A 273825-nucleotide genomic window follows, 5' to 3' on the forward strand; every position below is an offset into this window, starting at 1 on the left:
TTATATCCACAATTTTTATTTAAGCTTTCAACATCTAGGGGGGCTGTGCTTACCTCTCTACGCCCATGGCTGGACAGCTCTGCTGTGGATTATAATGTAAACTGCCAGCTAAGAGCATAGAAATCTATCTGGCAAATGCATCGCTCGCTCGTCGCTCGTTGCTCGTTGCTTGGCCCTCAACAATGTTGTTGGAAAACTTTAGAGAATTACAATTGCAAAAGTTGCGTGCTCACCCAAACTGCGTCGCACTTTGCACTTTGTCCTCTGATTTAATGCTGTATTATTAAGCGGCCATTAGTCAAGGCTTGCTGGCGACAAAACAGGATTCCATGGCTTGAGTGTGCCCGGCTGCCCAATTGACATGTATGCAAACATTGCTCTAATGATGCTCAACCAAGTGGTCAGCCACTAACTGCCGCTGCTAACGAACTGCCAAGCAGCGCAGCAGAATCCCCCCTGCCCACAATCTCCACATGCCGCTGCTGCTGTCTCTCCCTTTTGCACAGCCTTTGTGGCTAATTACGCCCTGCAGCAGCAGCAGCAGCAGTTGCTCGTTTGCCTGTTGCCGTTGCCGTTGCAATGGCAATGGCATGCATGTGATTGCTCTGACCAGACCCTCAGTTTAAAGCACCGCTTGCTGGCCGCTTTTAGCTGCCATAATTTGCCATTAACTTATTAGCAAAAGGCACTGCTGCTATTTTATTTTCGAATTTTAATTTCCATGTTGCTGTTGCTGTTGCTGTTGCTGCTGCTGCTGTTGCCTCTGGTTGTTGCATGCTCGACATGCGCCTAATTTATATTCATTATCTGATGCATAATTATAGATAACTGCCACAGCCAGCGACACTCGCTGCTACTGCAGCAGCCTCAACTTGTATTTATATTTTTATATTTACTGTCGCCGCTCTCTGTTTATCCTGCAGCTTAGACTGCGCTCAAGCGAACGCTGATTCACAGTCTCAATATTTGACTAACGTCGCACGTCTGCCATATCGTCTAACCTACTTCTTAATCTTGTTTAAGCTGTTGCGATAAGCCCAACTGCTGCTGCTGCTGCTGCTAAAATTGGCCAGCAGCTGCTGTCAAAGTTGAGTTACAACTCGCTGGCTGGAGGCTGGAGGTGTTGGCTAAATCAATATTTGTGTACATTTAATTTCAACAAAGTTTGCTATTTAACAAGCAAACGAGTTCAAGCTTCTTTATAGCATTACATTGAATAAATGAAAAGTAAATAATTAGAGCTTTAAAGCAAACAAAAAAAAGTTACACTAGTGGGCAAGAAATATTTGTGCAATTTTCTATTGCTAGAGTTCTGTAAACGTTCTAAGATAAATGCATAAGGTTATAGCTGCATTATATTGGGATAACCTAATGTAAAGTCTTTTGATAAATTGCTTGTTTAATTATACTCAATACTTTCGTCTAAGTCTTATGTTGAATAGTTACTCAGTTTAGCTTAAAATAATATTTTAGAAATATTAGCTGATGCTCAAAGAATATTTTTAGCTTTCTATTGTATATTCAAATGAAAGATATTATTGACTTACCATAATCTCAACCAATCCAAAAATTAAGCTAGCGACAAGTTTGATTATGTGAAATGTACTAATGGACATTGCAAATTCTTTAATCAAACTAAATATGCCGTATATTTAGCGACACGTTTTATTTTAATTGAATTGTGTTTTTTAAATAATTTTATTTGATATTTTTGAACTATATGTTTTAACATTAAGTGCGCCTTAGTAGCTAAAACTTAAGTACTAGTTTATTGTTATTGTTTGCTTTAGCCAAATTGTTTACTTAACACTATTTGTTGTAAATAGTAGTTGCTGTTGTTGTTGTTGTTGCTTAAGAGTTACTGCGTCTAAAACTTAACGCTTAGTTAATATAAATAGTTGAAAGTGTTTTTATAAAAAATAGTTTACTTTATAGGCATGTAAATACTTTTGCTTATGCTAGCTTAATTGTTTATAATTGTTTTTGCTTATTAGGGTTGTGTTTTTATTTGGAACAGCGTTGCGCCAACTCTTGTGTTTATTGTTTATAGTTGTTGTTGTTGTTGTTCTGATTGTTGTTGTAGTCGTTATTGCTTTAATAAAGCGGGATATGAGCTTGGCTTTGATTGTGATTGTGATTGGGAATTGTGAATTGATGGCGCTGCTTCGTTAGTGGCTGCGACGCCTGCAGGCGCCGCAATCAGCGCGTAATTAAATTGCCCGCCGGCTGCCATCACGAGATGATGCAGTTCTTGTCCTTGTCGCCAGCCAGCTCTGAGGGCTTGCGCTTGCGATCGTAGGCCAGAGCATCGTTGGGCACATAGCTGACGCGGACGCCGCCGTAGTGGCGCCGCTGGGGCAGCTGATACATCATCATGTAGTCCTCGGAGCTGGAGGAGCTGGAAGAGCAGGTGGAGCAGACGTCCGACTCCTCGGACTCCTCGCGTTCTCTTTCGCTCCGATGCGCACGCGGCGACTTTGGCGGCGTTGGCTCGGCGGCCAGCAGCGAGGGTGGTCCCTGGTAGGAGCTGGAGAGCGGCTGGGCGGGCGCATAGGTGTCCGCTCGTGTTGTGGAGTGGGAGCGATGACCGCTGCCGCTGCGCTGATGACTGGAGGACTTGCGGCGTCGACGGCGACGCGAGTTGTGGCCATGCCCATGCCGATTGCCGCCATCCCTTTCCTTATCCCTATCGCGCTCTCGCTCTCGCTCTCTATCTCTGTCGCGCTCTCTGTCGCTGCCGCTGGTGCCGGCGCCATTGCCCGAGTAGCTGCGTGAGCGCGGCAGCGTGTCCGGAATGCCCTCAAAGCGCACGCCCTTCTTCTTGGCTGGCTCGCCGCTCATGGGCGAGGAGCTGCTGCCGCCGCTGAGTATCGAAACTGGATGCATGGCCGCCGGCGTGGCCGACTGCGTGGACAGCTGTCCTGCGGAGTGCGTGGGCGAGCTCATTAGCTCGGGCGGCAGCGCTGTGGAGGCAACGCTTAGATTGGGCGTGGGCAGCTCGGGCAGCTCTTGTGGTGGCGGCGGCGGCGGATGCAGAATGTCCGCATACTCGTGCTGCGAGGGATGCGTGTGGAACTGCTGCGCGGAGGCGTGCAGCGGTGGCGCCGGCAGCGGATGCGTAAAGTGCGCCAGATGCTGCTGCTGCTGCTGCTGGTGGTGGGGCATCCCGCCCAGCTCGGGCATGCTGCTGGTGATGGAGTTGTCCATTTTGGATACTTGCTGCAGTTGGCGCTGCAGCTGATAGCTGTGCGGTGGCTTGGCGGGCCAGGCGGTGTCCAGATTGCTGGCCATCTCGTTGAAGTTGTAGACCGGATCACGCTGCAGTTCCATGGGCTTGGGCATCAGATGCGGCTGGAACTCCACGGAGGGCGAATTCAGGGGCGACAGATTCTGCGAGCTGCTAAAGTCGGTGAAGTCGACGCCGGCGGGCGTGCGCTGCTCCAGATCCTTCACCACGCCCGCATCCGAGTCGGAGGTGGCGTAATGGGGCGTGGCCGCGGCCAGCTGCTGACTCTGCAGCTGGTACATGGCCTGCTGGAAGTTGGCCTGATGCTGTTGCTGCTGCTGCGGCGACATGGGCGGCGAGCTGGAGGCGTGGCTGCTGGGTATGCGCGTCTGCGGCGCTCGCATGCTGCCACCAGCTGTGGCAGCAACACCGCCACCCGCACCACGTTGAGCAGGCGGCGTAGGCGTCGTGTACATGCCCGTGCCGGAGCTGTCCGAGGGCGTGGGCGGCTCGCCCTTGCTGCAGGCAATCGAGCAGTAGATGGCGCCACGTCTGGGCAGAAAGGCGCGTCCCAGCAGCGAGCAGCGGCACGTGTTGCACGAGAAGCATTCATCGGTGGCATGCCAGTGCTGCCCGTCGTGGCTCATCTGCCCCTGATCCACGCCAATCGCCTCGCCGCAATAATCACAGTACTCCGCGAACATCGCGTCAAAGCAGAGCAGGCAATAGGGCTTCCCCTCCCGCATTATGTACCGCTGGCCACCCAACTGCTTGTCGCACTCGTGGCAGGCAAAGTGATTCATATGCCAGGCGCGTCCCTCAGCCTCCGTGCACTCATCCGCGAGTATGATCTGCAAAATAAATTGGAGAATTGAATTTGTGATTGTTTAGTCAATTGTTGAGCTTAATTAATTGTGTAATTGCTGACGAATAAGTCCGTAATGTCATTAAGTTCAGTTATTCAATTTTATATTAAAATCTGTTTTTAGTACATTTAATTTATAATATTTGAACAGTAAGAAAACATCAAAGCGGAATGAGCTTAAAGTAGAAGTTTCAACAAATAGGCGCAACAGCTGTTGAAGTTAATTTCTGTTTCAATTTCAGTTATTCAAACTATAAAAATATATGTTTTAAAATTGCTTCATAGATTAAAGCACTAATTATTTAAAATGTTTAAATCAAAGGACGTTTGAATTGTTATTTTGTGTTGGCTTTTTGTTTGTCCCTGTCATCTGTCTAAATGAATAGACTATATAGCTATATCCTTCAATATATCATAGCCATTCTTAAGAGTTCTCGATTGATTTGTCTTGCTTTTTAAATATATTTATATATTTAGCAGTCATAAATGTTATGCAAAACTTTTATATAATGTCGTATATTAATTTAATGTTTAAATGTTGCCCACCTTTTAGCTTATATATTTTTTTATCAATTAATTTTGTATAAAATATTTTATTCTTTTTTTTTTTAATATATTTAATGCATGTTATTTACCACCGAATAAATAAATAATTGTGTAAGTAAACAAAGAAATGCAAATCGGAACACATTTTGTGTGGTGGGCTTACCTCATCGCAGGCGGAGCAGCGTGGCTTGAGCGTCTCGGCGTGATGCCGTCCACAGTACATGCGGCCATCGCGATGGAAGTAGATGAGATCGACGAGCAGCTCGCGGCAGATGCAGCAGCTGAAGCAGCCCGGATGCCAACTGGCATTGGGGCCCAGACGTGTGGCGAATACGGCGATGTCGCCCGTTGAAATGAGCTCATCGCACTGCAAGAAAGTAAGTAAATAAATGCTTAATGTAAAAGACTGAATGGAAGGGGAGGGGAGGGGAAGTACTTACGCCATCGCAGGGGCGTGCGCTCATCAGTTGCCGCACATTGCCGCGTCCAAGTGCGTCGCGTTTGCGCTGCGTGGAGAACAAGCGCAGCTCCTTGCGCTCCTCATCCGTCAGTGAGTGACAGTAACGAACCTGCAATGACAGTCAGAAAGACAGACAGACAGACAGTTAGTCAGACAAACGCTGCACATTTCTCTTCATTCTTTTGTAGACAGGCAAATCATATGTTCAAGTGGCCCGTGGGTTGGCTGTTTGGCTGGCAGGCCAGCTTAGAGTGATCTTTCCCAGAAGTCAACTCAAGCGCAGATTGTTTGTCTGCAACTGCAACAAACAGTTGCATGCAGCGTTTCGGCCGCTCAAGTGGGCTGGGCAGACAACCGCAGACAGCGAGCAGTTGGTAGCCCCAGTAGCTAACGCTGCCCATCAGCTACTGCCACGCCTACAACTGGCCTTTTTTCCCATTGCCATTGCCGCCCCTACTCTCTAGCCGTGGTCAGTTGGACTCGCACTCTGCTCTGCTTCTTCTCGTTTGTGTTGTATGCAAATTTTTGGGCTGCCTCTTCTTATTATTTTTTTTTTGCTGTAGCTGCTGCTGGCGCACAATTTGATTTGACTTTCGGCTTGGAATTTGGGCATTTGCCAAACACACACAAACACACACACACACACAGAGAGGTGTACGTCTGGTCAGCTCGACTACTCGTTAGCCATGCCAACCCCCAGTTAGTGGCTGCGGTTAAAATGCTAAAATGGTAACTGATATGTGCCAGTTGCTGTGGGAATCCGAATCCGCTCAGCAACATATCCAACATACCCTAACTTGGACATGACCATAGGGCTGCCTTTAAATTTCATAAATTTTAAAAACCTCTTTGACAGAAAATTTGCGTCTCTTTTTCTGAATTTTTGATATTTTTTTGTTTTTATGCTAACACCAAAAAGTTTGTTTTACTTTGAGCTTGACAAATTTGTAAAACTTTTTTGTGGCGTTTATATAAATTGTTGTGAAATTTTGAAATGCTTTAATCAAAAAATTTAAAAAAATTGTTTTACATTTTGCCTAATGAATTTATATATTTATTAATAAATTCTTTAAGTGTTTGTGCATTAAATTGTTTTTTAAATCTTTTTAGCTTTTAAATAACTGAGATAAAAACCTAAATCATTTTTAGATATTAATTAAGATAACTTGTTGACTTATATTTTTCTTTATTCCAATTTTTTTTATTTTTAAATACATATTTAAAGAGATTTTTAGAAAACCTAAAGCATTTATTCAGATAAAAACCAAAGCATTATTTTGCTATTTCTTTACTAAAGTTATGTGCATATTTTTATGCATTTTTATTGTTTTTTTATGCTCACAACTAATCACTTGTCTTACTTTGTTACTAACAAATATTGCAAGAACTTTATTTAAATATTTCTTCTAAATTGTAGAGTATTTAAAAGTTTAATACAACTTGCCAACTGCACTGCTTACTTTTGTTTCTTTTTGCTGTCTTTACTGTTATTTTAGTAATTCTTGTTTGCTTTTAGTTTCCGTAGTTTTTTGTGGTTTTTGCCCAGCACAGTTAGTTGCACTTGTTTGCTTGATTAATTAAAAGGTGCAGCAACAACAGCAACTAAAAGAGCAAGCAGCTTACAAACAGTCGCCACTAAAAAGCAGCGTACCCACACGCATGCATTTGTGGGAAAAAAGTGCGCTGGCATTGACTTTGATATGGCCGTTTGACTCGTTGACTCGTTGACTCCGACGAGTCGTAATTCGAGTTGTCGCTGAGCGGACACGAGGCCATTCAATCACGATAAAATGCGCACACATTTGAATAAATACCACGAAATTGACAGAGGCCAGAGCTGGAGCTGGAGCTGGAGTCGGAGCCAGGTGAGTGTCACACAGTGTGCGCTCGATAGCCGCGATGATGAGTGAAGAAGCAAAGAACTTACCTCGTTATCATGCGGCGGCAGTTGATGCAGCAACTGTCGCACACGATACTGCTCGCCAGGACTGTTGACATATGGCACTTTATCGTCCGGTATTTGTGAGAAATACAAGCGTACCTGCAACACAAGAGAGAGAGAAGAGGAAGAGAGTTAGTGTTAGTGGCAAGAATGTGGCAGAATCTACAAGTTGCAGCCAAAAGGGTTAGCAACAATTTTAAAGTGGCCGCCGCTAACTTTGCTGCCTTAGCGGCTTCATCATCAGCAGCAGCAGCAGCAGCAGCAGCAGCAGTCGGAGCTGCCCCCAGGGGAGGCACAGGCAGCGTCTGTCAAATGACTGTGGCACACAGCAGGCAGATTCCTCCTTTTTTTTCTTTCATTTTAAGCTTTTTTGATTTTATTACGTTGATTTGGCATTTTGGCCAAGTTGAAAGGTGCGCAACGTGCATCGCTCGCGCCCCAGCCAGCCCCACAGTTGCAAACGGTCAACTTCTAAGCAGCGCAGTTTATTGGCCACGTTTTGCTTTTAGCCTGATCTGCAAGCTGCCGCCAACTCTTTGCCTCAGCCAGCCAGCCAGCCAGTCGAGCCGAGTCGACTTGACTTGACTGACACATGGCTTATGCTGCGTCAACTTAAATGGCTGTAAATAAATTTTCAATTCTGTTTGTAGCGTTTGCCAAAAATACAATATGGCCAATGCCAATGCCAATGGCAATACCAATGGCAAATAAATACAAAAAGTCACAGCAGAGACTCTGCCTGGTGGACATGTGATAGGCGGCGGTGTCAGTTTGAGCGGGATTAACGCGACCATTTGGATTGCCCGAGACGCCGTTAAAGCTTCAGCGGGCGGGGAGGGAGATGAAGACAGCGGCTGTGTGGTTGCAACGGCGTTCACAGGCGACGTGCAACAGACAGCAAGCAACAATAGTAGAAAAAAGCATTTGCAACATTGCCAGGGCTGCATAGCGAAGCTTTAAAATATAAATTGATTACATTTACTTGAGCGCTTGCTGTCAAATCTTTAGCAATAGTTCATAGCATTTGGTTAGGTTAAGTTGGTAGTATGGGTTGCTGCATCAGCAAAGGCTAGATCTATATCTATATCTGTTACCTTAACATTGAACATTTGTTTGCTTGCCACATCAAATTTCTAAAAGTTTCGTTAGAATGTTTCAGTTTATTTTGTAACTAATTGAATTCTAAATTTCAGAAGTTTGCAAAAACTTAAAACTTAGCTGTTAAATCATAATATAAATATAGTCGTAACTAATTGATTAAATGCGATTTTTAAGGGCTTAACACATTTACTAATCGCTAACAATTGAAAATTTTAACAATTGTTATGAGAACATTTGTATTTATAATCAAAAATAATGCAAAAAGGATAAAAAATATTTCTAGTTATTTTTGTTGTATAATTCTTGTTGTGTAGCAATAATCAAAAATATTACAGCAGTGGATTATTTTACAACTTTTCAATTGATTAATAATGCAAAACGCAACATCCGCTTTGCTTTAAATGTAACAGAAACATTTTAATATTCACATGCATTTGTTTTTTGAATTTGTGCTCTGCAGCCCTTTGAAGTGCAAATGTAAAAAAGTGCGCTGCCAAAATGTAGTAGCGCACTTTTGGGCGTTCGGGCGCTTGGGTGCGCGCTCCAATGATTGCGCAAGATTTATGCCGCATTGTCGCATATTTTACGCAAATAATTTATGTGGCGTTTATGCCAGTCGAGGGGAATAATTGAAAAAATTGCCAAAGCCAGGGCCATATATTTCTTTAAAAAGGGCTGAGCACAGCTGGCATTGTGGGCAGCTTTCATTAGCGCAATCTAAGCGCGTGTATGTGGACAGTGACGCATAGATAAGGCCTAGACTCCACTGAAGAAGAAGAAGAAGAAGATGCAGCAAGAGTTTTAGTGCCTCGCCTGCTATCGGCGCTGGGGTGTGAAGACTGATTTATGTACTTGGGTGTTGGGCTTATTTATTTAGAGCTGGAAATAAGTCAAGCTGGCTGCGTTATCGGCTGCCACAAATCATCAACTGGCGACGACGACTCACCTGATCGGGTCGCAGTCCGGGCGGCACCCAAGTGTATTCCTCCAGCGCACAGCCGCTGTCATCGTCCGAGTGCGACTGACGCTGCATATCCATGTGCGGACCGGCTAGGAATGGCGCATGTGCGGCGCCGGCAGCGGCTGTTGATGAGCTGGACGCTGGATGATGCAGCAGCGAAGGCGGCGACGGCGTTGATAGCGCCGGCGACAGCTGATGGTGGCCATGATATGGTGGCTGTTGCTGTGGATGTTGCTGCTTGAGCGAGTTGTTGCTGTACTTGCTGTTGCTGGAGCCGGCGGGCGAGTACTGAGGAGCGCACTGCGGCGGCAGCTGCTGATGATGCGGCGGCAAGTACTGCTGATGACGCTGCAGCGGCAGCGGCGATGTGGGCAACATGCCCGCATGCTGTGACTGCGCCGCATACAGCGCCGTGGCCGAGGAGCTGCTGGGCAGTCCCAGCGCGCTGCTAGCTGCGTGGCTGGGCGAGAAGTGGCGCGGCAGCGTTGGTATCTTCTGCAGATACGAAATCTGCGTCAGCGGCGTGCGGCTGATGGGCCTGCAAAGGAGCAAGAAGAAGAAGAGCGTTCAAATTTAGTTTTCTTGTCTATTTCGTGGCATAGCGAATTTAAACTTAATTAAAATATTTCCTCGGATCGGCGGCAACAACATGTGAGGTTAAAAGGTGGCTGGGAATATTTTTTGCGCATATTTTTTTTATTATTTTTTTGTTCATAAAACCGCAAAAAGTTCGCTTTGTTGGATTTATGCGGTTTTTGCATTTCCTATTTGAATTACATTTTGCGTTTCTGCGCATTTTATTTATTTCCCGCTGAACAAGCTGTCAATTTTAGTTTGTTTTTCAGACATAAAGCGATATATTGTTGTTGTTGTTGTTGTTGCAGTTGCAAACATCAAACTGAAAACACAAATACGCTTCACAGCATTTACACAAACAAATCGGCAGCTCATGCTACTCAACTTTACAGAGATATATACTATATATATATATATAGTATATATATGGCTGTTGTTGTTGTCTGCTGTACGGGCCCTTGGGCTGTCGCTGTTTGTCATTTTGTCGTACACCCCCCCACTGCATCCTTTGCCACATTGTTATCCTTGCTCTGCGTCAGCTGCGCTCCGCTATTTTCATTTCTGCGGGCTATTTGACTAGCAGCGTGTGCTTTGACTTAATATGACATTGCCGTAGTGTTAGTGAGACCTGCTAATGCTCATTGACTGTCGCTTTAAACAAAGCATTTAATTATTGTTAAAATAACAAATTCAATTCTAATAACAATTGCATTTAAAAAAGTAAATTTGCGTTGATTTCGACTTTTATTATTTTCTATTTTAGCTAAATTGTTGTGCTTATTTGTTCCTAATTTATATAGCCCAGATTGTTATAATTAGTAGCTATTAAATTTTGCATGATTTGCATATTTGGCTGAGTAGCTAAATTAGTATTTTGACATTTTATGCTTCATATATAACAAAAATATGCAAAAAATATTTCAAATATGTAAATAATTTTTTTTCCCATACATGTTGTATTAAGTTTTAGTCTACTTTAAGTTTTAATTTTAAATTTATGTATATTGTACTTATGTAAAAAAGAGAAATTCAAATATAATTTAAAAGAAAAACATGCTTTTGTTTTAATGTAATGAAATGTATTGCTAATTACTGTGGGAACTTAAGTATTACAATTATGTTTCTCTCAATAAAAAACAAATGCTAATTATGCATTTAATGCTCAATATAAACAGTTAACAGTTTGCTTTAATATTTTGAATTTATTGCATTACAATAAACAAATTAAGTTTGCTTTAATATGTTAATTTCCTTGAATTGCTTCACCCCATTAAACTTTTGGCTTTAGCAAAATTAATTTGAAACTTAAAGCGCGACTTGCAACTTACTCTCGCTTTCATATAAACTCAACTGACTGCGTAGCGCATTCTATGAATTTTTCTATCAGCGGCAACACGCACCATTTCATGCCATTTGTGGTGGTTGTTGTTGTTGTTGTTGGCGCTTGTTGTTGCAGCTATCAAAGGATAACTGTGCATTGTCTGCTTATGTGTAACTCTAGCTTTGCGATTTGCAGTGGCTGTTCAGCTCTATGGGCGTTACCAAGCCCCCACTCACACACACACACACACACACATTTATTGTTGGAGCAGTAAATGGAGGCGATGCTGCTGGCTGCTCCATGCGGGCGTTTTATCAAAACAATGCTGACCGCCCTTTTGTTGTTGCCAGTTGATTTTTTCTTTATTTCTGTAGCAAATGGCTGGACGGGGGCGCGGCGGCAGTTGGCAACTCTTTTATTGTTGCTGCGTATTTTTGGCTTTAGCGATTGCAACTCCATTTCTAGTTCGCTGATGTGTCAATGTATCCCACATATAGTGGGCGTTGACTGGGCGTGGCTGCGGTTTGTCGGCAATTAATTGCACAGATTTCGTGGCATTTAGTTTCAGCAAACATTTAGTCGACATTTGCATTTAAAGTTTAGCTTGTGTTTTTCTTTGTGGGGCAAGTATGCGTGGCAGCCACGTGCAGACTGCGGCACAGCTGGAGACGTCGACGACGACGACGACTGAAAGTGTTGGCTGCTGTCAAATCAGGCGCATTCAAACTCAAATTACAAGCCAAACAAACGGCTGGCGGCGACTCCAGCAACGAGCACTTGGGGAACAGCCAAATGGGGGCAGGGGCAGGATACTGTGGCAAACAAATGAAAAGCGCAGCAAATGTGGCAACTGGCAAAAACTGTGCCTAAGCGCAAATATTTTTTGTTGCGACAGAAAGAGACAGAGACAGAGCGAGAAGTTGGCATTTGGCAGCAATTGTTGCTGTTGTTGTTGCTAGCTTTTGAATTTATTGTGCGGTCAGGCTCGACTCGCTGTCCAGTGTCGACCTGCATTTCTTTCTTGTTTTTGCTCAGCGTATCTATGGCGGCATTTTTGCAATTTACAAATTTATTGTTGACTGCAGCGAATTGCGTAAAATTGCCAACAATTGTGGCAAGTTTCAATTTGCAGCAGCAGCAGCAGCAGCAGCAGAAGTTTGTTATTAAGCCATTAAAGCCGCTGGCTTAGTCGCATGTGTGTGCGTGTGGCTTGAAAATTGAAAGTGTTGCCGCTGCAGATGCTTAGCAACAATGTTGCGCAACATTGTGTACAAGCAAATTGTTGCGCGCCAGCGAAGCCCTCGCAGCGCTGCCAATGCGGGCAAAAGCCTGCAGGCAGCTGTTGGCCAAAGCTACGAAAGGGTTCAACCTGGGCTATAATTCTCTCACTTTGGCAGTCATTGAACCAGCAGCAATAACAGACAGAACGGGTTTCTGTTTTTTTAAGAGGCAACAACTGGGAACTGGGCACAGCACTTGCCGTTTTGCCTAGACACGATCGCTCGCCACTTGGCCCTTAAAACTAGTTCAAAGCGTTTTGCCATTGATAACCGCAACTGGGCTACAACGATTTGCAGCTGCCACTGCCAACAGCTCGGCGTGTCAAGTGTGGCAACAACTGCCAGCCATAGCTCGAGCTACAGTCTGTTGTTCAAGCATCATCATTAAACTACCTTTTGGCTGCGGCCTCAGCCTGTATATACCGCAGACTATATTTAGCAGCGCTTTATCTAGCTGCTGGCATCTAAATGAACGATCATTATACACAGCAGTCTGTGGAACTGAGCGCGTTGACAAATTGCCAAACCGCAAATAGCTGCGAGCGCTCAGCATATCTCAGCAGAATTTGGGTTAATTTTAAGAGCAGGCTCTAGTTAAAGCCGCTGCCATAGCGAAAGTTTCACCAAAATTTCCATTTATTTCTACGTCTCAACTTTGTCTCTCTCTCTCTCTCTCTCTCTGTGGTCGACAGGTGGTCCCGGTCCCTTAAATGCCAGTTGCGTCTTTGGCAATGTTTCCAGCGAGACTTGTTTAGTCGGTTTTATGATGTTGCTGCCAAAGCAGCAATTATTAGTATTATTGCTGCTGCTGCAGCTCAGGGCAGCCAGAGCCTTTGCTCCAGTTAGTTGCTGAACTTTATGGTTCTATGGCGGGCAGTAAAAGTCGGAGATAGAGCAGAATGCGTGACTTGGTAAGTTGCACTAAATACAATTTTAATTTAAGTTCAGGCAAAGAGCTCTGTTTTTTAATTACTTTACTTATATATAGTGATTGCAATATGTGGTACATATAGAAAATTAAATTAGTTGATCTTTTGCCATTAAAAAGACTCCCATAGGTTTTGGTATATCAAACTCATTCTTTAATAATATATAATAATATATGCATCTTTGCCTAATAAGAGTTAAATAAATGCTACAAAATTTAATTAATTTATGCCTTTAACTTTAACGCTTTAACTTTATATATTAATTAAAATTAATATGCTTTTTTATTGTTATAAATATATAAATATGCCACAAAATTATTCAAGGCATTGTCAAACATTTGAAAGCCAAATAGTCATTGACTTCAAAATTCTTAGTTTAATATTCAATTTAAAAAGTTGCTTATGTAGAGTTATTCTACATTTTAAGATAAGTAATTCTTGTAATTTACAGATAAAGAAACCAGTTCCGCATGCTTTTACCCTAATTGGTTATAGAAACAAGTTCACAACTCAATTTCCTGTGTTTTATTTGAGTTTTATTTTTAAATTGATTTGTCAATTTCTACGCAATTATTTAAATGAATTCGAAAAGTGGCTAATACAGAGATTGCTAAGCAAGAATATTGTTTGTATATATTTTATATTGATATAAATAAATAATTATTGAGCGTAAAAGGTTTGAAATTTTTTAAATTCATAATTGCAGCTGTAAATTAAGTTTTGGCCATAAAAATCAATGAGCCTGCAACATAGAACATGCCCAAGCCTTAATTGTGCTTATAATTTTATGCGCAATAAATATGTACGAAATTTTAGCTTTAAACATTTATGGCGTAGGGAATAAATAATTTGAGCTTAAGCCGCAGCTCAGCCAAGTCACAACTATTGCGTTTGTCATAAACGATTTTTGAATTGTCAATAAAAATTGCACAGAGAGCGCCGCTGGCTTTATTACAAACAAGGCATTGATGGGAGGGGTAGAGGGGGTAGAGTGGTACACGTAAGCCCGCGGTGTTCTGTACGCTGCCACCCTCTGCCGTCAGCATTGTGTCTGGGCAGCTCCCAAAGGCAGCAATAACTACAATCGCCATGGCAGTTACAGCTACAACTCTAGTTGCTGCTGCTGCTGTTGTTGTTGTTGTTGCTGTTGCAGCTCTAGTGTGCTGTCTGCCTTGTCAACATGACATTTGGCGTGTTGACATTTTTATTGACTTTGGCATGTCCTATGCCTGGCAGACAGTCGGACAGACAGACAGTCGGACAGTCAGACATGCCGTGTGCTTTGTTGTTATTTGCAGTCAGTTATATTTTTTCTTTTATATTTCATTTGGCAGCTGAAAGTTGATTAAGAATGTCTGCATAGCATGAAGTACATGGGCGACTTGCTGTGTGGTCCATTGCATTTATTGCGCATACGCCGGGTTGTCGCTAATTGCGCAACAAACGCAAATATCAATTAAGCGTCTAACTGTAAACGCCGTTCGCTCGCTCGCTCGCTCCTCCAAGTTTAGAAAGTCGCGCATAAGCAAAATAATTGCATAATTTGTTTGAGAACACTGGGCGCAATTTTCACACCAAGCTGTGGAGACGACCACGACGACGACGACTCTCAGGCTTAAAAGCGAACAAATTGTTTGCTTATCTTTTGGTAACAAAGTTGACCAATTAATGTTGCGTTCTGTGGCAGGCGGCAAATATGTTGCTGCAACATTTGTAATTGTTGCTGCCGCAGTCGCTGCTGTTGTTGTTAACGGCAACGCAAATTGTTTGTGTGAGCGTGCAAATTTTCACAGCTGCAGCAGCAGCAACAACAACAATGCCAGCAATGTGAGTGTCTCTAGTGTTATGTTTGCTGTTGCAAGCGGCAAGCATTGAAGCTAGGCCTGCCACAAAAGCAGGTTTCAGAACTTTGTTTGAGAAAAAACTTGCAGCTCAAGCTGCAAGCGCAGCAAACAGGGCGAAATTGCATCATCAATGCAAATTTGGCGCGCTAAATGATGCTCAAGACTCGAGACTCAACTCGAGACTCGAGACTCGCTGCAACTGCAACGAAGTCTGTTGAATGAACCGATTTAGCATGCTGACATAACGGCCAATAATGTGAGCCATGGGTAATTGATTCAGAGCGTTTCTTCTCTTCTCGTTTTCTTTTTCTCTTGTTTTTTGTTAGTGCGCAGAGACAAGTTCTAATTAATTTTTAACTCGCTGTAAATTCATCAAAAGAAAATTGTAACGCATTTGTTTCGGGTCGCCCACTGATTGAAGACTCTGCACGTTTCAGTCTGATACGTGTGTGTGTCTGTCTGTGTGTGTGGCGGCCTTCGAGCTACCCAAGTCTGCACACGTTCGAGTCCCAGTCTGTGTTGCTGTTGCTGGTTGCTTTGCCTGGCTGCGAAACAGGCCCACGGCACCAATTCGAACATCGGTCGTTGTCTTTGGTCTATGAACTTGTTTTCCTCATCTCTTGTACTTTTAATTGAAGCCGTGTCTTTGGCTTTTATATGCTCTCTCTTTTATTTTTTGTTTTCGTTCATCTGCCAGCCACTTGCCATCTCACTCGCTCACTATCTGTGTATTTGTCTGTCTGGCCATTATAAATTATGCGGCTGCTTCGATTTTTATTTTTTTTAATACATTAATGTTTCCTCAGTGCGTGGTGATTATGCTCAATTTTGTTTTTGACCATAATTACGACGCCATGGCACAAACTGTGTATCCGTTAAGCATTTTTAGTCTTTTTTTTTTTTTTGGCCATCATTTGTTGGTTGTGTTTTGTGTTAGCTTTGGGTTTTTAGTTTTGGTGTTGCTGTTTGTTAAACAAATTGGCATTGATTGATATTTATTTTCAGCTTAAGCAAATTTCTTAAAGTCATTTAAAGTAATTAAAGCAAACAGGCAACAAGTGTTGAGCACAAGCGAAGCTCCATATCTCGCATTTAGTTCGAATGCGTATAAATCAATTGATTGCGCATATCATTGGCACCTTGTACGTTGTTTGGCAACAACAACAGATCGCAATTATTAATGACATATGCGGACGCTAAACATGTCCACCCCGGTCTCTAAGGATGATTTATGGCCAAGGCAAGTCAGGAAAACTGTTCGCAAATTAACCGTAATATGATTTACAGAAAGCCGCTTTGCTGCCGCTGTCGATGCTGCTGCTGCTGCTGCTGTTGTTGTTGTTGCTGTTGCTGCTGCTGTCTACTTTTTCCCAGCGTGCAAGTTGCAGGCAGCAGGTTGCTTTGATTTATGGCCAACTGCAATCGGAATCTAATTTCTTGGCCATTAACAAAACCAAAACTAAACCAAAAAGCTGCCTACGCAGCAGGCAAGACGCTGCCGCTTTTGAAATCGAACCCCAACTGCGCCAGCAGCAGCAGCAGCAGCAGCAACAGTTGCTGTTGTTGCTTGAAATGTTCAACATCAGCAACATCTACGAATGAACGAACAACGATCGCAAAATTAAATCAGAAGTTTTTGGGCAAATGTTGACAAGCGCAACGGTAAATTGGACTTGAACTTCGCTTGGTCAGCTAGCCAGCCAACTAACTGTTCTTTGTGGCATGCAGCGGCAGCACATGTTGCAAGCAACATCTCAACATGGCACATAATTAGCCGCTAATTGCTTTTTATGAGTGCCAGACACTCAATTGCGAATGCTTGCTGCATGATAAGCAGTTTAAGCCACGCTTAACGCGACAACTTAATGCCCCAGGCCATTAGTTCATGCCACAATGTGTGCTACACACACACACACACACATGCACACAGTCGAGCGGATATTAAATGATAAAGCGCAGCTTGTCGTTGCTGGTCAGCCCACCAAAAAATGCTTATCATTATTAGAAAATCGCCGCCTTTTTGCCACTTTGCCACATGCCACACTTGCCACTAAAACAAAACCAGCAGCTTGCCCACAGCAGCGCAGCAGCCTAACGAGACAGGAATGTAAAGAGTGCAAAACGCAGGCCGCCCGCTCCACGCCGCTCGCATCGGCATGCGCCCTCGCCTTGGCTGCTGCTGGCGGCTGCTGCTGCTGCTGTTGCATTAAGTAAGTGCCTCGTCTTGTGGCATGCAGGCAATTTAAATGCAAAAACCCAAGGCATTCGCCAATGTGAAGCTGTCAATGAAAATTACGCGTTTTATATTCACTTTAGCCCAAGCTGCGGATGCTGCGTGCGCCAAACAGTGGAACAACTTTGTAATAATTTTAAAATTTATGCAAAGCTCACGGGCTCAAGACGCACCCAGCTATATAAAATAACACTAAAGCTAAGTTTATATGCTTTAAATTGGACTACTCTTAAGATTTGCATTTTTGACTTTTAGTTAAAAAAATATTTTATTTATAATAATAGCTTGAGTTTATTTTTAGAGCGCATAAGTCAACTAATTGCTTTGTAGACAATAAAGCTCTTCAACTTTTTTATTTGTACCATTAGCAATCAATTTAATAAGTGTGAGAAAATCATCTCAGATCTACAATCTAGAATCTCAGCTGAATTATTTTCAATTATAAATAATTGAAAGATAAAGTGCTACAATTTGAGATCTTTTAAAAATAATTAATATTGAATAGTTGAAAATATTCTGCAGATAATATTTGTAGATTATTTTCAACAAAACAAGTTTCTATGCGAAATAATCAGCTACAAGAGACTTGCACTATTTGTTGATACGAAACTTAAGTTTGGTATACATGCTATAGAATTTGTATATACTTTAGAAAATACTCTAATTTAAATTAATATAAAAACTTTAAGCAATTAATTGCAATATTTCATTATTAAAAGTCATTTGATCACTAAGTAATTGAGAAAGTCAGAAAAAAGTTTTTGCTGTATCATTAGTTTATCTTTAAAATAATAAAAAGAGTAATTAGTAATTATCACACTTCTTAAAAAATATTAAGCAGCTATGACCTCAGAGTATAAACAAGATTGCCAAAGCGAGTGACCACTGTGCTGGCTTTAAGCAATACAAAGTGTATGCCAGCAACAATTTCTTCTTTTATTTATTTTCTTGCAGACCGCCTATCGGCAATAAATTTACGCTGAGTTTTCTTTGCAGTGCGTGCGTTAAATCGTTTAATTAATTAGCGCGCAAAGCTTTAAGTGATTCGTAGCAGCGCCAAATGGGTTTGTTGGAATTTTAAGTCGCGGGCTAAGTCTGTCAGTCAAGTGTCAACTTTTTGCCAAACAATGAACACGAGCATAAATCTGCATACGCACAGATTTGGGCTGCCGCAGGCCAATTGTATGTGGGGGCAGACAAAGTGTATCATGAGTTGGCAATAAATGTTAAACTGCTAGCTAAACTGATTTCAATTGCTTGGACAGCTCTGACAGCTGCTTAAGCGCTTGAGATATGCGCAAAGGGCCCACAACTCACACACAAAGATTCGTATCGAAAACGAAATCAAAGGCTTAACGAGCGAAACGCGAGCAGAAACAACATTAACAATTAAAATTAAAATGCGACGCAATTGCGCAGACATTATAAAATAAATAAATAGCCGTGTGCTTATGCGGGCTGGGCAAGGTAATTAGCATGCGTGGCATGCCACAGGTAGTGTAGCCTCAACATTAACATCACAAGAAATTAACTTAATGCTTTGCTTTATTTTCGCATTAGGCGCGCACTCAAATCATATTTTGCTTTTGCTTTTGCATAAATAAATCACTGAGCCGACGCGTAGGCTTCACTGGCGCCGTCTGTCTACCTGAGCTGCAATTTCAGCCGCATGTTGTCTCTGGAGTTGCAAGATTTGTTGCATTTTGTTTGTAATTAAGTTGCAACAACAAGCTTTAGTGCACGCCCCAAAGTCATTTGTCAAGCGGCTGCAGCTTCGGCTTCGGCTACAGCTTGAGCCACAAATGTGCCCAATGGATCTGAGGCTTGCATGTAGTTGTTGGCCCGCATTGTCGAGTGCCCTTAATGGCTTTGTTAATTAAAAACAATACCAAAATCAATAGCAATAGCAATACCAATGCAAAGGCGTGCACAGTGACAAATTGCCGCATTGCCAGTCAGTGTTTAAAATTTATGGCAAATCTACGTACGATAAAAGCGCCAATTCAATTGCCAATTAGAGACGTGCATTAAGTTTATGGCTACTGAGAGCTTTTTTTTTATGAAGTTGCTGGCGTTTTTATTTGAAAGGCAGCAAGTTGAGTGAGAGCAGATGTAATGAGTAGATAAAGCAAACGCTAAAGCTGTGGGAAAGGTCAAGAGAAAGAGAAAAAATGTGAGGAATTTATGAGCTGCGAGTTATTAAATCCCAATACAATTCAAATATTTATGATAAAATTGATTCATATAATAAAAAATATCATAAATAAATTTTGTTAAATTTAAAAGAAATAAATATACTAATTTTAAGTTTATTGAAGTATATGGAATAAGTTAAAATCATTGAAATAAATAATACATTAATCAATTATTTGTTAAACAAAATCTTTAAATTAAGCCTTTTGAATATCAAACAAAATTGAATGCTAAATAGACTATTCAGATTATTATTGACTATTTGTTAAATATAAAACTTTTCATTCAATACAATTTAATTTGATTTTAAGCCCAGATTGTTGTATTTTAAATGCTATAAAAACACAAATTGATGTTTTAATTGATGGGACAACCAATTCTATTTTTTTCTCTACAACTTTTTATCGCATTGATGTAACTTTTTGTACTCAATCTTCTTAATAAAATGCATCTTAAATAGCCAACAAAACTAAGCCGAGTGGACTTAAGCTCAGCTTAAGCGTATATTAAGTTGTTGGGGCAAGGCCAGAGCTATAGGCACGTCTCAGCAGCATTGACTTTCAGCCATGAGACATTAGTTTTGTCACTTGAAATTGGCTGGCCTCGCGAACAAGTCGTAAAGCTCAAGACTAGCACCGCCTATCAGCAGCTTAGGAGGCTGAGACTGTTGCGAGCGTAACTAAAGCGCAAGATTTATGCAACTGTCGATGGTAGTTAAGATTGAATTGAATGCTCAGACACGAGTTGAGCTGCAGGAGCTGGAAAAGCTGGAAAAGCCGGGCCGGGCCGGGCCGTCGTAAAGCGAGCCTAAATGATTGTCCAGCAATTTTTTAATAACTTCATTAACAGCGCTCGGCGAGCGCGGCAATCGTCAGTTGGCAATTAAAATAGCTCGTATATCAGTGGGTGCATTAAGCCAACTGAACTGGTGGCAAGCGCTTAGCCGCAGCAATGCCACAAATCTAAAGCAACTGCCAGAGGCTCAAGCCACAGCAATTGCCAATTGGCTGCGGCGACTGAGCGAAGAAGACGCAGCGACAACCACCGCGGGCTAATTTGCTTAGCTGCGCATGTGTGTGTATCTCTGTTCGTGTGTGTGTGTGTGTGGCAAATGGCGTTGGCTACTGAATATGCCGTGGAATTGGTGCTGGCTGTTGGGGCTGTCAGGCCGCATCAAAACGGCGTCTGTTATTATTATTAATTATGCTTTGGTGTGCGTTTTGGCCAAATGACGTTCGGGCCAGGCCAGTGACTACTGCTTTCCTGTTAGCAGGCCATTTGGAAAAGCATTGATATAGTCTGGGCCAGGGTGGCGTTAATCAAGCTCAATGCTCATTAAATTTAAAACGGCGCTCGAACAATTCTTTGCTCAAACTGTTTTTGCAGCCCTGGCTAGCCGCATACCTTTCACATGGCTAGCAACAGCAGCTAATTGAGTTATGTTTTTATTGTTGCTTGTTGTTGCGCCTGCACTTTGATTAGCTTCGCTCAGCGCATGTTTCAATTTCGCAAAGACTGCTGCATGGGCAAGTTCGTTGCCTAAGTCTTTTGTTTGCTCTGCGCCTTTTGTGCGCGCTTCGCTTTCTTTGCATAGTAAATCATAAAAGACTCGAGAGCCATACAATATATGCAATATTTTTGCGCTTGAATGCAGCCAAAAGAGGAAATGTCATGACACTGAAAACAATTGCAACGCGACTGGACGCTCTAATGTTGCTGCCGTTGCTGTTGCCAATAGGCGGAGGCTGCTGCTTGGGGCAGCGCCCATATTTCATAAGCTGCGTGCTGCAAATACAATAAACTTAAGGCAAAAGCAATATTTGCATGGCATTATGCACAATCATGACATGAGCCGGAGCAGCAGCAGCAGCAGCAGCAGCAACAACAGCAACATGTTTATGTAAAGCGAGCCGCGCGCGCCGCAGACAAAGGCATTGGTAAATCACACTTTGGCAGCTCATTGTTGTTGTTGTTGTTGGTCAGCCTATGCGGCGTATGCGTAACCTGAGTATGAAACGGCGTTGCTGTTGCTGTCAGTCGACTGATGTTGCTGTCGCTGGCCTGTTGAGTGATGCGCATGCGTAGCGCTCAATAAACAAGCAGGCCAAGCCAAGCCAAGCAAACAGTGCAAGCAACGCTTGGTTTCAATTTCAGCAACAGCAAACACACACACACACACATGCACACACGCACAGCTAAGCCGAGAACGAGTTGCTGCTGCTGTTGCGTGCAATTTCAGTGCGTTGCTGTTGTTGCGGTTTGCAGAACACGCAATGTGTGTTCATTGACTTCTACTTGGCTGACTTCGGGCCTGGCTGCCAACTTGCGCAACAAGTTGTTGGCTGCTGCTGTTGCTGCCGAGTAATCAATCATTATTTGCACAGGGCTGCTGCACAGCAGAGAGTTATGCATTTAAATTGTCAGTGCAGACAGCAGCGGCTTGGGGGAGCGGGGTTAGTACAGCTAAATAAGTGAAATTGCAACTGACAAATGATCGGCAAAGTTACTCACTCATTTGACTCCTGCTGTGAGGATGTTGCAGCTACTGTTGTTGTTGTTGCAACCACTTCCGCTGGCAGCTCGTTGAAAGTGAAACTGATATCATGCGCATCCTTAAACGGCTTCATGCTGCGCGGTAAACTGCGCTGGCGCAGGCTCAAATTCAGAAATCTTAGATCGCTGGCGCTAAGCGGCTGCAGCTCAGTTGCTGCTGCTGTTGTTGTTGTTGTTGTTGTTGCTGCATTGCTGTTGCGTGCGGGTGGCGGCGGCGCAGCACGTTGCTGCTTTTGCTTTGGCGGCAGCGCTGGCTTGGGCTCCTCTTCAAGCGGCTGCTGCTCCACTTCCTCCTCCTGCTCTATGATCTCCAACACTTGAGCGGTGGCAGTTTGCTCCTCTCCAGCGTTGAGTTGCGCCTCCAGCTGCAGATTGTAGTAGTGCGCAATGTGCTCAGTCGCCGTTTGCTGATTGTATTGCTTGCCTTTGATCAGATCGCCCAGATGATCCGCATCGATGCCAAACAGAAAGGGATCGTCCAGCACAGTGACGCGCGCATTGCGTTTGGTTGGCTCATCGAGCAACTGCCGCTCACGCTCGCGATCTCGATCGCGCTGCTTGCTCTCGCCTTTGACATGCGCACGCAGTGAGCGCAGCAGCTTTTTGCTGCGCCTCGGTGTTGGAAACAATGTTGCTGCTGCTGTTGTCGTTGCTGCTGCTTTGCTTTTGTTGCTGTTGCTGTTGCTGCTGCTGCAGGCGCTATCGCCCAGATCAATGCCATCGTCCGCATCTTCGCTGGCATCTAATTGCGCTGCGATAAAATCACAATCGCCAGTGCCAATGGCCAGCCCGACCGTATCGTAGTCATCTCCCATGCCCCGCAATTGGCAGTTATTGTTGCTGCTGTTGCTGCTGGCATTGTCATTTTCATGATTAGCCTCGTTGCTGCTGGCCGCCAGTCGCTGGGCAGCCGCCTTGCTATAGAGCTGTCGATAATATTTCTGCTGATCGCCATACAAGAAGCAGACGCGCCACCATTGTTTGCATGCCAGCAAATTGGCGGTACGTGGCACCACAGCCGGCTCCAGGTTGCCCGTAGTAGTTGCAGCAGCCACTGCTGTTGTTGCTGCTGCTGCTGACAAGCTGCTCATGTTGTTATTGTTGTGGTTGCTGCTTATTATTATTGTTCTGGTCTTGTAATTATTTTCAGTTGGCTGCAGCAGTCGCTGTAGTTTTATAGCCACTTCTGCTTGTTAGCATTGACATTATTTTTGGTACTTTTTAGGCTACGCTATTTAAATAAATTTATATGAGTTTTCATTGCTTTCTATTTCGTTGAAATTTATTGTCTACATTGTCCGCAGGCTGTCGCATTAATTACAGAGCAACATAATTTATTAGCAGCTTGGAACTTTCACGAGCTGAATGCAGCTTTGATCGATTGCAGGCGTTCGTTAGTTACTTTCAAATTCAAACTGATTTCGTATGCAGGAACAAACGAAGTGGCAACAAGAGCTGAGAATCTAACACTTTGAGATCAGCGCGACAAGCAGCAGCAGCAACTGTTGTTGCTGTTGCCAGTTCACGGAAGCAATCGATCGATTGCTGCTCGCATTGCAAGCTAATCAAATTTACAGTCTAAGCAAATAGCAAAGCGTACACGTTTACCACTAACAGAGAGAGAGAGAGAGAGACAGAGAGAGCGAGAGCGTTGTAAGAGATTGCAGGCGTTGCGATTAGTCACGCCTCTAATAAAGATAGCAACCACGTAGCTGTTGCTGTTGCTGCTGCTCGTCACTGCAATGTGCGCTAAGTGCGGCCAATGCAGTCAGTCTAGCATAGCAATGGCAAATGGCAAACGGCGATGCCCTTGTCAGATAATAATAACTTCATCTTCATCATCATCAGCAGCAACAGCAGCAGCAACAGCAACTTGCAACAGCAACGCATTGGCGGCCACTTTGAGTGTCTTGGCTGCAATTGCAGCTTAGCAACTGTCAGCCAGCATTAAGTGTATGCGTGTGTAACTATCTATAGGTGTATGTGTGTGTGTGTGTGCATTAAGCCGCTTTACGCTCAATGCTTTTAGTCGCTCTCTCTCTCTGCTTTGGAACTCAATTCTTTTGAGCCATCAACTGCACCAGAGGCAGCGGCGTAGTCCAGGCAGCTAATGGATGCAGCATATATTATTGGCATTAAAGCGCGAGTTATGATTGCCGACGCTAGTCGTGGCTTAAAGTAGTCTAAGCTGTGTGTGAATTACATATTAAATGAGTTTGACACAGAGCTGTCCATCAGCGGCGGCGACGGCAACAACCTCTGCCGGCTACGTGCACATAATTGAATTATAAGCAACAACAAGTTGCAAGTTGCAAGTTGCAGCCAGCAATCATAACTGGACGCGAGGCCGCCTACATATAACTTGTTGCAGCAACTTGCAACTCTCAACTGGCATTTGGCTTCCGGTAAATATAGAACTGAAGAACTGAAGATGATTTGCAGTTAGACTGCGCGGCAACAATGTGCAAGGCGGTGCAGTAAACGCTGCAGCACGCGATGCCTCTTGCCACAAGCGGCGGGTGTGATTAGCCCAGGCTAAAAACCAGTTCATGGCAATTGCTTCACATGTGCCACTAAGGCCTGCTCCAGCCCCAGCTCCAGCTCCATCAGCAATTGCATGTGATTAAAACGCGATCATACAATAATCATAAAATGCAAGTCACTGCAAATTCAAAACAAACGTCAGAGAGCGACTTTTTGTAATTTTCAAGCATTGCAGTTAAATCTCAATTACCATTTCTAATCGATTAACTACTTTTCGGAAAATATTCGTAATGATTTAATGCCCAGCTGCAATATTATGCGCAAATATTTGAGCTTATTCAAAATAATTGCAAGCATTAGATTATTTTTAATGATATTTCATTAACTCTGATATCTCATCTAACATATATAAAAATAATCTAAGAGAAAACTTTCAATTATAAGAGATGAAAATATTGATAAATTATTATTTGAAATGATATTGAAAAATTTTTAATTAAAACAAATAATGTGTAGATGTTAGGGAATATTAAAAAGAATTTGAATAATCCGAAGATTGTTGAAATTTAATTAATTAAAATATCAAAGTGTATAAAAATAATTCGAACATCACTTTTTAGATTATTTTCAAGTATTGAATACAAATATACAACAAAATCATTGCACTATTGGCTCAAAATAATTTATAAAAATGTAATGTATTAAATTACTTTCAATAATCTTCAAAAATCTCAAGCTATTGTCATTTATTTGTAATCGTAATCTATACCTAACCAAAGACTTAAAGTTCAGCTTTAAGCTCAAAACAGTCTTTTTAGTAATGATTAAAATTGCTATAATAAACTTTTATTTAACAGATAGCAGCTTGTTTTAAAAATTAAATCTTATTGAAAAACATATGCAACTCTTTAGCAGCTACATATGTTTCGAAATCATATTTAAATTTAGAAAACATGCTGGCTGCAAAGTTCGTTAGACTCGTAGCTACTTTACATATTAATTAGCGCTAATGCAAAGAATTCCAGATTGTTGTTGCTCCGACTTGGTTGGCAATTAACAAATGCCTGATGCTGGTACAGGCAGCAATCAGCTGATGAAATGAGCACAGCGTGTGTTGCTGTGCGACAAACCTAAACAAAACTCGAGAGAGACTTAAGTATTTGCCACACAAAGACTTCCGGCGGCTGCTGCGGCGGCTGTGGCAAGCTGTTGTTGGTGTTGCACAAAAAGTTGATGCGAAGCTTCAGAGCTGTCTGTGTGTGTGTGAGTGCAAACACCGTTAGTATTTATTGATACATGCATGGACATGTGTAATCGACGCGATCGTTGTTGCCGATAGACCGGGCGCATAATTTATCAATAAAATACGATAGTTTTTATGTTAAGTGACTTGACCCAATGGCCAGCAGCCAAGCTAAAACAGCCAGCTAATTGATTGGCATCACACCAATGCCATTAATTTGCATTTAATGCTTGCATTGCACACAGTCTGGAGTCTGTAGTCTGGCCAAAAGGTTGCCACAACATTGTTAACTCTTTGTATTAGTTTTATGAGCATGTTCGAGTTTGTACGCGTAATTAATTTTAATTTTTATGCAGCTGCGAAGCAGGTTAAGAAGTCAATTGGTTCGCTGTGCGGCGCTTTTAACGTTTATTTTGATTTGTCACAGCCGGAAACGTTGAGTGTGTTAGCCGGAAATCAGCGCTAGCGCTATCTAGGACATCTAACGCTACAGCGAGCCCACGCTGCAGCACGACGCCCTTTTGTGTTGTCCAAATTCTTGGTAGCTGCTGCACTCTAAAGTGGAGCAGCATAGAAATTTTTTCTTTATTGTCTGGCGCGCTACAATGGCACGAGTTGTCAGGCTTAGCCGCACTGAGCGGCTTATGGCCAAAATAGAAAGCCAAAGGCGACATGACAGCTCATTTAAGAGGCCTCTCGACCTCTTCAACAGCATCGCAGCTCGCAGCTCAGCTCAGTTCAAATTTCATAATTTAACACAGCCGTGCAGCATTTGGAGACTTTGGCCTGACATATATATTCAATATTAGCATACGAATGAGCGAGTTGTATACAATGAGAACTGGCGCTACAATGCTGTAGAAATATCTTTCATTCTCAGTTAGAACTTAACTGTTTGGCTGAGCTGAGAGAGTTACAGAGCCGCGCCCCGACTAATGGATTAACTTGTTTGTCTATTTTATGTGTCAGCGCTGCCAGCTGAGCCATAATTTAAATCTGGCCAAGAAGCAACTGAACTGACTTGCTGGCCCATAATAATGCAGAGTTTAGTCAGCGTTTAGCTTTTAGTTGAAACGAGTTTCTAACACTAATGAGGCATTGTCTGGCCTGTTGCTACTAATGCTGACTTGGGTTCATATTTCATTTGTGCTGTAGCATTATGATAATAATCTAACGCCTTGGCCATTAAGTTGTAGCACAGCGTGCAAAACGTTTGTTAGCCCAAAAATTTAATTGCTACGAAATTGACTCGATGTGGGCTGCAGCTGTAAGTTTAATTGCTTTGGCAATCTTATCTGCTCAGCTCAGCTCAGCGCACGTTCGTGTTGAATGTCAAATGCAATCAAAACTTGCAGCAACATGCTCCACTTACAACAACAACAACAACAACTCGCTCAAGCCGCCCAAAGCGTTTGCCATTTTGAACCAGTTGTTATCTATTTGGAAGATGATTTGCACGCTAACACCAACTGACAGTCTGACAGCTACAATTGCAGTCGCAACATTGATGCAAATGCTGATCTAACCTGTTGGCTGCTCTTATCATTTATCTCTGTGTGCCAAATACACTTCCCGCTCAACATATATATGTATATATAACATAGTTCCCATGTAGCTCATTTAAATGCTCATCATGTTGGCTAATTAATTTACGCGCACAGCTTTTGATTTATGACTGCAGCAATACATTTTTATGAGCTCTTGAGCTACCAAACAAGTAGTCACAAATTTTGGCTAATTGCGTGTTATGGCCACGCCAAAGTGGACTCGCCTCCATTAGTGCCAAAAGTAGGCATATTTACGTTTATGTATTGCGTAATAGCTTAATAGTTATTAATTTTTAAATGTTATTGATCGTTTAGCTAAGACAAAAGACTTGGGCAACAAACTTGCGCACACAAATATTTATTATTTATTTATTTAAGCTTAGCACGCATAAATTTTGAGCTTTTGACATTTTCTTGAATCAAAAGACTTAGACAACAAACTTAACAAAGATGTTTTTTTGGACTAACGGTTGTTGAACCAACGCTCAGGCCCTAACACCTCGTCGAAGCTTCGCAGCTTTGAAGTTTGCTGCTTTGTTATGTTGAAATATGCGTGCCTAACTGTAAATCTGTTGATTGTTGCATGATGATGCGGCGTCTGCCATAAATTTGTGGCAGATCTGAGTGCTAACAAATTAACACTCTAGTTAGACAGCCTACCACAGCTGCAATTGGGGTTAGGCCAGCTAAGCGCGGGCGCCCAAGCAGAGAAAGTCGTTCACGTTGAGCAATTATGGCCAACATTTGTTGCTGCCGCTGCCGCTGCTGCTGGCCAATTGAGCCAATGAACACGACCATAAACAACAGTTTTTGTTTTGGATTTGCCTGCAGCAGCAGCACGCGGTGCATAATTAACGCCAAAACGCGAAAAACTATTTGTAGCGCCCCGAAGACTAAAAACAAAGAGAGAGAAAAATTGCAAAGCAGAATTTCTGAAATGGCAAAATTTTCTATTAGCGCTGGCTGCTGTTGCTGCTGCGTAAGCATAAAATATGGCTGCAAATTGTTGGCCAGCTGCCTTGGCACTTTCCACGCTAAATGGCCACAAAACACAATTAACCTGTAACGTGGCTAGTGAAGCTCGCGCTGCAGTCGGAGGCTGGCAGCCCTCCCCAGTTGTTGTTACTGGTTCCGCTTGTCAATCAAATAGACACCAATGCTGCTGCTGCCGCTGCTGCTTGCAACAGTTGCTGCTGTGCGACTTGCGTTTTAATTAAAAATGTTAGCAGCTTGAAAATGGTAGCATCCACAGTTGCCAGTTTTAATTAAGGTGTTTGCCGCAGTGCAAATTGCGCATAGCGACTCTTTGCATAGCCAAGCAGCAGTTGCTGTTGCTGTTGCTGTGGTTGCTGCTGCTGTTGGCTTTTAACCTGCTTAGAGCGCAGGCAAATTGACCAATGGCCAATGGCGCATTAATTGCTCTGTCAAGCAATTAGAAATCATAGATAATTTACTCAAGCGCCCACACAACAACAACTGAGTGCAAGTGCTGTTGTTGTTGCTGTTGTTTGTCTGCGCAACTGTCAATATGTTGCTGGTTACATATGTGGCATGCAGCAGCCCACACACAAACATGTCGCAGCTCGCTGCTGGCTGCTGGCTGCTGGGCTAACAAGCTTTTGTTGACACATTGCAGGCCATGTTAGTCATGTCATTGCTCGCATTTGTGGGAGTTTTTCAAACTGTAATTGGATCTACGTACGCTGAGTAGATCTCGAAGCCAGAGAAAGCCGCCGCTGATTTGGTAATAAACAAATTTTCAGCAACTCTGCCAATAAGGCCAGCAAGTAGTTGGTTTTTATGGCTATTGCTTTATAGCTCTAGTCGCGGCGGTCTTATTTGGTTATGTCTTCATTTGCAGCTGGTGAAAGTGCGCAGCGACTTAGTGCGCAGGTTTTCCTCATCTTTATATTTATCTTATTTTCAACAACAAAATTTAACGCCAGCAACTAAATCAAATAAAGTGCGCATAATGTGCATGACTTAATGTTTAACAGCAGCAAATGTGTCGTCAGGTTCAGTTCGTTGCCTAAGTCTTTCACACACACACACGCACACACACAACTATGCGTGTGAGTTTATAATGTTAGCTCAATTCTGGTTGTCAGCCAAGGCGTCGCCTTTTGTGCCTCGCATTCCAAAACAGTTTCGAATTTCATTTATACTTCTTTTTTTATTTTTATGTGAACTTTTTTTTTTTGTTTATTGCTTTTGTTTTATATTTTATTGGCTTCAACGCCGTTGACAATGTAGACAATAAAAAAGGCGTACGTAACAGTACAGGACGCACCTTTAACACTTTGCTCTTGGGCTTATCCATGCCACAATTTTTATTTTATTATTGATGCAACCTTGGCTGCCACTTTTTGTTTAGCCTTAAAGCCACTGATCCACTCTGCTCAGTGAGCTGTATTAATTTTTCCACAATTAAATTTTGCAGTTTAACAAGTTGCGCAAAAAATAATGCGGCGGCTGTTGTGGTTGAACTTTGCCACACACAAAAACAGAGACAGACACACACACACACAAAGGCACAACGGACGAACGGTAAACGACAGATCTGGCGCACGATAATTTCAAGAGCGAAAACGACCCCCAGAGACCTTAGCCAACACGTTAAACTGACAAAAAACGAGCTGAAGATGATTGCAATGATCAATGACGACAAAGCTGCTCAAATGTTGTACAATCCGCGCTGGCAACAGGTGCAAACCGAACGCGTTCGCTGTTACTCTCCAACTGAGCGTGGTTAAGACTCGAAACTGTTAAGCGGCAGCTCAGAAGAATTTAAGTTGCTGTTAAAATAAGCATTGCCTAGTGTAAGGCTGCAGCAGAATGTGACTGCTAACAACACTGTTAACCAACAGAGCACAAGCAAATACTGTTAAAGTTATTGTGGAATATGCTATACCAAATAATTATTAATAATTGTATTTAAAATAATTATAATTATAATAAATAGTTATAAAAATAATTAATTTATTTTCGTTATCTACATATAATAATATTTTATTATTATATTGTATATTGGAATTTTTGATTATAAATTTATAACATAAAAAAAAGTGGAGAGCCGGGTACAGCCGACATTTTTTTTATTAATTATTATTAGAATTATTAATTATTATCAGAATTATTAGCTTTGTAAATTGCATATTGCTGCGAAGCTGAATCTTCTACAGCTTAATTGGATATGCTTGGGTGCGGTGACAGATTTTAAAATGGTAAAATAAACTCGATAAGCGCAGGATATATGCGAACCTACGTACCAAGTTTTATGCGTCTAACTCTTAAAGTTGCTAAAATTTAGGCGTTCATACAGACAGACATGGCCATATCGAGTCCGCTGGTCTAGAATATATATATTATATATGCACCCGTGGGAGTCTCCACGCTCCTTCTTCTGCTTGTTACGCACAAATCTCATTTGACTAACTCATAAGCCCCTTTTTACAATTTTAAGTTCTAATAAGACACTCAGCACAATTTTAAATTTAAACTCATGGCATCTTACAGGCGCATCTATAATTCGTCTGCAATTGCAACATGCTTAACATTGATCAGTCATGTATGATCAGACTAGGTTGCAACCAAACCTGGCTACCAAAAGTATGCAACACTTTGCTGCCTTAGTTTAACATTTGTTAGCCGCTGCGGCTTGAGATTTGTCAGCTGCCAGTCAAGATAAGTATTTCTGTATGCTACACAATCGAAACTTATATTAACTGCTGCCAAATGCTGGCCGCCAAGCCAGACAGCTATTAAATCGTTGCTAAAAGTGATTCGAGGTTGGCTAAATAGTAAATTTGAATTGAAATTTTATAGTCTCAGCGTTTAGTTAAGCTTTTGCTGATTGATGATTTCCAGCATTGGAGTCTTATAGTCTGGCAGTAATTAACTGCTGCTACTTTCAACACACATAAATGCCATAGACAACTGCTGCTGCTGTAGCTAAGCGCTATATAATCAATAGACATTTATTAATTACAGCCATCAAAGTAGCCATAAATGCTGCCAGCTGAGAAATTATCGAGATTTCTTTAATGCGAGAAAAATCTCTCATATGCTTAATAACAAATGTCATAAAGTATGCCAAGTGGAAATACTTAAAATAAAAACTATGTATACAAGGCCTTTATGTTCACTGAGCGCAACTTGAGCTTGAGTTGCCACAAGAGTCGCGTATGCCACAAGAGCTGAACTTGGTCATTAGGCCAGAGAGCTCGACGCTCTACGCTCTGTGAGCTAATTAGCAGGCCAAACGCACTGAATGCGAGCGGAAATAATTCTACTTTTTGTTTGTGTGGTCGATGAAAAGTATTTCAAGCATTGTCTGATGATTTATGGCCAAGTGCGACCGGTGCAGCGTGTGAAGCTTAGGCCCGAGGGGCTCATCGGCCAGCGCGTTTGAAGACTTACCCAATGTACTTAACGTCAACTATATTTAATGCTGGGAAATGCAATTGTAGTGCTTACCTGCAAGAAACGAAAAGGAAAAATGCGTTATTAGTTATGTTTCTTTAATATTTATAGTCACGACTTAATACGACTGACTAAAGTTATCACAAAATCAATTTGGCTAATTGCAAACATAATGGCCGCATTTGTCGTCACATTTCGACAGACACCAAGCCTAAGCAGCCAAGTAGACAACTAGTTGGCACGCAAGACTTGCATTTAGCCAGCCAGCTAGGGCGGGGGGGCGTGCTTATTAGTGAAATAAAATAATCCCCAAAGTGTCATCAAATCAATGCAAAGTAGCCAAAATCGAAGTGGGAATTGGCAGCAGGCAGCCAAGCAAAACACAAAACAAAACAAAACAAAACAAAACAAAGAAGAAAAAAAGTTTGTTTCTTGGTTTTTGGGGCAACCATTAAAGTGCTGGGAACTCGTTTAGAGCTGGGGCGACACTGATACTAAACGAAAATAGGCAATTTTGTTGGTCATAAAACGTCGTAATAATGGGAAAAGTTTGCGCCCAGCGAGGCCACTGGGACACAGGTGTGTCCTTAAGCATGAAAATAGTTTTTCAGCTCTAGCTAATAGATTTCATTCATTCTGGTTGTTGTTATTGCTGCTGCTTTGTCATTGTGGGCAGCAACGAAATCAATAGACATGCCAGGGGAGTGTAGCGAATCTCATAAACAAGTTTCGATTTAATGCATTTTTTGTGTGGCTTTAGTTGGACAACTGTGCGAACTAGTTGAGATTGCAAATTGAAATGGAAAATCTTAAAATAAACAACTTTTTTAAAGTATACTTTTAGGCAAGTAATAAAAGTTGAAAAGTACAGTGGGACAAAAATCAGACATTACAATTACTGCCTTGTAAGAGGTATGAGATCTAACAGATAGAGCTCGAGAAAAGTGAATTTGAGGATTCAAAAACTCAGATATTATCCTATATCATACACATTTCGTAAGAAAATAACTTTTTATAAATCATTTTTAGCTCGTATCTTTATACAACTATTAGTATTCTATATAAATTATTTATCAGATTTAATGTAACAATTTATTTTTTAATACTATCAAAAATAAGAATGTTTTTTTTTTTTTAATTGAATTTAAAGTTCATCAGTTCATAGACCAGATAAATATTATATGATATAATCTTGGATTTAACATATTAAAGTTGTGGCAACGTTAAATTGTTAATTGTTTTTATTCATTATATAAATAAATAAATAAATATTATATGATATAATCTTTGATTTTACCAATGAAAGTTGTGTAAAATATAAATTGTTAATTGCTTATTCATTATATAAAATAATACAATTTTATTTTAATTATTTATTAAGCACTCATTAATTTAAGTTACGATTTACCCAATGACTGCAAAAACTAAGCTCAACGACAACGTATAAATTTAGCGCGATAACTAACGAATTAAAGGCGTATATAAAAATTGGATGTTTAAATGAATTCGGTGCTCTCGATGACCGACACTATGTTCTCCGCCAAGTCACAGAGATGCGAATAGGTCTGCATATAGAGCGAGTCTCGGTAGAATTTGTTGCTGCGCAGCTTCTTCAAAACATACAGTTCGGGATTTTGTAGACGCAGCTGTCGCCACCAAGGCTTGAGTTGTGGTGCAGCATCCTCGTCCTCCTCGCTGACCTGAGGCTCTTGGGCTTGAAAGCGCGCCAGCTCCGACTTGTAGGCGTTCTGCTCTATGGTCAGCATAAGCTGCTCCCACTCCTCGATGCCGTTGCCAATGCAGCCGCGCACGTAAATGAAGCGTGAGCGTTCCCGCTCCCTGTTGTGCTCATAGTGAGCGAAATCGCCAGCAGCGCTGCACTTAAGTGTGCTCTGCACTTGCAGCATTAGCTCAAAGTACTGCTCGCGTTGCAAGGCATCGGGCAGGCGTAGGATGTGCTGCTTGAGTGTGTCCAAGCGCCAATCCCACTCCGGCTCACGTGGCAGCTTAACGGTGTTATACAAACGCCGCAGGGCAAGCAAATCGTCAAAGCGCTCGCACTTGTAGCCCGCATTCTCAGCATTGAAGACCTCACGCTCATCGAACAGCCGCTCATAGGGGCACAGCAGCTCCTGAGGCTTCGCCACAACAGCCAGCTCGGCCTGCCTGGCAGTCAGTCGATCCATCGACTGCTGGTTGGCCTTATCGATGAGCCCGAGTGTTTGTTTGTCCAGCTTGTGCGCATAGTCCGCATGTGGCACGCACTTGGCTTGCAGCCGCAGAACGATGCCCTCGTTGCGATGACAGAATATGTTGGGAAAGATGCGCAGCTCAATGCGTCGATTGTGCAGACCCACCATGTGAGGCTGGAAGAGCGCCCTGGGGATGTGCACATCGCCCGGGAAGAGCGTAATGGGATTGCACTCGAGCAGAAAGCTGTCATCCGTGATATCCATGAAACTTGTGGCTCGTTTGCTCAAATTCTGCCACTCGCAGATGATGACGCACCTGCCAACATTCTCCAGGCGCAGCATCTCCTTCAGCTGCTTCTCATACGGCGCACACTCAAAGTCAATCTGCAGCTCTAGTTCGTTGGTGGTGCGACGCTCACGATCGGTAAAGATTACATTGTTGATCTTGAGACCCAAGTTGTGGCTCTGCAGCGCCTGTGGCTCTGATTTGACGGTCTCTTCCGGCAGCTGCTCCTCAATGCAACTTATCGTGCTGCTGCTTATGGAGTACAGCGAAGAGTTTACAATCAAGTCAATGTCCTCGACATGTTGCATGTTGTTTGCGGCCAGCATATTGTTGCCCACCACCTCCAGGTTTTGCGTATCGGGAAAATAATCGAGCACGCGATCCATATCCTCTGCCTGCTGCTCAATGCGTTGCTTCAGCACATTCGAGGTGATCCACTTGCCACGCTTGCCCGTCAACTTATTCACCTCCACATCCGGCATTATCTCTGCCATCGTAGCCTTAGTCAAGCCACTAATCTCCACCTGCACCTGTGCAGCTTGCTCCGCCTTCGGCAAAGTCTCCTGCACCGCATGCAGCTCCATACACTGCTCCATATCCAGACGCCTGGGCAGCTCTGTGCCCTTCTTTTCCGACAGCGTCACAGGATTCATGCGTTGCGCATAGTCCATCAGGCGATTAATCGTGCCCTTGTCGCGCTGCTCCAAGCTGGCGGGCAAATTGATGAGCATTTCTCCAGGCATTTTGCCCGTCTTTTTGTTGATCCTATGCTGCATGCGCTCGCGTGCACGCAGTGTATCCTGCCAGAGCTTGAGGCGCCTGTCCATGTCCTCGCATTCCCTGTAGCCTGAATCCAGTTCACAGGTGGAGCTGGAGAGCTTTGCCACTCCAGCTCGAGCGGCAAACATGGCACCGATTATGTCATCCACAATCGCCTTGCCATCCTGTGAGGTCACCTCCTTGAGTTGGCCAGAGGCGCGATAGAATATCTCTGTGGATGTGGAGCTCAGCGACAGCGTGTTCTCATAGGATGGATTCTTCTCTAGCTCGACGGCCGTTATCACAGACAACATACGCGATCTGTGTGACATTTTGCAAATGTATGTGTACGGTCTGTATGTGTGTATGCGTGTGTAGGTGTAGATGTTTGTGTATACTTCTGAACCACATGTACATTGAAATAATTTAATTCTAGATTTATACAAAATAGACAACTACAAATTTCAAAAATTTGTCAAAATGAAAAGGCAAAAATATTTATGAATTTTTCAATTATCAAATATTGAATAAAATATTAAATCGATTTCTCCTGCAATTCCTGAATAGCCTTTTTCTTTTCTCTAAGTTCCCTTGAATCTCAATTATTTAGTATTTAATTTCTTTTCTTTTACATCTGTCTTAGTTTTATTTAGCTAGCTTCACTACTTTCAATAGCTGACACAATATCTTCCATTATGTTACAGAGATAGTCATAGGTATACATATACATAGAGTCCCGTAAGCTTTTAGAGCGCCGCACTATGCCCGGCTGCTCTTTTAGTAGCTTCGTCTCCAGCTGCCAAAGCCGCTCCAGCCACAACTCAAAGCTATTGGCCAAGATGCCACGCACAAAGACGAAGCAGCTGCGTTGACGTTGCGACACTTTGGCGGGCGCATCGCACAAGCTTAGCGGCAACGACTTGCCACTAAGTGTGGCGAGCAGCTGATGCAGCTCAGCAAGGAGCGCAATACGCTGCTGTCTGCTGCTCTTGTGGCAAACCAGCTCACGCAGCATGCTGATGCTGTAGTCCCAACGCAAATGCGGCTGCTTGACGCGCTCAAAGAACTGCTTGAGCTGCTGCATGTCGCTGTTGCGTTGGCAGCTGTAGCCCAAATTGCGCTCATTGAACGCCTCGTGCTCGTCCAGGTCACGTGAGCTGGGACAATAGCACACAGGCTGCAGCGCAAAGAGCTCGGGATAGATTAGGTTGAGGTTCAGGGGACAGCGGCGGTAGCAAGTGCGCAAGCTGCGCTTCAGGTGTTGGCTGTATTCAGCGGGCGGCGTGCACTGGCCGTGCATGTTGAGCGTCAGGGCGCAGGGATAGCGAAAGAAGATGCGCGGCTGTGTGGTGAGCAGCCAGCGCTGCTTGACTATGCAGACCTTGCGTGGGCGGAAGAGCACAGAGACCTCATGCGCTTCGCCTGGACGCAGCATAAAGGGTTCTGTATCGAATATGAACTCATCGTCTAGCGCATCGAATAGAGTTTGATTGTAGGCAAAGAACTCGGCACGCATCCAGTTGAATCTGATGGTATCTCTGCCAAGGTTTTCCAATCGCATTACAGTGCGCAAGATGCGCTCGTAGGGATTGCAGACGAACTTGCGCTCGAGTATGGGTGAGAATTCGGGTCGCTGTCGCTTGTAGGTGGTGTTATTGATCACCAACGCCAGTTGCGAGGGTGCGCTGATCAACGGCTTGCTCCTCTCCGATGGATTGATTATTTCAGACGGCTGCATCGACATTATACTATGAGGATTAGAGCGGTACTCCAGCACACGTTCAGTAAACGTTAAATGTGAACTGGAGATGGTACAAGCGTCTGAGGCACTTGTCGAGGAAGTTACAGTGTGCATCGATTGAAAGAGACCCGCATTGGACAATCTATAGCTATGACCCATGACCTGCAGTCCGTTTATATCCGGACAGTACTCGAGCACATCTCTTATGTTGCAAAAGTTCTTATTAATGTGCTGGCCCAAGTAGTCTGAGTCTATCCATTTGGTGTGCGTCTGTTCTTGTGGCAGCTCAAAGTCATTGGGTTTGGGAACGCCTACAAATTCATGCAGTTTACTCTCTGGTACACACATTTGCACAGGCTCCACACATGGGCTACGTGCACCCAATTCTAAAATATGTGGCTCTCTATTTTGAGTTGCCTTGGCCAAAATGCTATTGAGCGTTTGCTGCTCACGATTGTCCCTATTGAAGAGCATATCCTCCGGCATTTTACCCGTGCTGCGCATCAATTTCCCCTGCAGAGCACGACGCTGACGTATCATGTTCTTCCAGTAGTGCAAGCGTTTGTCCACGATGCTCTTCGATGATGTTGAGCGTTGATTGGAGGTTTCTAGCGAATCCGATTGCTCGTACTGTCCCTTGCGCTGCTCAAAGATGTCATCGACGATTTCGTAGACCAGCTTTTGACTATTGTCTAGGTGCATTTGCTTTAACGAATCCTCTGAGCGAAGATAATTCTGCGCGGACTCCTTTGGGGTAGGAGCTCTTGTCTGTGACTTGAGCGTAGCTATACTAAAATATTTATCAGCCATTGTGTTTGGAAAACAATAATATTAAAAGTGACAACTAAGGAAGAGAAGCCTGGTCTACAGAGTAACAATGAATATTATTTAATTCGCTACAATTTCGGTGCTTTCGATAACAGAAACAATGTGCTCAGCAATGTTACACAGATGTGTGTAAGTTTGTATATAGAGAGCATCTCGACAGAACTTGGAATGACGCACTTTTCTCAGCACTGCAGCTGTGGCATATTTCTCCAGTTCAGCTTCGTCCTTTTCAGCATTCACCACAGGCTTCAGAGAATCCTCTTCCTCAGCTGCTTCTTCGTAGAGATGAAGGTAGAAACGTTGCAGCTCGGGCTTAAAGAAAGATTCCTCTACGGTAAAGACTATGTCTTCCCATTCCTCAACAGCATTGCAGATGACACCACGCACATAAATGAAGCGTGTGCGTTGCTGTTCCATATGCTGTTCGGTAACAACATCCAGATCGAGTGCCCGCCCCATAAGTGGACCCAGCAGCTCAAGATAATTATTAAATAGCTTTTCGCGCTCAGCAACTTTCTCAATACGCAGGATGTACTGCTTGAGCGTCTGCAGATTCAAGTCCCACTGTGGTTCGCGTGGTTTTTTCACCAGCTTATGCATGCCCTTCAGCACCTCCAAATCATCAAAGCGCTCGCAATGATAGCCGGGATTCAGCGAATTAAACAGCTCACGTTCATCCAGCGTGCGCTCATAGGCGCAACAAGTGGGTGGTGGTTCCACAAGCGGACTCAGGTCACCCAAATGTGAGGTAAGCTCTTGCATAACCAAAGTGTTTGACTTACAGATGAGCACGCAATGCAGCTCTCGAAGTCGAGTCATGTATTCCTTGGGTGGCGTGCAGCGCCCATGGAAACGCAGCATCAACGACTCCTGATTGCCACAAAATATTTTGGGATCCACCTGCAGCAGCCAAAGCTCCACAGCCATGCTCACCTTGCGTGGCTGAAACAAGACAGTCAAGCTATAAGATTCTCCATAGGCCAGTCTAAAGCTGTCTGTATCGAAGAGAAACTCCGAGTCCTGCGCCAGCAGCAGCGTGGGGCGATTGTAGTAATAGATGCCCTGCTGCCAGCTTAGGGACAAAGTCTGCTTCCCTATGTTGGTCAATTGCAAAATGCGCTTGGCGCGGCGCTCGAAGGGTGCGCAGTTGAATTCAATGTACAGCTCCTGGCAGTCGCCAATGGGCGACTCGCTGCAATTATAATCTTTGCCATTGATGCGTATGGCCAGCTCTGGGAGCGGTTGTTGCTCCTTGTTTGCTTCAGTGCCTTCCAGCTCGCCGTCTTCCAAACACTCCTCAGAGCAGGGCGAGTAGCTGCTGGTTGATATGGATTTAAGCTCTTCTTCGCCTATGAGCTGCGCATGGGGCTTGCGCTTTAGACGCTCCACATTGATGCCGGTGACCTGCAGTGCATCCAAGTCTGGCATAAATTCCAGCACATTGTGTATCTCATAGAAATGCTTTTCAATGTGCTTATCGAGTTGCTGCGAGTTAAGCCAGATGTGCTCGGGTGGCGGCTGTTCGGCCGCCTCACTGCCCAGCAGCTCATGCTGCGTCACCTTTGGTAGTCCTATAATCTCCACAGCCTTGCGTCCCTTGCGCTCAGCCTGCGGCAGTGTTTCATACACTTCCTGCGCCCACTCGCAGCTACACGGATCAACTAAATCGCGTAGTTGGCCCAGCTCACGCTTGTGCAGCTTATCCGGCTGCAGGCGCTCTGCATAGTCAAGCAGTCGCACCATTGTTTGCTTGTTCCGATTGTCAAGCGTAGCTGGACGATTGAAGAGCACCTCCTCGCTCAGCTTGCCTGTCACCAGCTGCACGCGCTGCTGCAGTTGGCGTCGCTGCTGCAGCATCTCGCGCCAGTACTTCAGACGCTTGTCCACATGCGGCTCGGGCTGCGCTTGTAGCTCTAAATGCTGCAGATCGCAGCTAGAATCAGTGTCCGCCAACTGTCCACGCCGCTCGGCAAAGATCTCTTCTAATATTTCATCCACAATTTTCGAACTAAAGTACGGCGTGCTTCCGCTAATTCTCTGTGGCTTATCATTAAATTCTGTGACTGTGCTTGAGGGCGCCTCCACCCAGTTGGCCATGGTGCCAGCATTTATTGTAGAGTATTGGTTCACTGGGAATCTGGGATAAATTATTGAGACCTTCTTAGAGGACCCCACGTCCATGTTGTTGAAATTGTTTTGAAGTATTGTAGCTTAACATATAAAATACGAGAATTAAAATTTGTATAACATGTCAAGAGCAGCAGACACGATAGCAATATATAAACTGAATCATCAGTGAAATAAAAATATGTTATGGATTTGATATTGTTGGGATGGTACTTGCGATCAGCAGCTTTCGATAGTTTGCCAATTGTTTGACGGATGACAGTTGCAGTTGTGCAGTGCATACCGTGTATATCGACTATCGATATGTCAAGTGTCAATCCCTAGGAGTTACAACGCTTTTTGAAAAATATTTTATAGAAAACGTATATTTGGTGAAAGTTGCTGAGTAGAAAAAGCGTAAATAAATCTTCTTCTTTAGCTGTCATTTAGCGATGCACAGTGCTCTCAATAGCCGAGACAATATTCTCAACAGCATCACAGAGCATGCTATAAGCCTGCATATAGAGTGAGTCCTTGAAGTATTTGCTGGTCGAGACTCGATTGGCCACAAACCAATCAATGTAGAAGGAGTCGGGCAATTCCTCCTCCTGATCGAGAAACGTCATATAGCTTTGATATTCAGTCTTGTAGAACTGCTGCTCAATGCTATCCGCCTGGGCCTCAAACTCCTCAATGGTGCTGCAAAGTATGCCGCGCACATAAATATACGAGGAGCGCTCACGTTCGGGATTCGCTTGGATTTTGGCCAAAAAGTCGCCATAACCGCAGCGCATGGGTGTGATCAGATCGGAGAGTATAACTTGCAGCGCTTCACGTTGCTTGAGTCCCTGCTGTGAGATGAGCTCCCGCAGCGACTTGAGGCTATAATCCCAGGCGGGCTGGCGTGGCTTCTTGATGAGCGCATGTATCTCCTTCAGCGCCTCCAAGTCCGCATAGCGCTGGCAAATGAAGCCCGCATTCTGAGCTGCAAACACCTCGCGCTCATCCAGCGCACGCACATAGGGACATTGAGTGGTGTTGTCTATGATGGGCGCCAGCAGCGCCTGCATTTTGGCCAGACGTCTGGCCATCTGCCTGTTGCCCTTGTCCACCAGCAGCTGCTGATGCGCATCAATGCGATGCTGAAAGCTCTCGGGCGCTACGCAGCGACCCTCCAGCAGAATCTCCAGCTGGCGCGGTCCGCAGAAGGGCTGGCGCTCAAAGCGCATGCTCCACTGTAAGAACTTGACGCCCACCTTGAGTGGCTGGAACATGACCTGGATGATGCGACGCTCCTCAGGCTGCAGTATAAAGCTGCGATGATCAAACACAAATTCATTGTTATGCGCCAATTGTATGGGCAATGTTTGAATGGAAGGCAGCGATTGATACAGCGAGACAGCAATGAATTTGCTGCCAATGTTTTCCAGCTCCACCAGCGTCTTCACTTGCCGCTCATATGGCGAGCACTCAAACTGCAGCGTTATAGTGTTGCACAATAGACCAGTGTTCTCGCCAAAGCCATAGTTGATGCCATTGATGCGCACAATGTTGCTGCTGTGCACAATTCGCTGACGCTGTTGAGTCTTCAGCAGCCAATTGCCTTCCTGCTGCTCCTCGACGCTTGGTTCCGCTTTTTCTGGCACTGGCACTGGCACTAGCAGTTCCTCTGACTCTGTTTCAATGGAGGAAGAACTCGATATAGTGCACATAGGATCCTCGCCTTGGCACAGCAGCGGTGGCAGCGCCGGCTGCGGCTGCTTCACCACTTGCAGTTTCTCTATTTCCGGACAAAAATCCATAATATTTGTCAGGTGCTCCTCGCACTCCTCAATGCGCTGCAGCAGCACTGGCGAGCGCATGAACTGACTCTCAGCTGTTGGCAATGCCACTCCCTGCTCCTCGCATGCCACCTGTGGCATGCCAACGAACTCGAATGTCCGCAGCTTCGGCTCTGCAAATTTCAACTCACGCAGCTCACGACACTCTGGCGCATCCACTTTGCGAGCAGGCAGCACTGCCTTGGGCTTGGTCAGCGGCACGCCCTCACTGCGCACTGCTGTGTCCAGCATGCGGCGGAACAGCTGCTTCTGGCGCTCATCAACGGTCACGTGACGATTGAAGAGCACTTGGTCGGCACGCTTGCCCGTTTGGCGTTGTATGCGCTGCTGCAAAACGCCACGTTGCTGCAACATTTGTTGCCAGCACTTGAGACGCGGATCGAGCTCCAAGTTGGGCTCAACGAGTTTTTGCTTGCTGCACTCGCTGCTGCTGATCTCGGCCATGAAACGATCCTCATTGTTGATCGCACCGAAAATCTCGTTGACCACGCCCTGGGCTATAAACTTGGGTATGGCCTCATGACCTTTATTCAGTTCGTATATGTCCTGATACTCCTTAAAGTTTACACGTTCCGTGTCCGACGAGTTCTGTGGCACTGGCACCTCCAACTGACTGCCATAAGTTTTACAAGTTTTATTTTTCACAGACATCGTAGCGCGGAGTTTTGTGTTTAATTGTATTTTAATTGTTTAACTATGGGGTGCATAGAAAATATATAAAAAGTGCTAATGCTTTTTATCTGTTATATGTAAAATAATATTATTTCAAATTCAAGTCAATAAACTTTGTTGAATAGTTTGACTTTATAAGCAGCGCAGACTAAAGTTGTTCAGCAGCTAATCGTAATTTTAGTATTTCAATTAAATTGTTTACAGCTTGCTTAGTTACTTCATGATTTCGATTTATTATACTTATTTCGACAAAGTGACTAATCAAAAATGATCGCCACTAAAAAAATAAATCTAACTACTTAAAAAGCTTTTTCTATTGGCGTGAATAATTCCGAATTACTTTTCATATATTCCTAATCATTACTTGCGCTTTTTTTAATTATTATGAATATTTTTCCAAAATAATTTAATTGATTAGTTAATTGTAAGTGAAATTGAAGAGCATAAATATACAAAACATGAACACAACTTTTACTTTTTTAAGGAAATTCAAGAAATAAAATTGAATTTTAGTTGGAAGCCTGTCAGGCTACAGAAAAACGCTTAAAGTAGCGTTTTCATTAGCTTTTCCTTCGTTTTATCTGACGTGTTCAATGCTGCTAAATTATATTAGCTCTATCTCGCTCTCACTCTTTTTCAATTGCTGTCGCACCTACACATATTTCAGCCTGCAGCTTATTGCAATTTATGTGGCATAATTCCTTTTGCCCCAGCAGCGCGCTAATTTGCCAACAACTTACAATGACAAAAAATAATAAACTAGACAAAAGAGAAAAACCAAATTAAATTCACGTATAACTCGTGTGACAAGTCATCATAATTTTCAGCAACTTTGTCTACAATGTGGAATTTCCATTGGCAAATGAGCCCACCCGCTGCTCAATATGCTGAGCTTCGAACGACATTGACGTGCCGCCTTCACACAATTCAAAATTGCCCCCAGAAGTTGTTAGTTGAGTTGTCGATGTTTGTTGTTGTGGTTGCTAATGTTGCTGTTGTTGTGGTTGCTGCTGCTGTTGTGACTGGCACTGTCAGGCGAGTCGACATCAAAGTGAAAGGAGTCCCAGTCAGGCTAAAACAAACGAAACTTACCTGCAAATAAATAAAAGCAAAGAAGGGCAAATATTTAGTTTGATTTATTGATAGCACAAATGCAATTTATATATGAATAACTGAGTCTTAGTCTGATGTCTGGTGTCTGCATCCTGCGCAGCTCATTACAAAAACTATTGTTGCAACTTTTGTTGCATTGTGGCCATTGTGCAATTGCAATGGAAACTTTTGTGCATTCACAAAAATACAATAAAATAAAAGAAGCAACAGCAGCAGCAACAAAGCCATATCAATTACCCAGACTGAAATAAAATAAAGTAATTTAGCGCAAGCACTGCCTCAAGTCCTGGCTGGATGTAAAGCCCACTAACCGCACAAAGAGGAAGCACGCACCGCTGCAACCAACAACAACAACAACAAGCAGCAGGCAAAGCCGTTGGCCGCATTCTATGTCTAGCGGAAATGTTGTTGCTGTTGCTGTTGTTGCTGTTGGCAATTTGAATACTCAGCATTATGATGAGCTAAGTCGAAATCGGAGTCGGAGGCTGCAGCTGCAACTGCAACTGCAACTGGGCGCATATGTTGCAGCTACGTGCCGTGGCGCAATGCAATCAACATATTGTAATACTGAAATGCATATTGGGGAACGTGCAAATAAGACACTCGACACTTAACGGCATGCCGCACAGCAACAGCAACAACAGCAACACACACAGCTACGAGCTGGGAGACATGGACAAGTGCAACAGCAACAACAAAAATCTGGCAGCGTTTGCATTTTGATTTCCATTTTCATTTCGCATGCACTCAAAGTAATGCATTTATTATTTACCAGCAGCCAACAGGCAACGGGCAACAGGCAGCAACTGAGATTGCGACTGCGACTGCGACTGGAGGATTGAGGATGAGATTGTCTGCGCTTAAGTCCAAGGCAGAGGCAACGGCAACGGCAACTCAATTCAATTTCGCAGACTCATGCAGTCAGTTGTCAAAAGAAGACGACACTTGCCAACGAGCCTGCTCTATTGCTTACCCCCAGCTGTAGCTAGACAGCGTCTGTGCCACATGTTGCACATAGCAGTTGTTGTTGCTGCTTCTGCTGCAGCTGTTGACAGGCAGCGGCGACAGCAACTGCTGGCGCTTCTTCACTGCAGATCGAATAGCAGACAACACAGCAAAATATTTGATCAAAGATAGGTTCACTTTCTGCTGCTGTGTACAAAAATAAAGTCCTGATGTCAACCAAATGTAATTTTAATATTTATTCAATTTAGAAACAATTGACTAAGCAAAATAATAACAAACAAATGCTTACAAAGTAAATGCGTCTAGGCCTAAGTAATTGTATTAAATATTCGCTTGTTTCTTATATAATAAAATGCATATATTTACTATATGTATATTTAAATCGAACATTTTCTATAAAATTTCTAAAGTTGTATAAATTATTTTAGTTGACATGGAAATTCCAAGATTAACTAAACAAAAACAAATTAAACGATTTAAAAAAAAGATTTTGTTTCCAATTTTATTATTAGTTTCTTATATAGTAAACTGCATATATGGCAATCATTATTTACTATTTGTATATTTAAATCAAAATGTTTAATCTAACAATTTCTAAAGTAGTAAGTAGTAAACTATTTTAGTTGACATGGGAACTCCAATTCTAACAATTCCAATTTTATTATTAGCTTTTATATATGGAAATATTTTTTATTAATAAGTTTACAACATTGTTTAATCAAATACACTAAAGCTTGATAAGGCAAAAATAAAACGCAGCTTATTATTTTCCAAATGATGACGAATTTCTTACGCTTTGTCATAAATTTGAAAGAAAATGTTTGAAATTTATTACCGCTCTTTTCTGCATAATAATTTATGAGAAATAATTCTCTTGGCAACTTCGAGTTGCAAACTAGTCAACCCTGTCTTTAAATTAACCATAATAAATAGCAACAATTTAGTTGCTGCCGTTTGTGGTTTTTCTATTTTTTATTTTGCATGCAAACATTGCGCCAATAATAATCAAAATTTTATTGAATGAATTGCTGAATGGCCTGTTCGAGCTGTAAATTGTGTGCAACAACAAGAGACGAGGCCAGAGCCACATGCAGCTGCCCCAGCCGAGCATGCCACATGCATAGTATGGTAGTATGTGTGGTCATAAAAGTGCGTTACAAATAACTGCACATTTATTGAATGTTGCACCGTTAGAGGCAACGACGCCCAATGTGGCACTTGCTCTGGCTCTGATATTTCTCGTCTTAATTGCTGTGCAATTTGTGCACCAAATGCTAACCGCCTGAATGGAATTTGCTGTCAAATTGTTGCACTTAATTAAAACTTATTGAAAGCGCGCTTAAGTGAACGCCAAAAGCCAAAAAGATATATGAAACAAGTTGCTAGACTCCACTTGTGTTGCAGCTAGAGCTGGGGCCATGTGGGTTGTCGATCGGATTTTTATACAAATTTGCTAAGTGCTGTATTAATAAGTGGGGTGGGGTGGGCTCTCTGCTGGAATATTCAGTGTAGATCAACTTTGTATCTTGCTGTGGTATTTACCTAACTTCGGCGGACTTGATGATGGCCTTGGGCGGCGCATCCCAATAGTTGGGCGCTGGTGGCACCCACTGGCGCAGCACTTGATAGTTGCCCTCTAGCAGTTCCATGCCCTCGATGACCTCCACATCGGAGTCGCCATCGTTATTGACTGCAGCCGGCACATTGTTGTTATTGTTGTTGCTGTTATCGGCATGCAAATTATCAAAGGAATCGCTCATTGTGTGTTAAGCCTCTTGGGCCTAAAGCCTTTGATATTATTTTTTTATTTTGATATTTTCTGCTTTTTTGGCGCCGCTTTCACTGCCAGCTTGAGGTTTGGTAAACAAAGATGCGCATTGCCATTTGCGCTGAGTCACACACACACACACAGACACACACACACACGCACACAGTGAGACACAAAGAACGTAGCACCAAAACAATAACAACAAAGGCAAACGTCTTGAACTTTTGCCGGGTATTTTCTTTCGAGCGTATTTGTGATTTCTTGGGGAATTTGTACTCGTACTCGGGGCTTTGCCCAGCACACACATTTGTTAATTTTCAATTTACTATGATTAGATTTTTCACTAATATTTAATTGTATTATCAGCACAACAAACAACAAACACTCGCGGCTCGTTTCAGCGCTCACATTGCACTCCACGAATTGTTTCTTTCTAATCGGCGAAAATGTTCGTTGCGTTTGTTTTGGCACGAAATTTGACAAGCAACACGGCGAAAAACACAAACACACACACACATACGCGCAGCATAAAGAGGGGTTAATATCTGGCATTCGCTTTTTGCATCCCTTGTGGCAGAACTGAGCTCCGAATAGAACTGAAGTCGCCCCGTTGCTTGCTCGATTCTCTGTTTCAGTTTTCTGTGTGTTTCAGTTTCAGTTTTTGTGTCTCGCTTTTCTTTCGCCTTTCGAGACTCGACAGCTTTTATTCTTTTTTTAGTGAGTCAGTGTGCGTATGTGTGTGTGTGTGTGTGAGTTTGTTCAAAATAAGGGTTTGTAATTTAATGTTTTTATGTCTGATTTCGTTTTCGTGTGCATTACGTCTGCTTAGTGATTGGGAGGGGGGGCGGTAAGGTGTGCGCCTCATGGGTCGCTGCAGGAGGGCGGCTGAGGTGGTGTTTGCTGCATATTGTTGAAATTATGTAGCCAAAGGACAAAGCAGGAGGCACTGGGGTTCTCGAGTCTTGGGCCGACTAGAGTGTTCACCTTTTAAGCTCTTGAAACAAGTTCGAAATTGATTTGCACAGTGGTGCCAAGATCATGACAATTAAACTAAGTCAAGACGATCATTAGCAGCAGTTATAGTTAATAAAAATACTTTCAATTTATAATAAATTTTAATGTTTTAATAAAATTTTAAACAATTCAATTTACTGCTGAATTTTGTATAATATTTGCTGTTGGATATGCAGCTTGAATTCGCCGCACAGCATCAAAGCATTTCGCCGCAGCAAATTGCATGTGCGCCACTGTGCTCAGCCGTTTATTCGATACGTTCGACACGATCCCCGTGAACTCACACACACACACTCACTTGCATACACGCTGAAGCAGCGCAACCTTTTACGGCCACTCACTCACACTCTCACACATATGCACGAACCACCAAAATCTAGACAGGAAGGAAGCAAACGCTCGAGCGTATGCTCATATTTTGCAACATATATTCCATATATATTTACTCTCTCTCTCACACTCTCTCTCTCTTGCTTTGTTGTTGCTCTCTTTATTGCCAGGTTTTCTATTTTTAATTCACTCACTCAATTTGAATGTTGTGTCTGTAGAATTCACCCCTAAGCGTCTTCACGGTAATTTGAACACGTGCCGTGAGCAGCTGAGCAGCTTGTTGTTGTTGTTGTTGTTGGGTGGTAGTCGCTGCCGCTGGTCATCACCACCCTCTGGGGGTTGCTCTGCTCGCCTGCGATCGTAAAATTTTATGATTTTCATATGCTGCTTACGCGTTGAGCTTTCGGCCAAGCATTTGGTTTGTTGTTGTTATGAAGCAATTAGCGCAACGTTAAACGCAACTGTACTAACGCGTTACGCCCCCGCCTCGTATGCCTTGGGGCGCCCACAAGTATGCAATGCACTCGTAAAAACAATCAACTTGGCAACACTTACGAGGCCTTGGGGAATAGCCAACAACATACTGCGTTGACTGTCGGTCCGACGCACTGTCAAACGAAAGTGAAATTTTCTGTTTGCATGTGAGCTTTTGGGTTACGGTATTTAATGTGCAAATAGCTCATACTCCCAAACACTAGTCAACAAATTGCGTCGTTTGGCAGTTCAAATCAACCCTGCAGACAAGCTGCCCCCACACAAGCACAACAAATATGCACAGCGACAACAACAACAACAACAACAACAACAACATGCAACAATGGGGGGCAGTAACAGCAGCAACAGCTCGACACTTCAATAGCCGCACACAATTTCCGTTAGAGGCCTTGACTTGACGCTCGGTCAAACATTAAAGCAAAATTTTAATTAAAATGCAGCCAGCAACATTTTGGGCGCTTGTCAACATGTTGCCAGCAACATTTGATTTGCCTACGAAACAGTTCAAATGACATTTGTGTCATTTAATTTATTCATTGCATTATGAGCATAGTTAGCAGCTCGAATAGCTGCAAAAGAGGGCAGCAAACCCCCAAGAGATGCCACAGATACACCCACACACACACACACACACATACACATGTTTACACGTAGCTATGGCATAAAAATAATTATATCAAGCTGATGGCATTGCCGTCTGGCAATTCTTTGATTGTTAACCAAGCAGTCGTCTGCCCGTTTGCATTTTCCACCCTCGCTAATGTCGTTTTGTCAGCAAACGCCCACGCACACACACACACACACACACACACACACCATCAACCGCACAGTTTTGAAAACAACGTGGTATAAACATAACGCCTGCCAGGCCTGCGCGCCTTGGGGGCACGGTCTTGGCTTTAGGTCGGTTTTAACATGATTTGTTGGATTTAGCCAAGATTTCCTAATTCTATTCGTTAGCCCTTTGCCCACACAGGGGTTGGCCTTGGGTCTGTCTGTCTGTCTGCTCGTTCGTTGTTGTTCACACTGGTGGGTGTTGTTGACTCTGCGGCAATGCAGTTTAAAGTCTTTGACCAGGAAATTTATGCAAAAATGCAGCTACACTAGCAGAAATAAATTTCAAGAACCTTAATTTATTTCTCATAAAAACTAAAAGGTTAGGAAAATTTAGGGTTGGCTAATTTTATAGCCACATTTGACATTTTTCTGCCAACATTTGTTAATTTATTTATAGTAAGTATTTGTTTTATAAGTTCTTTCAGTACCCAAAAGAGAAATTTAAATTCAAAGAAACCAAAAAGTTTAAGCTGATATTGACATTGATATATTGGGAGCTTGAAGCTCCTTGCTTTACTCCTGTAAAATTCGAAACATTTTTTTATGAATAAAATCTAAAATCTTTTTTGCCTCCCACGATTGGGTTTGATAATCAGCACTTTTTAAATAAATTTGAGCTAAAACAGAATTTTATCGATTGAACAACAAGTAAACGCATTAAATAATTATTGTACATATGAATGAATAAAATTCTAAAAATTCAGAAACTATTTTTATATAAAATTTTTGTTTCTGAGATTGCAATAATTTACTTTTATTGTAAATAAATAGCAATCATTCTTTTTGTTTGCTAGCAAGCTCTTATCAGTTTTCACAATAAATTTAGCTTAATAAAGTCTGAATTTAAGTCTGAAAATAAAGATAGTGGCGCAATAAATTTTAATAATAAATTTACACGCTAATTTAGAAGAAGCAAAGGGTATTTATTTTTTTTCTTCTATAATCAGATACGGAATTTTGTGCTCAAAGTTGGGTATTTCCTTAATTCACTCAGCACTATAAACTTTTATTTACTTAAATTCCTCAACCATTGACTTTCGAAATGTTAATTAGCAGTTACAGTTAGTTAGCTGTGGCAATTGCTGCCACTTCTCAGCAATTATCGCGCAATTTAGTCGCTTTATCTAAGCAGTGTAATGTTTCCCCAACTTTAATGAGTGAGATCTATTAGCTGCATACAATGTTGTCGCTTGTTGCTTGATAGCTTGACTATGTCTATGCTACTGATAGTGCTTAGCACTTCATTATGATGGGCCGAGGGGTCTCGCATGACTTTGATATGCTATTGTTGTGCCTATGCGCTGATGTGGGAAACTGCCATAAGAAAAAAGCTAACTAAGTACGCTTTACTAGTTTTTTATAAACTTAATTTTGACCAACAAACTCTTAATGGCTTGGAAGTTGGGTCGTTACACTCTCGAGTGCCAAAAAAAGAAAACCATATGCAAACGCTCATGGCTCTGGTTTGGGCAACTTCCTTTAGTTAGCGAGCGAGTGGCGTTTGTTTACTTAAAGACTTTCTACGCATCGTTAGACGTGGCAGCCACATGTTGAGGCAATGGAAATCTTTAGATCAAAGAGCGCACAGTTCGCTGTCTCTTTCCTTGGCGTTTATTACGCTTTTGCAATTTAGACAAAATGCGTGTTTCGACTTGCTTAGAATTCCAGTTAAATGTTTGTTTTGTTTGCCGCTTTGCCTTAAGGCCTTAGACAAAGTCAAAGAGTTCCCGCTCCAGCTCTTGCTATTTTTTGTTTTTGGGGGGGCCTCTGTCGAAATAACTTTGGCCAACAAGTCAAACAGCAAATGCTACACATTTAATGTCTATTTGTATTTGTGTTTGTTTATTATTAAAATCAGCTTGTTTGCCCCACTGTATAAACACACGTGTGTGTCTGTGTGTGTGCAGCTTATAAATATGCAAGTCATTAATAGAAATATGATGTACCCAAGTCAGTCCAAGCATGCACAGCACTCAAACCACAGCATGAACGTCAAAGTCAAATAGCAACAACCCCTGCTAGACAAACACCCACCCACCCAACCAGCCACCCACTCACTCACGCACTTGCTGTCAGTCAGTTTGTCAGTTGGCTGAATTGACAGTCTAAGCGCTCCACTGGGACAGGCGAGCTCAAAATTGGGGTTAGCAACGGGTGTTAATAACAACTGGAGTGGTCAGCATGTCCTTGACTCCATGCTCAGCCTCATAAATTGAGTAAAAATTACGCTTCATTTGATTTAACACACAATCGGCTGGAAACAGGCTCGACTTGGTTACCGCTTGTGAAATCCTTTTGAGGGGACGCAACAATTGGATTAGGACATCATGACAACGATGACGGGCGAGCAATGATTAAACGCCAACGATGTCCTTGATAATCAACATCATCATAATAATGCAGTGCCGACCCTTGCAAGCTGCAATCGAGCATACTTTCGGTATTTATAGGTTGCCTCGGGGCGACCAAGAGTAAGAGTCAGAGTCAGAGTTTTGTTGCCAAAACAACAGCGAAGTGGAGTTGGAGTGGCATATACTGGAGTAAAGTGTTACACGGAAGTTGAGCACTTATGACGTCTTGTCTTGCTCATAGCAATAGAGAAAGAGCGAGAGAGTTGGTTGGGGAAAGGGAGTCTGAAGAGAGTGAAATCTGCTCATACATAAATTCACAATTAATTTAAATATATTATTTTATATTATTATAGTAATAGTAATAGAAATTAGCTACATACATGAGCAGTAATAAAATAAAAGTCTCTAAATTTGAATATCGTTTGATTTTTTTCAATAGTTGTATTAAATATTTAACAGACTACGTATTAATAACTTCAAATTAAAATTTAATTATGTATTTTGTTGAAATTTAGCTAATACAATATGATTTAGAAATTCTAATTGTTGGATTTAAATAATTAACTTCCATTAAAGAATAACAAAATAATCACAATCATGTTCTCTGAAAAATTTTTATATTTTTATATTATCATAGTAATAGTAATAGAAATATTTATCTTTATACATGACCATCTATATTGGATTAACGTTTGAAAATAGATTTTTTAAATAATTTATTTATGCTCAAAATAAATAATTACTCAAGAGTTGCTGATTTTTTTCAACAGATGCATTAAATTTAATATTATTTATTTTTAATTTTAACTAAGAATTAATTTTATATAACAATAATGTAGCCAGAGCAACTGAGGCCTTTAGGCTGATGATGCATAAAATATTTAACAAACTACGTATTAAAATAATTTGAAATTAAAATTAAATTATGTATTTTGTAGAAATTTTGTTAATACAATATTCTTTTCGAATAGAAATTCTAATTGTTGCATTTAAAGAATTAATTCTCATTCAACAATAATCATTGTTTATGTTCTCTAAAAAGTTTTTATCGATTTGCTATACAAATTCTGTTTAAACTTGCAATAATTGCATAGAAATTTGTTTTCAAATTCCATTGGATTCAATGATTCACAAAACAAATAAATATTATGCAACTGCGCATAAAATAGATTGAGGAACTGCCCTCCATCGATTATTTCATCATCACGCACACACACGAATTGAATTCAATGAGATTGAAAAAAGTCAAATCAAACTTCATAAATTTTGAGCGTAAGATAAACAAGCTAAATTATGAACTCAGAGTCTTTTGATTTTCGTTAAATAAACATTGCTGAGTATTTGCTTTGCATATTTGAAGCGCTTGCTGCACTATTAAAATTTTGGCATGCAGCTAGGCTTGCACTTGCAACTTGTGGCATGAGCCGCGCCACAAAATGCAATAATAAACACATTGTCTTTCCGCTGTGTGCAGCATGCTCGAGTTTTTATTAGCTGCTGTGTTCTGTTTTTTTTTTTGTGGCAACGTGGGCAACGTTGCAACAACGCTAATATTTCCGCTATTGGTGGCGATTTCTTTCACTTTACCGCGGGCCACTGCAACTTGCACATGTTTGGCTTCACTTTATTTTCGCCTGGCATTGTTATTGTTGTTGCTGTGTTTTGTTTTATTGACAGGCCGCTGCCTGGTTAGCTCCTGGGGCTTGCACTGAGAGAAATGCAAGCGAGGCAGCGATCCTACAAAACGCTAGTTGCAGTTTGCTGGCTGACAGTGTAGCGAGGCCTGGCAGCAACATCCGCAGCAGCAGCAGCCGCAGCCGCACATGTGGCAAGTCGAGAGTCTGAGTCGGCTCGACTCACCAGCTAGTTGGCATGCCATGGGGATGGGTTGAATCTTGCTAGCTGGATCTGTTTGGCTCTGCTGTTTTTCTCCTGTTACGTTGCATTGTTATTGTTTATTGATGCACTACTTTGCGCTATTTTCGTGTGGCCAGCAGCAGCAGCAGCAGCAGATGGTGGGCGTTCGAGATGAGAACCACAGCAAGCAGCAAAGCTGGCAGCAATGATTTCTATGGCTGCTAAAAATACATAAATTGTTTCGAGCGCAGAGCAGATGTTGCTGCTGTCGCTGCTGCTGCTCCAAGTCCATATAAATCTGTTTACATGCGCTATATACTTTGGTTAGAGCTATTTACGCCCCGCTGCAAGCGTAATGAGTCAAGTGGGCGTGGCCTAGCTAAATGTGCTAAAGTGGCAGGCAGTTACTAACTGTAAATTGCAACTGCAGCAGCAGCAGCAGCAACTGTTGCCAACTTTCGCCCCGTAAAGCGCAGCGATTCATGTGACATGTGAAAAATTTGACAACGGCATAATTAGAAGCTGCTGCTGTTGCTGCTGCTGATACTGCAACTGCAACTGCAACTATTTGTGACTGTCGCATTTTTATTGAATTGTCAAGTCGAGTTGGTTGCTTGGGCCCAAAAGCCAGTTGCTGTTACTTTGGCTGACTTTTCCTGCCAATTACTGGCGTAGACAGCGTTTGTTGCTCGCTCCGTTTGCTCGTTTGGCAATTGCAGTTACTTTTTCTTTTGCGCATTTTTAGCGTTGCAATTACGTATACGACCTGGTTGCCAGATTTTTCGATGACTGCGCTTGCCGCTTGCCTCTGCCGCTGCTGTTGCCATTTTATGTCGCATGTAATTAGTCACGACGTTGCCAGACATACTGCAGGCCACTTAAGACACACTCAGCTGATTGTTGTCGTCTATGTCAGGGCTTGGGTGCTCTGCTGCCAACTTGCCAGCCAGCCAGCCAGCCAGCCTGCAATCTTGAGGCTTGAGCCTTTGTTGTTTGCCGTTAAGGGTAACAACTGCAAAAACAAACTAACTGCTGCTGCTGTTGCTGCTTCTTTTGCTCTTTTGCGGAAGTGTGAATTGCCCAGGCGAACAGTTGGCGACGCTTACTGTGCAATTTATGGCCAGCGGGCAGCACTGCAGCATAATTAGGCCAATTAGCCAGGCCTAACTGCTCATAAATTACTTGCATTCGTAGCCACAGGCAAAGCATTGATCCCAGCCGACCAACTCAAGCTCTTAACATATGCATTAGAAGCCTTAACGCTCAACACACACACACACACACGCAGAACTAATTTATAGACACATGCAGCGTAGTCTCAATAATAGAGTATTAATCAACAAAAAGCACAGTTAAATATAAATTGCTTGAAAAATTGCCAAGGCACAATTGAGAGAGCGAGAGAGAACCGGTTCGACATTCGACACTGAAAATTGTTAACAACAAAACAAAAGTAATATTCATGTTTTCATACTTTTTTTTTCATTTTTGTTGCTTGTTGCTGCCTTTTGTTGTTTAAATAAAGTTTGGTAAGCACTTGAAAACTTGTACTGCTGCGTAATGCTGACAACAACAATAACAATAACAAAAGCAACAGCAACTAGCAACTGAGCATCTCTTTCGGATACGCTTATCGAAATTAATTATGCTTGCTTACAAATTTCTAAAAAATATATGTTCACCTCTAGTACTTGCATTTAAAGCAATAAAAAATGCTAATTAAAAGTAGCAAACGTGACTTTAAAAACTATTTTATTGCTTACCAAAGCTCATTTAATATTCAAAATGCCCTTCGTTACGGAAATTTCTTGGCCATGCTCAACCTGCGCACTTGAGACTCGCTACATTTTTAGACCCGGTACTTAAAAAAGTGCAAAGGGTCATTTAATTTGGTCAAATGCGCATAGTGCGTAAGCTTTTTGTCTGTATGAGCGCTTAGATTTCAGCAACTATACAAGCTAGCGACACCATATCTGGCACAAAAGTTCGTTTATATACCTGCACAAATCTTGTTTGTTTAAAATTTTCGATATTAGCATCATTCCCACGCAAATCAACAATAACTTAAGCAGCTATATCAAGTTGCATATATATGGAAATGCGCAGCTAATAGTTATGTTAATTTATGCTATTAATTTAGTCTTGATCGCATAATAAACAAACAGAAGTTATTAACCTAACAGTAACTTATGAAAAGCGCGGCAATAAATTTTTGTCTAAATCGAAATCTTTATAGTTTGCAAAAGTTTCGTACTAGTTGCTCTAATTTTAAATTTGTCATAGCTGCTGTTTCCTGGTTCAGTTCTCAAGCAAGCCAAACCTTTTTTTACTATTTAATGTGTTTTATTTCTTGTTAATATTTTAATGAAAAATGTAAATAATAAATGTCTGCAATCAACCTGTGATTATGGAATATTAAATCAAAATTTATGAAATATAATTAAGACTAATACAGAACTGATTGAGTTTTTGGGCTATTCCCAATCCATGCAACGAATGTTGGGTCTGTATTAATACTCCCAATATAAAAGCTTATACAAATATAAAAAAATCTTAGTCTTTAATACTTATTTAATGTTAAAAAGTGTTTGTAAGCATTTTCTTTTAGCGTCGACTGTTCATAGTTGACATTAAATAAATAAAAAGAAGATTGAACTGCTGCAATTCAACGCTATTTTTTACTTTTATTTCAAGCAAACTTCACACTATGTAGCTGGTCTCGTTATGTCGGCTGCGCACTACTTGCCGCACTTTGTTTTTTTTATTATTTATCGCGTACTTGAAACTGTTACGCAAATGTGCGTAATGCGCATGAATTTGTGCCTGGGCTGACAGGTAGGAGAGCCAAACGGTTAAAACGCGCTACGCTTTGAAGAGGCCTTTGAGCCAAGTCGGTTGGCGTGGGCTTTGCCCTAAACTTTAAAGTCCACAAATGCTGTCAGAGTAGTTACGAAACTTCTTGTGTGTAATTTGTGCAAGTGAAGTTTGCGCTTTGGCTGACAAATGGGCGACAGTCTGGCCCAAGAAATCACAGCATGTTTCGCTGTTTTAGGTTCTAGCCAAGTTTATTATTCATATAAAAACTCATTAATTTTGATGTAGAATTTTATATGGCTACAGCCAGCATGAAATTGTTTAACATTTTCTATGACTTTTTTATGTGCCTAACTTTCAATTTAGAGCCAAGGCTGGGTCCGTTACTCAACCTCTTGGATGGAGGCACTCAATGGTTCGACTCGGTACTGTTCGGTTCAATGGTCGCCAGAACAAACTTTTGCCTTGCTGCTGCTGCTGCTTCAACTGGCATTAATTGAATGCTGTCGGCGACCTCTTAACAACTAACAAAGTGCGTTTGCCGCCAAGTTGCGAAATTTTATATAGGCTTCAATTGGCTGGCAGCTTTCACAACATGTCGCAACTGCTTGTGTCTCGAATCAGTGGCAATCAAAGCAACGACGCAGCGTGGAGTTCATTAGTTCTCCAGCCAGAGACTGTAAAGATTGCACCCAAAAAAAAAAATCACACACACACACACATTCCTTAGAACAGCAAAAAAAAAGAAATGCAGACAATCTCTTTTATATTTCTATTGCTTTTGTTATGCTGCAACAAATTAAAGACACTACAAATTAAGTTTAGTTGAGAGAATTTAGTGCTGCTAATAACACTTTTAAATTTTTAGGCAGCTACACCTCATTCACATATTTTGATATCAATATATTTTATTGCAGCATTTTTCTTAATTTTACTTAAGCTGTCGTCGCAGCTTTAAGGTATAAAATGTGTAAAAATCGTTCAAAGTCTTAACCAAGTCGTCAAATATTTTACGTATTTTTATTCAAATATTATAATTATAAAAATTTGCTTTGCTTTTAATGGCGCTCATAAGATAATTTTAGTACATTGATGATATTACGTATACGCAATATTTATTATGATTAATAAATGTGCATTAAATGTGAATTAAAGATATAAAAATAAGCAAAGAAATGGCATTAAAGCAAAATTAAGAGATAAGCAACAGATTTATATATATTTATTTATATGCATTTATTTATTTGTAGTAGTTAAACAAATTGCAGCAACTAAAAGCGCTTAAAATAATAAAATAAATATGCTCAGCCTGTAGAGCATACGCACTGCTGCTTTTACTTAATTGCAAAATAATCTTTTTTTACTTTACTTGCGTTTAATTTACTTGCAGTTTGATTGACACAGTTGACACAAAGCTATTCGCTTGATTGTGCGCCTGCGCACTGTCTCACTCTCTCACTCCATCGCTCTCTCTTTCTCGCTGTAAATCTGCACAATTAATCCTTTAAGCAAGTGGACACAGTACTCATTGTGCTTTGGGAAGTCGACTTAGTATATATCTAAGCACAATTTAAACGCGCTTAGGCTGTCACACAATTCGCAATCAGTGCAAGAGCACACACAACACACATGTGTGTGTGCTTGTCTGTGTGTGTGTGTGTGTGTGTGTGTCTGCGACATTGCGCGACGTGTTGGGTAATTTGGAGAATTTATGACAAGCATTATGGCAACACTGGTTCCACTAGAGCAGCAAAGCTCTGTCTGTCTGTCTGTCTGTCTCTCTATGCATGTGTGTGTGTGTATACATTTGGCAGCAACTGTTGGCTCGCTGTGTAATTCTGAGCCAAAGCCGCCCAAACCAGTTTCATTATTGTACACAATTTTTATATTTATGCAACGCGTTTAGCTTTCTGATTACTCACGGCTCAACTGGACAGCAACAAAAGCAGCAACAACAGCAAGAAAAACCAAGAAAATTGCTGCGGCTCGGTCGTGAATTCTATGCGACAACTTCAACTTCAAATGCAAGTCGTAATAAGTCACTGGTTGAATGGCCTGGGCCTGGGTGATTCCCCAAGCTTGATGTCGGCACATTTTGTGAAAAGCAAAGATATTTAGAAATTGCCAATTATACAAAATAATCAAAAGTTGTTGCTCTCGCGCTGTCAGCAACAGTTGCTGCTGCTGCTGCTGTTGCTCTTGGGCGCTTGATTGGCCAGTTTCGAGGTGCGGCTGCTTTAATACAGTTATGGCCAAATCCCTGCTGCAGCTTTTTAAAACTGTTGCAACTGTTGGCGGCGGCTGCTGCACGTTTCCAGTTTTTTCGCTCTCGCTCTTTGTGGCTTAAATGTCAAATGCTTTGCTCTTGGGCGTAGCTGTCAAAGCGGCAGAGCCGTCGGCGTTTGCATCTTTGGCTAGCAAATGTTAAAGGTGCTGCGGCTCTCTGTGCCAAGGTGTGCCATAGCAATTAGCTTTAGTGTGCGTGCGATGCTTTGCCAAAGAGCAGAGCATAAATATTACGTATACGCTACATTGGCCCAGGCCTTAATTCAATTAAGTTGTCGTGCAGCATTGAACTACAGCTACGTGTTGCCCATTTCTCTTCTCTCACTCGCTTTCTCGCGCTCTCTCTCTCTCTCTCTCGCTTTGCAATTTAAATAAATCATCTAGCGACTGCCGCAAGACTCAATAGAACTTTATATTATGCGATTTTCATGCTGTCGAAGGCAGAGTTTTGAGTACGTGAACAGCAACAATGTATGCATATGCATATGCTGAAGAGACAGCTACAGTGAACACTGCATAAACTGAAGTACTGTTGTATGTAATAGAATGGCGCTCCGCTTAGGCCCTCCGCTTACTTTGGCTTAACCTCTGAACAGCAGAATCACATTATCAGCATAACTCAAAACCAAGAGAAAACAGCTAAGCCTGAAGCTCTGGCTATGTGCGTGGATTTGGCTGTTTATTGATTGTTACTTACACTGGTAAATATTTATTTATTTATTATTAAAGATAGAGAAGTTTACAATACTAGACTAACTTAGTTGGTAAAGCGCTGGCGACGAGGCCTTCGGCTTTTAAAATTAATGATATTAGCTTATTTACATTTTTTACATTGTATTTTGGCTAATTAGTTGGTAAATTTTATTTATGTACATTTTGTTATTTTTATATTTTGTGGTATAGGTTGGAAGGAAAGTTAAGATTTTTTCTTAATTATCTGCGTTGGGTTCGTTGAGGAGTTTTGTTGAGTTTGTGTTTTTGAAGAAAGTTTAGTAGGGAATCTTTTTCGGAATTCATTGGCTTTGCGCTGGGGTCATCGCCATCAGCCTCTGTTCCTTGCTTCTGCTCATCTACATCATCATCATCTAATTCATCACCTTCGACCTCATCTCCTTCACTTTCTAATTCTGTCTTAAATACCTTCAATAATTTCATTATACATGAAACTCAAATTTTCTGCTCGAACAGCGATTTGTGTTCGTATCTCACATAAGTCTAGACAAAAAAGTCCCTTTGTTAATAACCAACTGAACATATGTGATCAGTGTTAATGTTTTAGCTTTTACCAATTGAAATTTAATTGAATTTGGAACAGCACTTGGCCCTCTATCATGAAAATAGTTTAAAAATAATGAATTTCAGCAAATAAATTATGCTTAGTCTTATTGATATTTATAGAGCTTTGAGTAGCAAATTCTATCCTTGAAATACTAAAATGGTTGCTAAGTGATTCCACACAAATTATATTCAATTAACATATATAGCAAAATAAATACTAGGAGACGCTCAACAATCAGTGCAATCAGCTCGCCATTAATCTGTTAGAGCTGCCCTTAATGCCACCAGGGAACAGCTGTGCACCCTTTGGCATTTTAAAAATCATTCCTTAAAATCATTTTCTTTAACTTTTAGCTAACAGAATATTCTATACTCGTTGCTTATAGTTAGTTTGTAATATAAAAATCAACTGTAGCGCTGCTTTACTGTACTGCCTGTACTCTTGATAGCTCTTGGCATTGCTGGCTTGGTTGGTACCTTCGTGTCTGCCAATTTAATATTTGTCTTGAGCCCCGTTTCGCAACCTGGAGCTGGAGCCTGCACTTTCCAACGTTTCGTGCGGAGCTGCTCCAGTTTCAAATTGTAGTTTTTGCCTTGGCTATAGTCGATCTCTCTCTCTCTCTTTCTCTCTTTATTTGCCGTGCGATAATACCGCAATTCATCATTATTATACATGTCTAGTAGTAATCTGGGCTGTGTCTGTTTTCTTTGACTGTGGAGTTGAAGTTCTTGTGGCCCGCCAAGGCTAATGAAGGGGTTCCGCATTTTGATATATTGACATGAAATTGTTGGCGGCCAACACACACACACACACACACAGACACACACACAACGACAATAAACAAAAAGCATTAAAATAAAATGTTAATAGCGGTACTACGATTACTAGAACTAGCGTTCATACATATGCAAGCCATGTAGGTAACGCTTGCTTCCGCTTAATCTGCGCTTGATTTCCACGTATTTAGACATTGCGTGCTGCAGTGGGCGTGGCACGGCAACGGCACAAAAGCCGCCTCAATTAGGCGTTAACTGATTGGAATTCTAACGGCCATTCCGCATGATTGTTGGCAAATCTTTGTGCTCATTAGGCGCAGCGGCCCACAGGCCACCGGCTTGACCAAAACCCAAACCAAAACCAAAAGAGTCGAAACCAACTTGGCTGCCAGCTTGTTTATTTTAAATCTAAATATAAGCATTTACCACAGCCTCAGCCTCAGCCGAGCGAGCGCCAAAGCAAATTACAGCAATTGCATAAGCTAAAGGCAATGGACTGGACTTGAAACAACAAAAAGACAGCAGCAGAAGAAAAAAAAAAGAAAAGCAAATGCAAAAGAGGCTGGGCCAACGCGCAATCATTAGACTTGGAGTTGGACTCGAGCTTAGGCCGAGGCTTAGGCGCAGCCAAGTTGTAGCCATGGCCAAAATGCGATAAGCAACGCTACTAACCAAAATTTACAACTACAAATTTAGATCAATAAAAAAAAATACGCAGCTACAAACACAAAATTAGCAACAATGGCAAACTTAGAGGCTTAAGCGAAAGCAAATAAAAGCTTAGCTGCAAATAATGAGCAACATTTTTGTATTGCTAAATTATTGGTATGCAACGATTGAAATGTTTGTAATTTTAAAAACATGAACTTAACTATTGAATTTTAATTAAAATATTGAAATATTATGTATAAATTAAATGTCAATGCTTACGCAGAAATATTATTTAGTTTTATGCTAATATTGATGCATTATTTATTTATTTTTTTTACATAGTTATGCATCAATAGCTAGAACTAAATATTTTAAAGAGTTCAAAATATAAGAACTATTATTTTAATTATTTTTTGCATAGCTAGTTAATTATTAGTTTTAATTTCTATGCATACAATATTAAAAATTTTATTTTATTTATTTATTTTTTACATAGTTATATGTACATCAATAATAAGTTAATATTATTATTTAAATTATATTTTGCATAGTTAATCAATTTTTTGTTTTAGTTAAAAATAATTATATTAAATTAGTTTTACGTTTTATGAAAATAAATCAAACATTTAATACAAGACTAAAAATTTAATTTTATTTACTTATTTTTTACATAGTTATACAACAATATTATTCTTATGTATATTATGTGTTAATGTCAAATTTATGTAGTTAAAAATTATTATATGAAATTAGTTTTATCAAAAATATAATACAAGATTGAAAATAATTTTATTTATTTATTTTTTTAGATTGTTATGCATCAATATTAAGTTAATATTATTATTTGAATTATGTTTTGCAAATTTAGTCAATTTTTTTATTTAGTTAAAAAATTGTATATGAAATTGTTTTATTCTCTAATCAAATAAATCAAAAATATAATACAAGATTAAAGACTGAATTTTTATAAAATTTTTGACAATATATTTTTAAACTCATAGCTCTTAATCCGTGTTGCAAATAGTACTAAGCTATTAATTTATTATTTGTTGTGTTGCAGTAAATTTTAACATATTTAATTAATATGCATAATGTTGTATAAGTTGAAAACTATTATTGTAAATATTTTAAGCAACTTATATACTTTTATGCTCAGTTAGTGTATAGCACACATAACTTTTGGCCCACAACCAATCCCAAAAAAAAAAAAAAACAAGCAAAAGCAAGAACAATGCCAAAATTGTAGCCATAAGTCTGACCTCAGTTTGGGGCAACAGAGTGAGTGTGTGTGGGTGTTTCTATGCATGAGTGTGTATGTGTGTGTGTGTGCGTTAAGCTTAGCCCATTATGGCGCCTGAGCAAAGCAGCAGGATGAGTTTGCTGCTGCTGCGGCTGCTGCATTGGATGCTCATCAAAATGATTGCATCACGAAGAACAAATTTAAACGGCGATTACCAGAAAGAGAGAGAGAGACACCAGCCCACCCCCCACCCCAGCCAGCGACTGGAGCTGTCAGCTTTGTTGCTGTCCACTTTTGGCAGCACAACAGCAATTGCTATAAATGCAGCTAAACGCATGAGCACAACGAGAGGAAGAAGAAGCTATGACTATGACTGTGACTGAGTTGGACTCTATGGCCGACGACTCAACTCGACTCTCGTCTGAGTCGTATGCGGATTTATGGGCTTTCGAAAAATGCCGCTGTGATTAAGTTGCATGAAAATTATAGTTTCCCTAGAACGTTTATGTCGCTTTAATTGATGCAACGCCGGATGCGCCTCAGCTGCAGCTCCAGCCTCAGAGTTATGAGATGCGCTGCTTGTTGACAGATGAGCGCGCAGCATGCAACATGCAGCAACATGCAGCGGTATAAACTTTCAACAAGCTCGTTAAGGCAAAAGCAAAACTTCAACTTTAACAATAACCATACTTATGCATGTATGTGTGTGCATACTTATGTGGACAACTGTTGAGCTCTGCGCTCTGCGCTCTGCAATTGTCGCAACTTGTCCGCCTGCGCCACACGGCCAAGTTTGTGGCACAAGTGTAAATATTGTGATTGCGAATTTGCTATTTTGATTTATTACTGTAATTATATGCACATATAGTAAATACACGTTATATGCAAATGCTTAACATATAGCTATCTCTCTCTAGCTCGCTATTTGCATAAAAATTAAATCGTGCGGCAAACGTGTAATTTAATGCGATTTTGCCAACGTTGCAACGTTGCACTTGAAACAGCGTAGAAGAAGAAGAAGAAGCATTGCTGTTGCTGTTGCTAACAAAGTTGCCAGCAACACATTTCGCGCCTTTTATTGTCGACCTGTCCCCGACTTTAGTCTGTCCAACTGTCAGTTTAATGCTCGACTGACTTAACACGCAAATTAATTAAATGCGACGCCAACTCCACACAACTCCAAATTCAACTTTGTGTCTGTGTGTGTCTCTGTGTGTGTGTGTGTTGCCAACAAATTGCTTTTGTGGTTGTTGCAACAACAACAAGTTGTTGCATACAAATTGCGGTTAGCAGTGCCACCTTGCAACTTACAATTTACAATATTTACATAAACGTTGCGTATTGAGTTACATACGAGTCCCCACCCCTGACCATGACCCTGACGCTCAACACTTATTGTTACCGTTAATTAGCAACATACACACACTCCATAAACTAAAGCAAGGTGTCAAGTTATTAATTACAAGTGGCCTGCTATAAATTTCAATTTAATTCTTAAACAAAGTCCAGCGTTATTGATTTTAAGCAAACAGCAAACAATAAATATTTAAGTTGAATTAATGGAAAATCATGCATAGCATTTGCCTTAAAGCTTGCCTAAAAATTAATTTGAAAATATATAAATTGTAGCCTCATTTAACATATCCCTTGTTTGGTACAACTTTTGGTAAACGCACAAAAAAAAATTTTTTTTATTGAGTTTTTTCATTGCAGTTTTTCTCATTTACTCGTAACTGAAGTATATTTAATATTGTTGATACACATAAAATTTTATGTATATATTAAATGTCAATATTTACGCAAAAAATAGCAAATGACTCTTTAAATTATTTAGTTTTATTCTAATATTGATGCATTATTTAATTATTCACTGTCATGCTCTTGAAAAATTTTAGATCTCAAGAGTAATGAAAATAAACAATCGCTATTATCAAAACGGTTTAAAACTTGGTAGATATTTCAAAGTCTTGCAATCATAATCAGTTGCTGTCAAGGAAGTGACTGATTATGCTCAAAAAGGAAATTAAAATTGAAATTCAAAAATAATTTATAAAGTTAAGTACTAAAGTAGTGACTACATTTATAAGAAAAAGCAAAAAAAAATATTTTCAATTATAGTTGTTGACTATGTGTGGAATTTTTTCATTTATTAGCCAAAATTAAAATATTGTACCAGATTAAAAACATTAAGAGTCGATGACCTAGTAGCCAGCACTCACCATCTTTAGTTATTATATTAGTTTGTATGATATTAAATCTTGTAAATAAATAAATAAAAATATTTTAAAAATGTTAGCTAATTTTTTTTTTTTGAATTTTATATGGTGTTTAATTAATGTTTTTGTTTTGTTAATCAATTAGGCTTGTACTTATACAAATGTATTCGAGTGTGTTTAACACAAACAAAACTTTTAATAAATATTTTTATAACAATATTTAAATGAGTTTTTGAATGAACTTAAAAGCATTTATGCTTAATTTTAAATATTGCTGCTTATTGTTGACGCACAAGCTGCATCAATAAATTTTGTTTGTTAACAAGTGTCGACTATTATATAATAAATTTAAAAATTGATGTCTTAAATTCTCTTAATGCTCTCAATTTATTGTACATTTATATACATTTTTTCACAGTGTATAAACCGCTCACGAACTGAGTTTTGGGGCACTGCACTTCAGCCTCAAGGCAGCTGTCAAAATCGGACAGCAAAGGCTACAGTCAGTTATAAAAAAAAGTAAGAAATTAAAATTTACATGCATGTGACTTGGCTCAATGTTAAGTCCAGTAGCTGCCTTTGGGGCATGCCCTGACGGCAACAGGTTGCAGCACAGACGGACAGACGGACGGACAGAGAACAATTTAAAAATTCAAACTGTTCTTTTTTTTTATCGGCGCAGAGGCTGCCGCTGCTCTTTTTTTAATTAACATAGTTTGAGTAAAATTTATTGATTGCATATGCAGCGCTCTGTGTTTAGCGCGTTGGTTGGCGCACTCGAATGCGCAGCTATTGCCCCAATTTGAGTGCGTTGCAACAACTGGTTGAGGTTGAGGCAAGAGGCGGTGCACGCTAATCAGACATTGGCAGCGACGCCTCAGCGGCTCTAATTGGAGTAAATGCTGTTTACACATTTATGCCAGCAATTGGGTCATTTGATATGCCGCTGTCTGTGTGTCTATGTGTGTGTGTGTGTGTGTGTGTGTGTGTCTATGTGTGTGTGTGTGATATGAACTGCATTTGGTGTTCTGAATTTTACATAATTAAGAAACTGAAGAAGTCACGAGACCGTGGGAGGTCTTTTCTCTTGCTCTTTCTCTTTCTCTCGTAAGTTGCTTTATCTAGCATTTAACTCTGGCATACTTAATTAGTTCTCGCGCTACAATTTATGTAGACTATGTTACGAAATAGGAAACGTCGTAACGTTAGTTAGTAGTTCACTCCGCTCAAAGGTTAAAGTCACAGCAACTGTCAGCGGCTTCAGTTCAGAACCCCCTCCCAATTTTGACGTCATCCCGAGCATATACACAGTCATTAATAGCAGGAAATCAAAGAGTTATGAGTCTGCGTTGCCTTTTTTTATCTAGCTATAAATAAATTACATATTCCATTTCAGGTTTTTCTATTGATAAGAGCATCCCAAGAATTTAGCTCTGGGTCTCTGACTCTGACTCTGACTCATTGCAATTGCGTTTCGCACGTGTATCTAATGCAAGCCCACGCGATTAGGCTCAAGTATGCGGCCACGCCTCGTTTAAATGCGAGGGAGTTGCACTTGGGTGTGTTTTTATAGCGCTAATCGGAAAATCTAGCACTTGCACTTGAACAACTGAACTGAGCGACAGTGAAGCAAAATTTATAAAATGAGCAATAATATATAATATATAATAATATATAATATGCATAATAATGCATTAAGTTCCATTAAATATCGATTTGATATATAACAAAGAAGAGAATGAATTCATTTTGGGACAACTAATATAACATTATGTGTTATTTATTTATTGAAGTTCATAGTAATAATGAACAATTAATTTAATTTTATTTACGTTGCTTAATGAAATGTTATTTATTTTTAATTACTAATTTATTTGTATGTTTTTTACATTTTTTCGATATTAATCATTTGTATTAATTCTTAAATATTCATTTATTTTTAGTTTATTTTTACTAGTAATATAAATATGAATTTCTTTTTAGTTTTTAATGTTTATTTATATGGATTAACTTAATTAAAACATTATTTATATATTTTATTCACTAAACAATTATTATTAATTATTTAAATAAATTTGATTTGTTATTTATGTACTTGTTCTTATTTACTTGCACTAATTTCTAATGAATTTATTTTTAATTTTGATGTGTAATATTCTTTAATGTGACTGGCGTCAAAAGCTCAAGCTCACTCATCATAGAGCGGGATAAACAATGTGCATATTTTCTTTATATAATTAGAATGCACAACAATTGATTGGGGTTTTTCCAAATACGCTACTCACTTCTCAGTGCTGGAGCTGAAACTAAAGCGAGAGTCTGCACTCGCGAGAGCGAACCGAGAGCGAGAACTTGGAGGTTCTCGATTGCCCAGCCCAACAGGTTTTCGCACGATTTATAAAAATACATATAGACCGGTTTATCGCGTCTGTTGCTCATCAGCACAAACGCTGAGCGAACGGCGCGCGCTCAGAAATTTCGCATTCAGTTTTGTTTTAAAACTACGCCCGACCTGAGCTCACATAGCAAACCGCAGACGCGAGCCAAGCGAGCAACAAACAAAAAATATATTTATATATATTTAAATCGGCATATATAGTACTTTAGTTGGATTAATACCGAGCATGCCAAGCTGTAGATTGTATTGTAAGTAAGCGACGAGCAAAGAATTAAAAATACAAATAAAATATTTACTGATTGCAATTTGCATTGAACAGCGTTAAGCAGCAGGCAGCTGATGCTGCTGAGTTGTCTCAGTGTGTGGCTCATGTGTGCGGAGCCGACGGTGGCCACCGCCAGTGTGTACGCGAGCTTCAGCAATGTGGTGTTCACAAATCGCGCCTGGGTGCCGCAAGAGCCGCCAGAGCAAGCGCCAAGGCGACGTCCGGCGGATGTGCAGCAGCAGCCAGAGACATGGGATGATGGAACGCAACGTGTGGGAGCGCCGGATGTGCAGCGTCCACAGCAAGAGCCGAGCTGGAGGACTAACCCACAACCCAAAGTAGCAGCGCCAGCGCCCCGAGATGTGCAGCGTCCACAGCCTGAGCAAAGCTGGAGGACTAACCCACGAGCCAAAGTGGCAGCTGCTGGGCCAGCTTCAGTTGCAGCGCCCACAGCAGCGCCGGCGCCAACTGAAACGCTGCTGACCACCATCGACAACGAGCGACGTCCCGCTCCGACGGGCAATGCTGGACCCACGCGTCCGCCCGCGCAGTACAATCATCGCGAGCGCTTCAGCTCGCTGCTCTATCAGCCCATTGCCCAGCAGAATGCCAACAAGAACATCATCTACTCGCCCGCCTCGGTGCACGCCATGCTGGGCATGCTCTTTGGCGTCTCGAGTGGCCAAACTGCCGCCGAGCTGCAGCGCGCTGGGCAATTCAGCAACGACAAGTTGGCAGTCGCTCGCGATTTCGCGCGCACTTTGGGCAAGCAGCAGCAGCAGCAGGACAATGTGCAGTTTATTCTGGCCAACAATCTGTACTTCAATCAGGAGCTGTCGCAGCCCAATCCCGACTATCAGCGCTATGCCAAGGAGTTCTACAACACGGGCATCGAGCCTGTGAACATGAAGCGCAGCACGCAAACCTCAAACAGAATCAACAATTGGGTAACTGAAGCGACCAGAAATATTATCAGACAGCTGGTGACGCCCAATGATATAGAGGAGCAGGATCAGGCGCTGCTGGTCAATGCCATGTACTTTAAGGCGCGCTGGGCTAACGAATTCTCATCCATGGACACCACCGCGGAGAAGTTCTGGCTGAATCGCGGCAGTCAAATCAATGTGCCCATGATGTACAACGACGATGTCTTTGCCTATGCGGAGCTGCCCGAGCTGGACGCCACAGCTGTGGAGCTGCCCTATGCCAATACACAGACTTCCATGCTATTGATACTACCCAATCAGCTGGATGGACTCGCGCAGCTGGAGCGTCAGCTGGCCAATGTGGATTTGAATGCTTTGGCTGCGCGTCTGCGTCGCGAGCTCGTCACCGTGCGTCTGCCCAAGTTCCGCATTGACTTTGAGCAGAACATGGTGGGGCCACTGCAGCGGCTGGGCGTGCAGCGCATTTTCACCGCCGACTCCGAGGTGGACGCCATGCTCATGGATCGCGTGCGCATGTCCAAGATACTGCAAAAGGCTTTCATCGATGTCAACGAGGCGGGCTCCGAGGCAGCAGCTGCTTCATGTAAGTTAAGCGCTTTAGTAAGTTAAACTTTAGCTAACTTTCTTTTAATTTAGATGCCAAATTTGTGCCGCTGTCGCTGCCTGTCAAATCGCGCGTCTTTACTGCCAATCATCCGTTCTTCTTTGCCATACGCACGCCGGAGTCGGTGCTCTTCATTGGTCACGTGGTGGAGCCGCCAGCAGTGACGCAGCAGCAGTAAACAAATTTGCAACATTTAGTGCACTAAGTTAATACTCTTCAAATAAATATTTAAATTTATTTAAAATATACACTATATCTATACTATATAGTTTATTTGCCTTATCATTGCGATAACCTTTATTTGCGCTCTTTTCAGCTTTGTGCTGGACTTTTCCAAGTCCCAGTCGCATGCATTCGATTTCGTCTCTTACAAATGGATTTTGCCCCAAGCTCTGGCAGCTGGTAAACCCGTTTTCCTAAGAACTCAATGCTAGCTCCGGTCTCTGTCTCTGTCTCATAAACAAATGCACACTGTGTATTTATTAATACTTTTTTTGCTCATTGAACTTCCTCATTACACGAGCTGGAAAGTCCAGCTGAAGCTGACTCGACCGACCGACTCGACTATCTACTATATATAGAAATTAAAAATCCCGCATTGTTCTGTCTTCCCAAAAATTTACGCATTTTTAATTGCGTCATAAATGAGCTAAGCAAATCAATCGCACCAGCTTATGGGATTTTTGTTTAGATATACAAATTGATAAGAAATCAAACAAAAATAAAAACCTGTTGTTCGTTCTTAAGTGGAATTCTGAATTCCCAGCCAGCAAACGGGTACATTGACTTCTTTATGAGGCTTGAAAAACATCAAAGCAATTAACACGTAGTAAACATTTTATTTTCATTTATAATATATTTTCAAAACGTCGATTACAGCACTTATAAGGGGGTTTTAAAAAATATACCAAAATATATATGTATATATGCTCAGACAAATTCAACAGAATTTTAACGGTGATAACCTCGAGGGTTAACTTCGGATTGGCGAGAAGGCCTCTGAGAATCTGTTGGATTTTCACATGAAGAATAACCGAAAGTTAATTCCCTAATAACAGATTGGAAAAAATTGTTAGTTTCTGCCACAGAATTCACACTAAACCTCAAACCAATCCAAAATCAGCTTTGAACCACTTTGGGTAAGAGTGCGCGTGGTACATTCGAAGGTATTTTTTTATAAATGGTATCAGCTTTTTGTTCCCGTAGCTGAATATTCCAAATAATAAGATCCCTCTAAGATCTGTGCTGCTTATGAATGGATCTAAGATATTTCAGGCTATAATATTTAGAGATTTCTGTGGCAGCCCTGATTTTATCTTCTGATATTATTAGTGGATAAGCATGTGAGTATAAATAAAATTACAAATAGAATAGTATATTAACTAATATAATAAATAAAACATTTATTTTGATTGAATGTTACATTTAATTTTGTCTGAAGCATCTAAAATGAAAATATGTCGATTTCAAAGGTTTTCCTTAAAAAAATTAACATAAAGTTTCCGATAAAAAGTAAATTAATGTTATTCTCACATGAAAGTCAAGTAATGAGTAAAGAATTTACTTTAAAAATTAATTACATTTGAATTTTATTTTATTTTATTTAATTTTCAAAGAGCAACTGAAATTCGTCGCTAGTCGCTTAGCCGTTAATCCAATGGCTTAACATTAATAAAGTTCAGTATAGAAACTGCTGTAAAATTTTCATTTGCTTTAATTTATTCTGAAATTTTTTCATACTCATAGAGCAACTATAATTCGTTGCTAGCCTCGCCTAGCGTGTCTATCTTGTTTATAAATATTTAGAAAAGTGCCGCTTAATGGATTTATGAGCATAACATAGCCGCTCGCTTGAGCTTAACAGTTGTGCTCATGCCCCTGCTCCCAATTTGGGTCACTTGCTGTGGATCAAGTCCACGCTGATTATAACGTTTCATTCAGGCTGCCAATCGGGGCTATGTCTCTCAGCCTCTGACGCCAAGCATATTTTCAATTAAAAATCAAAAAACATTGAAAGCTTTTTATTGCCCCCGCCCCGCATCGCACCGCTCTGTGGCTTAAGCTAGCGCGCCCACGACTTTGTGTAGAACGTGAGCTGTGGCTTAGTTGAATGCGAGACGCTGAGACAATAACAACAACTGACTAACTAACTTGAAAGCTTGGACTTGCCCAACTTTGAACCAATGCTGAGCGCTAACTGGAGACGACTTCTGTGGCTGCCGCTGCTGCTGCTGCTGCTCAGTAGTCGAACGTTGGGCGATAGCTCCGCATTGAGCAGCGCCAATGAGCGCTGGGGCTTGCGCTTGGCCAGCAGCTTGGGCTTGGAGCAGGCGCAGAGCAATGTGGCAGTGTCGCCGCTGCTGTTGCAAGCAGCTTTGACTTTGTTGTATGCTGGTGTGGCAAGCAACTCGGCGACGCAGCAGCAGCTGCGTGTGGCACTTGAATTACAGCAGCTTGGCAGCAGCCCCGCCGCGGCTGTGCAACATTTTGTGGCACTCTTGACTGAGCTGAAGCAAACTGCAGCCATCGGCTGCCAGCTGCGACTGCTGAGCGCGTTTTACACGCAACAACGTTACACGTTTAATTTTCGCGACGAGTTCGAGCGGCAGGCGGCAGCGCTGAGCATTGGCGTGCAACGTCTCGACTTTGACGACCTGCCACATGTGGCACAAAGCATTAACTATGAGTTTCTCAAGCGCAGCAATTACAGCGTGGGCGCGGCCGTTAGCGCCGCCGATGCCGACGCCGCCTCCGACACGCCCTTTCTACACGTCTCGGCGCTAACGTTCCACGCGCCCTGGCTCACAGGCTTCGATCCGCAGCAGACGCAGCGCCTGAACTTCTTCAACTCCGCGCAGAGCCACAAGCTCGTCGACGCCATGTTCGTGCAACATCGCTTCAGATACGCTGAGCTGGCAGCCTTTGATGCTTGCCTCATTGAGTTGCCCTTTGCTGTGGCAGAGCTCAGCATGCTAATCATTTATCCCAATCGCTTGGACGGGCTTCCCGACCTGGAGCGCAAGCTGCAGAGCTCAGAGTTTGAGCTGTGGCAGCTTCGGCAGCAGCTGAGCGAACGCAAATTGTCGCTCACTCTGCCCAAGTTCAATCTCTTAGCTCACACTGAGCTCAGGCACACGCTGGAGCAGGTGAGTTGCACTCAAAATTTAAATTAAAACTGACTTCGCTTCCAAGCACATTTCAATTAGCAAACTGTTATTAAAATATAGTTAGAAATTAAAAGTAAATCAAGTCAGGGTCATAATTCAACCTTTAAGCACATTTTTCGCTAGCGAATTTTATTTGCTTTTGCATTATTTTTATATTTTGTATATTTATTAACAAGTATCACTGCTTAATGTTTAATTTTCTGTCTTATTTGCTTGTTTTTTTTTCACCATTAACTTAAAATAATTCTTTTATTATGTGTATTCAAGGCAATTGTTTTTAATATTGAAGTATATTTTGCTATTTTAATTTAAAAAATAATTACCTTGAATAAAAACTGTTGATACTATTATTAAAATATACTGTTATGTATGTATATTACGTTATTTCATAATTATAGTATCATCAGTTTTTTAAACCAATTGTTTTTTTATTTAATTTTTTTTTGTTTTACATTATAAATGCAAACATTTTATATAGTTTAAATTAAAATTTATATAAATATCAATAATTTAAAAAAAATATAATTTAATTTGAAATTTATGTATATTTCAACAACTTAAATAAAAATTTTAAGTTTATGCATATTTCAATAATTTTTCGTTATATTTACTACCCACAAATTTATGTAATTTTTTGTTTCAATGCTCATAATAATTTTTTTTTCTAATTTCTAGCATTTATATATATTTATAGCTTGTTATTTAATAATCTATCACTTTTAAAAGCAAAATATTCAGTATAATGCTCATAATATTTTTTTAAAATTTATTTATCAATTATGTTTATTTTATAGTTTGTTATTTTCTAATTTATCAGTTTTAAAAGAAAAATATTTTTGGTATGGCAAAGCTTAAATTTAATATTTATATTTATTTATACGTTTGTATTCTTCAAAAAGTAATCATTATTATTTTAAACTTTTTATACCATTCAACTTAAATTTAAAGCAGAATATTAATTTGATATTTTCTAAATTTAAGCCCCAACTCTTTTTTTTTTCTACTGTATTGCAGTTGGGTCTATCGAAACTCTTTAGTAGCGAAGCGCAGCTGCATAAAGTGTTTAGTTCGCTGCTCGCTAGTTCGGCGCCACATTTGACGGCCGTGGCACATACGGCGCTGCTGGAGTTGCATGAGGCAGGCGGAACGGCGGATCAGTCCTTCTGTAAGTCGAGTTTGATTACAAACTTTAAACAGCTGCCTGGCATTATTTTCATTTATTTTTTATCTCTTAGTTGCCTCCTTTGCGGATTTGTTTCGCAGCACTCAATCGCTGGTGATCAATCATCCGTTTTTTTATGCCATCGGCAACGACAAGGCGCTGCTGCTGGCAGGCCATGTGGTCGATATATAAACTATATAAATATATATAATATAGTGAGCAACTGCTTGAGGTTATCGTCTTATCAGCAAACGCAATGCGCAACAAAAACAACAACAAAATCAACAACAACAAAGGTGATAAACGATGTGTAAACAGCGTTTGCTTTGGAATTCAAATTCGAGTCTAGGTCTGCGCTCAGCCTCCGAAACTAGCGCAGCTCAGTTCGCATTCAGACGCTCGCCAAGCAACAAAAAGTACAAAGCGCCAATTGTCAATAAAGTATAATATATATCATATCATAAAATCGTCGTATATATAGCAATTTGAGGCTGAACATGACTCAAATTGCGCTACATTGCCTTTTACGTAAGTTTGCCAGTCCCAGCCCAATCTCTGTTAGAATTATTGCTTGTTAATTGTCAATGCTGATGAGACTATAAAGAACCCGTTTCTCCATATAAACAAACTGACAATATGAGTGACAATATTTGGAAATGCCGATAAACATCGATAAACAATACAACAACAACAACAACAACAATAAATAAAAGCAATCTAGTTATGTGTCTGTAGTCTGTGGGACAAAAGCGCGCGGTGAAAAAGCAAAGCGAACATGAAATATCTTTCAGTTTTACATAAATGCTTAATATGCACGCAAATTGGATGACAAAAAAAATACACTAGCCAACAAAAATGGGGCGAAAGCTTAACAAATGCATAAAAATTATTAAAAGCAAATTTTAGTTGCATAATATTTTGCTTTGATAAATATCACAATAGAACAACAATTATAAAAATCAAATATACAACAAATAGTGAATAATATTTTCAAAAAATTATAATAAATACCAAGATAAGCCCAATAAGTACTATTTATAACAAATAAAATATTTAAAAAAATTATAATAATATAAAAATAATTATTAACAAATCATGAATAATATTTTTAAAAACTGATAATAAAAAACATAAAATATTTATAAAAAAATAAATAATTGGAAAGCAAAAATGTATAATGTATTTTTCAAACCCAAAGAATAACTTTTAAAACATACAATAGTTGAAATAAATTCAACTACAAATTGTTATTTAAATAAAAATATAAATAACTAGCACCTATTAGTTTTTGCTTTATACGAAAACTTAAAAAAATTATTTACGCTTGTAGCTTTGTTATTAAAATAAATCAAAAAATATTTGCAATTTTAGCTAAATTTACTGCTTGAGTTTAAAATTTGTTACGTTTATAAATTTCGTTACCTTGAACCCTCTCGAAAGTTCAGCAGTTTTGCTGTTTAGTGTAGCGTGTGCTAATTTGCTAATCGCTACAAATTCTATTCAACAGTTAGCTTGGCGCTTGTCTTTGGCCACTGCCAAGCGCGCACCGACTCCACCTCCGATGCGGCCGTTAATCGTAATCTGCTCGCCGCCGAGCTGTACAATGCGGTGGGCGCTGAGCGGCTGAACGAGAATCTTGTCATCTCGCCGGCGAGCATACAAAGCTCCATGGCCTTGGCGTTCTATGGAGCCAAAGGTCAGACGGCCATTGAGCTGAAGGAGGGCATGCGCTTGGGCGTGGGCGATGGCGAGCAGGTGGCTCAACGCATCGGCAGCTTCCAGCAGCAGCTGACGCGGGAGAACAATCTGCGGCTCGCCAACAATATTTATATCAATGAGAATCTGGAGTTCAAGGGCGCGTTTCGCGACATGGCGCAGCGTCAATTCGACTCGAACATCGATAAGCTGGACTTTCATCCGCCGTACAACAAGCGCACCGCGGAGAACATAAATCGCATTGTGGCGACCAAGACGAATAATCAGATACAGCACATATTGAAGCCGGAGCTGCTCAACGATCGCACCGAGGGCGTCATAGTCAATGGCATTAGCTTTGCTGCGCCCTGGCAAAAGTCCTTTAAGCTTTCCAAGACGGAGCGTCGCAGCTTCCGCACTGGCAATGGCCAGAGCGTGCAGGTGGACACCATGTGGACGCACCAGAACTTTAACTACGCCGAGGTGCGCAGTCTGGACGCCAAAGTGGTGGAGCTGCCATATCAGAATAATCAGTTCTCCATGCTCTTGCTGCTGCCCAATCGCAAGGATGGGCTGCGTGCTCTGCAGCAGAGTTTGGTGGGCAAGAATCTGCTGAGCGAGCTCGGCGGCATGAGCATGCATAAGGTGGAAGTGCTGCTGCCCAAATTCAGCGTCACCTTTGGCGTCAGTCTGGAGCAGCCCTTCAAGCAGGTGAGTGCCACTAAGCTAAAGCCTGGAATTTAATTTGAATTTGTATATTGGCAGTTGGGCATAACTACGATGTTTACGCGTGATGGCGACTTTGGCAACATGTATCGCATGTTTGTCAGTCACTTCATCAACGCCGTTGAGCACAAGGCGCATGTCGAAGTGTCCGAGGGGGGCGTGGAGGAGCCCTTGGAATCCGGCGGTAAGTGCATTAATTTTTTTAATTTGCCATTTAATTTTCAACTATTTTATTTACAGTGCTCAAGAGTTTGTTCTCGCGCTCCAAGAAATTCGAGGCCGATCGTCCATTCGTCTTTGCCATCAAGCACAAAGACTCGATTGTCTTCATGGGCCACATTGCCAACTATGCCTACGTTTGATTTCGAGTGGACCACCCTAGGCTCGCCTAATTTATGTAAATTTCCAAAGCAAACAAATAAAATTTGTTAATCAATTGCATGAAACAAAAGCAGAACACAGCTGATTGTTATTTATGTTTCATTTGAAAACAAACAGTTAGGCATAGAAAATTGCACAAGTTCTAAACAAAAATTTTGCTGCAGACTGAATATTTAAATACGCAGCAGTTGTTTAAAAATATTTAAAAAATGCTACTAATTAATTGGAAGAATTCACCTATAGAACAAGTTCTCGTGAATTATTTTTAGACACATTGTTACACACTGAATATTTAAATAGGCAGCTATTTAAATATATTTCAAAAAACCTTCTATGACCCACAAATAATATTAATCAGTTGGAAAAATCAGCCTATAGAATAAATTCCTATGAAATATTCTTAGACCGGATATTTAAAAAAATTCCTACATGTTACAAATGATATTACTCAGTTGAAAGAATAACCCTTATGCAAATATTTTAAAAATATTCCAAAACTTCATACATATGAAATTTATCAGTTGTAGAATCACCTTTTAATTAGACATATATATTGGCCCAAGTTTTTATAAAATAGTTTTCTACAAATCGTCTAGACTAGAATACTTAATATTTAAAATTATTATATGAAATCGACCAAATGAAAAAATCAACATTAGAAATATAAAAATGTTACAAATATTTGTAAAATATTGTTAGATAAATTGTTACAGATATGCAAATATTTAAAAAATTGCCTATAGTCAACAAATAAATATAATCGGATGGAAAAATCAACACTTCGAGTTCTCTTGAAATATTCTGCAGACTGCTTATTTAAATACGCAATATTTTTTAAAAAATATATGTAAAATGCCACTAGTCTACTAATGATGTTAATCATTTGGATAAACACTTTTTATATAGAACAAGTTCTCATAAAACATTGCGCCTTAAAATTGTTGCGAGCTGAATATTTAAATTTTGCGCATAATCTTAAAAATATTTAAAAAATTCGAGCTGTCTACGAATAATATTTATTAGTTGCTGGACTCACCTTTCGAGCTCCACATGCATTTGATTCGAGTTATCCATATTCCTTTTGTTGCTATCTAAGCCGTTTATCTGCCGTTTTGCATTAATTTACACACTCGACACATACATTGACACACAAATAGGATTATATAGATTGCGATTTTCTTATTAATTTGGCCGAACTTCAAGGTGCGGCGTTGCTTGAGGACAAAATGCGCAGGCGCAGCCTTTGCTTTGTTTTCTTAACTTATTTTATTTTATTTTATTTCTTGTCGCTGGCTTATTTTTAATCGCGCACATAAATCAAGCAATAGCCAAAGCCAAACAATTTGTGGCAAATGCGTTTGTTTTATTTCTTATTTTTATTGCCAACTTGTACGTTTATTTATGTGAACAGCAACAACAAATTTGTAGCAATTGGAAAACTGGTTCGTTAGTTTGCCAAAAAAATATTTTGCTTGCACATTTGATATTTGCAACGAAGCTTAATTGTATATTAAAAACTAAAGCACAGTGGGCCGATGCATATTTAGCAGCATTTAAGCATAATTGATGCGCATTTTTTGCACATTTTTCACAGCACACACACACACTAACACTAACGCACATATAGACTGTACACGCTTATTATTTCTTTTGCTGGCTGCAACATTCGGTTGCACGGTAGCGCAGACGCGCACGCAACGCTGCAAAACGCTGCAATGGCTAATAAAAAAGCCCAGCCAGCTACCGATGCTGTTTGCTAGATAACGAGAATATGGCAACGAAAAACCAACAAATAGAGATGCGTGGGCGGCACATGCGGGGGGCGACGACGCGACGCTTTTGGTCAGTGCAAATGCAATTGCAGTTTATTTCGCACGCGCAACAACAACAGCGGGCAGCGAACGTTTTTCACATACAAGCGACGTCCGATGTGCTTGACACCAAAAAACAGACTGAGGCACACGTTACGATCCTCGCACGCAGTCGGCAAAAAAAAACCTTTCGATATCCAAACACACACACAGACACATGCGCGCAAGTTTTGTTGCGCTCCCACAGCATTGGCTCCAACTCACTCGCTCTTTGCAGTTGGCGCTCTCAATACTGGTTGCTGTAACAAAATACTGGGTACGCTGTTGCTCTCTCTCGTTTTACGCTCTCTTGCGCGCTTTGTTGACGCTGCTTGTAATTGTCGTTGTAATTGTAATTCTTCTGACGCGCCCTTTGCTTGTGGTCAACGTCTTTCTTTCTTTGTCTGTATCCCTTTTGTTAGATTTCTTGCTGCCTCTTGACAAGTTTTTCTTTAGTTGCATGTTCGCTCTGTGAGTGGAATTTAAAGTGGGCTTTGCCCTTCGAGAGCGACGACCAACAGGTGCAAGTGCAGGCGCAGGCGCTTTTAAAACAAATGCCACAAATGTTTATAAAGAAAAGGGGCGCTTTATCTGCTGGCTGCGATCTCAAGTAGCAGCACCCAGGACCAGTCAGCGAGACAGCCCAAAAACGAGTTTTAGCTACTCCGCTGCTGCTTTTCTATCTCTATCTGCTCAAGCAGCACGTTCACTTAGTTAATCCTAATCTATTTAGCTGTCTTTCGATGGGATCTGACAACAAGCTGCAGGGCTAAAGATTTTCTAATTTTTGCAGCTCAAAGTGCAAGACAACTCTAAAGTTTCTAACGAAAAAAGTTAGGGTATCTTTGGATTGTGGCCATCCTGCATTAATTTCATATTCGAACATTTGTTTTTGGGTCGCACGTATTGCCACAGAGCGCTGCATAATTTAGCCCAAAATTTATTTTATTTTTGTTCAATATTGAATGTTATTTTTAGCTTGACAAAACCAACAAAACGTGCCTACAGCACAGCGTTGAGCTCAAAAGGGTTAAACTGAGATAAATCGCTTTATATAACTTTCATTATGGCCATTAAGCGTGCTTAAACCGAATCGTAAATGCTTTGGACACGCTATGCTACAGTTAAGTCGATCGATCGAGTTGATTTTCTCCAGAATTAGAATTGGAATTGGAAGAAAATGAAGCTGCTGACAATTATACTAATGCTCTTTGGTAAGAAATTCTGTTATATAGATACTTTATTTAAACTATCTTTCGATTAAAGCTACGACTGAAGCGCGATACATAACGTGCACATCTACTTTGCCTTTCGTGGAGATTTGCGCCTATGCTGGCTGCTTCTTGAACATTAATCAGCAGGACTTGCAAACATCGAATTGTGATCGTAGGAGCAGAGGTCTAATGCGTAAGTTCTAGATAGATAATACTTTAAGCTTCAATATTTATTTCTGTATTCCAAGCAGCGCTGACATTTGTAAGCGACGGTAAATGTGCCGGTCATTTGATGCCCATGTGTCAGACTTTTGAGTTTTAAATAAAAATTGATCGTGCAGTTTATTAAAGTTTAAAATGGAATGGAATGATATCTTTTTATAAATATAAAATATGATGCTGAGCTTAGTTTAGAATTTCACAATGTGTCCGGTGAAATAGACGGCGTGCTGATCGCGAATAACGAACACAAACGGATGATCGGCAACAAAGGTCTTGGGATCCAGTGGCAGCGACATGGGCACACCAGCAGCATCTACAACATAAAGATTATATAGAACGCTATATAGAGTTTAACCAAGTAATACTTACAGCTGATGCCAGCGGCTTCGCAACCAATTTCGTTGACGTCAATGAAAGTCTTGTGCTGCACCTTGGTAATGCGCGTGCCAATGGGAGATTCATCAAAGATGTTGCTAAAGTCCGCGCCAGCCGAGAACATGGCATTGATGCCCAACTATGAAGGATTAGGATTAGCAAAAGTTTAAGTTGCAGCTACTGCAATTTACCTTATTCAGCGTCGGCTTCAAGTCGGTGTCGAACTCAAACTTGAACTTGGGCAAATAGACGGCGACACTTTGCCATTGCCAGCGCTCCTCCAGCAGCTTGAAGTCCACACCCTTGAGCTGCATCTCCAGCTGCTGCAGGCCACTGCGCTTGTTCGGCAGTATGAACCACATGGTCATGTTGATGTTCTCGAAGAACAGCTCAATAGCCTTGGCATCCAGCTCTGGATAGTCCGCATAGTAATACCAATTGTCAGCAAACATGGTGGGCACCTTGATGGACTGCTGCTCGTTGAGCCAGAAGTCGCGATCCTTGGTGTCCTCATCGTTGAAGGGACGTGCCCAGCGCGCTTTGAAGTAAATGGCATTGACCAGCGCCACATTGGTGTCCGGCTCCAGAGTGTCCACCACATGCTCGATTTTGTCTTGCGTCTGCTGCTTCACCCAGGCATTGATGCGCTCCACTGCCTGCTTCTCATGCTCAAAGTTCAGCGCCTCCACATCGGAGTCAAAGTACTTCTGAGCCACCTCGCGAAAGTGTGGCGCCACCTTCAGATTCTCGCGTGTATAGATCTTGTTGGCAATCTCCAGCACCGTCTTCGACTTGATGTACGAGTGCAGCAGCTTATGATAGCTCTCGGCCAGTCCATCTTTGCTCTCCTTCGCCGAGGCATGCAGCGTCTTCTGCAGCTCCGCGGCCGTCGTGCCCTCCGCGCCATAGTAGGCCAGACCCAGCGCCAGCTGCACCGACACCGGCGAGATGATTACATTCTCCTGCTGACGTTCGGTGGCGAGCGTCTGGAATAGTTCGGTGGCAAACAGATTGCGCTCCTTGATGGTGTTTGCGCCACACAGCAGTGGCAGCAAGATTACTAAATCAAAGAAGCGCTTAGACTTGAGCTGCAGCTATTAGTGGGGCTTGGGTACTTACGAGTTAGCCAGTTCATTGCGCTTGCGTTGACAGCTGCAGACTAAAAGTGAAAAGGCTACAGAACCTGTCATTTATAGGCAGAGCCCAGGAATCAAAATCACGACAGCGCAGCAGCAGCGACGCGGCGTCAGCTGAGCATGCGCTTTGCATTTCAAGCAGCAAGGCAAACAAAAGAAAAGAAAACAACGCTGAGAACATTAAGGCAGGCTATATGGGCATAACAAATACACTATAAGATACTCTATAAAATTTATAAATGAATATAAATGTAGGCAATTATTTATGCGAATTTATTAGAGACGAAACTTTTGAAGGGAAAGTCGCAGGCGTCGCGCAATTTGATTTTATGCTAATGCTGCGAATGTGGTTATACCTGAAATCACAAATGTTACGGTTACTAAAAAATAATATGCATTCCAAGCCAATTTAAATTGTAATTTTATTTATATTTTATTTTAAGTGGCTTGAACAAACCGCTGCTAGTTATGCCTAAGAGGTATAGGTTCTAATAAAAAGCAAGCATAAAGTTAAAGCCAAAGGGAAGCAAAGCGCTGCTGCTGCTGCTGATCATGTAAAAATACTGGGAACACACTCACGCTCGCACACGCTGTCGTCTTTCACTAGCGCTCTCTATGGCGCGCGCGCTCTCGCTCTCCCTCTCTCTTTTCGTTTGTGGAGTGCTGTGCACTTGAGTCGCCTCTGCACTTGTTTACTCTTTCTCTTTCTCTGTCTGTGTGTGCTGCGTGGTTGGCTGCTCGAGTGCTCGGGCCGACTTGGAGCCTGACTTTGATGCACTCATCTGTCAAATTGCTGCAACGTTTGCGCGTCACAGTGTGATCCACATCGATTGCAAGTTGCTCCCGCTGCACATTGAGTCTAATTTTGTGTTTTATGCGCTGCACATTTAATGGTTTATTTTCGTATTTGTTTAGATAATGCATCCATAAACAATGCATCAACGTAGTCTGTTTAACAAACAGCGTGTTGCGTAAATTGTTTATCGACTTCGACCCCATCCCATGCTCCCAACTGGACTTCAAGCGTTGCATTCGTTCCAATTAAACGCAACACGCACACACATAAATTTTCGAATATCGGTGCAGCAGCAGCTCCACTTGCTCAGGTTTTTATTTCTTCGGCCTTATCCCAATTTTTCATCATTAAAGGGTTGGGGGGGCCCGTTGCTCAACATTTTTTTTCTTTCTTTGATTTTGTTTTCTTTTGTTTTTAGTTGTTTTGGTATCAAAGTCCCGAAATGCTGTTATTTATGCACAGTTTGTGTGAAATGCTAATAAATTTTAATGGAATTTTAAAAACATGCTTTATGGCCTTGTCCGCTGAGTTCCAGACTCCTGTACATAAATAAATCTTGGACACACAGCCCGTCGAGCCTTCCTCGTTGCCAAATTGCCGCAACTGCTGGTGGCCGCTGGACTGGACTGGACTGGACTGCTTATCTTTATTATATATTCTTATACGGTGTGTTATAAATTTGACTCGCTACCGTTTGATGATTATAATTGAGGCAGCAGCCAAAGGTGTCCATGGTAATGAACTTTAGGCTTATTAATTTAAAACAATTTGTAATTTTAATTAAGTATTCTGACCAAGCAATAATCACATAAAAAAACAAATTAAAAATGTTTATATAATGGGGTGCCAGAGAATTTCAAAAACACACACAAAAAACTCTTTTGAAGAAACTAATCGAAGCTATTCAGTTATCGAAATATTCCAAGCAATAAAATCACCTGCTATGAGTTGTAGTAGTAGATTATCGACTTTACTCTCCAGAGATTGCGGTAGTTCCCCAGACATTCTTTAATAAATGCAATGACAATTTTTATAAATATTCTTAAAGCAATTGCAAAACTATTTTATTCAATGAGTATTGACTATAAATATTCTAAAATAAATTTTATAAATATTCTATTTTTATAATAATATTGTTAATAAATTCTATTGATATTTTCGTACTTACTGCCATCACTTTTGCCCATAAATCGTCTCACATTTCGCTTAGTTTTTATTCTTAAATCAATTGCATAAATATTTTATTCAATAAAATATATTTTACAAATATTCTATTTTTATAATAATATTTTTAATAAATTCTATTGCTATTTTCGTACTTACTGCCATCACTTTTGCCCATAAATCGTCTCACATTTCGCTTAAGTACATATTTACTTTTTAATTTGAAAACACTTTCATGCTTGCTGATTATAAAGTCGCTTAACCAGAATACTTGCTTTGGCCTTATATAATAAACGATTGCATGTGTGCAAGCTGCATGCGTGTGTGTGTGTGTGTCCTGGCAACGACCGTAGCTTCGTAGCTGCCAAAGCGCTGACCGTTCTGATTGAATGATTTCACTGATCGAGACAAAACATGTTAAAGATCGTGATGCTCTGGGGCTCCGGCTAAGAAGGCTGTTGTCTTTATAGATACACAGCACGGCAGCAACAGCAACAACAACAGCAGCAACAGCAACAACAACAGCAGCAACAGCAACAACAAAAAAAGGAATGCCGATAAAAAGAGTTTGCCAGACTGGACACAAGCCAGCAAATTGGGTGGGCAATTGCGGGCTGCAGTGCGGTGTGGGGTAAAACAAAAGCTGCGGCTTAGTTTGGCATTGGCATTGGCGTTGACTTTTGTCTTTGGGGGCTGCATGCAACGGCAGCAAAATGCTGCTGATAAAAATAACTTGCCACAGCGCTGCTTGAGCATAAGAATGATGAGCCAGCAACAACAACAACAACAACAACAGTAACAGCAAAGCGAATTATGTGATCGTTCCAGCATCATCTCTCACAGCTCCAGAGCTGGCGCGGCTCAGAGTGTGGGTTTCGCCTGCTCTGCGTGCAAGTAACACAAAACCAGTTGATGATAGAGCCGCAGCACAAAAACAAAAGCAAAAGCTGCACAAAGTGAAAGAGTTGGCATTAAAAAAGTACAAAAAACAATGGCTATTCCCCCACAGCCCTTTTAGGCTGCTAAGCATAAACAATAAATTTTCACATAACTATACAAAATAATTGCAATTTGCATAGCAACAGACTTGGAGATCAAGATCAGCTGCTCCACGCTGCGTGCGCACTAGAAGTAGAAGCAGCAGCAGCTTAGAAAAGAATCTATTTTGAATTTATGCTTGTCCTACATAGAGCCAGCGAGAGATAGAAAGAGAGAGAGCGAGAGAGAGAGAGAGAGAGAGAGAGAGGGAGCGAGAGGTCAGTGTGGTCAGTGAGAAGCCATGGCCAGCGCGTTTGAACTTTCGCCATTGAGAACACTGAGAAGTGTTCAAGCCGGGATTTGAAAATATATAAAAAAAAGCCTTATACCTTTATAAGGATATGAATATCTTTATAAGTCGATGAAAGTTGCAAAACAAAGTCACAAAATAAATAAATTAAAAATTTATATTGATTACTATTTTTGATTAATATTATTTTTTAATAAAGCTTATAATACATACATGCTTAGATATAATATATATTACTATTGGTTTACGTGATATTTAATTTACATTAATATAAATCGATTGTATAATTATTAAATCTATTACATAAATTAAGGCTACAGATTTGTTTACATAAATATTTGCTGTATAATTAGTTAGTCTGTATATAATTAAGATAAATATAAGATTGATGCATAAGGCAAAATCGTTTTCTATTTATTTATTTAATGTCAAATATGCACAATCGACGCTAAAAGAAAATGATTACAAAAAATATTTAAAATAAAATTTAAAAGTATTAAAAAATTAAGTTTTTTTTAATTGGATAAGCTTATAGATTGGGAGTGTTAAACAGACTCAGCTTTAAGGCCTTACTCAATTCAATAACTTGGATGTTGGCAACAAAATGAAGTTCAAAGAAGTGATCAGATTCTTTATTATTGATATAGGACCTAAACGATAGAGTTTAACTATAAGTAAGCTGGAAAAGTGTTGCTGCTTTTTTCTTAGGTGCTGCTCCATTTTCTACTTATTGTATTGTAAAAACTTTTGCTTAAATTATTTGTTTTATAAATAAAAATTACGCAATGTATAAATCGAATTATTGCAACAATAAAACTGTTGAATTAAGATTTATTCGTATATATAAAATAGTTGTTGATATTTCAAAATTAACTTAATTTAAGTTGCAAATAGTTTAGCGCGCAATATGCAAATATTAAACTTTTGTTTATTATATAATCGACTCTCTAATTAGACTTTAAGTAGCAACTACTTTCGTTTAAGCCAGCTGTGATATAAATAGCTCAATTAGACGACAGGCAAATATCTATTGCCCAGATAGCTCATAATAACGAGCAGCTGAGCAGTTGCATATGCATTTGGATTTGGATTTGCATTTTGCTAGTCGAGTAGGTTATACAAGCAACGTAATTAGCTCGGCAAATCTAATCGACAGTTTTGGTCAGCACTTTGCAGTGAAAACGAGGCGAAACTTTCATTCAGTTTTCAACAGCAATATCGACAACAAACGACAGGCCAAAGCCAACAGCAGCAGCAACAACAACAGCAACAACAACAAGGAGGCAAATGGAGTGTATGCAAAACCAAAACTTGCCACGCTGTAGCTACGAAAGGGGCAAGGGGAGTGGGGGTAGTGGCAGAGTGGTGTAGTTGCTGACAAGCGCAACAACAACAACAAGTACACGACAACACGGATGACACAAACGACACGTCAATCTTGCCACTGCCCACATGCAGCACATGCAACATGAAACAGGATTTTCCAATTTGAGCCGTTACCGCGACAAATTAAGCTGCAAAAAATGCAAGTACAATTGCTACAACAACAAGAAGAACTAGAATTTGCAGCTAGAACTCGTTGTAGTTCTTGTTAATTAGCACTAAGAGTAGTGAGACTGAGACTGAGACTGAGACAGAGACTGCGACTGCGACTGCGACTGAGCTGGGGAGACCTTAAACAGATGCGCGATGTGGAGTGGATGCGTTTTGTCGGCCTTTCGGTTTCTACGAAATCGCCGACATCTTTCGGTGTCAAATAAGGCGCGACGCTGATGCAACATGATGTTGTTGCATGTCCGTTAAGGCAACGTGACAGCCGCCCCAATACAACTGATAGTCCCAGCCATGATCTGCATTGCAAGTGGGCTGCAAAAAAAATATCAGCGATCAATGATCTCAGCGCAGATAAGTGCAGCGTGTGGCAACATTAGGAGTATGCAACAAATTTGCTAACAAAGCGATCAACGCACATTTGAAAGGCTTTTTGGCAGCCATGGACACAGCGCAAGTTTGTTCCGATCGTTAGAATTCACTGCTGTCCATCATAAAATGTCAATTAGCTGATTGAAATCAGCGCTATGCGCTATTATTTCAATTTATGGTCAATGCCAGGCAACGAAAAGCGACTGACAGCATTGCCCATCTCGCTGAGATTTACTTTTGCCCCATTGCTGCGCCTCTATTTTGTGCGGTAGTTTATGTAACGATCGAGCCTTTCAAACGTCTCTCCACTTTGCATTGCAAATGAAAATGTTGCCCAGCAGCAGCAGCCGCAGCAGCAACAGCAGCAGCAGCTTTGGCAACAACAATGGGCACACGCTGGCTCAGCTGGCTTAGGCTGTGGCCATTGCTGATCCTCAACTCAAATGATGCTGTCTGTTTGGCCCGCAACTTGCCCCTTGTTGGCTGCCACCTCCCAGAAATTTATGCTACGCCCAGTCTATGCTAATTTGCTTGTCAAAACATTGATCGCAGCAGCGTCACAGAGGCAGAGAGAGAACGATCTACAATAAAGTGCACGCGCAAAAGTATGCAACGCTTTGTGCAAAGCCAATTTGACAGCGCCTAAAATTAAACTGTCAGCTGTGGCAGCTTTTGCAGTTTCCTTTACGCAAGCGAAAATTTATTGATGCATTGGCAATTGGCATTGCCTTTTTTTATGCAGGCTCGCCCAGGATTTTAGAACAATTTTAGAAAGCCGTGTGAACGCCAGCAACGGTTAACAAAAGGCAAATACACAGCGAACAAAATTATATTAAATGTAAAATAGTTTGTGAATGCAAATCAACAAATATCTTTCGTCAGTCAATGCAGCTGACCCAATCACTTCCACGTCTTTAAAGATATATGAAGTAAAAAATCCTTCTTGAGGCAGCAATAATCAGTTATTATATTGCACATATACTAAGTAAAAAAATTGGACAACTTAAAGTTGATATTTTCGACATCTGTCAAAGCCATGGCAAAGCGTTTTTATTGATTTAGTTTATATTTTTAAATATTTTTTAATTGCTTAATATTGTGGGTGTAACTTTTTTTTCAATTTGCTGTGGAGGGAGGGAAGAAATAAAACAAAATAAAATAAAAGCGATATGTCCTGGGTATAGGAACAGCTACATACCAAGTTTGGTAGCTCTAGCTCTTATAGTTGCTAAGAAATACGCACTTATACAGACGGACGGACAGACAGACAGACATGGCTATATCGACCCAGTCTTGCTTGTTTTGCTGGTCAAGAATATATATACTTGGTGGGGTCTGCCACGCCTCCTTCTTCCTGTTACATACATTTACACAACTTCATTATAAAAATGTCAAATTGTATTAAAACCAATTTTTCTTCCATATTTGTGTTTCTCTCAGTGCAGTCAAGCGCTCTAGGACGTCACTTCCGCTGACACACACACCCAGACATAGAATTAAGCTATGCAAATGGAATGAAACAAAAGCCGCCTAGGCACATGTGTTTTAAAAGCGGATTTTCCCAAAAAATTGTCGCACACAACACGCGCGCTAAATTTTTTTACGAGCGAAACTTTTTCCTGGTGCGGCGGCCTGGGCGCCACTGAAAATTTATTGTGCGACACGCCTGCGACTAAAACATAGTTTTAGAGAGTGCGTTTTATGGTTTCACTCCCACTCTCCACTATGCTGCGCTTAAAATGTGTTAATGTGCGAGATTCGCTTGGCGACTTTGCTTTGGCAGGCAAAACGTTTTCGCCTAAAAGTATACAATGGCAATCAACTGGCAGACAGGCAGAGCAGCAGGCGCAGCCTGCCTACGCGTTGGGGCGTGGGCGTGGTCGCAGTCGCTCACGCAAAGTTAACAATTGCAAAGTGTAAAATGTGTTAAGCCAACTGGAAGGGGCAAACAAAAAACACAACTGCCCCCCCTGCCTGCTCACCACCCCCAGCGGCCAGCAGCTTAGCAACTTTTGTTTGTTGCCCTGCGACTTAGTTTTGCTTTGATGGATGCTAAGCTGCTATTGTATTGCATGTGTGTGTGTGTGTGTGTGGGGTCGCGTGTGTGTTTTCTTAGCTGGATTTATTTGTGGCAACAAAAAGATTTTTTAATGGCATCTTTTGTAGCTATTTTTTATATCCCAAAACCCATTTCATAAGTGCTGCATATGTGTGCGTATGTGTGTGTGTGAGCACTTGATACTTTACGTCAGTCGAGGGTGGCGAGCAAAACTCTTTTGGGGGCGCAAATAAAGTTGCCACATTGTTGCAAGACGCGCGCCCCGCTGGGCAGCCTGCCTGTTACTTTCTTTCCACACTTAACACATTCCTTAAGTAGGTGTGCACTCAAGCAAGGTGTTTGCCTGTTAAATTATATAACAATGCAATGAACTGTAAAATACGCAGCTAAGTGCTGCTGCTTAGTGCGCCAGCTCTCCAAAAAGGAGCTACAGAATGGACAGAGAACTTTCCACGCACATGTGTGGATATCAGCCAGACGCTGCTCTGGCTGATGCTGGAACTGAAGCTGGAGGTGGAGCCTGGGGTTGAGCTGTCACAATGCCATTATATGACTTAATTACGACGCAGGTGAACGGCGGCGTCTGCAAAAAACTACAAATAATGCTTTTATGTAGTTACAATGTGCACTGTGGTATTAAAGCAGAATTTTTGGCTAAAAATACTTTAAATTGTTGTATGTTGTACATATGCCAGGTCTGTTCTACATATATATAAGCCTATATATACGGCTATATGTGCGGCTTCCTAGGTAGAACCGGTAACGAAGGCCTGCGGTTATCTTTATGCCAATAGACAAATCTCGAATGGAGCTTTCTATGATGTTACTGGAGCTGCAACGATATTTCCCATCACGAGAAAGATTGCATGGTGTTCTTAGTGTTGTCTGTTTATTGTGTGTGTCGCGATCGACGACTACTCTTTTACAACTCAACTAAATTAACTTAGACTAACTTACATTACCCTCTGCCCACGCTCAAGCTTCTTCTTATCAGCACAGCATCAAACTTTAGAGTCGCAGTGTTGATACTCTATCATGAGGATCACCTACAAACTCTAGCCGAACTAGCATTGCTGGAGTTAGATAATTCAATAGTCGATTAACTATTGTTAACTTATATATGTAAGTTAACAAACATACCATTAAATGACTTAGTCAGTAATTAGTGTTAGTAATTAGTAGTAAATATGAATTTACTCAGTCGATGCATTGCTACCTGCGACTGATTTAGTCATTAGATTTAGATATTTATAACTCTATTATTAGAAGAAGCAGAGCTGAAAAAAGTGAAATTCAGTTCTGCCATGTCATTGGAAGTTAATAGACCAACTCACCTTTAGTCGAAAAGAGATTAATTAATATAAACTGACGCAAACGGCCAAGTACAATTTTATAAACATAAAACGACTTAGATCATTTAATTAATTTATATTTACATATATTTATAAAAAAACTGTGAAATTGTAAAATTCTTTTTAATTGATATACTGTGCATTTGTTTGAGCATAACCTTAATTCATTAAATATTATTATAAAGCTATGTAATTATAAGCACTTTTATAGTCGAGTATTTATAATTTTTATTTATTTATATTATGTACATATATTTTTTTAAAATTTTATGATTATTTATTAAATTCAAACAATCTTTCTGTTAACGCTGGGGTAACTTAATCTAGTTACATATACTCGTAGGAGAAAACAATAACAAAGGGATCACATGGGACATACATATACTAACTAGACAATTTCATATCATACGTTTGACTACAATATACTATATACATATACAATTATTTACATATAACTGATGATGCTCAACTGGGTGGCAGCTTTTTAACCGTCTTGTCGTTTGTTGCGCTGGCCAATGCATTTGTGCGTTATATTTTATATTAAAATAAATTTATTCAACTGTATAATCATAACAATAAATTATCGACGACGAACCAATTAATAGCGAATTAATACATTGATCCTGAGAGGAGTATATTCCTCCTTTTTAGTCTGATGATTAACCAACCAAGCCAATCAGCTGCAGCGTCTATTTAATCAGTCGCTTCAATTATCTTAGCCAACAGACAACTTACCAAAGACAGTAACAGATCAAGCGTAATGCGTAATCCTCGTATTTCAATATGGGAACTACATCTTTAGGCTAAATTACTTTTTTGGTGGCAGATTCAGCTTTTAATATTAAAAGCTTTTAATATTAATAATTTCGCATTTATTCTTGCATGAGAATTAGTTTCTAGCCTTGGAGTTTGAAGCTTGGCAACTTTGCCATTTTAGTAGATTTTTTTTTAATTTAAATTACATTTGTGTTTTCGCAATTAAACATTCTTCCAATCTTCAATTACACTAAAATACACACTTATGTTTAGTTGTGGTTTTTTAGCAAAATAATTTACCAATTTAAACATATAATGTCCAGGGAAAATTGGTAGAACTAGTGTGCTATAATCTGCATAGGCATTATCTACAATGAGACTGTCCTGAGAAAAAGAAACGAATTAACGGATAATTGAAATTGAAATGCTTGCAACTTACGGTAAAAGGACAGCTATGATTCATGTTGGAGAACTTTTTAAAAGATGCATAAAATATTTTGCCAAGTGGATTATAGTCAGAGCGTATTAGTTCACAAAAATCAAAGTTAGCATCGGGAAACCATGGCCTGTAGCCATTTAGACGTTGATAAAATTTGAGTTCCATATGCATATTGTGAACCGGATGTAGGAGCGTTGCATTAACGGTTAATGTTTGCTTAGTGCGACTAACTGCACGCAATCGACACTTTTCAACCACAACCCATGATAAGTTGTTCGATGAACATTGAATATTCGTTAGCTTCAGCGTCGAAGAGTCCTTAAACAGTTATCGTTAGTTAAAAATTAAATTTAATTAAAATTTTACACACTCACAATAGAACTAAAACTAAGTTGCAAAGCAAAAGTTATGAAAATAATATTTTGTAGTTCCATATTCAGATATTTGGCACGACTAAATGCGTAAACTTGTATTTGGTCTATATATAAGAATACATTATATATAAAAATAAGCAAAAAAGCACTAAATTGTTTTATTGTTTCGTTCGCTTTCATTGATTTATCTATAATTAAAAAAAATAAGTAGTGCAATTGTTATTTGAGATTAGAAAATTTGTTCCATACATTGCACATTTATTTTTAAACTTTAATTTGTCAATATATATCAAAATATAAATATATATTTACTTATAGCAGCACCTGGTGTATACTTTACTTTATCAAGTATACGCACAGTAAAAATTAAGTATAGCTTTAAGCCAGAACACGATTTTTTTTTTATCCAATAAAGTGTGTTAAATAATGAAATACTAAATTAACCATTTAGATAAAAGTAAATGTGAAAATTATGCAATAGCAGCGACTAATTTATAAAACAAACAGCCAGACTCACACACACCCTAATGCGCACACACACACACACGACCGCTTTCAAATGTAGGCTAAATATGAATTACCGAGAAAATAGTGCGCAGCTAATTAAAACATAATGAGATTTTAACATGCAGAGCCTGCCGCAAACAAAAGCCTAAAAATCAATTAACCATAGCACCCACACATACACACACACACACACACTCCTTGCCTATGCGTGTGTGTGTGTGTGTGTGTGTGTGCGTGCGTGTCGTAAAAAATCATCTGCCCCGCTGCCTAATTTGTGGTAAATGCTTTAATATGTGACAGCAAAACCAAAGCGAAATACAACTAAATGCGAGAAACTTGCAACAATTTAAATTCAAATCGAATTGAAATGACTTTAGCAAAGAAAACACATGAGGGTGGCAGCCCCACTTTAACGCTGGGCTGGCGCTCCCAACAATTGTTGTGCCCTTAATTTACGGATTACTTGCTCCCCTAAGCGCCCCACGCTGTTTGCCTTCAATTGTTTTTATCAGTTTACATTTAAAAAACAAGAAATCTATAAAAACCAAATACGTAACGACAAACAAATAAAATCCAAGCAGCAGCTTCTTGTTTTATTTTTATTTGCAGTCCTCCCCCAAATGCTCGGAAGAGATTTATCTGTGATTTAGTCGCAGCAATCGCTGAAAACAAAAAACACATAAACTTTTTGCCTCTTTGCCTTCATTTTATTGGCATTGCTTTCAGTGGGTCTTAGCAAATGTTGGTAGCTTTGCTGTGTATTTGCCTCGATTCGTTTTGGACTGTGTGGCAAGTGCAAAGCTTCTAAATAATTGAAACTTTGCTCATTAAATCTGTGGGATTGAAATTGTTATTGAAAAGTTGCAGCGAGTGAAGTTTTACAGTTGAGAAAGGGTAAGACTTTGGGGGAGGTTCGAAAGATAGAAAGAGAGAGAGAGAGAGAGAGAGAGAGACATTATTAAGAAAGGAGTAGTCGTATTATGTTTTCAATTAGTTTTTATAGTAATAACTTTTATTTTTAAATATGTCAAAATAAATTCTTAAGCTACTCAGAAGCAACTTTATTGATAACTTTATAAGCCTTTTGTTAAATTTTGAAAATGTCAATAGTCGACATTAAATAAATTATAATCAATAAATACTTAAAATATCTCCTTCCATTTATAAAATCTTTAACATTTTAATAATTATATCTCTAAAATCTTTGAAAAATGTTTACAAATTTATTAAGCCATATCTATAGTAATTTTGTTTTAAATAATTTGAAAGAACCATTTCATATGCAGAGCTACATTTTTGAAAATTAACAATAATAATTTTCTAGATATTATTAGCTGATAAGCAGCTTATTACTAAAAATAATATTGAGTTTTAAATATGTTGTAAAAAACTTTATTGTTAATATAAAGCCTTTATTAAATTTGGGAAAAAATGTTTTTTACTGTTGAGTGTGCATTGAATAAATAAATGTTTAAAATGTATTTATTTTAATTTAAGCATTGACATAATTTAAAACATTTGAATCTGTCACCTTGCTAGTAATAAGCATATTAAGAATATCTTCACGTATTTGCTTAGGAAAAGCTTTACAAACTTATTAACATATAGTAAGTCTAATCTTGTTTTAAATAACAAGCAATTTATATATAAATTTTATATAATTAAATTTGTTTTAAAATAATTTAAATATCAGAATTATTTAATATACATTACTGTTTCCTTAGTAGCTTTTTATTTTATATATATTACAAGTTTACTTCAATCTCATTAAATATTAAAGCTGGCGCATTGAATGGCAAAAGCAGGAAATTAAAGTTAATGCTATTCAATGCAAATATTCAGCACTTGGCGCACCTTGTCGACTGCCTGTCAGCTCTGCATGTCAGCGGCAGCGCATAAGAGCTGAGCTCCATTACTCAAACGACAGCTGAGAATAGTGAGAAGCTGTGGCTGTTGCTCTGGCTGTAGCTGAAGACATGACTGACTGGCAAGTAAGACGTCTGTGCGTAGTGCAATGAAATATAATGAATGATGAAACGAGCGGCAGCTTGTCAAAAACACATGCGTCGTATGTTTGAGCGCGCGTTGCACGCATGAGACTGTCGAATGGGAGCGTAGACAATGATAATTATTGTTTTGTCAAGCAAAAGGAAAACCTGCGTCATGCTAGCTGACGAAACAGACAATTTGTCATTTGGCTGTAGACGCAGCAGCAGCAACAGCACAAAGGACTAACGCCGAGTGGGTCGCATGTGTCGCTGTGGCATTGATTGTGCTATAGCTGGTCACAGCTGCACCCTGTTGAAAGTAATAAGCAGCACAACAATAACCAAACTCAAGTGCGTAATGCAAATAGCTGCGAGTCGTTTGCTCTCGTCCATTTGCGTTTAAAGCGACTTTAAAAGCGTCGTGTCTGCCCTGCCCCGCAAGGCGCACGCATACAATGACGATAATATCAGCAGGCATAATTATAAAATTTCTGTAGACCCCACACACACACACATACACTTACAAATTGTAATGGCATTTAAGTGGCCGTCGGCATTTTTATTTTGTATTTTTTCACATATATTTTTTTATTTGTAAGCAAAAGTCGCAATTAATATTATGGCGTGGTTACACACCACCCCACCTACCACCTCGTGCTCCACTCTCTACGCGCCACTTACGAGTGCGCCGACGGGGCAGGAAGCACTTACGAGTAGCAACATGCGAAATGAAAAATTGTGTTGCCTGCTTTTTGGGGCTAGCCTCGCACATTGAACTTGTTGTGCTTATGTGTGTGTGTGGGGGCTGTAGAGGCATCAAATGAAACGAGCGCATAAATAAAAAATGTCTAACAATTCATAAGTGCTAGCCATAATTCAACTGCGACTGCGAGTGCTTGGCCTCGCTCCAGCAACAACAACAGCAACAACAACAAGTTACAACTTCCATTGCAATTACCGTGTCCAACGCTATGCGCCTTGTTATCGGCAGCGCCTTTATCTTTATCGCAACTGCATATGGCGTCTAATTGAGCTAATTCTGTTTTTAGCGAGCTCGTAATGCTGCCAGCAACATGCCTTATGCAAATAAATACGTCAAACGTACGTGATCAAGTGCCTAATATGCAAAAAGTTGAGCTAGAGCGTCAAGCGGCAAACTCGCAGCTCCAAGCTCCAAAGCATATACAAGCCCCAGCATTACGCTTGCCGCATTTCAAATGAATGTCAGCCAAAGGACACATGAGCAGACAAAAGAGACAAGCCAAACAGCGACAGCAGCTGCATAACTAAACAGCTTCTGACATCGTAAGGCAAAGTACACGCACACGCGCACACACACACATACACGCACACAGTTGCCAAAAAGGACTCCGACTCAAGTTTGCAGTCAGACTGACACGCAGACTGTGACAAAAAGTAAAAGTTTACGTTTAATTTCACAATTTATTTTAATTTGCGCAGCTTCAAGCTTCAATTAGTGCGCGCACCAAGTGCCCAGCTACATATAATGTGGCATGCAATTAGTTGTGGCATGGAACGCTACAGCGCAGCAGCAGCAACAACTACAACTACCAACATAGACGTCGCTCAATTCCCCATAGCAACCAAACTAATGGCAACACGGTGCGTATGATTGATGTGAACTGCGTCACAGACGAACGCAAATGTAATTTGCGCTGCTGCCTCCGCTGCTCCATCGGGAGCCAGCGCCTGGCTACTGAACTTTGCATGGCAATGAAGATTAGCACCAGACGCAGAGCAAAGAAGCAAACAGTCTATCTACAATTCAATTTCAATTTTCCTATTTATAATGCACAAAAAAATAAACGAAATCGTAGGGAATTTTTCTGTAACTTAACACATTTCTTAATAAATATATAAAATATATACTATAAATTATAATAATATATTTTCCAAATATATAGTTTGAAGTATGTTACTAAATATTATTATGAAACTAAATAAAGTATAATGAACGTAGCGAAGATGAAATGGATGGGAAGTTTGCTGATGCGGCTGTTTATAGTTACCAATTTTTTTAAGATTGCTTTGCAGTGGTAAATAAATTAACTGAAATTCATTTCTTGAACACACAGATTTTTAAATGCATTCATATTGCACCAATCTGCATTTAAATAAAGCTCAGATTGCATTTCTAATGGTTTATTTTGATGCTGAATTAATAAATTCCTTTTGCAAAGTTCCATTTGAATTTTGATTAGGTTCAAACTGATTTAATTCTTTTAGTTATAATTTAAACTGACTGCTACGTATTTAAATTTACTAATTTATTTATAGTAACTTTAAGTTACTTATTAATAAATTTAATTTACAACATTTAAATTATGAAATGAATTTTCTGCAAACTTTTCAGTTCACTTCTTTTCATCCACACAATTTTCACTTCCACGTCTATACCCTGATTTAAGTTCAAGTGTTTTTAATTATATTAAGCTGAATATATATGGCTTATATATATTTATGGCTAAGTCTATCAAAACTTTGTTCTATATTAGCAATTTTGTCAAGAATTTTGCAAACAATGCAAATTATTTAATTAAAAACTGCTCACAGCGTATACGACAAATAATTTCTTCTAAGTTTGTTTGCCACTTAAAGCGAGCGTCTGACCAGCTGCTGCTTAAGGCTTTACGCCTTGGCAACTTGGCTGTGGCTGCGGCTGCTTTTGTCGATACGTATTGGAGAATTCAATCAAGATCTTTTGCCATTTGCTAGCCAAATTGAAAACATATGTTGCACAAGCATTTTTACTCATGCGATATGTCTACGCCAGCGACAAGTTAAAACAAACGCTGCCATAAAACAAACATACTTCATAAGATGCCAGCAGCAGCAGCCCGAGCAGCAGCCGAAGCTCGAGACAGCAGACAAGCTACTTAAAAATGTTGCACACGTACTGCCAATTGTGTGAGGGCAAAGGCAAAGGCCCAGGCCCAAGCCCAAGCCCAAGACATGGCAGAGAGTCAACAACTTTGCCGACAGCGTCGCACCGAAATATTCCCCAGAGCTGAGGCTGAGGCTAACCAGGATATCGAAGGCGAAGTCAAGGCGCAAGTCGCAGTCACAGCCACAGCCACAGCAAAGCATTCAACATTCAACAGCAGCCTCATCATCATCATCATCATGAGTCTCATCAGCACAAACACACACACACACATACTAAATTTCACGCAATCACGACTACACACACGCACACACACACACACACGTAGTCGAGCTTGTTGGAAGTGCCTAATAAAATATTTAGTTGCTGCTCATTGACAAGTTTGCAGACAGACTGACAAGCCAAATGTCCTGTGGCATTGTGGTCTCTTTTATGCCTGCCTGCCTGTTTGGCTGCCTGCATCATTTTGTGGCAGGTGTTGTGCTAATCATTTGCAACACTGCTGCGCCTCATCAATTCCATTAAACGCACATCAAATGCTTAACACGAAATAATGCAAAATGCAAAACCAATATTTAAAATGCCATCAAATCAAACAAAGTGTGGCTGGCATGTGGTAAATGTTCGGGTGGGTCAAATGCCCCCAAGGCGCTCGCTCTCATAAATATACTTGCATATCCTTTTTTGTTGCTGCTGCTGCTGCTGCTGTTGCTGGTGGCGCATAAACAACGTTTAATATCTCATCAAGTGTTACGCTTTACGACTACTTAAAAACACATAAAAAAACGCCAAACAAAATCAACGTTGAAAGCCATAAATTCTTCTTGAATAGAAATGAAAAGCCACTGTGAGCAGCAGTGCTCTGCTCTGCTTCGCTGTGTGGCATGCCACACGTCCAGCCTGGAAACCGAAAGCAAAATGTAAAAGCGAAACGGACTAAGCAAGGAAATATATAAAAAGGGAAAAGGCACAAGCAAAATGCGACTACACACAACGCTCAACGCATACAGCGTACAGATTTAATGATGCAGCATGATTTGCACATAAAAAAAAACCAACTAAAGGAAGCTTGCCACAGACACAGGACGCAGGACACAGCGATGCTTCGCAGCGAGCGAGTGAACGAGACTGATACTGACAGCCATTGGCAACAGGCAACTGGGCGCTGCCATGTTTTGATAAACTGCACTGCACACATACAAGCAAGCACATATATCAAACACACACACACACAGATACACACAGGCACATAAAAACTGACGCTTTAGTTGGGTTTTAAAATTCTAAGCGCATAGAAACAGCAACAAGCGCTTGACAAACGAAAGTTCGGTGTAAGCGCCATAAGGTGAATAAACCTTGGCAACAAACACAAACAAAGATACACACACACACACACACACACACACATATACTAAAGGTAATTGAAGCATAGTTGTGAATAAAGTTGCATGCGAATTCTTTATGCGCATTTTATTATATTATGTTTAATTTGATTTAACTTCATAATAATTAAGTTAGCTTTAAGTTTCAATTTCGTTTACTAACAAATATAATTATTTTAGAAAATTCGTTGTGCTCAGCTGGCATATTTTTTATTAATAATCATTCTTAGGAATTATTTATTTATTTTCGATTTATTGAGGTATTTTTTGATATTTTCATTATTGCATTTTATTTTATTGTGTTAATTTTACTTCATAATAATTAAGTAAGCTCTAAGTTTCTTTATCAATTACTAATAAATATAATTAAATTTAGAAGATATTCGTTATGCACAGGTGAATTATTTTCAATTACTAATGATAAGATTATTAGAATAAGTTATTACTAAACAATATTTTTTATCAATCGAGGTATTGTTTGATTATTTTCTTGCAAAACAAACAGATACATATATCAGCTGTATATACTACATACGTATGTAGTAAATAATGTTATATTAAACTTGCGGCTAATCTCATTATTGTTATGTTTTTATTATTAGCTGCTTTATAGTAGAAAACTTGTTAAAGTAAAACTATTTAATTAAAAATAATATTTCTAAGATACTTTTCAAGTGATTTTTTATTATTTATAACACATTTGACGCATGCAAACTTGCATATACTTATAATTTAGGATTAAATTGTCAGCTTTAAAATAAAAACTAAATAATATAATAATTCGAATGCATGTTTACCAGATATGATTATGTTAAACTTTATTAATTTAAATATAACTTTTGAGCGCAGAATATTTAGCATGGGCTGGCACATGCCAAAAACTTTTCTGATTAGTAAAAGCCACAAAAATGCCCGTCAAGAGTCAGTCAAGAGTCAAAAGTCAAGTCTGGGCAACCAGCCAAACCAAACCAAACCATCCATCTATTCAACTTTTGCATTGGACAGTTGAGCAAACTAACTAAATATTTAATTACACACATTTTGCTTGAAGTTGCTCGCGGCTAATTTGCTGTTTAACTGTTTACCGTCAACTTTTGTGTTTTGGCGCAGAACTCAAACTCAAACTTGAAGTTTGCGTTTCTATCGGTCAATATGCTAAAATATTCAAACTGTAAACAGCGAGCTGTGCTCAAAGTTTTATAGTTTTGTTTGCTTTCGGACTGACGCAAGATACGCACAAGATATTGTCAACATAATTTCTATGAGTATTGCATAAAGCTAGAATACGAAAGATTGAATATGCATAAGTTATAATTATTTATGATGTGTAAGCTTATGCTACGCTTGATTAATTAATATGCTTAAAAATTAATAGAATTTACTGTACTAACCTATCTCTATATTCAACAGAAACATTGAGCATTGCATCAGCTTATTGGTTGCTATAGACATCGTTATGTTTAAGTGGGTGTAATCTATATACGAGTGACGTTCGCTTTGCTATCGCTCAGTGCTGAGAACCTTATCGTAACCGGTTTTCGAACGCCTCTCCCAAATTGTGGTCTAAAAATTCCGCCAAACTCATGTGACTCATTTTGAAATAATTATTAAGTAGTTATAATGTAAAATTTGTTAATTTGTTGCGATTTTCATTTAAAATTGCTAGCTTAAGCCATAAAAGCTTTGCAAGTTCAAATGAGCTGCACTGTAAAAAATTAAACAACATTTATTATATATTTTTTAAGTGCAGCTAATATAATTGTCTTTTATATAATTTCAAATTATTAATTTCCATTGCTAAAATATACGCTTAATGTTCAATCAAGCTTAAGTTTAATTTTATCAGTGTGCTGAAAATAAATTTGTTTATTATGTTAATGTTAATGTTTGACTTAGCTATACCCTCTAAAATTTTATCAAATATTTTATGTGCTAAGCACACAATTTTATTAGAGCTAAAAATATGTTTGTGTTATGTAATCAATAAATTATAAAATCTATAATAAATATATATATACCCCAGCAAGTAATTATTTTGGCTCAAATTGCACGTTATCTGTAAACAACGTTGTGTCAATTACAGCTCGCTCAAGTGTCTTAATATGGTCAACAATGTTGAGAGAGAGAGAGCCATAGAATTCGCGTTTGAGAGACAATAGATAGCGTTGCTATATAAATAGGTGCTTGTTCTGCTAAATAAAAACAGTTCCAATTCAGCGGCTGTGTGTTACGGCTATAAAAATATTACTTAAGGTCAATTGAATTTCGAAACAAAACGCAAACATGGCGCTGCTTTTAATCGTCGCTTTAGCAGCGTTAGCTTACTGGATATACAAATGGGCAACTAAAGATCACGATGAGTTCATCAAGCGTGGACTGCCCTTTGAGAAACCTATGCCATTGCTGGGCAACAATGCTGCAATAGTTATGAACAAGGCCTCGTTTCAGAAATTGCTGGAGGCATTCTATCGCCGCAATCGCCAGCAGTAAGCTCAGCTCAACTATATAGTTATGATAGCTGCTTAACTTTGTTTTATTTATAGCAAGCTGGTGGGTTTCTTCAACTTTCGCACGCCTATGATACAAGTGAACGATCCAGAGATAATTAAGAAGATCTGCGTCAAGGACTTTGAGCATTTTCCCAATCATCAGTTGTTGTTTAAGACTACGGAGCGGCTGCTTACCGACATGCTGAGCATCATGAAAGATCAGCGCTGGAAGCACATGCGGAATACGCTGACTCCAGCTTTTACTGCTGCCAAAATGCGCAGCATGTTCGGCTTGATGAATGAAAGCTTTGCCGAATGCATGCAGCACTTGCATGAGAAGGCGCAGGGTGCGGTGCGGCCAGGCGAGGGTTTCGAATTGGAGCTGAAGGAGGTGTGCAATAGATTGTCCAACGATCTGATTGCCACCACGGCTTTCGGCTTGAAGGTCAGCTCCTATAAGACGCCCAACAATGAGTTCTATCAGATTGGACAATCGATTGCATTCTTCCGCGGCAGGCAGCTCTACAAGTTTATGCTCTCCACCACCATTCCCTGGCTCTTTAAGGTTAGCTTTTAACTTATGCAAAAGATATAAATATTAAAAGCAAACTCTTTTACAGCTTTTGGGCTTCCAAGTGTTTGACAAGGATAAAACAGACTTCTTCATACGTCTTGTTGTCGATGCCATGAAGCAGCGCGAGCAGCAGAATATAGTGCGTCCCGACATGATTCAACTGCTGCTGGAAGCGAAGAAAGAGTCCACCGAGAACTGGACGGATGATGAAATCGTCGCGCAGTGCTTCATTTTCTTCTTTGCCGCATTCGAAAACAATGCGAGCTTCATCTGCACCACAGCCTTTGAGCTGCTCAACAATCCCGACATACAAGCCAAGCTCTATGAGGAGGTCAAGCAGACGCATGACTCACTCAAGGGCGAACAGCTGTCCTATGATACAGTTATGAAGATGAAGTATATGGATATGGTGGTGTCTGAATCGCTTAGAAAATGGACCTTGGCTGCTGCTACAGATCGTGTCTGCTCTAAGGACTACACACTACGTGATGACGATGGCAATGTGCAGTTTGAGTTCAAGGCTGGAGATCTCATTAATATACCCATAGCGGGTCTACACTGGGATGATCGTTACTTCCCCGAACCGCTGAAGTTCAAGCCAGAACGTTTTAGCGACGAGGAAAAGGATAACATGGTGCCCTATACTTATTTGCCTTTCGGCACTGGACCACGCAATTGCATAGGTAAGTGTTTTGAGAAGCGCATAGAGGAGCGTTTTACTTATCTTTTCCTTCTTTACCGCTAGGCAATCGTTATGCTCTCATGCAGGCCAAGGCCATGCTCTATAATCTGCTGCTGCAATATCGCATTGAACGTTCACCCAAAACAGTTAAAGACCTCATGAGCGACTCACGTGGCTTCCAGTTAACCCCCCGAAGCGGCTACTGGGTGCACTTAGTGCCGCGTAGTTAAACAAATGACAAGCGATTTTTTAATTTAAATGTACTTTAAAATACACATATATATAAATTTTATTTTGATTATGTTTATACACTGACTTTAATTTTTAAAATTACATACACTTACAATTACAGTTACAAACACAAGTTGTATATATGTTCAATCATATGTATGTGTGTGTGTGTGTGTGTGTGTGAATACCCAAAATATTTGTTGACAAAACTTTCGTAAAGATTCTGTGCCTTTTTTTATATAACTCGCAATTTCACTTTCACGCCTGAGCGAAAGCTCTAAATTACATAAAAGAAACAAAGAAACGAAAAGAAACCGCCAAAATTACAAAAGAAACGAAACCTTTTTTGCATAAATATGTAAGTTGTATATATAGTATATATATATATAAATCTATGTATATAAGTTGTAACTGGTCGTTCCTTGATATTTTGAATTATTGCACACACTTAAGACTTTCGCTGATATTTTATTATTATTGTTTTTTCTTACAAAATTCTTCTTTTTCTTTATTTATTGGCAAATATTTATTTTGTATAACATTTATTGTTCGTTGATTGCGTTCTTTGTTTTGTTTTTGCTTTTGTCTGGCATTACAAACTACAATACTTAATACTCAGTTAGCATATATACTATAGTTAGTTGTAAATATTTATAGATAAATGCTAAGTTGTTGATATACTTGCTGGCTTTGTACAAGAGTTTGTTGCTAAGAAGCGCCTAAATCGCCACTTCTTAGCTAATATGTTTATGTTATTGGAACACTTCGGTTGCTATAGGCAGAGACTGCAGTCTGGTATATTAAAATGGGTTGATGGAATAGCTGAAAGCAATGACAAAATGGTATGGGAAACTTCGAAGAATATTTTCCATAGAAATGAACCCTCCTCGCAATGAACCCTCCTCGCAATTAGTTTCAACATTTATCTGTGGACATTAGTTTATGTTTACTATATTTATTATTAAAGTTCTGATGTTCAAAATGTGAACTCAGCTAAAAGTTGCATCAAAGCAATTTCGAATTATTAATTTTCCTTCTGTGATTTAACTTAGAACTAGGGTTCATTTTGAAAAGGATTCTATAAGAAGGTGGAATACACCGAGTGGAATTTTGAAGAGTTGTTCACCTATTAAATCAACCCACCTAATATATATTGCTAAATCTTTCTTTAGCTTTAAGCTGCAATCTTTGTCTTAAGTCTGCACTGTTAGCAGCTTCACTGCTATTCACTTCAGCTGCTTACAGTTACTGCGATATGTTTATTTACACTAACCACACTACTTCACTACCCCAACTTAAACACTATACAAACGTTGGCCGTTGCCAGCACGTGGCTTGCCCAGACTAAAAAAGTTCCAGAACCGACGCAGACAGCCGGGCTTCTTCTCGGGCAGCAGACTGAGACTTTGCTCCTCCAGGATGGTGTCCAGAATGTAGTAGCTGCTGAGATTGAAGGGCGGCGGCGGCAGCATGGGAGGTGGTCATGATATGGTGCAGTTTTTGCTCTCGTGCATAATCGCCGGCAAGGTCGATTGGGCGCCCACACCCAAGCAGTTGGCATCGCTGCTTTGGGCCTGGGCCTGCTTCTTCTTGCGCTCATAGGCGAGCGCATCGTTGGGCACATAGGCGACTCTGACGCCGCCGTAGTGCTTGCGAGCTGGCAGCCTGTAGACATAGTCGTCCATGTCGCTGGAGGAGGAGGAGGAGCAGGTGGAGCATATGCTGGCCACGTCGCAGTTGTCCAGATTGTTGAGCAGATTCAAGGCGCCGCTGCCCGCCTGCGTCTGCGCATTGTGCAATCTCAGATTAGTTTGATTGATTTGCATTTCCGAGCTGCTGCGCGATTGATTGCGACGCCGGCGGCGACGTCGTGCATTGGAGTTGTCCGTGTAGCTCTTCGAGCGCGACATGGTGTCCTGCACGGCATGGAAGCGCACTTCCTTCAACGGCGCGCGATTGTCCAGCTGCTCGGGCTGCAGCTGCTCCGGCTCCTGCTTGTGGCTGCGATTGTGACGCTGCTTGGCGGCGAACAGCTGCTCGTAGCCATCATGTGGCAGCTCCAGCTCACGCACGGACTCATTGTCCATGTCCAGCTCGTTGGCCAACTCTTGGGTGCTCTGCGTCAGGTCGGAGTTGCTGGGCGAGTTGAGATTGATCTTGTCTATGCTTTGATAGCTATGCGAATCCTCCGCCTTGGACAGCAGCATGTCGGGCATGGAGTTGGTCAGCTGCGTATCACCAAAGATGGACTTGTCGCCTGCGCAAATGTTGTCCAGACTTATGCCCAGTTCGGTCAAGTCAATGGGCGGCGGATGCGCAGGTCGTGGCATGCCAGGCACGCCGCCGCCCAGCAGCAAATCCGCCACGCCCGCCGCCTCCATGCGCTTGCGCTGCTGCCGCTCCAGCAAATCACCCGCACTGCCACCTGAGCTCTTGGCCTGACTGCTCTTGCCACGCCCCGTGCACTCGCCGCCGCCGCCGGCTGTGCGTCGCGGCGAACGCGCTATTTGACTGGAGGTGGAAGCGCGATGCGTTGGCCGCTGCTGCGGTCCCGAGCTCGTGTCCGACGGCGTTGGCGGCTCGCCCTTGCTGCAGGCAATCGAGCAGTAAATGGTGCCACGTCTGGGCAGAAAGGGTCGTCCCAGCAGCGAGCAGCGACACGTGCAGCAGCTGAAGCATTGATCTGTCGCATGCCAGTGCTGCCCATCATGGCTCATCTGACCCTGATCCACGCCGATGACCTCGCCGCAGTAGTCGCAGTACTCCGCGAACATCGTGTCAAAGCAGCCCAAGCAATAGGGTTTTCCCTCACGCATTATATAGCGTTGGCCGCCCAGCTGGTGCTCGCACTCCTGGCAGGCAAAGTGCTTCATGTGCCAGGTGCGTCCCTCGGCCTCAGTGCATTCGTCAGAGAAGATGATCTAAACGGACATTAGAGAAAGGAATTGAATGAGAAATAATTTAAATAAATATTGATAAAATCAAATAATTGCTTTCTATATCTCTTTCTATATATTTATTTCAGATAGATATTACTGAAAAGTAGCTGAGTACGTATATAAAATATTTTGTATCCCTTTCAGCAACCAATTGATGATTATTACTAATTAAGAGATCCATTTGTAATATAACTATAATAGATAATTACTTCCAAAACAGAAAAAAAAAAATAGTTTAAATAACCATTTTAATGACACAGTGAATTTATTAGAATATTTTTTAATATTATTTTCAGCATTTTAACATTATGTTCAAGTTCATGAGATGCTCTAATGCTTTGCTTATACCTTTGAATAAAATTTTAATGGCACATTTATAAGAATATTTTTTTTTTTATATTATTATGACCCATTTTGAATGGCACAATAAATTTATTAGAATATATTAATATTATTTTCACTTTTCACTTATACCTCGACTATCAGTTTTCTTTGCTTTGCTAATCAGATTAAAATTGAAATAAGTCAATAGGCTTCAACTACTTTTCAAATATTTAGTTGTAAGTTGTAAGCAACGATGCATTGCAATTTGTTATTATTATTTATTTTAATCAAAATTAATTTGTAAATATTTTGGTAAACATAAACAATTTACTCGGAATATTTGCATTAAATTCTACAAATATTTTTCATCTATTCAGTTGACTTCAAAGTTTTCTTTCTCACTCTCCTTATCTTGCTTTCATTGCCTTTTCAACAATTAATAAATATTTGCAGCCAAATATTTGTAGTGTTATGTGTGAACTCACCTCATCGCAGGCAGAGCAACGCGGCTTCTGTGTCTCGGCATGATGGCGGCCACAGTAGAGATTGCCATCGCGCTGGAAGTATATCAAGTCGACGAGCAGCTCCTTGCAAACGCTGCATACAAAGCAGCCCGGGTGCCAGCACACTTGGGCGCCCAGGCGCTGGGCGAAGACCACAATGTCACCGCCAGTGAGTTGCTCCTCGCACTGCAAACGAAATAACGAAAGAGTGGAAAGTTGAAATAAGGTAAATCGCATAAATAACAGAAATATGCTAAAAGTTCTGCAAACGATAGAAATCTGCAGCGTCTGCCTTTTGGCATGACTGAGTGGGTGGGTGGGTGTTGGGCGAAAATATTTTCCAGCGACTATAAATGCTAAATAACGGTAATAAAACGCTTAAGCCGCCCCAAAGCGCCAAACTCACAGCTACTGTGGTTTCCTTTTTTTTACTCTGCACAAATAATGCACAAATAGCTGCCGGCCATGTGCGAGTGCTCCCCAGAGAATTCGTGACTCTTGAAGGAGGGTGAGCCTGGGTGGTTGGGTGGACTTTAAACTGCTGTAAAAATGGCTTGAAGGCAACGGGAAACGCAGGTTTTAATGACTCGACCGCAAGCTCAACTCGTTAATGCTAAAGGCAGTCGCATAATGAACTCATTTATGTCTAGGGATATAAATAGGGTCAGGCTGCTGACTTAGTCAAGTTGTTCGCACCACTATGAACGACAGAAAGTGCCAGTAATTTAACTAAATAGTTTTGTTTTTGTTAATTACGGCAGCAGAAGTTGACTCAGCACAGCGTACAAAACAAAAACAACTTAAGGATTTGCTTACAAAATTCTTTAGTTCAAAGGTTCAGAGGCAACTTTTTTGATTTCCAATGAAGTTTACTTTTAGCTCGTAACCATAACACAGCTAATCTTCCTTAATTAAAAGCTTTTACAACTTATTTCATAGCATTTGTTAATTACTATAATTAGTTGAAAAGTTATAGTCCTCAACTCTTTTCCTAGAATATTAGGCTTATATAAAAAATTCGATTAAATGAAAGTTAAAACGCATTTCATGCAAGTCTCAAGGTATGACTGACAATAAGAGAGATTCAAATTAAATTGCTAATCCGTTAATTATAAAAATTAATTAGTCTGCTTGCAGAAACAAAATCTTTTTGCATTTCATATCAATTAAAATTGTTTTGCTTGCAGTCCTCTTATCCCTTTTAGCTATAGAATTGCGTGACAAAGCAAGTTTCAGCTTAGTCCTCGCTTGAACAGAATCTCGAGGCAGTTTCCTTTATGAGCTTGGCAAGTAATTAACGCAATTGCCTTGATTTATGCCAAAAAAGTTCGAGCATATATGTAAGCTAACCCAAGCGCATTTAGTGGTTGTGGCCCCTAAACAATGCCTAGGCCAATTTGCGCCATTTTCATTTAGCTGCCGTTTCCTGTCCTGCCCCCCACTGAGCGACCGACTGAGCGTCTTTATTTCGCGCACGCAAATTGCCTCAGCAGCACCGCAAATGCCACAAGAAGAAGCAGAAGCTGCTGCTGCTGCATGAAGCTTGAATTGCCTTTTGGCTGCTGCATGTAGCTTCTTAACTTTCCAGGCTATTAAACCTCAGTCTCTCCCAGCCAGTGTCCCCCGCAATCAACATTTACTTTTGCAAGCCATTAAACATTGACAGCAAAGTGGTTCCCAGCCCCAGCCCCAACCCTCAACTCAGCGCTGATAATTTCCATAGCGCGCGCTCTTTTCCAAAACTTTGGGGGGAGGTAAAGTAGACTGCATGCGTCGTTAATTGTTGGCAACTTTTAGAATTTATTGTCGAAAAATAAAAGTACAGTGCGGCACTTTAATTAGCCGCAGGACTTGAGACGCTGCCCGGAACCACACAATGTTGCCACTCAAGCGTCGCTAATGATGTATGCCACGTTGATGCTGCATGTCCTGTCTTGTGGTTAAACAATGCAGCACTTTGCTGTGGTTGCCACACACAGACGGACTATTGGGTGAACTTTTGCCGGAAAAGCTGGCCCAAGCACTTTAAGTAGTTTCTGTGGTGCAGCAACCGCAGCTGTTGAACTTCTCGTTATAACTTTTTCCATGTCTGCGTTTAGATTAGTAGCAAGCAAAAAGAAATCCGAGCATTTGTCCACTTAAAAGGACATTTCTCACAGCGTTTTATTGTTGCTGTCTGCGCTAAATGTCATGTAAATAACAGAAATCGCTGCTCATTTATCTTATCAATCCAATTAATCCCAGTCGCATACAGTTGACGACCCCCAGCACTGACAGCCCCCAGGTCGGGGCCTAACTGCAGCAGCGGCAATTATGCTATTGACAAATTGCTGCTGGCTGCAAAAGTCGCCACCTGTATATCCTGTGCTGAACTCAGGGCTAGATTGTCAAAAATAGGGACACTACACTGAGCAAAAAATGTCTATTCGAAGCAGTCTCAAAATTGAATTTTAACTGCCTTGCTCAAAAGCTAAGCGAAATGTTATCGATTTATTTGCAGAGCTGGTCACACTCACAATTTAAAGTAATTTCAACAGCATGCTTGCAAAAGCTCAATGATATTAAAGAAGTGTCTAATTATAAACATAAATTAATAAAATAAATTATTTGCATAAATTTATAAAATAAAATAATAGTAAAATATTTTATTTATTTAAATATTTGATATATCGAATTACGAGCAGTAGTTGCCATTTGTTTAATACGCATGTTAAAACATTTAATAACAAATAAATATTTGTTGTTTCTTTCTGCATTATTTTTCATTTTAAAACAATTTACTGGAATTCGACTGTTTAAACAAAATGGCGTACGCTATAATTAGTGAATTCACTGCTTGCTTCTCATTGATTAACTCACAAATTGCTACCAGTCAGTACTTAAACCTGAACCTTTCCCGAAAATCCAACACCCATTTTATTTTTGAAGTGTATGTATTTTGCTTTAGTGCTAACCCATTACGTGCGCTGGCTCTAATCCAACTTTGGAGCTCTGCCTGACAAACTTTAGCTGCAGACAAGCAAGACAATTTCCTGTTCACTCACAGCTCAGCCTCGCCCCTTGGCTTACACCCGCCCCAGCGCACATCTCATGCTATATTACAGTTTGGTTCAAATTATTAATGACGCTCGTTATCGTGCCCTTTTCAGTACATAAACTTTTCGCTTAACTGTTCGCCTGGCGCAGGCAACTGTTCGATGGTTTCTACCTTTTTATTTTGCTTCCTTTTTTCAAGGGGGGGCGCTGCCAACCCGAGAGTTTAATAACAATTTTTTGAAAGTATATTTTATGCTCGCTGACTGAGTTTCTTATAATTATTTTTGTATATCATCGTTGGCAGCAGCAGGACTTTTAGTGTCACATCCTTGTCAAGTTGCTGACTGTCTGTCACATCCGTACGCTGTGCGTTGTTCGTGTGGAAAATTCGGCACTGGCCAGGCCAGCCAAACAAAATCAGTTGTCAGTTTTGCCTTTTTGGCGTCTGTCTATCTGTCTGACTGTCCGTCTGTCTTCAGCTGCGACTCATTTACGCTTGAGTGCGCGCTTCAGGATCATTGAGCGTTTTCATAAATTTTGTGCCAAGCATAATTCAGGGCAGGGGTCGGACAGTTGGCTTTTGTTAACGTTTTAACGTCCGTTTAGCAAGTCAGCTATGGTCTGTGAATTTTAAATGTCTTCGCAGCGTGGGTTGTTCTGGTTCGTCAGCTTTCTGTCTGTGTGTGTGTCTTAGCTTTGATTAAATCCGGTTAGCTTATCAGATTTCATTAATAAAACATTTATATGCAGCTCGCTCTAGAGTTCAAATATTATTTTAAATATATTTATATGGTCAACTTTTGTTTAATTATGCAAGTTTCGAAGCCAAATTGCTGATAAGCGTAGCTTGTCAACAGCCTCTAATGGAGTTGTTACCAAATTTAAAGCGCTCAAGGCTTAATCAATGCCCTAAAGTTTTATAGCTGTGTGCATAAAAAAATAATTAAAAATTAAAATCAAATTAAACTAAAGACTTAATGGCAAGAAATTTCTCACAAAATTCTAAGCAGCTAATAAATATTTTAAAAGCTTTTTCATGCTTGTTAAATAATGAAAGGTAATAGTAATAAATGATATTTAATTTTTATTGTAAATGTAACACAAATAATCTAAATAGAATTATTAGAGATTTTTTAAAATATTTAAAAAATTATTTTAAAAAATTCTCACACCTTTTTTGTAAATTTTTTTTTAATAATTTCATAAACTTTTCTGAGTTTACTAATGAAAGTAATAATTAATATCTTGTTGTTGAAGTCTTGACGATATTAAATAATGATATTTATATTATCGAAAATAGTCTGCTAATTTTTAAAATATATTTTGAATTATTTACAATTTATTGTAAGCAATTCAGCTCAGCATAATTAAACTGCTAAGTAAACTTAGTTAAACTTTAAGCGCTGCATTTGTTTAAAATACACACATAAATATTTTTTGTAACTTTATGCAAGTTCTTTGGCACTCTTGACATTAAACATGACCAGCAAACTTATGCTAAAGTTTACACCTTCATTGGCTCGTATGTCTAATGAACTCTAACCCGCAAGTTGTGGCAAGTTCTTAGCTGCTGCTGAGGCTGCTGCTGCTGCCTGTGGCAAGCCAAATAAAATCACTGGAAAACTTGCTGGTGCAACTTTAACAACATGTACATGCAACAGCAAGAGCAACACCCACGCACGTAGCAGACAGTAGACGTTGACTATGATGGAGACGCAAGTTGCCAGTTGCCAGTTGCCAGTTGAGAGAGTTGCGAGTTGCAAGTGGACAATTGGTTTTGGCTTTGGCAGACAGCGTGGCAGCAACAGCAGCAGCAGCAGCAGCAGGCGGTGGCATAAAGTCAAACTTTTTAATAAGTTTTACGAGTGGCGAATGTGAACACAAATAAAATCGAGCTGACAACGTCAAGAGCGCTCCTTGGCCACAGCGGCAACGTCAGTGGTTCGTTGCAAAAGTTCAGAGTTAAATTTAACGCAGCCTGAAGTTGGCTTTAGCCCGAGAGCACGCACAACAGTCGCTTGTCTCGCTGTCTCTCGCTTTGCTCTAGAGACTGCCAGCTAATAACAATGCAAATTTTTAGCAGCTGCTACGGGGTAAGAGTTGCGTGGTGTCAACTGCTGCAACTACTTTGCCATTGTGTGTGTGTGTGTGTTAGTGTTAGTGGCACATTCACTTTGCTGTTGCAACGTTTTTCATCTTCAAGTCGCTTTTTTCATGCTACTCAATTCCATTTGCTTTTGTTTTGCTGCCGCACTTTACCGTTTGCTAAGAGTCTACTTAATGAAATCTTTTTGTCATCTTTTATTTCAGCTCGCTTGCCGCTTGCCACTTGCCACCACTCCACTCCGTCTTATTGTTTTCCCGCCGCGTCTTTACATTTTCTTTTGGCTGCTGTCAGAAAGTTTTGCAGCCAAAGTTTTGCTCGGCTGCCATAAATGAAATCGAAACTCGCCTTTTGTTGCCTTGACTCATAATAAAATGCAAATTTTTCGCGTGCTTACAATTAAGTCGCCTTGCCCACCAACTTACCCCCTTGCAGTTCCGTTCATCGGACAGCAGCCGCACCGCTCCGCGTCCCAGCGCCTCGCGCTTTCGCTGCGCCGAGAAGATGCGCAGCTCCTTGCGCTCCTCATCGCTCAGCGAGTGGCAGTAGCGCACCTGCAATGTGCAGAATAGTAGGAGTCAAGTTTTTAGTGTATTGTAAATTTTAATTAAAATCGCTGTAAGAGTCGCGAGCGCACACACAAAAGGCAACTCGCCTTGCCAACTTTTTTAATCTCGCCCGCGAAGGCGTGCCTCTGATTTTTATACACACACACACACACATACATATATACATATTTATTTCATCTTTTGTTTGTGCTTCTATACACTTGCTGTGGATACTTTAGTTAGTCAGTAAATTTTATTCCATTGTCTGTTAATGTTTACACTGCTACAACTAATTCTTGAATGAACCCATTCCAGAATTCCAATAGACTTCATTGTGCCTTTCAACTGATTATATTCCACTATTTACACAAATCTTATTTACATATTAATAACTAACACTATACTATTCCTGATTGTGCTGCTCCTAACCCATGCATTAAATAATGGATCTAAGTAACACTCACTGATGCTACAGAAATCTTCAGATATATTAGTCTGAATTCTTTGATACCAACATCTAAAACTCCTAGAATTTAGAGCTATTTTATTGATCGAAAAATGAAGTTATAGCAACAAAGTGTTGCTAAATATTTTTTTTTTAAATGACTCTTAAAGCGGAATCTTTTTGTAAATTCTGTAAAACTGCAAAGAAAAATCTTTTTTTGCTCACAATAATTAAACATTTAATTTAAGCTTAATTTATTTTAAATATTTGTATATATTTTGTAAAATATTCTTTCTTTTTCGCGCAATGACATTGCCATAAATAAATAATAATAAGTAAGTTTAGTTTACAATTTGCTTTAAGTCTGTTAACAAAAAAGTTTATTTACAATTTTTTTTTTTATATTTTAAGCTTTTGAAATCTCTAATTCTACATAAACTGTTAGCAGCTAATGCCTAGACAAACCTTGAATAAATTTTGTATTAATATATAATCCCAATTTATAAGCTCAAACCAAACATAATTTTTAAATACTTTTAAGTTTAACTTTAAATATTTCTTGTAAACATTTTCTTTTATCTTCGACTGATCGACATTAAATAAATATAAGTTTGCATGTAAAATATATAATTTCATTAGTTTCTAAATTTATTTTAATAATTTGCTATGCAGCAAGTGTATAAAATTTTTGGCATTTAGCCTGCTCGCAAAATTTCTCTTGACTCTTTTACTCAGCAGTTGTGTTTATTTTTATTCAAGTTAATTTTTTGCTGTTAAAATTTTGCGTTGTTGAAGTTTTTTGTTGGCATTAACTGCATTTTTATGCTCGGACTGTCTTGGCATTTGGCCTTGTGCTTTTGGGCTGGCCGAAAGCAAAGTCCTGGTAGTACTCACTTCGTTATCTTGGGGCGGCAGCTGTTGCAGCAATTGCTTCACACGATACTTCTCCCCCGGACTGTTGACGTAGGGAACTTTATCGTCCGGCAGCTGGCTGAAGTATAAGCGGACCTGTTAACGAGCGTTAAGAACAGAAGGCGTTAGTTGGCAGCAAGTAATGCAATCGAAGTAGCAAATAAAAAGAGAAAAGACTGTTAACAGCTTTTATTTGGCCAAGGCCATAAATCGTGACAAATTTCCATAAATTCATTTAGCCAAGCGCGCACTTTCTCCTAACTTGGCCAGCAACGCCCACAGCAGCTGAAAGCGAAGCAGGCGTGCGAAAGTTGGCAAAATGTCGCCAAGCGATCATGTGGCAAGCTATAGACAGCAAAAAATCAAACTGCAACTGCAACTGCAACTGCGACAAAAGTAACTTTGACTGTGATTTGTGTGCAAAGTTTTTTGTTACTTGTAAGACTTGTAAACTTTTTCCCAGCAGCTCTTAGCCGCTTATGTAAGCGCAGCTGCTTTTAGTTTCATTTGCTGTTAACTGTTGTTGTTGTTGTTGCTGTTGGCGTCTAGCACTAATTGCCACCAAATGCGGCAGCATTTTAATTACGAATTTGCTTTCGTTTTGTCGAAACGCTTTCGATTTCGATCGAGTTCGAATACGAATTCGATTTAGAGTTTGACCAAAAAAGCCGCTTAGCGGCAATTAAACAAGCTGCCACAATTTCCTTAAGCGCGCGCTTGTGGCAAGCCATTGACTGTTGCATGCCACAAGGTGCAGCTGGCCGCCAAAACGAAAGCAAAAACTGCCGGGCAATGGAAATTCGGCTTTGATTTCACCCAATTAGCTGTCTGGAGTAATTGCCACATGTGGCATTGGGGCACGTACCTGATCGGGTCGCAGACCTGGCGGCACCCAGGTGTACTCCTCCAGCGCACAGCCGCTGTCGTCGTCCGACTGCGAGTTGCGCTGGAAATCCAACTGCTGGTGGTGGCTGTGGTGATAGACGCTGGCGCTGGTGGCCGCCGCCGCCGTCTTGTAGCTGGCGGTGCGCAGCGGCGACGAGGCCACCACCGAGTTGAGTGGCAAGTGGTTGGGCGGCTGGCAGTGGCGACGCTGCAGCGGCGCCGCCACAAAGTGCGACGAGCTGCTGCTGCTGGCCGCAACGGTGGCCGTCGCTGCTGTTGTGGTCGTTGCTGCCGCTGTGGCTGCTGCTGCTGCTGCTTCCAAATGGTTGTTGCTGCTGGTCGACTGCTGGGATGTGCTGGCCAGCGACTGCTCTGATCTTTGCTGTGGATAGGGTGCGGCGCCGCCAGCCTCCAGCTGCAGCAGCGCGCTCTCCGTTTGCGTGTAGTAGCTGCTGCCCGGTTGCTGCATCTTGTGGCTGCAACAGTTGTTGGCGCTGCGTGGAGCGGGTGTGGGCTTGTACTTGATGTTGCCAGCAATGCTGTAATATATAAATAAAAAAGGGAAAGGTGAGTCTAAAACGAGTTTAATAAATTTGATTTTATTTTCCAATTGATATTTTTGAGTTGCCAATTCCCATGGCAGCAATTACAGTTAGCTTGGCAGCAATTTGTTGCGCTTGCAACACTTAACACGCTTGCACATAATGTTGCAACATTAGCCAGTTGCATATGATGAATGCTGACAAACCCCATTTGCAATTAGCCAGGCTAAGCTACAAAACTGAAAAACGCATTCAGCTCTAAACAATTTTTCTAATCTATTCTGAAGCTTGCAACTTGCAGCTGCCGCTCGGTTGCAGCTGCTGCACATGCGTGTTGCTGTACAATTTATGAAATTTTCACAAAATTGGCCAGCTCGTGTTAGCGGCAGCAGGCGGTCATCATCATATCCATAGACACTGCAGCTCCAGCTCCAAAGCCGAACACGAAGTCATAAATGTTGCAAGCTAAACGCTGCTGGCCGCCTTTGTGGCAGCTTCTGCAACTTGCCGCTTTCTGTGTGTACTTTCACTCAAGCTGTGGCACACTGAGCAGCAGCCAAGCAGCAACATCAGCAGCAGCAACAACAGCAACAAAAGCTACAGGTCAGCGCTTTAGAAATTCCAGCAGCGAGCTTCAACTTTTGCGTGTTGTTGTTTATTTTTATTATTATTATTTTTATGCATATGGCAAACAGCTGCGCTTTAAATTTAAAATACACTCAGATTTTAGCAACAAAAACACATAAGACATAAATTTCGGTATATTGCAGATAATTCAAACTGAAGACAACTTCAAATTGTTTTGGGCGTATCAATTTTAATTAAACAATATTTCTTGGAGAAAGCGCAAAATAATAATAATTAATATGATTGATAATATAGTTGTTGATATTTTATATTTTAATTATTTTATAATTACAAACTTCCTCAATCTACGCAAAATATTTAAACAATAGTTTGATTACTTTAAGAGAACATTTTAAATCTTTATATTTTGATTAATATACAATAGTCTTGCATTATTTTTCCATTAATTAAGTCAACTTTTAAAATATCTTATCCAAACTTCAAATATCTAATCACTCAAAAAAATCTAATCAAATAAATATAAAAGTTCAATTTAAATGTTTTATTCAAAAAATAGTTCATGAAAATGAATTTTTAATATATTATTGATCTATATTCCCAAATGGCATCTAAATTGAGTCAACTCTTAAAATATCTAATATAATCTTAAAAATCGAATCAGCTAAATATAAAAATTGTAAAGAGAGAAATTCAATTTAAATGTTTTAGTGAAAACAAGAGCCAAGTAAACAAAAAAGTTAAAAAAAAAATGAATTTTTAATGTTTATTGATCTATATTCCCAAATGGCAACTCAATTGAGTCAACTTTTGAAATATCTAATCTTATCTTAAAAAATCTAATCAAATAAATAAAAATTGTAAAGAGTGAAATTCAATTTAAATATTTTATTCAAAGCTAAGTAAACAAAGAGATCATAAAAACGAATTTTTAATATTTATTGATCTAAAATATGCCGAAATGGGAAGCTCGTTATATTTTATAGCTTTTTTTTATAGGCAAACATTTGTTTGACTATTGAATTTAATCAAAGCCAAACAGTTTCGTTTTCATTTCCAGTTTTTTGTTTGCAAGTAATTTGAATAATAAGCTTGGATCATAACTTAAGTTTAAAAGAAATTCCTGAGCTGCGTTAATTTTCTTGTTGCCCACTGGCTATAACGTAATTAAAGTTTTTTAATTTGTGTAATTAACGTTGTGTTGTGTGACTTAACGCCAACTGCTGCATGAATATCAAATCACGAAATTAAACTGGCTGCCCATGCGTATGCGTGTTTTTTTATACATGTTGCAACATTTGAGGCATGAATAGCAGCGCTCAGTTTATAAGCAATTTGGGCTTGAACTAATCAACGTGAGAAGCAATTTGCCAAGTTTTAAATTTATGCAAAGCAAAGCAAACAAAGCGAAGCTTCAGCTATTTAGCAAGGCCTAAAAGGCCTCAAATAAAAAGTGAATGTCTGGGCCCCCTGGATGGGCAACATTACACACACTTGAGAGATCAGCAGCTGCTGATAATAATAGAGTTAAGTTACCATAGTTAAAGATATAGTAGTCGCTTTATTTGTATGCATGTGGACTAGTGAAAGTTTTATGGGCTGTTTACCATTGCAAATTTACTTTTTTTTTTTTTTGATATCTTGTCTGCCAAATGCTGCGATCAATCAAATGTGGGCTTTAGCATAATGCTACTATATATATACTCCACGCTCTCCGATCTACGAACTTGGCTTTCTATTCAATTCGCTGCGTTTGTTCGCGTCGCATTTGTTCAAATTTCAAGTCGAGTAATCTGTCACAAATGATTGTTGTTGATTGACTTTGGTGGCAAGCGACAGGCCCAATTCAAATCTACAAAGCACTCCAAATACGGCCAAGCCACCAATTTTCTCTTTTGCCAAAACTAAAACCAGTTACTACTTCAGTTCAGCTGCATGCATCAATCTGTTGACCAACTAAGGCGCTAGCATTTGGGTTAAGAAGATTTTGCTTGCTGCATATTTTTGGTCTGATGCTTGTCATTTCCCAAATGCGCCACAGCTTTTAATTAAAAACCACAAATAAAAATCAATTACCCAACACTTGTTGCTCAAGAATTTGCAATAACAAATTGCACAGCGCTAAAAGATTTCCCAATGATCTGGGAAAGTTTAACAATTATTTAGAGCAGAAGTGAAAATCGCGCATGCAAATAAAAGTAGTAAAAACTAAAAGTTTACTAAATCCTGTTTAGCATTGCTGCATTGAAATTAAAGCGTGACTAAATAATAATCATTTGCTAGATACGATAGCTTTTGTTCTCAAAGGTGCCAAAGTATAATTTAAACAATTCCCATACGACTGTCACTAATTTTAACGAGTTGATTGGCTGATTGGTTAATAATATCGCAGCTACGTCAAAAAGAAAAAGTAGCAAACGTTAATGTCTGTAATTTAAATGCAGAAAATATTCTTTAAATTACCAGCTAATATATCAAAAATAGCATTTAATTAAGGACTCAAATTTTTATATATGTAAGCTCGTTAATAAAGTTGATATTCGATATCTTAAGCGATAATTTTTTGTTGTATTGTTTTATTTTTAACTTTGGCAATTTGCAGAGAAATTTTTAATATGTGAAAAAAAAATATTCCACTTTATTTGATTTAAATCACACGATTAAAATAGGTATATACAGACTTAAGAGTATATATATATAAAGTTATTTATATAATCTCTGAATCACACTTACACACTTTGATTATATTTTTTTTGTTTTGATTTTCTAATAAAGCAAACAATTTAAAGCTTAAGCTGATTGATTAATGATATCATAACTCTAGCAAAAGAGAAAAGGTGTTAACGATAATATCTTTGAATTTGAATTTAGAAATTTTTATATTATAAATCAGCTAATATTTCATATATTATTCATTTCGTAAGCTTATCAACTTTGTCATATATTTCAGCTTAAATTGGCATTTCAAGCTTATTAATTTAAGTGGGAATCGCTTTAAGAAAATTTTAATTTAAATGAATTGTTTAACTTAATTGTTCTTACGTCAATTGGAAAAGAATTTAGCAAATAGTTAATCCACTTAGTAAATGTTATGCTTTAATTTAAATAGTTTGCATAGTTATGACTTTTTTAAATTTATACAGTATGTTATTTTATTGACGCACACAGCTCGTATATATATTATTTTGAAACTTTCTCTAAAAGAATTAAAATTTACAAATGCAACTATTGCCCCAATTTGTGGTAACTTAAACAGATTTTCGCAAGCGTGGGTAGATATTGTACTATATACATATATTCTTAATTAGGTTAGTCGCTGTGTTGATAGTTATCGATAGCTATCGATCCCTAGCTTAAGTTGCTGTCAGCACTAATCAAAAATAAAAGCAAGTGAAGCACACAAGATATAAATAAACTACTTTAAGTGCTACAGAAATAATAAGTCTTGTTATTTTCATTAAGTCTGTTTAACAGTTTCCAATGAATTCGTTGCATTTATTAAGCATACGTCCTGTTTACTTAACAAATTATGCGCCTTATATATTAAATTAAAGCATTAATTATAGCATAGCTGCAAAATTCTTGGTAGGGTTGCCGATGGAACGCCCATGAAGCAGCTCCCAGCCCACAGCATTGCAATCATACTTAAGCTTAGCCCTGAATGCGCACTCCTTAATTATATTAGATCTGCTCTTGAGCTATCGCATCGCAGCTATCATAAGAGCTCAATCTACTTAACAAGCCGCGCCCCTTGCCCCATTAGCGTGGCAGACACATATTAACCCAATTCGGGGGCTTATGCAGCTCATTAGATGTGCAATGCAACAATTGCGGCATGTTGCAAAAACAAATGCCGCAGCTACAGCTCTAATAATATCTCAATTATCCACAGTTGTCTGTTTGTCAGGGCACTCAGCAAGTGCAGCAAATGCTGGAGCTGTGGCTCTCTTTCTTTCATTGCCACACGAAGCTGATTTCATTAAATTTTTCGACACGCAGTTTCCACAGAACTTGCCACAGACAGTCGCTGCTAACTGGTTCAAAATCATTTAGATGCATGCAGTTGTGGCTAGCAACAAACGAGTTTTCCTGGAAAATTCGAATGCACTACGACACGCAGTTTGAACTACGTGGAAATTAAAACGAAACATGCAATTGCTTGTAATCGGCAAATGCGAAGAGAGGGGTGGGGCTTGAGGTTTGTGGCAAAGCCTAAATCAATCCGCATTAAATTACTTTCACAATTGGTCAAAAGATAAAACGTCAGCTTCCCAATTTAGCCAAGTCTATGAATTGCTTTGGTATTATCTCCATCGCATAGCACACGATCTTCTCTGCTCTAACGCTCTATATATCAATGTGTCTGTGTCTGTGTGTGTGTGTGTGTTGGCCAAGATTGTAGCTGGCATTTACGTAGATTTGGCTAAGTGCCTGAATTCGATTCCGAGTCTCAGTGTGGGCTGTGCCCAGGCCGCTCTGCTCAGCTCTGCTCCAGAATCGAACGCTGCTCAAATTAAAATGTTCCTAGCCCCGTGGGCGTGTCAAACGACGTCTCCTCTCTGCCTCCGCTAATCACAGCCGCTAACCCACAACTCCCCAATGCTCCCTCTCAGTAGCTTCCCAGTCCATTACGAAATCTCGTGCAATTCGCGCCACGACCGCTCCAGCCGACGTGGCTTAGACCAAGTCTGCGCTGCTCTTAGCCTTTTGCTGGGTGCCCTGACCTTGTTGCGTGTCTCGCTGTTTCATTGTCTTGGCTCGCATGCCTTGGCTTTAAAAAATGGGCGGCGCTGCTTTGACTGTCAAAAAAAAAAAAAACTAAAACAAAACAACAGCAGAAACGGCAAAGCAGCAGTCGCACAGTGGTGCAATACATAACAAAACAAATTGCAATTTAATGAGTTAATATTTTAAATACTTTAAAATTTTGCCGCAGACTTTTCTAATATTAAAATTCAATAGACTTTGCTGCACATCTTAAAATTGATATTTAATTAATTAATTTCTTTAAGTTTGAGCATTTTACTTACAAAAAAAACCTCAAAAAAGAAATTTCTTATTTTTAGGCTATATACAAAATACAAAAATTTTAAAATTTAAATACTAACACATCCAAAATGAAACGTAGTGCAATTTCAAGAAATTTCTTATTTTTGGGCAAACTCTTTAAACAAATTTTCAAATTTAAATACTAAGATTAACTTTGACGAGTAATTACATTTTGTAGTAATTTAATAATGTTTTTTTCTAAAAATTTGCAAGCTATTTTTGAAGTAGAAATATTTATTAGCAACTAATGAAATGGAAATTAGTCTTTACTTTTGAGTTTAAGCTGCCAAATATATTTTCTTAACTCTCACAAAATATTAAAAAATATATAAAAAGCAAGAAATTTATAAATAACTAATTTCTTTTATTTTAGCATTTATTTCTTCAAAGCTTTGATAGCTACATTTAAAAATCAAGCAATTATATATCAATTCAAATATAATTTTTAATTTTTTTTTTTTAATATTTGAACTGCTGCATATGCTTGCTTGCCACACTGTGCGCTCTTGTAGCCTAGCACATAATATATTTAAAAAGCAAGAAAAAACAAAAACTGTCTGTTGTGTATTTTATTTATAAGCTGGGCAACTGCTGCATTTGACTGCGTTTACGTCACACGTGCAAAGGCCAAATAACAAAAGCAGCATAAACAACAAGCAACAGCAACAGCAACAGCAGCAACAGCAACGGCAACAGCAGCAACAAGCAACAAAACAAGTCAGCAACAACAGCGATAAGCGTTGTACATGCAATCGCTATAAAGGTGTGTCTGTGTATGTGTGTGTGTGTATAACACGTGTTGTGTGTTTGATGTCGCTCAAAAAAGTTTATGCATTTTTTATGAGCATGCACAACAATTTTTAGTGTGTGTGCTTCACTGTCTGGCAGTCCAACCTGTAGCTGTTGCACTGTAGCTGAAGCTGAAGCTGAAGCTGAAGCGCGACCCGTTGCACAAGTTTTCAGCATGTGCAACGCCTCTTTAAGTACCGCGAGTGATTTAGTGCAATTGTGCCGTTAGACAAGGCTAGGTTAAAGCAATTGCTGCTGCTGCTGTTGCATGCCTCATGGCTGCTGATAACGCGCCAGCTGCTGCAGCAATCAAGTCAACAGCATTTAAGCGAAAATGCATAATTAATCTGATCTCAACAGCAAAAGACTCAAATTGAAACTCACTCATTGATTTTAACTCAATTGAGTTCACTAACCCAGCGCCTCACACCCCCCAAATTCGCAACACGCTGCGTAATGCTGTCAACGGCTCTAGACACGTTTCCGCGTTGCGCCGCCGCCGCCACCGTGTTGCATGTGCGGCAAGCTCTAATTTATGCAAAATGCCTGCGCAGCTATTTGCGCCCAACAAACCGCACGCCGCACTCCACACAAGCCGCACTTAACCTTTCTAAAAGTTTATAGCTTTGCTTTAGTTTAAACTTTTAATCAAAACGCACTTAAGTCTAAATGCTGCTAGCAATAAATCAATTTATTTAGTGAAACCTTCAAAAACAAAACTGGACGCAAGTTTTGATTTTTATTGATTTATTTTAATGGCTGTTGGCTAATGAGTCGCTAATTTATTTAAACAAATGCCTACACTGGCAGCTATTACGTCTAATAGTTGCTGCTCCCATTCTCAGCTAACAATTGCAAGTTGCAAGCAGCGCTGCTTAGTGTGGCAAGTAATTGCTGCAGTTTGAAACACACAGAAAAATCTCCCACAGTTCTTAGACTTAATACGCTGATAATGTTGCTGATGCTGTGTCGCAGATAAAAAATAATTGCTGCTCAGCTTGGCAGCTGTATAATGACGAAAAATAAAGTTGATTAAATTAAGCACAAGCATAATGGAGACACAAACGATTGGGGACGAGTAATAATTCTTAGAAAAAAGTCACTTGTAAGCAGAGAAAACGATCATTAAATTTATTGTTTTCTTTTGCTGACAAATCAACCAAGCGTGGCAAGCTGAATGTGGCAAAGAGAGCCCAAAAAAATAAAACTTAAACCTGTTGGCAACGTGAGAAACCGAAGCGACGACCCTTAGAATTAGCCAAAATAAAAGAAGCGGCAGCGACGTCGCAGGTAGCAGCAGCAGCAACTCAACCCCGTGTTGCGGTTGCTGAACTCTCTCTCTGGCTAGTTGCAACAAAGTCGCCTGAGCATGAAACAAGTGCCGCATGCAGCCAACTATGACCGAATGTTTGATGCGCTTCGGCAAGTGCAACAGCCACAGCCCACAGTCCAAGTCTCGATTATTTTTTGGGGGCACTTGCAACAGGAAATGTGGCATATAATTAATAATGGCAGCTAGACTGGCGCATCTCATTTTCTCACGCGGCATGCACTGAGCTGTAAAAGGATTAACTTTTTGCATGTGCAACGTTTTGATAGTGCCGCCGCCTCATGTGGCAAGCACTTCCTAGTTAGAAACGCTTAACTGTAAAAGGCGCAACGGCAAATCGTGGAACCCACACGGTCACATCAGCAGCAGCAGCAGCAGCAGCCACAAACAGACAGCAACATTTCAATTAACCGAGAATCTGAACGCGCTTGCAACTTGCAACTTGCTGTTGAATGTTGAATGTTAAGAGTTGAAGTTGAAGCTCTAATCGCCGCCTGTCAAAACATCGCTACAAAAGGCAGCTCAGTGCACAGATAAGTGCGTGTGTATCTGTATCTGTATCTGTATCTGTATCTGCATTTGTAGCTGTATCTTTTATTTGTATCTGTGTGCGTTAAGACTGCTAAAATGCGCAATTAAGTCATCAAAGGTGTGTGCGTGTGTCTGTCTGTGTGTGTGCAACGCATTAGACTAATGCACACTTGGCTTTGGCTGGGGCAAGTCTCAACTCAACTCCACTCCACTCAACTCAACTCAACCCAACCAGGAAGCCAAACTAGCTGGGCAGTTTGCTTGGCCAGTTAACTTGGCCAGCACCTTAACTTTTACTATTTGAGCAGCTGCACTTGCCGCAACAAAATATTTACCTGCCACAAGGCAAATTAAAATTAACAAGAAATTAAATCAAAAAGCAAAGAACATTTTAAAAGCCTACAAATTTATGCTTCGCTTCGCTGCGCGCTACACTGCAATTAAATTTTAATAAATATGATTATAAACTAAATATATACCGCATATACCAAATAAAAATAAATAATAATAGCATGGTATATAATAATAAATGCATATGTATAAAAGATTATAATCTACTGATCTATCAAGACTGTTGCTTAAAACAATTTCAAAATAAAGCTAATACTCATCTACATTTGCTCAAAGGGCTGCTATTATATTTATTTATTTACAAGACTAATTACAAACTAATATAATAACTAAAGATAGTGAGTACTAGCTACTAAGGCCATCGACTCTGGTGATATTATAATTCATTTTACTCAATTTATCTATTTCAAAAGCTATTTTGTTTAATTGTCATTTTCATGAATTTCTAAATTCATTAATTCTTAAGTTTAATTTTGATAATTTTAAAATATAAAAATATGTTTATTAAATACATTTTCACATTATTTTTTCAGAGATTTTATCCTGATATTTAACATATCAATTTCACTTTATATGTATATTTTTACATTTTATTTTTATACATTTTTGCATTTAATTTTATTTTCTAAATCTTTTTCTGAGTTTATTTTAATAATTTTATTATTTTTTTGCGTTTAAATTTAATTTTCTTTATATTTTTTCGAGAATTTTTTTTAGTATTTTTATTTTATTATTTATTTTTCATTTAAATTTAATTTTCTTTAAATTTGTTCCAGAGTTTATTTTAGTATTTTTATTTATTTTGCATTTAAATTTTATAATTTTTTGAATTTAATTTTCATAAAAGTTTTTTATTTCTATTTTTTATTTTAATTTTCATTTAATTTTTATATAATTTTAAATTTACTTTTACTTATTATTTATGTTTTATTATTTTATATATTTAATCTTCATTTTATTTATAGTATTCAAATTAATTTATATTTAGTTTATACGCATTTTTTATTGTCTCACATTTTTATATCATTTTTTAGCTCTTTTGATTTTCGCTCAGTGCAGCTGACTGCTCTGCTGAAATGCTCCACTAATGAAGCTTGAAGCGCATTGCTCGAATCAGCATTGAAATTAGTAAACAGGATCTCTTGTTAGCGTGAGGCACCGTTAGGCGTTAGGCCAGTTGGCCTGGCCAACTCCAAACTCCAGACTGGGCCATATTTTTGCTGAATGTGCTTGGGCTCTCTAGCAATTTATCAAGAGCAATTGTTTGGGCAGTGACTGCGGCTCATTAACGCGCGCGCCACTTGCAACAAGAGGCGAGAGAGAGAAAAGCGTGGGCGTGGGCACAAAGACAGCTAAACACATTGTTGACCTGTGGCATGCCACTCACGCCCCAAAGCCACAAAACATAAATAAAAAAAAGCAAGAACACATGTTTTTTCAACTTAATTGTGATGCGACTGGCATAACAAATGCGCAGAGAGACAAACAGACAATCAAATATATATAGATATATATGTTCTGGCTAGCAAATCACGATCAAGCTGCGAGTGTGTGGAACTGGAAGTGGCAGCTTGACCAAAATGTGGCTCAAACACTTTCACAAAGATTAATTTTATAAATTGGCTTTGTGCGCGTTTTTAAGTGAATTTTGCTATTTTTGGTGCGCCCCATGACAAATCAAAATTTCGTACGCTATTCTTACATTTAATTGCAGATTAATTGCTTTAATTGAGGTTAGAGTGGGAGATTAAATTAATTGAATTCCACACTACAATTTTCAATTAAACATAAATAACAACAAATTTGAGCACTCAGATTGTTTAAGGCCAAACACGTAGCCCACGACGACCTTTGGCATTGACTTGGGCACTAAATTGCGTTTATATATAGCGCTGGCTATATAATCAACGTAATCGCGGCAAAAACAACGTAATAAGCTCACAGCAACGCCCTTTCAATTTTCCCAGCTCCAAGCCAAGCCGCCGCCGCGTTAACAAGTTTTGACTGTACGCTAATTTTATTTGTGGTTTTCTCAAATTATGAAATTTTCATCTTTTGCTTTTGCTTTTTGATTGGATTTTCACACAAAAATCAATCAACAGCTTGTCTAAGCGCTGTCTGCCACAAATTGTGGCACATTGGCTGTTAAATAATAATTTTTTTGCAAAGAAATTAACCATACGCCCCTTATGGCAGCAAAATAAATGAAAAGCACAGAAATTTAATTACAAAGAAAAAACTATTTGCTTTGCTTTTTGGTGGGCGTGGCAGCACCCCACCTCTCTCTTGATATCTTCAACTTTGCCATTTCAATTAAAATGCCATATATCATGAGTTATACGCTGCGCACATCGAATGCAATTAAAATCAAATGCGAATCTCTCGCTCTGCCGCTCGCCGCTTCGTTCTTCTCCTTTTAAATCAAAGCAAAAGCTACAGCGATAAGCCGCCGAGTCGGAGACCACCCAACAACAAATCGCAATTGCCATTAGCTCGACGCTCCACTCGAGAGTTGGACGGGCCTGGGCCTGGGCCTGGCTTATTTATAAAGTAGTAGCCAAGGAACTCTGTGCGTGGCTTTGCGAATTCCAATGCAAAGTGCTCTTGAGTTCGTTGCGCTCAATTACGCTTTAAGTAGCCGCAGTCAATATTGTCTCGAGGAAATTTAATAGCAGTGCCTGAGGGCCAAGTTGCATGCCACACAATTTTGTAGCTACTGATTTTTATCAGTGCCTGGCTAAATTTATGCCACACTTTGTGCTGCAGCGTTTTATGAGCCATTAAAGCGAAATCTAATTAACAAGCTGGCAGATTTATGTGCCGGCCGATTCAACACCTTAAAGCCAAAATTAGTTGCAGCAGCAGCCAAGTCAACTGCCAAAAGTTTGGAGCACTCAATTAAACGTCTGACTTATGAATATGGCAAGGCTAAGAGTCTTGCCACAAAATGCAAATACAAACTGACATGTGGCAAGGGCTTCAGCTGCAGCTACAGCTCCAGCCACTTAGTGGCATGCAATTCATTTGGCTGTTAACACACAACACAGCGCGCAAAGGCCAAAGTTGCAGCAACTGCTGTGGCATGCCACGTGCGCTGCTCTGCTCTGCTCTGCTCGCTTGATAAATAACACGCGTTGTCAGTTTTGCAAATAGCTGCGCATTAATAACGCCATTGTCCAGTCCTTGCAACTGCAACTTGATCCTTAAGCTGCGCTTCACTTCACACAAAAGCCCAACTCAAGGCAACTCAGACTCAAGCTTCAGCCTCAGTCCGCGCTCATTCGTTGTCCGTTTTGTTGCCAAGACTTGCATAAATTATTTAATTAAATTCACAAGTTGTTTTGCTTTAAGTTGACAGCCAATTTTTAAGCAGCTTGGCGTATAAACTAATGCAGCACTAATATATATAATTTGTAGAAATTTTAATGCGAGGCGACAGCCCATAAAAAAAACAAAAGAGAAAATGCGAATTTATTTAAAAAAGAAATTTCCAAGCCAACGCATTATATAAAATATTTTAAGGCATTTATTTAAATATAAATATAAAAAGAAATTTTCTGCCCAACATACATATATAACAAATATTTTATAGCATTAATTTAAATGTTTTAAAAATTTTTTATTATTTTATTTTTATTTATATTAACACAAAATAGAAATTTTGTTTAAAATTTATTTAAAATGATGATTTTATGAGCTTTTAACAACTTGTTTATTATTTTATTTTCATTTTTTTTAACACAACATAGAAATCTTGTATAAAATATATTTAAAATACTTTATGAGCCACACAAAAATTGTTTTAAAATTTTATTCATATATTTTATAAGCTTTTAATAACTTGTTTGCTATTGTTTACACTGTTTTTATTGATTGGCGTCTTCTAAGCCCTTTGCCCATTAGACACAAAGTCTAATTTACGAGCGTAAATTGATTACAATATTTCAGACATAAGTTTATAAATTATCAAAATAGAATTAAGTAAGCACTCCACACCTATTTAAGGCATTATGTTAAGCAGTGTTAACAAAAACAGGTTAAGCTTGTGGGAAACAACTTCAGATTGCTCGAAAGCCAAATAACTTTTAAAACGTGGAGCAGCTGGGCAATGTTATTAAAACTAAAACATAAACCTAAATATTTATTTCAGTTTTAAGCATCAAAATTAGCTCAAAGCAAACACACACACAGAAATATGGCTAATAAAATCAAACGTTGCGGGCGATTTAAACAGTTGACTAACTAACTATCTATATGGCCAATAGGCTTAGGCATCGAAATTGAGCAACAGGAGTCAGGCACAAAGCCACGGACACTTGTTGCTTTTGCTTTTACGAGCATTTAGAACGTTGGCCATATAAAGCTATTAAACAATCATTAAACTAGCCCATAAAATTGCGCCAGCTAAAACCAAAACCAAAGACTTCAGTCATGCCACAGCCATAGCCACATACTGATGTATGTGTGTATTAGTGTTGCCAGATTAGCGCATTTCAGGCTAGATCTAGCGCATATGCGAACATTAAATAGATTAAAAAATTTGCACTTTTTAAAGCTACGAGTATTCTAATAATAAATGTATTCTTACTTTGAAAAATGTGAAATTAAATATTTTATGAGTACAAGAATATAGAAGTTTCTTTTTTTTCTGAAGATTTGTGAAGCTTACATATTCTTTATATTTTCTAACCGAGCAAATTGTGAAATCAAATAAAACTCAAACTTGCAAGTTATCAAAAATAATTATAAATTATTATTATTATTTCATAGGCTTTGCTGGAAAGTTTCGAGATTAAGTGGCTAAAATGTGAACTATTCAATTTGAATAAAAGAAAAAAACTGCATTTAATTTGATTTACAATTCAAGCAATGAATTCAGTTTGAATTAAATCAGCTGAATGCATTTAAAATTGAATTTTAATAAAGGAATTAAGTGGCTATCAAAATAATTAATTAGCAATACATTTGAGCATAATTTTTGAAACAAAATGAATACATTTAAAAATAGCTAAATTTGAAATGAATTATTCAGTCAATCTGCTAGCTTATTTTTACTCAGAATTTAGCGTTATTTAGCGGCTCAACATCTGGCAACACTGGCGCGTATTCGCTCTTAGCCTGGTCATAAATTCTGCGTTGAGCAGCGCTTATTCCCACAGGTTATTTTGTTATTTTTTTGTCTGTGCTCTCGACTAAATCAAATTGGAATGTAAAGCGCGTCAAACGCATTTGGCTTGGGCTTGGGCTTGGGCTTGGATTCGGACTCTGTTACAATTAAGTAGCCAACAAATTTTGTTTGGCTTATCTTAAGCTGAGAGAGTTATGGGCTTCGAGATAGGCGCGCTTTGAAGTGAACTCTAGAAAGTTGGAACTCACGTTTTGGCAGCTTGTTGTTGTTGTTCGATTTGTAGCGTCGGCGGCGGCGGCGGCGCCTTTGTCCGGCCATCAAACTTGGCCAATTGTTCTTCAATATCGCTTAATTGTATATCATCAGCCATGGCCGCGTTCAAGTAGCAGCCCACGCCCAGCTCATGCCCCTGCACCTGCAGCTGCAGCTGCAGCTGATCCGCTTGCAACAGTCGCTCCGTGTCCGCATTATGCAGCCAAACGGCGCTGCGATTGCGGCAAACATTCAAATTACGCAACTGTTGCAATGGCAATGAGGCACGCCTCTGTTGTTGCAACAGTAGCTGCTGCTGTTGCTGCTGCTGTTGCAAGCGCTGCAGCTGCAGCGGACTGAGGCAGCCGGTGAGCATGGCCACCTCCACATCGTCGTCCGTTTCGCCGTTGCAAGAGATGCCAGAGGAATGGAACTGCTCCTCATGCGTGCTTTGCCGCTTGGCCGCCGCCGAACTTGCCACAGACAAATCGCTGCTTATCAGACTCGACTGCTGCGAGTGCAACGCCATGGCCAAGGAGTTGGTGGCCTGCGCCGGCAGCTCCAGCGCAATGTCATAAGGCGCCAGTGTCAGCTGCTTCGACTTGGTTTTGGTCTTCACAGCGGATTTGACAACAACTCCCGCTCTGGCTTGATTCGCATTGGCCACGCGAGCTGTTTGCTTGGAGCAGCTGGCCTTGACTTTGCGTGGCGTCAGCTTGGTTATGGTGGACTGACGCGACTGTTGCATGCTGCGCTGCGGCGACACGGCAGCAACTGTTGCGGCGGCGGCGGCAGCAACAGCTGCAGGCGGCTGATCCTTGCGCTCACCCGAGGCGGAGCGTCGTCGACTGCGCCGTATGCTTGGCATGTTGCGTGGAAACAATTTGCCCGCATCCGGCTGGGAGCTCTTCGAGGTGCTGTCGCTGCTCGAGTTGTCTTGGCTGCTGCTTTGGCTGCTGCTGCTGGTGTCGGTGCTGGCCAAGACGCTGGCGCATTCGCTGTGCATGATAATCTCGCGAAAGTTTTTTGTGCCATCATTGTGACTCTGTGGCAAGCAGATCTTCTTCCACTTGGACAACAACTTGGACATGTTGCTTGGCCTTTTTTGGTTTACACACACATAACACACAAACACACACACTAACACTTATAGGCGCGCGTGTCAATCAAGCGACGCCAAGCAATTGACACATTAACGAGACGCAACTTGCCACCGTGTGGCAAGTGCAACTGGTATGCACAGCAATTACTGTCAATCGCAATTAACGGCGTAATCCGTTTGTTCTAATTACGTGCGCAAAATCAATGAGAAAAATTCAATTCAATTCGATTGATTCGACGAGACTTAACAAAAACAATGCGTAGCACATCCGCAAACAAAACCGCACGCTTTGAAGTTCCGCAAATAACTGAAAAACGTTAACACTTACGTGAAATACATTCGAGTTAGAAAGCTGCCAGCTAAGGTGAGTAGAGAGTCGCTCTCAGGTTGGTGCAGGTCAAAACTCAACACACACTGCAAACTGATCGCTGTAATTCACCACGCGCGCTCTCACCTTAGCTGTGTGCGTGCGCTCTCTCTCTCTGTATCTCTCTCTCTCTATGGTCAAGTGCAGTCTACAACAGGTGCCGGCAGCCGGCTGTTGAGTGTGAGTGTGAGTGTGAGTGTGAGTGTGGTGAGAGGAATTGAGTGGGAGAGCTGCTGACTAGTTGAGTGCATTGCGCTTTGTTTTTGTTGCACTTCTGGTTCGCGGCCTGCTGCATTCTCTGCGCTTATTAACAAGTTATGGCTATTGGTGTGAGTTGGATGAGTTGTGAGCTGTGTGAGCGGCGCTACTGGTTAGCTCCAGGCCACATTTGACACATTTCGAGCACTTTGCGTGAAAAGTGACCCATTTCGTGAGCCTCGAGCAGGCAGCAGCGAAGCAAAGCGGAACTGAGAACGCGGCGAACAGTGGGGCGAAGTTTCGAGTCTTTCGAGCTAATACCCACTGGGCGTTTTGTTGGCACATTAGCGTTGCTCAAGCCGATCATTATATGATTGCAGCCGGAAGGCTAGCAACTGCAGCAGGGTAAAGAAGAAAAAAAAAACCTCTGTGGCGCTGCAGTTTTTTAATTGCCAGCGTAATGGGCAGTGAAATCTTTTCCTACTTTCTAATTTAACACGTTGAGATTTATAATGAAATGAAATTAAACTAAATGTAGCCTTTATGTTCTCTTATATATTTGTAATCAAGTTAATTTACTTACGTTTAAAACTTGTGCAATTTGCCTGCCATTTTGTTAGCCAGTGCCAAATAGATAAATGTTTTTACAAATTGTTGCCAAACTGTAATGAGAAGAAAACGCCGAAAATTAAATAAATTAGCGCAATGCAAAGTTAAATATTTGCCAAGCGACTGGGGAGAGAGCAAGAGTAACTAAAACAGCAAACAACAAACAAAGGCCCAACGGGAGAGTGCAAAAGTATTTTAATTACCAGCATTGCAAATGTCAGAAACAAGTGCGTCAAAACTTTATTTGACAGTTCCAACTTAACAATTCATGAAGTGAAATGCGCAATACGCAACAATTTTTGATTAAAACTGTTGCCTGTGCTGTTGGTTTGGTAGCAGAAAGTGTCAGCCAAATGTCGTAGTTTGTCAGTCGTGGGGGTTGGACGTGGTTGGGGACTTGAACTACGTGCAGCAACTCTGACAATTGCCATTTGTGCTAAGTGCAGAGCAGAGCAGGATGTGGATACAACAGGTAAAAACTTTACGTCACACACTAAATAAAAACAACAGCGTAACGAGCTCAGCAGCAAGCGAAAAAAAAAACCTAATAGAAATAAAAATGAAAACTCTCGTAGGACAAGGCGACATTGCCACACTGTGGATGCGAATGTGTCCCGCGATGACGCTGCCGCTGCGAAAGGTCGTAAAAGTTGAGATTTTAACGTAACGTACACGTGTATGCGAGCGAAATGAGAGTGTGAGATGAGTAAGTGAGAGTGAGCGTGGGGCAGAAGTCACAGCAGCGGTCGCAGTTTGGCACAGCTGCTGCTGCCAACTGCAAGCAAGATGGCGTCATAAAGCACTAAAAAGTATTAAAACAATTTACACTTTGTAAAAGCAACGGCAACAACAATAAGGAACAATAAGTAAAAAAGCGAACTCTGTTGTGTGGCTTGTAAGCAGCACGTGTCCAAGCTGCAAACTAGTGCGAGCGAGATGGCAAGCGCTTAGTGTGCTATTAACTTTCTGCACAGCTAACAGTAAGTACTGCCGCTCTCCAACACACGCGCTCTATAACTTACTCTCACTCACACTCTCTTTCTTTCTATACAGCACACACACATAATCATAACGGTGCTTTGCTTGCGCGCCTGACAATCGCGTTTAACATAATTCTTTTTGTTAAATTCAAATATGATTTTTGCGCTTATTTGCATAAACAACGCGCAAGTCGTAAAGTGAAAAATTGCATAAAATATATAAAACATAATAAGAATGGGGAATTGAAGCGCAGAAAGCAAAGCAATAGAATATAAGCAGGCGGCAGAGCAAAAACCAAAACAACAGAAAAAAAGAGACTTTGACATTTCAGCAGCGCATGGTGGTTGAAAGTTGATTGTTAAGCGAATAAAATTTAAAATAATTTTTAATTTAAAACCACAACAGACAAGAGTTTAATAATGAAGTTTTTATTAGAGCAACTGTTGTATATGATGCGTGATTTAATAAAACAATTACTGTCAGCCCCGCAGGTTAAAGCCACTGTGCATCATATTTTTTCAATGAATTTACCGTTATATCCGCTTTGCGCTCCCCCTATGCCAAAGCCCCTATATGAGTGCCTAGATACAAAACAAAACCAGCAGCATGGAGCGACTTGCTCTTAAGACAATAAGCAGCAAAAGCTCTGGAGTTGGCAAACGCAGCAGGAGATGAAACAATCACAATGCTGCTGCTGCAGTCGCCCCACTCCATGCCACACTAGACTTCAGTTAGCAGCTTCCTGCGTAGGCGACGTCAATGTTGCCCTAATGATGACAACGATGCCGCCGCTGCCACTGAATTGTTGTTGTTGTTGTCGCTGCTGCTGGGGAAATGTGGCAAAAGTCTCAAGTGCTCTGGCTGTGAAAGCCTTCATAATATTTATGAAAAATATAATTTTATTTTTTTCCTGCCTCTGTCGCGTGTTGTTGCGATGACAAAACAAGCAGGCGCAATCATTGCGTTGATTTGCAAAATGGCGCTGATGACTGTCGTCGAGGCTGAGGAGGCGCGGCATAACCCACGCAGTGGGTCTACTGATTTTTAATTAAAAAAGCAAGCAGCGACTAACAGAGACAGAGGCAGAGAGTGAGAGAAAACAGAGAAAAGAGTAGAAAAGAACTCAAAGTGCGCGTCACAAGGTTTCCTTTTGTTAATCGACTTGATTGTAAATATTTTCTTGCTACCAACTCTCAAACTGTCTGCCGCCCCTCACGCCCTTTTTGGCAACATGTTTGTCATGGTGTGATGCTGCTGCTGCTGCTGTAACGGCACATTCACCCAGCGACACATAGCCGCAGTCCCAGTGCCACATGCCGCACCTGTCATTGCCGCACGCCCCGCTCACAACATTTGCTTTTGTTATTTATGGCAGCATTGTTCCTGCTACTACTCTTATTGCTGCTGCTGCTGTTGGTTGCTGCTGTTGGCTGCTGCTGATGCGTTGCGCGTTTTTTCACGCGCCAAGCGCCCAAGACGAAGTTACAAGTTTGTTTTTGTCACTGCGTTTTTAATTTTGACTTTGACACGACAGCACAACAGCAACAATAATAATGTCAGTTACGTCTGTCAGCAGCAGATGAGCAGATATACTATTATATATATATATATACGACTTGAACAAATTGAATGAGCAGCCATTAAACCAAATTGAATATGCGTGCTCAGGCGCAAATTTCAAACTAACTAAGTATAGCCAATCGATTGTTATGAAACACAATTAAAATAAAATTATATAAAGACTTGCATCATTAAACTATTAATGATGCTTTAATTTGTGTGTTTAAATTTAGATTCACTCGTAGTTTGGGCACCGAATATGAAACGCGCATTGTTGCTGCTGCTGGTTGGAGGCACCGCTTGGGCCATAAACATTAGATACACAGGACTCAAGTGTCAATCTGTGGATACCACATACTGCATCATCGAACACTGCGTCATGAAGCCGATGCGTCGTGGCGTGAAGCAAGTAACTGGCGTTGTCAAGCTGCTCAAGCTGCCAGTATCAAACATAAGCGTAAGTTTACAAACAATTGCTGAAACATAAACTTGCAACTTAACGCTTGCTGCAGTTAACGCTGCAGCTGCAACGTCGTGGGCAGAGCAAGCAAATCCTTTACAGCGTCAGCATTGATGGCTGCAAATTTTGGGATACCAAGCGACGCAATCCCATAGCCAATGCGCTGTATAAATATTTTCGCTTTGATGCCTACACCAATATGAATCACAGCTGTCCATATAATGTAAGTTTAAGAATTTATAATGTAAGTTTATTTAACTCGCTTTTACTTTATGCGCAGCATGATATTATATTCGATAATTTTCGCTTGGATGATACGCACAATTGGCCGCTGCCTATAAGTCCAGGCGACTATGTTATCAATAGCTCTTGGTATTCCTATAATGTGCTACGTGCTTTGGCTTATATCACATTACAAGTTGATTGAGCACTGTTTGTTGCATACTTTGAGGCGCGCGTGCAAAGCGCGCAAATAAAGCAATTTTAATTTTTCGAATTTTGTAATTATTTAATTTGCCTATTAAGCAGCATTTAAATATTATCATGCTGCACATTAGTCTGTGCTCTCAGCTATAAATATAACTTTTAAAATACACCAAAGCTTGTTAGTTTTAACTGCTTTGTGCCACAAAATGCAGCAAATATACTGGAGCTTGCTAGTTGTACTACTCGCCTTTGCCGCGCAGGCATTACGCTTTCGTTTTACAGGCTTCGAGTGCCACACTGTGGATGCAACATTCACTTCGCATGAGAAATGCACAATGCGGCCCAAAAGTCGCGGCTTCAAAGAGTTTAATGTGATTATCAAGCTGCTGCAAGTGCCAGTGACAAATGTTTCAGTAGGTGCTACAATTGAATCTATAGTGTGGCTTATTATAAACGTATGTTTGCAGTTAATAATGGACATAGGACATCGTGGTCAGCGCAGTGGTTTATATAGCGTTTCCATTGACGGCTGCAAGTTCTTTGAGAACAAGCGCAAGAATCCTTTTGCCTTGGGCATGTATCAAGCCTATGGCATTGGCATCTACTCCAATCTGAATCACACGTGTCCGTATAACGTAAGTGCCATTTACATTTATTTACTTTCACTTTCTAACTGCTGTATACTTCCAGCACGATATTATAGTGCACAATGCGCTGGTGGAAGAAAGTCTAAAGGTTCAGATACCCTTCAGTCATGGTGAATATTTTTTTCAAATCAAATGGCAGGCGTATGGCATTATACGCGGCATTTTAACCATAAATTTTAGTCTCTCTTAGTTGTAAGCTACAATTATGCTTATTATATTAAAAATACATTAGCATTCATTGAGTCGTTTAAAGCCCATTTAATTTGGAAATAAACGCTTTATTGGCTTTTTAGTTGATGGTTCAACGCGCGAGCATAAAGTCATTTGAAATGTTATTCCTTTTTTATATGCTGCTCATACTAGCTGCCTCCACAGTGGGCTACAAAGTCAAATTCACAGGCATCGAGTGCCGCACAGTGGACAAAAGCTTCTGCAATGTGCAAAAGTGTGAAATGAAAGCTGTGAGCCGTGGCGTGAAGGAGATTTCCATCTACGTTAAAATGCTGCAAGTGCCAGTCTCGAATCTAACGGTAGTTCAACACTACACTGCCTGCAAATTAAGTATAACCAGCTGCCTTTTTTGTAGGTGGGCTTGAAGGTAAAACGCCGTGCGCATTCCGCTCGTCCAATGTATCAGGTGATTGTCGATGGCTGCAAGTTTATTCAAACTACACGACGCAATCCTGTGGCCAATGCGGTTTATAAATTTCTAAAGTTTGACACATACTCAAATCTGAATCATAGCTGTCCATATGATGTAAGTGCTTTTCACACAGCTCTCGAGCTTATTAACCAATTAAATCTAATGCAGCATGATCTCATAATGGATCGCATGCGTGTGGACGACTCCTTAAGCTTTCAGATGCCCATTGGCTTGGGCAGTTTTGTGATACAGACTCATTGGTTTGCCTATAACGTCTTAAGAGGCACCATAAACATTAATGTAGAGTTTATGGACTAAATTTTCAAATATACATATATACATATGGTGGGCAGTGTGTAATTTTCTGTTTGAGTGCATTTGTTAAAACGTTACAGTCCATTGATTCTTAAATGCGTTCAGCCAGAAATCAACAAGTTGGTATATAAATGAGCGCAGCCAACTCTTTGATACACTTTTGAATAGACGTTAATATGCGAATGTTTGTGTGTGCTGTATTATGAATAATACGTTTAATATTGTGGTTAATTCATTAGGTTTGCATTTGCGCAGCAGCGCGCTGGAAATTCAAATTTTAGAAATAAAAGCAATCTAATGTCATAATAGTAGTGCCCATATACCAAACCTTATGTACCTAGCTCTTATAAATACTGAGATCTTCATGCTCATACAGACGCTCAGCTCTTAATCGACTCAGTCTTGCTTTGTATGAAACATTAGCTGAACTTCATTTAACCCACTCAATTTTTTTGAATATTGAAAAGTGTATAAAAACATTAATTAAACGAAAGCTTTGTCTATATGTAAACCCACGCTGCCACAGCTTGTGGCATGCCACGTAAAGTCTAATATTAATGTAAAAATTATTGCCTCATTTGTCAGCAACTTGTTGACAGCTGCAGTGAAAGCCAAAGCGCTTTGCTTCAATAATCTTGCAGTTCAATAAACGTTTGAGTAGCAAAGGTTAAGCCTCAAGGCAAACCTCAAAGAATGAAGAATTATGAATATTGCCTCATGCGCAAGTCTGCCACATGTGTGAATAATTAAATTCCTAATTATACATAAACTTTTGTTAAACTTAGACACCTGTCTGCAAGGCCAACTGATTAGACCGCATTAAGCTTCGTTTACACTTGGCTGCAACCAAAAAAAAAAAAAAAACGATGTGGCAATGTCATTTAATGAATTTTAATAATTCATGCTGCTTCACACACACACACGTGGGCGCAAGTAGAATTAATGTTTTGTCAACGATGTCACAGCGCGTTAATGAGCAAATTAGTATTCATTATTAGGTGTTGCCTGCCACAGAGATAAGCCTGCAGTCACTAGAGCCTTCCAGCTCAACTCAGCTCAGTTAGCTGGAGCTGCTCATATTTTGTGGACTGCATTTGCATAAAGTGTGAGATTAGAGTGAGTGTGTGGGCGTGGCAGCGTTAAAAACTTGCCAACCAAGCACTGTGAGTAAATTAAAATAAATGTGCGCTCGACATTGTAATTTTAATGGCAGTACTTGTAGTTGGTAAGTGGTAATGATACGCTGGGAATTTAACTAGTTTCAAGTGCGAGTGTATTAGTGTGCGTGTGTGTGTGTGTTGCTGGCGTGTGAGAATTGCCTAGGGGCATGCAACAACATTTTGATATTAGCTGTAAATTGGATTGAGTTTCGAGCCTACAGTGAGTTTGAGTGAAGCAAAGACGTTGAAAGAATATTAAGTAGTCTAGAATAAACATAAATATAAATAAAAATTAAATTATACTGTATAAAAATAAATATTAAAAAATAGAGGTATTGGCATTATAAAAGATACAATATTAAATATTAAAATAAATAGGGAAAAATAGAGAGACAAAAGAATCTAAACAAAACTATATAGAAAGTAGTAAAGTAAATATAAATATAATATATAAATATAAATATATAGTAGTAAAGTAATATATAAATATAAATAATAATAAAAACACAAAATGAATATACAAAAAATAAGCATTCAAGACATACAAAAATAAATATTGAAGTCTATATTTAAGTAAATAAAAAGATAAACAAGAATAAACTAATTAATTTACTTTGATGCATTGCACAATGAAGCAAATCAGAATTAACAGAAAATACGACTAAGCAAATACATTTAATTCCTATGAACGTAATACAAGTAAGTTAGATATCCTTAAATCCCCTTTAGGCATTAAGGATACTTAGCTAAAATTAGTTACAGGAAAGTGTTTAACACATTAACTGCTTTTGGTAATCGGAAACGGCGCAAATTACGTATTCGTATCACATGACAGCTGCCCTGACTCATTAGAGCGCACCTGCCCACCCCTTGCCACACCCCCCTCTCTAATAAGTAAAAGCCTCTGACAATTAGCTGAACGCTCAACCTTGGCCAAGCTATTGTCTGTCAAGCGCGTTGGTTCTAAGAAAGTTCATCAGTGCTGGAGAGTTGAAGACTTTATGCTTACCTTGCTGCTTTACTGAGTTTGTTGACTCCTAATCCAATTAGAAATTTTACTACCAAGCACGTATTTTGTATTTCGATGTGTGAGTGCAAGTCTTGGACTCTGGCTCGTTAAGCAATTTACTTTACGAGGCGCTAAAAAAAACTTTCTGCAGCGTGGGAAGCAGCTCGTCAAAACAGTGCAAATTCAATTTGTTAACATTTCAATTTTCACCTTCGTTATTCAATTATGCATAAATGCAGACACACGCACACTCACTCACACACACACACACACAAATGCACACACACGGCGTCAGCTGAGTACGTCATTAGAAAATTAACATTACACGTTATGCGTATTCAGTTTTGAATAAACTCCCCTTTTCGTATTGTCGTGAGTCGCTGAACTTGAAAATCAGCACAAAGCCAAAGACTCAAAAGCTAACGAAGCGCAAATCTGTCGCGTACTGAGACTCGAAACTCACGTCAAACAACAAACAAACCGCTAACCGTATACGCCGTAGAACTGAACTGTTCAAAAACCGCTGGCACGTTGTGCTGTGCTGCGCCTGCAAACCGCAACTGAACTGAAACTGAAACATCCCAAAGCACAAAGGACACGCTGTCTGGCTGGTTGGTTGGCTGGCTAGCGAACCTGCCTGCAGACATCGAGTCTGCCGTCGAACAAGTGTCTGTCTGTCCGTCCGCAACGTCTGTGTGTCTGTGTGGCACACGGCGTAGGTGGCATGCCCCATTGTTTTGGTTTCGCGTCCAACCGGCTTCAAACCGTGTTGCATACGCACAGGCGCACTAGATAAAAATTACTCTTCAGCTGCTTAAGAGAGTCGCACATAGAGTTGGTTGCTCTTTGTGTTTTATTTTGATTTGTCAACTGTGTTGATTGCCATTCAAATGTAGATTGTTGTTTTATAAAATTGATTGTGATGTTGCAATGCTAGAGATAGTTTTCTCTTAGCACACAATTTAAAGAATTTCTAGCGCAATGTTCGGAATAAGTTCTATAGGGCTTAATACTATTTTAAGCAATAACAACACATACAATATTGAAAGGATTATATATTGGCTTCCAGAAGTCATATATTCAGCTCTTAAGTTCGACTCTTCTTTATTTTGCTTAACTAGAGCATTGAAATTTAATTGTTTTTTTTTAAATCATAAAAATGTAAAGAAACTGCAATTTACTGTTGAGTTTATTATTAAAAATCGTGGAATATATAACGATTAGGGTCAAAGCTTTACTGAAAATTAAAATGTGTACATAAAAATTAATTGATGTATAATTTTTGTAAAATAACCTTTAATAATTATAGTCACTAATTTAAATATTTAAAATGCGAAAAGCGAGTACCCAGCTAAGATATATTTTTTGTTGTTCAATGACCTCAATATTGATCTAGATTGCAACAGTTAAAAAAAAAATAATAAATAAAGCAGTGTTGCGATAAATAAGCAAACAATTTGATTTATCTAATCAACAACACTTTGCAAATTTTTCTGTACATTCTTATTTTTCAAAAAAAATCCTAGTATAAATTAAGCTTTTTTTTACTATGATGACTTTTAGCTACTACATTGGTAAAAAGTATTTTAATCCCAAATTTTATTTTGCATCAAGTTAACATTGCAGCAATCGTGAAATTAAATATTTTATTTACAGCCCTTTATTTATTTTTAATATGTACAGACAGCTAATTATCTGTTAACCTCCATTTTTATATGAATTACTTACCACCAGTTGCTATAAATCAGCAACTAAGTTAAAGAATTTAACAACAATTTACAGCATTTTAGGGCATATAAGTGACTCTACATATTTGCATATTAAGGGTTAAATTTCAACTAGAAAACTTTTGATATCGAAAATTGATTATTCTCGCATGGCAAATTAAATTTCAATAACTAATGCAATCCATCAAGCTTGGGCACTTGAAGCTGAAGCCAAATGAATGCAAATGCATGATAATTAAAATCAATCAGTTTTAGTGTTAGTTAAGCCCAGGCAATAATGCAGCCACTTAAGCTATCAAACAGGACACCAATGAATGGCAACAACTACGAGTAAGTACTGCTCGTTGAAGACGCAGGAGCCAGAGGCCAAGCGAGCCAGGCAGCCAGGCAGCCAAGTTGAAGGACAACATTTATGCCACCCTTGAGATTTGGCATTTACGAGAAGCGAAGGCGTCGCAACGTCAGCGTCCTTGCGGCTGCCCCACAGCTGTGTGTGTGTGTGCGAGCAATGAGTATGATGATGATGCCAGTGCTGATGATGGTACAGGGAGGGAGGGGGCTGAGTGCTTGGCAGCTTGTGGCCAGCGCAGTTACGCGGCTAAGAGCTAAGAGCCGGGTCGTGTGCCTGACAACTTTGCTTCAAGTTATTTGCAATTCTTATAAATGTGCATGCGTTACGCACCAATGGACAATGTGCCACAAAGAGTGAGAGAGAAAGAGAAAAAGAGAGCGAACGCTTTTGGGCAATGAATAAAATGCGAGCATACTTAGCAACCCAAGAAGGTGAGAGCGCACCCCTCAAGGTGCATTTACCCCACACGAAAGCATTTGAATGTCTTGACAGTCCCTTCATCTTTTTTTCTTCTCATCTAATGCTTGCCAATTGTGTGGGCACAAGTGGGGTTGGTTTTTGTAAGGGGCTGGGGGTGGCTGCTGTGTCAAATCAGAAATTGAAATTACTTTGACTTTGCCGAGGCGCTTTTATTGCCAACTAAAAATGTCAATAACGCACTTTTATAAATGTTGCAATTTTAATGCACCCCCCAACCAACCAGAACCCCAGACGCGCTTAAATGAATGTGTGAAAAACGCTAAACAAAATGGCTGACGAGCCTGTAGCGCTGGCTCATAAAAGTTATGTACTATTAAATAGTAATAACGATTCAGAGTTGAACGCAACACTGTTGCCAACACTTTTGTTCGCATGTGTCAGTCACAATTTTACGAGCGTAAAAGTTTTTACGTTTTTCGGGGGGTGGGGAGGGGGAGCTTCAACAAGCGGAAATGGCATTTTTACTGGCCATCTATGGCTCAGTGGCCCCCAGTGCCAGCTCCATTTCCATCAACGAAATGTCGCACAGATTGTGTCCAGTTGGCCAGCTGTGTGCGAATGCTTGGAAAACTATATAAAAGGCTAAAAGGGAAAAAGAATCAGGGAAAACTTTCAGCGCAGCACCCCACACGGTTCAATTTTATGCTGCAATGGCACAAAAATTGATTTGTTGTCGATTTCAGTTCTCCAGTTTGTTTGTCCTGCCCTTTGCCTAGGTTTTTCAATTTAATTTATGGCACTGCAAGTGCAAGTAAACATGTGCGACAAACGACCTTATGAAGGCCCCAACCCAGCCCAAACTCAACAAAGAGACGAAAACTTTCTGAACTGATTTTGGCTCACACTGCGAGGCTGTTAAATAAAAATACTACAATTTTGGTTTATTGGAATTTGAGTTGGCAGTCAATAGCGGCAAGTAGCTGAAAGCTTTAGCCTCAACTACAGGATGTGGCAAATTGGCAGTGCGGCAGTGCAGCAGTGTCCTGTCAGGACTGTCAGCCACACTAGCGTTGCCCATTTGTCTTCCCATTGAAGCGTTGAAGTGTTGAAAATGCGTTCGACTTGGACTTGAGTTGGGTTGGGGCTTGGGCTGGAGTTCGGGTTGAGTGCAATGCACAGATTGAGATTGCAGATCAGTGATCGATGGTGCCACAAGGTGCAACAGCAACTAAAGACAGCTTACAGCTTGAATAATAAATGAAGTGCATTGGGGGCAAGTAAAAAGCTTTTAATTTGTCAATTTGCATATCAAAATATTATGTAAAATACTAGTTTTAATAGATTTGAAATGATTTGATGCACAGACAAGAGTCTAATAAATTACCCAAGTTGAACAGAAAATGTATCAAAAGTCTTCTTAACCTTATTAGCTAATCAGCCAGACTTAAAATACTTACAGATTATTAATGATTTTTTACAGTATGTATGTACAAGAATATATAAAGAAAAAATTTAATTTAAAAAAATGCTTAATAATTTTATTGACATTAATTTTAGTAACTGAAAGCTACAGGTAAATTCTTTATATTTCAAAAGAGAATATTTAAAATTGTTTTCTTTTTATTATGAGGGATGGTTGACTGCTTATTATTCTTTCTTTTTTGTTAGGCTTGTAAAAAGTGAAGAACCGGTACAATGCAGAAGTGTATCACATTTGGTCCTAGGGTCCTATGAGTAACTAAACCTGGAAGGATAGCCCCACCGACGTCCAATTGTTTTTACAGACTCTTGCCGACGTAATCGCCTTAAGGTTATAGCCAATAAATTTATTGAATTCAAAGCACAAAATTTTCTATTGATTTTTTTTGTTAGGGAGAAAAAACTTAAACCTGTTATACGAAAAAATGATATATGGGCAAGCCCAAGACTTTTGGTTCGGATATATAGAAATAGAAAATTTAAAAAAATGTGTAAATTATTAAATGTTTTCTTAACATGTGTTTTTAATATTTATTTTAATTAAATTAGCTACAAAAGGTCAGTGAAATTCGTTTGATGTTTGGGCATGTTCTGGCAGAAGCTCGAGCATTTTTGGCTTGAAGATCTGCAAATATTTAGCTTCACTTGAGGCTACTACTAGTTCACCCTCACATGAATTCCACCCAGAATGCTCAGTTGCAAGCTCATTAAAGTGCCACACATATGCCAGGTCAGGTCTGGGCTGCTCATTAGCCAAATAGCTGAACCCAGAGCATGCCCAACGCCGCTTAGCAACGCGACTTTTAAATCATTTGGCAATTAATTTATTTTTTCTTTTAGCATGGCATTTGCCTTTTGACTTTGACTTTGGGTGCTTTTCTATGTTTTGCGTTCCGCCTACTTAATTATTTGAGGCATTCGCACAATTTTCACAAAACATGTTCGTCTTATTCACTTAATTCACTTTTTTAGTTTTGTGGCTGTCATGAGCCGAGCGAACTGGTTGCCAAGCAGCAACACCCAACACACACGCACGCACACACACACACAGATACATGCATACAAGTTGCTCTGTAGATAGCAGCCGCACATTCCTTCGTTGGAAGCTTCACATTTATGCCAAAGTTAAGTGAACTTGAAGGCTTTTGCCCAGTGTCTTTAGCCATGGCTACTGCAACTGCTCGCTGCCCTTATCTGTTGGCCCACACCCCCCACCACCAACAGCAGCAGCAGCACTGCCAGCACTCGTTGTGAGTTTTTTTAATTGCAGTCTAAATGGACTTCAATGAATGTGCAACAGCAGCAACCTGGCGACTTGCAACCTGCAAACTGGCGGCAGTTTATCTTTTGATTGTTGCCTGTTTCTTGCTGTTACTGCTGCTGCTGCTGCATTGGAAGCACTCGAAGTGCTCTTAAAAGCGAAACAAAGTCACAAACGGCAAAGACGACAATGATGATGATGACGACGACGACGACAAACAAACAGCAGCAACAGCAACAACAACAAGAACAGATGACGCCTTTTTCAGTTGAAGATTTTAATTACTGCAAAATGTTTCTACATATTTAAAAGAATTTATACCAAAGTGCACTTCAATCAAATCTTCTGACGGACGGACAGGTCTGCAAAACCGGGTTGCTCTCCTACTAGTTTCTAATGATAAGCAAGGAGTGAGCACTAAAATCTCCAATCTAATGCCAAAGCATAAAACTGAATGCGTTTGAAGTAAAAGAGTTTGACAGTTGGAGTTCTGATATCAAAGCTTATATATAAAGAGTAAAAATAATTAAATCAGAGAATTTATGATACATATAATTATCAAAGTATAAACTCTTTAATGTTACAAAATAAAAATACTAAGCATATAATTAATTTTTTTTAATCAACTTATCAAAACTTCAACCTCAACATATAAAATTTCTTAATTTAAATCAATAGTTATACACATTCAAATTTGTTCTCTGCATTGCTAAAAAAAAAATATATGAGACAGTTTTTCTTTCAACTTTTATCTAGTTTAGCTTGTTTATGTTAATTTTATCTTTTTATGTTTTTTATGCTACTTATCAATAATTTAAAACATGTTTTTGTTTTGAAATTTAAGTACAAATTATAAATAACAAAATAATAGAAATATTTAGATGCTTTTTTTTAACTGTTATCAAACATTTTAAATTCAGCTTTATTTTGATACTTTTAATTTTACATTTGCTAAAGTTTTTAAGTGCTAACTGCAACTTATTATATTTTATTATGAATCAACTTAATGATTAAAAAACAACTAAATATTTTATTCTTAAGCTCTATGATTAGCTTTTATTTTCAACTTTTATAACCAATATAAACTTTAGCTTTTAAATGCTGAGTATAAAATATTTATATATTTCTTTTTGTTGCATAGATAAATTTATAGACTTTGCTCATACTCTTCATTAGCCCATTATCCATGTAGCTCTGCTAATAATTTCCAAGGCTATTTCTTTTTTTTTTCTGTTGTTGCAGCCCTGTTGCTGTAGTTATATTTAAAAGAAATTAAGAGCTGACAGCGACTGCAAAGTCGTCTCAAAGGCTTAATGCAGCGATTGATATGGCACATTAAAATCGCCGGCAACTGCCATTCGTAAGGCTGCTCAAGATTGATGATGCCGCATGGCAGTTGGCAGCGGTGGCAACCACAGCTGGAGTTGCAACTAAGGATGCAGCAGCTGACCAAAGTGCACGTACTTTGTCTAACTGCCAATGGAATCGTCTGGCACGCCATGAGCATTGCTGCATATTCTTCTACCATTGGACATCGGGCAATGGGCAACTGGCAATGGCAATGGCATTGAGCAGTACTTGGACACATGCAGCGCATTGGCCACAATTCGTAAATTTATTAAACGTCAACACGGCACTGAGCCAAATAAACTTGTCTCACGACAACACGCACACACACACACACATACAGAGATAGAGAATGTGGCAACTGTGGCAAGCGGCAACAACGAGCAGCTTCAGTTTCTTGCTTGGCACGCAGCAAACGGTTAAAATTAATAAAGCATCTTTGGCTTGGGCTCTCTCGATTCGCTTTGCTTTCGCCTCTGCCTCAGCGATATTCCTAGACAGCGACGACCACAAGCGACACCCAGGGGCAGGGGCAGGGGCAGGGGCAGGGGGCAAGTGCTGTGTGTTGTGTTTGTTGCCAATCTATAGCTCGTCTTGCCATTTACTGTTGACCACTTTTTCCTCATTGCAAACTCGCTAGCCAAGTTGCCAGCGCTCTGCCTCACGCTCTCGCTCTCTCTCTCTCTCTCTGTCTCTCTCTTGTTGCCAATTGGCAGTCATGTGGGTTTTCTAACAGTGATATTTATCAGCGAATGCAATTACCGTTGTATGGACTCGATTAGGGTTCGGTGGCATACTCATAAGTTTGCAACAAATGTTGCAGCTAAGAACTCGAGTGCATAAATATTATGCATCGCTAGCTGTAAACTGAAAGATTTGTGTGCACTGCACATTTGAGCGTTGGGCAATCTGAGGAATGCTTGTTAAACTCCCAACTCCCAATGCAACTAAATAAATTCAGCCAACAACAGCAGCAGCAGCAGCAGCAGCAATAAATATATTCAAAGGCGTATCTGCTATGTAAATCTTGTAAAGCTTGACGAGCGCTTAGAAATTTAATAAAGCAACAAACAACAACAAGAAGAAGAGCGGCAGCAGACAATGTTGACTGCAACATGGTGGCAACAAAACTGATCTTAACTTGTTGGCTGCGCTTTTTTTTTGTTGTAGCTTGTTGTTTTTGTGGCTTTGTAATTGCCACAGCGAGGCAGGTTCGCTTGCCATGGCCAACAGTCTAGCCTTGCGTCTTGCTTTGCTGTTAGTTGTTGTAATTAAAGTACGAAAATGGACGCTTGGCAAGTTGCAACAAGATGCAACACGATTAAAAATGGCATATTTTGCTGCTGCTGCCTTGCCACATGATCAGCATGATCATGGTGATCAACTGCAACAACAACAACAACAACAATCTTGCGTAATTAGACTAAGAAGCAATTTACAATTTCAGCTTTAATCATGTTAGTTTAATGCTGTGGCCCATCAGCTGAAAGTGTGAGTGAAGCTCAGCATTGCGTGTCTGTGGCGTTGCAGAGGATGTGGGTGTGGCACGCCCAAACACGGCCAGCGACCACGCCCACTCAAACACACATGCAGACACGCACACGCCGCGTCCGAGTCCGGCAAATGACTTTGGGGGTCAAGGCATCTCTTTTGCAGCTGCTGCAGCCAAAGCAAATTAAAAAATTGAGCTGTTGGTTTTGGCTTGAGACGTTGCGTTTGACTCTTGTGACTTATGTGGCAAATTACCAGCGGCTTCCAAGAAAATTGAAAAAAATATCCATCCATTGTGAAGCTGTAAAAATGTGGCTTAAGAGGATTAATGAGACTGCAAGAGACTCTGTAAGTGAAAAGGCTACGACTTTAGATAAAGATATGAAATTTATGAAGAGTATTAATTGAATTATTGAAAGTCTTAATAAAATTGTTTGTTTTTTACTTCTATTAATGTGTAAAAGCATTAAAATTCATTAAAATAACTATTGAGAGCCTCTGTACATAAATACCTAAAATAAAGACTTTTGATAAAGTCCTATGACAAATGTTTAAAATTTAATTAAAAAATTCAATAAAATAAACATATTTTCATCTGATAGCTGATCTTATTTTTATAAGTCTAATTTTAAGCTCATAAATATTTTTTAAGATTTTATCTTTGAATTCGAATAACTTAATTAGCCTCATAAAAACTTGATACAAGCTCTTAATTTAATCCTATTAGCAAAGCTTTCAACATATAGCAACAATAAATAAGTTAGCACAATTAGATAATATATTTCAATTATATTTAAATTGTTTGTTATTTATTTGGTTATCTATTATTTATCTCAACCAATGTTTATCTTTCCTCAGCAGCTCAAATGACCCCAACTAATGCATTTCTACTTCCTGTAGGGTAACAAAGCAGGCGCCAAATTATCTACGTTGTGTTTTATTGTCCAGGCCAGGCAGCACTAACAACAACAAAAGCAACAAAAACTGTTAAGTCTGGACGTGCACAGTCACGTCACGGATGCCTAATTGAATTTCAACTGACGCATTCGTCTGCTCCTCGGTCTAATCCTTGCGAGCGCTACGCTTGCCACATGTAAGTGATAGCTTTGTTTTGGCTTATAAAGTACTATATGTCGAAGTTGTTATGGGTGGAGCGGGGAGTGGGGGGCGGCGTTCTCTTAGACGGGCCAACAATTAATTTCACGCCGAGCACTTGAGGCTTTTTGGCTGCACAAATCCCTGGCACTTGCACTTGACTACACACAGACACATACGAGGAGAAAGTTTTGCTTTCCGCTCTCACTCACTCTCTCTCGCTCTTGCTCTGCTCTCAATGAGTGCGGCATAGTTTTGTGTGTTTTGTGGCTTTGGCGTCAGGCTTTAGCCAAAACAATTTACAGGCTTCGCTCAACTTGCCTGTTTATTGTTTATAGCATCATTGTTGCCTTGCTCCATTGTTGCCATTTCATCCTGTTGCTGCTGCTGCTAGTGAAACTTAAATCCTTTTAGTGCTTTGTTTATGAACTTGCATATAAATTCAAAAATTTTTCGGCAGCTACAACAAAAGTTTTTCAGCTGCTGTTGCTGTTGCTTTTGCTGCTGCTGCTGCTGTTTATTGTTATTGCTCTTGTTGCTTTTCTTGTTTATGCCAACTCTGTCTTTTTCGCTTAGCTGCTAATCCTTTTGCGTCGCTGTGTCGTGCGTGTGTGGCATGTAGCATGTGTTGCATAAGCTAGTTGAAATTGCTTTTTATTAAAATTAGCGTGATAAGTTAGAAATTGCAGCTAAGCATAAAAATCAACACAATTATCTATGCTACGGTGGCGTATGCGCAATGTTCATTATTAATGTTCATCAGTGTGCACAGAGAACAATTTAAGCTTTCATAAATTAAAAAGAAAAAGCATTTTTGAAGTTATTTATAACAGGGATTGTAGTTTGTAGGAAGTAGTTTTAAATACAAAATATATAAAACAAAAAACAGATTTAAACAATTGATTCGAATATATCAGCTTATTAACATTTGAATAAACATGTAAAATGAATTACATTTAAACATGTAATAGATAAAATTTATGTTTCAAATTTATCTTTGTACTAAAATATGAAATCTGGGCTTTCTGATTCTTTTTATTCACTTTTTCTCACGCTTGATTTCCTTGAACTCTTTTTTGCAATGATTTTTTATAAATGCTGATAACAACTAAAGATTAATGATAAACCTAAATTAAAATTATAGAAAATATTTTAAAAAGATATTCAGATATAATCCCACATAAATTCTTATTATTATTTAAAGAAAATTTAATATGCCTAAGTAAAACTTATCGATAATACAAAAGTTTGCAATGCATGAATCGAATTTTCTAAGAAATTGTGCAACTTTCAAAGGTCTGCGCTCAGCAGTAGTTAAAGATAACTTGACACAGCGTGAGCTACAGCTGCAAGCAAACTTTATGAGATCTAGCAACGGAGCTGCAGCTGCAGCTGCAGCCTTAAAAATTACAACCCAGTTGCAAAATGATTACTTAAAGATTAGCGGAGAGCAACTCTTTGAGGCGCCTGTTTTGTAGCCCTTTGAAGATCGATAGTTCCACTCACGCTGAGCATTAGCATAAACTGTGAAAGCTACCGCAGCAGCGCTCTGAGTGTGTGTGTGCAACACAGCGTGGCAAGGTTGCTTGTTGTTGTTGTTGTTGTCTCCGATGTGTGTACACACAATCTATGTAATTTGATGGCCTCTACGCGCATTGCTGGGCCCGCGAGCAAAAGCAAAGCAAAGTTGTTGGCCATTGTCGCTCGTTACTTTCATTAGGCACAGCACACACAGCTCGCTTGACAATGATGTATCCGCAGCGTAGTATGTGAAAAATTGAAGATGCTTGTTGAACGTTCAACATATCCACTCAGACGGTCAGTTGAAACCGGCTCGCGTGTGAGAGACAAAAGAACTTGCAACTTAAATTGGGCTCCCGGCTTGAGTTTTTTGTTGTTGTTGTTGTTGTTGTTGTGATTCGCTTGCTTTTTATTTTATTTTATTTTCCGCTGTTGTTTGTTTGCTTAAATGTTGCATTGTGTGTGCGGACTGGACTGAAGGCTGTAGCTGTAGCTTTGGCTGGGGGTCTCACTGTTGCTCGTTGACTGCATTTAGCGTTCATTTGATGAACAATTCAGTGATTTTTTTACTCTTTTTGCTGCTGCTGCTGCTGCGGCCTTTGCCTTGCACTTGTTGTCCAAGGCGTGGGCAAACAAACGGTAGCTGCCAAACCCTCAGTGCGGCTGTTGCATTCGTCGCTGCCATTTCCATCTGCAAATGTTTGCCTGTCTTGCTGTTCTCCACGTCTTCAGCCACTCCTCGGCTGCAAATGGCTTTGACATTCCAGCGACGACAATTTATTTTATTTTGCTTAATACGCTTGCACGCTGCTAAATTATTTTTGAAAAACTTGCAGGCTGCTAAAATTTAAGACATAAACATAAATGTTTATTCAACTTGTGCAATTTTTATTGCTGATGTTTATGTTAAGAGTATTCAGAAGTCGTGCTATTATTTTAACATTATGTAATGTCTGGCTTTTGTTTTTTTTTTTTGCTGTCTGCTGTGGCATGTTATGCGACTGCGATTTGAATTCAATCAAATTGAGACTCACACACACACTCAACGTGAAACACAAAAAGTAATGCCGCTAAATTGGCCGCTGACTTTTTATGTTTCCTGTGGCGATTCTTTGTTTATTAAACTAGCAATTTCTACAACTATTATTTCACAATTTAAATGCACTCACACACACACAGACAGACAGACAGACACATATGCATACATTCCTACGGCCTAGGCTCTGAGATAGTCTTGTCAGAAATGAATACATGAACTTTGCTGACCGCCATAGCCCAGAGATTTATGAGCGCATGCGTCTCGTGTCCACAACTGCGACTTCAGCTCCAACTTCGACTCCGACTCCTCCATGAGGCCAGGCTCGAGCACCAATTGACGTTAATTTATAGCATCGGCATGCAAGCCTAACAAGCCCAAAATGCAATGCACTACCCTCCACTACTCTCTCCTCGCTGCTGCTTGCCACGCCAAAAACAAAGCTGGAAACGCAAAACTTATGAACTGCTTATGAGTATTTATTTATATAGAAATAATCAGAAAGGCAGTCCGAAATTTATGGCAGCCAACTTGCGCAACTTGCGCTCTCCCCATATGCAATTTGCCAAAACAGCCTGCAGGCCTGAGTATTGGCTTAAGCCAGGATTGTGCATGCGCCTGGCTTTATCATTGCTACGCTTAATGCGCTGACATGTTTAATTTTCGGGCGTGTGCGATAAGAAATTCCTTAAAGCTTGGGGCACTTTAATAAATTGTGGGCAGTTTAAGCGGTTTATGCATGAAATTAATAAAATATGTCAATTAATAAAATTACATAACATCAATGAAGTAAACGTGAGCAACAAAATGAACTGCTTGCAATATTGTTATCGACAGTTATCGATGTGAATGAACGCGCGCAAAAGCTCAACGCTATGCAACTTTTGATTGCCATTCAATATCGCTGATTTTAGTTTTTAAAAAACTACTGCACACCCTCGCTGTTGTTGCAACCTGATATTGCGGCAAGCAAACTCACACTCACTTAAGTCAAAGTTAATGGCAAAACAAATGCTGATTAGTGCGAATGGCTGCCGTTGACAGCAAAGCAGTTGTTAAGCGGCCATTCATGTTGAAATTATCAGGCAGCCAGGCCTATCAGTGGGGCTGTCGTTAATTGAAATCGAAAGCTACTCGACTGTTTGTATTTGCGCAGTGGCAGGCACAAAAAATAAGGCTAATACCATATCCCACGAGTTATGCAACAAAAGCCACAAAATGTTGACTTAATGGACAGGCAAAGCGGCGGGGTTAACAAATGTTCAGCACTGCACATAAATAATGTCAAAGACACTTTTAGTGGACAAGCAGTTAGTAGAGCGCTTAAGGGGGCGGGTAAGCGGGGGTGTCGCAGCGCAACTAGATTTCAGCTAGTTAACATAGTTTCTCCAATTGCCAACTCACATAAACATAAACATTGTAAGCCATAAGATAAGCTACCAAACGAGCCAGCGAGCCGCGAAATTTGTCAATTGAATTACGCGTTTTGCCAGCGACTGGGGACGCATCCTGGGCCTTGGCTTGGAGGATCGCTTATCTCAGATGCTGGGCACTGGACAAGAACCGGCAAACAACTGTCGATTTTTGCCAACTGAACAATAAAATTACATGCAAATCCAATTAAGTTGTTAACTCTTACGTTCGAACTGTGTGCGCGACTTTTTGTTTTCGGTTTTTGGTTTTCGGTTTTTATTTTTGCTTTGTAATTTATTTTAATTTCAGTTTCTGCTGTCCGTTTAAGCTCTTTGGGGTCAGTGTGGCGCGCTCTTTGCGTTTTTTAATGAGCTCTGGACGTGCATTGGAGCAGCGTCTGGTTCGGCTGGCAGCTTTGGTTACGTTTTGTCTGAAGTGTTGGCGTTTTGTAGGCGCTTTAACTAGTGAACAGTTCGGTGATTAAATCGCCAACGTTATGGACGCTTTGTTGCTGCGGCGGCCAATTACTCGTTTATTTGCAATGCAACATAGTCAGTCGGCCAAGATTTGTGCATACTACAAAGAGTCTTGTGCTCTTGCCTTAATTTTGGTTTCGTTTCGAATGTTCGACTGTTCGACTGTAATCGCCAAATCAATGGGCTGCGCTTATAATTGGCAATTTGGCGTGAGTGGACGTAACGAAAGCGCACATTAAAATCAATACACAAATTTACAAGCTATGGCAGCTATAAAGCTTTAAGTTTAGTGCGACAATGACAAGCGGTTCAAGTTCTCGGATATAGCGCGACAGCTTGGATTGTTATTAATCTGAACTTGAATTTAGCTGAATTGAGTTAATTAAACTAGTTTTGCATATGTTAAATAGTGCAAACATGAATAATTCAAAGCTGAAATGGAATTCAGAGCTTTTAAGTGCCTTGGCCAAGCTTTAAATGAAAACTATAAATTAGCCATCATAAAAGTAAATGTTGGTAAACAGTAACTTAGACAAAGTTATTTTTAAAGGAACTAACTTTTGTTAAGCCTAATCGTGCGGCATAAATGGCCACTTAAAGCGAGTACCATTGGACTATATAATTTATGCATGCGTTGCAATTGCTCTGGCCACGCCCACAGCATTAACAATCTAAGGGCTGCGTAGACAGCGATGCATAGAGTGCAAAATTGTACTAAATATTAAAGTTGTAAGCTACGAAATGTATTACAGGCCCCCTCTAAATTACATGCTGGCTACGCCCATGCAGCTATCTGCATAAATCTACAAACTATGCGTAAGTGCTTACCTTAGTAGTCTTTAGTTGTTAATCCAAACTGGCAGCCACTACTATATAATTGAATACACACACATGCGCACACACATACGCGTTGTAACTAATGAACCATAAGCAAGTCGTTGTCGGCAATTAGAGACTCACTCACACACACACGCACTTGAGTGAGAGTCGCATGGGGCAATTGTGTTAAATGCACAAATTTATGAGAATTTAAACAATGATTTTCACGCTTTAATTACCGCACAGCGCTCAGGCTAATAATAGTACACAGTTTGCAATTGTTGGCAGTGCTAGAGCGAGACAGCGATAGAGCGAGTGGGCAGCGGTAGCAACGCGTAGACAAAGCAGGCGTGCCACTGGCAACTGGCAACTGGTCGCGGCTCCGATCTCAGATCGTCTTGAGGTTCACGTCTTCCTGGCCTGGGGGCGTTAGTTGCGTTTGCTACCTTTCCCAAAAACACAACAACAACAACAAAAACAAAAAGTAGCCGCCAAAACGCAACGCGAAACTGCAACCGTGCAACCGCTGCAACCTCCACACAAACAACAACAACAGCAACAGCAACAACAATAAAGAATTTCTTTGCTGCTCGCGGCGCTTTTTTGGTCTTAATTTATTGCAGTTTTGTCGGCTTGGCACTTGAGCTGCGTTGTTTTCTTTTTTTAATAAGCAGGCACTGTTGGTTGCTATATTACCGATCTTTAGCTGATCTTAAGTTGTATATATAGTGTATATAGTCGGCTTCAGTTTCGCTTTGCTTACTGCACGCGTTGAGCTTTGTTTTCGCACTGGCCGCAGTTGTCGGTCTTTGCTGCTGCCAGCAGCACTGTCGCTGTCGCTGTCGCCGTCGCAGTCAGCGCTGGCCGCGCAGTCAGCATTGCTCGCAACGAGTTTCAGATCGGCGAATGCTAGTGGAGCATTGGGTTTGGGTTTGAGTGTATATTGAGGCTGCTTGGGGCGCGCAGGTTCTTTTACTCGCTGTGCAGGTTTTTTTGCTTCGACTACTTGCAGTCCGTTGCCATCAGGTTGAAATTGAACTTGGAATGCGAGCCAGCCAGCCAGCCAGGCCATGGCTGGTGGGAGAAAGGGAACAACCAAAGCTGTCGCAGCGTTGCCAGATGGGCACAAGCTGAACTGAAGTAAAGACTGCAAAGTGCAGAAGTAATAAAAAAGAAGCAGTAACTATTTCATTATTTATTGATTTGAAATGCAAACTTTAAAAATTTGTCCCTAATATTTATTTTACTGCTAGTAATCAATAATTTAAAATTTTTCAAATTTCAAAATATGTTGAAAAAAAATTAATGTCAATCATTAAAAAATTATTCGAGATTTTTGAGAACTATTTCATTATTTATTGATTTTAGACCAACAAAATACATTACAAATTTGTCCCTAACATTTATTTTACTGCTAGTAATCAATTAATATAATATTAGAAAAAAAGGTAATCACTTAATTGAAAAATAATATGAAATTTTTTGAGATTATTAAAATTAATTGAAAATATTGAAACTGAATAATTGAAAATATTATAAATCCTTTAAGCAATTATATTCAATGCCAAAATAATTTAGAAACATTCTTGTTTAATTATCATAATTGTAATCTAATCATAAGTTCGCGTCTTAACTACAATTTAAAATGTTAGAAACTTAGTTGCTGTATTCTTGCTGTTAATTATCAACTGCGAGTTAGTTGCATATTAAGTGCCTTTGCTTTAGTTCCCACCATCTATTTATACTTTTAAATCATTAGCTATTGAGCTGTGCAGACAGCGCATCCTTCAACATTTGGGGCAGCTTAAGCCGAGAGCTGGGCAACAACTCGATTGATAATAAAATTCTGCAGTTAAGCGCATTTACTAGCCCAAGCAGCGAGGGCAGCGCTGTCAGCTTAGGAGCTGGAGCTGCAGTTGTAGCTGAGTGCGCTCTTCAGCCAAACGGGCCAATACTTGTGGCTAATAGCTCGATCCACTTTGCGGCATATCTATGGACGGCACAGTGTACTCGTGGGCTTGACGCATCATAATTCATATGCAATTTGAGTGAAGCGCAGCTCTGAAGACAGCGCACAACACAGATAGAGACACTAATGGGCCAGGATGAGAGCTGCGTGGCGCAGCTTGACTGCCGAGGCCGAGGACGAGGACGAGGCCGAGGCTCATTAAAATTACAAGCTTTTATGCGCTATACATGATATATAATTTAATTGATTTTCAAGCACCTTGCCACAATACTCGAGGGCTTTTGTTGCAGTTGCAAATGCGAATGGCTGATGCTAATGGTGCTGCTGATGCTTGCCACGCAGCAGCATTTATGCCATTAGATAAATGATGGTGTTAATCATTTTATAGCTAAGCTGCTGGCAAGTCTCTCGTTGATGCTTGTAAGTAATTAAGCCATAATCATAAAATACCGTTAGCTTCTCATTTAAATTAACATACTAAATGCCGTAGGCCGAGCTGGAGCTGGCACTACAAACTGGAGCAGCAACAGCTGTTGCTCCACCAAAAGTTGTTGCCCACTCTGCCATGGATCTGCTAACGGATCTGTTAACCAGTTGCCTGCGGCCATCTGTCAACGTCCTCGACGCAGATCTTTTGGCGACACTGCAGATTGATAATGATGTGGAGCAAACGCAGCACAACTGTGAGTTTGATGTATGCAACGCCTGGCTACATAAATTGTGCAGCAGCAGCGCTGAAACTGGTTGCATGCCCCACGCTGCACGCTCAGCGCTCAGAGCAAACAGCAATTGCTAATTACAATATTTAGCATAAATGTCTAGGCCTTGCCCATAACATTTAATAAACATAAACATAAACATTCAGCATATGCATATTTAGCTGAAAACAAAAACACAAAGTTGCATGCCACATGGCTCTGTGGCCAGTGCTTGCCTCTTGTACTCACGCTCGTTCGCATAGCTGGGCATCAATTTAAATTGCTTTCTAATTTTACAAGCTGCCGAGCCACAATGTTTTTGGCCATTTATGGCCTGTTCCTCATTAGGCTCCAACTGCCGTCGCGGCCACAGCCCAACCCCCTGCCCCCTACCCTTGCAACTGGCTGTAATTTTAATGGCTCATGTATGCTCTGCCAGCGTTCTATTGGCAGCAGCCCAAGCAGCTTCTTTGGTGGCATTCGCTGGCTGGCCAATTTCGCAGGTGCAACTGAGTCTGAGTCTAAGCTATGTGTAATTACAAATTGCAAGCAGCTTCTAATTTGGCCTTTATGCACTTCCGGCTTAAGCCGCTACAGCCGCAGCTTAAGCCGCATTTTTGTGTCCATTTGGCTTAAAGACTGTGGAGCAGTTCATAATAAACAGGATTGCTATGGGAAGTAAATTGTAAATTTGCTTTTATAGTCTGAGATCTTAAAACGGTTCTATCGATCGATCAATCAATCAATCAACAGTTTGTCATTCCTATTGAGAATATAAACACTTTATGGGAATAAAGGTGACTTCCTTGCTTTGCTACATTTCCTTTTCTAGAGTTCAGATGATCTAGTCCATTATATAACTAAATTATTTAAGTCTATTGAATGAAGTGTATATTTAATTTCAATTTACAACAAACTGAATTTATATTCAATATTAATAATATTTATAGATAATAATAATAATAGTCATAAGAACTTTTATTGCTAATTTTTATTTATTCTTTATTTCTAATAATAATAATTTTCTTAAGTTGAGTATTTAATATTAGTATTATGAACTGAACTACTAATTTTCTCACAAATATGTGGTTAGTTTTCTTGAAAATAAATGTGTTTAATTTAAGTGTTCTATTTATGAGAGAGTCTGCATAATTTAAAAGTGAAAATAGCGATTACTTATTTTATAGCTAAAAAATTAAAATTTTAATTTTAGTTGCATTTGAAATAAAACTAATGGACATTTAATCCATTAATACAACTTGATTGATAATGCCAAACTTTTGCTCATTTTGCAACTTTAACAAACATTTAATTTCAAACCCCTGTATTTTACGAGTAAAATAAGTTATATAAGCTTTATAATATTTAAGCTCAATTGCTCTGCGAATAGCTTTTTTAATATTATACTATTTAATTTATTTTTATTATCATTGATAAAATTGAATTTGAATGTAATTATCATAAATTAACATACAGCATTATCGTTTTAATCGCATTGTTAACCGATAATAGTTGAACAACAAGTACAGCAGCTTTCATTAGCTTGCAGAAATTTTCCCAAATGGTTTTCCCAACAAAGTGTTTTATTTATTTTTTTTTTTGTGGCAGGTGCTTGCGCTTGAAATGCGTTTAAATCTCAAACGTGAAATGGCTGTGCATTCGTCACGTTTTTGGCGTTTCTTTGGACCAGAGTGTGTGTGTGTTGGCCTGACAAGCAACAGAGCATGAGAGCTGAGAGCTGGTGGCAGCATGTGGAACGAGGTACGAGGCACGTTGGCAAGCATTTTCATTTCTTTTATCGCACATTAAATTTACAAAAATAGTTTTAACACCTTTTAAGCTTACAAGCATGTGTTGGAGCTCTGCTTAACAGGCCGCTCAAATGCCACACACACCTGTCCCCGCGCACGTTGATTTATCCTTTAGCTGGCTACGTACATGATCTTTGCTGGTAGAGACAAGCACTGACGTTGACCATGAACAACAGGAACAGCAACAAGAGCAACAACAACGTTGATGATGACGACGACATGATTCGTACATAATCCAGCCATTATTTCCAGTCCCTTTGCTTCTTAGTGCCCGGCTTATTGCACTCTCTCTCTCTCTCTCACACTCTCTGTTGGTCTCTTGGACTGTCGACTTATCGCAAAAATTGCGTCAAGATGTTTTAATGCGCTCGCGTTTAGGTTCTCGGGTTGGCGGGCTCGCTTTTTATTATTTTGTGGGCTATAAAAATGAAAGCAACTTTGGCTACGTTCGCCTTTCAGAGCCGCCACCGACAAGCGGAGATGGGGACAAGCGCCTGAACATCCTTTTTAATTTAAAACATTATCGTAAATTCTCTGGCAATTATGCGCGTGTTGCTCAAACGTGGCAAAAGCCCCGCCCCGCCGCTCTCGCTCAACTTTCAACAAAATATATCCGCATCGCATTCACATTTTGCATTGTCTGCAGTCACAACACATGTCCAAATCGCACTCTGTCTCTCTCTCCCGGACTAAGTTACAGTCGCGCAGGTTTCAGTTCCAGTTCCCAGTCTCAGACTCTTAGAGAGTCTCAGAGTCTCAGAGTCGCAGAGTCTCCGCGTCTCAGGCTAATGCTAATGAATTGCTGCCTGACCCCTTGCAGCGTTCATTCCTCTGGCGTGTTGCCAGCAGATTAGCGCACAAGTATATTCCCTCAACTTGCCACCTGAAGCTAAAGCAAACGCTTAGAGCGCCAAGCAGCAAGTCGAGCTGCGCTTTATTCCTTTTTGACTAACTAGACAGCGCATTGGCGCATCTTATCGCCGCTGCCTGTCGACACATCGCATTGGCCGCAAAGATATAGCCAATATACAGCCTGGGTGCGTGCATTCTTGTTATAAGTCATGTCTATGTCCCTCTCTCTCTCTCTCTCTCTCTCTCACAGAGAATGAGAACTGCGAGTAGGTATAAAACGACAGCTACATTTGGCAATAATTGAAATGCTAAAGGGGTAAATGCAAGATTAAGCGCATGTGAATGGGAGAGGAGAGAGAGGGAGTGCCAAGGATAGAGCTACGTATACAAGTATAATAGAGTAACTAATTTTAGCTATAAGAAGGAAAACAATTTACTAACTGCTTCTCACTTTTAAAATATCTTAGGGTATTTCTCTATAATAAATTATTTAAATAAATGTTTATTAACTGCTTTAAGTATAACAAATAACAAATTTTCGATGAACGATGTAGATGTAAAAGCAATGAAAAATATAAATAATTAAATGAAATACTGGATAGAACTCGTGTTCTTTGCCTCCCTCTTGTCCATAGGTCTGCTGAATGGCGTCTCTTTAGCCTTCGTCTAATCATTGGGATTACTAATGAAGCCGCTAGCGCCAGGAGTTGTTCCTTGTAGCGACTTGAGCATAATTATATTGTATTTAAATAATATTTTAGTCTTAACACTTTATTAATATTATACATATACTTTTGGAGTATATTTAATAAATTAAAAATAGTTCAAGTATTCATTTTTGAATATTTTTAGGCACATGAAGAAAAATATATTTTTTGCCTGCTTTTAATAAAATAATTTTAAACCTATTATATAATATTTCTATTTAAAAATATGTTAAAGAAGCAGCTAACTGCTTAAAGTATATTAAGTACATATCTTCAGTTGAATAACTGACTTTCATATTAAAAATGTCTAAAAATAATTAAAGTATAAATATGTTGAGTGTAATTTATAAATATTTTTAAGCTGAAATCAGTCGCTTCAAAGGACATTCAGTCTAAGCTTAAATGCTTGTGATTTCTTAATTTCAAATGAATACAATATTTCGATTTGAAAATATGTATATTTATTACCTACTTAAAGCATATTGAGTATCTATCTCAAGTTTAATAACTGCCATGCATATTGATGTCTACACACAGTCAAATTATAAATATGTTGAGTGTAATTTATAAATTTGAAAACATTTTTTAAAATTGCAATTAAATCCACTACGCAAATCAGTCGCTTCAAACAACATTCAGTGTAAGCTTAAATGCTTTTGATTTCTTAATTTCCAATGAATTTAATTCAAGTTGGTTGCCAATGGTGCTTGTTGTGGCAGTTAAATCAAGCGTTGCGGCGCTGCTTGTATTAACAGTTCATTTTAATAATGGCTAGGATTACACAAACAAAACACAGACAAGCAAACAGCAAGCCAGCCAGCCCGCCAGGATGTCTTGTGCTTGTGCCCATAATGAAGCCTTAATGCCTCCTGTCGCTGTTGGCTGCTTTCATGTTTGTCTTAACACGTGTGCGGTGTCGAGAGGCTGCGGGCATGAGGGGCAGGGGGGTAGCTGCTATTGTTTGGGCTTGTATTTGGTGGGGTTGGGGGGTTGCCTGTTTGTTTGCTTGAGTGCGTGCCAAAAGCATGTCAAGATTTATGTCTCAGCTCATTAGAAAGCTAATTTGTCATGTGTGCGCCGCGATGACTTTAAAAATTTCAACACTTTAATTGAAAATTGGCCAGGGAAATATTTTTTGTAAGCACGGATTAACTGTGTTTAACTGCCACAGGCAGCAAGAACACGCCGAGCAGCTAATTTATGGCCAACACACCCCTTTGGCTTTCACTTTCGGCGAAAGTGCGCCGAAAAGAAACCCGCAAAGGAAAACTTTAGTGAAAAGCGACTTTGCAGTGCATAAATCTTAGACCACAAGCAATGGTATGCGCCAGTCTAAGCGGATTACTTGGCGTGCATTGAAACAATTTATTTTATTAGATTCCCTTTGCGCTTTATCCTTTTTGCAACCCTCGCTTTGGCGCTGCCTTCGCGTAGGCGTTCGCATTGCCAATTGCGTTGACAGTTTTAAAACAAAACTTGTCTAGATTTTCAGCTGCTAAAATATGCAGACAATGCTGCATTACAATTGAATCGGACTAACTGTATAAGTATATGCAAGCAACTCTGTGGAATGCACTAAACAAGTTGTGAACTGTTGTGTTTATGTCTGGCCAGCTACAGGGCTTTTATGGCTAGAGCGTGGCTAATTTGCAAATAAAGTTGTAGCAGCAATTTCGACTTCAAAGATAAATTTCAAGTATTAATAATTAAGTCTTAACTATAAAATTGTTTTCATTAACCACAACACTCGCACTTTAATTAAAATCAGTCGAGCCGAACCTTAACCAAGCTAAAACCAAATACTATGCATAATTGAGCTGAATGCCAAGCAAATAGCCCGCATAGCTTCAAACTTGTAAATATTTAAATGGCTTTTTATATCAACATAAATCCCTGCAGCAGCAGCTGTTATAAATAATAAAAAAGCCTATAAATACTTAGACACACACACACACACGCATGCATAGATTTAAATGCACATAAATTTGCGTTTGCGGATTTAGATCATTAAAGCGTAGTAAAACTCAAGCTAAAGTCATACAAAAAAATCAAAGCCTGCTTCTAGGCGCACTTGGATTTGCCCTAATAAAATATAATGCCGCCGACGACGCCGACGTCGCTGCGAGGCTGTGGGGCAAGCACTTCAGAGAGCCATTGGCATGCGTATTATTAGCATAATAAAAATACAAGCACACACGAGCGCTTTAGCAACACCCTCGTCCAATGATGAACGCTGGCCCCGGCCTGAGCGACGCTGGACAATATAATTTTATTGTTTGGGGGCTCACACACACTGAGCGAGAATTTTATTGTAGCAAAGTGTCTTGCAGCTGCATCATCATCAACAGGCGTTGAAAACCTTTGGGTCGCATAACATTTAAATGTTATTAACTGTAGCACACACACACACACAAACAAATACAAATACAAATGCCATAAGGCATAAGCTTTGTTTTATATTTTTTCGGTTTATAGTTATGTCTATGGAAATTGCTGTGCATCATAACATATGCATAAGGCGTTGACTCTTATTAAATGCGACCTAAACCACAAAATGGCACCTGCTGCTGCAGCCCACCTGTCTATGGAGGAAATGGCGGCTCTCAGGCATGTGTCTGCGCTTGTTTTAATTAAATATTCCATTTGCCCAAAACCAGCAAATACCAAAAATACCAGTGCCAGTGGTTCTAGCTCTCTGTCTCTCAGGTGGGTGTAGTGCATAAATAAATTTTGTGTAACTGCTGGCAGTGGTCAGAAATAGTCGAACACACACACACACACACATACATATATATATAGAAACATAGCTCTGTTTGCATGTTTGCACTGAGGATTATGTGTGACTGCTCGCGGCCGCAATTGCGGACGCACAATCTGAATTCGAGCTTGCCCCGCTGGCAGTGCAGTCATTAACGCAGCCCTCTCCTCTCTTATTCCCACTCACGCCAGCTGCGCTTTTTGCAGTTAGCGCACTTTAAATGACTTTAAAGTTCAAATGCGAAATAAATTTAACTTTGCCTGCATATCGAATTTGAGTTTCAATTAGCTTTGTAAAAATTTAACAATTTCCTGCCACATGCCGCATGATATGCTGACCAGTAATACGCCGCAACACATTTTACAACTGCATAAATAATTTGCATATTAATTGCGTGTACTTAATTTTTAAGCCCTTAATTGCGCATACGTCACGTGCTTTTTTTTATTTTTGCTGACAGCCTGACAGCAATGGCAGAGAAATGTTTTTTGTTGGTTTGGCAGGCACTTAAAATGGAAAAACGAAAGACAATATAACAGCTATACGTAAAAAGAAGTGGGCGTAACTAATTTTTATATAAACTTGGACTACCTTTTCGACCTTTATATAGAACTTTTCGCTTTAGCCTCAATAGCGTCTGAAGAGCCTGCGCTGTCTAAAATAAATTTCAGCATGGGTCGAAATTTCGATTTGCGGGGGGAAAAGAGAAAATTAATATATGTATATACTTCGAAAATATAACGTATTTCATTTTTTAAAGTGTATAAAAATAACAGCTGTGATAAAAAAGTACATTCAATAGATAATATCTTCATAAATTGTTACTGTGTCTGTGCACATTTCATTAAATATTTAACATAAACATTAACTAAAGAGTGAAGATCGTTTTCGTTCTTGACGTGTGAAAAATAATCCTCCTATTAAAACACACACGTCAAGAATAAAAATGTTTTATTGAGATGGAGCGCGTAGCTTTATTGTCAGTGTCAATTATCTCAGGCTGTTTGCGATTTTTGATTTTAACAGCGAAATAAAAGCAGCAAGCTCAGCATCCGGTTTAAAGCAACGGGAGATGCCATTTTTGGAAGTAGTCAGGTAAACTATTTTTTGCAGCTCGTTCCAAGTGTTTGATTACAAAGTTCCTTATATACACATTTTCATTTCTACGAATGGAATAACCATCACTCAAATGATATTTGCGTTGTCAAACGGATTTCTGTACATCAAAATTATAAGAAATTTTCTTTTGCGACTGGATAAATATTTGCATATACAAATGTGTAGGGTCCATTTAGTGCATCTGGTTGCATAACATCTTTTGACTGATAAGTAAATAGAGTGTGCAACTCAATTTAAAATGAAACTTTCTTTAAATAATTCAGAACTACTTGTGATTAGCTTCCCACGAGTCGCTGGCGGCTGCTGCGGCACTTTCAGTTGCTCATACGGATTTTTCCTTTAACCTTCCACTGTTAGATTTGATTTTCACTTATACAACTTACATATATGTACACATTTGTAATTTTCTTACTATTTTTGCCTTCTATTATACTAAGAATATGGAAACACATAAGTTGCACAAACAAAATTTAACAAACATTGAATTGCATCGATAGTTATAGTTTTAATATAACGAAAGTAAAGAAAATAAAAAGGATTTTATAAAAATGACAAAGAGTAAAAAGATTCAGAGCATATTATTTAACATTAAATTGTTTTAGCTGCAATAACTTTATTAGCTTGAATATTGTGCTTGGATGATAGTCAGTTGATCTGCCCAGCATTTTATATCGATAAGTTGAGCTTAGCGTGACAAATTGCTGATTGAAATAAGTGGCCAGTTCAAGTTTTAACAGCGAATTCCTGTTTGCATAAATTTAAAAATTTATATCGCATTGCGTTAATTCGCTTTAAAATTGTTCTACCCACACAAATTAATTAAATGAAGTGCTCAACACGTTCTGGCCATAAATCAATTTAGCACTTTACCTTTTTTTCCAGTTTTCACTTTCTCTACGCAATGCGGACGCGACTAATTTAGCCGCTGTCCAATCAAGCCGAAGCCATAATTAATGAAATCAAAAGTTCAATTGCATTACAAAACATTAAAATTCAATAGTAGAGGCGTAAAATAAATTCCCGCGCATTTAATTTGAAAAGTTATGGGCGTCAAGCAACATAATTCACTTGCCGCACAAAATTCTTTAATGAAAATGTCAGAAGGCAGCGCAATGGAAATGAAAAACTTTTGTCGAGCAGCGGCAACGGCAAAGGCAGCGCCAGCGGAAGCGGAAATAATGCCAAATAAGAAGCCAACGGAAAGCAAAAGGCAGCTGGAGACAACAAAAGAAATGTAACAGGCGCCAACACATAATAATAATAATGCCATCATCAATGCCAAACAAGCAACGGAAAAAAGTATCGACAAGCACGCACAAGTGGGTGGGGTGGGGGTGGTGCTGGAGTATTGTAGGTTTGGACTACTGGGGATAGCAGCAGCAGCAGCAGCAACAAATGATTGAAGATGCTTTAAATTAACAAGCAAATGCAAATAAGCTGGGCACAGGGAAATAAATTAGATAAAGGACAGCACGCGCAGGATTATTACAACGAGAGTAACAACAACAAAAAGGACAACAATGCGACAAAGACTGCGAGAGAGCTTGGGGGCAAACAGCTAACGCATTTCTTTTGTATTTGTGGCAGCAGATTTTGCTGGTTCGTTAAATACACTGACAAAGCAGCCGAGGCTGTAAGCCATGAGGGTACAAATGTCAATAAGTTAAGTGGGCATGGTCACGTTAAACGCCCACGCCCAACAGCCACAGCCTGTGTGACTGGCATGCCTAAGTAAAAGCGAGAGCCAAAACTTTTGCCTTATAAATATGATTAAAACATATTTTCTTACTAGTAGTCGCAATATAAGGACGCCCGACTTGATAAATGTGCTAAACTTTCAGCCATTGGCTTTAAGCGCAGCGGGAGATTCAGATATAAATCCAATTTAGTAGCTAGCATAAAAAATAGCAGCAGCAGCAGCAGCCAGTCAGCCACGCCCATTTTGGCTTAGCTCAAGCTCAACAGAGTTTCGTAACTATTTGCATGATAAAAATCTTTCATCAAGTCGCAAAACAATCTAAAGGCTGCTCTTCTACTCGCTTCTCAATTGCTGCATAATTCGACGATTGCAGCGTGAAACGGCAACGAGCTCCTTTTGGCCTTTTGTGTGGTAAACACCTAAAGTAGTAAACTGGGATTTAAGCACACACACACACACACATACAAATACACATGCATAGCAAGCAAACTCACCTACGTGTCTATAAAAATTTTATGTCGCTAGAGCAGAGGACAAAAAACTTTTGCCAGTAGCCCGACCAATGTCAAAGTATTTCTCTGCGACATAGCCAAGGGTAAGTGCATGTGTGTGCATGTGTGTGTGTGTCTGTGTGTGTTCTACAGGATATGCCTTTTATTGCGCTGCGAGCATGGGAAATTGTGATGCCTGGAATACATACATAAATTCTCAGTTATAGCATGAGCTGGAGTAAAACCCAATAGGGACATTATTGCTGAATCTATAGAATATGCAAAATACTTTTCAAAAAAGATTAAAATTTTTGCAATTTTAATAGAAGCAAACGGCAACTTGCAGGACCCACCCACACACACACACATACAGACACACACACGTGGCTTGCCCTTTGTATCCTTGGTAAGTAGACAAAGTCTTTGAGCAAACAACAAAATTTAAAAGTTACGCCAAAAGTTGCAGCATCTTCTTGTTTGCTCCTGCAGACGACGCTTCGGAATTGTAATTGTTTCTTCGACGAAAAACTTTCATAAGCAGCTGTGTTTATATTTATTTGCATTAAAACTTGTATTTAAAAGTAAGTTGAGAACTCTATTGTTGGCAAGAAATGGTAACAAACATGTTTTGTTTGTTTGCATTAACATAAACAAATATAATATTTAAAATAAGATAAGAAATTCTGTCAATCCCTCATTATTTGATTATGGATAACTTTAAATGGTAAGAACTTTTAGGTATTATTTCTTTTTTCAATAATTATAATATACTAAATCTATATTTCAATGCTTGAATTAAAAGCTAAGTACTTTTTATTTTTCTATATTCATAATAATCTAAATAAATGGTAATATATTTATATAATTTTGTAAGCTTAAAGTTATGAAGTCTTTTTTTATTAAAATTTGGCTGCCATTGAATTGAAATTTAAAATAATTTAGCACAAATTGCTATGCAATGAACAATTTAAAATTATTACTCAATTTTGAAAAGCTTTTGTCGTTGGTTTTTGGATGGCAACGCGCTACCTTAAATCATGCTTACCTCACTAAGGACGTTGGTCACGCTCACCGGTTTGAACTCTTGGACACTAATAACTCACCGAAATTGAAAGGAGAGCACTAGGAGCGTTGTCCTGCGATTTAAAGCCGCTTAGGTTCATGAATTTTATGCTCGTACACTTTCGCTAGATGCGGGCGCTTATTAAGCAAACCCAAAGCATTCTACCTTGGGTTGGTTGCCTAGGATATGACCAACTCCTGCTCCTGAGTGCAAACAAAAAGAGAAATACGCTGGCTCCCAAAAGAAGACGTTCACGCATACAAAGAAATGTGAAAGCCAAAGGCAAGGAGCACAGCACAGCACAGCACAGCACAGGACATGGCATTTAAGATAAATGATCGCTCGCCCGCCTCGGTGCTGTGAACAATGCACAAAGAGTCGCAAAAAGTTTGGTCACGTTTATGCTATTTGGCGGCCCAGGCATATGCTACACGGCAGGGTGGAAGGTGTTTGTGTGTGGCAGTGTGGGAGGGTTGCTTGCTTGGCTTGCATTGCAACTTGCCACAAATTTTAATACGGCGTCGGCGGCGTCTGTTGCCGAAGCTTAAAATTCAAGACATGCAGGCAGCTTAAACGTTTTAGAAATCTATTTTTCAAATGCCAAGCCAGGCACGTGGTGTGTGGGAGGGGGGCAGGGTGGGACTCTGGGGCGGCAGTCACATGTGTGCGTGCAAATTGCCAAACGTTGCGCGCATTTAATTGAAACGTCTGGCAACGTAAACTTTTATGCAAGCCACTTTTATTTAAAGCAAAATTGTTAGCAAATAAAAAGTCAAGCCAACGACGAGTGCATACAGCATATAGAGCTTCGATCTGTGCGGCGTCGCATGCTGCTGCAGCTCATCAATGGCCGCCTGCACACGCTTCACACCCGTGCAGTGCTTATAGAGCACCAGCATATGCCCAATGATCGTCAGCTCCAGCAGCTGTATGTGCTTTAATTGCTTGTAGAAGTGTTCATAGCGCTGGCTCAGCATGCGCTGGTACAGCTGCTCCACTGTCGTCCTGGGCAGCTTGGTGTCTATGCTGGCGATGATGCTGGCGTCTACATCGGGCAGCTGCAGCTGCTCAATGAGCTGCTCGCAGGCAATGCGTGCATCGAATTTCTGCTCCTGCTGCAGCTGCCGCAGTAGCTGCTGCAGCGCCAGCTCCTCAGCCAGCGGCAAGACGCCGGCCTGCTGCTGCAGCTTGCCACAAGCCTGAGCGTAGCTGCCGCGGCAAATGCAGCGCACCAGCTCTGCGATCAAGTGGCGCTGCTTAAAGGATTGTTCCATGTCTCTAGTATATATGTATGTAGATTTTATGTGTGCGTGTGTGCACTGAAATTTGATTCAATTTTTAATGCCTGCGCATGCTGCGTTAAAGTTCTAGGCCAAACTGCCTTAAAGTTTATGATGATTGCGTTGGCAATCAATCTGCACTGCTACACTGGCAGAAAAAGTCTATTTTAAATGCTTTTTAAATTCTCTCGCTTTTATTGCTCAGCGTATAAATCAACGGCGGCACATATGGCAGCATTATAAGTGGCAACGTCAGTGCGCCCAATTCAAATGGAAATCAAAGTGGGCGTTCATGAGTTAAGCACTCCAACTGCTGCTCCTGCTGCTCGCGTGCTTTCAACTCCTTGCTGTGCCACCAACACCAACTCAGCTGCAATTCGTGGCAGGAAACAGGCAAAAATTGTGACAAACTTCGCTGGCAGCTGCTGCTGCTCCTGCTGCTGCAAAAGGCGCGCACTTGTGGTTTATGACCTGGCGCTTTCAACTTTCTACTTGCCACACACATAGGGAGAGACACACACAAGTGGCAAGGACTATAAAACGGCATAGCATTTGCCATATTTTCACATTTGTGCTCAAAAATTTATTATACTCATCTAGATGAGTTCATTATTTTGCAGAATGTCGAATGCGAAAACAATTTAATTTTATTGTTTTCCACATAAATTTGCACATTCTTTTTTTTGTTTTCACAGAACGCATTCGCTTTTGTTCATTTTGCAAGTGTAATCTGGCACACACACACACACACAAATACATACACACATGTGAATTTTTGAGCATTAAGTTGTTTTTGTTGCTGGCCATATAATTGAGTCACGTGCACTGGGATTAGATGAGTCTGTGTGTAAAATATTCAGATTTATGCCGCGATGTCGAAACTCATATATGTTTTTCTACATATAAACAAATTGCTGTGCGCGTATGTGCTGTGATTTATGTAAACGATATGCTCTGCCTGCATATTAGCTATGATTGTACTAGCGCAGAGCTGGTGCGGTAGCTATCGATTGGTAGCCAAACTAGTAGCAAGCGCAGCAAAAAGGGTTCAGCGGTAGGAACAAAATTCGTTTGTCAGTTTGATTGCAGCCATCAAAATAACAATAAAACACAGAAAATAATATCAGGTGAAATAATCTGCATAACTCCTTATATAGACAAAATACTGTTTAGCCTAAAAACGTAAGCAGAGGAGTCAATAGTTGAAAGACTCAAATTGTAATTTATCTTGAATTTAGAAATACACTAGTCGGTAGATTTATTTTTACAAGAAATCAAAGTTATCTTAATAATATTATTATTGCTATTGCTTTCTTTCTAGCCATGCTTTTGTTAATGATATTTTTAATCTGTAATAAAGAAAATTTGAAAACAATATCTTTATTTGAATGTGGAAAACAAATTCTGGCATTGACTAATTTTTTAAAAATAATTATTAGCATTTAAGATAGTAACTTCGATTTACATAACTTATACAGCTTACGCGAAAATGTTTAGGAGACAGTTTCTTATATAAAAATTATTCTAATTTGTGGAAATTAACATTTACTATGAAAAAAATGTAATTGTAAAATGTTTGTCAAAATACGATTGCTATTCTACAAATACCCTATATGAATTTTATATGCATTCAGATTATATTGATATATTTTTGAAAGCTTATAATTAGAGCTTGCCAGCATAACTTAACATAACAAACAATTAATAATAATAATTAAAAATAATTAATAATAATAATAAACAAATAATAAGAAAGGAAACTTTGCTTAAAGAAATAAAAAGTTACCTTGGATAAATAATAAATAAATAAAATCATATTTGACATCATGCGAGTTCAAAGATGATGAGAAGAATACAAAGCGAAGCTATAACAAGAAAGATGGTGAGAGTAGATAACCATGCGTTCAGTTTGCTTTCACACACACCCACACACAAGCTCGCTCTCACTGAAAAAGTTTTGTCTTTCTCACTGTTTTGTCTCTCGCACTGCGATTCGAGCATCGCAGCGATCGAGTATGGAAAAGGAGAGCGCTAACTGCAGGTAAAGACAATCAGCCAATCGCACAGTGTAAGCGCGAGAGAAATTTCTAGTGTGCGCTTTTTTTTGTCTCTTCTTATGCTTGCTCAACTTGCACACTTCGTTCTTGCTTCTTATTCTTCTTCACTCTCACAGCAGCGCCCTCACGCAGTCATTTGAACATGTGATTAGCCAAGCGACTAAACGCAGTTTAAGAATTAATGCAGCAACTATCAAAGCGGCAACAGTTAACTATGAAAAAGAAATATAAATGCTAATTTTATATGCTACAACAATGTTAATATGCCAAGCATTTTGTTGTACTTGCTAAGCTCATAAAAAAAATGCCATTTAGCTGCACTATCATATCACAGCAGCCAGTTAAGACCACAAATAAACCAATTGCCGTAAGTTGTTATTAAAGTCAATATGCAAGAGAACTCTGCTCTGCTTGGCTCTGCTCTGCACTGCCCTGGTCCGTGTGCTACGTGTTTATAATGCCAATAACCCAGCCCTCGCACCCACAGGCAGCATTGTCAATAAACAGAAACTAATACATGACAGCAAGAAGTTCAGGAATCAAAATTCGTGCTGGCATGCAATGTTCATAGTACAATGCCCAGAGACTTGTCGAACAGGCAAAAACGAAAATTTAATTTATCTGTATCAGTGCCGCCGCACACAGTCCGCAGAGCAGGGAGCGGGCCAACAGCTGGAGGAACACATGTTTCAACAAATTCATCTAGCATGTCACAATGCGCAACGGTATGCAGAATTCCATGCCATTTATATATGTACATGTGTCTGATGGAGATGTGGGTGGGGAAGGGGAGGGGCGCTGGCACGCCTTAGATATAAAGCATATGGCCAAATGGGGGATAGTTGTGTTTGCCACGAGGAGTGCACGTGACAAGACTTGAGTAAAAGTGAAACTGAGCTCAGAGCTCTGCAAATATTTTGCAGGCAAACAAATTTTGTTTTCATTTTTGCTTATTTTTTTCTATTTGCCCACCCCTTGACTGCTCCCCTTTTTACGAGAAGGCAAGTGTCATTAATCAAATGCTGCCCAATAATTTTTGCCAGCGTGTCAGCAGCTGCCAACCCTTCAGCTTTATCCTTTTAGCCTTTTGCCTGCTAGGCAGCCATTTTTTGAAATATGAACTTTCTGCTCTGCTGTTGTATTGTGTTGGCTTGGAGCTGATGAATGCCGGCAGTCATTAATAAATTAGGGGTTAAAATAGCATAACAGCAGCGGAAATTATGGTTAGACGGGCGGCGCCCCTCCCCCCACAAAAAGTTGTTTATTTAATTGCAACTGAAACGAGCTAAAACAGATTTGTTTAACTTCATTTAAAGGGTTTGTGGGGGGGCGGAGCAGGCGCAGAGATTTTCGATTTTATGCGCTCGACAGTTGCTGTCAAGCATTTTACAGTTTTCAATTTAATTTTGATTTAATTACACTTTACTATATAAACTTGCAATTTTACTGGCAGTTCATTTAGTTGACATGGATGATAAATTACTAGGCAAGTGGTATGTGGGTGAATGTCGTGCGCCAGGACTGCCCGGAGCACTGGAGCAGAGCGAGGAGGAGAGCGAGATAATTAGCGCCAGCGACGGCACAGAGCTGCCGGATGAGGAGCAAGAGACTGAGCCAGATCTGCAGCTGGCCTACGATGAGCTGGAGTCCATCAAGCAGCAGCTTAAGCTACTGCGCAGCAAAGTCATCAGCACACCAGCCGATCCTTGCGAGCAGGAAGTGCCTTTGCCGCTGGAAAACACCGATTTTCTCACACCACAGCAACAGAAGCTACTGCAGCTGCGTCGCAGCAACTGCGTGCTGCGCTGCCAGCTGCAAAAGCAGGCGCAGCATCTCTATGCCACACGCAATGAGATCAAGACGCTGCAGACCATGCGCTGTCGCCTGCATGAGCAACTGCAGCAAATGGCCAAGCAGCTGCAGCAGTTTGACCAATTCAAGCTCAAGGCTGTGCATCAGTTTGGGCTCTGCATCGAGCGCAACGAACAGATCAAGGCAAGCAAAATGGACGCCAAGGACTTTATGGACACCATGGAGGCATCGACCAAGCATAATGAAGGCAGTACCAACGCCATTGTTCCGCTGCACTGCCATGAGAAGCTGCGCTCCACGCTCTTCGTCGAACTCATCCGCATGCGCATCTTTCTTCACACGCTCTTTGCCAATATGCTGGACGATTGGGAGCTCTACAAGCGCCGCATGAAACTGAGGTGAGCTTACGCCAAATGCAAAGCTATTGACAACTAATTGAAAACAGCAGTTAGGGTAAGAGATCGGCATATACTACTATATGTACTATTATAATTTATTTATAATGTGAGCTAGGCAGACGTTTGGACTTTACTTTGGGCTCCAGACATCATGCTTGGGGATTCTAATTCCAATTGTTGTTTACAATTAGTTGTCAATAGCCGTAACTTAGCACATAATTTAAAAAAAAATTATAATGTTAATACATAAAATACAGGCATGTCTATCATTAAAGTCTTGATTCATAATTTCTCGCATATCGCTTTAAGTTTTTAGATAAGTCCCTATACTCAATCTAGTTTTTTAATCATTTTTAGTTACTTATGGCGCTTTCAATTATTTCTTGTCTATAATTAGTTGCCAAGAGTCGTAACATACAAGATGAAAATAATTATAATCTTAAAATAGTTATAACTAAAACTTTTATAAAATATTTCTTTAATAAGTAATTGCACGCATTTTGTTATAAATTCCATTCTCCATTCTTATTGTTTAGTTACTATGGCTATTCAAATTAATTCCTATTAACATTTAGTTGTAAGCAGCCTGAGATAAAAACACAAATTTAAATAAATAACTTATATTTAACATTTGTTTAATAAGTGCCCGCATTTTGTTAAGAATTGTTGGTCCTAACTTGCCCTTATCAACTTTTGTTAGTTAACTTTAAACTATTATTAGCTTTTAAGTCATAAAGATTATTTCAGTTATATTAATTTTGCATAAAGCTTAATCAAATTCTTGCTTCCACTCGATGTTTTTTTTGGAGCTTTTACATTTTTACTTTCAACTCCATCAATATTTGCAGTTTAATTCGTTGCAGTCTATTGTCGAATGACTTCAGCATGCAGCCATGTGATACGCCAAGGACCTCTGAAAATTATAGCTGCAAATTAAACAGTTGAATAAGATTTTGAAATTAAATGCGTTTTCAGTTTCATTGCTGGTTGTATTACTTACGGCCTTTGCCTTTGCCCAAATTGCCAACGCGAAATGTTGCTCAATTAAGATTATTGGCGCTTGGCGGCTTTTATGGCCCCTCCGAGCCGGCAGTTGTTATAATTATAAAATTTCCAACTCTGCGCAACAGCAAATTGCCTCAAATTAATGGCAAGCGCTTTTATTTCCCTTCTCTTATTTTTCCGTATCAAGCCGCACACAAACATTCTAATCCGACTTTGTACGCCAAACAAATGTACGCTTTCCCACCAGGATAAGAAGCTGCAGCTAAATACAAAATGGCATCAGATAAAAACAAAAGCAGATTTGTCGCTCACCCACACACACACACACGCTCGAAAAGAAAAACAAAAAAAAAAAGAAAATAGCCGAAAAAGCGTAGGAAAAAGCGAAAAAAGCAAAGCTGACAGCCCTGGAGCTAAGCGCCCGTAGCTGCACATCCTTTTTGGATGGAGCCTGTCGAAACTGCGTAAAAACTCAATTGCTGCGCCATTGGCAGACAACGGCCAAAGGCAAAGGCAGCTACCAAATTGAGATCATGCCGCCTGTTAACGCTTCCATACTCGTCGGCCCTTCGCCCAGACTTCCTTGTGTGGCTGGCTGGGCTGGCTGGCTGCCTTCCTGGTCGTCGACTACATGGTTTCTGGCTGTTGAGTGAGAGATAGCGCCGAATAGGGCTAAAGCGAATTTATTGGAGTCACATGGCTGATAAGCGTCGCCTTCAATGCCAAGCCAAATTACAACGTTACAAGCGACACGCTGAGCAGTTAAAAACAACGAATAGTGAATGCTCTACATATAGAATAGTTTAATTAATTTAATATTAAGTAGTTGACATCAACAATTTCAATAATGAATGCCATTATTACTTATTGCCCCATTACTTATTGTTAGAATTTAATCTAAATAATTTTTTACACTAATTAGTTAAATTGCTGTATTTAATATTTTACATTTTTGTTTTAATTTAATCTACATAATATTTATTCGAAGCAGAAATGAAATAAATTAGTATTAATACAGAACATTTTTTAGCATATATTTGCAAAAATATATATACTAAAGCAACAAAATAGTTTCTTAGAAAGTAAAATTACTCAAATTACTGTACATTGATTTTTTTTAATTTAATTCATATAATATTTATTTGATTAAGAAATTGCTTCAATGTGTTTAGTATTAATACAGAGAATATATTGTCAAAAATTAATATAAATTATTAACAGTATGTCAATTATTAATATTTTCTTAATGTTTTATTTATTTTTGATTTATGCATACATTTTTAATTCACACAATAAATAATTTTGTATATGTTTTTAACTAAATAAGTACTTCAATATTTTTCACACAATGCGAAGTCAATTCTAATTAAATTTTTAGTAAAGAAATAAACTTTCTATAAATTGTTATTATAAATATTTACAAATCTTTAGTCTAATATATTTGTAGCAGTATCTTTTAGAAAGAAACAGCTACAAATGGCAACTGGCTGCAACCTTAAAGTTCGTTCAGCTAACGACGCTGTTGTAGAGTAGACAAAACACTGATAGGAACATAACGATAGAGACAACAAACACACAAAGGAGAACGGACAATGGACAACGGACAGTTGTAACATAGGAAACGCATTTAGTTACTCGAATGTTTAGTCTGGTCAACCCTAGTTTGGGGTTTGGGGTTTGTGGGCTTGATTGGTTGGCGGGGTGCGATAAAAATCTGCGTAAAATGATGCGGCAATTTGATGAGCAACTAACTTTGAACAGAACTCTCCTTGGAGTTTGTGTTTGCCCCCAAAACTGTTGCACTGTTGGTCAATGAGTTTGGCATTTAGTGCTAATGTGATTTGGCAACTGTTTTGTTGAACGTTTTTGTCGATTTGTGGCAACGGCGCAGCGCTTAATTGCCACAACTTTTGGGCTTTAACTGCTTATGGCCAGGTTTTTGACTTGCAGCTGTTTAGGTTCTCTACTCTCTGTATGCCAAGCATTTACATATTTAGCCTAGGGGCGTATCATTTGCAACGACATTCAAATCGAAGTGCGCAACTAAGCAAAAAGTAATACAATTGCCTAACCAATTGGGTAAACTTTCATGCGAGCTCCAAAAGAACTCCACCCCCCCCCCCCCCCCAACTCTCTTACTCACTGCTGTTAACCACATTGAGCGACAGCGGCAACTGCCTTTCGCCTTTGGCATTGTAGAACTGCTAAGCAGCAGCCAGGCAGGCAGCCAGGCAAACTGGCTGGCAACTCAAAAGATACATTCAAGTGCTGAAGTTTGCACTGTTCTTCTTGGGCCTGGCCGCAAAAGTACAAATAATTTCCATTTGGCCAACATTTGCATTTCTTTCATGCCTGCCAGGCCAGCAGTCCAACTCCCAACTCCAACTCCAACCACAACTGCTTGGAGTATTTGTCGAGCCAAAGAGCAGCGCGATATGTCTACTTATAAATACTTTGTGGACTGGCACACAAGTTGTAGATAAATATGGCATAGATTACACACAACTAGTTCTCTAACAAACAATAAAAGTTTTTCTCTCAAGCAGCTGCCACTTGCTTTCAGCGCTTCCGCATATCTCTAAATAGCTGCACACACACTATCAAACACACACATACACAATTCTTTAAATATACAATTCTTCAATCGAGTTTGGGTCACAATTATTTATAGCTGCGTGGTGAGCAGCGCATTTCATGGCGCCGTGGCTTAGTTGGTTAAAGCGCCTGTCTAGTAAACAGGAGATCATGAGTTCGAATCTCGTCGGGGCCTACACTATGCAATTAGTCTACGCATAATTTTTTTATTTATTATTTCCTATTTTTTTACAATCACAAGCTGTCAACTTGGGCTGCTCTTGGTAGCCATTTTGCTATTGCGCCGCTTTATTGCTGTTTCCTCTTCCGCCAGCCATTAGCGTTGCCTTTATGTTTGCTGTTGTTGTTATTGCTGACGCCGCCAACTGACGCACTTGCTATTAACATGTTTCAATTGCCGCAATAATTGTTTCAATAATCGTTAAAATCGCGCCGTGCCTTGAACGCTTCGTTTTGTTTTTCTTTGCGCTGTAAAAGTTTCGCTTATTTTGAGCGAAGCTTTTATGAGTGAGCTTTGCTTTGCTTTTATGACAGCTAAGCGTAAAACGCTAAAGCCGCTGATAAGACGCTGACTATATTTGAATTTATTATCTGTTTACAGAATCTGTAAAAATAAATGTTGATTTATGCATACCCTTTAGCAATTGGAAAAGCATATATATTACTACTAATTAAATATTTTAATAATCTATATATTTTTTAATATGATTGTGATAAGGTTTTCCATAGTTTTGCAGCATAGTGTATTTAATAGACAACTGTGTCAATATTTCAACATACTTCAAGGCAGACAGAGATAACATTATCGAAATATATGTATATCTTTGAAAAATACAAATATTAATTTTATAAATTGACTTTTAAATTAGATTGCTATAAATAGAAAACTTGTTTACCGCTAGTTGCTCTCATGTTGACTTTTTTGTGTAGCAGAATCACAAGGGCGCCGTGGCTTAGTTGGTTAAAGCGCCTGTCTAGTAAACAGGAGATCATGAGTTCGAATCTCGTCGGGGCCTTAAAAGAACCTTGAGGGTTGTTCAATTTTTTATATTTTTTATTTAACACTAAATGCTACAAGACAATAACTAACTAAATATTACAAACTGTGTGTGTGTTTACTTTTTGGGTTTGTGCATTGGCTAAACTAAAAGCTTTTTCAAAGCTTTTTGTCGCTAATCCTGGTACACCAAATAGAGCACGACAATCATAAAGTACGTGGGTCGCTCGAAAACAAGTTGTGTAAAATTATCGCGCTTCTCGTCCATCAGATGCACCATGCGCTGGTAGATGCCCTGATTCTGTTTCTCCACCAGCGACAGCAGACAGACAATGCGATGACTGTGAAAATGCAAAAATTTATAAATATACTTAGGATAATAACGAGGTCATTGTGGTTGTGTGCCGAGGCTAATTGAAATAGTTACGAGCATAACCCCTTACCGTCTGTGGTTTAACTTCTTGATCCGATCGCGTATCTCAGCCGCCAGACTCTCCACCAATTGCAGCGCGCGCCAAGAGTCGTAATTGCGACTGAAGCGATCCCACAGCAGACGCTCCTCAATGCAATCTTCGATGATTTTGTGCGCACGTTCCATATTGAAATTGGTGTGAAAGAATTTCCAATCATTTTTCGGCCTCTCCTTGCGCTCCCCATCCTCACCCACGGCCCCTCCCTCGCTCTCCCCAATGCCCGTCGCTGGCTGCAGCGCCCGCCGTCGTATCAGCATCGACTCCGATAGCAAAGCATTCATGCGATTTGTGGTGCGCACAGACGCAGTAATGCTGCAATGACAGACAGACAGACAGGTGAAAGTTTTGTTTAGTTAGTTAGTTAGTTAGTTAAGCGCGCCTACCGCGTCTTCATTGTGGTCCATGTGGAAGCAGCCAAGGCACCAGCCATTGTCTCTATGGCCAGAGCGCTAGAATAATACTCGCCAGCCGGCAAAAAGGATCAACAAATTCCTTGCACTGCTATCTGCACACTGACAGCTCAGCCAACGTCAACAATGTTGACGGCACTGACATGCCAACACGCTGGGACTGCCTATCAACAATGCACAGCAAGCAACACCACCCACAGCCCACCCAGCTACACATAATCAACAGTTACATTGCCAGAAAAATTCTAACTAAATGGCATAAGCCACAACTGGCTTTAGTTGAATTCATGTGATAAATTCCAAAGCAAAATTCCGTGTAACAGAGAAAAATTGCAGTTTTGAATTATTTATAAAAAATGCTGCAACACAAACTTGAAGTTAACAATGTTGCTTAACTTTTTCTTCAAGTGTCTTGGAGGCTTTGTTGGTTTTAGCCAAGTCTAGAGCTTTCATTTGGGCCTGCCTGTCTTGCGTGTCGCTTATCATAAATTCAGCGCCCCCTATAGCGCTCCAATTGCAACAACGAAGCGACGGAGACGTGGGTGTCATCGCCACCGGGCCAGGCCCTCCAAGACCTTATAGCCAAAGTGTTGCCACATGTGCTCGCTTCGCTCTCTCTCTCTCTCTCTCTCTCTCTTTCTGCCTCTCCCTTTCTCTTTCGCTTGGTTTATTGGTTTGGCAAATTACTTGCAGCTCTGCTGACACGCGAAGCCTTTTGAGTTTATGACTTTTGATCGGTTACTTTGCGACACCTTTGACTTTTGCCTACGCTGAAAACGGAAACGGAAGCGCAAATAACGCGCCCGTTTGTGCGGTTTTCAGCAAAGTTCAAGTAGTTTGCCATCGTGTTCAATATCTTAGGCCAATTTGTTGTTGCAGCGTATGGCAAGTTCGTGTTAGTTTCGACTGCTTTTCTATAACTTATAGTTATAGTTTTATTCGCAAACTTTTGCCGTATTAAATTAATATATGTAGCCACAGCGTCACGTGAGCTTGTCTCATTGTTTTCAAATGTCTAAAAACTCAAATGTCCTCAAATTCATTTACGTTTAGCCCTTGACAAATATTTAGAAATAAAAGTGGAAAACTTTTCTGAGCGCAGACTGGAGCTTAGTTTTCAAAAACAAATTGAAAAAGCAACTTGGGAAATTATTTAAATTTTAAAACATTATTAGAATTTCAGAGAGACATTCTATCGACAGTTCTATTCCGTTGAAACACATTTTATAAGTGAACTCGGCTTCAGAAGCTTTATAAATTACTTCATTTTTATTATTATTTCTGTTTATTTTTATTGCTAAAATTGACTTTTCTATCCCATTATCTCTTAATGTTTGTACCTCCACCAAATTATATTTTATCTTATTGAACTATTAATAACCGACACCTCTCCAAATCCTTGCATTTATAATAGATTTTTCAATTTATAAATTATATACAATTTTCTTTTCTAATTTAGTTTTAAAATACTTTTGCATTAAGTTTTTAATATTTTTAAGATTTTTATACAATTTGACATTTTTGTAAAAAATGAAAAAGGGTATTATGAAGTTGTGCAAATGTAAGTAACAGGGAGAAGGAGCGCGTGGCAGACCCAACAAAGTATATATATTCTTGATCAGCAAAACAAACTTAGTCGATATAGCAATGTCCGGCTGTCCGGCCGTCCGTCCGTCTGAATGTTTGAGCAACTATAAGAGCTAGAGCAACCAAATTTTGTATGTAGGTTCTCCTATACCCATACACAAACGCTTTTAGCATAGGGTGACGCATTGGGTGTTTTCTGTGTATGTGTTTGTGAGTGCATGCGTGTATTTACTGTGGTGATCTAGTCAAAGTGTGTACAACCGCTTGTTTTAAATGTTTCTGGTCCGAGTCGGCATTTTAAAAAAAATAAATAAGTTGTGTTCGATTCTATTAGGTGAACTAAATTCTTTTTAGACACTGACATTTTGATACAAATACAAATATAAAAAATGAGTATTTATTGTTTAGAAAACATTTTATACATATGCTGGAATTTCTATTTTTTATTATAGATTTGTATATATTTGTTCTTGGTTAGACAGATTCAATTCAACTATTTGGATTGTACATTCTATTAAAAGATGTTTTTTATTATTTATTGCTGCTTATTGGAAATTATGCTAAGCGCTATTGTTTTATTATTTTTTGATCTTAAAGCATTTCTGCAACAAACTGTCAGCTTTATATTTGATTAACAGTACGGCTAATAATTTTTAATTTGCGAGCATTTACTGTAGTGTCTGTCATTCAAACATTCCATGGAAATAGCTGAATACGCAATTTGTCACTTGGCATGGCAAAAACAGTTTTATGTAGATTGTGAATCATAAAAAATTTCACTCAGATAAGCTTAAGCTCGGAGTGCAGCTGGTAGTAAATCTTTTATTGCTGCAGAGAGATAAAAGTTGGCAACTATCTTTTAGTGCCGCACAGAATGCAGAGCGATGTGGCATGCATATGTCGAGGCGAGTCGCAAGCATAACTGTTTAGAAGTTTGGGGCTCTAATAGTGATTGTGATTGCCAGTGGCTGTTACTTGGTTACTAATTGCCACACACACACAGACACACACAAATATACAAGTTTTATGGGACGGTGAATATGTGCCGAAATTAAGTAGACGAATGCCACACACCGAGAAGTTGCTGGCAACAAATTAAGCAATTTGTAGCTGGTGGCAACACTTTAGTGCGGAAGGTTATTAACACCCGACAGCACGAACTTAGCACGGGCTACAAAATATACAAATTTGCATAGCAAATAATAAAACAAACGGCAACTTACGCTTGCATGCGACTCATGGCGAGGCGCCTCAAAGTATGCTTGGAGCAACTGTAACTCTGTTTCAACCGTTAGCTGCTGCTGCACGTACGCTCGTCACAATTGTAACTGCTTAGGCTGCCACAAGCATAAAAGCGCAAGAGCAAGGCCCCCAAAAAAAAAAAGAAAACAAAGTAGTAGAAGCCCCAGTTAGAAAACGAATAGAAATGAAAAAAGTAAAGCCCCAAAACCCTTTTCCTGAGCGTAAATACCTATACGCTGACAAGGTGTACGAACTGATGGTGATTGCTTTACGATAGTAGCAGCTCACTCGCTCGCACTCGCTGGCAAGTTGTTATCCTAGTTAGCTATATTTTGGATTTTTAGTGGCATGTCTCAGGCTAACTTTGCAGCAAATTTGTATTGTATTAGCGCAGCGTAGTCTAAATTGTATTTATTTTGCAGTAATTTGCTTTATATATTTGACACACATGCAAGCCGATCACACACACACACACTCACACACTACACATTTTAAAATACACACACACACGCGGCAAAGTTAGTCAGGCAATTAAAAACTTGGGTTACTAACTGTCGACACGGCTGCATGCAAACCCATTTATACTGACAGCTACAAAGTCTGTATGTATGTGTGTATTTGTGTGCTTGTGTGTTTGTGTGTGTGTGCGTTCGCGTGTCATGGCCGTGTCCACTTACAAAATTGCATTTAAAACTTTGGCTGTAAGCCAAAATATTGTTCAAGTCGAGTGTTTGTTTTTAATGAGTTTAAATTAATTTAATACGCTGTGCTTTAGCTTAGTATAAAAATTAATTGCAAACATTATTATTTTAATAAACTTATTTGTGCATGTGGCTCAGCATAGTGAGTTATGAAAGTTGGGGGTTTTTTTTTATATTAACTTAGTATCTGGAACGTCGTTGCTCATTGTTGAAGGTTATGGCCAGTATTGTGGCAAACAAAAAGGCGGCGCCCTAGAAGTTAAACAAATAATATTTAGTTGTTTACACATGCCCACATAGATAAGTTAACTTACCTCAACACCAATTAAAATCCAAGCAAATAGCTTCACGTACTTTAAGCTCTTGGCATACGCATTGATCAATGAGCTCAGACAGCCCTCTGTGTAAATTTTGGCTGGGGGAGTGGCAGTGGCATTGGCAGTGCCATTGCCGGCATAACAACTGGCGGGTATGGCCAGATTGGCACTTGTATAGTCACTGCTGCCATTAACGCCGCAGCAGTGTAGCTAAAAATATTTGATTTATTAATTTTAAAGCTCAGTTACTTAGCAGTTTAGAAAAACCTACGCTGGACTGCCAGATGGACATGGCATCGGTGCCATTCTTTTGCTTATCCCAGGCCTTGTCGAGCGTGTTCTTAGAAACGGCTTTCTCATCAATGCGATTCAGATAGGCAAAGCTCAAGACACAGGTCAATATAAGCAGCACCAGCATTAACGTAGCATACTAAAAAATACGTATATATTATTTATAAGTTGAAGTTGGGGCGCTACACTTACCGTCCAGGTGAGGCAGACATTCTCCTTGATGGCACCACAGCAGCCAAAGAAGGATATGAGAAATACTATGGAGCCAATTACTATAAAGAATATGATCAGCGGGCGTGTTTCATCGATCACATCTTTCAGCGCCAGCGAGCTGACCACAATCACGCCCAGGCCCAGCAACTAAAATCGAAAACATTGTGAAATTTTAAACTGCTCCACTAAGATATGATTCTGACTATATTTATGACTAATAGTAAGCCAAGAGCTTGTGAAAGTGCCACACCCCACATATCCAAACACACACGCACACGCTTACTCACACATACATACTTTAGATAATTTGATAGCGCACTTAATTTGATTATTGCTTTTTTTTTTATTGCTGACTTACCGCGCACAATGCATTAAATAAAAATACTAAATATTTGATGGTGGCCGTTGCACAACCCATTTTGTGTGTATTGTGTTTTGATTGCTCTGCACACGATCAGTTAATAAAATTAAGTGAGGCGCGTTTCGTTGCACTCACGTTGACGATTTACTCTAAACTAAAGCTACAAAAAACAAAAAAAATTAACGTTCCACTGTCCGCTGCTTGCGATAATAACTGTATGGGAAGTTTTTATGTGACAGCGTTGGAAAAAAAAAATTAACAATAATAACGATAATAGTCATTCCACTGCACTGAGAGAAACACAGCACAGGTAAACTTTGTTTATCTTATCAGCTTGTTGTGCTGGTTGGGCGCGATTATGAAAGCCTGAGAGACACTCTTGTGTGCGAAGTGGTTATGAATAATGTTAAACAAAAACAAACTGAACGCTCATCACACAATTAATGAGTTTTGTCAAGTTGTTATCTTCAAAGGGTATTGGCTAGTCTGCTAGGCCTGTTAGGCTTTCAGTGGAGCAGCTGTATTTTTGCAATGGGGGCGCCACAATAGTATTCTATATTTTTTATGACGCAAATTTTAATCGAAATGATCTGTGCATGAACCTAATTTAAAGTCCAATACACAACTTAGTCACGTTATTACATATACAAAACAAAAATTGCGTATTACCATGCACTAAAAATAATTCTGTTTGACTTTTAGGAGTGCTTTAAAATGGCGAATGTTAGTAAGGCGCATACTTATGCATATAATGACAGCTGCAGTGGATGACGCCACAAGAGGTGAGTTCCCTCGACTACGCCCCTGCCCCGCTATAAAGACGTATTCTGACCCTGAGTCAATAGCTCTACTTGTACTATGCGTAGTGTGAGGTAATTTTCTGATAAAAGCTAAAGCCACACACACACACACACACACACACAACTTATCAGCGCTCACTATCTAACCCAGACATAGACACGCATAGAAGACTCATTGGTGTGCGTCAATTATAGTTTAGTCAGTGGAGTTGCAGCTGGCTGGTATAAGTGCATATCAAACATGTTGTCCTAATTGAGTGCAGCTGTCTGTTTACTATCATAATTTTGATTCTTTTCAGATGTGTATGTTGTGATGTGTAAAAAGCAAAAGCAAAAGCCAAAACAAACGCAAAAGCAATAACGACGCTCCCGTCCAGCTGTGTGCGTCTTATCAGAAGAGAGCATTATATATTCACACTATCTATACGAAACCTAAGCCTCAATGGACAAGCATGTTGCCTACTGTTTAAATTTGGCTTTTTGGCTTCACACTCAGTTGCCATTGCTCGCTAAACAAGTTCGAATCAGACACAAATATAACGTATACGCAAAATGAGTTGCGGCACGCAAACACTCAAAATCTCCTCCTTTGTGTTGGATTTTCTCTGCTGTGTGAGTTATATATTTTTTTGAATTATCTCTTAATTAATTATAGAGAGCTTTGTTTTTTCCATGTATATACTACAGGTATTAGGCGCATTGATGATTGCGTCGTGTTCCTATGCTCTGATTACATTTCCTAATAGCGCTGCCATTCGCATACCCTGTATTCTGGGCCTAGCACTGGGAGTATTAATCTTTGGCAGCACTATATTTGGCTGCATAGCTGTACTACGCGAAAATATACGTCTGTGCTGGCTTGTAAGTAATTTAGTCATTTATTAGCCTTGTGCCTAAAATCTCTACTAATTTTTTTAGTACGCCGCAATACTGTTGGCTCTTACATGCGCTCAAATGGCCGTTATATTTGCACAACCCATCAACTTTGATTTACTGGCCAATGAGACCATCAGTGTAGCCTGGCAAGAACAGTTATACCACAAAAACAGCATGTCCTATTATGAAATCAAGGTAAGTAAATAAATATTATAGATAAGCATTTATTAAGCTTTAAATTCGTTTCACAGTTTCAATGCTGCGGCAAGTCGGGACCTACAGATTATTTTAACAGTGGTTTAAAACTGCCAGCCAGCTGTTATCTGAATCAGATGTCGAATATATCCCAAGATTTGTTTACAAATGGCTGCAATTCGCGTCTGGCAGCTGTCTACACCAAGGGCACGAAATATGAGCGTATCAGCGACTGGTCTGTAGTGGGAGCTGAGGCAAGTTGTTTGTTTGAATTCTTAAGCTTATATTTCGTTATTAATTTTGTTTATAAATTGCAGATACTGACTGTTATTGTAGCCGGCATGTTTGCGATCACATTACAAAATGCGGAGCGCAGACGTTTTTATCGTTAGGCTAGAGTTTGTACAAATATTTCTTTTTCACATTAACAACTGAGCTTCTATGTGGCTGTTATTTTAAATTTAAATATAAAATGTTCTAAAAGTATGCTACAACACTTGTAACGAAACCTATCGACACGCTGCTTATGCTGGATGACAGTTTGTAGTTTAGTTTTGGTTTGCGGTCACACTTTTGTGTTTTTTGGGAAAAATGAGCGTATTGGTAAAAGATAAACAAACTTGTTGTTGGCCGTGGCAAAAGAGAGGCTAGTGTTGGCCAGTGAACTGGGCTTAAAGCAGCGGCCGTTGCCGGTCATTAACACAACTACAGCGCCACTGAAGTCAATAACAACGCTAGCAGCGAGCAGACGGAAGACAACGCTCAGCATTAAAAGCCGCGAGCCACAACAATCAACGGCATTGGTGTCCAAGAAAGAAACGTAAAATATGGGTCTGCGTTTCCAGCAGCTGAAGAAGCTATGGCTGCTTTACTTGTTTTTGCTATTTTTTGCATTCTTTATGTTTGCAATTAGCATAAACTTATATGTGTCAAGCATACAGAATGCCGAAGTTGAACCACGGTGAGTAAACAAAAGCAGAATGAAAATGACTAATTTTTATTAGTGTGTGCCTGCCTATAAACAATAGAATGCATTGTGCCAACTGTGCAGATTTTATTTGGCTGTTAAAGCTGCCATTAAAGTTGAGTGTGGCCCAGATGCAGTCAAGCCTGTCTTGGAGTTGGCGATGCGATTTGCAGTGTCAATTGCATAATTTCCTCCAAGGCAGAGTGTCTGTTAGATGTTCCAGTCGAGCGACTCCGTGACTATGCCAACATCTAGTGGCTGAACAGGTCTGTCGCTGCCGCTGCCGCTGCTGCCCACTGCTCCGTCTAGCCTTGCTTTCGATTTAAATGCTGTTTAGCATTTCTACTGATGATGATGCGGTTTATTGTTAACTACTAAATATAATATAAACAGCTTTTGTTTGCGTGTATTTGTTGTTGCTGCTGATGCTAATATTATTATTGTTTTTTATTTATTCCATATGAATAAATGCAAAGTCATCCGAAACCGCCGCCCAAACGCCGCTCGCTATGGCCATATAAAAATATAGTGGCTCATTATATTGGCAAGGGAGACATCTTCGGCAATATGACTGCAGGTTAGTAAACCACTTGACAAATGACACAATTCCCCTTCAACACACAATCAAATAGACTTGATTCAATGATCAACGCTCATTTGCAGACGATTACAACATTAACCAGTTCGAGCCCAAGCAAGGTGAAGGCGCCGACGGGCGGCCCGTAATTATTCCGCCGCGCGATCGATTTCGTATGCAACGCTTCTTTAGACTTAACAGCTTCAATCTGCTGGCCAGCGATCGTATACCGCTGAACCGCACGCTCAAGGACTACAGAACACCAGAGTAGGTGCCCAACTGAATGCATAATTAAAGAATTAAATAATTATAGCCCTAATCATTACAGATGCCGTGATAAGCGCTATGCTAGCGGAGACTTGCCCACCACATCGGTCATTATAGTCTTTCACAACGAGGCTTGGTCTGTGCTGCTGCGCACCATAACGAGCGTTATCAATCGCTCACCCAAGCATCTGCTCAAAGAGATTATACTTGTAGATGATGCCAGCGATCGCTGTAAGTCGTAAGCGTTTTATGTACATAAATTTATGCTCATCATCATGCTTCCCTTGCAGCCTTTCTCAAGCGTCAGCTGGAGGCCTACATCGATGTGCTCGCTGTGCCAACGCGTCTCTATCGCATGAAGGAGCGCAGCGGACTGGTGCCCGCTCGTCTCATGGGTGCTCAGCATGCGCGCGGCGAGGTATTGACCTTCTTGGACGCGCATTGTGAGTGCTCGCGTGGTTGGCTTGAACCACTCTTGGCGCGCATTAAACAATCACGCGAGGTCGTCATCTGCCCGGTCATTGACATCATCTCGGATGATAATTTTAGCTACACCAAGACCTTTGAGAATCACTGGGGCGCTTTCAATTGGCAGCTGAGCTTCCGTTGGTTCTCCTCGGATCGCAAGCGCCAGAGCACACCAAAGCCCAAGGATGTTACCATGCCAGTCGCCACGCCCGGCATGGCGGGCGGGCTCTTTGCCATTGATCGCAAATATTTCTATGAAATGGGCGCCTACGACAGCAACATGCGCATCTGGGGCGGCGAGAATGTGGAAATGTCTTTTCGCATTTGGCAATGCGGTGGACGCATAGAGATAAGTCCTTGCTCCCATGTGGGCCACATCTTTCGCAGCAGCACGCCCTATACTTTCCCAGGTGGCATGAGCGAGGTGCTGGCCTCAAATTTAGCGCGAGCTGCCACAGTTTGGATGGATGACTGGCAGTACTTTGTGATGCTCTATACGTCTGGACTGTCGCTGAGCAGCAAGGACAAAGTGAATGTGACTGAACGCATAGCGCTGCGTGAGAAGCTGCAATGCAAGCCATTCTCCTGGTACTTGGAGAACATCTGGCCAGAGCACTTTTTCCCAGCGCCAGATCGCTTCTTCGGCAAGATTATATGGCTGGATGGAGAGACAGAATGCGCGCAGGCTTATAGTCAGCATATGAAGAATCTGCCAGGACGTGCGTTGTCCAGAGAATGGAAGCGCACATTCGAAGAGATTGAAAGCAAGTCGGAGGAGTTTATGTCATTGATTGATCTAGAGCGGGATAAGTGCTTGAGGCCGCTGCACGACGATGTGCCCAGGTCAACGCTACAGGTAAGCAGTCAAGCTTATAGATAGTTATGTATCTAAATCTTTCTATTTATTATAGCCTGTCACAGTGGGCGATTGCACTTCGCATGCGCAATCCATGGACATGTTTGTGATTACGCCCAAGGGACAGATTATGACAAATGACAATGTGTGCTTAACCTATCGTCCGCCCAAGCAGGGCTCCATTAAGCTGCTGCGAAATCGCAATGTAACTTTATCAAATATTATGCTCACACAATGCGCCGTCGACTCGAGTCAGTTCTGGACCTACGACATGGATGTAAGCAGTCAATTAAGAATTTATTTATTTTATATTAATTAAATGTCATTACAGACACAACAAATTTCGCATCGTGAAACGAAACTTTGCCTGACGCTCAAATCTGCCACAAATGCCAAGACTCAAAAGGCTGAGAAAGTGGTGCTCAGCATGGAATGCAACTTCAAGGATATAACACAAAAATGGGGACTCATACCACTGCCATGGCGCATGTAATGCCATAACAAAAACACACACACACACAAATTCATACGCAAACCCAACATAATGTGATATTTATTGAAATTGTTTAACGAATCCCCCACACACAAACACACACACACACACCAACACTTATACACACACACAAGACACAGAGACACTTGTTTTTACGTTGAACACCGATAACACGCCCACAAGAATTGTTTTTGAAACATTATTGAGTGCATTGATAGCCTATTGGCTAATGCATTGCGATATTGATGGCACTCTCTATGCAATTCTATGTCATATTTATTAAGTCCAAAACCAATTTTAAACAATTTTTAAATTTTTTAGGCAATTTTTAGCTGTATAAAGACATAAAGTACTTAATACTTTATCATATTTTAGCAATAAAGCACTAATAAAATAAAATATACTAAAACATAAACAACTTGTAGTGAAATTGAATTTCACAATTGCCTGGGAGCCTTTGTACTATTACAAGTGTGATTTATATTTAGTGAGTGGCCAACGATAAGCGAGTGCAAGCTGTGGGCGCTTATCAGGGCAACGACGTTAACATTGCCTTTTAAATTAGGCACGTTCTATAGCTGCTTACAGCATTCACAAGATGATCGTCTGCTATAACGCAATCAAGTACACCGGACTCTTGTCCAATTTTCTCTATATGGTAAGTCGCGGCCTATTTATACATTTATTTATATTAATTTTACTTTCAACTTGCAGCTGCTGGCCGTGGGCGTCATGTCCGCTGCGGGCTTGGGACTGCAAATGGCGCAGCCCAATACACCAGAGCATACGTATTTCGAAGAGAGTCTGGTGCTGGGTGGCACCATCTGCATCATAGTTATCTTTGGCTGCTACGGACTCGTCTGCAATCTGCTGAGCGTTAACATAATCGTAAGTGTGGCGGGCAAATTCGAAACTGAAACTAAACTTTCACTTGCTTTGTGCACAGTTCACTTGCTTCATATTGATTCTGCTGGGCGTGGAGTATCTGCAGGTGCACAACTATCAGCCGCATGGTCGCTACAGCGTAGCCTGGCAGCAGCTGGCGCTGGCGCGTGCTTGGCATGAGCTGCCCACCAAGCCGGAGTTGATGCAGCAATGGGAGCAGCAGCAAGGCTGCTGTGGCTACAACGGCCCCGACGACTACAAGCAGCTGCAGCGGCCCATACCCGCCAGCTGTTATCAGCAGCAACAGCCACAACAGTTGAATGCCAGCCAGATATTCACACAAGGTTGTCGACACAGTCAGCATGAGAGTCTTCACATTAGACGGCGCGATAAGCTCTTTATGTGGTGCATTGTAGGCCTTGAGGTGAGCTCAACACTAAGCTTGCGGTTTGATTCGAATGCTTAACACAATAACTTGATTTCCACAGCTGTTCATCTTGCTGCAGACCATAGCGCTGAGTGTGCTGCTCTTTAAGCTGCGCCAGCGTCGACGTCAGGCCTATCAACAAATACCCGCAGGTGTGCGACGCGAGCCGAGTTGGAATCATGTGGGGTCAAGAGCACAGCTTTTGGAGAATGCTTGAATACTATTTAGTTAACTTTATTGCAAATGCTTTGTAGTCGCTTATATATATGATTTACTTAATAGTTATAACGACGCATTTTGTTGGTCAGCTGACAGCAGAGCGTTATAGTTAAAATAATGCCCACAATCTGCACATAAAATAAAATTAATACGTGTACTTAATATCGATCATTGATGAACTCACCTCATAGCCCATAAGACCAGCATGCACCAATCTTTCATCACGATACAGCTGCAGATGCGCGCGCTTTACCGCCGCCATGCAGCCCTCGACATAAGGATAAACCGCAATCAGTCCATCCTTGCTGTGGAAACAGCTCTTGGGCACCTTCATGCTTAGACTCTTGTAGTCGTTGGAGCCCTTGTTGCCACAGCACTCATACTGCAATTAGCATAGAGCATGCTGCATTTACTCTAGAGCGTGTTGCTGCACTTGCTACTCACCGTATGCTGCAAGCGCTGCATTGCACCTGGATGCACCAGCTCCTTCATCCAAATGCTCATGACAAACACCTCAGTCGCATCCAGCAGCTTCGTTTCATTATAGTGCGCCAGCTTCCAAATGTGTGCGCATATCAGCAGCAGCAAAAATACCAAATGCTATACACGATAAGCCACAATTAGTTTATAAACGAAACTTTAATTTATTATTGCTAACCACAACGAGCACCTTGATGGAGCCCAGAAAGGCGCCAAAGCAGCCTATGATGGCTGCTAGGATTAGCGTGCCCGCTATGGCAAATTGCAGCAGCTTCTCCACCTCCAGATGATCCGTGGAGCCCTCTTCGAGTTTGTAGAACAGCTCATAGACGCCAGCTAGAGCAGCCAAGCTGCCAATTATCTGCATAAATATTAAGTATACGCATATGCTTAAAATTGAATAACACTAACAGCTTGCTTATTAACTAAATACGTCATGAGAGCACATAAAAAATAAATAACGAAAATAAATACATTTAAAATTAAGTTAGTCGTCAGCAGTCACAATAAAAAAAAATACAAATATATAGCGCATATATATTTATAAATGTCGCGCATACACAAGAACAAGTCCAAGTATTAGTCGCTGAGTATTGTGGGCAATAATTAAAAATAAGTAAAATGACACGGAAAATTCAAAAGTTATTGGTTATAACAAAAAGGAAATTAAGTAATGCACTTGTGCATATAAATCAAAGAAAATTTATGCGCGAAAATTAACAAGAAATATTTGGTAGATAAATAAATTGGCAAATGCTTAATGAGCTGCAACCAAATATTACTCATACGCAGCTTTAATTTAGCATGTAAATGCTTGACAAGCGCGCGACATGTTTTGTTTGCATTAATTCATTTAATGCACAAAATCTTTTGAATCCAAAACTCACCAAAGTAAATGTATTGAAGACGACAGCCGTCCATTGCAGACACACCTGCACTGTCGGCATTTTGACAAGTAATTAAATATATTTTTATTTTATTCTCCTTGCACACACACGCGCTGGCTCGCCTGGCTCGCTGGCTCGCTGGCTCGCTCTTGCTCCCCGACGAAGAGAATCCCAACTTGCTGTGCAGTCCCAGCGAACGGCGAGAAATGTTTACAAATCGGATTGAGTGGCTGCCGGTCGTCGCGGCACTGTCGAGGCTGTTTGAGTTGCCAGTCAGCCAGCCGGATGGTCTATCTGGGCGAACGCTCGTTACTCAAGAGACATGCCAGCCCCCCAGCCCGCCAGCCCGCCAACCCATTGCCGCGCAACAGGCAACACCTCCCAAAAAAAACAAAAAAAGTTTTTCGCCTTTCCATCTACATATATATGTATGTTTGTATAGATTTTTATATGCGTCTTTATGGGCAGCTATATGCAAACATACGTACGGACGTTTATATGTCCATCTACTTAAATGCTTATACATTATATGGTACATAAGTTGTTTTGGAGCATGTTAGCAAAATTCATTTCAAAGCAAAACAACGACATTCAAATACTCTTTATGTTTGTTTAACATTTAATTAAAAAGAAATTTTGCTATCATTAATTTGGCCAAGCCAAAGCTTTTGTTTTTATTATATTAGCAATCAAATGAATTTCTAGTAAGGAGAATAAAATTTTAAATACTCTAAAATTCATATAAAACTTAATAAAAATGTATTCTTGTTACTTACTAATGAATCAAATATATTAAATCAAGTGAATTTTCAATTAAAGCAAACAAATTTAAATACTACAATAATTCTATAAAATTTAATTAAAACGTATTTTTAATATTTATAAATGTATCTATTATTTTTATTAAGATTTAATATTATTATTTAGTAAATCCATTGCTAAACAATTGAATTTGATAGCTAAGCAACAACAATTAAATGCTTTTATATAGAATAAGCGTTTATTTTAACGTTTTTATTTATAATTAATATATTCATTACTCTAATATTTTTAATTAAGCGTATTTGATTAGCGTAAATATTATTCGGTTGAGACTTTCTACATTTAATTAAAAAATTTAAATACTCTAATATTTGTATAAAATGTAATAAAAAACAATTTTGTTGTTTTCATTAAATTATTTATTTATTTAGCTCAATATGTTATCAATCATTTTGATTCACCTATATGCCCCCTATAAAATGTGTGTGTGTGTGTTTTTTAGGCATTAAAAGTACCGTTAAGTGTGTTTTCGTTTGCTACTTTGCACAATTTATTTTGTAATATTTATAAAATGTAACTAAATATTTTGCTACTCAACGTTGAACGCAGTTGCACTCAGGTGACTAATTGAAGCGTTCGCGCCGCAATTTGTTGCGCACTGTGATGCCCAAGTGGGTGGCAGCGCCCAGCGCAGCGAGCTGCAAAGAGAGAGCATAAACAATTTAAAGATTTATAGCATAAAAATAACAACAACTGAACTGAATATAAATAATAAAATCTTGGGCTGCTTAAGCCTGCCCATAAATTTTCGGCGTATTTGGCCAGCAAGGTCAGCACTTGCCTCCACAACAAACAGCAGCCACTTGATGATCAGTCCATTGGTGACATTGTCGCTGGCATGCGCCTCTACAGCGTCCAGGCAGCCAACGCCAAAGAGCTGCGCATACTGCCGCTCGCGGTTGTGATAGCAGCTCAAGGGAAAGGCGCCACTCAGCAGAATGTAATCATGGCCACCATTACGCCCACAGCAGTGGTACTGCGAATAGATTTAGAAGATCAAAGACTCTACGCTGACTGACACTGGACGCTTACCTTCTGCTCCAGAAAGGCAATGCGCTCGCTGTTGCGCCGCTGATCCGACCAGAGCTGCAAGAAATCCGCACGCGCACGCTCCACATAGTCGGTGGCATGTGCGGCAACCAGAATATAAATTTGCAGCGCTAACAAAATCAGCAGGCAGCTCACATACTGCAAGCAAAATTATCACTGATATTCAAACTGCAAGTAAGCGACACAACTTACGCTCCAAATGAGTCCCAGCGAGCTGCGTCCGGCAGCGAAGCAGCCCAAGAACGAGCTGAGCACCACAAATGAGCCCACAAATATTTGCACCACCACCGCAATGTGGGCCAAGCTGCCTGGCGTGGAGCTGTTTAGCTCGAATATGGATAGCGCTATGAGCGTCACACCAATTAACTGCAAATGAATCGTTCTAGTTGTATTTGTAAACAAATATCAAGTATACGCACCGCCAACAGCACGTTTAATATAATGATAATGGCTTTCATAAAGTTTTCGCGACTGGCCATGGCTAGCAACAACAACAAAGTCCAATCGATAGTGCGTCTAATTGCGTTCTACTTGCTGTGTTATCCTTTTGTGGTTGTGGCGCACGTTGCGCAGTTAAGGAGTGCCCGAGTCGTCGATATTGAAGCAACAATCGCCCTTTAGCCATACACGTTCGAATTGCGACTAAAACGTCGCGCTTTTATATTTATTTGAAATTATGGCGCCCGCAAAAGGTCGCGCTGTCTGTCTGTCTGTCCCTTGGTCTGTCTGTCTGTATGACTGTCACGCCCGTCAGCTAGTCTGGCAGCCAATTCAAGAAGTCGCAATCAGCCTTCAGCACTCGTAAGCAAGAAAGCTAAATTCCAGTGCTTTATAGCATGCTCTAGCTTGAGGCATGGCGAATTCATTAAGCACTTTGAGCGTCACAAGTTTGTTGATTAAAAGAATTTACTATGAAATGAAATATATATATATATATGTATATATATATATTGGAATGAACGTAATCAATTTAGGTTTAATTATACAAATTGCTTCATCAAAATCAGACTTTAATCTTGGTTTGCAACCAACAGAAGTGAAGCTCTAAAATAATAATTATCTATGATTTATATTTTTTTAATCTAAGCAGTACACGGCTACTACATTAGATTTTCCAACAATACTAGTAATACATTTCCAACCACATATTTACTTGAAGACTTTCAGAGCAATCCCCAATCCCATCCACTTTCAAAAAAGAAATCAAGAAAACTCTATCTTACCTAGTGGCAAACGTTTTAAACAGATGTATTATGCACTAACTAATTTTTAATAAAGTAATCATTTTTATTCTCTAAAAAATACTTTAAGCCCCAGCAATATTTTGTTTGCCCTAAAGTGTATTATGAAATTTTAGGTATTCGTATTTATGTATTATTTTTTTTACTTTATTTCGCTGAAATTGGAATGCAAGTAGTAAATTACTTTCCAAGATATAAATAAAATCTTGGAATTATAAATTTTATATTTATTATAACGATAAAGATTTAAGTTTTATACAATTTAGGTCCCTAATATATTTTACAAAAAATGCAGTAATCGTTTTATCGTTCCAAACAAAATGCTTTGTTATACGATTATTCTTAATCTTAGCAATTTGCTAGTGTATTTAAATTTGTGTCTCAGACTTTCCATTGTACCATATAAATATATTGGCTGTGTCTGTTTGGGCGCTTACAGTCTGTTGTGGGTGGGAATGATGTCACTTCAGTTCGGTTCAGTTCTGTGGGCCAGAAAAGCTTTGCGCGCATTTCCGTTACGCACCAAGCTTGCCAACCACCCACAAAAAAGCAAGAAAAGCTCTTTTTATGTTCCATTGATAAAATGCGCAGTGAAATTGACTTTGCTGATAAGTCCGAGCAGGCAATCAAATTGCTGCCAAGCCAAAAGTTTGCCTGTGGCTGGAAAATTTAAAGCAAATGCTTACTCCCCAAACTGCTTTTGAGCAATAAAATGTGGCAGCAATTTTGCATATTAAGTTTAGTGCTTGCCACAGTTCGTGCAGCAGGCGAGCTAAAGGTGCTGAGCTGCCCCAAGTCGCTGAAATTTGAAGGACATGATGCGCTGCAGAGCTGGAACGTGGGCGATCTGCTGGTGGCGGCGCAAGGCAATGCGGTGACTAGCGATTCCGAATGGATGGGTCTGGCTATAGTGGATCCCTTTAGCTTGGCTAACATGGCGGTTGTGGTGGTGCATGTGAAAGGCATTCAAAGTTTGCGTGGTGTGAATAAGAGCGCCAGCTTTGAGCTTATAGGCGCAGACTCTGGCGACGCTTTAGATGCTTTGGTATCGGAGCTGCTTTGGGCGAATGAAACGATCAATGAGTTTAACTTTGACAAGCGTCAAGGCGCCATTGCAGCTATGCAGCGGCATTACAAGCAAAAGAAACTGCAGCTGCCTAAGAGCAAGAAGCCCTTGAAGCACCTAACGCCATCCCAATATCAATCCCACAGATTATTTCTAGCAGATCTGCAGCATATCAATCTGCTGAGCAGCAATCTAAGCACGTTAATTCAACCCTCGCAGATGCTTATTGTGCGTATCTCTTTGGAGCAGCTGGTCAAGTCCTCGCAGAATGAATTAATCAATGTGCAGGAAGCTAAAGAGCTGCTGTTGGCCGCCATTAATCGTCTGCTGATTGCAGCTCGCAATAGCAGCGACTCCTTGCTGTTTGTGCTCATCACGGACAAGCAACTGAAGTCGAATGAATTCGCAAAGCGCAAACGCAAGCCGGATGAAAATAATCCTTTTGATATGGATGAAAAAGCTAATGGCGACACTCCCGTTATATTCAACATTATCTTGTGGTTTATGGTTGCCTTTGTGCTATCTCTCGGCTTTATATGTTATACTGTTGCCACCATCGATCCCGGCAGGAATTCGATCATCTATCGCATAAGCAATGTGAATATCGATGTGAAGAAAAATGCTTAGCATTAAATTCTTTAGGCTTCTTTGACCTCATGAACTTTCCAAACCGGTTTGTGAATCAAGCAAAAAAAAAAAACTAATGCAAACTGAAACCTTTGAACTTCTTATTTTTTTTTTCATTAGTGAGTTCGTTTTAATGACTACTTAGCCACATATCAAGCGTTTATGTGCTGTGGTGAGTTTGGCAGTTCACGTGTCTTGTTTACCAATTGGCCAGCCCTCGTTGCCGCCACAAAACTCAAACACAAATATGCGCCAGAAGATAAATAGATGTGTAAATATATATAAACTCACATAACTCAAACGTTGGGACATTGTAATGAGCAACAAGTTGTCTGGTCTTTTGGATTTGCACGGCATTTTTTCAGAATATTTTTTGTTTATCGTCGTCTTGGCCATGAGTACGTGACGTTAAGCTATTTATAGCCAGGCCCTGGGTACCCAGATTTGGCCCATTTCAGTGACTCATTCACGCTGGCCCTTTACTTTTTAGCAATAGATTTTTTTATAATTACGTCACAAAAATTAATAAAAACTATAAATTATAAAAAGAAAATTACTTAAGTGGAATTGAACGATAGCTGGCATTAGCAAGATGATAAAAATTAAATTGAAATTGAAATTACTCTCAAGGGAGTAACAAAAAAAATGTTTAATGGCAAAACTCAATGAATTTTATCAATATATCAATTGCTTGAAATCTTTTTATCAACTGCTATAAAATGTTGTACAAAGCTCAAGAATTCGACTAGCGTGGACAATCAATTCCGTGCGGAAATGCACACATGTCGTATACGCAACATCAACAATTAATAAGGAAACATTTAAATGTACGCACACACACATGTATAGATAGTTTATTTTTATAAATTAATAGTTAGAGCTACATAAATTAGCTACCTAAGCTTAAGAGTTCATTGTTGTGTTTGAAGCAATTTATAGTTGTTATTAAGGCTTTTGCTTATGACTGCGATTGAAAATTAAAATTATTTTTGGTTTGCGTGTTAGTGTATATCATTAATAAAATACTTTTAGATTTATACGCGATTTATGCAGCCCAGGCTTGGTTTGTACTCCAGTTTGGCCGTATAATTAAAATTGCAAGCGTCGTTGCTTGTTGCGGAAACTAATGGCCAAGAACGTGGCCAAAACAAAGCAGAGCAGCTGTAAAACAGAAAAGCAGTTCACATTATGCATTTTGAATGATATATGTAATTGCAGTTAAACTCACCTCGAAGGCCACCAGCACCCAGGACACAATAATAAAGCGCAGCTTGTCCGCCTCATAGTAGCTTTGCACCTTCTCGATGCAGCCCTCCAAGAAGAGCGAGTCAGCCGACTGCTGCAAGTTCCTGTAGCAACTGGGCGGAATGATCTGATCCAAGTGCACATAGTCCTGAGCACTGGCCTTGCCGCAGCACTCGTACTTCTGCTGCAGCTCGTCCATGTTGTTGGCCTGCCAGGCCATATCCACAGTGGTCTGGGCGCTCTTGATCTCATGCGGATGCAGCACAATGCAGGTGCTCACAATTTGCAGCACAGCCAGCAGCAGCAAAAAGACAGCGCACTAAGAAGAAAGATTCTTAGTATTTATTATTTGAATTATATATGCTTAACTTACTGTCGCAGTCAGGCAGACTGACTCACGTATGGCAGCGAAAATGCCCAAAAAAGCAAAGAGCAATATCACGGCCGCAGTCACATAAGAGGCAATGACAAATTCTTCGCTCTCCGTCTCCGAGTTGTAGGCGATCCAACCGATGGCGCCCAACGCAAGTAGCTGTGAAAGTAAAGCAAGCAAGACTTGATTGTACTCAAATTGACTTGTGAATTAATAACAAATGTATTAAGCTGATAAACAAGTGTCGCGTCGCGCTCAACTGACATCGAGATGTTGCTGCTGTGCATTTTGCATTTAAATAATATATAATATACACAAGTATCTCATTAATTGAGGCTTGTTATAGATACACATACACATACATATTCGTATGTGCTGCAGACCACAAAACTTATCACTTGAGTGACTTTTTCTATGGCATGTCAATTGCTGTTGAAGGCGAGGGTGCGCGCCTGAGGGTGAGCCTGGGGTGGTGGTGGTTGCTTGCTTGAGGGTTGGTTAGTGAAGATTTCTGCTTTGGGTTTGCTGCGTATACGATTACGGGAATCGTATATAGGTCAGACTACCAGCAAGTGTGTGTATGTGGCATGACATCATCAGGCTGGCAGCAAGACCAGGAACAATTGCAGGCTTCCTGTGCTTGAGAACAAAACGCGCGTCAAAACAAAAAGCACAAAACAAAAACAAAACAAAACATTTAAAACGTAAACATGTTCGCCATGACTACAGCCCAAGGGGGGGGTGGTAGGGGCAGGCAGGTGTTGTGTGGGAACTGTACGGGTTAGCCAGGCTGACGATGTACGTGGTCAAAGTGTGTGAAACTGACAAGTGTCAAGAAATTATTAAAATACTACATTAAAAATACAAATTGCCTGAGCCAAGTAGTCTATAAGTGGATTCTAGGCAATGAGAATGAGGCCATCTGCATAGCTAATTCGAAACGTATTCAATTGCCTTCTATAGTATTTTGCGGGCTATTACAAAATCTCTGCAATAACTATATAGTTTTTGAATATAATGCAATATATGACATCAGCATGTTGCATCATTAAAAACAAAATATATATGTTGTTTGTAGTACTTACCGCCAAAATAGCATTAACTACTATGCTGCTGATTTTAACGCTCGCTGTGGTGCAACCCATTGTATCAAGTGTTGGCTATAATTTGGAAATACTCGATTAATTAAATCTCAATAAATTATTTAGAGTAATAGTTAAATTGCTTGCAGCTTTAGCACACAAATTAACTTGAATTACGCCAAATTGTGCGTTGATTTATGCTTATTTCCATGTTAATTTGTGCTCAATTAGCCCTTAATTAGCCGCGTACGTATCACAGCGCATAAAAAAGTCTCTTAACCTTTCGCTGACTTCCACTTGTTTATTTTGTTGTTATAAAAATATTAAATGCGCCGCACTGTGTGTGTTTTGTGTACTTTATTTGAAATGTGCTCCAAGTTCAGCGCGCTGCCGTTTCGAAGATGTTACACGTTCTGCGTTTGCTTGCAAACTGAATTGGATGCGAACACAACAAAAACATAACGCAAGGCGCTTTTACATGCAGTCACACACATTTGAACGCACGCACTAAACTCACCACACAGCGCTCGCATGTGAGTGGGAGTACGCGTGTGGTGAGAACTGAAGTGTGAGAGGGAGAGCGAGCGCGCGAGTGAGTCAATGTCAATGCGCTCGCGCAGCTCAATGCTCCAAGCAATGACGCAATGGTTAATAAACTTCCGTTCTCACACCACAGTGCGAGCTTTGCAATTTAAATCCTCTGTAAATATTGGAAGGCGATTACTGTACTCTGTACTCACCTTAAGGTGAACTGTCGGCGACTTTGAGTACATAAAAAATACGTTACGTTAATTTCAAATTATATTTGCTCTAAAATATAAATTATTGCAATTTTATCGTTCAAGTATTGTTCGTTGTTGTTTTACAGTTGCTTACATATGTTTAGTTCCATGAAGTCAGCTTTGATTTCTTACTTGGAAAAGAGAAACACCAACTTTCCAGTAATATCATAAATACCCAAACGCCCACACACACACACACACAACTCTTGACTTGACCCATGGTATTCAAACATTGTAAGTGGATTATAGATACATATATGTATCTGTATAGGGGCCTGTTGCATTTTATGCTGCGCTTGCAGCTGTGAGTTCGGTAGCCACGAAAGCCCATCAAGCGTGTCGTCATTTGAGCTTAATTATATTTCAGTCGAATGACCCAACTTCCCCACACCACCCCACACTTGGCTATTAGTTTGCCTAATTGATTTGAAGAGCTTTCGAAATATTTACAGTGGCATGTAAGCGCTTAAAAAACACACACAAATGATTCGATTTGATTCGAAATTCGAGTTAAGTTATATTTAAGGCATTTGCGTTTGCTTGGCAAGTGGCGCACAGTGTGACCAAATTGCTGAATGGCATAGGTACATTGGTGACATTTACAGATTGATGAGGTACAAGTGTACAGGAAATACAACTGACTAAAGCTTAAGTTAGTTAAACTACACTAATAGTTGTAGCGACGTCGGCGATTCGTATAATGTATGGCAAGTATAACAGCTAGCGCCAGTATAACCAACTGCAAATAGTTATAAACAATTATTACAAATTTTTGTTAAAAATGTGTTAGATAAACTTACATCGAATCCCAGCAGTCCCCATTCGCAGTAGCGTGAAGTGCTTGCCTCATCGGCAAAAGCCTCCTCCACTTTGCTCAGGCAGCCCTCGATATTCACATTCAAGGGATTCAGGCAATTGTTGCCCTTGCAGCAGCTCGAGGGCACTGTATAGTTTCTATGGCCAATAGTCTGATAGTCGGAAGCGCCATTGAGTCCACAGCAGGAGTACTAGTAAACAAATAATATAAGTTATTATCTATATTGTTGTTGTTGTTGTGCTCTCAACTTACTGTGCGCTGTATCATGTCCATGCTGCCTGGCTTGAGCAGCTCCATTTGCCAGTGATCCTCCACAGTTTTCATGGCGTACTTCCTGAACACATCGCGCGTATTGTAGAAGATGAACACGGCAATCAGCACCAGCAACACCAGCAATAGCGTTACATACTACAAATTATAGTTTAATTAAGTTGGAGTTACTTGCAAGTTGAATGCTGCTACTTACTGTCCAGAGCATGCGCGAGGATTCACGTATGGCTCCAAAGCAGCCAAACATCGAGATGAGCAGGATGATGCCACCCAGTACAACAATGCCGATGGCATAATGCTGAGGCATGGCACCCCATCCAAGGCCGCCAAAGACGATGACCAAGATGCCAAGTATCTGAAGATGAGCAAATCAGAGTATTAGTTTATATCAATTTAAAAACTTAAATATATCTTGAAGTATGTATCTACTCCATGGATAATTACTGAAGTGACCAAGCGAAATTATCAATTATCAAGGCAGAGACTGTAATGATTATAACTTTTATTATACACATCACATATATTTGAATTTAAATGCTTTTCCTAAACGGTACTTAAATTAGAATATCAAGTATTATTTATTTCTTTCAATGAATAGAAAGCTCAAAAGTACATTACTTTAGTATACAGTGTTATTTTTTTTCTAACAATATTAATGTATATGCATACAATGGGTGCTCAGAACTAATTTAATTTTATTACTTAAATATTTGATATATTCTTTTTAAATACTAATAAGTTATTCATACTTATTTTTTTTTATTTTGCTTGAAATAGAATAGAACTAATACTCTTATGGTACTGGGAGGTAGCTTATTGATTGCTTTAAAGGAATTTGGTATAGAAATTTGGTTTAAGCTCAAAGTACAGCTACCAAATATTAGTGAGCTCACTGTATTTGTAACGAACTAATGAACCCAACTACTGCTCTAGCATTGCAAAGCTTTAAAAATCGGGCGTAACACCAAAACACGCCCATAATTTAAACACATTTTTTTAATTAAAATATAACAAGCTATGAGTAGAGCTCAAGTATTTCAGCACGGCGCGTTTTCAAGCCACTTAGATTATATATTTTGCCATATTCCAGAAGATGATTTCATGCAGGCTATTGTAAAAGTTGAAATATGATTCACATACAACTAATTACCGCGTTCAATTGTTGTCATTGTTTGGACTTGGCTTTGAAGCGGAGACCTTTAAGCCATTCTCAGCACCAGCTGCTGTGGTCATAAGTATCTTATGCGTTTTCTAATCCGGTTTGTGTGCTGTGCTGCTCTCTACTGTTTTTTAATTATTATACTAAAACTGTGAGCATGACGTCGCTGCTTGTTGTCACCGCCAGCAGCAGCAGCAGCAGCAGCAGCTGCCTTGGCTAACAAAGAAGCGCGCGCCAAAGCCGCTCCAAAGGCAAAGGCATGCAAAAAGGCCACAGACAATAGACACCACACACACACACACGCACACAGGTAATTTGTCAGTGTGTGTGACTAACTAAAAAATAATAAAACTAAAAGCACGCAGACATAGCAGATGATATCATCTGACTGCTAAAAAGGTTTGCCTCAGCAAATATTTGCTAAAATTGGAAAAGCTAAATTAAGATTTTGAATATTTTGCTTTCAACTTACCGCCCAGAGCGCATTGAAGAGAAATAAAGAGTATTTGATAGTGCCTGTGGCGCAGCCCATTTTCGTTGCTTTTTAATGGCCCAACAAATTTTGCGTAATTATTATAAACAAATGCCGCTACACGTGCACTGAGAACAAAAACAAATAAATTGCGTTGCTAATGTTTTTTTTCTTTCTATTTTTTTGCTATTTGGAAAACGCGCCAAACTCGCTGAGAGCACGAGCTAACGGGCGAACGGTCACGAATCAACTAAAAACTGAAACTAAGTTCCACAGTCCATAGCAGAGCGCTATGTGCTCAACGCTCACACACACACACGAACACACGCATATGTGTGTGTGTGCATGTATCGTAGCTCCAACACCAAAGAGCAAACAAAAAAGTTGGTAAACAAACAAGCCAAAGCAAAAGCAAAAAAAAAAAAGTAATGTTGAAAGAAAAAAAGTCAAAAGCCAAAATCAAAAGTCAATGTAAACCGAAGAGCCCAACAGCCAATGTCGGAAGCCAAGCAAACAAACAAACAAACAAATTGCCGGGCGGTCGCTGCGCAGTCTCAGTCTCAGTCGCAGTTGCAGTCGCTGCTGGCGTCGCTGTGGCCTATGCGCTGGAATCTAGGTCTGCGGTTCCGCGTCTGATTCTTCATAGCGCTGGCGCTAGGGCTCTTCAAAATACGAAAATAAAGCGCGCCAGATGTTCGATGCACACTCTCTTTTACTCTCTCTCTCTCTCCCGCTTGGGCTCTCTTTCGTTTGCTCTATGTAATTGTCTGTCGATGAGGCTGCCTATGAACTAATAGTAGCTGGTTTCAAAACTAATGCGTTCTGATTATTGAACATATTGCGTCATTGTTCAGCAATGAATCGAAAGCTTGCGTGTAATTAAATTGCGGACTTTTGTATTTTATTTACATATAAAAGTTCGTATTTCGTTAAACAAATTAATTCGCAGCTTGGCCTTAATAATGATATGAATATCTCTGGCGCTCCTTGCGAAAACGATGCACCAAATAGAACGTGAAGAAGCACAGCAGCGCCTGTGGAAAAATAAATTATATTAAGTATAATAATTTGTATAGGTTGGCAGACGTACCGTTACTACGCATGATACCAATTTGCTGTTTTGTGAATAGTTAAAGATTTTCAGAAATTCATCAGCAGCAGCATTCACACAGCCCGCCGTATAGCTGTTTATATATGTTTTATTATCTGGATAGCAGCTCTCCGGCAGCGTGGGGCGTCCAATCTTCTGATAGTCTTCGGGTCCATTGCGACCACAGCACTCGTACTACAAAAGTGAGTTACACCATTTACAATTTAGATCTTTTATTTAATGCTTCAGCTTACCGTTCGCTGTATTTTATCCATGGCGCCTGGGTGCGTCATCTCGGCTTGCCATTTGGCGTCCACATCTTGCACCGCAAACTGTTTTATATAATCCTCATCGAAACTCTTGCCAAACAAGCCAAACAGTTGCACAACCAGCAGTGTCAACAAGATGAATCCATACTAAGAACCACATAGATATAGATATAGATATTATATATTCAAGTAGCTGTGTGTTTACTTGAGCATCAACAGCTGGCCGTGTTGATCAAGTTCACTCACCGTTGCGGTCAGACAAACACTCTCCTGACAGATGCCACAACAACCGATAATGGATGATGCAAACAGCACGCCTCCAATCACATACAGATAGATGATGTAGGCAGTGGGTGCTTGGCCCAAGCTGAGCGTAGCCACGGCTATTATCAGCAGGCCAAAGAGCTGCAGATGCAATACAAAACACAAAGCAAATAATTTCATTTAATTAATTTGTTGTGACAGCAGTTCAAGTCAACGAATGCATTAAAATCAAGCCTTAATCTGAGTTTACCTAAAATTTGAGCAAGTTGTTTAAAACAATGTTGCAGTCTGACTATATAAGTCTGGCGTCGAAATATACTTAGCATATATATTTGTATATTTAACTGCAGCAGATAAATTTTTATGACACACGTACAAATCGTATTAAAATTTAGTAGCGCATAATATATAAACAAGTTTATAGCTGATTCATTAAAAAATTTTAAAATATTTAGCGCTCCCTAGGGAATTCAAAAGGCCATACAAATATTGCTATACGTAAATTTAAGAATTTCTTTTAACTAACTTTATATTTAAGTCTAGCTCTATTCAAATTTAAGCTTTAAAAAACGAAAGGAATTTCAAATATATACATATTTTTTAATCTGCAGTCTGCGTTCTATTGCAAAAACCAGTTCGCATTCTCTTTAATAAAAACTAAACGCAGCTTTAGCTAAAACTAGCCGTAGTTACTCCATGTGTATCTAAATATTTGTTAATTATAGTTAAAACACACAACTTATCACTTTTAAATTCAAGATATACACCGTATGCTTAATGAGTAATATAAATTATATATATATATGATTTAGTATATACACATCTTTTTAGATAAACAAGTTTGTGATTAGCTTACCGCATAGACTATGTTTAAGATGTTCAGAAAACACTTGAAGCAGCCCGAAGTGCAACCCATTTTAATATGTTAATATAAATCGAAACTATTGTCGTATATATATACGCAAGTATTAATTGTGTCTGGAGAGACACAAGCGATCAATGCGACGTTCTGTATACGAATGATGAGCAGCAAACGCCGAAACAAAATATTTTCGTATAAGAAACATATGTATGAGGTATGTGTGCTCATCTTCGTGAAATTGAATTTAATGAGCTGTCGATTGCCAAACTCAGAACGCATGCATACTATGTATTTTATTTCACGGATCACACAATATAATATACAAAATATAGCTCTAAACACCGTTTATTGTTGCTTTAAAAAAGTCAGTAAAAAGTATCTGGAAATACTTATTGAGTATATAACTCAAAACGATTAAGATAAAATAAGTAGACGTCCCATAATCTCAAGAAAATTGAGCAATTTGAATAAAAAGTTTTGAAAAATTACTACATTTACTATAGTTTTAAATACCAATGATTAAATCATTTTAAATATTAATATTATTCTGACGCACTCATCGACTTTTCGTATCAGCAGAGCCGTATCAGTGATTTTCTTTTGGGACCTGAGCGGCCATTCCGCATTAGCTTGTCTAGTTTTTTGCAGCCATAGCTCTCGAGCCAAACCCTGTGCATTGAACTACATTTAAATTCACTAATTTTTCCAATTCGCAGCTATACATACCAATAATTAATAAAACGCCCATGAAATTTTGACAATCGAAATGTTTAACAACTTTGTAAGTGCTATTAATATTTATTTTGCATTTTATTTATAACAATTTGCTATTACATATTTTTAAAATGTACGAAGACGTTCTTTGGTTAACTACAGGGTATTGAGTAGTTGAATTAGGCAGCATTTGCTCGCTCTCTCTGTGAGGGGGCGCACTATTTAATGGAGAATTACAAATAAACATATTTGTTGATTAATTTTTGGCTCTTAGCTGCGCGTCCTTTAGACTAAATTGTAGCTAATATACGTAAATGTTAGGATAGGTTCAATCCTCACTTATGGGAGCCTCATCATCCTTGATCTTGGTCAGCTTGCGCGCCTTGCCCATAAGAAAAGCAGTCAGCACGCCCATGAACTGATGAATAACAGCAATAAATCTATAATTACTAATTAGTAGCTTTGTATGCAAAACTTACCTCTAATGCAAAGATGACAATGCAGGCATAATAATTGATCTCTGACTGCATCTGTAGATTGCGAGTGGCCTTGGTGGCGCAGCCCTCCTCAAAGATATGTGAGCCCACAGTGCAGTCAAAGGCGTAGCAGCAGCTGGCCGGCAAGCCGCCTTGCTCCTTGGCCAAATAGTCCTGCGGTCCGTTGAGGCCGCAGCAACGGAACAGACTGTGAATGGGCTGCATGGTGTCGTTCTGATGTGACCGTTGCTCGAAGAGCAGCTTGATGCGATCGTCAAAGTGGGACAGCAACTGGCTGCGCATTGTGGAAAAGATGGCAAAGTAAACGGCCAGCAGCACTATAACCACAACTGTGCTGATTAGATACTGAATAAGGAAAAGTAAGCATTAGCTTTTGAGATGCTCTGATTAGTTGAACGCACTTACGTATATGGAATACTTGTAGGACTCCTTGAGTGCCACATAGACGCCTAGAAAGGAGGCGGCAAAGACTGCAGCACCCACCAGCGCTGCTGCATAGCCGCCATGGCTGGATGAAGTGGAGCCCCAGGTGACAACGCCACAGGAGAAGAAGAAAATGTTACAGAGCTGTGGGCGTTAAAAAATTTAAAAATCAATTTTGTAGCTAATTTAAATCATTTGCGCTCTTTGATTTGAGACCGACATAAATACTTTTTAAATTACTAATACGCTCGTAAAATTAAATTCGAGCACGCAGCCGAACAAAACATATGCCAATATTTATGCATTTATTGCGTATACCACATGTGTGCCAATTGGCTGCAAATGTAAACAGTTTGTTTTGTTTTAATTGCAAACAGCTATTGATTGGCAATTTGCGGACAGCTGTGTCTGCCTGCCCTCCATGTCCATGACTATTGAGCATAAGTATTGATTTTTTTTTTCTGCTTTTGCTGCATTTCATAGTGCGAAACTTTTGACGGCGAAGGACTAGCCCAGGGGTCAGTCAATGGCCTAACGAGGGGGCGCGTCATCAACACTTACCGCAATTAGAATGCAAGTTGTAAACAAAGCATATTTCCAAGGGGTTATGGCGAATGACTTCTCCATGGCGCACGCACACACAGACGTGAAGGGAACTACGCCGCAGCAGTTTTTTACATAAGTGAAGCATAAAGTTAGGCGTGCCCTAAATTTCAATTCACTTTGTTATTACTTACGACTGCTCTGTCTTTTCACAACTATGCACAGTTTCAGCAAATGCAATTAAGGTTGCCCAACACTCTGAATATTCACACTCGACAATTGACAGTGACAGTGAATTGTCTTGTCTTGACAGTGTGCTGTGGGCAGAAGTTAACTCGTAGTTGCAATACTCAACGTGTGGGTGCGGCAAGCGTTGCTTTTACGGCAAGTGCTGCCAGTCGACTGACAGCTGATGTGGTTTAAGCTCTGGCTGTGAGTTTGACAACCTGACGCCGGTGTTTGGCGCAAGCGCAGTGCATAAAACGAATACAGGGTGTTCATTTCAGCATATTCACATAAATATTATTATGCTAAGTACTGCGAGCAGCTGCAAGCTAATAATAAATTAGCAAAAATTAATAATTATTATTAATTTTACACATTATTGTGTTATTTAAATTAATTTTAATATAATTTAACTAAAAATGTAATGAAAGCAAATATTTTGATAAGATATATAGATCATTGCACAAATTTTAAATTTTTAAAATATTTATAAATGCTATTAATGAATTAATTATCAGTTGCTGAGTTAGCCTGGGCCTGGGACTGGGTCTGACATTTTGTCTTTGCAGATATCCTTGCTTCTTGAGCAGCATGACTTATAGAGAATGTTGATTATTTTAGCCAAGAAGCAAAAATTATATCAGTATTCATTGTTTACAATTATCGTGAATATTCTCAATTGTTTTCGCAATTTTTTTAATCATTAGTTCAACTATGATATATTTATAATTGAGAGAAAGTGAGAAATTTTTAGCAGAGAAGATAATAAATAAGAATTGATCTAAGATATTTTTTTAATGATATATTCTATGAACTTTTTGCCGCCCTAAATTTAATATCATACAAATCTAATACAAAATCTATCGAGAGACAAATGACAGACACGCTTGTTATGTCGATAGTATTAAAAATAGAAACTAATTAAAAAATCATTACAAAATTTGTTTAGAGGAATTTTAGTCTAATTAACAAAATGTCCATAGGTTCTATTATAGCGCTATCTAGTACATTCGTGGAGTGCACAGCCAATGGACAAGTTAGTTATTCGATTAGTGCTGCTTATACATCTAATATGTATGCTAGATGTGAGTATGGAAGTGCATATTATAATAATTTATATTAAATACAAGCGCTGCAGGGCAAACTGATAATGTTTAGCAACATAACATGTGAGAGCAAGGACTTCAGTGTGGCCAAAGTCGAATACTGTTATGTACATCAAGTGAGCCATATTAAGAACTATATGAGCCTACGCTATAGCATGTTCAAGCCCGTAATGAACGGCGTTATTGTAAGTATTATATAACGTATATAAGTGAATACTATATGGAGTGATTGACAGTTTCATGGCAAGTTTATGATCTATCGCAATGGCTGGCGCTCGTTTCTATATTCAATCAAAATGGACATGTGCAAATTCATGGAACTGCGCTACAATGCGCTGGCCAAGCTAATATTTGGGCTAACAGATGGAAAAACGAATATAAATCACACCTGTCCTTATAATGTAAGTTAATTAACTGCTAAATCTTACAGCCATTTCGCTTCAGAGCTTTTTCAATTATAAAAAAAGCATATAAGTCTTTACACCACAATAATTTTTTCAAAAAACTGAGAGCTAATGAGAGTTAATTTCATTTGAATTTAATTTTTATGTTGAGGACGCCCAAATCTGCGAACAAATATATAATATGTATAAATATATATAAATTAAGTGCTATTAATTGATTTTGCAGAACGAGAAGTATATAGCCATGGATGAGATCATGAGCACGGATTTGTCCATGAGGCTGGGCGGCATACCGCTGGGCAAAGGACAATACGGCTTCTTTACGCGCTGGATCTGGCAGAACGCTACGAAAGTGGAGACAAACATTTTCTTCAACGTTGTAAGAGATTAATATGGCAACTTTAATAAAGTAAACGTTTTGCAAAATATTAGCGTAGGCTTATAAATAATACTAAAGCTTTTTAGTGAGCGTGGCCAGTTACATCCAAACAGAGTTATCGCGACGACTTTGGTTCTTGACGCTGATGAGCAGAGTCCAGGCCAGAAAGGCGCCAATGCCCTGCAAAAGCAATAAATGAGTTTTGTATATTGAACAGTTGTGCTAAAAGTGTACGCACCTCGCCTATAATTAGCAGCCAGCAGACAATCTTAAATGCCAACAGTCGACTATCCAAGTAGTCGACAAACTGCGACTTGCAGCCCACCTTGAAGACGCTCTCGCTGCTGAGGCACTTGTTCTCCGCGCAGCAGCTCTTGGGCAGCGGATGATGTATGACGTCATAGTCCATGGAATTGTTGACGCCACAGCAGTGCAGCCAGGACTCGTAGTAGGCCAAGGCGCCCGGCTCCTTGAGCTCGTCTTCCCACAGGCGCTCGAAGCCATCGTTGATGCTGCCCGAAATGCCGTCCTTGGTGCCATGCGACACCATGCTGAGGAACAGCAGCTGTGTCAGTATCAACAGCGCTATTGCCACCAGATACTGCAAGCAATTGACAGTTAATACATGTACTACTAAGTTAGTTAGACAGACCTACAATCAATAAACGCCTAGGCGCCTCATGCATGGCGGCCAAGCAGCCAAAGACGGCAATAATAACGATAACCACACCCAGACCTATGATCAGACCGCCAGCCACATTCTCGCCAATGCTCACCGAGGTCACATACACGCTGCAAATACAAAGATTTATCCACTTACTTACTTAAGTGACTGTTTGCACTTACAGAAAGAATACGCCAAAGCCCACCAAGCTCAGGCCCAGCACCTGCAAAAGATTTGCGCTGCGTTACTAATTAAAGTTCAATTAACAATTTAGCTTACCACATAGACAAAGTTGAGCAGCAGCAACAGATGCTTCACTGTAGTTTCCGTTAGACCCATGGCGATGATGTAAAGACGCAGCTGTTGATCTTTAGAGTTTAGACGACGTTGACTGCCCAGCAGTTGTTCGACTAATCAACAGTTTGCTATTTAAATCGGTGCAAACTAACAATAAGTTGAATGCATTAAGTGTGTGTATTACGTATAAGGTAATAGCAAGTTTATTGTTGTTGTTCTTGTTGTACAGGTGAGTACACAAGTCTGTTATAAATCAGATGCTGATGCCGATGCTGATGCTGACCGCTGCCTCTCAGCGCTGTTGAGCAACTGAAACACACAGTTTGTGTTTTCGTTTGTGCTGAAAATGCGCGTAGTAAACACAAATCTATATATACATATATTTATATAGGCGTATATATATATATATGTGTGTGTGTGTGTATATGCCTTGAGAAAAGCGGAGAGCACGCCCACATGCGCACACTCTCGTATTGGGAAAGTCGTCACACTGTATCTTGTGCTGTCTTTTGATTTTTATCTGCGTACTGTGCTTTGAAGATCGAACGCCCAAAACCTACTCATTTCATATAGTATTTTATTTATCTGTTTGTTTTTCGCTATATTTATTTCGTTGACTGCAACAGGTTTTTAATTTTTATTTTCGTACATGTCTTGTTTATATTTATCGTGGGAGTTGCGCTTTTTACAACATTTATTTGTTCTCTTTCGCTTGTGTTGATCAATGAATGAATGAGTAGTAAAAACTATAACTACTAGTTTACAATCACATTTGCATAGGGACTATAATTATATTAACTAAAATAGTAATACAGCGAGCACAGCTAACATTTTAATTACAAATTTATGTATTAATTATAGAAGCGCACGCGATCGCGATGATTTCGTATGCTATCCACTAAATAACAGGTGGCCACAGAGCCAACGAACTGAAATCGAAATGAATGAAAATTGTATTTGTTTAATTCATAGAATAAAGTAAATAATTATATGCGTGGCTATGGTTAAATACTCAATACATTTGTTTTCGAAAAAACTAATTATTTTATTAGCTTTGGCGTAAACATGACATGACTTTACGGTTGGTTAGACAGCTAGAGCTTATTGTTTAACAATTGGAATGCTAATACTTTTCATTTTAAAATAATGTCATTTTAAAATGAATTTTCGCTATATTATAATTTGTATTTAGACACATTTTAAGAGTCCAAAACAATATAAAAAATTAAGCAGGGCAGATTTATTTTATGGGATAAATTAGCCCAATGACCCCTCAATGAATTTGTGACACGTAAAAAAGAACATAAAAATGTTTTAAAATGTTTGGAAATTTTGATGCATTCAAATATATAAAACAAAGTGTATAATACAATAAATTATGTTAGTCGGAACTCAGACAAATGAATAATGGCTTTAAAATACTTAAGGATTAGCAAACTATATATTATTAATTATTTTGTTAAACAAAAAGCGAATAAATCACTAGATTTATTTAAATTACGTATACGCACCTCAGTTAGTATCAGCAGCCAGCTGATGGTGTGAAAGTTGGCCGTCTTGCGACTGACATATTCCTTAAACGTGCTCTCACAGCCATTCATAAACAAATTCACCGGCTTGGTGCAGTCGCGTTCGAAGCAGCAGCTCGCAGGCAACTCCCGCTCCAATAACATGTAATCCTCGGCGCTATTGCGGCCACAGCAATGCAGCTGAAAGTATAAATTGATTAATAACAAATGAAGTGTTAACTGAACGTACTTACCCATTGCTCATAGGCATTGAGTGTGCTGTTGCCGCTGTGCAGCGGATCCCAGAGCTCATCAAATCCTTGCTTTAGGCTGGCGGGCAGGCGATCTCTGCTGGCGGCATAGCTTAGGCTAAATAGAATAAACTGTATGACTAGCAGCAGCACCAAGAGCACAGCATACTGCAAAAGTAAACTGTGAGCACAACTGTGTTAATTGCTACATTAAGTATACGCACGCTTATTAAAATGCGCTTGCATTCCCTTAGCAAACCCACAGTGCCCAATACGCTGGTGAGCACAATGACACAGCCCAAGACAATGCAGAGTATGGCTGCCAATTTTTCGCCTTTATCAATGACAATGTGCTGCGGCTCGACGAGACTATTTAGAAGCCAAACGCCGTACCAAATGAGCAGACAGCCGTTTAGCTAATGTGGAATATAAATCAATGCGCGAGTTCACACACAACTGAATAAAAACTTACGGCACACAACAGATTAATAACACATAAAATGTAACGCAAAATGCGCGTAGTGCAATACATCGCGATTTTGCTTTTGATTTGAGTTTTTCGTACGATTTTCGCTCGGCGTGCGTCACATGCGCACCTTGAAAACTGTTTGCTTGGCCACAACAAGCTTTGTCGCTGTCAGCTGAACGATTAAAGCCCCAAAAGTTCTTAGCGCTGCTCAATGCAATGGCCAGCAGTCCACTCTTACATATAGACGACAGACAGACGAGTGTCTCAGGCCAGCTGAGCGCGCTGGCAGCATCTTTATGGTTAAATCAAAAGAGCGCTGGCAGCATATGAAAATGAAAATTAGCTGAAAGGCGCCCACGCCCAAATCACACACACGCTGGCATATATAATAAACAACGTATATATGATACATAGACATAAAGATCTAGATCTGGCTGTGCAGCAAGTTGGCCCAGAGAGCGAGCGAGAGCGTTGACGAGCGGAAACTGCGGGCGGGCAACAACAATGATGTCAACAAACAAAATATTTTTGTATTTTTATTTGAATTTGTATCTCTTTCGGCTATTTAGCATTGAAATTGCCATTGCAGGCAGCGTGTGGTCAACATCTGGACGTGGCACTAAATTTAGTAACTTGCACTCATTAGGGCTTTGATTTATTACGAATTTATTGTAATTAATACAAAAGATATCTTGTTTTATTGCTTGAAATGTTACAGTTTTGTTTGCATGCATGCGTATGTGTGTGTGTGTGTGTGCTTTGACTTATAGCAAAAAATAAAATAAATACATTTTATGTTTAACGGTTTGAACACTGTTTGCTTGTTTCGTTTTTTTTTCTTTTTGGCACCTGCTAAACGTATTTGTTACATTTTCCACTGAGGTAGACCAGCAAACGCCATTGATGTGAATTTTGTAAAATTCGTTTGCTTAGTAATGCTAAAGTATTTGCACAGTATTGAGAATTCTTTGGCTTGTTGTTGATGAAAAACTTTTGTTGAACTTGTGTAAATCTATTTCGGAAAATATTTGGAGCGCCTCCAGCGATTCACAATACTATTGGCCAGCACATAAGAGAACAGCGCGCAAATCAACTGCAAAAACAAATTCCATTAACAACAAATAACTTACTAAATATAAACAAACGCACCTCTATGCCTATCAACACCAAGGCAATTATGGTGAACACCGTCCAGCGCTCGGCAATGTAGTCCAAGAACTTCTGACGACAGCCATCAATGTTGAGTTTGTTCGTCTCGCTGTTGTAGCAACTGTTTGGCGGCAATATGTAGTCCGTGGAGCCCGCATTGCCACAGCAGTCGAGCTGTGAAACACCCAAGGGAATATTAATATGACAAGTATGTGGATTTTATAAGTTGAAGCATACCCAGCGCTCTACATTGGCAATCTGGCTGACATTTCCAGGTTTGATGGGCACCTGCTGATCGCCCCAGAGCTTATCGAACGTTTGATCCACATTGATGAGCAACGATTGTTGGAAGAACCAGAAGAAGCCCACGCTGAGCACATGCAGCACTATCAACAGCACTAATATGGCCACAAACTGCAAAAGCAAATTCGTTATATATACATTTTGACTTAAATTTATTAGTTGCTTACCGTTTTGTTCATGCGACTGCTTTCGCGCACTGCGCCCAGTGTGCCAAACAGTGAGGCCAACACTATGACAATGCCCAGGGCTATGATGACAAAGGCGGCTGTGTCGAAATACTCAAAGGCGAATAGTATATAGGCGCCCAGGCCTATGATAAGCAGACCCGCCAGCTATAATAACAAATACACATACAAATCAATACTTGAGTCAGCTAAGCTATGTCTAGCATCTAAATCAGTCGCCCTGACTCAGCAAACTATTAAAATATTTGATTGAAATCAAGCGCACAGTTCGTATACTTAATATGTATAAGCTCCGCTTAGGGCAAGAAATCTATTAGAAATATTTTGTCATTGTTGTTGCTATAAGCTCAGCTAGCCTTGCCTTATGTTTAGTTTCAGCGTTTAGTTTATATTACGCATACGCCTATTTGTCATTTAGGCCTTTCGCTTTCAATGCTCTAAACAATTAGCTATTTACAACATGAATCACACGTTAGTTATACACACACACACTAGCAATATTTCACATATGTGTGTGAATGTAAACAGTTTGTAAATTTGGCACTTGGCACACTTGGCGCTGCTTTTTGTTTGCGCAAAGTGCAAGTAGTTGTAGTATTTGCCAGCAGCCATGTATACAAAATAGTTTAATAAATGCGCAATAATTATTTTTACATTGTTTTGCCAGTTAGCATAGCGAAATATAAAAGCGCATGTAAACTGCGAAAAAAATACAATACGCAAAAATTTGTTGATAAATTTATAAATATTTCCTAACTCACTTATATTGATTAAACACTAAATTTATGATGGGGGTAATACCCCCATGCTACATTATTAATTAAATAAAAATTTGTAGCAAGATTAAAATTCATTGAAAGCATATTTTATTCTTCTTTATTAATTGACGCATTTTATAGCTAAAAATGCTTACGCCTTGATTAAAAATAAATATTGAAACATGCTTAGATATTTGGTCAGTATACTAAAATTATATAAAATTAATAATAATAATAATAAAATACTGCTACAAACTTGGAGTAATATTAAAGTTCATTGAAATCATTTCTTTTTCTAATTAAAAATGGCATGATTTAAAATATATTGATGATTGCTCACATATTTGCTCAGTGTAATAAAATAAATTAAAATTTAATGCTAATAAAATTATAAATATTTTCTTAACAAGATTAAAATTCATTGAAATCATTTTTAATTCTACCAATTCTAACTAATAATGTCAACGCTTTGATTCACTATTTAGAGCCCGCATAGATATTTTTCCTCAGTGTACTTTTACCAAACCATAAAGCTGTCAATCGATTGCCAGCTGACTCGTGTTGACGATAATTTTACAATTGTCAGGCTTAAAACCTGTTAGCAAAGCCGCTTACTGTTGTCACTTAGAGTCAACTTGAGTTTCCGCCAAGTTTGCTAAACTGTTAAACTGTTAAATGGCTTTTAGATTTTCGCCAACGCGCGGCGCATAATTGTGTAGGCATTGAGCTAATTATGAGTGATTTCTGCAATTAATCAGGCAATGTTTTGGGCTTGCCATTTGGCATTTGTTTGCTTTGCTGTGTGTAACTGGTTTTCGTTAGCTAAGCATCTGTCAGTTAAGACAACAGCAGTTGTAATTGAATTGAGGTCGGCGACTAATGAATTGAGCACATAGTATTAGTATGTCTGTATTACAATTATGCAAATTAATAATTATAATTGACTATTGCTCAGCGTGAGCTCAAAACGTATAGCGACTGTATATGGTGTGTCCCCAAAATTATGTGAAGACAACACTGGATAGGCTAATAGACAGACAGACATAAATTTACTTCCGATAAAGTGTTTACAATTTAATTGTCGACGCCAGCTCATTAAGTTATAAGCCCTTGAGCATGGACATGTGGCACGCACATCTATTTTATGTGTTATTTATGCAGAGGGAGGAGCAGAGCCAATTGCTTGTTGAAGTCTGCTAGCCAAGTAGCTAACACTGTCAAGTGCGTATTTGCTCTTGAGCTACAATAATCTTTTGCTAATAAACTAGCATTAGATAACCAAACAGTGTCGCATGTGATACTGCGGCCAATTAGCACTGAATTATATAAATGATAAGAATTAAATGTGTCACACGGCAACAGTTTAAACAACAAATAGCAAACAACAATTGCTTACAAAGTCCGTTACGATAAAATACGCAACACCTTGCTGCATGCTGATGCATCATCAATTGAACAATTGTTCTAATTTCTAATAATAATTGCGGCACTGCTAATCAGCGCTGAGTTCACTTTGCGCTGATAAGCCTAAGCAACAAATATGTCAAGTCTAGTCTACAATTAATAACAGCTGTTTGTGCACGCCCAAATCTATTTTGTTGTAGACTTTTGCGAACCACATGTGGTCTCGAAATATTTTCAAAGTGCTCACATTTTATACGTAGTAAATTTAGAATAATTACATGAATGTCATTGAGTCTAGCGCGCATTTAAGATTTATGTGGGTTTCCAAAAAAAAAAAAACACAAGCGAAAAAAAAAGGTTGTGGCCCTACCTCAAATGCATGGCACGGCCCTATAGACAGACAGCTGGCATTTAATTAAAATACACAAAAAATAATACAAAAACTCATCAGTAAATCCAAAGTTTACTCGCTTGGAACCAAATTGCGCATACGCCACATTGTGCGCTTGTTTCTTTTGGCATTTCCTTTTGGCATTTCAGCTCTGTTTTCTAAGGTTATTACCAAAAGTCTTGGCAACAGCAACAGCAACAACAAGTAAAAATATTTATATTTTTCAAAAATTTTGCAATAGCATCTGTATATAGTACGTATATGACATCAACAGCAAAAATGTGTGTTCACGCATGCTATATGGCTAGAAGCTTTTGAGTTGTTTTATATTTATGCTTTGGCCGCCTTTGGCTCAGGGACAAGTTGGCGCTGGCGTGGGCGGGTGGCTGAGCAAACTTTCTTGTTTAGTATTATTGCTCGAGCGAAATAGTTGCTTATAAACAATAAATTTAAGCGATTTGGTAAGGCACTTTATACAATTTATATAGATGCGTGAATAGTATGGAATTCGATTGAACAACTTTTATGCATTTAGACATTAAAACTTAACTGGATTTGAACAATATTTTAGTTTAACTAAATTAGCATAAGAATAGCATAGAATATTGTATTACAGTGGAATATAAAAACAAACAAACAAACAAAAGTGGAAACCTTCAGACTCAATTGAATTTGTAAAGCCAACTGGATAAGCGAGTATATAGATACTTTTGAGTTCATTCTGAAATTGGGCGCATTTAATTACAGCGCACCATAAATATTTATGCGAATTGTTCAAGGTTCATTGTAATGTGATTTTTATCAGTTAAACAATTGTCTAGCTTTTGATACAGGCTATAAACAAGCAGCTAGATAGAGATATTATGAAATTATCTATTATACAAGTATATAAATAAAAGCTTAACTATATACACAGCTGCCTAGACATTTATACTTTGCTGTAAACAATTCAAACAACCTTCAGCGAAGTTAGTCTCAACTCAAACCCTCGACTGCTGAATGAAACTTGTCTTAATTTCTGTGTAATTATGAGACTTTTAATGCTATTATAATTATAAGCTTTAATAACATTTACAACAACACTCGCCGGCTCTTGATTTGCATGTGAGCAAATAAAAGTCCAAGTCTCCACTAATCCTATTAAGGTAACACTACACTTTGCCATAAAATTAATATTACTCACCACATAAATTAAATCCCAAAACAGCGCCAAAACTTTCAGAAACTTTGTGGAGCAAGCCATTGCGACTTTTCTTTTTTTGGCTATTTGAATTTTTGTAAATTTATTTGCGCCTTGCCAACTTTTGTTGCGACTTGCTATTTTTATATTGCCGCTTGTTTTGTTTTCTTCAAATTTATTTCTCACTGCACTTGGCAACAAACACTTGTTAGTTTTTCAAAATATTTATTTCAAACTGGTCGCTCGGGTAACCAACTCCGTCATGTTGCGCGCACGAATCTTAACTGATTTGTTGATAGCGCAAAAAACATTAAAAAAAAACACAAACACACAGACATAAAACCGTTTTTAGCAACAAACGACGAGCGTGCCAACGGTTTAACCGTTTCGCACCACGCGAGCAGTCTCTTAACCGTTTCGCAGTTAACAGCGCTGTTAAAAACGAAATGAAATGAAACTGGAATTGAACATGCGCAATTATTTAAATTTAAAGCACGAACGTTGGGCTATTTTTATTTGTGTATACATATGTACTACACTGCGATACTTAAGCACGCACAGTGGTTTATTATTTGTTTGCTGGAAAAAAATACATTCAAATTAAAGCAAAAATTGGTGCACAACTTTGCTTACATTTTTGTAAAATGTCCCACTGTCACTAGTCTGGCAGTCTGCTGTTAATGCTTCGCTTCGTATTTAAACTTATCTAACTATCAAGTATCTAAAAGTTCCTTAAACTTTGCACAGATTACGCATGACATTATAATTATAGAACTCTGAATGTTCACACACGTATGCACTTTTTATACTATATACTTGTTTATAATAAACAAAAGGGTTATTCACATATGTATTTGTTGTCTTGTTGTCACTCTTTTCATTCAAATGCTGATTTGTTTATGAAATAAAATCATCAAACTCAATTAAAGTTTGCACATTACTTTTTATTAGAAAATTCCAAATGACTTGTTTCTTTTTAATTATGTGTACACAGCAAAAATTTGTTGAATTAATTCTTAAAGCAAAAATGAGCAATGCGTTTGATAACAATTATTTGGGACAATGTACATAACTTAACAAACAATTACATATAAAGCAACAAACATTAAGTACATAGTGCTAGAGAGGGAGCTTACAGTAAGTTTTAAACTTTATTAATTAAAATTAAAATCTTGCAATAATTTAAGCGCCTGTTAACAAAATTCACTTGGAGCTACAATTAACAAATCGTAAAAAATGCAAATCTGAGCTTGCTCTGAGTTCAAAAGGCTTAGTAAGAGTAAGAGCGACGATTATCGTTGCGAATACTGCTGCAAAGGCTGCAGGATATGACGCTGAGCACAAGCTGCAAGGATAATAGAGAAGAAATTAAAGATTGATTCTGTATGCAGCAGAGTCAAAGCGTAAACTCACCTCAGCGGCAACCAGCACCCAGCCAATGATATTGAATATCTTTAGCAACTGCAGCCAATAGTTTTCAAATTCTACACGACAGCCTTGGTGTATTAGATTTTCCGCTTTGCTGTTGTCATGATCACGGAAACAAGTGGCGGGCGGCAGGCGTCCATCCACAATATAATCCTGCGGACTGCCGCGCCCACAGCAATGGAACTGCAAAATAAATGGAATGCATTAAATACAATATTTATCATAATTTGTTAGTGAGCTTACCCAATTTTCGTAGAGCGACATGGCACCTGGAGTATCCAACTCCTTCTCCATGGTGGTATCAACAACATTTGCCAAATTGGAAGCTGCCGAATCTGCTTTTTGCGTCAGCAAAAATACCGCCATCAATTGTACAATGATGATCAGATACAAAAATGTTATAAACTGTTGTTGTTCATAAAACAAATAGCAGTAACCAATTAGAGAGTGATGTCATGGGCGTATATATATCGACTTACGGTCACAGTGCAGCAAACATGTTCGCGCCAAGCGGCCAGATAGCCCCAGAAGACGATGACGATGCCGGCCACGCCAATGGCAATGTAGGCATAGGCAACAGTGGCACCAATCTCATTCGTTTCGTAGGACACGAGCACATAAGTGCCAAAGGATATTAGCACCAGAGCAATGAGCTGCAAAGCAAAACAGAAACAGATACAGAAATACATCAACATATAAGTAAGGGAAAAGGCAATGCGCTACTTTTATGCTTTTGACCTTAGACAAGTCAAAGACAAATAGCAGCGACATAATAAATGTATGTGCGTGTGTGTGTGTGTGTGAGTTAGCATATTAAAGCAACTTCTAACGACATAGGCGTCCACTAGTCTAGTCTAGCTGGCGTCATAGCCAAACAAACAAACAGCGGGACGCCTACAGATTTGTTGTCCCTATGTAAGCAAATATCACAGGACATGTTTGGTAGGCGTTTAATTAACATGTTTCACATGATAATTTATGCAGCTGGTTGGCTCTGTTTACAGTAAAATTCGTGGCAAGTCATTTATACATTTAATCTATATTTTAATAGGCAACGCCATTGGTGCGACGCATTCAACATTTTAATTTTTTTTTTATAATATACAGATACATGGCAAATTTAACATCTGGCTGGCTGGCATGCAAATTGATTTGAATTCTCTTTTTGGCGCAGACTTCAATGCTAAAAGTTATAATAAGTTATGCAAAGAAGAAGGCTAAAAGTTTCTTACTCTGCTTATTGAGTGTATCATAAATTATTCGATTATTGAATGCTGCTGCAAGTTGATTTCGACCATATGCCTCTTGCAATTTGTTTAATCTCAAAACGCATTACAGATTGTAAACAAAATAAATAAACAACAAATTTAAAGTTAAATAATAATGGTATGTTTGCTGATAAAGCAACCGCACACACACACATAATAGTTGAAGTAATTGTTTAAATTCATATCAGGAATTTGCTAGCGTTAAACATAACGGTTTCATTGGTACAAAGAGCATTGTGTCAATTGCAATTTATTCAACTTACTGTGCAGAGAATGTGCAGAGAGTAGGCAAAAATCTTCACACTGGATGTGGATGCCATACTGCTGGGAATATCTTTAAATGTCTACGCCTCCAATTTCGCAGCAACAATTGCAGAACAATAAACCTGTTTATTTATAAAACTCTCTCTCTCTGTCGGACTCTCTTCGCGTTCAGCATGAGCTGGAGCTGCTCTTCACTTGTCGAGTTATTGTTATGATCAGCAGCAAAATGTTAAAGTTGCTTGCGCTGCATAAAAAATATTTAAGTATAATATTTCTTAGCACATTATTAGTCTTAATAATGTATATGTTTAGATTTATGCACATATATCACACAAGATAAACATACATACATATATATGTATATATTTATTTTATAATTTTGCCCGCGTTTATTTGTCGGCCTTCGAGATAAAAACACTTCCGACCGCGAGCGCTCCACGTCCAGCGTATGACTGAGCGCAACAATTTTGCTGTTGTAGCTTTTCGTGTCTCAAATTAAACTCATCTAACGCTCTCATACGCAGTGTTGCCAGCTTACCTATTTTATGGTCAGTTACTAACAATTAGTTTTATTAGTAACAATTAGTTTTAATAGCGACAATAACTATTAGTGCATATAACAATTTACGAAAACAAAATAATAACATTTAAGTATATTATTAGCTAATACAAATTAATATAAAATAAAAGCATAAAATTATAAATAAATTCTTTCTGATATACAACTATTTAAAATTTTAACGTTTTCTATGCACCTCTAGCGAATTTGTATTCAACCTTCTGGCAACACTACGCATACGCAGTGAGAGCCAAAGCTCATTAGAGCTAACGCGAAAAGCTTTAAGCGCTGAATAGCCCATCGAAACACTTTCATTAGAAAAGCAATTGAAACACTTTTCTTGGAATAGAAATTGAGTGCTTGCATTATTAATTGATTATTATTTATAATTCTTAAGCTACAACAAATGCATTTAAAATTTCACGATATTAGTCTGCAACGTCAAAGTCTGTGAAAAAAAGTATACAAATTAAAAAGTTATTAATAAAAGCTGTTGATATTTAATCAGAATCAATCGATATTGCTAATTTGCTACAAGCAAATGAATAAGTTAGCTCTTCAAGTCCAAAGCATAAGCACAGGCTTAAATTAAAAAGAAATGCATTTCAAGGCAGCAAATTAGGCTTCATAAAGTTCAAACTTACCTTAATATAGACAAGTCCACTGGAAAAACAGTCCATGCTAAAATACAACAAATCCAAATAACTAGCGTAGCCAATATGATTTGAATTATTCTTCAGTATTATGTTTGGCAGCTTCAACAACTTCTGATAATTGTGTCTTTATAACTATGCAAATGTTTGTCAATAAACCTTTAACAAAAAAAAAACATTTTTGTAAATAAAGAAAATATTAAACTTTAAGATATTCATACCAATTGCTGCAAGTAAATAAACGATGTCTATTAACATAAAGTAATAGAAGGTAAAGCGGGTAAAAACTACAAGGCATCCAATAATCAATAGTGAGTTTAAGAAGTGCCAGATGAGTATCCATTCGGTCTGAAATTTAAGTCAGCCTTAGTTCCGCTTCAATTATTCACATAAAACATAATTACCTGTACACCAAAATAGCAAAACAGTTTGCCATTCATGTAATGTAGAAAAACACCAAAATAATGCAAGTCATGATATGTTTTTATCGGCATAACAACATTTCCATAAATTGACAGCACTTAAGGAATACCAATGCCGAATTACCCAATTTAATGAATCAATTTACATAGCAAAGTAAAACTTACCAACTTCAATATTATAGTGCAGATAATATCTCCACAGACAATAAGCCGTTACCAAGAAAATGGCGCTTAGAGCCATCATGGCAAAAATACCTATAATTATAAATATATTACGTATGCTACAGAACTGAAACTTAAAACACATTTCTACTCCAATCTAAACTAAACTAAACCATTCTAAGCTAATAGTAAAAGTGATTTTGGCCCCTGGCAACTTAAAGCTCAACACAATTTTGGGCTACATTTTAGCTAATTGCCATTAGCTTTGATGTTTCAAAAGCACTGGGAAATACATAAATAATTAGTTTAATGCCATATAATAGCATCAACAATAACAACAGCAAAAAGAGCTAATTTCAAATACTGTATGTATTAAACCAATTCATGAGCATTATCTATTAATTAATATGACTTGGCGCTAATATTGAAAGTACATTTGACACTTAGTTAATGCATAAAACAGACTTGTGTATTATATTTAATATTTCAAGTTCAATGCGTAACTTAGTGGCAATGCTGAGGATAGGGGCTTAGCCGAACTAAGCCATAATATACATATATATATATATACTCTATCCAAGCTGAATGCAAGCATTAATAGCAAATTAATTTTTTATTGCTTTTTTCAAATTAATTTCAAATAAGCTACAAGTGTCTTGGACTTTACCTTTGCAATCTTGTAATATTTACTGCCATTTTCATTATAAAACACAAGATAAGAAAACTTATTACACAAATAAATTGTTTAACTTTATTTGAAATTCTTTTATGCTAAAATAAAATTCAAGTATTCCATTTATTTAAAAAGCAAATGTTAACCAATATCATTGGTAGTAGTAGATTCTTCAGGGCCTGGTTGTTTCATGAAAAGTATTTTGATAAGTTGTATTCCAAGCAATAAAAAAGAAATCATCACGCATACTGCAAGTAAATAAATCAATCACAAATTCTATGTAGTACATTTAGCTCTTAAACTTACCTATACAAGCTGAATTCAAAAAGTAAAGAAAGGAATCAGTATAAAATTCCTTGGCGCAAAGAAAACTTGCCACGCTGCAATAGATTAGAATCCCTTGAAATATCAGAGACCATGCAAAGTAGTAAAGTTCCTTAAAAAATAAAATTAAGTTAAATTTATAAATTTGACACTTATGCACTTACCCGATAATCTTCAATAACTGCAGCAATTGCTGAAATAATTGAGGGCGCGTAGAAAACAAACATTCGTTCTCCAAAGAAACATCTTTTCGGCAATTTATCTAAAATAAAAAAAATGAATTTCAAACTCAATGTTCTTGCTAATGTTACCTGTTAAATCCTTATTGCAATTATCGTAACAGACCCGCGTATAATAAATCATAACGATTGATAAAAAAAAAGTATAAATTAGAAAAAATAATAGCGTTGCTATGTTCAGATATTCCACAAATTTGCACATGTGTCTGAAAAACTTCAAATGGAAAGTGAACTTATTTTTTGTAGTCCGTATAATAAAATATTTTTTTATTTATTGCAACAAATAGTTGAACAATTAGCTATCATATGAATACTAAGTTGTATGCATTGGATTAAGTTATGCTATATATTTTCATTAGCACATGCACTTTGAGTTTATGGCTTGGCATACCTAAGGAAAAGAAAGAATAAGCTAATGATAATAGTCATCAAAAAAATATCTAAAATATCTAAAATCTATTTGAAATATAGACCAAGCATTGTTCAAAATTGTTGTTGTTTTTATACTCAAAATAATTGTCGAATTTCATAATGTGCAATAGTTTCCAAAGATTTAAGAATTTTTGGTAAGTGAATGTAAATTGCTCCCCTGGGTATTCAAAAATTCTAATCGCATGTCAGTTTTTGTAATTTATTATCGACAATCTCTAATTCAAAATTATTATAAATTACCCAATTAATGATTGGATATTATGATTAACTACCATATACAATCATAAAATAATCTATAATGCTCTAACTACTGTTTAAGCCTATGAAGTAATTTACAAACGCATAGGAAATGAAAAATTTATTTTAGCGTGTGTAACAAATCATATGAGGGCATTAAAAATATTAAAAATTACATAAATTTATACGCCATTCGTGCATTTGAGAAGTTCACTGGCTGTGAGAATTTCTAATTCGGTTTATTGCATGTACACAAGGACCCTTTATCGGCATACGACATCTGCAGGCAACGCTGCTCTTCTTAGTCATATGTGTTAACTATATGGGGCGACTAAATGTGAGCGTGGCCCTGGTAGCCATAACATATGCAGCTACAGCCTATCCAGACTTTCCGGTAATTAAACAAAACTCTGTTAGTACTATATGCTTATATTTAATATTTAGTGGGGCTACACTATTAAACAATTTCAGGCGAGCTTTCTAGTACAATTGCCGGCGGTCATTTTGAGTGCATTGACCCCATACTGCAACTAATTTGAAACACTGTATGTATTAAACCATTTGTAAAAATTATATATTTATTTCTATGACTGAGCGCTAATATTGAAAGTACTTTTGACACTTGGTTAATGCATTAATTCTAAGCAGACTTGTGTACTAACACAATATTTCAAGTTCAATGAATTTATTGGGTTGCTTAGTGGGTTTACTGAGCATGGGAACTTAGCTGTAGCAAGGACTATACCATTATATAAATACTCTTTGACTGTATACAAATTAATTTCCAATAAGCTACAAGTGTCTTGGATTTTATCTTATAATTCTTACCTTCACTTTAATTATATAAAACATGAGATAAGAAAACAAGCTGAAATGTGTTGCTCAACTTTGTTTTAAATTCTTTAATGCAGTAATAAAATTCAATAAATTGCATTTATTTAAAAAAAAAAAACAAATGTTAAGTAATGTTAATGTTTGTAGATTCTTCAAAACTTTGCGCATTCTTTTTCTTAAGTATTTTGAAAAATTGAGATGTAACCATTAAAAAGGATACAACAAAGCCCACTGCAAGTAAAAGAAATCAAACTATATATGCCAACATGTTACTCTTAAACTTACATATAGAGAATACATGAAGTCTATACGAATAAGCCGAATAAAAATAGTTCTTAGCGCAACTAAAACATGCCGCACTGCAACAGAAGAGCACCGCCTGAATTATCATAGCGAATCCAAAGTAGTACACATTCTAAAAAATGTTGACAATTAACAATTAAACAATTTCCAATAAAGGCACTTACCTGAATATCCTCCAGCACTGCAGCTATTGGTGTAAAAATTGTGGGTGGATAATATAAAAGGACTAAGTCCCCTATTGTGCAGTACCTCATCTTGGAGCTATCTGGAAAATCTTCAGTGCAATTGTCAAAGCAGAATACTGCAAAATAGAATATTATTACAGCGATACAAAAATTATACAATAAAAAAAGCATTAGCGCTGCCTGGATCAGATGTCCCAGAATTTTACACATGTCAGTCTGTCAGCGAAAAAGTTCAAATGACAAGTGAACATTTTTAGCAGTCTATATAACAGAATATTTTGTTATTTATTGCGACAATTAGTTGAACAATGAGATATTATATGGAATATTAAGTTTTATGCATTAGGACATGCATATTGACTACTAATGGGCATATTAAAATCGTGAGACATAATAGAAAGTTTTACAAACTAAAAATAAAACTGAAACAGCATAGTCTCGATTACTTACAGCTTCCCTTTTTTCACTCTTTCAATATTTAATTTTAACATTAATGTTTTTAAATTTGCTCTCATTAAACTTCATACAGATGACGATCTAAAGCCCGTAGGGGATTTGAGACCAGCGCCTTACAATTGCTGACATCCCAATTGTCAATAATGGCAACAGCCTTCCTGTGAAAATACTAAACAGAATCAGGATCAATATAATATAACATAGAACATGACATAGGGCTACGTATAGAAAAGTAGACAGAGAGCTAAAGGAGACTAATCAGTTACACAAGCGCGATGCAAAGAGCTACAGGAGACAGTCTTGGACAGTCTTCTTGACCATGACACCACTCACTGCCTCACAAATAAAGTTGCCAAGAAAGCTGTTTTCCCAATATACCTTTATGATGTTTTCTAGATGTTAAAATATTTCAAAAACATATTGATAAACTTAATTCAATGAACAATGCAATAACTCTATTTATTTAATTCTTCAGAAACTGTCTGTTTCATGCAAACTATTTTGATAAGTTGTTTTCCAAGCAAGAAAATTGATATCAACCCGCAAACTGCAAGTAAATAAATCAATAACAAACTGTATGCCAACTCTTAAACTTACCTATGCAAACTGAATTATAAACATAAGTAACATTAGTAAAAATTTTATGAGCGCAAACAAAAAGTGCAACACTGCAACAGATTACAACCGTTTGAAATATCAGAGACCATGCAATGTAGTGAAGTCCCTTAAAAAAATGAAAATTAAGTTTAAGTTTAACTTAACAATTTTCAACTTACGCACTTACCCGATAATCTTCGAGCACTACAACAATTGTTGAAATAATTGAGGGCGTGCATAACTTATACATTTGGGAAGGGAACAATGTTCAATGAATTTCATAATCGATGTTATTTCTAAGGTTACCTGTTGAAGACTGAATGCAATTATTGAAACCGTACATTGTAAGTGCAATCATAATAATTGACAAAATACAATTATAAAATAGGAAAAATAAAAGCGTTGCTACGTGCAGAAGTTCCGCAAATTTGCTCATGTGTCTGCCAGTGATAAACTTCATCCTGCAATTGAACACTTCATTGTAGTCTGGATAATAAAATATTTTGTTAGTTATGGCGGCAACTAGATGAATAATTATCTATCATATGAATATTCAGTTGTATGCATTGGCTTAAATTACTCAGTACTTTTTCATTAGGACTTGCACACTAAGTTATGCCTTAGTTGAGGAATATTTAGCTAATCAGAGTCGTGTTAAAAAGTTGTGAAAAGTATGTATATGACTGGTACAGAAGATATATAGACATAGTCTAGATTTCTTGTGCAGCCTAATCATTTAATTTCATACAATTTGCCTTTTTTAACATTCCCAATATTTAATTTTGATAAAAATTAATGTTAACGATCACGGGGATTCAAGAGCAGCCTCACAATTGCTGATGAGATCTTCCACTTTTCCTTTCCACTTGGTCTTAATAGAAAGACTAGACAAAATTGTTAGCAGAATCCTAATGTTGATTTATGCTTGCTCTAATCTCGAGCAATTTCAGCTATAACTAGACCAAATTATTTATCTGCACTGCGCAGGATGCAATCGATCTGCCTTACACAGCTGATGATGTCAATAATGGTAACAGCCTTCCTGTTAAAATAATCAGCCGACTTAGAATCAGGAGACAGATTGGACTTGGATTTCAGGAAACACGCTATCATGAGGATAGGACTACGTATATAAGAGAATTTAAGGAGGCCCATTGCATACATAAATGATGTACAAATAGCTTCAGGATGCAGCCGCGGAAGATTCTCACAGATGAAGAGCAAGCAGATGGCTTTGCCAGCTATCTGGAGAGGCGGCTAAATTTTGATAAAAAAGAGGTCCTCTCCTAACATATCCTAATGATTAATAGCTAAGCTTTTTTTACGTTTTTCTACATATACTTTAAATTTAAGTAAGCTAGCGTTAAATTTTTCTACAACATTTTAAATTATTTTCTTTTTTAATCTCAGTTCATAAGACGCAAAATATTTCAAAGTTATATTGTTGATCTTAATTGAATTGTAAGTAATTTAAAATTTATATTTATTTAAAAAAAAAAAATGTTAACCAATGTTAATTGTTGTAGTTGATTCTTCAGTACCTTGCTGTTTGTTAAGTATTTGGATAAGTTGATTTCCAAGCAATACAAATGCTATCATCACGCATACTACAAGTAAATAAATCAATAACAAATTGTATGCATCACATTTAGCTCTTATGCTTACCTACACAAAATAAATTAAAAACAATAAACAATTCATCAGTATAAAATTCTTGAGCGCAATAAAGACTTGCCACACTACAACAGACTATAATCGCTTGAAATATCAGAGCCAAGGCAAAGTAGTAAGGCTCCTTAAAGAAAATTAAAATTAAATTTAACAATTTTAAACTAAGCACCTAAGCACTCACCCGATAATCTTCGACCACTGCAACAATTGCTGGAATAATTGAGGGCGCATACAAAATAAATAGTCCTTCTCCAAGGACACAATCATTCGGAAATGCAACTAAAAAAATAAAGCTTAAAGAATTTTAAAATCAATGTTATTTCTAATGTTACCTGTTAAATTCGTATTGCAATTATTGAAACAGTACAGCGTAAATATAATCAGTATAATTGATAAAATAAAATTATAAAATAGAAAAAATACGAGCGTTGCCACTGTCCTCAATTCCTTAAATTGAGACATGCGTACGCCAGTGAAAAACTTCATCCTGCAAGTGAACATTTCATTGTAGTCTGCATAATACAATATTTTGTTGTTTATTGCGAGAAATACTGAACAATTAGCTAGGTTATGAATATTTAGTTACATGCATTAGCTCAAATTACTTAATACATTTTTATGGGTACACATCCCAAATATTTGTAAATTGTGTTGGTCTGGGAATTAAATAACCCTAATCACAAGGAATTACTAATCAATTAGGAACCAATCCTAGGCGAATAAATAAGTAAATAGTGTTCACGTATAATGGCGACTATTTGAATTCAATATGTCGCTATGCTCAACGAAACCAACGTAGCCACCTAAAATTGTGTTAAGATCTTATATTCATATAAGAGAAGCTGATTGCTATTCGTTTCTCATAATCTGTATGTGAATAAAATGCGTTTAAAAACAAAACAATTGTACAAATAAAAAGTGAATTTCATATCATATCACAAACATTTGGCTTGTATGCATTCCGTTATCTATCCACATAGCTGTTCTTTAATCTTTGGGTCTGCGGACTGAAAATTTAAAATTGCCGCCATAAAGGTTATCTAAATTCACGGCTAGAACAGCGTTCAGCAGCGCTCAGACGTATTTAGGGTATTGCCAATAGTACTTGTGCCTTTCACAGCGCCAACTTAGCCACTTCAATTAATTCACTTTAATTAAATCAAAGCAATGACTGCTGCTGCGGAAAGCAAAGGTGATTATACAAATAGTTTAGTGCCATTAAAGAACCTTAATAATCAAAACTGACAAACGTGATTTGTGCCACAATTAAACCATCAAATTAGTGCTAAACTAAGTTGCTTACGATAAGATATGTACTACAGCCGTAAATTAAAAACTAATTCATATCAAGCAAACGAATGTCTACTTTATGAAAAATTATCAATATTGAAACTGTTTACCCAAGCAAGCTTCAACTGATTGATTAATTAATACGAGCAGAACAGTGTGAACTTTAAGTATAAATATTTAATTTTTACATAGTATACATATATTATAAGTATAATTAAACAGTGAATATTGAAACAGGTGTTGCATATAGGAATATTTTAAGCTGTTTATTTTCACATGGCTCCCAGCAATTTAGCAGTGAGCAAGCTGAAGATGGTGGTGATGCTCAGATGTTAAAGCTTAATTTGTAAAACATGGAGAATTATTTTTTCAATCCATGTCTTCTTCATGAGAATCATCGACAATCTCTTAAAATTTCTGCATTATGACGTCAATACTGAGCATTTCATGCGTTCATTTTCTCCTGATAAGTTGCAGGAAATAATTTAGAACCGACAACTTCAGCTGCTTTTTATATCTCTAACTGAGATGTTTACAACCTTATACAAGCTTGAGAGCCATAAAATAATCTATAATGCTCAAACTACTGTTTAAAACTATGAACTAGTTTACAAACACATAAGAAATGAAAATATTGTTTTAGCGTGTGTAACCAAATCATTTAAGGCCAATAAAAGAACATTAAAAATCAGATAAAATTCTTTGAAATCGCTTTACAGCCTAATAAATTTATATATACGCCATAATTTTTAATCGTGCATTTGATAAGTTCGCTGGCTGTGAGAATTTCTAATTCTAAATTTATTACATGTACACAAGGACCCCTTATCGGCATACGACATCTGCAGGCAATGCTGCTCTTCTTAGTCATATGTGTAAACTATATGGGGCGACTAAATGTGAGCGTGGCCCTGGTAGCCATAACAGATGCAGCTACATCCAATCCAGACTTTCCGGTAATTAAACAAAACAAAGTTAGTAGTGTATGCTAATATTTAACAAATTGAATTCATTTTGCAGCAACATGATTGGACGGGCCCGGAGAAGTCCTATATACTCTCCAGCTTTTATTGGGGCTACACTATTACACAATTTCCGGCGGGCTTTCTGGTACGTCGCTTTGGCGCCAAGGCTATTCTCTTTATACCAACAATTGCCACTGCCATTTTGAGTGCATTGACCCCATACTGCATTAGCTGGGGCGGCTGGGTGGCCTTCTGTGTGCTGCGATTGGTAATGGGACTTTTCCAAGGACTCATCTTTCCCTGCATACACGAGCACTTGGCCAAATGGTCACCACCCATGGAACGCAATCGTCTGGGAGTGTTTGCTTACTCAGGCTCTGATTGCGGCGTTGTTATGGCCATGGGCATATCTGGAGGGATAGCCTATAGTGCAATTGGCTGGCCAGGACTATTCTATGTAACGGCAGGCATGTGCTTAGCCTGGTGTGTAATTTGGGTGCTGCTGGGTGCCAACAATGCGCCCAGCTCCCGCTTGGTGGGGCCAGACGAGCGCGATTATATCGAACGCTCAATGGCACGCCCTGATGGCTTCCATGATCAGAAGATTCCCGTACCCTGGCGTGCTCTCTGGACTTCGGTGCCCTTCTATGCCTTGCTGATTGTGACTTGTGCTCAGGGCTGGTCCTTCTCCATAATGCAGCTACAAACGCCTGCTTATATGCACGGCGTGCTTGAAATGGAGATCATGAAGAATGCTCTGTACTCTGCGCTGCCTTTCGTGGCCATGTGGTGCATGTCTTACATGTACTTGATATTCGCCGACATAGCCATGTCGCGCCAATGGATGTCGCTGAATGTGCTGAGGAAATCTATTAGCACCGTCGCGCTTTGGGGACCCGCGGCAGCACTCATCGGTATTGGTTTCCTGGACAAGGAGCAGACGGCACTGGCCATTGCTCTGATGACCATCAATGCGGGCTTGAATGCAGGCTTTGGCATTGGCTGCAACCTCACTATCATAGACATGTCTCCCAACCATTCGGGCATGATTATGGCCATTATCAATGGCATTAGCAATCTCCTTTCTCTGGGCGCGCCGCTGCTTGTGGGCGTTATAGTTACCGATGAAGTAAGCGCTCATTATTAACAATTGGTTATGCTTTTAATCCTAACATATTTACTTGACAGAGCTCTCGTGGACAATGGCAAATAGTTTTCGCTATGACAGCCATTCTGTTCTTCCTTGGAAATCTGGTTTATATCATCTGGGGCAGCACCAACCAGCAGCCTTGGGATGCCGCCGATTTTCTCAAGCCACGCGATCTGGAACAACGTCCCCACTTGCCACCGCTCAAAATGGATCCTGCAGCTAGCAAAACTGTAAAGACTCATTAAACAACAAAAAGGCGTTTAGCAAACTATTTATGTACAAATATATGTATTTATCATTTGAATTAAATGTTATATTAAATGAAGCTGCTATTTAACAAACTGCTGGTATTATAAGTTTTTAGATATGTCAATATTTTTTATTCTAGTGGCGTATATAATAATAATTGTTTTATGATTGTTTTTCTACTTTTCTTTCTACTTTGGCGCTCGCGATTGACAATACTCAGTACAATAAATAAAATGTTATGGATTTATTTTCAAATGTTGTTTTTAATATTTGTGTATATGTATTTGAAAGTATGCAACACATTTTTCAATCATTTTTGTACTTGAATGATTAACACAAAACAAAAGCAAAGCACAAATGTTGAGGATCGACAAATAAGAAACCCAATTCTAATTCAAACATATTGTCTTAAATTAAATTTTGTCATTTTTTGCCTGTACTTGGGTCAATCTCAGAAAATGGCCGGGTTGTTGTATGGAGTTTCGACAAAAATAAAACTCCTGCTATTAAAGACATCTGGCGATTATCCTTCTAGAACATTGTGATCAGTGATGAATCTACAGCCAACAAATTTGCCATTATGGGTCCACAAGTGGAGAGTTCAAGCTCTATGGCCTAAAAAATGTATTTTCCAATATTACGTGGCTTATCTTTAGCGCTGCTAAACAGCCGCGCTCAACTTTAGTTGCAGTTATGAGCGTCAAAACGAATTTGAAGGCAATGGAAGCACAACGATAAGTGCAATAGAGAAATGAGGCCTAAATTGCGATAATTAGTTATTATGTGAATATTAATTATAAGCTTTGCCCATTTTCATAAATTAGTTGGCTGACAGTTAAAATGCCAACAGCAGCCAAACTGCGGCCCTAACAGCTTATGTTAAGCTTAACAGCTGAAAACTCTTGCGCGCTCTTTACTGATAAAGAGTAAAGAGAGAGTTAACATGTGCGTGAGTAGCTTACAGAGCTAGCCATCGTAGCTGATGGACCGCAGAAATAGAGAGAGAGGGAGCGAGCAATAGTTTGTGCTATCTTTGCTGTTTTGTTTCTTGTAGTAAGGCAAAAGAAAATGGAAACACAATGGGCGCACAGATGCAAAACAAACCGGCGAATAAACAGCTGTGGCTCTCAAACTGTATTGAATTACAAACTATGTATATTAAGTTGCAGTTGGCATGCATTTTAATCACAACAAATCAAGCTTTGCCACACTCGCAAAGCTGACATTGCGAATTTGTAATCAATTATTGCCGTAATTCACTTTATGTAAGTAACATTTTCATTGTAGATAAAACTAATTACTCGTTGCATTCATCCATAGGCAGCCAGACTATACTAATAGTAATAGTCGGTGCTAGTCTAGCACTAAAAGGTAGCATCGGTTATCGCTTAACTAATCGGAGGCGTGATAAAAACGTTGTATGAACTGTAAATTCAAATGGCCCGTAATAAAGGCTAAGTAAATATATGGCTGGCACAGCTTTGAAAAACGCTCAGACGTATTTCAGTTATTGGCAGCCGTGCATGTCGATTTTGAAGCGCAAACTTACTGCTTACAAATTAAAGCAGCAGCAAACATTTTAATAAATTCATAAACTCAAAGCCATGAGTGCTGCCGCTGAAAGCAAAGGTGATTATACAAATATTTTCGTGTTCAAAACGAGTTACAACAGCGTTTACGGCGTTTTAAGTGATTTCCGGCATTTATTTAAAAATACTACAGAATAATTTTTAAAAATATTTCGCTAACGCGCATAGTGAAATTGAAAGCAGAAGTGAAAGTATCGGAATGCGAAATACGATTTACGATCAGCATAGCTAAAATATTCCAACGTCAAAGCAATAAAACAAAAAATTAGTGGCGATAAGATATGTTATTTGATTTACAACTTTATGCATGAATGAAATCCATTAATGAATATAAATCATATTTATTAATCATATGCATATATCATATACTATATCTTGCTCAATTAAAATTGCTGCATTTTTTAATCATTTTGTTGATACGCGCACTAAGCCTTAAATTCACTTTTAATGTGTGAAGAGCAAACAACCTTTGTTACTTCATAAAAATATATACAAGTCATAATTTCGTTTTAATCGTGTGTTCGATAAGTGCGTTGGCATTTTTATGAGCTGGGACATTTTCTAACCGCACAAATTCTTCTCAATAAACTCAAGGACCCGCTATCGGCATACGACATCTGCAGGCAGCGCTGCTCTTCCTCGCCATCTGTGTTAACTATGTGGCTCGTCTTAACGTGAGCGTGGCCCTGGTGGCCATGACAGACGCAGCTACATCCAATCCAGACTTTCCGGTAATTAGCCAAAAATAAACAGCAATTAAGCTTAAGAGTACATTTTTTAATTCTTGCAGCAATATGATTGGACGGGCTCGGAGAAGTCCTATATACTCTCCAGCTTTTATTGGGGCTATATACTCACACAATTTCCGGCGGGCATTCTTGAGCACTTGCGCCGTTTTGGTCACCACCCAAGGAACGCAATTCGTCTTTATACCAACAATTTGCTCACAGGCTGTGCTGAGTGCATTGACGCCCTACTGTCATCAGGCCATGGGGCGGCTAAGGTGGCCTTCTGATGTGCTGCAACATTGTGCAATGGGACTTTTCCAAGGGCATCTCTTATGTCTCTGCGGGCATGTGCTTCGTCTGGTGTTTGCTTTGGCTGCTGTTTAGTGCCAACAATGCACCCAGCTCGAGATTAGTGGGGCTGGCAGAACGCGAATATATCGAACGCTCAATGGCACGCAAGGATGGTTTCCATGAACAAAAGATTCCCGTACCCTGGCGTGCTCTCTGGACTTCGGTGCCTTTCTTCGCCTTGCTGATTGTGCGTTGTGCTCAGGGCTGGGCCAACTCGACAATGCAGCTGCAGACGCCTGCTTATATGCACGGTGTGCTGGGCATGGACATTAAGAGCAATGCATTGTTCTCAGCGCTGCCCTTCCTTGCCATGTGGTGCATGTCCTACGTATACTTAATATTTGCCGACGTTGCCATGTCGCGCGAATGGATGTCCCTGAATATGTTGCGCAAATCTGTCAACACAGTGGCCTTTTGGGGTCCCGCGGCAGCACTCATTGGCATTGGTTTCCTGGACAAGGAGCAGACGGCACTGGCCATTGCTCTGATGACCATCAATGCGGGCTTGAATGCTGGCTCCGGCATTGGCAGCATTCTCACAATCATCGACATGTCGCCGAATCATTCTGGCATGGTTATGGCTATAACGAATGGTATTGGCAACATCTTTCCGCTCGTCACGCCGCTGCTTGTGGGCGTTATAGTTACCGATGAGGTAAGCGCTCATTATTAACAATTGTTTATGCTTTTAATTGAGTGATTAATGATTTTTATTCTATAACAGACATCTCGTGGGCAATGGCAAATAGTTTTCGCCATGACTGCCATTGTATTCTTCTTTGGCAATCTGGTTTACATTATCTGGGGCAGCACCAACTTACAGCCTTGGGATGCTGCGGATTTCCTCAAGCCACGCGATCTGGAGCATCGCCCCGACTTGCCAAAACTCAAAGTGGATCAAGCAGCCATCAAAAGTGTGGAAAAGACACAATAATGTACAAATCCAGAACGTGCCTATCAAACTATTTAGAATTTAACAAAATAATAGAATTTAATCGTCATACGTGTCGTATGCGCAATGTATTTATTACTTTAATTATACATGTATACAATTAGCAGACAGTAATTATATGAACTTTTACTATTTTTTTGAGCAATGTGTAAGCATTTAATATATAATTAAAAATTCCCAAAGCGTTTGGGCTATTAACTTTAGTCGACTGAGCAATGCACTTTCGATTTTATCGCTAAAAACGAATAATAAAAATCAAGTCTTAAAGAGAATGTGAACAATAAATTAAAAATAATATTAGAAAGCCAAAGTATGATTGTCTCTTATTAGGAATGAAGTTCATCAAAGAGCTCATCAAAATTAAAACTAAAACTTATAGAGATTTACAACAATTCAAAGAAATTCATTCATCTGACAATATGAAAATTGGTTAAAAAATGTATTATATAAAATAAATTAAATAAATAATTACTTAATTAAGTGTTTTTAAATTAAAAGTTAGCCTTAACCTTAATACATTTTCCAAATTAATAATTTATGACATGGCTGCAATCAAACTTCCATTCATAAATAATTTTCCAATAACAGGTTTCAAGTCAAAACGATTTTACACAAAACTATGCACTATGGGTAATATGGCTGTATTTTTGGGCATAATTGTTATTCAGTTTTATGGATAATATTTAAAATATATTATAAAAATAGTATACGTAATTTAAATCACAATTTTTTGCGTTTCTTTTCACTAATTCAGTTTCGCTCTGAATTATAAGAAAGATTATGAAAAATTGAGCAGCTAAACTAGTGAATTTTAACTAAAAGTGTAAATATGGAAAATGCAAAACAATTTACGTGCTGTTTTTAAATTGTGCAATATATTGTTGGAGTATATTGCTGGTGTATTTTAACAAACGTATATGTGTTCTATAAAATATAAATTTAGTTTTACTGTCAGTAAGTTAATAAAAGTTCTTAGACTTATAAACGAATTGGCAAAATAAATATATTAACTTTACACAAGCAAATTACTTTATATATATTTCATTTACGACAAGGTTTGTGGAGAGTATGGAGTGCTTGAGCCAGCAGATTAGATCAGAAAATAATTGTAGTTTTTGCTTTGAGGGCTTAACTGCATCTTAGATGTTGCTCTATCTCCTTTTTTTTAATAAATCTACCGTCGTTAACTCATGTTTATGATAAAATTAGTGAATGATGAATTTGACTCCTCTTTGTGGTTATTGTTGATTGTGGATATTGTTGTGTACTATTAACTATTCCTTGCATGAACCTCTCCGAGAACTCTGTGTGGATTACAACAAAACTTTATTGTTGCTACGCCATAGAGTCCACGGTTTTGAATTTTTGCGGCGTATTGTATTTAACTATTATTGACTAACACTATAACGGATCTGTTTGGGTTTTTCCCAATCCTTGCAACAAATATTGAGTGTGCAGCAGAAAACATTTTTTTATCTTCACTTTTGAAAGAACATTTAATTTGAACTATTTAGATATACGAATTAAGAAATTTTAATCTAAACGTTTTCAATAAATTATTATAGAATCAATAGCCCCTTTTCGAGACAAATTCACAAAGATTCGAAATAATCATATATTTATAATTATATCCAATTACCAAAATAATTCCTGCAAAAATATTGTGGTCTTCTTGTGGTCTAAGCATTAAATAAAAAAAGGCTTCTATAATAATATTATTAACATATATATTGACGTATTTCCGCGAAAGTAAAGCGTTTAAAATAATTTATTTCTTCTTTGAAATAAATTATTATATCTCTAATATTTATCCAGCTGCTAAGTGATAGACTTTAGAGCACGTTTGCATCAAAATCTCAATTTCAATAAAAAGCGACATACGATACTATATATGTAAATTCCAGCTTCTTGGAGAGGGGCTGAAGGGTAATTCAAATTGCAAGATAAATATATAAACATACATGTTGTGTCCATATATTTCCGCTCTATAGCTTTGAAATTATACATTATATTATAATTTTTAACTCTTTACTCATAGTATGGCATGTGAAAATATATTGTACATTCAATCGCTGGGTAAACAAACTTTATACATATAAGCTCTAGTTTTTTTTAACTTGAAGGTCGGCATAATGTGGCTGCCATATCAGTGGTTAGGCGACACCACCAACGTTGTTGCAACGTGTATAATTCGCATGCAAATTGGGTACAATAACCAAGGTTTTCCTATTGATAAATATGTGTATGCAAAAAAGACTCTAGTTTCGTTTTGAATTTTTTTTTATTTGTAAGTAGGTATATATAAATACGTTTTAAATGCTTTAAATTTTAGCTGCGTTTTTGATTTATTTAATGAATTATACAATGCGTTCAATAGATTTTCCTTTTTGTGTGTAAAAATGCTATGAGTGTATACATAATATTTCTTCTCAAGTTTTTTTTTTTGGACACTTCTTGTGGTCATTTAGTACTGGGGCTGTAACATATGTAAATATAGTAAATATATATAAAAATTACTTTAAGCATTTTAAACAAATTTCTAATTCGTAACATTGAGATTTCAATTTTGAGTTTGATTTGCTGCTAGACAATAACAGTAGCTAAGTTTTCTATTTATTTGTACAACGACGTTTATTTGCATTTTTTGTAGTTTTTGTTTTGTTTTTGGAGCAATATACAGTTATAAAGTAAAAGCATACAATATCGCAAGCGTCTTAAACTAAAAACTGTTCGTTGTTTCATTATAAACTTTTTGTTTGTCAACAAATAACTTAAAACATTGTTTTTCTTTTTTCAACCAAATGGTTTGGATTAAATTAAATTTGTTTTTCAAATTATTTCTGTTTGTGTGCGTTCTACGACAGTTGTATATAATGTATATATATTAAAGAATTAATGCGAATGTATGTTTGTTGTATTTATGTGTGTGTGTGTGTGTGTGGGTGTGTTGTATTGTTGTTGTTTAATAGCCGTTGCGACGCTTATAGTTGCGCACGTTGTTAGCCAAACAGCAGGCGAAAATGAAGCCAACCAGCTGCAAATAAAATACAATTAGCAAGGCTTTAATATAACTTTAACTAACAAGAACACTTACCTCAACAACAATCAAGCCCAGTCCAAAGAACTTGACGTTCTCGGTGTTGCCGGACATGAAGTTGACAAATTTGGTGCGGCAGCCACCATAAATGTTCGTGGGAATCAGGCAGCTGCCGTCGCAGCAGCTAGGAGGCAGTCCAGTCAAGATGCTTGTGCCATAATCCGAAAAATTCTCGCGACCGCAGCAGTGCAGCTAAAATAGTTGAAATCATTTGTAGTAATTAGGCAACAGCTCAAGGCAAAAATACTTGACACACTTACCGATTTCTGGATGGCATCAAAGACACCACTCTGACCCGACTGACTCGATGTCCAGGCCTGATCAATGACCTCGCCCATGGCATTGTCGAACTTCTCCTTGTTGGTGAACAGCAGCACCACAATTGTCAGCTGCAGGATGAGCAGCACCAGCAGGCAGACGGCATAGCTCATGGTCATGCAGACGGATTCGCGAATGGCGCCACAGCAGCCCAGGAACGAGATGAATACCACTATGGAGCCGAGCGTGATCATGATGATAGGCAATGCTGCCTGTGGTGGGAAGCCAACCTGGCCATTTACCTCAATGGTGCCGATGCTTTGTAGTATGAGCACGCCATAGACAATGCCCAAAATGCCGATAATCTGCAAGCAATAAACAAAAGTAAATAAGTAAATAAAATATGAAACAATTATTGAATTAGTTATACACTACATATAAACTTTGTATTTAAATTATTTATTTTTAAGCATGAATCATGTGCATTTAGAGTTGAGTCAACTTTTGCTTGCTTGTGACATATTTACGTCACGTAAGAAGAAGCTGCAATTGCTGCAGCTGATAAAAAAAGAAATTCTAAAACACTTACGCATATGTGTGTGTGTGCGCTAATTTAGTTTAATTGAAAACGAAGCGAGCACATTTAGCATTTAGCATGTCAAAGATAAATTAACAACAAGCCTTAATTACCGCTGGGCAATGGACAGACAGTCGGACCGACTGACTGAACTGACCTTAGGGATAACTATATAGTTGTACTAATGGTTCTACTAGCTTACGTAATGTTCAGCATTTACTTAGCTGCTTTAATTTGAATTAAAAATAAGCCACTAAAATATAATTCTTATGCAAATAAAGCAGTCTGTCTAAATTTTACTCATTTGCAAATATTTAGTTTCAGTTTAGTTAACTCTGTAGTAACACTCAGCTGACCTAGCGCTGATTAGATAGACAGAAGCAAACTGCATGTTCTCACAAAAGTTCAAGGTGCAATAGCAATTTAGAGAGATCCAAGTATATGCAAAAGATTTGCACTCGAAGCTGTATCAACAACAGCAACAACAACAAAAGCAATTGTTCAATTAATTGAATCTACTTGATTTCATTATGCCCATTTGCATGCTTGTTTATGTAGCTGGATCTCATTCTCATTCAGTACAGTAAGTGCGACTATAGCAGCTAATAGATATAAACTTTTGCCTCTAAATATGAAAATATAGTAATTTAATATTTATTTAATAACTGATAACTTTCAGTTTAAATGCAGCTACGTGGCTGATTGAATTCCTCTGCTTTGTTTTGAAAACTGTTAGATTAGTGTTGAGAATTAACAATAATAAACTCTAGAGCTTCCAATTGCCATAGCCCACTGTATTTAATTTCGTTTACTGTTTATTATTGTAGCTAGAGTTTGCGTTCTCTCTTCCTCTCTTACAAAAATATACTATCTAACATATTAGAAGTGCTAGCTGAAATGCTACAGAGCTGGACAACTGGGTGGGCGTTCAATAAAACCTCGAGAATTTCGTGATGAATTGAAGGCAATGTCTTTTGTTTATCTCTGACATAATTGACCCAAATGAAGCGCTAAAAGCAGCTTTCAGACACTAGAAGCTTGTTAAGTGCACTACTTTCTAAAAAGAAAAACAAAAGTCTATGACAAATGCCAGCCTAAAGCTGGGATTAAAAGCAGAAATTAGATTTACTTTATATATAAACAGCTTGCGATTTGTTTTGTAAACAGCGCGTAGACTGACGTCATTTCTGTCTTCAAATATTACGAATGCAAATGGCCAGCAGCAAATAAGTCAGGACTATAATAATAGTCAGCTCCCCACCCCCCAGCCCGGAAGTTTGTCAAGAAGTGAGTAACAACCCTTAAGCACTATTTGAAGTTATTTGGCTGCCCATTAACAACAACAATTGGAATGCGACATAATAATGCCACACCCCAAAAATAAGAGACGCTATGACGCGACAGCGCGACGCCATGTGGCATACACAAATAGTTGCTGTTGTTGTTGCTGCTGCTGCTGCTGGTGGCAACATGCTGCGTGTCTCTATCAGCGAGAAGTCCAACAAGTGATAAAAATACAGGCGGAGCTATGAAAGTTGTTGCTTAAGCAAAAGTAACGAAATAAGCGTCAATGCTTGTTTATTTAATTTAAAATGTATAAAGCATAGTAGAATATTCTAGGAAGTAAGTCTAGATTACAAAAAGCTTTTACTGCTCTTAAATTCATAGCAGAGCCAACTGCTCTAAGTTATGAAATTCTTTTGTTGTTGCTATTTTTAACTAATAACAATAACAAATGGAATACATGTATTTTAAGTTTGGCAGCACTCAGTGCCTAAACTGACTAACTGTTGTTTGAATCAGGCAAATGACAACTGCCAAATTATAATTAGATTCAATTATATTAAGTTAGTGCAGCAATTTATTTATGTTGTTAATTGTAACAAACATTATGAATCATTTTTACACAGCTAACTGCACTTTTAAATGAGCAATATGTATTCTATGAAATTCGCTGATATTTTCATTAGCCACGTAATGCGGCAAGACTCAGAGCAGAGACCTGTGACTGACACTGTCTGTGATTCAAGTTCTAAAACGCACTCAGTCGGTGAGACGTGTAGAAAATATCAATAAAGAAAATAAAGTGGAAATAACAAAAATTGAGTTGTACTTGTACTTCAACAGTTTGAATCTGGGTAAAGCACACATCGACTATATAAACAGCCGACATACATATATATCTATATAATATGTGTATGTGTGTGTGATTTCCCTTTATGTATGTAATCAAGTAAATTGCACAATGTTTCGCTGTTGTTGTTGTTCGTTTCTCGAGCGTTGCGATACATATACATGTATGTGTGTATATAGCAACCACCTTTTGTTGTTAGCCAAGCGACGCTTAAAGGCGGCATTTTTTTGTTGATTGTTGCTGTTGCTGCTTTTGTTGTTTTTGTAGCTGTGGCCTGTTAATTTGCCAGTCTGTACTGTCAAGTATGTTAAACACACACACACACACATGCATACAGTTTGTGTGTGTGTGAGAACTCCAACTGCAAAAAAGCTGCACGTGTAAAGGTATTTGTATATAAGCCATAACGTTTGCTGTATTTAGCGGCCAACGCAACAAGTTTTTTTTAAATATTTTTTTTATTTATGATTCACAGAGCGTCAATTTGCAAACGCGTATAAATTGTTAAAATATATAGACGAACCAACATATTTGTTTTAACAGTTTTTTTTTCTTTTTATTTAAGGCATGTGTTTGCATAAATATTTACGTGCGTATTAATATTTCAAATATGCAGTCCAAACAACAAGGCTGCGACTTTGAGTCATTAGTCATAATGAAAATATCAAACTAAAGCAATGGAATTCTTACTGCAAATTTCAGTGAGCAACTGTTTCATAGTATAAAAGATAATGTCAGCAAATTCAATGAAAGTTTATTATTTTTATGCTGCCGCTTTGCTTAGCCACAGCCTCTTTAAAAGCGACAGAGCATCAAACAAAGCCAAGTTTTCTCATAAACATAAAAATTGATTAAATCCCAAGCACGCAGTTCGCAGCAATCTTTATTCACATACAAACATTTATATACACGCACAGCAGCTTGTCTAACCGGCATTATAAATACAAATACCCAAAAAGCGGACACAGATAGCCAAGTATATAGAGAGAAGCTGCACATATGTATGTATTTGTAAATAAAACGATGATGTCATAAAAGCCCCAAGCCGAAACAAAAATGAAACCAAACCGATCCAAAAAGTAAAACAAAAACACATTTTACGTAGAGCTAAGCACGATCAGCTAACTAAAATTACGCTGATTACTTTAGAATTCCAAGAAATGTGTATATATAAAAATTATAAAAAAATATTTGTCACTTACCGACACAATGGTATTGAATATGAACAAAATATATTTGACCATAGATGTGCCACAATCCATTTTGCAAGATGCTGCAACAGAGAAAGATAAAAAACACGCTGGTTAAATAATAGTTAGGAAATTGATTTGATTTAAACGCCGCGCTGTCTTTACAAGTTCAAATTATGTTAATACAATAGCCTCATTTAAAACTCTTTTATACATCGATTTGATTAATAGTGCATATTTATCATATTACGCAATAATTAATTTTACTACTTATAAACTGAACTCTCATGCCAACAATAAAATTGTTTTGCTATTTTAAGCAGCTGTTGCAAATAACTTTGCAAAATAAAAAATTATTTCCTTATACATTAAAAAATTAAATTTGCGGCAGCGTGAAGGCCTCAAGTTGTTTATTAGCTTAAAACTTTTTTATTAAGCAAATTTAATGTTCATGGCAATTATTAAAACAATGCATACAGCTGTAAAAAAAAAGTAGCTTAATTAGTTAGTTGTGTTTACACCGTAAACTTTATGCGCTCGTCGCCACAGCAACTCAAACTCAAAATAGTCAACAACAAAAACTCATTGAAGGCTACTATAGAACAGCCTCGAAGAGAGCAAAGCACACACACTCACACACATATGACTGATTTTACTTGATAGAAAATAAAAGAAAAGTTCACTGCACTTTTCTCAGTCAACGAAATACCGACAATGCCGATAATAATATCATTTTCATTCAATTTCCTTGTGTACTTCACACACAGGAGCACACGTTTATTTTTGTTGCTTTTTACTACTACGTCGCATGTTTTGCTTTCGCTTTTGCATTGTTCGCTTTTCAACCACTTTGCGTCCCGCTGCTTCCAGTGCAGCTGCAGCATCAATATGCCAGTTGGTTCAAGGTGAATTAAACGAGAGCATTTATATATATTTATACAGACAAGCGTATATATACTATATTTAATTTATTTACAATGCGTCACTTTATACACTGCTTTACCTGTTATTAACTTTAAATTATAGAATTCGCACGCGCAGAAAACACGTCCAACTTGTTCGAGATCTGTTTTTTATTTGAATGAAACTTGTATTTTAAATCGAATGAGTACGAAAATATAAACATCGAGATATCGACTATCTTAACAGCTGTCATCCACAATACTTTTATTCATTTTACCATGAAAGTCGCGACTGTCATCCATAAAGAGGTGTTTTTTGTGCGAGAGAAAAAATATCGATAGCTAATGCACTTCTCAACACTGATATACTGCCTTGGCGGCAACTTTCATTAAAACGGTAAATAAATTGCCAATATAGCAAGTAATGATTTGCTGAAAAGGACAGCAGTTAATGGATATGCATTATCTAATAAATAGGGTTATTAGCATTACTATCCCTATTGTGTTAATATGTGCTAATATCCGTGTTGTGTTAATATGCGTATTAATCAGAAATAGTAAGCGTGGCTAACAATGCAGGAACAAAACAAGAACATTTCAAACTCTACAGCCAACAGGCTCATAAAACACAGCTCAAGCAGACGTTCTTATTGTTTTTCTTGCTTCCAAGAGAAATTAGAGAAATTCCCTCACCCCACCACGCAGCGCACAGCAAGCAGTGAGACGCATTAATTGTTGGCAGCACGCGACCAGCTTTTAATCGAGGGTAGACTTGTTGCTCCTTTGGACGGTGAAACTGACTGGCAAATACTTTAAATTCAAATGGTGCACGACAGCAACAACAACAACTGAAATGGCAACAAGTGAAAGCAGACACAGTCTAAGGAAAACGATTATGTCCTGTGTGTCCTGCACCGTTGACATTGCTCGCCTAACCTTAGACATTCGAATTCAAATTGCCGACGCCGGCTTCAAATTCGGCTGCACAAGGCGCCATTCTCACCCACAGGCGATTGCTTGCCATTGGTTGTGCCAAGCTCGTGTCCCTCCAGAGTGTCCTGCTGCCGAAGTAGCGCACGGTTTATATAAAAAGGAGCCAACTGACTGGCGCTGGTTCATTCGAAAAACGGAATTCTTCAGTTACTGTGCAGCGTCTACAAATGGTAAATAGTTAAAAATTTTGCAAAACTTAAGCTTTTCAAGTAAAATTCAATCAAGAGTATAGTGTTATTCAAAAAGTGACTCTTTAAACATTTTTGTGAACATTGTGAATTAAAGTGTAAAGCATTTAAGCAAATGAAATATTAAATCTGTGCATTATGCTATAAAAAGTATAATTTGAATAAGTTCTACATTTGTATGAAAGAGAAAGTGCTACTTAGCATTAGCAAAACGTTTAAGTGCTCGATTTAAGAAACAATAAGGACTGACAAATTAAATATTTTGAATTGGCAAAATTCAATATTTACATAAACTAATAAAAATTTACATGAGAAATGCATAATATCAAAATATTAATGAGATGCACACTTATATGTTTTAGTATACTTTATGGAAAACAAAATGTGGTTGATCCTTATGTGCCTGTTGCCCATTGCCGGCTTTAGTGTGCATCAAAGCCATCGCCGCAACGATGTGGGCTTTTGGCCAGGCCGAGACTTTAGTGTGGAAAGCATAAGCCAACAGGCCAGGTCAAGCAATGGTCATACCAATGGAAATCTTAATGCCAGCATCGATATTAATGTCTTTGAGCGTTTGAGAGATACAAAAACGCAATCTGGAGGCGACATTAGTAAAATGCGTGTCTATAATGTGGGCGTACTAATGGCCTCCCATTTGGGTAAGTTTTAAAGGCTGTAGTGGGGCTAATTAAATCACGAGACAAATTGCAGATTCACCTTTTGATCTGGAGCGCTGTGGGCCAGCTGTTGATTTGGCCTTGGATCAGATTAACAAGCGTTTTCTCAGTCCGCACAACATAAGGCTGGTGAAAAAGAAGGCAAGGTAAGCGCTGTTGCCACAAGACCGTGCCACTTGTTGCGTGCCGCACGAGTCACTTAATTAGTCGAATTTCATCGTCGATACACCCCCAGTTGGTGTTTAAAGCTTGAAATGCCAGCAATTTGTTTGTCTTAAGTATTCAACTATTTTGTTATAGCTACCCCTCCTGCTCGGGTGCCAGAGCACCAGGACTTGCTGCGGATATGCATTTCAAGGACGATGTCATTGCGTTTATAGGACCTGCCTGCGCTTTTGCGCTCGAGCCCGTTGCTCGCCTGGCCGCCTACTGGAATACGCCCATCATCACGGGCATGGGCGATCAGGTAAGCCAAGTTCAGGCACAGCATGTTGCTTTCAATTAGACAAACACACTGTTCCTGAATAATGCCCAGCTAATCTCTACCACCGCACCACGCACGCACACACAGAGAGAGACTATCAATTGTCGTTGACTCAACGCAATTAAAGATGACTTTGTCTAGCTTAAGCTGCAATTCCACAAGTGCTCATTAAAACTGCTTGCTTCGTGCCACTAACTGAGAGTGTATTTTATTTTTTTGTTTCGAATACGCCGATTTGTAACCAAAGGCGTGCACAGTGGGGTTCACTTCCAAGTGAAAAAAGCCTGCAAATTGAGCTTTAAATTATTTTCTTAAAGCGCAACAGCATCCATTCCAAGTACGCTCTTATCTTTAAATTATTTGCTTGCAGCCACCTTCCTCTGAGGGCGAACTAACTGTCACCTCTGGCATCTTGGGTCGCATACACAAGTGGAAAAATGAGAGCACGGTAAGTTCACTTACTACAGTCCTACTTAAAGTAAAATATATACTTCGTACTCTTGCAGGGCATGTTCAAAGATAAATCCAAGTATCCCACACTGACTCGCATGTCCTATTGTCAGTGTCGTTTGAAATTGGTCTTTGCCAGCGTATTTCGTCAGTTCAACTGGAAGCATGTGGCTTTGTTGGTAGATCGCTCCGAGCTCTTTAGCTTAACCGTTGGCAAGAATCTGGAGTATGGACTGCGACAAGAGGGCTTGCTAAGCTTTGTGCGTGAGCTCAATGGCAATGAGGAGGAGAAATATGAAAACTATCTTAAGGATGCCAGCATGTATGCGCGTGGTAAGTGCCTTTTTACATAGAAAGCTAAGAGATGTCTATCATATAACCTAATCCTACAGTGGTAATCCTATCGGTGCGTGGTGTGCTGGTGCGTAAATTTATGCTAGCTGCGCATAATCTGGGCATGACTAATGGTGAGTGGGTTTTTCTGGATGTGGAGATCTTTCAAAGCGCCTACTGGGGCGACAAGGACTGGGAAATGGGCGATGAGAACGATCAGCGCGCACGCAAGGCTTATGAGGCTTTGCTGCGCGTCTCGCTGCTGCAACCTACGAGTCCCACCTTTCAGGACTTTGCGGACAATGTGCGCGATAATGCGCTCTCCGAGTACAATTACACTTTTGGCGAGGGCGAGGAGGTAAACTTTTTCATCGGCGCCTTCTATGATGGCGTCTATCTGCTGGGCATGGCGCTAAACGAAACGTTGACCGAGGGTGGCGATATCAGGGATGGTGTCAACATAACGCGGCGCATGTGGAATCGCACTTTTCGTGGCATTACGGGACATGTGCGCATCGATGATAATGGCGATCGAGATGCGGACTACTCTATACTGGATTTGGATCCCATAAATGGAAAGTTTTCGGTGGTAGCGCATTACTATGGCTTACATAGGTGAGTATATTGATTAATAAATAACTAAATTAATAATTGCTTGGCTAGAAAATATGCTGCTGCACCGGGAAAGAAAATACATTGGCCTGGAGGTCGGGAGGAACCTCCACCAGATATACCACCCTGTGGATTTTTAGGCAATTCGCCAGACTGTCATGGCAATGGTCAGTCGCGCTTGAATTTGGTTACATTGTCTCTCTAACTATATAACTATTTATATTTTTAGAAACTACCATTATGTATTCCATTTTTGGTCTTGCATTGTTCTTGGCTTTGGTCTTTTTGGTCATTTGTTTGCTGCAAAAGTAAGTTAACAATTTGTTTATAATCTAATATTAACTATATTTATTTGCAGGCAAATGAAGCTTAGCAAGGAGCTGCACAACATGTCCTGGCGCGTGCGTCCTGACGATGTGCTCATCGAAATGGGTGGCATGTTTGGCTCCAAGGGCGGCCTACAGCGCCTGGATGTGGAAAATATATCACTGCAACAGTTTGGCATACACTCGGGACGCGCTTCCATTGCCAGCTTTGCCTCGCTGCCGCCACAGGTCTACACCACGATAGGACAATTTAAAGGCGAGCGTGTGGCTATCAAAAAAGTGAATGTAAAGAAGGTGGAGGTTACTTCGACGCTGCTTTGGGAGATTAAGCAGGCGCGCGATGTTAGTCATGAGAACACAGTGCGCTTTGTTGGCGCCTGCATTGATCTGCCACGCCCCACGGTGCTTATACTAACGGAATATTGCTCGCGCGGCAGCTTGAGAGACGTGTTGGAGAACGAGGCCATTGAGCTGGACTGGAATTTTCGCATGTCGCTTATACATGACATTGTCAAAGGCATGAGCTATCTGCATAATAGCGATGTCGTCGCTCACGGCAAATTGAGATCTTGCAACTGTCTCATCGATGGACGCTTTGTGCTGAAAATCTCGGACTTTGGACTGAATACGCTGACCACGCCTTCGGACTTTGTGCGCGACCAAAACTATTACACTAGTAAAACTATTACACTCTGTAACTTAAACTGTGCCACATATTTTAAAAATTGTTTAACTCTAGAGCTGCTTTGGATAGCGCCTGAGCTATTGCCCATGACTTCCATACCCGGCTGCCCGGCTACGCAGCGTGGTGATGTCTACTCCTTTGCCATTATACTGGAGGAAATTGTTAATCGCGGTGGTCCCTATCAGGAAGCTCGTCAACAAGGCATGGATGTGCATACCATACTGCATAAAGTGCGTCAATGTGAATATCCGCCGTTTCGTCCGCTTATACGGGAACGTGAATGTCCGCCGGACTTGCTGGTGCTAATGGAGAAATGCTGGGCAGATAATCAGGAAGAGCGTCCTGCATTTTCAACCATACGCAGCAACATACGCACTATTATGAAGTAAGTGGCTAAAGACTGCTTAGTACCTTTCTATTTTAATCTAATGCCTTAGAGGTTTCTGTGAGAATCTGATGGACGACTTGCTCAATCGCATGGAGCATTATGCCAACAATTTGGAAAGCCTGGTGGAGGAGAAAACGCGTCAACTTAGCTTGGAAAAGCAACGCACCGAGGAGCTACTGTATCAGATACTGCCACGCCCTGTGGCGCAACAACTAATGGCAGGCGATATTGTAGAACCCGAGGAGTTCAGCAGTGTCACCATTTATTTCAGTGATATTGTAGGCTTTACCGAACTCTGTGCACGCAGCACACCCATGGATGTGGTCAACTTTCTTAACGATCTCTACAGCACTTTCGATCGCATTATTGGCTTCTATGATGTCTACAAGGTTAGCTCAAGAGGACAAACTGAACTACAAGATATTTTATAAAGCTCATACTTGCAGGTGGAGACTATTGGCGATGCCTATTTGGTGGTCTCTGGCCTACCTGAACCCAATGGCGACAAGCACGCACGTGAAATCGCTTTAATGGCCTTGGACATACTCAAAGCTGTCTGCTCTTTCAATCTGCGCCATCAACCCGACTACAAGATACAGATACGCATAGGCATGCACTCGGGCTCGGTGTGTGCTGGTGTCGTTGGCAAAAAGATGCCACACTACTGCCTCTTTGGCGATACAGTTAATACAGCTTCACGTCTGGAAACTACAGGACAGCGTATGTTTACTTAGTCTATTATATCATGCCCAATTCATTTATATATTTTATTTTGTAGCGGGCAAAATTCATGTCTCCTCTGCCACCAAGCTTATACTCGATAAATTCGGCACCTTTCAATTGGAGCAGCGTGGCGATGTGGAGCTCAAAGGCAAAGGTACTGTAACCACATTCTGGCTGAACAGCACCACCGAGGCTGAGGCACGACCCAGTACTCCACCACTTTTAAGCAACGATGAGGTGCCGTTTCCTTTGCTCTTTGCCGGCATGGGCAAGTAAGCAAATGATGAACAGCTAGCAAAGAAACTTTAGTACAAATGCCGCTTAAAGAATGCTCAATTAAATGCATTAGCATATTAATCCATGTCAGTATTTATCGACAGCTTTTAATGTTCGAGACAATTGCTAGTCTATGCCAAAATGCTTTATTTGTATGTTTATATATATGTGCAATTATTAATTCAATTACAGTGAACTAATCAACGTTAAAAATTCTTTTCTAAATATTATAATTTCAAAAAATTTTTAAAGCTTTCAAAGATCTTTGGAAGAAAAGGAGAACTTAGATTGATTTTATTATTTCGAATATTAAGTTATGGCTACAAAGAGTTGCCATTAATAATAAATTGGTTTGAGTTTGAATTTCTGTAGCATATTGATTATTAAATAGAAATTCAGCAACTTATAAAGCCAACTGAAAATAACAAAATATACTTGTTTCAAAAGTGTAAGCTCCTTGTTCAATAGAGTATCTGCAGCTTGCCGATAAGGGTGAGTTGGCACTGCGCATGTATTTGTAAGTAACTCAACCCTTGTTTCTAATGCTTTGTATAGAAAAAAGCTGCTGAGCTTTTCACAGAATCCTGTGCGTGTAAAGGCATTTTAGCTTATTGTAAAACCGGCTAATATCCTTGGCAGGCAAAAACAGCTGTGCTGAGTTGTAAAAGCTCTGAGAGTTAGAGAGCGAAGCCTAGAAAGTTTAGTTGCAAGGCGAACGTAAAAGAAAACAGCACAAAAACAAAAGCAGTTGTCTACAAATATAAATTAAAATAAAACAGTTAAGTGTAAATATAAGCGAAAATAATAAGAGAAAATACGATGTGTTTACGGTCGCGCAAGCAGCGGCAAATCAAGCTACAGAAGCTGACTAGACTTTAGTATGCAACAAAGTTTGCGGCAAATACATACACGCCACACACACACACACACACACGCACGCACCTGTACTGTAGTTGTAGCTGCTTGGTAAGGCAACCTGTTTATAGCCTTGGGACACTATGAAGGTTTACAGGCTGCGTTTGGTGAAGCTGTTGCTGCTGGGCTTCATACTGGCCAATATGCTGTTCTTCTATTACACCTGGAATTCCTTGTTCTGGCGACGCATCAGCAATGCTCTGACCGGAGGTGCTGCTGAGGCCAAGGCAAAGAGCGTGAGCGCCAAGCTGACGCCAAAGGATAAGACGCGCAATGCCAACAAGCATATACGCAAGTCGATTACCATTGTCTTCTATGGACACTATAACTTTGAGCAGGATCTGCGCGCCAGCATTGACAGGTAAGTTTGTTTTCCAAACGCTTTTGTTGTGCTCATATTTCTGTATTGCAGCATCTTGAACATCGTACCCAACATGCCCATCCTGGTGCTGCAGGAAGCTGGCGCCGACTATGCGTATCCGCCCATTAGCCTGGAGCGTAATCTCACCAACGGCGAGGAGAACACTGTGCGCTTCATGCCGCTGGGCTTCGATGTGCGCAGCACACATGAGCAACTGAATCCCTTAGCGGCCATACGCACCAGATATGCACTCCTAATGCCAGATAGTGTGCGTCTAAATGGCAAGAACTTGCTGCAAAAGATATTGCGTGAAATGAACACCAAGCTTAAACTCAAGACAAAGGATGCGCCACAGCCACAAAGAGTAACTGTGGCGCCCGATGAAATAGTGCGTCAGCTGCTGCTTGTGCCCTTTGCTGGCAATTTGAAATCCTTTAGCAGCTGTGCGCAATTGCACTTGGATCTGCCGAACTGGACTTTGGAGCTGGATGCACGTAATGATAGTTTGCATTGCGATATGGTGTGTGAAGTTTAGCTAAGCAATTTGTATGTACATATATTAACTTTAGTTGCTCGCCTTATAGTTTCTGCAGAAACATGCAATTTTGATTGATGTGGCAGTGCTAGGATCCATGCCAGAGCCCTTCAGCTTACCCTTTCCGGAGATGCTTTATATGCAAGCCAAGATTGCCAATTTAACGGTAGGACGCTCTATCATATTTCAATGCTCAACTAATGCTGTTTGCTTTTCACAGACCAGCGTATTTGCCCAATCCTTTATGGAAGGACGTCGTCTGTTTGCCTCCTTTCATACCAAACAACGTCGCTTGGAGCTGCGTCGTCGTCAGTTTCGAGAGTTGTACAAAAAGCTGCAGATCAAGCGCTTGGTCAGGCGCACTCATCGCATAACTGGCAAATCCTCAGCGCGTGAAGGCAATTGGCAGCCACATAGTCTAGTGCTAGATGCACAGTTTAGTTCGTCAAACTTTTCACTGCCACTGGTCACGGACATTGATCTGTTTGGCTGCGAGCGCACCACCAAATCCTGCATAGGCAGTGTCTACAACAAACGTCCTTTTTACTATTATCTGGGCAAGCATACGCCGCCCTGTTGCTTGGACAAACTGAAAACCACCTTTAACCATGTGCTGGAGGAATTCGAGAACGTTGGCATACGCTATTGGCTGGACAACTATGCGCTGAAGAGCGCAGTGGAAACGAATCAATTATCTCCCGATGCCTACGATATTGACATAAGTTTTAATGTGCACGATTTGGAGCGCTCGAATGCTATGAAGAAATCGCAAAGCAAACCGCATGTGGACAATGAGGGCTTCTACTGGCTCAAAGCCACCGATGGACACTACTTTCGTGTGCAATTCTCTAAGGTGAATCAGGTGGGCGTTAATCTATTGCCCTATGAAATCAGCGGCAACGAAGTACGCGCCAGTGGCTTCTTTGGCTGGAAGGCGTCCACTTTCTCCGCTGATTATCTGCATCCCATGTCGACGGTGCTGTTTCTGGGCAAGAGCATTATGTGTCCCAACAATGTGCTCGAGTATCTGGAGGCCAAGCACATAAAGGTCAAGTCGGAAGATATAGCCATAGAAGATGAGTAGCTTAAGCGATAGCGTAATGTTTAGCTTAAATTTTTGGTAGACTTAAGCAACTTAGGCCATTTCTTGTATATTTGAAATTATGTTAGTGAATTGAGGTTATGAGTTCCTTTGTACATTTTTTTGAGCATGTATTTTTGCCATTAAGTAGTTTGTTTATTAACCAACCTTTAGTTAAATAGCTTGTAAAGCTCTCTCTGTTTATAACCTTTTAACTCTAAAGTTTTTTTTTAATACAATAAAGAACTCTGTACTATATGGGCATTTACAGCTAAGAGCAGTATGTACATCTTGTGGTCTTTTAGCTGCGCACTGTGGTTGCTGCATCTGCCACCACCTCACCCTCGGGCAGCTCACGCACCAGCGACAGTAGCTTTTCCAGCTTGGCTATTTGTAGTGTAGTCTGATCCAGATAGAGCTGCTTCTTCGGTGGTTTCACCATAACACGTAGATTGGGCGATAGTTTCAGTGAATGCGTTACGCCTCTGTTCAAAAATTAAAATAGAAGTGCAGATCTTCAAAATAGACTATGGATACTTACTTCTCATCACCGACCACTATAAAGTGCAGCTTCTCATTGAAAGCCAGTCTGGTGAGCTTGTTCTTACGCTTGGGCACCACAGCTTGTACGCATATAGCCTTATACTTGTTCACATTCAGATCGAAAACATGCACCTTGCCCTCGGTGGTTACGGCGGCGAATACGGTGCTCGAGTACGGCGCCCATTTGACATCACCTACAGCTGAGCCTAAATCAAAAATAAACAAAGGATCGGCGCGCATATCCTCCCAGACTTTGACACGCCAATCCCCGCTACAGGATACAAATATGTTGACATTAAAGCGATTAAAGTCAATGCGATAGACGCTCATATTATGCGCATGATAGGTCATTAGATATTTGGAGCTAAACGCAGTGCTGCATTTGTAAATAAAGCCACACTCGGTGCCCACCAGATATACGCCGGGATTTGTGGGATGAAATTGTAAACAGGAGCCGCCATCACGCAGTGTAACTTTGGTGCCATCTGGTCCATCAGCAGTGCCATTTTCCTCCAAATAGAGACGTATGATGGTGGTGACCCACAGTTTGTTTTGCATTAAGATCCAATTGAAAACGGTGCCGTCGGAGGAAACGGAATAAAAATTAATTTCGCCGTCTGTCATATCAGGTCCCCATTTCAATTGCCAGACGCATTCGCCATGCTTGCACTTGTTACCTCTCGAGACATACAAAGGCGTCTTGCAGTTCTCTCTTATATTATAAACGGCCACATTGCCATCGTAGAGTCCGATCACGGTTAAGAATGGATAATTGGGATGTATGTCGCAGCACATGACGCCACAGTCTGTTTGAACTAAAAGGAAGTGTGAGTATAAATAGTTGCTTAAGAAAGCTGCCACTACTTACTAATATAGTCCGGAAAAGAAGGATTTTTCACAGTAAAAAAACACAAGTAACCTTCGTTGGGCTGTTTTAGAAAATCATCTGTAAAATGGGAGGTATAGGGCTCTGATTCTGTGTAAGCTTAAGCTTAAGCCAACTTACGTGAGCCAAAGCAAACGGCAAAGAGATCATAGTAACTGGGATTAAAAACTATATCCGTAACATTCATTTTCTTTGTTTTTTCATATTGAAATTTCCACAGCGGCAATAGATTACCCTCGCCTTCCCGATATTCATCAGCCGGATCTTCCCAATAGCGATAGTCCATGCCGATGTCATCAAAAATATTCTGATTAATCATACGCTCGAGTATCTGCCAGCATCTTAAATATTTAGCATTCAGCTGCTTGGCCAAGGCCGTTTTGTCCTTGAACTTTTTCTGACGCGAAGTGCGATTGCGTTCATCTTTCTTGGAGCCGGAGCCAGCAAGTTGCTTCTGCTGCTGGTCAAAATCCTGTTGATAAGTGTCATAGATGACCCACTGCAGCACATTGGCGCCAAACTGTGACCGTGATGGCGGTATTGTTTGCGTATCCACACTCTAAAGCAAAGTAAAAGAATTGAGCTTAAGCCGGTGCAGTTAATGGCAGCACTTACTCGCTTGGGATTGACATAGGTCAAGGTGGCGCGTTCACAGTAATTGAACTGATTGATGAGCTTGCGTTTCTTGCTGCCACCGCCGGGTATGGCAATGGCACCACCGCCATCCTCATCATCTCTTGTCTCTTGTTCGGCGCCGCCCTCAGTGCCCTTGCCTTCATCTTCCTCCTCCTCTTCGACTTCTTCCTCATCACCGCCGCCGCCGCCGCCGCCAGGGCCGGGACTTTGTTTTCCGTCAGCATCAGGTTTGTCCTCATCGGTTTCGCCCTCGCCTTCCTCCTCGCCATCGATTATGGTCTCGCGCTGCTCCACCACCGAATAATTGGGCATGGGCAGTGGATAGCCAATCTCGTCGGACTCCTCGATTTGACGGCGCGCATCCTCGGAGTCCACGTGCAACGAGTTACCCGGAAAGCTTATCAACGTCACAGTGTTGCCTGGCAGAGGCGCAGACACATATTCGCCCTCCTTGAAACTGTAAACTACCAAATTGCGCACCACATTTGTGTTGGTTGGCGTCAGCACCTTGATGACCTCTTCGCCCAGCTCGGCCTCCGTCAAGTCCAATTGATCATCTGGCTTAACTAACTGACGTGATTTCATCCATGCATCAAAATCATCGGCATCGCCACCCCCGCCTCCCTCACCCAACTTGGTCTTGGATGTCCGGTTCTGTATATGCAAAGCAATATTTAGTTAGTTAATTAATAACATGTGAACAGTGATGCAAAGTTCGGATGACTCAAGTGTCTGGGCAATAAAATTGTCAAAAAATGCAGCGTTTTGATTTTGCCAAATTGTGTGTTGGAACTTACCTTGAATGAATTTACAAATTGTAGGGCCAATTGAAGAAATATAAGGTGCAAGGATTTGGATAGCAAGTGTGTTTAGTCACTGGGCTCGTCTACAAAACATGCAGCATGCAAACCTTTATCGAAACTCAAGTTAACAATAATTGCTTGATAGAGGAACCTATTCAAAACAGCAGACTAGGCGGCTAGACTATTTTGAAAAGGGTATTCGATAAACCGAAAGTCCTTAAGGTGCGTGGTGTCCTAATATCAAAGTTACCTCCTCCAGTTGCAGTTGCTCGAACGCAGTCAGATCATCAGTGTTATTAGCACAAGGACTAGCCTCGTCTTCCTCGGACATATTTACAAAGAATCAAAGATAGAGTGTTGTGTTTCAAGCTACTAACTACCAGCAGTTACCTACGCACTAGTCAACTAGAGCTACTATATACAATTTGTTTACTGGCGAGAGAAGGTTTAGGTTTTGATTAAATTTTATATACAAATATACGAATCGTTTGAAAATGTATTAAATTGTATTTACATATGTACACATTGGATTTGCTGGTGGCACAGACACATATACGGTTTAATGTTCACTACTTGCGCTTGCGAGGAAAGCAAATTTTGCCTTAGATTATTCTATATAGCACTAAACGGCGTTTAGTAATACTCATATACCACAGCAGCCATTGCTTTGTTAGCTAGTTTCCACATCTTTGCAAATTTCTTAAAACTCTGCTTATATTTTCTCAGATATGTACGAAACACTGCGTACTGCTTCGCTCAAGTCAAGGCGTAGCACTGAGAACCTGCCTTCAAAATAGACTAAAGCATAGCTGATGACGTTCTCGCCATAATGCAAAACTTTTCGTAACTCGCAACCAAAAAACTTTCGTCACGAGCACGTCACTGTTAAGGATGCGACTATTGTAGCTGCTGCTGGTAAGGTAAGGGTGTGAAGACTTTCGTTATGGGGTGGTGAAAATAAACAAATTGCACACCACTCGATTACTGTCGGGGTACGCAAGCATAGACCAACTACTCCAAAACCCTATTCCAAAATCCATTCAAATGCTAATCACAATTCTTGTAAACGTCAACAAACGTTACGCATATAAATAAGTATTAATATTTTTATGGCAAAGCGTTAAGAGGTGTGTTGATAGTCATATAGCGGTCTGATTTATAGACCTTTTATATATATTTCCTTTTGATTGCGTTAAAACAATATTGAACCACTGAGGTGACGTTGATTGTTGCATACACGCCTGGAAACGCAGGCCAACGGAATATCCACTGTAAACACAATTTCTAGATGAAGTTGCCTTTTAGGCGCTGGCACTGCCAATCTGTTTCAGCGGACACGCAAACACCCCTACCACTTGCTGAAGGAGCTACTCCCTGCCTTCCTCCCCATCCCTTGACAACTTGACGCAAATTGCAAATTATGTTCCGTGACAAAGTTCCATCAGAGTGTCAATAAGTTTTGCTTTTTTGGCGTGGAGTTCTGCGCTACATTTCAGCAAACTTATTATAAAGTAATCGCTAAAATTTTTAAACACAAATATAGCAAGACATGTGACGCAGGCAGCAAGGATACGTGCCCTACGGAACGCGCCGTAGCTAAGACACTGCCACAAAGCCAGCAACGCTTCAAGCGTACGGACGTAAGCCTGCGACTACGGCGCATAACAAATAAATTCGCGTAGTGCTCCATAGCTCACCTTTTTCTTCTCTTTCTTCGGTGGATCCGGCATGTTGTTGCTTGCAAGTTTTTCAAGTTATCAAAGTTCCAGTGCAACTTCTTTAGGTTCTTCCGGTTATCAATCACATAAACTGAACAAAAATTTTAATTTATATTTTCACAAGCGAAACTTTACGTAATTGTGTGTAGGCAAACAAAGGAATTTCAGCGCTTGCTTGGCGATTGCTTTTTGCTAACGTTGTTTGTTACAGTTACTATAGAAATTGTGCCTACTTACGCACCAGTTGCCAGTCGCCTATCGATTTGGAGCAAAATAAATAAATAAAAGCGCTGCTCACAAAGATAAAGCTGCATATATATCAATAAATATTTTTAATTTTCTAAATTCCAAAATTATTACAATCTCCAACTCAAGCAATGCAACAGTTCAATGATCGTTTTTTACTTACATAGTTCTGTACTTACTATCAACGATCGTTAGAAGGTCGCACATTGGGGTCAAACCAACGATACGCCCCAGACAAAATGGGCTCGACTTGAAAGTCTACAACTTTTACAACAATAAAAGACTTTGATAATAATATTGTATACAGTTGAGTTTTTAATTGTAAAAAGTTGCATGTTGTCTGCTCTATATGCGTACATCAATATCATTTGTATATATGTATAAGCTATGTACTATATAAACAATTAAGTAAGTAATATATTTTGTTGTGTTGTGTATAAAATTTATGTTTGCTGCCTTAAACTTTTTATATAACGCACTGGCAGTTCCGGCAGATAAACGGAGACAAAGAACATAATGGGTCCAAATAGTAGCATGCAGATCAGCCAGTAAATAACACCAAAAACGGTTATGGCGTCCATAAAGAAGCTGCCAGTTTCGATCAGACAGTTGCGTTAAATGTGTATATACAAAAAATTATAAATAACTAATATCACTAAACACCGAACATGGAGATATTGTAACAAGTACCAACAAAAAAAAATTAATAGTCCCTCAAAGAAAAAAAAATTAATAGTATTAGCTTGTTACACCGCCGATGCTTCTTAATAGGGCGTGTTCACAAATCCTTGCAGGTCACTTTAGACATAAACTTATAGCTATAGGGCTGTGGGTTTACAGAACTTTAAGCTCGCCACCTGTAAGATAAAAGAGTAAACAGCATGGATTAGTAAAATATACATATATATCTAAAATTCTAGCACTAGCACATGCTGATCTTGGCCCTGTTGCTTACCCCAGTCCAGCTGTTTGTCAACTTGCTGCTGCTTTGCTGAATCACGCACTTTATATAGCAAAGTGCTCCACCCAATATTATTTAATTTTATACGATTTTTGGGCATTACCCCGTGTCGAGCCGCTGCTATTTATGGAGCCCGCGCTGTGACGCTCTTGACAGTTAATTCCCAACTGAGCTGAAAGTATGACGACAGCCGCAAATCCCCCAACGCTCAGTATTTGCTACGTTTGTTTTTATTTTTAAATGAACAACGCTTTATGTTGCGTTAAAAGCTTTTTGCAACAGTTTTAAGCTTTAGCTGGGTATCAAATGATCATACTGGTATTTAGAATTCTCAAGGCAATGCCAACGGCCAAATAACTGGTTTGCTATGGAGCTTATAGAACATGTGGGAAGCTTTAATTGCAGTCTTATTGTTACATATGCTAAATAGCGCTGAACACAAGCCCCTTTCGAAATTACTCTCAGACTACGCTTGTGTACACATTTAAATACGATAGATCTCTTATTATCTGTACAAATTAACAAAGAGCAAGAATTGTAAATTTTGTTTACTAGTAATAAAGAGTTTCCAAGCTAGGTCCATCTAAGTAATTCTTAACTTGCTTTGCTTTTTCACTTATCAAATACCCCCCATAAAACGCTCAATCAATATCTTAATAAATATGCCTATACTTAAATTGAAGTTGCTGATAACAAAGTCGAATAACAATTACTAAGTATTATCTCAAATATTTGCCTTTATCGTGGCCTATAAATAAATCTATAGCACTTCTGCTACGCAGTTGCAAATACTTACATTATATAGAAATAGCTATCGCTATCCTTGCGCTTAGCCTCGCCAGGATTGGCATTGCTCATGGCACTCTGCCCGGCGCCCGAATCCGCATGTGCCTGAATGCCTCGGCTCCAGTTGCTCCAGCGACCCGTAATGCCATTTTGCTGATTGTTGAGATTGTTCTCTTTGTTGGTGTTGGCGAAAAACGACTTAACGCTATCCATGCTTGCGAATTAATTTATTTTTTTTTTTTGTGGTATGTCCGACAGTTCGTCAATCATTGTCGAGCCTCCGGTACGTAAACAAGTTGATAAAGCTAAAAATATATCAGAATAAAATTTTGATTGCTGCGTGTTGTCAAGTTGTATATACTATATAGAAGCGATCTTATTTTTTTGGCTGTTTCCAAGTGTGTTGAGTGAATGATAATGGCACATCGTATGTTCACTCTAAATTAATTCAATTGGTACTGGAAACTGGAGATCGGAACAACTTTCTATTGATTTTCAAAAACAAATTTGAAAGTCAATCAATTCAATATATTTTTATAAATGTTGAGTACCAATATAAGAGCAATTGCAAAACTAAGCAATGTTTACTTTATCTGCTAAAAGATTTTTAGCAATAATAGCATATTTTTTATGACGCTTGTCCAAACATAACCAAAGTTGCTAATTTTGTTATTGAACGAAAAGAAAATGCGTTTTAAATTAATGAGTGGTTGTTGCTTCTGATTAGCGCCGCAATTTAAATATATTTATATATATTTGTGTGTATGTGTGAGTGTCTAACTATACAAATTCGTACATATTATCAATTAACAGTTTGGTCACTTAACAAGTTCAAAACAGTTCACTTCACACGACTGATAATCAAAATTGTTGTAAAATCAGAAAGCACGCGTCACACATATATTTTTGCAGATCTATATATGCATATGTATACATACTAATCGATTAGTTACCAAGTTGTTGTGCATTAGATAGTGGACGTGGCAATAATAAGATAATCTAAGTTTGATAAGACTCAGCCTTGGACACAGTGGGGTCTCCAATGTGTCTACAATATCATAAAATATCATTTAAATGTCTTGCTTGACCTACCACAAGTACTTGATTTCCAAATTTAATAAATTAGGCGTGTGGCCCTTCTGATTGCTCAAAATTGGCTTTGACACAGTTATAAATATCCAACTGCTTTGACAATTTACACAGTTACACGAAATTTTCTCAGCAACCACCGACCGATGCGAACTCTAGCGAAGCGTTTTGCACAATGTCTGCGATCGTACTGAAATGCCCGATGCGTCTACAAACAAGGTCCGACGCCCCAAATGCTCCAATGGTTGTTTCGTTTTTAAAAAGAGCGAGAGAGGGGAGAAAAGAGACAATGCCGTAGTTTTAATCAATTGCGAAGGCGTCACAAACACAACTTTGGAGCCACACACACATACACGCGTGTATATTTACACACACCCTGCGGTTTCTGATGGAACTAATTACCCTGAATTTGTAGCACTGACTAGTCCATTGCCCTAACTAGACTTGCTGTATATACAGAGCCGGCAGATACTACCGTTTTCAATGATAACCCATATAAAAATTAAATAATGGCCTAACAATGAAATGTAATAGTCGAGGCTCAGTCCTGGTGATATCGCTGTGTTTGGATTAGTTAATAGAACCGCAGGGCTATTTCATATAAGTGCGAGCATGTGTGCATATTTACATACAGGCTTATGTATTGCAATGGGCCTCTTTTTACTTTGCTTGCTTCAGTTGTGTTGTTATATCTTGTTTATCTGTCTGGTTGGAGCAGTTTTTCATGTTTGTTTTGATCATTGTTTCTCAGTGCTATATATGTACGGCACGTGTGTGTGTATTATTATACATATAAACATATGTATGTCTAAAATGAAGACACAAATTTTTGAAGAAGACAAATTTTTTAGTTTAAGTTTGAACTACAGTGTTTTTCATCGATCGATAACTTAACACTTTCAATGTCTGTTTTAAATGAATATTTGCTTTTTATTTTGTTTAAACACGCTTACAAATGTTTTGTCAGTATATGTTTGTATGTTTGTATGTATGTATGTATGTATACCTGGCCTTTTGCCAGGTCTTTCTTCTATATTCACTTCCGTACTGCTCATACCCGCGCTCATACATCCATATGTGTGTATGTATTCAAAGTTATACATACATATGTACATAAGTATTGCACATGCAGGTTTATTTATATTTTTCTTGCTTTGTTGTCATTTGCCGCTACGTTTACTATTGATAAGAGAAATTGAATGCAACTCTAGTATATACAACTACAAATTACAACAACTATGCAAATGCTCACGCGCCGGTCTTTTGGACTTTGCACTTTGACTTGGCAGCGCTTGCACTTTGCAAAGCTTGACTTAAGAATTGTGTTTTATACTATTAAATGATTGATGCCCCAGATCAAACAACCAACAATGTAAACAACAAGTGAATTAATATAAATTTATTTGAACTTTTCAAATATACATGATTATACGCTGAAAATAAACACAACTAAATAAAAATAAAATATATTCTGAGTTTAAGTTTCAGCAGCTTGTTTTGAACTAGTCGTTAAGTAGTGTGACCATATAAACTTATCGATAGCCGTTTAATATGCTTTCCAACACTATTAACGATTATTACTGGCCTCACTTTGAAATTTCAACGAATTTGTTAGAGACTAATTTATTTCATTAACAATTTACAGTGTTCTCATTTCTTTTTTGCAAACGCTGCACACAATCTTGCAGCTAGTAGTTTCTCCAGATCCACCAACTCTACGGTTCACAGTGGCGGTATCTGCTAGCATGGCTTTGCGCGTCCTGACCGGGCTCCTGTTGCTCCTTTTAGACCTTTTCTGCTCCTTTTCTACGCAGCAGCATAGCAGACAACTAAGTGGCACAGCTTCGCCCTCCTCCAAAGTCTGCGGCAGATTCTTGCCACGGGTTTCTGGCAGGAAGAGGCTAGCAAAGCCACCAACAATTAGCAGCGCACCCATGACTATCAATGGTAGCACCAACATTTGCTGACCCTATAAAAAAAAGGATTTAAATGCCTCTTTAAAATAATTAGTTTTGCTCACCATATGGTTAATGATAGGTATGATTATTGGGCCTGTCATGGCTACAACAGAACTAAAACTCATGCCGAGTCCACGCACAACAGTGGGATAAAGTTCAGAGGCCAACAGTGGGAGCACTACGAAAGCTGATGAAATGCCCATTTTGCCAATACAATAGAGTAAAAGCATTATATTCGCTTTCTGCTGGTAAAGCAAGGTGGCTACGCAGGCCACGCCACCTACGAGCATCGATATGAACAATATCCAACGGCGACCAAAGTAGCTAAGTCCTGGCCAGAGCAGCAGATACGTAGGCAGCTCGACAGCACCGGCCAGAAAAAAGTTCCAAATCTCATCGCCACCTGCAAAATTCAAAATTAAACAGTTATCGATTAATGTGCAACGAAAAGCTTTTGTCAAGCTAGCTCGCGCTCAAAAGCTACTTGTTACATGCTTCACATATTTCCGTTAAGATTTGAACTCTTCTTGGAATTAATTCAGTTTACCCAAGGCAGGTGCGTAGTAGCTGAGCCCCACATAAACGCTAGTATTGGCAAACCAGATGAGCGTTATAATTAAAGTCTTGCGTCGCATATTTGTGCCACGAAATAAATCCAAAATGCCATAATGAGTGGCCTCCACTGGTTGTGTGGTGTGCAAGCGCTGTTGTAGTCGCTCCACAAATTCACGATTCACATGAATCCCATTTACACGCGCCATTACTTTTAGTATGCGTACGGCACGCTTAGGCTGACCCACAGCCAAGAGCCAACGTGGTGATTCCGGCAGTACAAAGAAGCATGAGAAGAGCATCAGCAATGGCAGTGAGACGGCCAGCGTCAGATAACGCCAATCACGCACCAAATAGACGACGCCCTAGGGAAGCGAAGAAATTACATTTTACAGCACATGCCACATGCGGCAGCAAACTTACCGAGAGCATCACTAGTCCTAAGGAATAGGCTATGTTAGATACAATGGTGCAAAAGACGCGTCTCTCCGGACCCACCAGCTCAATAGCGAGCACATAGGGACTAGCCAGTATGGCGGGCACAGTTAAGCCCACCACGAATCTTAATCCAAGCCAGGAATAGAAATTCCAGGCAAAGGCGCTAGCAGCGCAGGATAAAATTTGCAGCAGTAAGTAAGCATAAAAAGAGGGGCGTCTACCCCACATGTCCACCAGATAGCCAAAGACATAATTGCCCACCAAGCCGCCCAAGCCAAATAGCACTAAAGCTAGCGTAACATGGAAGCTACGATCGCAGACTAGATTCCACTGGGGAAAAAACAAAAATTATTGTAAGTTGTGGGTTGGTTTGGATTTTGAAAGTTACCTCTTGGACAACAGTGCTGGGATAAACAGATTTGTCGTAATGCCAGCCATGCTGACATGGCACTATGGGCGCCTGGTCCAATTTTAGTAGCTTCGAGGCTTGTTCTCTTTGCAGATCGTAGGGTGTGCGATATTCTAGATAACGCACCTGTAAAGCAATAATAAGAGAACAAAATTAAACTTGTCTGTAAAAAGGAGCATGGCGCTTTAAATAAAATAGTGAAGTATATAGAATTAATATTTTCCATTCAAACATCATAAGTTGAGTGTTGTCCTTGACCTAACTTGCCATTAATTTAAGAAAATCATTAACTGTTATAATTAAAGATATACTAGAGTTTCAAGCCTAAATCAATTTTGACCATTCCAGTGATTTTAATTTATTTTTTTTATCTACGCAAATTAGCTTTCATATCAAGCAATTGAGGAACGTCTACTGTACGCTAGTTATAAATAGCTATATGTGTGCATAGGTATATAGTCTGATTCACAGGGTTACAAACAAACCATTTCAGTATAATTACGCGCAAACATGGAACACTCAGCGTAGACACCTTGCTTATCTCGGGGTATACTCAGGTTCTTAACCAATTGCGTATAGTCCAAAGTCCATGGCTCCAGTTCGGGTATGCGACACCAATGCTGTGGTGTGGCTGCTATGAACAACTGACTGCAATATAAATGTTAGGAGATGAAGGCAATTGCACTGGTGGCTTCTGAGCCGACGCACCTGTAGGCGTGAAATGCACATGGCAGAGCCGCCGGCAGCAGCACTGCACATATAATAATCTTTTGATAAAGACCAAAGGCGCCCACCTCCTTAAGTACTTCATCGAAATCCATGACAAGAGCAACTGTAGCCGAAACAAAAGCGCGCACAACTAATGCGCTCCGTTGGACCTTGCGCACTTTTCAGCCCCAGAGATTGCTTTAGGGGCTGCAGGCGGCCAAATCTCAATTGAACATAATTACATTACGCGACTTTTGTGTGTTTTAATTAATTGGACACCGCTGTGCGCCTAAACCAGGGTCGCCCAGAGTCAGCGCTGCCCAAGCCAACAGTCGCTAAAACAAACCCACAATGTTCATTAGTCCGTTTGCATATATTTTTTCTTGAACCATTCCGGCACGTAATCTCAGTTGGGTTATATAATAATAAATATGTTTATGTGTGTGGTTAGTATATAGTCCAAACTAAATCTAGCTACGCGCCAGTCCAATGATGGACAGTATGTACATGAAGATGTTGACAATGTCCAGGTAGAGATTGAGGGCAGCGAAGATGTACTCCTCGGGACTGATGGAATATTTGTGATTGCCGCCCAACATCAGCTGAGTATCGTACACCAGATACACGGAGAAGAGCAGCGCGCCCAGCGAGGCGTACACCAGGCCAAGTATCTTGTCAGCAAAGAAGATAGAAATGATGCCAAAGATGACAAAGACCACCAGACAGGCTACTAGGACGCCACCGCACATGGTAAAGTCATATTTGGTTTGCAGGGCAAACAGTGTAAGACCCAAACTGACGGCAGCCGTAATGCCAATGGCCATCAAAACTTCATCCGCCTGATACGTGCCAGCAATAATGCCCAGCAAAAAGGATTCGGCGATCGTGAAGAGAAACAGGAATATAAAGTTGAGTGGCGTCTTGCGGCGCACGCTTTCGCAGCAGGCCATGCAGATCATGGTGACTATAAGCACTGCCTGTAATTAATTTTAATATTAAATTTGTAAAAGTGTTAAGTATACGCCGCGTCTTACCAAAGCAATCCACACAAGCGCAGGATTGTGTTGAGCCCACTCCTGCGTGGCCTTCGAAAAAGTAAAAACGCTAACAAAACCAAATGTGATTAGCAGTTGTGCCTGGAAATGAATTTAATTATTTATCTGCATAAATAGGTATTAAAAATAAGCTTACCATTAAAATAAGATAAACCTTACGTATGAAACCTTTGCGTATGCTTTGGTCATCAAAGGCGAAACTCTTGTCCGCCTCCGCATCTGCATAGACGCCATTGTTGTCACCTGCAGGTATATGAAACATAGATTTTTAATTAGTATAAAATTATTAAAAATGTGCGCTTAATTTCCCACCATATTGAAAATGTGTAGTCATGACTAAGAACTTGATTTCCCACTTAGGCAGACGTGTGTATTGCTTGACTCTTACCAACTGGCTGGCAGGCTCTTTTCAATTGCTGCCCATATGCCCAGATAGCTGCAGATTAGCCGATGTGTTACCAACACATAGATACATTGATAAGAACTAAAGGGTACCACAGGTACAGTTAACTGATAAGCACACCTGCGACTGTGTTGATTGAGTTACCAATCAATTGGTTTATAAATTATTTATTTTTATATACATATACTTAAAGCACAACAGCTGTGAATCACACTCTTTTTCATTTATTTGTTTGTTGCAAGCTTATCAGCGGCATGTTTCAGATAAGTCTTACACATATACATACATGTGTAGTACAAAAAGCTTTCACTGCTAAACAATTTTTAAATGTATTTTATGCGGCTGTGGTCAAGATTAGCTCGCATTTGTTATAAACGTAGCAGGAAGTCCCTTGGGGTATTTTTGGTGATAAATACATTTCATTGAATTATCTAGGAAGTTCCATTTTTATTTATAAGCCAATAAACAGTTTACAATTACAAACGTACATATTTTTTTAAAACTTTAGCTTTGCTGTTTATAATTTCTCAAAATAAATATTTTTGTATCTACACCCAGCTGTGCACATATTTTCTCACATTATCTTATCTATTAAAATTTATTGCATTTTCGCTACTCACCTTGCTGGTAATGATACATTTTGCTAGCTACCAGGCTATATATCGATGAGTCGTCTATATAAACTGAATGTAGGAGCTCGCTTTAACGCTTTAAATCACACGCACTACCAAATAAAAACTGGCACACCTGGCCCAAACCGGTGAATATCATAAAAAATATTTAGTTGTCTTTGTCACTTATCGGGCAGATAAGAAAAGTAACCTCAATAAGATAGTGGCTGGTGCGTGAGTGAGTGTGCGTGCCTATGTAATAAAAGTTAACTGTGTGTAATCCAAACGCGGGCGAAGCTTAAAGCAAACTGTTGACTGTGGCAAAAGCGGTTGCAGTCAATGTCTCAGTTTAAACTGTGAGGGAACCCCTACAAGTGAAATCGTCTCTTCAAACTAAGCACACAAAGGGACTGCCTTAGAGTCAGTTATAGTATCGAGACGAGCCCGAAAGCGAGCGGAGTGTATAGTGTATAGAATTTTGTCAATAAATAAATAGAATTGCTTTATTTGTTGATTCAAAACGCACTGACGCTGCACAGTATACACGATAATATGTGAGTAGAGGGAGGGAGTTGGGGTTAAGGAGGTTTTGGGGTTGCAACTTGCTGCAACTTATTCATTTTACTTGTTAACATTTGTAGTAAACATTTATATATATGTATGTATATAATTGTTATGTGTAAGACTATTTATTGTATTTTTATGCGGTATTATTTGGTTTTACAACATCAATCAATATCAGGTATGTATAGTCTTAGGCAAATTTTGAAGTACTAAACAAATAAACGAAAAAGAACAAAATCAACTGCGTTTAACAATATAAGATTCCTTTTAACATTTCACCTTAATACTAATACTTTCGCTTTCTCGCGCATTTTGGCGCAACATAAATCATTTACAGCAACCAAAATAGATTAAATATTAATAGAGCAGAAACAACTTTCGTATTTGTTTTAAACTGGTAAATGAGATTATAATAGATTTAGTAAACAGCAATATAACTAACATTAGCTATTGCTCAACATTTTAGTCGCGCGAAGCGCCGATGATAGTCAGAATGTACATGAAGATATTGATTATATCCAGATAAAGATTAAGCGCAGCAAATATATATTCCTCGGGACTAATCGAGTACTTGTGATCGCCGCCCATCATCAGCTGAGTGTCGTATATCAGATAGACAGAGAAGAGCAGCGCGCCAATTGAGGCATAGACCAGAGTGATGACTTTGCCGGGTATAAATATGGCCACAATACCAAAGATTACAAAGACAACCATGCAGGCAAGCAGCACGCCACCCATCATAGTGAAATCGTATTTGGTTTGCATGGCAAACAGCGTTAGTGCCAGGCAAACAGCAGCGGTTATGCCCACAGCCATAAGTACCTGTAACGTAAGTAGAAACGGATTAGTTAGAGCTTAGTAGTGATTGCGCACAAGCTGACTTACCTCTGTAGGCGCATAGCGTGTTGCGGTAATGCCCATGAGAAACGATTGCGCTATTGTAAATAGGCCGAGGAATATAAAGTTGGTCGGTGTTTGACGACGCACGCTTTCACAGCAAGCCATGCACAGCATGGTGACAATCATGATGGCCAAGGCAACCCAGAACAGCCAACGATTCGCGCCTACAAAATCCCTGGTGCCCTTGTGATAAACGAACAGAGCCACTGCGCCAAAAGTAACAACAAGCTGTCCCTGGATGGTTTAAAAAAGATATTTAATAGTTGATTAGCATTTATAAACTCAAACCCTTACCATTAAAATCATATAAACTTTGCGTATGAAGCCGCGCCGGATGCTCTGGTCGTCAAATGAAAAGTTTTTCGGCTGACCCTCGGGATCGTCATAGGCACCGTAGCCAGCACTTGGTGGTGGTTGAATGAAGCCAGGCTGTGGTGCATAGCCTCCAGGCGGTGGACCCTGACCATAAGGTCCCTGGCCATAAGCACCCGGATACGGCTGAGCACCGCCCTGCGCATAAGGCGGATATCCGCCGCCTTGAGGAGGTCCTTGCGGATAGCCACCCCCGTAGCCGCCTTGTGGAGGATACCCGCCGCCATAGTTGTACTGTTGATTAGGATCTAGAAAAATATTTTTAGAAATTAAGCCAACGCAACTAACAAGGTTTCAGTTAGCATTCGAATTTCCTTTTTAGGTACTATTATAGATGAGAATACGCAAGACATTCGCAAATTCTATAACTGAAACAGCTGTGGGAGCCAATCAAGCGTAGAGAACAATAAACAAAGGCAGCTAAAATATTATGAATGCGACTAAAAAAGAGTTCAACAAAAACAAAGCAAGTAAAACAAGTTTTAAGAATTAAATTTGGCATGGTAAATGTTATATGTAAGTATTTTTAAATTGTGGTCACCTTATATATAGCGAAATCAATAGGTTTGTCATATGTATTTCAAGCGTAGCTAATTGTCGTTGTATATATGTATGTATATAAGGGTACCCGCAAAATAAACATATACAACAGTTTTTAAGAACAGAGTATATACTATATAGTCATGCCCACGTTTTGATAAGATAAACATAAAACACTAGTAAGAAAATTAACTTTATCGTAACTGCCTAAGACTGGATACATGTGCGTTAATAATGCATGTGAAAAGTTAATTATAGTTTTCTCAATGCAATAGACCATATGCAACGCTCTTGATTACAAGGCGATGCGTCATCTGAAAACGGGGAAGTACCGAAAAACTGCTTGCAAACCAGATGAAAGTAATAGTATGATGAAAATATTATTCCAGAACCAACGCTAGAGTAAAGAAAAATGACATGACAGAGATAGGACAACGTAACAAAAGCATGCGGAACGCAACGTTATGCTTATTAAATAAGTTATAACCAACAAATTATAAATGTGAAATTAAAGTAAAACCTTGATATTGAGGATATTGAGGGACACTTTGCCACGACATTTTGTTGTTGTTGATTTTTTGCTTGAGCTCACAACTGAACTGAACTGAACTTATCTGTTCCTACAGATAGCTACAAGGGATCACCCTATATTAACGAGTATTTGCTGCAAAGTAAACCCAAAGAACCGTTAGTTAGTTTAGCATGCTCAACAAAACTCACCTTGCATTTTTTACAGTTAACGTCGATACACAAACGGCAATTTACCTGCAATAGAAAATTCATTTTCATTTGGTAAAAATGTAACATGGTAAATATTATTTGCGCTAATTAAATAATTCAATTTATCTGTTCGTCTATATATGTACATTGGTAGGGGACTGCTATTAATTATGAATATGGCTCGTTTGTTGTGGAAAAAAGTAAACATGACGTGTGGCAAACACATAAACAAAATATGCGCACATTTTGCTGAAGAACACTCAAATGTATGTATTTAAAAATATGCTATATAGTGTATAAGTGGATGACGCGATCTCGTTTATATGTTTGCGCCGCATATTTCCAAGCATATTACTTCTTTAGCCGCTTAATTCGCACATTTGCAATGATATCTATGGGAAATGTGCATGGTGAGTCACCAGTGCAATTTACCGATTTAATTGAAATAATTTCGAATAACTTTGAACTTCACAATGATTTTCAAGTGCTTGCGTGCAGCTTAAACATAAAAAAATACACGTATAACACTCACTCACCTCGGTTAAATATGCACAAAACTATTAAGTAAACAAATTGATACGTGAATCTTTCCAGAAAATTGAAAGCGTTAGTGATGGCAATAACTAAGACACTAGAACCAGTAGCAGCGCTGCGAGCAGTTACATTACGTTCGAGCAGCTCAAATTTATTATCGAGCCAGTTCTTTTTGGTGCTTTTCGCAGCTGGTCACACTATAGTTAGCATGCTGCTGCAATAGTTGCCGACGTCGGTGTAATTTCTGCTTTACTGTATTAAAAAGGCAAGAAGCTAAGTGGTAAGCAATACTCAAGTGCAACCTAATAATCAATAAGCAACAAACGTTGGTAAGCAAGGTGCATGACAAAGCGCTGCATGTTTAGGTTATGTGTGGACGAGACACAAAGACAAGTAGCCCCCGCCTACGAACACTTGCATATGGTTTGAGGCAATTGTTCTTTGCGGGTGACTGAACTGTGCAATAGAACCGGCAAGAACAGCTTTCAATTGCAAGTGGGCGACTATGCAAATGCTATTTTTGTGCAAGAGCTGCGTGCACAAAATAAACATATGTATGAATTAACGTGACGCAATAGTTAAGCGGATGCGTGTTGCTTGCCCCCTGCCCAATGCCTGTTGCTTATCGGCAATGTTTGTTTGTGTGGTTAATATTTTTTGTTTATTTTATCAGCCGTTTTGTGCATTCCACAATGGTCGAAGAAAAGGAGATCGTAGCCAACGCTGGCCAGGAGCAGGTCTCCAAGAAGGGAGCTAAGAAACAAGCCAAGGCAGCCAAGGTATGTGAATTGTAAACGTGGCAGCAGCATATTTAGTACTAAGCTGATAACATGTTTAATTGTCATTATCAGAAAGCCGAGCAAAAGGCCGAGACCGCCGCCAATATTGCCGCTGCTGATGCAGGCGATGGTGCAATCGATCATGCTGCTGGTCGCTATGGTCTATCACCGATGATTCAGTCGCAGGAGAAGCGCAGTGAACGCGTCTTTGTGGCTGTGCATGAGCTGAGCAATCATGTGGGCAAGGGACTGCTGTGGCTGCGTGGACGTTTGCACACGTCGCGCGCCAAGGGCAAGCAATGTTTCCTCATATTGAGACAGCAAAGCAGCACCGTTCAATGCATCCTTGCAGTAGGCGATGTCATATCCAAGCAGATGGTCAAGTTTGCCGGAAAGTAAGTGAAAATAAAACAGTTGCTAGAGCCAACATTAATTATCTAACTTTGTAGCATACCTAAGGAGAGCATTATTGATATACAAGCCACAGCTGTGTCAGTGCCCAACAAAATCGAATCCTGCACAGAACAAACGTTGGAATTGTGCGTGGAGCAGCTATTTGTGGTTTCGCAGGCAAAGGCGCAGCTGCCGCTCCAAATTGAGGATGCCTCGCGTCCTGAGAATACAGATGATGCGGAAGGACTTAATATACGTGTCAATCAGGACACCAGGCTAGACAATCGTGTGCTAGACTTGAGAACGCCAGCTAATCAGGCTATATTTCGCTTGGAGGCCGGCGTATGTCGCTTGTTCCGTGATATATTGACGGAGAAAGGTTTTACGGAAATACACACGCCCAAAATCATTTCAGCTGCCAGTGAGGGTGGCGCCAATGTGTTTACTGTGAGCTACTTCAAGGGTAAGCTTAGGTGCAATTTTAGTTACAAACTTTAACTACAAAGTTCGTTTTCGTTTTAGACTCTGCTTATCTGGCGCAGTCGCCGCAGCTCTATAAACAAATGGCCATTGCCGCTGACTTTGACAAGGTGTACACCGTGGGCGCTGTCTTCCGCGCCGAGGACTCCAACACGCACAGGCATTTGACTGAATTCGTTGGCCTTGATTTAGAGATGGCCTTCAAGTATCATTACCATGAGGTGCTGCATACTATTGGCAACACGTTTACCGACATTTTCAAGGGTCTGCGCGACAAGTATAGCCGTGAAATCGAAGCTGTGGGTCAGCAATACAAAGTGGAGCCTTTCAAGTTCTTGGAACCGCCGCTTATACTGGAGTTTGCTGAGGGTGTGGCCATGCTGCGTGGCGCGGGCGTGGAAACGGGCGATGAGGAGGATTTGTCGACTCCCAATGAGAAATTGCTGGGTCGCCTGGTGAAGGCCAAGTATGATACTGATTTCTACATACTCGACAAGTTCCCACTGGCTATACGTCCGTTCTACACCATGCCCAATCCGGACAATCCCATCTACTCCAACTCGTACGATATGTTTATGCGTGGCGAGGAGATTATGTCCGGTGCACAACGTATACACGATCCAGAGTACTTAATCGAGCGTGCCAAGCACCACAATATTGGTTAGTCAGCAGCCCAAACGTATTTATAACTGTTTATTTATTGCTGTTATTTTTATAGATATTTCTAAAATTGCCGCCTACATTGAGTCGTTCCGTTATGGCTGCCCACCGCATGCTGGTGGCGGCATTGGCATGGAGCGTGTTGTCATGTTATATCTGGGCTTGGATAACATACGCAAGACTTCAATGTTCCCACGTGATCCCAAGCGACTTACGCCTTAAAGTGCGCGACACACACATCGAAGAAAAACACAAAATCTATTGAATTCAATTCATCACTAAATTTGATTGTCCTTAAAGCTTTCCAAGTCTCAAATTTTTTATTTTACTATTAGTTGCGCCCAACATTGGACTTTGTCATCCTTTAGACTTACATGCTGCAAAGTTGTTTGACAACGAGAACTTGAAAGACTGTCAATAGTCAAATAGTTTTAATTCGTATTTAAATAAAGCTTTGCAAGTGTGTTTAGTAAACAAGTGTGTTACAAGCTTATTATTTATAAGAAACAATGCAGCCCACATTCAATTCCCGCTGCTGCTTACGTTTCACATAATAGCAAATCGCGAATAGAACGATTAATGCCAGCAGCAACACCAAAGCGATCGCTACACTTAGCCACACCCAAGTGGGCAAAGGGCTTTTCACAGCTGGTGGAAGTGCCAAATTGAGCAGCTCAATGAGCACCGCTTCTTCTGGGTTGTTGGGACTCGGCTGCTTGGGGCGACAAGTGTATTTGGTAGTAAAATTTCTAATGCGCATAGGAAAGCCACGCTGCTCGCTATAATTCTTAAAGTTTCGGCTGGAACGCGTCTGCAACATGCGCAAGAATTAAATTGTGTTTAGTGTACATAATTTGTTGCAAACCTTGTTGCCATAGCTTAAGGTCACTTCCACATTCGGGTATGAGGGCTTGCATGGTATGTAAGCAAGTTCTCCCAGCTCTACTGGCAACTTGCCCTCAAACGGTGCCAGCAGCTGATTGGGATCATTCACATAGACATAAATCTTTGTTGCTTGCTCCTGTTGCAGCAGCATTTCCAACTCTCTTTCATAATTTTGCGGCTGTTGCGGCGCGTCAGTTACATTAATGCAATAATAGGCGCCCACATACTTAACCGTTACCGGATTCATTGGGATTATTATAGCGGATTTATTTTTGTAATTGTACGCCGATCTGCCAGTGGGTTGCCACCATTCCACGTTGAATACTTTTGCGCTGCAGTTCAGCGAGGAAGATTCGCCTACATTGTAGAGCATATCTGCAAATACAAATGTAATTACTTATTTCTCCAAGCACTTATCAGACAACACTGGGCGCTATCTTGGACATGTCGAAGATAGCAAGCTGCTTCAATTGCAACTGAAGCTTGCTACTTCTGCGCTTTGCCATCAAGCGCCTCTTTAGCTCAGTGGCAGAGCACTGGTCTTGTAAACCAGGGGTCGTGAGTTCAATCCTCACAGGAGGCATGAAAGCTCCTATTTGATTGGAGATTAGTTCTTTTTACTTACTTGCTGCACTATATTGCGCCAGAGCAAGTGCAGCCAGCCACAGAAAAGCAAAAGCCCAGGCAAATAAATGCACTTTAATATGCATTATTAATACTATCTACGCTTCACTTTTAAGTTGCTTTTAGTTTCAGCGTTGAGCTCTTAATGTTCGGTTTTTTATCAACACAGCAGCTTTTAGTTTGAGCGTTGAACTGCTGTGACTCAAACTGTTTGTATATAAATATAAATATTTACTTATGTAACAACCACAACCGAGTCTAAAAAAATGAAATGCGCTGGGCAGCGCTGATTATTTAAATACATAATTTGTTTGTGATATGTAAGTGTAAATTACACTGTCCATTGCCAATATCAGCTGTCAGCCGCTGATTAAGAGTTCATTATGTGGCACTTCGTGCATGTTGGAGAAATTCAACAAGAGCCATTGACATATTGAACTTATCGCAGACACACACAGGACACCAACACAAGCATGCACACACCTTGTCAGCCTGAATTGTTAACGTATTCGGTCTCAATCAGATTATTATCAATAAAAAGAGTACGTATACGTCACGTTGTGTCCAAGTTGGTACACACTGTTGACACAGTTGGCACATACTTTTCGGCCCCAAACAAAAGGACGAATGCGAAATTCCTGCCACTGGCAAACAGTGCGTGGCTGCTACGCTAGCTATCGGCAAAAACGAACTTTAAAATCAAGCAAGCTGAGCGACAAGCAGCTAAACAAAACTGCAAAAAAAAGAACGAAATAAATAAAAAAAAAAAATACGAACAGCGCACCACACAAACTGCACGCAAACAAGCGTGTGGGAGCGAGCGAGAGAAACAAGGAGCAAAAGGCAAAAATATTTGCCGTCTACTTGCAAGAAACAATTGAGACGCACTCCATTTTATTTTCACACCGTCTGCACAACAAAAACAACAACAACAGCAGCAGCAGCAGTAGCAACAACAATGCAACACTCACACAGACGCTGGCATGCATGTGTATTTAATCAAAGGCACACTTATAGGCGCACACACACAACACAAGCGCAGTCAAGTAGGCGGAGCTGGCAGCAGCATGGACAGCAGTCGTCTCGCTCTCACACACGCATCATTAGCATGCGCTCGTTGCCAGTCCGTATGCCATTTTGTTTGAGCGTCGTCTCTGCTGCGCAGCTGTCGCTTGGCTTGAATTCGTGTTGGGCCAACCACCCAACAGCAGCAAGCAGCAGCAGCGGGCAGGCCAGTTTGTTTAGTTCCTTTGAAACGAGCGGTAGTGACGGTTACGCTTACGTCTTGCGCTCTCTCTTCTCGTTGCGTCGCCGACGTGTTCTGCTCTTACGTATTTGTCACAACAGCGTCGCGCTGAGCGATCGCCGCAAGTGCAGTTCATTTCGTGTATCTGTGTGTGCAGTTGTGTGTGTGTGTGTTGTGTTTGACAATTAAAAAAGATTTGTCTGCTTGAAAGCTTAAGTGGATGCTCGGCCATTGCATACGTAACACATCCAAAAACTATTTAAATGTGATTGTGAGTGCTGCGGCTCTTTTACGGATTCGCTTTACGTTGTCATCGGCCGTTGTCCGCCGTCGTTGTAGCCGCCGCCGCTGCCGCAATCGTCGTCGCCGTTGCCTCAAGTATTTATGGAATTTGGCATTTGTGGATTTAGCGAAAATATTTTCATTGAGTGCCGCCCAAGCAAATGTTTTTGTGTGCTCGCTCGGCTAAAACTCCTACGTCTTCGCAATGCCCGAAAGCACCATTAAAATTTTAAGAATTCACGTGCAAATTCCGGCGCTTATAAATTTTAATTACTATTTAAATTAACTGCACAGCGCGTAACGTAAAACGCGCATTAAGCCGTCGCGTTCAACTGGCAGTTTAAATCAATAAAAAATAAGTAAACAACAACAAATTGTGAAACACAAAACAACAACAAAAAAATATATACAAAGTGCTTAAATAAGAATTTAATAAGAAAAAAGAGAATATATATAGAAAAATATGTTGCTTATTGTTTAGTGCATAAATCATATTAACTAATAGCAGCGTTTCAAAAACAAAAAAAAAAAACAAAAGAATATTCTTATTATACGGATTATTTCTATAAAAACTTTAGACGGTAAGTGTAAACATAAACTTGACAATAAATGTCTTTGAAAATAAAACAAAATTAGGGCAGCATTAAATTTAAATGGTTAATTTCAATTTGAAGATACAACATTTTTAGAATATGTATGCAAATTATGGGATGTATAATTGGCAAATAAATTTAGCTTAGAGTCACATTAAAACATATTTTTTTTTTTACCATATGCAGATGCCGTCGGTCTCTTTAAAATATATAAAATATGTTAAAATAGTTATAAATACATATATTATTCTTGATTGTTTGCTATACATTAAAGTTAGT

General features: G+C 39.4%; 44 protein-coding genes and 3 non-coding genes across 59 annotated transcripts in view; 20 read left to right on the top strand and 27 right to left on the bottom strand.

Moving 5' to 3' along the window:
* Positions 1–1730: 1730 nt before the first annotated feature.
* LOC117134632 (protein prickle) lies at positions 1731–76818 on the bottom strand. 3 transcript variants are annotated; one of them, XM_017981594.1, is made up of 7 exons: positions 29595–30155; positions 21989–23256; positions 9087–9639; positions 7025–7138; positions 5078–5206; positions 4801–5004; positions 1731–4077 (listed from the first exon to the last, which is right to left on the bottom strand). In XM_017981594.1, exons 2-7 carry the CDS (start codon positions 23119–23121, stop codon positions 2233–2235), a joined length of 3978 nt encoding a protein of 1325 aa, XP_017837083.1. In that variant the 5' UTR covers positions 23122–23256; positions 29595–30155; the 3' UTR covers positions 1731–2232. The 3 variants fall into 3 exon arrangements, with proteins under 3 accessions (XP_017837083.1, XP_017837085.1, XP_017837086.1); XM_017981596.1 differs by having other exon boundaries at positions 21989–23297; XM_017981597.2 differs by lacking the exons at positions 21989–23256; positions 29595–30155 and adding an exon at positions 76526–76818.
* On the bottom strand, positions 33112–35393 carry LOC108596132. Its single transcript, XM_017981599.1, has one exon. The coding sequence runs from the start codon at positions 35293–35295 to the stop codon at positions 33223–33225; it is 2073 nt and encodes a 690-aa protein (XP_017837088.1). The 5' UTR covers positions 35296–35393; the 3' UTR covers positions 33112–33222.
* On the bottom strand, positions 35590–37569 carry LOC108596133. The gene has a single exon (XM_017981600.1). It carries the CDS (start codon positions 37512–37514, stop codon positions 35613–35615), a length of 1902 nt encoding a protein of 633 aa, XP_017837089.1. The 5' UTR covers positions 37515–37569; the 3' UTR covers positions 35590–35612.
* Positions 37556–39794, bottom strand: LOC108596131. Its single transcript, XM_017981598.2, has one exon. The coding sequence runs from the start codon at positions 39711–39713 to the stop codon at positions 37593–37595; it is 2121 nt and encodes a 706-aa protein (XP_017837087.1). The 5' UTR covers positions 39714–39794; the 3' UTR covers positions 37556–37592.
* On the bottom strand, positions 40007–42229 carry LOC108596130. Its single transcript, XM_033295083.1, has one exon. It carries the CDS (start codon positions 42128–42130, stop codon positions 40085–40087), a length of 2046 nt encoding a protein of 681 aa, XP_033150974.1. The 5' UTR covers positions 42131–42229; the 3' UTR covers positions 40007–40084.
* LOC108596134 (serine protease inhibitor 42Dd) lies at positions 66643–68594 on the top strand. The gene is made up of 3 exons (XM_017981601.1): positions 66643–66790; positions 66862–68337; positions 68391–68594. Exons 1-3 carry the CDS (start codon positions 66769–66771, stop codon positions 68534–68536), a joined length of 1644 nt encoding a protein of 547 aa, XP_017837090.1. The 5' UTR covers positions 66643–66768; the 3' UTR covers positions 68537–68594.
* On the top strand, positions 70517–72902 carry LOC108596135 (serine protease inhibitor 42Dd). Its single transcript, XM_017981602.1, has 3 exons — positions 70517–71504; positions 72540–72690; positions 72761–72902. The coding sequence occupies exons 1-3, from the start codon at positions 70542–70544 to the stop codon at positions 72877–72879; spliced, it is 1233 nt and encodes a 410-aa protein (XP_017837091.1). The 5' UTR covers positions 70517–70541; the 3' UTR covers positions 72880–72902.
* On the top strand, positions 73127–75564 carry LOC108596136 (serine protease inhibitor 42Dd). The gene is made up of 4 exons (XM_017981604.1): positions 73127–73215; positions 74195–75093; positions 75148–75292; positions 75349–75564. The coding sequence occupies exons 1-4, from the start codon at positions 73185–73187 to the stop codon at positions 75468–75470; spliced, it is 1197 nt and encodes a 398-aa protein (XP_017837093.1). The 5' UTR covers positions 73127–73184; the 3' UTR covers positions 75471–75564.
* A 2057-nt stretch (positions 76819–78875) lies between the features above and the next one.
* LOC108595216 (serine protease inhibitor 42Dd) lies at positions 78876–80303 on the bottom strand. The gene is made up of 4 exons (XM_017980404.1): positions 80270–80303; positions 79342–80210; positions 79145–79289; positions 78876–79088 (listed from the first exon to the last, which is right to left on the bottom strand). Exons 1-4 carry the CDS (start codon positions 80283–80285, stop codon positions 78964–78966), a joined length of 1155 nt encoding a protein of 384 aa, XP_017835893.1. The 5' UTR covers positions 80286–80303; the 3' UTR covers positions 78876–78963.
* Positions 80304–99433: 19130 nt separating this feature from the next.
* On the top strand, positions 99434–101271 carry LOC108597383 (cytochrome P450 9b2). Its single transcript, XM_017983916.1, has 4 exons — positions 99434–99705; positions 99763–100273; positions 100329–100965; positions 101028–101271. Exons 1-4 carry the CDS (start codon positions 99503–99505, stop codon positions 101192–101194), a joined length of 1518 nt encoding a protein of 505 aa, XP_017839405.1. The 5' UTR covers positions 99434–99502; the 3' UTR covers positions 101195–101271.
* A 488-nt stretch (positions 101272–101759) lies between these two features.
* LOC108594730 (protein espinas) lies at positions 101760–152137 on the bottom strand. Of its 3 annotated transcripts, none has more exons than XM_033293028.1 (7): positions 151372–152137; positions 129699–129777; positions 112872–113430; positions 111989–112102; positions 110527–110655; positions 104944–105147; positions 101760–104116 (listed from the first exon to the last, which is right to left on the bottom strand). In XM_033293028.1, exons 3-7 carry the CDS (start codon positions 113358–113360, stop codon positions 102677–102679), a joined length of 2376 nt encoding a protein of 791 aa, XP_033148919.1. In that variant the 5' UTR covers positions 113361–113430; positions 129699–129777; positions 151372–152137; the 3' UTR covers positions 101760–102676. The 3 variants fall into 3 exon arrangements, with proteins under 3 accessions (XP_033148919.1, XP_033148920.1, XP_033148921.1); XM_033293029.1 differs by lacking the exon at positions 151372–152137 and adding an exon at positions 136926–137076; XM_033293030.1 differs by lacking the exons at positions 129699–129777; positions 151372–152137 and adding an exon at positions 127445–127472.
* LOC117134726 lies at positions 132525–133152 on the top strand. Its single transcript, XM_033293351.1, has 3 exons — positions 132525–132722; positions 132778–132948; positions 133006–133152. The coding sequence occupies exons 1-3, from the start codon at positions 132525–132527 to the stop codon at positions 133150–133152; spliced, it is 516 nt and encodes a 171-aa protein (XP_033149242.1).
* Positions 152138–169247: 17110 nt separating the features above from the next.
* On the top strand, positions 169248–181459 carry LOC108597060. Of its 3 annotated transcripts, XM_017983383.1 has the most exons (3): positions 169248–170076; positions 180971–181050; positions 181368–181459. In XM_017983383.1, the coding sequence occupies exons 1-3, from the start codon at positions 169334–169336 to the stop codon at positions 181427–181429; spliced, it is 885 nt and encodes a 294-aa protein (XP_017838872.1). In that variant the 5' UTR covers positions 169248–169333; the 3' UTR covers positions 181430–181459. The 3 variants fall into 3 exon arrangements, 2 of the variants coding, with proteins under 2 accessions (XP_017838872.1, XP_017838873.1); XR_001915072.1 differs by lacking the exons at positions 180971–181050; positions 181368–181459 and adding an exon at positions 170192–170304 and having other exon boundaries at positions 169248–170131; XM_017983384.1 differs by lacking the exon at positions 180971–181050 and having other exon boundaries at positions 181368–181454.
* Positions 173778–173851, top strand: Trnat-agu. The gene has a single exon. It is a non-coding gene; the product is annotated as a tRNA-Thr (tRNA).
* Positions 174619–174692, top strand: Trnat-agu. The gene has a single exon. It is a non-coding gene; the product is annotated as a tRNA-Thr (tRNA).
* On the bottom strand, positions 174752–178488 carry LOC108597063 (tctex1 domain-containing protein 2). 2 transcript variants are annotated; one of them, XM_017983388.1, is made up of 3 exons: positions 178367–178488; positions 175117–175458; positions 174752–175014 (listed from the first exon to the last, which is right to left on the bottom strand). In XM_017983388.1, exons 1-3 carry the CDS (start codon positions 178381–178383, stop codon positions 174849–174851), a joined length of 525 nt encoding a protein of 174 aa, XP_017838877.1. In that variant the 5' UTR covers positions 178384–178488; the 3' UTR covers positions 174752–174848. The 2 variants fall into 2 exon arrangements, with proteins under 2 accessions (XP_017838877.1, XP_017838876.1); XM_017983387.1 differs by lacking the exon at positions 178367–178488 and adding an exon at positions 175530–175702.
* LOC108597061 (protein late bloomer) lies at positions 179258–180425 on the bottom strand. The gene is made up of 5 exons (XM_017983385.1): positions 180266–180425; positions 179887–180054; positions 179675–179833; positions 179401–179613; positions 179258–179338 (listed from the first exon to the last, which is right to left on the bottom strand). Exons 1-5 carry the CDS (start codon positions 180323–180325, stop codon positions 179267–179269), a joined length of 672 nt encoding a protein of 223 aa, XP_017838874.1. The 5' UTR covers positions 180326–180425; the 3' UTR covers positions 179258–179266.
* A 130-nt stretch (positions 181460–181589) lies between the features above and the next one.
* Positions 181590–182608, top strand: LOC108597062 (protein late bloomer). The gene is made up of 5 exons (XM_017983386.2): positions 181590–181680; positions 181756–181929; positions 181987–182139; positions 182196–182393; positions 182457–182608. The coding sequence occupies exons 1-5, from the start codon at positions 181621–181623 to the stop codon at positions 182529–182531; spliced, it is 660 nt and encodes a 219-aa protein (XP_017838875.1). The 5' UTR covers positions 181590–181620; the 3' UTR covers positions 182532–182608.
* Positions 182609–182692: 84 nt separating this feature from the next.
* LOC108597059 (polypeptide N-acetylgalactosaminyltransferase 3) lies at positions 182693–186080 on the top strand. Its single transcript, XM_017983382.1, has 7 exons — positions 182693–183100; positions 183583–183683; positions 183770–183950; positions 184012–184181; positions 184241–185274; positions 185330–185551; positions 185606–186080. The coding sequence occupies exons 1-7, from the start codon at positions 182967–182969 to the stop codon at positions 185765–185767; spliced, it is 2004 nt and encodes a 667-aa protein (XP_017838871.1). The 5' UTR covers positions 182693–182966; the 3' UTR covers positions 185768–186080.
* A 285-nt stretch (positions 186081–186365) lies between these two features.
* Positions 186366–187371, top strand: LOC108595619 (protein late bloomer). Its single transcript, XM_017980885.1, has 4 exons — positions 186366–186425; positions 186482–186655; positions 186714–187076; positions 187141–187371. The coding sequence occupies exons 1-4, from the start codon at positions 186366–186368 to the stop codon at positions 187294–187296; spliced, it is 753 nt and encodes a 250-aa protein (XP_017836374.1). The 3' UTR covers positions 187297–187371.
* LOC108595620 (protein late bloomer) lies at positions 187337–188977 on the bottom strand. Its single transcript, XM_017980886.1, has 5 exons — positions 188666–188977; positions 187957–188139; positions 187743–187898; positions 187483–187680; positions 187337–187426 (listed from the first exon to the last, which is right to left on the bottom strand). Exons 1-5 carry the CDS (start codon positions 188723–188725, stop codon positions 187355–187357), a joined length of 669 nt encoding a protein of 222 aa, XP_017836375.1. The 5' UTR covers positions 188726–188977; the 3' UTR covers positions 187337–187354.
* A 1039-nt stretch (positions 188978–190016) lies between these two features.
* On the bottom strand, positions 190017–191214 carry LOC108595892 (protein late bloomer). Its single transcript, XM_017981182.1, has 5 exons — positions 190957–191214; positions 190730–190903; positions 190520–190675; positions 190269–190463; positions 190017–190125 (listed from the first exon to the last, which is right to left on the bottom strand). Exons 1-5 carry the CDS (start codon positions 191014–191016, stop codon positions 190051–190053), a joined length of 660 nt encoding a protein of 219 aa, XP_017836671.1. The 5' UTR covers positions 191017–191214; the 3' UTR covers positions 190017–190050.
* Positions 191215–192490: 1276 nt separating this feature from the next.
* LOC108594732 (ATPase H(+)-transporting accessory protein 2-like) lies at positions 192491–193471 on the top strand. The gene has a single exon (XM_017979869.1). It carries the CDS (start codon positions 192491–192493, stop codon positions 193469–193471), a length of 981 nt encoding a protein of 326 aa, XP_017835358.1.
* An 828-nt stretch (positions 193472–194299) lies between these two features.
* LOC108595495 (protein late bloomer) lies at positions 194300–196599 on the bottom strand. Its single transcript, XM_017980748.1, has 5 exons — positions 196452–196599; positions 196175–196249; positions 195090–195248; positions 194700–195035; positions 194300–194632 (listed from the first exon to the last, which is right to left on the bottom strand). Exons 2-5 carry the CDS (start codon positions 196232–196234, stop codon positions 194561–194563), a joined length of 627 nt encoding a protein of 208 aa, XP_017836237.1. The 5' UTR covers positions 196235–196249; positions 196452–196599; the 3' UTR covers positions 194300–194560.
* An 851-nt stretch (positions 196600–197450) lies between these two features.
* Positions 197451–199912, bottom strand: LOC108595757 (leukocyte surface antigen CD53). Its single transcript, XM_017981047.1, has 5 exons — positions 199672–199912; positions 198237–198395; positions 198023–198178; positions 197754–197960; positions 197451–197692 (listed from the first exon to the last, which is right to left on the bottom strand). The coding sequence occupies exons 1-5, from the start codon at positions 199729–199731 to the stop codon at positions 197621–197623; spliced, it is 654 nt and encodes a 217-aa protein (XP_017836536.1). The 5' UTR covers positions 199732–199912; the 3' UTR covers positions 197451–197620.
* A 638-nt stretch (positions 199913–200550) lies between these two features.
* On the bottom strand, positions 200551–202300 carry LOC108595826 (23 kDa integral membrane protein). Its single transcript, XM_017981116.1, has 5 exons — positions 202151–202300; positions 201277–201435; positions 201016–201177; positions 200762–200956; positions 200551–200705 (listed from the first exon to the last, which is right to left on the bottom strand). Exons 1-5 carry the CDS (start codon positions 202208–202210, stop codon positions 200628–200630), a joined length of 654 nt encoding a protein of 217 aa, XP_017836605.1. The 5' UTR covers positions 202211–202300; the 3' UTR covers positions 200551–200627.
* Positions 202301–202947: 647 nt separating this feature from the next.
* LOC108595674 (23 kDa integral membrane protein) lies at positions 202948–204722 on the bottom strand. Its single transcript, XM_017980953.1, has 5 exons — positions 204528–204722; positions 204352–204446; positions 203773–203934; positions 203350–203712; positions 202948–203288 (listed from the first exon to the last, which is right to left on the bottom strand). Exons 2-5 carry the CDS (start codon positions 204415–204417, stop codon positions 203199–203201), a joined length of 681 nt encoding a protein of 226 aa, XP_017836442.1. The 5' UTR covers positions 204418–204446; positions 204528–204722; the 3' UTR covers positions 202948–203198.
* Positions 204723–205574: 852 nt separating this feature from the next.
* On the top strand, positions 205575–206459 carry LOC108595551. Its single transcript, XM_017980809.1, has 4 exons — positions 205575–205643; positions 205697–205849; positions 205901–206065; positions 206295–206459. The coding sequence occupies exons 1-4, from the start codon at positions 205587–205589 to the stop codon at positions 206457–206459; spliced, it is 540 nt and encodes a 179-aa protein (XP_017836298.1). The 5' UTR covers positions 205575–205586.
* LOC108595550 (tetraspanin-6) lies at positions 206450–207706 on the bottom strand. Its single transcript, XM_017980808.1, has 5 exons — positions 207391–207706; positions 207294–207334; positions 207104–207239; positions 206686–207048; positions 206450–206627 (listed from the first exon to the last, which is right to left on the bottom strand). The coding sequence occupies exons 1-5, from the start codon at positions 207448–207450 to the stop codon at positions 206547–206549; spliced, it is 681 nt and encodes a 226-aa protein (XP_017836297.1). The 5' UTR covers positions 207451–207706; the 3' UTR covers positions 206450–206546.
* Positions 207707–207996: 290 nt separating this feature from the next.
* LOC108595797 (protein late bloomer) lies at positions 207997–209803 on the bottom strand. The gene is made up of 5 exons (XM_017981088.1): positions 209640–209803; positions 209392–209583; positions 209171–209335; positions 208920–209117; positions 207997–208337 (listed from the first exon to the last, which is right to left on the bottom strand). The coding sequence occupies exons 1-5, from the start codon at positions 209697–209699 to the stop codon at positions 208260–208262; spliced, it is 693 nt and encodes a 230-aa protein (XP_017836577.1). The 5' UTR covers positions 209700–209803; the 3' UTR covers positions 207997–208259.
* Positions 209804–210339: 536 nt separating this feature from the next.
* On the bottom strand, positions 210340–215288 carry LOC108595593 (protein late bloomer). The gene is made up of 5 exons (XM_017980855.2): positions 215010–215288; positions 211256–211420; positions 211023–211199; positions 210786–210959; positions 210340–210729 (listed from the first exon to the last, which is right to left on the bottom strand). Exons 1-5 carry the CDS (start codon positions 215067–215069, stop codon positions 210649–210651), a joined length of 657 nt encoding a protein of 218 aa, XP_017836344.1. The 5' UTR covers positions 215070–215288; the 3' UTR covers positions 210340–210648.
* A 663-nt stretch (positions 215289–215951) lies between these two features.
* Positions 215952–218387, bottom strand: LOC108595613 (23 kDa integral membrane protein). Its single transcript, XM_017980878.1, has 6 exons — positions 218317–218387; positions 217966–218210; positions 216914–217087; positions 216678–216839; positions 216420–216617; positions 215952–216351 (listed from the first exon to the last, which is right to left on the bottom strand). Exons 2-6 carry the CDS (start codon positions 218020–218022, stop codon positions 216277–216279), a joined length of 666 nt encoding a protein of 221 aa, XP_017836367.1. The 5' UTR covers positions 218023–218210; positions 218317–218387; the 3' UTR covers positions 215952–216276.
* An 8420-nt stretch (positions 218388–226807) lies between these two features.
* Positions 226808–229986, top strand: LOC108594733 (putative inorganic phosphate cotransporter). Its single transcript, XM_017979870.1, has 5 exons — positions 226808–226905; positions 227823–227959; positions 228024–229097; positions 229157–229348; positions 229903–229986. Exons 1-5 carry the CDS (start codon positions 226881–226883, stop codon positions 229984–229986), a joined length of 1512 nt encoding a protein of 503 aa, XP_017835359.1. The 5' UTR covers positions 226808–226880.
* Positions 229987–230841: 855 nt separating this feature from the next.
* On the top strand, positions 230842–233300 carry LOC108595115 (putative inorganic phosphate cotransporter). Its single transcript, XM_033293352.1, has 5 exons — positions 230842–230996; positions 231551–231687; positions 231747–231959; positions 232007–232690; positions 232760–233300. Exons 1-5 carry the CDS (start codon positions 230972–230974, stop codon positions 232967–232969), a joined length of 1269 nt encoding a protein of 422 aa, XP_033149243.1. The 5' UTR covers positions 230842–230971; the 3' UTR covers positions 232970–233300.
* A 2639-nt stretch (positions 233301–235939) lies between these two features.
* On the bottom strand, positions 235940–241327 carry LOC108595034 (23 kDa integral membrane protein). Its single transcript, XM_017980175.1, has 5 exons — positions 241247–241327; positions 240256–240326; positions 236345–236707; positions 236082–236276; positions 235940–236021 (listed from the first exon to the last, which is right to left on the bottom strand). Exons 2-5 carry the CDS (start codon positions 240313–240315, stop codon positions 235950–235952), a joined length of 690 nt encoding a protein of 229 aa, XP_017835664.1. The 5' UTR covers positions 240316–240326; positions 241247–241327; the 3' UTR covers positions 235940–235949.
* Positions 241328–242708: 1381 nt separating this feature from the next.
* LOC108595033 (atrial natriuretic peptide receptor 1) lies at positions 242709–247280 on the top strand. The gene is made up of 13 exons (XM_017980173.2): positions 242709–242985; positions 243038–243149; positions 243304–243469; positions 243858–243935; positions 243994–244270; positions 244330–244885; positions 244934–245049; positions 245112–245190; positions 245241–245884; positions 245948–246278; positions 246331–246670; positions 246728–247001; positions 247060–247280. The coding sequence occupies exons 1-13, from the start codon at positions 242709–242711 to the stop codon at positions 247278–247280; spliced, it is 3471 nt and encodes a 1156-aa protein (XP_017835662.2).
* Positions 247281–248082: 802 nt separating this feature from the next.
* LOC108597432 (fukutin-related protein) lies at positions 248083–250185 on the top strand. Its single transcript, XM_017983990.1, has 4 exons — positions 248083–248556; positions 248608–249076; positions 249141–249257; positions 249312–250185. The coding sequence occupies exons 1-4, from the start codon at positions 248279–248281 to the stop codon at positions 250173–250175; spliced, it is 1728 nt and encodes a 575-aa protein (XP_017839479.1). The 5' UTR covers positions 248083–248278; the 3' UTR covers positions 250176–250185.
* A 126-nt stretch (positions 250186–250311) lies between these two features.
* Positions 250312–254915, bottom strand: LOC108597431 (dynein intermediate chain 2, ciliary). Its single transcript, XM_017983989.2, has 6 exons — positions 254738–254915; positions 252217–252891; positions 251722–252160; positions 251584–251661; positions 250714–251530; positions 250312–250657 (listed from the first exon to the last, which is right to left on the bottom strand). The coding sequence occupies exons 1-6, from the start codon at positions 254768–254770 to the stop codon at positions 250474–250476; spliced, it is 2226 nt and encodes a 741-aa protein (XP_017839478.1). The 5' UTR covers positions 254771–254915; the 3' UTR covers positions 250312–250473.
* A 384-nt stretch (positions 254916–255299) lies between these two features.
* LOC117134646 lies at positions 255300–255699 on the bottom strand. The gene has a single exon (XM_033293058.1). The coding sequence runs from the start codon at positions 255583–255585 to the stop codon at positions 255448–255450; it is 138 nt and encodes a 45-aa protein (XP_033148949.1). The 5' UTR covers positions 255586–255699; the 3' UTR covers positions 255300–255447.
* A 33-nt stretch (positions 255700–255732) lies between these two features.
* On the bottom strand, positions 255733–256994 carry LOC108595310 (CG8788). Its single transcript, XM_033293057.1, has 2 exons — positions 256762–256994; positions 255733–255861 (listed from the first exon to the last, which is right to left on the bottom strand). The coding sequence occupies exons 1-2, from the start codon at positions 256962–256964 to the stop codon at positions 255849–255851; spliced, it is 216 nt and encodes a 71-aa protein (XP_033148948.1). The 5' UTR covers positions 256965–256994; the 3' UTR covers positions 255733–255848.
* Positions 256995–259460: 2466 nt separating this feature from the next.
* LOC108596706 (beta-alanine transporter) lies at positions 259461–262018 on the bottom strand. The gene is made up of 7 exons (XM_017982728.1): positions 261906–262018; positions 261683–261845; positions 261177–261323; positions 260774–261118; positions 260346–260715; positions 259861–260201; positions 259461–259809 (listed from the first exon to the last, which is right to left on the bottom strand). The coding sequence occupies exons 1-7, from the start codon at positions 262016–262018 to the stop codon at positions 259480–259482; spliced, it is 1809 nt and encodes a 602-aa protein (XP_017838217.1). The 3' UTR covers positions 259461–259479.
* Positions 262019–262272: 254 nt separating this feature from the next.
* On the bottom strand, positions 262273–264358 carry LOC108596710 (protein lifeguard 1). Of its 2 annotated transcripts, none has more exons than XM_017982737.1 (4): positions 263984–264358; positions 263097–263203; positions 262940–263041; positions 262273–262882 (listed from the first exon to the last, which is right to left on the bottom strand). In XM_017982737.1, the coding sequence occupies exons 1-4, from the start codon at positions 264000–264002 to the stop codon at positions 262376–262378; spliced, it is 735 nt and encodes a 244-aa protein (XP_017838226.1). In that variant the 5' UTR covers positions 264003–264358; the 3' UTR covers positions 262273–262375. The 2 variants fall into 2 exon arrangements, with proteins under 2 accessions (XP_017838226.1, XP_017838225.1); XM_017982736.1 differs by lacking the exon at positions 263984–264358 and adding an exon at positions 263273–263379.
* A 269-nt stretch (positions 264359–264627) lies between these two features.
* On the bottom strand, positions 264628–267683 carry LOC108596708 (protein lifeguard 1). 3 transcript variants are annotated; one of them, XM_017982732.2, is made up of 5 exons: positions 267607–267683; positions 266871–267014; positions 265733–266058; positions 265424–265672; positions 264629–265360 (listed from the first exon to the last, which is right to left on the bottom strand). In XM_017982732.2, the coding sequence occupies exons 2-5, from the start codon at positions 266908–266910 to the stop codon at positions 265001–265003; spliced, it is 975 nt and encodes a 324-aa protein (XP_017838221.1). In that variant the 5' UTR covers positions 266911–267014; positions 267607–267683; the 3' UTR covers positions 264629–265000. The 3 variants fall into 3 exon arrangements, with proteins under 3 accessions (XP_033149255.1, XP_017838221.1, XP_017838222.1); XM_017982733.2 differs by lacking the exon at positions 266871–267014 and adding an exon at positions 267071–267115 and having other exon boundaries at positions 267607–267681; XM_033293364.1 differs by lacking the exons at positions 266871–267014; positions 267607–267683 and adding an exon at positions 267071–267115 and having other exon boundaries at positions 264628–265360.
* Positions 267684–267779: 96 nt separating this feature from the next.
* Positions 267780–270389, top strand: LOC108596707 (aspartate--tRNA ligase, cytoplasmic). Of its 2 annotated transcripts, XM_017982730.1 has the most exons (6): positions 267780–267884; positions 268278–268383; positions 268456–268778; positions 268833–269239; positions 269299–269916; positions 269975–270138. In XM_017982730.1, exons 2-6 carry the CDS (start codon positions 268297–268299, stop codon positions 270136–270138), a joined length of 1599 nt encoding a protein of 532 aa, XP_017838219.1. In that variant the 5' UTR covers positions 267780–267884; positions 268278–268296. The 2 variants fall into 2 exon arrangements, with proteins under 2 accessions (XP_017838219.1, XP_017838220.1); XM_017982731.1 differs by lacking the exon at positions 267780–267884 and having other exon boundaries at positions 268297–268383; positions 269975–270389.
* Positions 270387–271529, bottom strand: LOC108596709. Of its 2 annotated transcripts, XM_017982735.1 has the most exons (4): positions 271427–271529; positions 271040–271176; positions 270782–270979; positions 270387–270727 (listed from the first exon to the last, which is right to left on the bottom strand). In XM_017982735.1, exons 1-4 carry the CDS (start codon positions 271509–271511, stop codon positions 270410–270412), a joined length of 738 nt encoding a protein of 245 aa, XP_017838224.1. In that variant the 5' UTR covers positions 271512–271529; the 3' UTR covers positions 270387–270409. The 2 variants fall into 2 exon arrangements, with proteins under 2 accessions (XP_017838224.1, XP_017838223.1); XM_017982734.1 differs by having other exon boundaries at positions 270782–271176.
* Trnat-ugu lies at positions 271313–271384 on the top strand. The gene has a single exon. It is a non-coding gene; the product is annotated as a tRNA-Thr (tRNA).
* Positions 271530–273394: 1865 nt separating the features above from the next.
* Positions 273395–273825, top strand: part of LOC108597611 (protein vestigial) — a 15730-nt gene continuing 15299 nt past the window's right edge. Inside the window, exon 1 of the mRNA XM_017984248.1 lies at positions 273395–273534. The gene's annotated coding sequence lies outside the window, so the exon portion shown is untranslated. The remainder of the gene's footprint in view (positions 273535–273825) is intronic.

The sequence above is a fragment of the Drosophila busckii genome, chromosome 2R (genome assembly GCF_011750605.1).
Source record: "Drosophila busckii strain San Diego stock center, stock number 13000-0081.31 chromosome 2R, ASM1175060v1, whole genome shotgun sequence".
Classification (NCBI taxonomy): Eukaryota; Metazoa; Arthropoda; class Insecta; order Diptera; family Drosophilidae; genus Drosophila; species Drosophila busckii.

Excerpts from the sequence above, each read along its gene's own strand:
- LOC117134632 (XM_017981594.1), bottom strand. The coding sequence starts at position 23,121 with ATGAGCAGCTTGTCAGCAGCAGCAGCAACAACAGCAGTGGCTGCTGCA. Across the intron at positions 5,207-7,024 it reads TGCCGCCGCATGATAACGAG|GTTCGTTACTGTCACTCACT; the intron begins GTAAGTTCTTTG and ends CTGTCATTGCAG. Across the intron at positions 5,005-5,077 it reads GCGCACGCCCCTGCGATGGC|TGCGATGAGCTCATTTCAAC; the intron begins GTAAGTACTTCC and ends ACTTTCTTGCAG.
- LOC108596132 (XM_017981599.1), bottom strand. The coding sequence starts at position 35,295 with ATGTCACACAGATCGCGTATGTTGTCTGTGATAACGGCCGTCGAGCTA.
- LOC108596133 (XM_017981600.1), bottom strand. The coding sequence starts at position 37,514 with ATGGCTGATAAATATTTTAGTATAGCTACGCTCAAGTCACAGACAAGA.
- LOC108596131 (XM_017981598.2), bottom strand. The coding sequence starts at position 39,713 with ATGGACGTGGGGTCCTCTAAGAAGGTCTCAATAATTTATCCCAGATTC.
- LOC108596130 (XM_033295083.1), bottom strand. The coding sequence starts at position 42,130 with ATGTCTGTGAAAAATAAAACTTGTAAAACTTATGGCAGTCAGTTGGAG.
- LOC108596134 (XM_017981601.1), top strand. The coding sequence starts at position 66,769 with ATGCCAAGCTGTAGATTGTATT. Across the intron at positions 66,791-66,861 it reads GCCAAGCTGTAGATTGTATT|CGTTAAGCAGCAGGCAGCTG; the intron begins GTAAGTAAGCGA and ends TGCATTGAACAG. Across the intron at positions 68,338-68,390 it reads CGAGGCAGCAGCTGCTTCAT|ATGCCAAATTTGTGCCGCTG; the intron begins GTAAGTTAAGCG and ends CTTTTAATTTAG.
- LOC108596135 (XM_017981602.1), top strand. The coding sequence starts at position 70,542 with ATGCTGAGCGCTAACTGGAGACGACTTCTGTGGCTGCCGCTGCTGCTG. Across the intron at positions 71,505-72,539 it reads TCAGGCACACGCTGGAGCAG|TTGGGTCTATCGAAACTCTT; the intron begins GTGAGTTGCACT and ends ACTGTATTGCAG. Across the intron at positions 72,691-72,760 it reads AACGGCGGATCAGTCCTTCT|TTGCCTCCTTTGCGGATTTG; the intron begins GTAAGTCGAGTT and ends TTTATCTCTTAG.
- LOC108596136 (XM_017981604.1), top strand. The coding sequence starts at position 73,185 with ATGACTCAAATTGCGCTACATTGCCTTTTAC. Across the intron at positions 73,216-74,194 it reads TGCGCTACATTGCCTTTTAC|TTAGCTTGGCGCTTGTCTTT; the intron begins GTAAGTTTGCCA and ends TCTATTCAACAG. Across the intron at positions 75,094-75,147 it reads TGGAGCAGCCCTTCAAGCAG|TTGGGCATAACTACGATGTT; the intron begins GTGAGTGCCACT and ends GTATATTGGCAG.
- LOC108595216 (XM_017980404.1), bottom strand. Across the intron at positions 79,290-79,341 it reads TGAAGCCGACGCTGAATAAG|TTGGGCATCAATGCCATGTT; the intron begins GTAAATTGCAGT and ends AATCCTTCATAG. Across the intron at positions 79,089-79,144 it reads CGAAGCCGCTGGCATCAGCT|ATGCTGCTGGTGTGCCCATG; the intron begins GTAAGTATTACT and ends TTTATGTTGTAG.
- LOC108597383 (XM_017983916.1), top strand. The coding sequence starts at position 99,503 with ATGGCGCTGCTTTTAATCGTCGCTTTAGCAGCGTTAGCTTACTGGATA. Across the intron at positions 99,706-99,762 it reads TATCGCCGCAATCGCCAGCA|CAAGCTGGTGGGTTTCTTCA; the intron begins GTAAGCTCAGCT and ends TTTTATTTATAG. Across the intron at positions 100,966-101,027 it reads TGGACCACGCAATTGCATAG|GCAATCGTTATGCTCTCATG; the intron begins GTAAGTGTTTTG and ends CTTTACCGCTAG.
- LOC108594730 (XM_033293028.1), bottom strand. The coding sequence starts at position 113,360 with ATGCAGCAACCGGGCAGCAGCTACTACACGCAAACGGAGAGCGCGCTG. Across the intron at positions 112,103-112,871 it reads CAGGTCTGCGACCCGATCAG|GTCCGCTTATACTTCAGCCA; the intron begins GTACGTGCCCCA and ends GCTCGTTAACAG. Across the intron at positions 104,117-104,943 it reads GTTGCTCTGCCTGCGATGAG|ATCATCTTCTCTGACGAATG; the intron begins GTGAGTTCACAC and ends ATGTCCGTTTAG.
- LOC117134726 (XM_033293351.1), top strand. The coding sequence starts at position 132,525 with ATGAAACGCGCATTGTTGCTGCTGCTGGTTGGAGGCACCGCTTGGGCC. Across the intron at positions 132,723-132,777 it reads TGCCAGTATCAAACATAAGC|TTAACGCTGCAGCTGCAACG; the intron begins GTAAGTTTACAA and ends CGCTTGCTGCAG. Across the intron at positions 132,949-133,005 it reads ATCACAGCTGTCCATATAAT|CATGATATTATATTCGATAA; the intron begins GTAAGTTTAAGA and ends CTTTATGCGCAG.
- LOC108597060 (XM_017983383.1), top strand. The coding sequence starts at position 169,334 with ATGGATGATAAATTACTAGGCAAGTGGTATGTGGGTGAATGTCGTGCG. Across the intron at positions 170,077-180,970 it reads AAGCGCCGCATGAAACTGAG|GAGTGCTTTAAAATGGCGAA; the intron begins GTGAGCTTACGC and ends TTTGACTTTTAG. Across the intron at positions 181,051-181,367 it reads AGTGGATGACGCCACAAGAG|ATGTGTATGTTGTGATGTGT; the intron begins GTGAGTTCCCTC and ends GATTCTTTTCAG.
- LOC108597063 (XM_017983387.1), bottom strand. The coding sequence starts at position 175,576 with ATGGCTGGTGCCTTGGCTGCTTCCACATGGACCACAATGAAGACGCG. Across the intron at positions 175,459-175,529 it reads TGGACCACAATGAAGACGCG|CATTACTGCGTCTGTGCGCA; the intron begins GTAGGCGCGCTT and ends CTGTCATTGCAG. Across the intron at positions 175,015-175,116 it reads AAGAAGTTAAACCACAGACG|TCATCGCATTGTCTGTCTGC; the intron begins GTAAGGGGTTAT and ends GCATTTTCACAG.
- LOC108597061 (XM_017983385.1), bottom strand. The coding sequence starts at position 180,325 with ATGGGTTGTGCAACGGCCACCATCAAATATTTAGTATTTTTATTTAAT. Across the intron at positions 179,834-179,886 it reads ATGTCTGCCTCACCTGGACG|TATGCTACGTTAATGCTGGT; the intron begins GTAAGTGTAGCG and ends CGTATTTTTTAG. Across the intron at positions 179,614-179,674 it reads TGTCCATCTGGCAGTCCAGC|CTACACTGCTGCGGCGTTAA; the intron begins GTAGGTTTTTCT and ends AAATATTTTTAG.
- LOC108597062 (XM_017983386.2), top strand. The coding sequence starts at position 181,621 with ATGAGTTGCGGCACGCAAACACTCAAAATCTCCTCCTTTGTGTTGGAT. Across the intron at positions 181,930-181,986 it reads ATATACGTCTGTGCTGGCTT|TACGCCGCAATACTGTTGGC; the intron begins GTAAGTAATTTA and ends TAATTTTTTTAG. Across the intron at positions 182,394-182,456 it reads GGTCTGTAGTGGGAGCTGAG|ATACTGACTGTTATTGTAGC; the intron begins GCAAGTTGTTTG and ends TATAAATTGCAG.
- LOC108597059 (XM_017983382.1), top strand. The coding sequence starts at position 182,967 with ATGGGTCTGCGTTTCCAGCAGCTGAAGAAGCTATGGCTGCTTTACTTG. Across the intron at positions 183,101-183,582 it reads AATGCCGAAGTTGAACCACG|TCATCCGAAACCGCCGCCCA; the intron begins GTGAGTAAACAA and ends ATAAATGCAAAG. Across the intron at positions 183,951-184,011 it reads AAGGACTACAGAACACCAGA|ATGCCGTGATAAGCGCTATG; the intron begins GTAGGTGCCCAA and ends TAATCATTACAG.
- LOC108595619 (XM_017980885.1), top strand. The coding sequence starts at position 186,366 with ATGATCGTCTGCTATAACGCAATCAAGTACACCGGACTCTTGTCCAAT. Across the intron at positions 186,656-186,713 it reads TGCTGAGCGTTAACATAATC|TTCACTTGCTTCATATTGAT; the intron begins GTAAGTGTGGCG and ends CTTTGTGCACAG. Across the intron at positions 187,077-187,140 it reads GGTGCATTGTAGGCCTTGAG|CTGTTCATCTTGCTGCAGAC; the intron begins GTGAGCTCAACA and ends TGATTTCCACAG.
- LOC108595620 (XM_017980886.1), bottom strand. The coding sequence starts at position 188,725 with ATGCCGACAGTGCAGGTGTGTCTGCAATGGACGGCTGTCGTCTTCAAT. Across the intron at positions 188,140-188,665 it reads TCTTCAATACATTTACTTTG|ATAATTGGCAGCTTGGCTGC; the intron begins GTGAGTTTTGGA and ends ATATTTATGCAG. Across the intron at positions 187,427-187,482 it reads CTGGTCTTATGGGCTATGAG|ATTGTGGGCATTATTTTAAC; the intron begins GTGAGTTCATCA and ends TTTTATGTGCAG.
- LOC108595892 (XM_017981182.1), bottom strand. The coding sequence starts at position 191,016 with ATGGCCAGTCGCGAAAACTTTATGAAAGCCATTATCATTATATTAAAC. Across the intron at positions 190,904-190,956 it reads TATTAAACGTGCTGTTGGCG|TTAATTGGTGTGACGCTCAT; the intron begins GTGCGTATACTT and ends ATTCATTTGCAG. Across the intron at positions 190,126-190,268 it reads GGCTGCTGTTTGTTGTGGAG|CTCGCTGCGCTGGGCGCTGC; the intron begins GCAAGTGCTGAC and ends CTCTCTTTGCAG.
- LOC108594732 (XM_017979869.1), top strand. The coding sequence starts at position 192,491 with ATGTGGCAGCAATTTTGCATATTAAGTTTAGTGCTTGCCACAGTTCGT.
- LOC108595495 (XM_017980748.1), bottom strand. The coding sequence starts at position 196,234 with ATGGGTTGCACCACAGCGAGCGTTAAAATCAGCAGCATAGTAGTTAAT. Across the intron at positions 195,249-196,174 it reads TAGTTAATGCTATTTTGGCG|CTACTTGCGTTGGGCGCCAT; the intron begins GTAAGTACTACA and ends TTACTTTCACAG. Across the intron at positions 194,633-194,699 it reads GGGTGCTGGTGGCCTTCGAG|CTGCTCTGCTTTGTTTTGGC; the intron begins GTGAGTTTAACT and ends TCTGTTTTACAG.
- LOC108595757 (XM_017981047.1), bottom strand. The coding sequence starts at position 199,731 with ATGGGCTGCGCCACAGGCACTATCAAATACTCTTTATTTCTCTTCAAT. Across the intron at positions 198,396-199,671 it reads TCTTCAATGCGCTCTGGGCG|ATACTTGGCATCTTGGTCAT; the intron begins GTAAGTTGAAAG and ends GCTCATCTTCAG. Across the intron at positions 197,693-197,753 it reads GGGGACTGCTGGGATTCGAT|TTGGTTATACTGGCGCTAGC; the intron begins GTAAGTTTATCT and ends AACTATTTGCAG.
- LOC108595826 (XM_017981116.1), bottom strand. The coding sequence starts at position 202,210 with ATGGGTTGCACTTCGGGCTGCTTCAAGTGTTTTCTGAACATCTTAAAC. Across the intron at positions 200,957-201,015 it reads TGGATAAAATACAGCGAACG|TACGAGTGCTGTGGTCGCAA; the intron begins GTAAGCTGAAGC and ends TCACTTTTGTAG. Across the intron at positions 200,706-200,761 it reads TGGTATCATGCGTAGTAACG|GCGCTGCTGTGCTTCTTCAC; the intron begins GTACGTCTGCCA and ends ATTTTTCCACAG.
- LOC108595674 (XM_017980953.1), bottom strand. The coding sequence starts at position 204,417 with ATGGAGAAGTCATTCGCCATAACCCCTTGGAAATATGCTTTGTTTACA. Across the intron at positions 203,713-203,772 it reads CCTACAAGTATTCCATATAC|TATCTAATCAGCACAGTTGT; the intron begins GTAAGTGCGTTC and ends TTCCTTATTCAG. Across the intron at positions 203,289-203,349 it reads TTGTCATCTTTGCATTAGAG|TTCATGGGCGTGCTGACTGC; the intron begins GTAAGTTTTGCA and ends GTTATTCATCAG.
- LOC108595551 (XM_017980809.1), top strand. The coding sequence starts at position 205,587 with ATGGACAAGTTAGTTATTCGATTAGTGCTGCTTATACATCTAATATGT. Across the intron at positions 205,644-205,696 it reads ATCTAATATGTATGCTAGAT|GGCAAACTGATAATGTTTAG; the intron begins GTGAGTATGGAA and ends CAAGCGCTGCAG. Across the intron at positions 205,850-205,900 it reads CCGTAATGAACGGCGTTATT|TTTCATGGCAAGTTTATGAT; the intron begins GTAAGTATTATA and ends AGTGATTGACAG.
- LOC108595550 (XM_017980808.1), bottom strand. The coding sequence starts at position 207,450 with ATGGGTCTAACGGAAACTACAGTGAAGCATCTGTTGCTGCTGCTCAAC. Across the intron at positions 207,335-207,390 it reads TGCTCAACTTTGTCTATGTG|GTGCTGGGCCTGAGCTTGGT; the intron begins GTAAGCTAAATT and ends AATCTTTTGCAG. Across the intron at positions 207,240-207,293 it reads GGCTTTGGCGTATTCTTTCT|CGTGTATGTGACCTCGGTGA; the intron begins GTAAGTGCAAAC and ends TTGTATTTGCAG.
- LOC108595797 (XM_017981088.1), bottom strand. The coding sequence starts at position 209,699 with ATGTATTGCACTACGCGCATTTTGCGTTACATTTTATGTGTTATTAAT. Across the intron at positions 209,336-209,391 it reads GCAAGCGCATTTTAATAAGC|TATGCTGTGCTCTTGGTGCT; the intron begins GTGCGTATACTT and ends TTACTTTTGCAG. Across the intron at positions 209,118-209,170 it reads TCAATGCCTATGAGCAATGG|CTGCATTGCTGTGGCCGCAA; the intron begins GTAAGTACGTTC and ends TTATACTTTCAG.
- LOC108595593 (XM_017980855.2), bottom strand. The coding sequence starts at position 215,069 with ATGGCTTGCTCCACAAAGTTTCTGAAAGTTTTGGCGCTGTTTTGGGAT. Across the intron at positions 211,421-215,009 it reads TTTGGGATTTAATTTATGTG|CTGGCGGGTCTGCTTATCAT; the intron begins GTGAGTAATATT and ends TTGTTATTATAG. Across the intron at positions 210,730-210,785 it reads TGGTGTTGATAGGCATAGAG|TTGATTTGCGCGCTGTTCTC; the intron begins GTGCGTTTGTTT and ends TTGTTTTTGCAG.
- LOC108595613 (XM_017980878.1), bottom strand. The coding sequence starts at position 218,022 with ATGGCATCCACATCCAGTGTGAAGATTTTTGCCTACTCTCTGCACATT. Across the intron at positions 216,618-216,677 it reads TGTCGCTCTACGAAAATTGG|TTCCATTGCTGTGGGCGCGG; the intron begins GTAAGCTCACTA and ends TTTATTTTGCAG. Across the intron at positions 216,352-216,419 it reads GGGTGCTGGTTGCCGCTGAG|CTTGTGCTCAGCGTCATATC; the intron begins GTGAGTTTACGC and ends TTATCCTTGCAG.
- LOC108594733 (XM_017979870.1), top strand. The coding sequence starts at position 226,881 with ATGACTGCTGCTGCGGAAAGCAAAG. Across the intron at positions 226,906-227,822 it reads TGCTGCTGCGGAAAGCAAAG|GACCCCTTATCGGCATACGA; the intron begins GTGATTATACAA and ends CATGTACACAAG. Across the intron at positions 229,349-229,902 it reads ATCCTGCAGCTAGCAAAACT|AACATTGTGATCAGTGATGA; the intron begins GTAAAGACTCAT and ends TTATCCTTCTAG.
- LOC108595115 (XM_033293352.1), top strand. The coding sequence starts at position 230,972 with ATGAGTGCTGCCGCTGAAAGCAAAG. Across the intron at positions 230,997-231,550 it reads TGCTGCCGCTGAAAGCAAAG|GACCCGCTATCGGCATACGA; the intron begins GTGATTATACAA and ends AATAAACTCAAG. Across the intron at positions 231,960-232,006 it reads CAGGCCATGGGGCGGCTAAG|GGCATCTCTTATGTCTCTGC; the intron begins GTGGCCTTCTGA and ends GACTTTTCCAAG.
- LOC108595034 (XM_017980175.1), bottom strand. The coding sequence starts at position 240,315 with ATGGATTGTGGCACATCTATGGTCAAATATATTTTGTTCATATTCAAT. Across the intron at positions 236,708-240,255 it reads TATTCAATACCATTGTGTCG|ATTATCGGCATTTTGGGCAT; the intron begins GTAAGTGACAAA and ends TATTGCTTGCAG. Across the intron at positions 236,277-236,344 it reads TTGATGCCATCCAGAAATCG|CTGCACTGCTGCGGTCGCGA; the intron begins GTAAGTGTGTCA and ends CAACTATTTTAG.
- LOC108595033 (XM_017980173.2), top strand. The coding sequence starts at position 242,709 with ATGTGGTTGATCCTTATGTGCCTGTTGCCCATTGCCGGCTTTAGTGTG. Across the intron at positions 243,150-243,303 it reads CTGGTGAAAAAGAAGGCAAG|CTACCCCTCCTGCTCGGGTG; the intron begins GTAAGCGCTGTT and ends ATTTTGTTATAG. Across the intron at positions 245,191-245,240 it reads GTCATTTGTTTGCTGCAAAA|GCAAATGAAGCTTAGCAAGG; the intron begins GTAAGTTAACAA and ends ATTTATTTGCAG.
- LOC108597432 (XM_017983990.1), top strand. The coding sequence starts at position 248,279 with ATGAAGGTTTACAGGCTGCGTTTGGTGAAGCTGTTGCTGCTGGGCTTC. Across the intron at positions 249,077-249,140 it reads ATAGTTTGCATTGCGATATG|TTTCTGCAGAAACATGCAAT; the intron begins GTGTGTGAAGTT and ends CTCGCCTTATAG. Across the intron at positions 249,258-249,311 it reads CCAAGATTGCCAATTTAACG|ACCAGCGTATTTGCCCAATC; the intron begins GTAGGACGCTCT and ends TGCTTTTCACAG.
- LOC108597431 (XM_017983989.2), bottom strand. The coding sequence starts at position 254,770 with ATGCCGGATCCACCGAAGAAAGAGAAGAAAAAG. Across the intron at positions 252,161-252,216 it reads CCTATGTCAATCCCAAGCGA|AGTGTGGATACGCAAACAAT; the intron begins GTAAGTGCTGCC and ends ACTTTGCTTTAG. Across the intron at positions 250,658-250,713 it reads ATAGTGGTCGGTGATGAGAA|AGGCGTAACGCATTCACTGA; the intron begins GTAAGTATCCAT and ends ATTTTTGAACAG.
- LOC117134646 (XM_033293058.1), bottom strand. The coding sequence starts at position 255,585 with ATGGACGCCATAACCGTTTTTGGTGTTATTTACTGGCTGATCTGCATG.
- LOC108595310 (XM_033293057.1), bottom strand. The coding sequence starts at position 256,964 with ATGGATAGCGTTAAGTCGTTTTTCGCCAACACCAACAAAGAGAACAAT.
- LOC108596706 (XM_017982728.1), bottom strand. The coding sequence starts at position 262,018 with ATGGATTTCGATGAAGTACTTAAGGAGGTGGGCGCCTTTGGTCTTTAT. Across the intron at positions 260,716-260,773 it reads TAGGACTAGTGATGCTCTCG|GGCGTCGTCTATTTGGTGCG; the intron begins GTAAGTTTGCTG and ends TCGCTTCCCTAG. Across the intron at positions 259,810-259,860 it reads TACCTATCATTAACCATATG|GGTCAGCAAATGTTGGTGCT; the intron begins GTGAGCAAAACT and ends TTTTTTTTATAG.
- LOC108596710 (XM_017982736.1), bottom strand. The coding sequence starts at position 263,294 with ATGACTACACATTTTCAATATG. Across the intron at positions 263,204-263,272 it reads GACTACACATTTTCAATATG|GTGACAACAATGGCGTCTAT; the intron begins GTGGGAAATTAA and ends ATATACCTGCAG. Across the intron at positions 262,883-262,939 it reads CGCTTGTGTGGATTGCTTTG|GCAGTGCTTATAGTCACCAT; the intron begins GTAAGACGCGGC and ends AATTAATTACAG.
- LOC108596708 (XM_017982732.2), bottom strand. The coding sequence starts at position 266,910 with ATGTCGTGGCAAAGTGTCCCTCAATATCCTCAATATCAAG. Across the intron at positions 266,059-266,870 it reads TCAATATCCTCAATATCAAG|ATCCTAATCAACAGTACAAC; the intron begins GTTTTACTTTAA and ends ATATTTTTCTAG. Across the intron at positions 265,361-265,423 it reads CACGCTATGCGCCTACAGAG|GTACTTATGGCTGTGGGCAT; the intron begins GTAAGTCAGCTT and ends CTTACGTTACAG.
- LOC108596707 (XM_017982730.1), top strand. The coding sequence starts at position 268,297 with ATGGTCGAAGAAAAGGAGATCGTAGCCAACGCTGGCCAGGAGCAGGTC. Across the intron at positions 268,384-268,455 it reads AACAAGCCAAGGCAGCCAAG|AAAGCCGAGCAAAAGGCCGA; the intron begins GTATGTGAATTG and ends TGTCATTATCAG. Across the intron at positions 268,779-268,832 it reads ATGGTCAAGTTTGCCGGAAA|CATACCTAAGGAGAGCATTA; the intron begins GTAAGTGAAAAT and ends CTAACTTTGTAG.
- LOC108596709 (XM_017982734.1), bottom strand. The coding sequence starts at position 271,511 with ATGCATATTAAAGTGCATTTATTTGCCTGGGCTTTTGCTTTTCTGTGG. Across the intron at positions 271,177-271,426 it reads GGCGCAATATAGTGCAGCAA|ATATGCTCTACAATGTAGGC; the intron begins GTAAGTAAAAAG and ends TTGTATTTGCAG. Across the intron at positions 270,728-270,781 it reads CCTTAAGCTATGGCAACAAG|ACGCGTTCCAGCCGAAACTT; the intron begins GTTTGCAACAAA and ends CGCATGTTGCAG.